Source organism: Mobula birostris, chromosome 8 (assembly GCF_030028105.1).
Source record: "Mobula birostris isolate sMobBir1 chromosome 8, sMobBir1.hap1, whole genome shotgun sequence".
Lineage (NCBI taxonomy): Eukaryota > Metazoa > Chordata > Chondrichthyes > Myliobatiformes > Myliobatidae > Mobula > Mobula birostris.
Window position 1 is genome coordinate 126,298,694 of NC_092377.1, and position 288,358 is coordinate 126,587,051.

Here is a 288,358-nt window from a genome sequence, read left to right on the forward strand (position 1 = left end):
GGCGCTGATGCCACTATGCCACCAGCTGGCTGAAGGCATTCTATACATACATCAAAATCAAGAGACCACTGAAGGATAAAGGGGGGAACATTTGCTTGGATGCAGGGAATGTGAGTGAGGTACTTAATGAGTATTTTGCTTCAGTATTTACCAAGGAAAAGGATATGGAGGACGAGGAGATCAGTGCTGAGTATATACAATGCCTATAAAAAGTATCCCCCCCCCCCCCGGAAGTTTTCATGTTTTATTGTTTTACAACATTGAATCACAGTGGATTTAATTTGGCTTTTTTGATACTGATCAATAGAAAAATACTCTTTTGTGTCAAAGTGAAAATGGATCTGCACAAAGTGATCTAAGTTAATTACAAATATAAAACACAAAATAATTGATTGCATAAGTAATACAATGCCCCTTTAATATGACACACCAAATCACCACTAGTGCAACCAATCAGTTCTAGAAGTCACATAATTGATTATCTGTTTTAGGAGATCTGTGTGCAGTCAAAGTTCAACTACTGGTGAGTCAGTATCCTGGCAAAAACTACAGCGTGAAGACAAAAGAACACTCCAAGCAATTCTGTGAAAAGATTATTAAAAAAGCACAAGAAAATTTACAAGTCACTGGGTATCCCTTGGAGTACAGTTAAGTTTATCATCAAGAAATGGAAAGAATATGGCACAGCTATAAATTTGCCTAGAGCAGGCCATCCTCAGAAACTGAGCGACCATGCAAGAAGGCAGGTAGTGAGGGAAGCCACCAAGAGACCTCCGGAGGAGTTACAAGCTCCAGTGGCTGAGATGGGAGAGACTGCATATACAACCATTGCCTGGGTGCTTCACCAGTCGCAGCTTCATGGGAGAGCGGCAAAGAGAAACCAACTTTTGAAAAAATTCACATGAAAACTTGACTAGAGCTTTCCAGAAGGCATGTGGGAGACTCTGAAGTCAGATGGAAGAAGATTCAATGATCTGATAAAACTAAAATTGAGTTTTTGCCCATCAGAATCAACGCTGTGTCTGGTGTAAGCCAAACAATGCACATCATCAAAAACACGTCATCCCTACCGTGAAGCATGGTGGTGGCTGCATCGTGCTGTGGGGATGCTTCACTGCAGCAGACCCCGGAGAGCTTGTGAAGGTAGAGAGTAAAATTAATGCAGAAGAACCTGATGCAGTCTGGACGAGAACTGCGACTTGGGAGAAGATTTGTTTTACAACAAGGCAATGACCCCAAGCATAAAGCCATAATTACACAGGAGTGGCTTAAAACAACAAAGTTAATGTCCTGGAGTGGCCAAGTCAGAGTCCAGACCTCAATCCAATTGAGACTTTGTGGCTGTGAAAAGGGCTGTTGACTCACGATCTCCATGAAATCTGGCACAGCTTGAGCAATCTTGTAAAGAATAGCGAAAAATTGTAGAGTCCAGATGTGCAAAGCTGATAGAGATCTTTCCACACAGACTCAAGGCTGTAATTGCTGCCAAAGATGCATCTACTAGATACTGACTTGAAGGGGTGAATACTTATGCAATCAATTATGTTTTATTTTATATTTGTAATTAATTTAGATCACTTTGTAGAGATCTGTTTTCACTTTGACACGAAAGAGTATTTCTCCCTTGATCAGTGTCAAAAAAACCAAATTAATTCAACTGTGATTCAAAGTTGTAGAACAATAGAACATGAAAACTACCGGGGCGGGGGGAATACTTTTTATAGGCACTGTATATATCTTAGGACATTGAGATCGAGGAGGAGGAGGTGCCAGGACCCCTAATATGTAATAAGGTGAGTAAGTCCCCAGGGCTTGATGGGATTGAACCAGGTTATTGAAGGAAGCAGGAGATGAGATTGTTGGGCCCTTGACCAGTATCTTCATGTCACCTCTAGTCAGGTGAGGTCCTGGAGGACTGGCGAGTGGTTAATGTTGTACCTCTATTTAAGAAGCAATCAAGGGAAAACCTTGAGAACTATAGACCAGTTAATAGGATGTAAGAGCATTTGGAAACCCAAGGCCTAATAAGGGAGAGCCAGAGGGTAGTGACATTCATGCTGGAGGTCTGTAATTCATGGTGTTCAGCAGGGATCTGAGCTGGGACCTCTGCTGTTGGTGATGTATATAAATGACCTGGTTGAAAATGTAGATGGGGCGGAGGTTTAGCAAGTTTCTGGATGATATCAAGATTGGCGGAGATGTAGATAGTGTCAAGGACTGGCAAAGAATTCAGCATGATGTAGACCAGTTGCAGATATGGGCAGAGAAATTGCAGGTGGAGCTTAACCCAGATAAATATGAGGTCTTGCACTTCAGTAGGACAAATGCAAGGAGACAGGACACTGAGCAGAGAGATCTTGGGATCCAAGTTCACAGCTCCTTGAAAGTGGCTACGCAGGTCGATAAGGTGGTTAAAAGGCTTATGGAATGCTTATTAGTCAAGACATCGAGTTCAAAGTCAGAAGGTTGTGCTGCAACTTTATAAACTCTGGTTAGGCCACATCTGGTAGCATTACATACAGTTCCGGTTGTCCTACTATAGGAAGGATGCGGATGCTCTTGAGAGGGTGCAGGAGAGGCAGGATGCTGCCTGGGTTTAGAGTATGTGCTATCATGAGAGGCTGAAAAAACTTGTTTTTTCCCTGGAACGCTGGAGACTGAGGGGAGATCTGATAGATGTTTACAAGACAATGAGATGCATAATGGACAGGGAATATCTGTTCCCAAGGTTGAAATGTCTAATACCAGAGAGCATGCATTGAAGGTGACGGTGTGTGGGTTCAAGGGGGATGTGAAGGGTGTTTCTATTCAGAGAGTCATTGACCCCTGCAATGCGTGGCATGGTATGGTTGTAGAGGAAAATACATTAGACGCTTTTAAGAGATGTTTGGATAGGCACATGGATGCAAGGAAGGTGGAGGGATATGGCCATTGTGTTGGAAGGAGGGATGAGCATCTGGGTGGTTTTGATTTGCTTTTAAGTTGGTTCGGCACAATAACGTGGGCCAAATGGCCTGTTCCTGTGTTACGTTAACTGAGCCAGGCTTTCAATGCTTCCTTGTCGACATGTAGTCTGCTCACATCATGGATTTGCCTTCCACGGAGGATCATGCTCCTGTACTGCTTAATTTTTCCTTCTGTAGTGCTAATTTCCTCATTTTGCTGGGTTGTGCCTTCATTTAAGTCTAGTGGTGTGTACTACTTATCAGAATTGCATTCGCTCGTTTGGAGCACTGAACCCTGTTTGCATTGATGAAAATATATCCTTAGAAGTTTCATCTGATGTGAAAGTATTACTCCTTCTGTCCACGGTAATGTTAATCTGTTTGTGGGTTTTCTGAAACTTGCCATTCAAGTTCTTATTTTACTTTGTAAATTTTCCAGATCTGTTTCAGACCAATATATCATGCAAAAAAACACATTAATAGGGGTATAACAAGTGTTTATTGTCTTTGTAATTATCACAAAAATAATATTTATTATTAGTATTATAAAATCATATCAGAAATAATAACAATGATTACAATTATCATTTCTGCACCAGCTTAACTCAATCTGATCACTTACACAGGCATAATCAAGTGCCAAACTTTGTTCCCCAGAATCTTGCATTAACATTATACCTTACTAAAAATACAAGTCTGATCCAGTTTTAGATTCAAATCATCACAGACAACAAAATCCATATTAACCATCAGGGTATAATATTACAAGCAAGAACGATTTACTTAATAGATATAGCCATTCCAAACACACATCACATACATAATAACTGAAAAACACTAGAAATATGCTGAATTAAAAGAGGAATTTGGAAGACTATGGAACATGAACAAAAGTCTCAAAAGTAATATCTACATTTGGTATCATCCCAGGTCACTACACAATAGCATTAAACAATTACAAAAATATTGCTGCGTAGGTATAAATCTCTGGAAAGTCAAAATACTAAACACCACTGGAGAGTCCAAAAGTTTCTGGCAATTGAGAACTGGGTGTGGTTGGCAATGTCTGTACCAGCCTGAGCTGAGAAGAAATAGATTTATAGCACAAAATTGATTTATTACATTTTTACTTCTGGCTACTACCATTGCGCAGGAGGAGCAGGATACCTGGGTCCTACACCACCAGGTTTGGGAGGAGTTGTTGCCCGGCAGCCATTGGGCTCCTGGACGGGCTTCACTCACTTTAGCACTGAATTGACTCTGCAGTGTGGACTGACTTTCATGTTCTGTGTGTTATTTGCCTTATTTATTATTTCACGATTTGTCCTCTTTTGCCCATTGGATGTCCGTTGGTTTTTGTTGCATGTGGGGTTTCCGTGAGTTGTATTGTATTTCTTTGTCTTGCTGTGGGTGCCTGCAAGAAAAATGCATCTCGAAGCTGTGCGTATATGGTATGCATACTTTGATAATAAATTCTATTTGAGCTTTTGTACCTTGAACTGCGGCAATGAATTCCACAGATTCACCACCGAAAGAAATTCCCCCTCATCTCTATTCTGAAGCTGTGCTCTCTTTGCGTCCCCTCCCTGTCCAGTAGCCGATGAACCGTATACTTTGGTCCTTCCCCACCGGCCCCTTGCGGTGGCTGCACCAAGCTTCAGTACATATGACAACCGCTCTGCCTGTGACCACAGGGAGCTGCAGAGTTGTGGACACATGCAGAAACCAGCCTCCCCTCCACGGACTCCATCAACACTTCTCGCTGCCTCGGTAAAGCAGCCAGCATTGTCAAAGTCTCACCCACGCTGGACATTCTCTCTCCTCCTCTCTCTCATCATGCAGAAGATACAAAAGTCTGAAGGCCACCAAATTCAAGGATAGCTTCTAACCTGCTGTTATAAGGCAGTTGAACAGTGCTCTAGTACGATAAGATAGATTCTTAAACTCTTGTTGTGGCCTTTCCATCTTAACTACCTGCCCTTCCCTTCCCTTGCAATTGGAACACAATAGTCTGCAGTTATCAATTTCCATCAAGTTGCCCTTCAGCCTCTCATTGCAGCACCTTGTTGATCTGTTCTGCACCGTCCAAATCCTCCTCACTTTCCTGCATTCAGGCGATCAGAATTGCATGCAACATTTATTTACCAGCACTGAACTTCCCCCTGTAGCTTTTACACTTGATTCTGCCTTGTTGCTCTTTACCTAGTTGTACCTCCAAGCACTGTGTAATGATCCTAAACTAGGGGTTGTTGGGGTACAGCACAGCAGCATAGCACCTGCCACGCAGATCGGGGTTCGATTGCCGCAGCTGTAAGGAGTTCTCTCTCCCCATGACTTTGTGAGTTTCCCCGGGAGCTCCAGTTTCCTCCTACGGGCTCAGGTTGGTGAGTTGTGGGCATGCTGTGTTGGCGCAGAATCAGGGCATTCAGCAGCATGGAAACATGTCGGTCGGGCTACCTCACCCCTGCTAGCCAGTAGACAGTTCTGCCAACTCATCCACCCTAACCCATTATGAGCAAAAGAGATTCTGCAGCTACTGGGAATCTTGAACAAAATGCACAAATGCTGGAGGAACTCAGCAGTCAAGCAGCATCTGTGAAGGGGAATAAACAGCCAACGTTCTGGACCACAGACACTTCATCACAACTTTGCCCAGCACTTGACCTATAGCCCCCTGCTCGGGTGATTGAAGTACCTGTCTAGACACTTCGTAGATGCCTTCAGTGACTCTGCTTCACCCCTCTCTCCGTGTGCAGGGAGAGCTGGTGAACAAGATGCACAAGTGGCTCGAGGGCAGGAATCAGAGAGTGATGGTGGGTGGTCTCAGACTGGAGACCGTGACGAGGTGTTGCCAGGGCTTAGTGCTGGGACAATTGTTGTTTGTCATCGACAACAACAGTCTGGATGAGAACGTGCAAGATACAGCTAGGAAATCTGCAGACGACACTTAAAACAGGCGTTGACACCGACAATGAAGAAGGTTATCAAACATCACCGGGGGATCTCGATCAGCTGTGGAATGGCAAATGGAGTTTAATTCTGGTAAGTGTGAAGTGTTGCATTTTGGAAGATCTGATCAATGTGGGGCTTTCCTCGTGAATAGCAGCAGGGCTCAGGAAGTGCTGTAGAAAAGAGGGCCTGGGAGTACACAGTTGCCTGAAAGTGGAGCTACGGTAGACTGACTTGGCACACTACCCTGATCAATCAGGACACCGAGCACAGAAGTTGGGACGTTACATTAAAGCTGGACAAGACGTTGAAGAAACTGCACTCGCAACATTGTGTTCAGTTTTGGACACCTCCATGTAGAAGAAATGCTATTAAGCTGGAAAGAGTACCGAAAAGATTTTCAAGAATGTTGCCAGAACTAAGGTGTAAAGACAGATTGTGCACCTCTCACCCCCCCCACCCATCCCTCCCTACCCCCACCCAAGGGTTCAGTGACTACCACTGATTCTGTAACAAACCACAGTTTACACTGTGTGACCTCTCGTCATAACCTCTGTCACCACCACACCCCCCTGGAGAAATGGACCTGTATTGAGTGGGAGACCTTGTCCTGGGACAGAATTCCAGAGACCCGGAGGGGCCGTGGAGACCAGACTGCCCCCCACCCGTAGGGAGACAGGTCTCAAGATGCTGGGTGAGTCTTGTGGGGTCAGGTGCAAATGGTGCCTAAAATCCATCATGTGGTCACCTCCCCTACACCCCACCCCAGTGAAACACCCAGGGGTTTATTGCTAATGGTCATGGTGGCTTCTCTTCTCTTCCGATGGAGATATTGTCCATTTTGCTTTTCTCGACGGCCAAAGTCGGGAAACTGCTCCAACCTCGGGCGAGGGTGCGGGGTGGCGGTCACGTTGCACGGGGCCCCTTCTCCGTGCCGATGTCGACGGTGATGTTTGTGTAGAGCGGGAAGTGGTGTTTGGAGAGGACACTGTAGTCCAGTGCGTTCATCCCATCCGTCCTCCACGAGAGTTTCGTCCGGGCCAACAGATTGAACCTGCAGATAGAGGGAAGGTTCAGCTTAATGCACCTGCCCAGGGTTTCGCCATTACTCCCCCTCCCCAGCCGCCCACCTCCCTCCATCTGGGAAGCCATCATTGGGGTCGTAAGAGACCCCGGAAGCTGGAACGTGGAGCAACATGGCCGGGCTGTCTCAACAGGTCAGGCAGCATCTATGGAGGCGGAGGAATGGTCAGCTAAATCGGATTAAGAACCTACAGACTCAAGGTGGAGAAGGGATGTCACAGACTCCCACAGCACCGAAACATGTCTTTGGGCCCAACTAGTCTATGCCGACCAAGATTAGCATCTGAGTAAGTCACATTTCCCTGTGTTTGTCTCAAATCCCTCCAAGTTTCCTATAGATATACCTGGCCAAATATCTTTTGAATGTCATTAAAGTACCAGCCTCAATCACTTCCTCTGGCAGATCGTTCTGTATACAGACCATGTTCTGGCTGAAAAAGTTGCCCTCGGGTTGCTATTAATTCCCTCTCCTTTCACCTTATATCTGTATCTTCCAGTGCCTGATTCCTCAGCCCTGGGGAAAAGATTGTGTGTGCTGCTCAAGACTTCCATCTCTTGTCAATATGATTTACCCCACTTTCTCTGTAGCTGTTACACTTCATTCTGCAGTCTGTTATTGTTACGTACACTCTGTAATGATCTGATCTGTATGAACAGTGTGCAAGACAAACTTTTCACTGTATCTCAGTCCATGTGACAATAAAGTGACAAGAATGCACCGTAGAAAGCATTCTTCTAGGGTGCATCACAACCTGGTATGGAAGTTGTCCTGTCCAAGACTGAAAGAAGCTGCAGAAGATCGTGAACACAGCGCAGCACATCACACAAACCGATCATCCGTCTGTGGACTCACTTTACACCGCACACTGTCGGAGCAGTGCTGCCAGGAAAACCAAGGACACGACTCACCCAGCCAACACACTTTTAATCCCTCTTCCCTCCGGGAGAAGGCTCAGGAGTTTGAAGACTCGTACGGCCAGATTTGGGAACAGCTTCTTTCCAACTGTGATAAGACTGCTGAACGGATCCTGACCCGGATCTGGGCCGTACCCTCCAAATATCCCGACCTGCTTCTCAGTTTCTTTGCACTACCTTACTTTCCCTTTTCTATTTTCTATTTATGATTTATAATTTAAATTTTTACTATTTACTATCAATTTGTACTCCAAGAAGCGTGAAGCGCAGAATCAAATATCGCTGTGATGATTGTACGCTCTAGTATCAATTGTTTGGCGACAATAAAGTAAAGTAAAAGTAAATAATAGAGCAACAAACAGAAAATGCTGCAGGAACCCAGCAGCATCTATGGAAATGAACAAGCAGTCGATGTTTTAGGCTGAGACCCTTCTTCTGAGGTTTCTGTGATGTGCTGAGCTGTGTCCCTGTAGTTTTTTGTTTGCGGTCATGAGCAAAACTGTTACCATATCAAGCCATGATGCCCCCGGGTGTGCTGCATCGATAAAAGTTGGTGAAGGTTGACAGCGACATGCTGAATTTCTTTAGCCTCCCGAGGAAACAGAGGCATTAGTGAGTCTACAGAGTTGGACTAGGACAGACTTTGGTGATGTTCACGCCCACTTGAAGGTCTCAATGCTCTCCACCTCAAACACCACTGGTATAGAGCGAAAAGGGAGGGAGAGGGGAGCGGGGTGAAGAGAGGGTGGAGGGAAAGGGGGTAATGGGAATGCTGAGGGGAAAAAGGGAAATGGGGATGGGGTAAGGGGGAGATATTGGGAGATTGGAGGGGGTGTGAGGACAGAGAAGAGAGCAACAGGAGTGTGTAGGAGGACAAGGTAGAGGGAAGAGTGGATGGGTGAAATAGGAGAGGGATGGGAGGGAGGATGAGGGAATAAGAGGATAGGAGGGTAGCGGAAGACAGTACATTCAGGAGGGTTACGGGAAGATGGGAGAGGGTTCTCGAGCAGAGGGGGAGGACAGCTTTCAGGAGGGTAGCAGAGGACAGTACATTCAGGAGGGTTACAGGAGGATGGGAGGGGGTTCTCGAGCAAGGGGGAGGGTACAATGGGACAGCTTTACCTTTTGGGGTTCTTCTCATTGCCTGTGTCGTGGCCATGTTTGATCATTCTGTACCTCCCCACTTTAACCGATGGTCGAACGATCAGCATCTTGTTTAGGAAGATCCTGGGGCAGCAGGAGGGGAGGGTTAGTACCAGAGTTGGCCCACCATCCCACCCACAACAGAGTGTTCCCAAAGCACTCCCTCCTCGCCGAGCCCCCCCTCCACCTCTCACAGCACAGCACTCCCTCCACGCCGCCCCTCCAGTACTGACCTGGAGGCGATATCATCGTCCTCGCCGCCCCAGCCCCAGTAGGTGTTCGGAAATCCATTAATCTTCATGTACTGGTCAGGGGTGAGGGCCGACACTCCGCCAAAGTAACCAGAGTACGGCATTCTGTGGGGCAGAGAGCAGAGACGTCACCAGTTACCCACCCAGTCTGTCCCCACACTCCCTCCGTCTCCCACGGCCTAGTAATCAGAGGTCCAGCACACAGAAACTAAAGAGTTAAAAAATATGGTTGAAACTATAGTGGGTTGTTGTGATTCAGAATTTATTTGTTGGGCAGATTTATTGTCGGATGCCTCAACAACTATCACTCGGTCACATTCAAATCTATTGGTGATGAAATGGTTTTGAACATTTTTCAATCTATTCAATATACGTATACTGTAATTGATTTACTTTTTTTTCGCTCTTTATTATGTATTGCATTAAACTGCTGCTAAGTTAATAAATTTCAGTCACATGCCGGTGATAATAAACCTGATTCTGAGAGGTTGGCCATGGCTAGAATTAGACTCTCTCCCTTGTACTGCCTGCACTGCTGTAATGAATTGACCTGTAGGAACAGTGTGCAAGACAAGCTTGCTGTTTTACCCTGGCACATATGGCATACATGGTGCATGCTACACCTACTTATCTATATCTCACATCTACTGAGAGGAACCACTTCGAGAGTTTAGTCATGGCTAGGATTAACTCCTGCCTAAGCAACGACCTGGACCTGCTACGTTTTGCCTGCCGCAGCAACAGATCTACAGCGGATGCAACCTCACTGACTCACAACCTGCCCTTCAACAACACTTACATCAGCCAGCATGTTTATTTAGATTTTAGATTATGAGGACACACAGTCCTCTTTTATTGTCATTTACTAATACATGCATTAAGAAATGATACAATATTCTTCCGTTGTGATATCACAGAAACACAGGACAGACCAAGACTGAAAAACTAACAAAAACCACATAATTATAACATATAGTTACAACAGTGCAACAATACCATAACTTGATGAAGAACAGGCCATGATCACAGTAAAAAAGTTCAAAGTCTCTCGAAAGTCCCACATCTCACACAGACGGGAGAAGGAAGAAAACTCTCCCTTGTCATGCCCGACCACAGACCGACTCTGAGTCGTCCAAAAACTTCGAGCCTCTGATCAGCTCTCCGACACCGAGTACCGAGCACCATCTCTGCCAAACGCTTCGACCTCACCCTCGGCTGCCAGCAGCAGGCAAAGCCGGGGATTTTCAGGCCTTCCCTCCGGAGATTCTCGATCGCACAGTAGCAGCAACAGCAAACCGGGCATTTCAGAAGTTTTTCTCCAGATGTTCCTCTGCTTCTCCATCAAATCAGAATTGTGCATGGCCCCTACTTAACAAATACGTTATCATTTCACTGGAGAGCTGCGCGCACTGCGTCGCACCGCCATCTTCTCCTCCCACCTTATTCATGACAGCTCGGCATTCAGCACCATCATTCCCTCAGTACCAGTCGATGAACTTCAAAAGCTGGGCTGCTGTAGCTTCCTCTGCGACTGGAGCCTTTGGCTTCCTCATCGGGAGAGCATCGTCAGTGTGTGTCAGAAATAGCACCTCCTTGCTGACAACCAACACTGGCAAACCTTTTTTGCCCGCTGCTCTATTCTCACTGAGTTCGTGACTGTGTGGCTAGACACAGTTCAAATGCCATCTATAACTTCACCAATGTTGGCAGCAGAATCTTGGATGGTGGAAAGAGGGAGCACAGGAGCAACATAGATCAGCTGGTGTCACAACAACAACCCACATTTAACGTCAGCGAGATCAAGGAATTTATTGTGGTCTTCAAACGAGGAAGTTGGGAGAACAGACGCCATCCTCATTGATGGACTCAGTAGTATAAAGAGTAAGTTGCATCAAGTTTCAGGGTGTTAACATCTCAGAGGACCCAGCCATGAGGAAGGCACATCTTTCTCAGAAGATTAAGGAGATATGACATGGCGTCAAAGACCATGGAGAACATTCTTACTGGTTGAATCTGAGCCCAGTATGGGAGATCCAGTGCACAGAAACACAAGAGGGACAGGCAGCATTGGGACTTGCTCAGTTCCATCATGGGGAGAGCTCTCCGAGAAGAGGCAATGTCTCTGGAAGGCGACCCACCATCAAAGACCCCCAACATTTCGACCAGGCCCTTTGCTCAATGCTGCCACCAGGCAGAAGGTACAGGAGCCGGAAGACCCACACCTCAATGTTCAACAACAGGTTTGTCCCCGCTGCTGCCGGGTTCTTGAACCTACCTGAAAAACCTTCACACTGTATGTATCTCTCAGCTTCCTCGGATGTTAAGTGTAATTTAGTCATGAGAGTCACAAGAGCACTCCAGTGCAGGAAATGGCTGTTTAGCCCATCTAGTCTGTCCAGCCTGGTCTTCTGCCAAGTCCCACCTATCTACCAAAGCCCTACACTGCCTTCTCATTCACATACCTATCCAAAATTCTCTTAAACATTACAATTGAACCCACATCCACCACTTCTGCTGGCAGTTTGTTTCAATCGCATCACCTTCTGAGTGAAAATCCCCCTCAGATTCCCCTTAAATATTCAACTTTCACCCCAGGCCTATGACCTCTTGATCTAGTCTCACCCACTTACTTTATCCATACACCTCTCTATGATCTCCCATCGTTCTCCTCCACACCGGTGAAGAAATTCCTAACCTATTCAATCTTTCCCTATAACTCAGGTCCTCAAGTCCCGGCAACATCCTTGTTACTTTTTTCTGTACTTAGTGATACCTTTCCTGTAGGTAGATGACCAGAATACTCTAGATTTAGCCTCACCAACATCTTATACAACTTCTGCAAAAACATCCCGACTCCTGTACTCAATACTTTGATTTATGAAGGTCAATGTGCTAAAAGCTCTCTTTACAGGTACCTTATTTACCTGTGTACCACATTTAAAGAATTATGGATGTGTACTCCCAGATCCCTTTGCTCTACCGCACACTTCAATACCCTACCGTTCACTGTGCGGGTCCTACAATGGCCCTGTTGCCCAAAAGTGCAACACCTCACATTTCTGCATTCATTTTCACCTGCCATTGTTCCACCTGGCCCAGATCCCTCTGCAAGCTTTGATAACTTTCCACACTGTCCTCTACGCCCCAGTCTTAGAAACATCTACAAATTTGCTGATCCACTTTACCACATTATAATCTAATTTATTAGTTATTATGAAAATTATGTATAATCTACGTTAATATGAACGTATTTCTACTGCTCAAAGTTTATATTTGGGATGTGTGTCTCTCGGTGGCACTCTCATCAGACAGAGCACACAAGATATTTTCCTTGCCGCCCCTCCCATGGTGCTCTCGCCCACCGCCCCCCCGTTGCACGATGCTCCCGCTCACCACCCCACACCGCGCACTCCCTCTGCACCACCCCTCCCACTGCACAGAGCTCGTACTCACTGCCCTTCCCACAGTGTGGCACTCCTTACCACCCCCCCCCACAGTGTGGCACTCCTGCTCACTGCCCCCCCCCCCACTGAGCGGCACTCCTGCTCACTGCGACACCCCCCCCCCACAAACAGCATGGCACTCCCTCCTCACCGCCCCTCCCACACTCACTCCTCATCATCCCTCCCACCACGCTCCCTGGGAGGGTGCGTTACAGAGAGCAGACCCACTTGTAGCCGAACTTGTCCATGGCGACAGAGGCGTGCTTGGGGTGAGCGTCGCAGACGTACAGGTTCCGGTCATCCTCGGGGATCAGGTCAACGTCGTGGAAGAAGAGGCAGTCCCAGTCGGCCTCCCTCATCGCCTCCCGCACCCCTACGTTCAGCAGCTTGGCTCGGTTAAAGGTGGACATCCCAGCCTGGGACCCAGAGAGCAGACCACAGCCGTCAACACCAGACCACAGCCAGGAATGCAGAACTGAGGGTGGGAAATCAGGACTGAGATGGGCAACGTGGGACAAAGGGCAGGAACACGGGGCTGAATCTCGGAAACCTGAGAGAGGGGGAGAGTGTAAACATAACTGAGGTCACGCAGACCCAAGGGGAGAGGGTGTAAACGCAAGACTGAGGCACGCAGAGCTGACAGGGGTGTGTACGTGCAAACCATGAATGCAAAGCAGGGATATGCAGACCTCAGGAGAGAGGCTAGAAACACAAAACCAAGGCACACAAACCCAAGAGGGTTAACACAAACCTAGAGAAGGTAGACTCAAAAAAGAGGGGTGAAGGCCAGGTGGACTATTTTTTTTAAAATCAGGGAGAATATCCCAGTAATTTATATATAGGCATCTGTTAGTCTCATAAGACCATGGATTTGCACCTTGGAAGGTTTCCAGGGCACAGGCCTGGGCAAGGTTGTATGGAAGACCAGCAGTTGCCCATGCTGCAAGTCTCCCCTCTCTACGCCACCGATGTTGTCCAGGGGAAGGGCCTAAGCCGATACAGCTTGGCACCGGTGTCGTCGCAGAGCAATGTATGGTTAAGTGCCTTGCTCAAGGACACAACACGCTGCCTCAGCTGAGGCTTGAACTAGCGACCTTCAGATCACTAGACCAACGCCTTAACCACTTGGCCACGCGCCAACACAATACTTACCGGGATATTCCTGGCAGATTGTCCCGTGAGTGTGTAAAGGAGATCACTTTGATGGGATTGGACTACAGGCCGGCACAACAGTCAGTGGGAATTGGAGGAGGAATGCAGTGAGCTGTAGAAAGGACAGGGCTGTCTCGGTAGGTGGCATCAACCTCCCTCCGACTGACTGAGACAGGTTTGGTCTCATCCATCCAGGAAAATTTCCTCGAGCTGTATCAATGGCCCTACTAAAGAGAGGGCAACACCGGACTTCCCATTGGGGAACGAGGTAGGGGAAGAGGCCAAAGTGACAGTGGTACCAGTGTCCATAATTCTATTAGTGGTAAGATAGTCATGGAGGGATACAAGACTGGTCCACATCTGAAAATTCCCAACGGGGCAAGGCTAATTTTGATGGTATTAGGTGGGGATTTGCAAAGGCTGATTGGGAGACTGTGCTTGCAGGGCAAGTGCGAGGGATTTAAAAGTAAAATGGGTTGAGTTCAGGGGCCTAGAATTACAAGTGCATGGTAACCTGAAACCTTGGTCGTCATCAGAAGCTGGGGAAGAAATCAGCAAATCTGCAGATGATGCCAGAATTGGTGATGTGGAGGACCGCGGGGAAGGCGTCTAAGGTTACAACAGGATTCAGATCAACTTACTCGGATGAAAGGCCAAGTATATTGCAGCCACATTCGATGCTGATACAAATACGGGCGGATTAGCAAATTGTGAGGACATAATTGGGTGGTAAATGTTTTAAATGACACCTTAGCAAATGCCTTCTGAAAATCCAACTCCAAAGGGATACAGATGGGTTAAATGAATGAGGAATAATTTGGCTGGATGGAGTTTAGTGTGGGAAAATGTGAGGTATTGCACCAAGACAGGAAAAATTTTAAAAAATACAAATTATTACTTAAATGAGGCCATGAAATAGGAAAGACTTAAAAGTGAGAGAGGGAGAGCTCAGAGACAGTATGTACCTGTTAAGTGACGGGCAAGTCTGGAATGATTAGGGAACCCAGAGAGGAACTGGAGGGGTATGGCAGGTAGAGGCAGCTGGGAATCTCTTGGGAGGTGTCAGGGTTGTCGGAGTACATTTCCGAGTGAAATCAGGATAGCAAAAGGAGGACATGAGATAGCAGGTAAAGTCAAGGAGAATTCTAAGCAATCCTACAAGTATACAGTATTAAGAGGATAAAGGGTAACTGCGGGAGAGAATAAGCCTCTCGAAGAATCAATGATGTCATCAATGTGTAGAGCCACAGGATGTGGGAGAGGTGTTAAAACATAGCACAGTACAGTACAGGCCCTTCAGCCCATGATATTGTGCCATCTTTTATCCCACTCCAAGATCAATCTAATCCTTCCTTCCCACATGGATAGCTATCCAAGATTCCCTTAAATGTTCTAATGTATCAGAGTCGACCACCACCCCTGGCAGGGCACTCTACACACCCACAACTCTCCATGTAAAAAAAATCTAGCTCTGGCATCTCCCTGATACTTTCCTCTAATTTCCTTAAAAATATGCCCTGGAGTGAAGTGGCTGGCTATCCACTCTATCTATACCTCTTATTATCTTCTACATCTCTATCAATTCTCCTTTGCTCTAAAGAGATAAGCCTCAGCTTGCTCAACCTTTCCTCATAAGACATGCTCTTTAATCCAGGCAGCATCCTGGTGAATCTCCCTGCACCCTCTCTAACCCAGGCAGCATCCTGCTGAATCTCCTCTGCACCCTCTCTAATCCAGGCAGCATCCTGCTGAATCTCCTCTGCACCCTCTCTAATCCAGGTAGCATCCTGCTGAATCTCCTCTGCACCTTCTCTAACCTAGGCAGCATCCTGGTGAATCTCCTCTGCACCCTCTCTAATCCAGGTAGCATCCTGCTGAATCTCCTCTGCACCTTCTCTAACCTAGGCAGCATCCTGGTGAATCTCCTCTGCACCCTCTCGAAAGCTTTCTATAATGAGGTGGCCAGAACTGAACAGATGAACAGTCAGAGCACATACAGCACGGAAACAGGCCTTTCAGCCCATCTAGTTCGTGCCTCGTCCCATTGACCGGCACTTGGACCATAGGCCTCCACACTCCTCCCATCAATGTACGTATCCAAATTCAATCCACATCTACCCCTTCTGTTGGCAGCTTGTTCCACACTCTCACCATCCTCTGAGTGAAGTAGTTCCCTTTTGTTCCTCCCCTTTCACCCATAACCCCTGACCTCTACTTCTAGTCTCACCCTACCTCAGCAGAAAAAGCCTGCTTGCATTTTTCCTATCGAAATCATCTTAATTTTATACTCATCTATCAAATCTCCCCTTATTCACCTATGCTCCAGTAAATAAAGTCCTAACCTACTCGACTTCTCCATTAATTCTGGCCCTCAAGTCCTGTCAGCATCTTTGTAAATTTTCTCTATATTGGTAAACAGTTGAATATTTCTCTGTACTTACAGAGCAGAAGCTCAGAGAAGCAGTGAGTTTAGGAAAGAGGTAAGCGAGGCATGAAGAGGTGCCATGGCAACGTAGCAGTTAACGTGGCACTATTACAGCTCAGACCATCACAATTTAGATCCCAGTTCCAGCGCCATCTGTACGTCCTTCCCGTGAAAGGCGTGGGTCTCCTCCGGGTGCTGCAGTTTCTTCCCACAGTCCAAAGACGTACCGGTTAGTAGGCTAATTGGTCATTGTAAATTGTCCTCTGATCAGGCTAGGGGTATGAGGTGGGTTACTGGGCAGTGAAGCACGTTGGGACTGAAAGGCTGGTTCTGCATTGTATCTCAAATTTCAAAAAATTAAATAAATAACTAATAATACCCAGGCCTGATTAAGTGCACCCTGGGTCACTGTGGGAAGCTACAGGAGAAATCACTAAGTTTGTGGATATGCTAAAGTTAGTGGCGTATTGGACAGTGAACAGGGTTGTCTAGGGTTACAAAGGGCCCTAGATTGACTGGGGAAGTGGACTAAGGAAGGAGTTTAACTCAGACAGCTGTGAGATGTTGCATTTTAGGAAGTTAAACCAGAATGGGACTTGCACAGTGAATAGTAGATACATAGGGAGTGTTTATTATAGAATAGACACACCCAGGGGTGCAAGTACAGTGGATTCCAGTTACTTGGGCCTTTGGTTAATTGCGGCAGCTGTTTTTTTAAGACAACTTTCAAAGAACAAACAATAAATTGAGAAATCCCTGGGATTTCCTATGTCCTGACGAAGGGTCTCGGCCTGAAACGTCGACTGTACCTCTTCCTAGAGATGCTGCCTGGCCTGTTGCGTTCACCAGCAACTTTGATGTGTGTTGCTTGAATTTCCAGCATCTGCAGAATTCCTGTTGTTTGAGTTTTTAAATAGCGTCAGTTGCGTGTTTGTGTTCAAAAAGCAGTGATTTTTGTCACTGACAGTTGGTGAGAAATAAGCAGTAAGACAATTCAGAACGTTTTGCTCTCTGTGGTTTCAAGTATTCGGGCTTAGAGATGCCAGAAATGACTGGGAGTGAAAATTAAACAATTTCACTACTTCAACAAGTTATGACTTATGATGGTATTGACATTCATCTTGAATATTACAATGAACATTAAGATTTGAAGGATGCAATCGTGAAAAGTATCGTATGAAGGCGGTTCATTACCTGCACTAGGTGTCCGCGCAGATTTTGTTCATTTACAGTCAATCAAAAGATTAAGGCAAATGAACTCCTCCGTCAATAACTATTAGGAACTAATCCACAGTTTTACAGAAGTGAAGAAGTAATGGTAATTTTATCAGCAACAGTCACAAAATGCTGGAGGAACTCAGCCGGGTAGGCAGCATCAGTGGGAAAAGAGTAAACAGTCGACGTTTCAGGCCGAGACCCTTCGGCAGGGCTGAGAAACGGCTGAGGAGTAGATTTAAAAGGTAGGGGGAGGGGAGAGCAAAACCCAAGGCGATAAATGAAACTTGAAGGGCGAGGAGTGAAGTAAAGAGTTCCAAAGTTGATTGGTGGAGGAGGTACAGGTCTGGAGAAGGGGGGAGTCTGACAGAAGAGGATAGAAGGCCATGGAAGAAGGAAAATTTTCTCATATGTTTTGTATTTCATTTAAACACAAATATTGTTACTCAGTGAAACTGTAGTTTGTCTTTTTTCCCCTTTAGCTATTTCCATGGAATTTTGGCTAATTGGGGCAGCCACTTAATTGGGCCAAAATGTACTGGTCCTGAAGTCCCAATTAACCAGAATCCACTGTCTATAGTTCCCTGAAGGTGGAGACACAGGTAGAGAGGGTGATGAAGAACACAGGCAAAATTGCTGGAGCAACTCAGCGAGTCAGGCAACATCTTTGGAAGGGAATCCTTCCAACGTTCAGGTCTGGAAGTCTCAACGCAAATCACCGGCTGTTCGTTCCCCTCCATAGATGCTGCCTGACCTGCTGAGTTCCTCCAGCACTATGTGTGTGTGTGTGTGTGTGTGTGTGTGTCTGTCTGTCTGACGGTTCAGCATCTGCACAATCTCTTGTGTTCAGGGTGGTGAAGAAAGTGTCTGGCATGCTGGCCTTCATCAGTAAGGGCACCGGGTACAGGAATTGGGACATCACATTGCAGGACGTCAGTGAGACCGCACTTGGAGTATTGCGTGCAGTTTTGGTCACCCAGCTAAAGGAAGGATGTCATTAAGCTGGAGAGCGTGCAGGAAAGATTCATGAGGATGTCACCGGGTCTGCAGGGCTTGAGTTACAAGGAGAGACTGGACAGGCTGGGACTGTTTTCCCTGGAGTGAAGGAGGTTGAGTGGGGACCTTATAGAGGATTATAAAACCATGAGGGGTGTTCATAAGGTGGATGGTACAGTCTTGTCCCCAGGGTAGGGGAGTCTAAAACTAGAGCTTTAAGGTGAGAGGGGACAGTTTTAAAGGGGAGCTGAGGAGCAACATTTTCACCCTGAAGGTGACGGGTGGATGGAACGAGCTGCCAGAGGAAGTGGTTGAGGGACGTACATTCACAACATTTAAAAGGCACTTGGACAGGTATGTGCACATGAAAGGTTCAGAGAGATACGGGACAAATGCAGGCAATAGGGACCGGCTTGGATGCTGCCTCTCGGTCAACACATACTGGATGGGCTGAAGGGCTTGTTTCTGTGATGGGAAACGAGAATACAGATCACGGGAGACACTGCGAATGCAGGCCGAGGGACACAGGTGGGAGGAGGAGACCAAGGATTCTCGAGTCCCGAGTTCCGGAGGAACGGAGGGGAAGGGAACGGCCAGAGGAGAAGAGGGGGTGTGGAGTGGCAGTCCTCACCTGGTGGATGATGTAGATGCCGTAGCGAAGCTGCTGCCGCTGCAGGAAAGGGTGTAGGTGGTAGAGCAGGTACGTCAGGTGCTGCTCCCTGTTCCGGTGCGGGACAATGATGGCCGTGCTGTGCTGGGGCTCACAGTCTGGAGGCTGGTACTTGCCCCCAGCCACCACGTCTGGGTTCCGCCGGAAGACCTCTTCCATCGTCAGCCCCGCCGGGAAGCTCACCTGCCGCGGGCCCGCTGTCGGCATAGAAGAGGGGAGAAAGGTTGGTGATGGGGTGAGGATAGTGGACACCCCTGAACTCCACAACAGTCACCATGGCAACAATACAAGGTCTAGTTAAGCCCAAACCCCCGCGACAGTAAGAGGCCTAGTAGTCAACGGGATGGGGCCTACTGAACCTCCAAACACCAAGAAGGGATCTGTGGCAACATGACAAGGCTTATCAAACTCCAGGATGGTAACCGTGGTAATGAGACGAGGCCCAGAAGACAGCCCCAAACTGCAGGATGATCACCACAGTAATAGAACAACACCTAGTGGAATTCGGGACAGTAAAAGCAGCAATGGGACAAGGCCCAGCTGACACCCCCAGAACCAGGACTGTAACTGAAGCATCAGGATGAGGCCTACTGAACCTCCAAGTGCCAAGACATTAACCAAAGCAATGGGGTGAGGCCTAGTGGGTGTCTAAACACCAGGATGAGGCTCTCCCTGAACCCCAGGACAGTAACTGCAGCAATGGTCACCATAGCAAAAGGACAAGGCCTACTTCAAACACCAGAACGGTAATTGTGGCAATGCGACGAGGCCAAACACCAGGTCTGTAATCACGACCATGGGTTAAAACCCAGCAGATCCCCCAAACATCCAGATGGCAATTGCAGCAACAGGACAAGGACTACAGACCCCCCACCCCCCGCCCAAGCACCAGGACAGTAACTGCAGCAACAGAGCCCAAACCCCCGGGCTGTAATCGCAACAATGGGATGAGGCCCGATGGATCCACCTGCTCTCACACAACATCCGTGGCAACAAGACAAAGCCTAGTGAGCCCCCAACACCAGGCAGCAGCTTTGGCAGTGGAGCATGGCCTAGTGATTACCCAAATCCCAAGCCTGTTCGATAGCATAGCAGAAGAGACCCCTTCAGTCCACTATGTCTGTGTCAGCCATGGTGTCAATCTAACTAATTCTGTCATTCTGCACTTGGTCCGTATTCCTCTGTTCCCTACCTGTTCATGCATCTAAAAGGATTTTAAATGCATCTGTTGAATCAGACTCCAGCACCACTCCTGGTGGTGCATTCCAGCACCCACCTCTCTCTGTGTAAAAGCAACTTGCTCCATACATCACCTTCAAGATTTCCCCAATCACCTTAAACGCACACCCTCCAGTATTTGACATTTTGACCTTGGGAGAAGATTCTGACTGTCTGCACGTCACATAATTTCATAAACTTCTTTTAGGTCTCTCCTTGGTCTCCACTGCTCCAGAGAAAACAACCAAAGTTTGTCCAACCTCTCCTTAAAGCTCATGCCCTCTAATCCAGGCAGCCTCCTGGTGAACCTCTTCTGTACCCTCTCCAAAGCCTCCACACCCTTCCTGCAATGGGGCGGCCAGTAATGCAGATGCAGCCTAACCAGAGTTAAAGATCTCGTGACTTTTGTGACTCTGACTGATGAAGGCAAGTACACCTCCTTCGCCACCCTATCTAACCGTGCGGCATCTCTTAGGGGCAGCGCATAAGCCTAGCAGTTAGCACATTTTACAGCTCCAGTGATCAGGGATGGGGTTCGATTCCCACCCATGGAGCTTGCTGTTTGCAAGACACACACCACCAAGTTCAGGAACAGTTCTTACCCCTCAACAACCAGGCTCCTGAACCAAACTTCACTCACCCCATCACTGGCCTGTTCTTAAAACCTAGTGACTCAGTTGTAAGGGCTCCTCTTTAGCTGTACAAGAATGTAAGAGGCATTGATTGTATGGATAGCCAGAGGCTCTTTCCCAGGGCTGAAATGGCTAACAGTTTTAAGGTGCTTGGAAGCAGATACAGAGGAGATGGCAGGGGTAAGTTTTTTTTCTTTACGCAGAGAGTGGTGATTGCGTGGAACGGGCTGCCGGCGATAGTGGTGGAGGCGGTAACAGAATCGACATGGTCTTTTAAGAGACTCCTGGAGCTTAGAAAAATAGAGGACTATGGGTAACCCTAGGTAATTTCTAAAGTAAGTACATGTTCAGCACAGCATTGTGGGCCGAAGGGCCTGTATTGTGCTGTAGGTTTTCTATGTTTCAATCTTACGTTCTCGATATTTATTGTTTATTTATTTATTATTATTGTTTCTTCTTTGGTATTTGCACTGTTCGTTGTTTTCTGCACTCTGGTTGGATGTCGGATGGTCTTTCACCGATTCTGTTATGGTTATTACTCTATAGATTTGTTGAGTAGGCCCACAAGAAAACAAAATCTCATGGTTGTCTATGGTGACATACATATCAGAATCAGAATTATTATCACTGACATGTGTCGGGAAATTTGTTAACTTAGCAGCAGTTCAATGCAATATGTAATATAGAAGAAAAAATAAAAATAAATAAGTAAATCAATTACAGTGTATGTATATTGAATAGATTAAAGATCATGCAAAAAACAGAAATAATATATATTAAAAAATTGAGGTAGTGTTCACCGGTTCAATGTCTATTTAGGAATCTGATGGCAGACAGGAAGCAGCTGTCCTGAATCGCTGAGTGTTGCCTTCAGGCTTCTGTATCTCCTACCTGATGGTAGCAGTGAGAAGAGGGCATGCCCTGGGAGCTGAATGTCTTTAATAATAAACGCTGACTTTCTGAGGCACCGCTCCTTGAAGATGTTCTGGGTACTTTGTAGGCTAGTACCCAAGATGGAGCCAACTAAATTTACAACCCTCTGCAGCTTCTTTCAGTCCTGTGCAGTAGCCCCCCCCACATACCAGACAATGATACAGCCTGTCAGAATGATCTTCACAGTACATTTATAGAAGTTTTTGTTGAAATACCAAATCTCTTCAAACTCCTAATGAAGTACAGTCGCTGTCTTGCTTTCTTTATAACTGCATCTTTGATAATAAATTTACTTTGAACATTGTATTCTCCTGGAGACTGCCTGGGCTTTGAATGGGCACCCTGGTCTCCTCCCACATTGGGTTGGGGTTAGTAAGCTATGGGCACGCAATGCTGGCACTTGGAGGCATGGCGACACTCGGGGCCCCTCCTCAGCACATCCTCGGACTGTGTTGGTGTCGTTGTTGCAAAGGAACGCATTTCCCTGTGTGTTTGGATGCACTTGTCAGAAATAAAGTTAATCTTTATCTTTGAATCTACGGACTTGGATCCCAAGATATCTGCACGTCAACGCTGCTGTTTCCTGCCATTTACTGTGTACTTAACCCGTACGCTCGGCCTTCCAAAATACCTGCAATCGATCTATATCCCACTGCATCCCTCAGCAATCTTCTACACTGGCCACAACTGCACCAATTTTTGTTTCATCTTCAAGCTTACTAATCAGCCCAGTTACACTTTCATTCAAGTCATTTACAAACAGAGGTCCTGGTACTATTCCCTGAAGAACACCACTAACTCACAGAGCCTGTAAGAGTATCACCCCTGCCCTCTGACCTTTATGCCCAAGCCAATTTTGATCCCAATCCACCAAGCCTCCATTGTTCTCACAAGTGCTTATCACTTGGAGCAGACGATCATGAGGGAGCCTGTCAAAAGCTTTACTAAAGTCCACATAGTTGGCATCCAGTGCTCCACCCTCAGGGCCACCTCCTCAAAAAACTCAAGCAAGCATTTAAGACATGACATCCCCCATGACAAAGTCATGTACTTCAATTGTGAATGGCTTCTGATCCTAATTTATCATCCCCAGGCCTATAACCACAGCTAAGTGATAGGACCAATAAACACCCAATCCTAGGCCTGTAACCACAGCAACAGGACGCGGGCCCTATGAACACCCCTCCAGGCTTATAATTACAGTGACAGGGTGAGTACCAATGAATACCTAAACTCAGGATTGTAACCACAGCAACAGGACGAAGTACATTGAACACCCAGCCGCAGGCCTGCAACCAGGGCAACATGTTGAGGCCTAGTGAACTCCCAACCCCAAACCTGCAACCAGAACAATAGGTTAAGACCTCTTGAACCCATTCCCTCCCCCCCACCTAAATCTCTTCTAACTCCCCCTCTTCCTCACCCCCAGCCCCTCAAACGCACCCCACTCACCGAGGTATGGCGAGACCTGCGGACAGTAAGAGAGCTTGTCCCTGTCTCCATGCAACCTGGTGGCCAGGCTCTCGTTTGGGTGCAGGCCGAGGAGATGCGAAGCGTTGGGGGGATCGCCGGGGCCTGAGGAAAGGCCTGCTCCCAGCAGCACGCTGATGAGGTCCGTCACCCGCCGCCTGTTCTCTACCCTATACAGCAGCATCACCATCAGCTGGACGCACAGAAAGAGGAAAAGGTAACGGATCTTGGAAGGCATAGTCCAATCCTACAGAGGTCTCTGGAGGCAGTGTGCAACTCCCAGCAGGGGCCTTCCTTCAGCTGGCCATCCGCTCTTGCTTGCAGATCAAAAATCCCAAGAATTTCTACGGCACCAAGTGTCAGATAGCCCTTCAGAAGTTGTCCTTGGGCTCATCCTGGTGTCCCACTCACCCAAGAAGGCCAACTGCTGGAGCGTCCTGTCAGCTGTCAAGGCAAGAGAAATCTGTTGAAGGTCCCGAGAAGCGTTCTGGAAAACCCCTCGCCCCACCGTTAAGATTCCCAAACAGGCCCCACCCCTTCCCATTCACTCCCACCACCTGCAATCCCAATGAGACCCCACTCCATCCCATTCACTCCCACTGTCCCTGCTCCCATCAGGACCCCACGCCTTCCTAGTCACTTCCTCCTGCTCCCTCAAGCCCCCGCGCTCTGGAGGGAGTACAAAACTAGAGCAGGCAGAGCGAGATTTGGATTGCAGCCTCCACCAGGAGCACAGAGGCTGCTGCGACACTGTGGTCGGGCAGTGTCTGTGGAGGCAGGTGCAGAGTTGGTCCCAGAATCAAAATGCTGACCCTGTTCCTCCCTCCTCAGTTGCTGCCATTCCCGTCCTGTGTGTCCAATATTTTGTGTCTTTCTTATATTTTCAACCGTCAATTTTTTTTTCAAAATTTCCTTTCACTTGGCCCAATACGCAGCCTCGTATCTCAGCCCACACCCTCCCCCTATCACATCAATCTGACCAACAGACCTCAATCAGTAAAGACACACAGCAACACATCAGCCATGATTATCTAACAGCGGTGCACCACAAGGCTGTGTCCTACTCTAGCTCGGGGCTGCGCGGTCAGCTTCTGCTCTCGCTCTACTAACAAGTTTGCCGCATCTCAAATAATGAGTCAGGGTACAGGAAGGAGACAGAGAGCTTTGTGAGATAGTGTCACAACAACCTTTTTATCAACATCAGCACAAGAGCTGGTCATTGACCGAGAAGGGGGCGGGGGCGGGGGCGGGGGAGAGAAGAGAGGTGTACACGCTCCCACCTACATCAACGGCGCTAAGGTCGAGAGGGCAGAGAGCTCCAAGTTCTGAGGAATAAAAATCAGCAACAGCCTGTCCAGCTCCAACCACACTGATGCCATGGCCGTGAAGACTCACAAATATCTCAGGGTCTTACCATAAGACCATGAGATATAGGAGCAGAAGTAGGCCATTCAGCCCATCGAGTTTGCTCTGCCACTCAATCATGGGCTGATCCACTTCATCCAGTCATCCCCACTCCCCTGCTTTCACCCCATACCCTTTGATGCCTTGGCTAATCAAGAACCTATTATCTCTGCCTTGAATACAACAATGACATGGCCTCCACAGCTGCTCGTGGCAACAAATTCCACAGATTTACCACCCTCTGACTAAAGTAATTTCTCCACATCTCAGTTCTAAAAGGACGTTCTTCAATCCTGAAGTCGTGCCCTCTTGTCCTAGAATCCCCTACCATGGGAAATAACTTTGCCATATCTAATCTGTTCAGGCCTTTTAACATTTAGGATGTTTCAATGACACCCCCCCCCCCCCCCACCATTCTCCAAACTCCAGGGAATACAGCCCAAGAGCTGCCAGACATTCCTCATACAGTAACCCTTTCATTCCTGGAATCATTCTCGTGAATCTTCTCTGAACCACCTCTAATGTCAGTATATCCTTCCTAAAATAAGGAGCCCAAAACTGCACACAATACTCCAAGTGTGGTCTCATGAGTGCCTTATAGTGCCCTACGGTTTCAAATACCTCTCCTTCCTCAGGAGGCTAAGGAAATTTGGCATGTCCCCAACAATCCAATGACTAATTTCTGTCAATGTGCCATAGAAGGCATCCTAACTGCCTGCATCATGGCTTGGTTGAAGAAACACACTTTCCATGACTGCGGGAAACCTGGAGAATTGTGGACATGGCTCAGCACACCGCAGACACCAGATTTCCCCTCGACTGGTGTTTTATTATTATTGTCGCACACACCAAGATACATTTTTTTAAAAGTTGTCTTGCACACGATTCATTCAGATCGAATTGCATGGCACATTGAGCTAGAATAAGATAATACAAAATTTCAGAATAGAGTGTAAAAGCTACTGAAAAAAGTACAGTCCAGGCAAAGTAAAAAGTGCAAAATCATAATGAGGTAGATTGCAAGGACAAAGCCCATCCTATTATACAAGAAGTGCATTTAAGAGTCTGATAGCAGTGGGAGAGAAGTTGTCCTTGAGCCCGGTGTATGTTCTTTCAAACTTCTGTATCTTCTGCCCAGTGGAAGGGGGGAGAAGAGAGAATGTCCATGGTGGGAAAGGCCTTTGATTATGCTGGCTGCTTTACCGAGGCAGTGGGAAGTATAGAGAGAGTCCACGTAGCAGACTGGGACTAACTTCCGCTAAGGCCCCACCTCCCCCTCGTACCCCATCTGTTACTCATTTTTATGCACACATTCTTTCTCTCACTCTCCTTTTTCTCCCTCTGTCCCTCTGAATATACCTCTTGCCCATCCTCTGGGTCCCCACCCCCCGTCTTTCTTCCCGGACCTCCCGTCCCATGATCCTCTCATATCCCCTTTTGCCTATCACCTGTCCAGCTCTTGGCTCCATCCCTCCCCCTCCTGTCTTCTCCTATCATTTTGGATCTCCCTCTCCCCCTCCCACTTTCAAATCCCTTACTCACTCTTCCTTCAGTTAGTCCTGACAAAGGGTCTCGGCCTGAAACATCAACTGCACCTCTTCCTACAGATGCTGCTTGGCCTGCTGCGTTCACCAGCAACTTTGATGTGTGTTGCTTGAATTTCCAGCATCTGCAGAATTCCTGTTGTCCACGTAGGGGAGGCTGTTTTCCGTGATGTGCTGAGTTGTGTCCGCAGCTCTCTGCAGTTTCCCGTGGCCACGGTAAGGGCGAATGTCGTGCCAAGCTGTGATGCAACCAGAGAGAATTTTTTCCCCCTCCGGAGCATCGATAAAAATTGGTGAGGGTCGACGGGGACATGCCGAATTTCTTTAGCCTCCTGAGCAAGTAAACACATTGATGAGCTTTGGTACATCGCATCAACGTGGTCGGACCAGGACGGAATACTGCTGATGCTCGCACCTGGGAACTCAACGCTGTAGACGTAGACAAGAGGGTGTGCACTGTTCAACCCCTCCATCCTGAAGTCAATGACAAGCTCTTTTGTTGACCATTGCAGGAAAGTTTATCACAACACCATGTCACTACCCTCTCCATCGACTTCCTGTACTCCAAATCATGGTTATTTGAGATCACTGTGCACTCTGTCTACACTTCTCACTGCCTCGGTTGACATAATCAAATAACCCACCCACCCTGACATTCTCTCTTCTCTCTCCAGAAGATACGAAAGCCTGAAAGCATGTACTACCAGGCTCGAGGACAGCTTCAAACCTACTGTAACAGGACTATTGACTGGTTTCCTGGTATGACTAAATGGACTCGTGATCTTGCCTTTATCATTTATCTGCACGGCAGTTTCCCTGTAACTGCTACACTTTATTCTGCATTCTCTTATCGTTTTACCTTCTTCTACCTCTATGCCCTGTGCAATGATCAGTATGCCAGACAAGCTTTTTAATCGTATCTTGGTACATAAGACACTGGAGCAAAATTCAGCGGTGCAGTTTGCTCTGCCATTGAATCATGGCTAATTTATTTTCCCTCTTGACCTCACTCTCCTGCCTTCACCCTGAAACAATAGACAATAGGTGCGGAAGTAGACCATTTGGCCCTTCGAGCCTGCACCGCCATTCTGAGATCATGCCTGATCATCTACTATCAATACCCAGTTCCTGTCTTGTCCCCATAACCCTTGATTCCCCTATCCATAAGATACCTATCCAGCTCCTTCTTGAGAGCATCCAGAGAATTGGCCTCCACTGCCTTCTGAGGCAGCGCGTTCCACACCTCCACAACTCTCTGGGAGAAAAAGTTCCTCCACAACTCTGTCCTAAATGACCTACCCCTTATTCTTAAACCATGCCTTCTGGTACTGGACTCTCCCAGCATCTGGAACATATTTCCTGCCTCTATCTTGTCCAATCCCTTAATAATCTTATATGTCTCAATCAGATCCCCCCTCAATCTCCTTAATTCTAGCGTGTACAAGCCCAGTCTCTCTAACCTCTCTACGTAAGACAATCCGGACATCCCAGGAATTAACCTAGTGAACATACGCTGCACCTCCTCCACAGCCAGAATGTCCTTCCTTAACCCTGGAGACCAAAACTGCACACAATACTCCAGGTGTGGTCTCACCAGGGCCCTGTACAAATGCAAAAGGCTTTCCTTGCTCTTGTACTCAATTCCCTTTGTAATAAAGGCCAACATTCCATTATCCTTCTTCACTGCCTGCTGCACTTGCTCATTCACCTTCAGAGACTGATGAACAAGTACTCCTAGATCTCTTTGTATTTCTCCCTTATCCAACTCCACACCGTTCAGATAATAATCTGCCTTCCTGTTCTTCCTCCCAAAGTGAATAACCTCACACTTATTCACATTAAACGCCATCTGCCAAGTTTCTGCCCACTCACCCAGCCTATCCAAGTCACCTTGAATTCTCCTAACATCCTCATCACATGTCACACTGCCACCCAGCTTAGTATCATCAGCAAACTTGCTGATATTATTCACAATGCCTTCCTCTAAATCATTGATGTAAATCGTAAACAGCTCTGGTCCCAATACCGAGCCCTGTGGCACCCCACTAGTCACCACCTGCCATTCCAAGAAACACCCATTCACTGCTACCTTTTGCTTTCTATCTGCCAACCAGTTTTCTATCCATGTCAATATCCTCCCTGCAATGCCACGAGCTCTGATTTTACCCACCAATCTCCTATGTGGTACCTTATCAAATGCCTTCTGAAAGTCAAGGTACACCACATCCACTGGATCGCATCTATCTTCCTGGTTACATCCTCAAAAAACTCCAATAGATTAGTCAAGCATGATTTGCTTGGTAAATCTATGCTGGCTTGACACAATCCTATCACTGCTATCCAGATATGCCGCTATTTCATCTTTAGCATCTTCCCCACTACTGATGTTAGGCTAACAGGGTGATAGTTCTCCGTTTTCTCCCTCCCTCCTTTCTTGAAAAGTGGGATAACATTAGCCATTCGCCAATCATCAGGAACTGATACTGAATCTAAGGAACATTGGAAAATGATCACCAATGCATCCGCAATTTCCAGAGCCACCTCCTTTAGTACCCTAGGATGCAGACCATCTGGACCTGGGGATTTGTTAGCTTTCAGTCCCATCAGTCTACTCATCACTGTTTCCTTCCTAATGTCAATCTGTTTCAGTTCCTCTGTTACCCTATGTCCTTGGCCCATCCATACATCTGGGAGATTGCTTGTGTCTTCCCTAGTGAAGACAGATCCAAAGTACTTATTAAATTCTTCTGCCATTTCTCTGTTTCCCATAACAATTTCTCCCAATTCATTCTTCAAGGGCCCAACATTGTTCTTAACTATCTTCCTTCTCTTCACATACCAAAAAAAAATTTTGCTATCCTCCTTTATATTCCTAGCTAGCTTGCATTCATACCTCATTTTTTCTCCCCGTACTGTGAACGGTCGAGGATGGGGAGTCGATCGGTGTTGGAGTGAGTGAACGGTCGGGGATGGGGAGTCGATCGGTGGAGGAGTGAGTGAACGGTCGAGGATGGGGAGTCGATCGGTGTTGGACTGAGTGAACGGTCGAGGATGGGGAGTCGATCGGTGTTGGAGTGAGTGAACGGTCGAGGATGGGGAGTCGATCGGTGTTGGAGTGAGTGAACGGTTGAGGATGGGGAGTCGATCGGTGTTGGAGTGAGTGAACGGTCGAGGATGGGGAGTCGATCGGTGGAGGAGTGAGTGAACGGTCGAGGATGGGGAGTCGATCGGTGGTGGAGTGAGTGAGCGGTCGAGGATGGGGACCCGATCGGTGGAGGAGTGAGCGAACGGTCGAGGATGGGGACCCGATCGGTGTTGCAGTGAGTGAACAGTCGAGGATGGGGAGTCGATCGGTGGTGGAGTGAGTGAACGGTCGAGGATGGGGAGTCGATCGGTGGTGGAGTGAGTGAACGGTCGAGGATGGGGAGTCGATCAGTGGTGGAGTGAATGAACGATCGAGGATGGGGACCCGATCAGCGCTGGGGTGAGGGAACGGTCGAGGATGGGGAGTCGATCAGTGTTGGAGTGAGTGAACAGTCGAGGATGGGGAGTCGATCGGTGGTGGAGTGAGTGAACGGTCGAGGATGGGGAGTCGATCAGTGTTGGAGTAAGTGAACAGTCAAGGATGGGGAGTCGATCGGTGTTGTTAGTGAGTGAACGGTCAAGGATGGGGACCCGATCGGTGGAGGAGTGAGTGAACGGTCGAGGATGGGGAGTCGATCGGCGTTGTTAATGAGTGAACGGTCGAAGATGCGGAGTCGATCGGTGGTGGAGTCAGTGAACCGTCGAGGATGGGGACCCGATCGGTGGAGGAGTGAGCGAACGGTCGAGGATGGGGTGTCGATTGGTGGTGGAGTGAGTGAACGGTCGAGGATGGGGAGTCGATCAGTGTTGGAGTGAGTGAACGGTCGAGGATGGGGAGTCGATCGGTGGTGGAGTGAGTGAACGGTCGAGGATGGGGACCCGATCGCTGGAGGAGTGAGCGAACGGTCGAGGATGGGGAGTCGATCGGTGGTGGAGTGAGTGAACGGTCGAGGATGGGGACCCGATCGGTGGAGAAGTGAGCGAACGGTCGAGGATGGGGAGTCGATCGGTGTTGGAGTGAGTGAACGGTCGAGGATGGGGAGTCGATCGGTGTTGGAGTGAGTGAACGGTTGAGGATGGGGACCCGATCGGTGGAGGAGTGAGTGAACGGTCGAGGATGGGGAGTCGATCGGTGGTGGAGTGAGTGAGAGGTCGAGGATGGGGAGTCGATCAGTGTTGGAGTGAGTGAACGGTCGAGGATGGGGAGCCGATCGGTGGTGGAGTGAGTGAACGGTCGAGGGTGGGGACCTGATCGGTGTTGCAGTGAGTGAACGGTCGAGGATGGGGAGTCGATCGGTGGTGGAGTGAGTGAACGGTCGAGGATGGGGCGTCGATCGGTGGTGGAGTGAGTGAACAGTCGAGGATGGGGAGTCGATCGGTGGTGGAGTGAATGAACGATCGAGGATGGGGACCCGATCAGCGCTGGGGTGAGGGAACGGTCGAGGATGGGGAGTCGATCAGTGTTGGAGTGAGTGAACAGTCGAGGATGGGGAGTTGATCGGTGGTGGAGTGAGTGAACGGTCGAGGATGGGGAGTCGATCGGTGTTGGACTGAGTGAACGGTCGAGGATGGGGAGTCGATCGGTGTTGGAGTGAGTGAACGGTCGAGGATGGGGAGTCGATCGGTGTTGCAGTGAGTGAACGGTCGAGGATGGGGAGTCGATCGGTGGTGGAGTGAGTGAACGGTCGAGGATGGGGAGTCGATCGGTGTTGTTAGTGAGTGAACGGTCAAGGATGGGGACCCGATCGGTGGTGGAGTGAGTGAGCGGTCGAAGATGGGGAGTCGATCAGTGTTGGAGTGAGTGAACGGTCGAGGATGGGGACCCGATCGGTGGAGGAGTGAGTGAACGGTCGAGGATGGGGAGTCGATCGGTGGTGGAGTGAGTGAACGGTCGAGGATGGGGAGTCGATCAGTGTTGGAGTGAGTGAACGGTCGAGGATGGGGAGCCGATCGGTGGTGGAGTGAGTGAACGGTCGAGGGTGGGGACCTGATCGGTGTTGCAGTGAGTGAACGGTCGAGGATGGGGAGTCGATCGGTGGTGGAGTGAGTGAACGGTCGAGGATGGGGAGTCGATCGGTGGTGGAGTGAGTGAACGGTCGAGGATGGGGAGTCGATCGGTGGTGGAGTGAGTGAACGGTTGAGGATGGGGAGTCGATCGGTGGTGGAGTGAATGAACGATCGAGGATGGGGACCCGATCAGCGCTGGGGTGAGGGAACGGTCGAGGATGGGGAGTCAATCAGTGTTGGAGTGAGTGAACAGTCGAGGATGGGGAGTTGATCGGTGGTGGAGTGAGTGAACGGTCGAGGATGGGGAGTCGATCGGTGTTGGAGTGAGTGAACGGTCGAGGATGGGGAGTCGATCGGTGTTGGAGTGAGTGAACGGTCGAGGATGGGGAGTCGATCGGTGTTGCAGTGAGTGAACGGTCGAGGATGGGGAGTCGATCGGTGGTGGAGTGAGTGAACAGTCGAGGATGGGGAGTCGATCAGTGTTGGAGTGAGTGAACGGTCGAGGATGGGGTGTCGATCGGTGTTGTTAGTGAGTGAACGGTCAAGGATGGGGACCCGATCGGTGGAGGAGGAGTGAACGGTCGAGGATGGGGAGTCGATCGGTGTTGTTAATGAGTGAACGGTCGAGGATGGGGAGTCAATCGGTGGTGGAGTGAGTGAACCGTCGAGGATGGGGACCCGATCGGTGGAGGAGTGAGCGAACGGTTGAGGATGGGGAGTCGATTGGTGGTGGAGTGAGTGAACCGTCGAGGATGGGGAGTCGATCAGTGTTGGAGTGAGTGAACGGTCGAGGATGGGGAGTCGATCGGTGTTGATAGTGAGTGAACGGTCGAGGATGGGGAGTCGATCAGTGTTGGAGTGAGTGAACGGTCAAGGATGGGGACCCGATCGGTGGAGGAGTGAGCGAACGGTCGAGGATGGGGAGTCGATCGGTGGTGGAGTGAGTGAACGGTCGAGGATGGGGACCCGATCGGTGGAGGAGTGAGTGAACGGTCGAGGATGGGGAGTCGATCGGTGTTGTTAATGAGTGAACGGTCGAAGATGGGGAGTCGATCGGTGGTGGAGTGAGTGAACCGTCGAGGATGGGGACCCGATCGGTGGAGGAGTGAGCGAACGGTCGAGGATGGGGTGTCGATTGGTGGTGGAGTGAGTGAACGGTCGAGGATGGGGAGTCGATCGGTGGTGGAGTGAGTGAACGGTCGAGGATGGGGACCCGATCAGCGCTGGGGTGAGGGAACGGTCGAGGATGGGGAGTCGATCAGTGTTGGAGTGAGTGAACGGTCGAGGATGGGGAGTCGATCGGTGGTGGAGTGAGTGAACGGTCGAGGATGGGGAGTCGATCGGTGTTGGAGTGAGTGAACGGTCGAGGATGGGGAGTCGATCGGTGTTGGAGTGAGTGAACGGTCGAGGATGGGGAGTCGATCGGTGTTGCAGTGAGTGAACGGTCGAGGATGGGGAGTCGATCGGTGGTGGAGTGAGTGAACAGTCGAGGATGGGGAGTCGATCAGTGCTGGAGTGAGTGAAGGGTCGAGGATGGGGAGTCGATCGGTGTTGTTAGTGAGTGAACGGTCAAGGATGGGGACCCGATCGGTGGAGGAGTGAGTGAACGGTCGAGGATTGGGAGTCGATCGGTGTTGTTAATGAGTGAACGGTCGAGGATGGGGAGTCAATCGGTGGTGCAGTGAGTGAACCGTCGAGGATGGGGACCCGATCGGTGGAGGAGTGAGCGAACGGTCGAGGATGGGGAGTCGATTGGTGGTGGAGTGAGTGAACCGTCGAGGATGGGGAGTCGATCAGTGTTGGAGTGAGTGAACGGTCGAGGATGGGGAGTCGATCGGTGTTGATAGTGAGTGAACGGTCGAGGATGGGGAGTCGATCAGTGTTGGAGTGAGTGAACGGTCAAGGATGGGGACCCGATCGGTGGAGGAGTGAGCGAACGGTCGAGGATGGGGAGTCGATCGGTGGAGGAGTGAGCGAACGGTCGAGGATGGGGACCCGATCGGTGGAGAAGTGAGCGAACGGTCGAGGATGGGGAGTCGATCGGTGTTGGAGTGAGTGAACGGTCGAGGATGGGGAGTCGATCAGTGTTGGAGTGAGTGAACGGTCGAGGATGGGGACCCGATCAGCGCTGGGGTGAGGGAACGGTCGAGGATGGGGAGTCGATCAGTGTTGGAGTGAGTGAAAAGTCGAGGATGGGGAGTCGATCGGTGGTGGAGTGAGTGAACGGTCGAGGATGGGGAGTCGATCAGTGTTGGAGTGAGTGAACGGTCGAGGATGGGGAGTCAATCGGTGTTGTTAGTGAGTGAACGGTCAAGGATGGGGACCCGATCGGTGGAGGAGTGAGTGAACGGTCGAGGATGGGGAGTCGATCGGTGTTGTTAATGAGTGAACGGTCGAAGATGGGGAGTCGATCGGTGGTGGAGTGAGTGAACCGTCGAGGATGGGGACCCGATCGGTGGAGGAGTGAGCGAACGGTCGAGGATGGGGTGTCGATTGGTGGTGGAGTGAGTGAACGGTCGAGGATGGGGAGTCGATCAGTGTTGGAGTGAGTGAACGGTCGAGGATGGGGAGTCGATCGGTGTTGTTAGTGAGTGAACGGTCAAGGATGGGGACCCGATCACTGGAGGAGTGAGCGAACGGTCGAGGATGGGGAGTCAATCGGTGGTGGAGTGAGTGAACGGTCGAGGATGGGGACCCGATCGGTGGAGAAGTGAGCGAACGGTCGAGGATGGGGAGTCGATCGGTGTTGGAGTGAGTGAACGGTCGAGGATGGGGAGTCGATCGGTGTTGGAGTGAGTGAACGGTTGAGGATGGGGACCCGATCGGTGGAGGAGAGAGTGAACGGTCGAGGATGGGGAGTCGATCGGTGGAGGAGTGAGTGAACGCTCGAGGATGGGGAGTCGATCGGTGGTGGAGTGAGTGAGCGGTCGAGGATGGGGAGTCGATCAGTGTTGCAGTGAGTGAACGGTCGAGGATGGGGACCCGATCGGTGGAGGAGTGAGTGAACGGTCGAGGATGGGGAGTCGATCGGTGGTGGAGTGAGTGAACGGTCGAGGATGGGGAGTCGATCAGTGTTGGAGTGAGTGAACGGTCGAGGATGGGGAGCCGATCGGTGGTGGAGTGAGTGAACGGTCGAGGGTGGGGACCTGATCGGTGTTGCAGTGAGTGAACGGTCGAGGATGGGGAGTCGATCGGTGGTGGAGTGAGTGAACGGTCGAGGATGGGGAGTCGATCGGTGGTGGAGTGAGTGAACGGTCGAGGATGGGGAGTCGATCGGTGGTGGAGTGAGTGAACGGTTGAGGATGGGGAGTCGATCGGTGGTGGAGTGAATGAACGATCGAGGATGGGGACCCAATCAGCGCTGGGGTGAGGGAACGGTCGAGGATGGGGAGTCGATCAGTGTTGGAGTGAGTGAACAGTCGAGGATGGGGAGTCGATCGGTGGTGGAGTGAGTGAACGGTCGAGGATGGGGAGTCGATCAGTGTTGGAGTGAGTGAACGGTCGAGGATGGGGAGTCGATCGGTGTTGTTAGTGAGTGAACGGTCAAGGATGGGGACCCGATCGGTGGAGGAGTGAGTGAACGGTCGAGGATGGGGAGTCGATCGGTGTTGTTAATGAGTGAACGGTCGAAGATGGGGAGTCGATCGGTGGTGGAGTGAGTGAACCGTCGAGGATGGGGACCCGATCGGTGGAGGAGTGAGCGAACGGTCGAGGATGGGGTGTCGATTGGTGGTGGAGTGAGTGAACGGTCGAGGATGGGGAGTCGATCAGTATTGGAGTGAGTGAACGGTCGAGGATGGGGAGTCGATCGGTGTTGTTAGTGAGTGAACGGTCAAGGATGGGGACCCGATCGCTGGAGGAGTGAGCGAACGGTCGAGGATGGGGAGTCGATCGGTGGTGGAGTGAGTGAACGGTCGAGGATGGGGACCCGATCGGTGGAGGAGTGAGCGAACGGTCGAGGATGGGGAGTCGATCGGTGTTGGAGTGAGCGAACGGTCGAGGATGGGGAGTCGATCGGTGTTGGAGTGAGTGAACGGTCGAGGATGGGGACCCGATCGGTGGAGGAGTGAGTGTACGGTCGAGGATGGGGAGTCGATCGGTGGTGGAGTGAGTGAACGGTCGAGGATGGGGAGTCGATCGGTGGTGGAGTGAGTGAACGGTCGAGGATGGGGAGTCGATCGGTGTTGGAGTGAGTGAACGGTCGAGGATGGGGACCCGATCGGTGGAGGAGTAAGTGTACGGTCGAGGATGGGGAGTCGATCGGTGGAGGAGTGAGCGAACGGTCGAGGATGGGGTGTCGATTGGTGTTGGAGTGAGTGAACGGTCGAGGATGGGGAGTCGATCGGTGTTGTTAGTGAGTGAACGGTCAAGGATGGGGAGTCGATCGGTGTTGTTAGTGAGTGAACGGTCAAGGTTGGGGACCCGATCGGTGGAGGAGTGAGTGAACGGTCGAGGATGGGGAGTCGATCGGTGGTGGAGTGAGTGAGCGGTCGAGGATGGGGAGTCGATCAGTGTTGGAGTGAGTGAACGGTCGAGGATGGGGAGCCGGTCAGTGGTGGAGTGAGTGAACGGTCGAGGGTGGGGACCTGATCGGTGTTGCAGTGAGTGAACAGTCGAGGATGGGGAGTCGATCGGTGGTGGACTGAGTGAACGGTCGAGGATGGGGAGTCGATCGGTGGTGGAGTGAGTGAACGGTCGAGGATGGGGAGTCGATCGGTGGTGGAGTGAGTGAACGGTTGAGGATGGGGAGTCGATCGGTGGTGGAGTGAATGAACGATCGAGGATGGGGACCCGATCAGCGCTGGGGTGAGGGAACGGTCGATGATGGGGAGTCGATCGGTGTTGTTAATGAGTGAACGGTCGAGGATGGGGAGTCAATCGGTGGTGGAGTGAGTGAACCGTCGAGGATGGGGACCCGATCGGTGGAGGAGTGAGCGAACGGTCGAGGATGGGGTGTCGATTGTGGTGGAGTGAGTGAACGGTCGAGGATGGGGAGTCGATCAGTGTTGGAGTGAGTGAACGGTCGAGGATGGGGAGTCGATTGGTGGTGGAGTGAGTGAACGGTCGAGGATGGGGAGTCGATCAGTGTTGGAGTGAGTGAATAATCGAGGATGGGGAGTCGATCGGTGTTGATAGTGAGTGAACGGTCAAGGATGGGGACCCGATCGGTGGAGGAGTGAGCGAACGGTCGAGGATGGGGAGTCGATCGGTGGTGGAGTGAGTGAACGGTCGAGGATGGGGACCCGATCGGTGGAGGAGTGAGCGAACGGTCGAGGATGGGGAGTCGATCGGTGTTGGAGTGAGTGAACGGTCGAGGATGGGGAGTCGATCGGTGTTGGAGTGAGTGAACGGTCGAGGATGGGGAGTCGATCGGTGTTGGAGTGAGTGAACGGTCGAGGATGGGGACCCGATCGGTGGAGGAGTGAGTGAACGGTCGAGGATGGGGAGTCGATCGGTGGTGGAGTGAGTGAACGGTCGAGGATGGGGACCCGATCAGCGCTGGGGTGAGGGAACGGTCGAGGATGGGGAGTCGATCAGTGTTGGAGTGAGTGAACGGTCGAGGATGGGGAGTCGATCGGTGGTGGAGTGAGTGAACGGTCGAGGATGGGGAGTCGATCGGTGTTGGAGTGAGTGAACGGTCGAGGATGGGGAGTCGATCGGTGTTGGAGTGAGTGAACGGTCGAGGATGGGGAGTCGATCGGTGTTGCAGTGAGTGAACGGTCGAGGATGGGGAGTCGATCGGTGGTGGAGTGAGTGAACAGTCGAGGATGGGGAGTCGATCAGTGCTGGAGTGAGTGAAGGGTCGAGGATGGGGAGTCGATCGGTGTTGTTAGTGAGTGAACGGTCAAGGATGGGGACCCGATCGGTGGAGGAGTGAGTGAACGGTCGAGGATGGGGAGTCGATCGGTGTTGTTAATGAGTGAACGGTCGAGGATGGGGAGTCAATCGGTGGTGCAGTGAGTGAACCGTCGAGGATGGGGACCCGATCGGTGGAGGAGTGAGCGAACGGTCGAGGATGGGGAGTCGATTGGTGGTGGAGTGAGTGAACCGTCGAGGATGGGGAGTCGATCAGTGTTGGAGTGAGTGAACGGTCGAGGATGGGGAGTCGATCGGTGTTGATAGTGAGTGAACGGTCGAGGATGGGGAGTCGATCAGTGTTGGAGTGAGTGAACGGTCAAGGATGGGGACCCGATCGGTGGAGGAGTGAGCGAACGGTCGAGGATGGGGAGTCGATCGGTGGAGGAGTGAGCGAACGGTCGAGGATGGGGACCCGATCGGTGGAGAAGTGAGCGAACGGTCGAGGATGGGGAGTCGATCGGTGTTGGAGTGAGTGAACGGTCGAGGATGGGGAGTCGATCAGTGTTGGAGTGAGTGAACGGTCGAGGATGGGGACCCGATCAGCGCTGGGGTGAGGGAACGGTCGAGGATGGGGAGTCGATCAGTGTTGGAGTGAGTGAAAAGTCGAGGATGGGGAGTCGATCGGTGGTGGAGTGAGTGAACGGTCGAGGATGGGGAGTCGATCAGTGTTGGAGTGAGTGAACGGTCGAGGATGGGGAGTCAATCGGTGTTGTTAGTGAGTGAACGGTCAAGGATGGGGACCCGATCGGTGGAGGAGTGAGTGAACGGTCGAGGATGGGGAGTCGATCGGTGTTGTTAATGAGTGAACGGTCGAAGATGGGGAGTCGATCGGTGGTGGAGTGAGTGAACCGTCGAGGATGGGGACCCGATCGGTGGAGGAGTGAGCGAACGGTCGAGGATGGGGTGTCGATTGGTGGTGGAGTGAGTGAACGGTCGAGGATGGGGAGTCGATCAGTGTTGGAGTGAGTGAACGGTCGAGGATGGGGAGTCGATCGGTGTTGTTAGTGAGTGAACGGTCAAGGATGGGGACCCGATCACTGGAGGAGTGAGCGAACGGTCGAGGATGGGGAGTCAATCGGTGGTGGAGTGAGTGAACGGTCGAGGATGGGGACCCGATCGGTGGAGAAGTGAGCGAACGGTCGAGGATGGGGAGTCGATCGGTGTTGGAGTGAGTGAACGGTCGAGGATGGGGAGTCGATCGGTGTTGGAGTGAGTGAACGGTTGAGGATGGGGACCCGATCGGTGGAGGAGAGAGTGAACGGTCGAGGATGGGGAGTCGATCGGTGGAGGAGTGAGTGAACGCTCGAGGATGGGGAGTCGATCGGTGGTGGAGTGAGTGAGCGGTCGAGGATGGGGAGTCGATCAGTGTTGCAGTGAGTGAACGGTCGAGGATGGGGACCCGATCGGTGGAGGAGTGAGTGAACGGTCGAGGATGGGGAGTCGATCGGTGGTGGAGTGAGTGAACGGTCGAGGATGGGGAGTCGATCAGTGTTGGAGTGAGTGAACGGTCGAGGATGGGGAGCCGATCGGTGGTGGAGTGAGTGAACGGTCGAGGGTGGGGACCTGATCGGTGTTGCAGTGAGTGAACGGTCGAGGATGGGGAGTCGATCGGTGGTGGAGTGAGTGAACGGTCGAGGATGGGGAGTCGATCGGTGGTGGAGTGAGTGAACGGTCGAGGATGGGGAGTCGATCGGTGGTGGAGTGAGTGAACGGTTGAGGATGGGGAGTCGATCGGTGGTGGAGTGAATGAACGATCGAGGATGGGGACCCAATCAGCGCTGGGGTGAGGGAACGGTCGAGGATGGGGAGTCGATCAGTGTTGGAGTGAGTGAACAGTCGAGGATGGGGAGTCGATCGGTGGTGGAGTGAGTGAACGGTCGAGGATGGGGAGTCGATCAGTGTTGGAGTGAGTGAACGGTCGAGGATGGGGAGTCGATCGGTGTTGTTAGTGAGTGAACGGTCAAGGATGGGGACCCGATCGGTGGAGGAGTGAGTGAACGGTCGAGGATGGGGAGTCGATCGGTGTTGTTAATGAGTGAACGGTCGAAGATGGGGAGTCGATCGGTGGTGGAGTGAGTGAACCGTCGAGGATGGGGACCCGATCGGTGGAGGAGTGAGCGAACGGTCGAGGATGGGGTGTCGATTGGTGGTGGAGTGAGTGAACGGTCGAGGATGGGGAGTCGATCAGTATTGGAGTGAGTGAACGGTCGAGGATGGGGAGTCGATCGGTGTTGTTAGTGAGTGAACGGTCAAGGATGGGGACCCGATCGCTGGAGGAGTGAGCGAACGGTCGAGGATGGGGAGTCGATCGGTGGTGGAGTGAGTGAACGGTCGAGGATGGGGACCCGATCGGTGGAGGAGTGAGCGAACGGTCGAGGATGGGGAGTCGATCGGTGTTGGAGTGAGCGAACGGTCGAGGATGGGGAGTCGATCGGTGTTGGAGTGAGTGAACGGTCGAGGATGGGGACCCGATCGGTGGAGGAGTGAGTGTACGGTCGAGGATGGGGAGTCGATCGGTGGTGGAGTGAGTGAACGGTCGAGGATGGGGAGTCGATCGGTGGTGGAGTGAGTGAACGGTCGAGGATGGGGAGTCGATCGGTGTTGGAGTGAGTGAACGGTCGAGGATGGGGACCCGATCGGTGGAGGAGTAAGTGTACGGTCGAGGATGGGGAGTCGATCGGTGGAGGAGTGAGCGAACGGTCGAGGATGGGGTGTCGATTGGTGTTGGAGTGAGTGAACGGTCGAGGATGGGGAGTCGATCGGTGTTGTTAGTGAGTGAACGGTCAAGGATGGGGAGTCGATCGGTGTTGTTAGTGAGTGAACGGTCAAGGTTGGGGACCCGATCGGTGGAGGAGTGAGTGAACGGTCGAGGATGGGGAGTCGATCGGTGGTGGAGTGAGTGAGCGGTCGAGGATGGGGAGTCGATCAGTGTTGGAGTGAGTGAACGGTCGAGGATGGGGAGCCGGTCAGTGGTGGAGTGAGTGAACGGTCGAGGGTGGGGACCTGATCGGTGTTGCAGTGAGTGAACAGTCGAGGATGGGGAGTCGATCGGTGGTGGACTGAGTGAACGGTCGAGGATGGGGAGTCGATCGGTGGTGGAGTGAGTGAACGGTCGAGGATGGGGAGTCGATCGGTGGTGGAGTGAGTGAACGGTTGAGGATGGGGAGTCGATCGGTGGTGGAGTGAATGAACGATCGAGGATGGGGACCCGATCAGCGCTGGGGTGAGGGAACGGTCGATGATGGGGAGTCGATCGGTGTTGTTAATGAGTGAACGGTCGAGGATGGGGAGTCAATCGGTGGTGGAGTGAGTGAACCGTCGAGGATGGGGACCCGATCGGTGGAGGAGTGAGCGAACGGTCGAGGATGGGGTGTCGATTGTGGTGGAGTGAGTGAACGGTCGAGGATGGGGAGTCGATCAGTGTTGGAGTGAGTGAACGGTCGAGGATGGGGAGTCGATTGGTGGTGGAGTGAGTGAACGGTCGAGGATGGGGAGTCGATCAGTGTTGGAGTGAGTGAATAATCGAGGATGGGGAGTCGATCGGTGTTGATAGTGAGTGAACGGTCAAGGATGGGGACCCGATCGGTGGAGGAGTGAGCGAACGGTCGAGGATGGGGAGTCGATCGGTGGTGGAGTGAGTGAACGGTCGAGGATGGGGACCCGATCGGTGGAGGAGTGAGCGAACGGTCGAGGATGGGGAGTCGATCGGTGTTGGAGTGAGTGAACGGTCGAGGATGGGGAGTCGATCGGTGTTGGAGTGAGTGAACGGTCGAGGATGGGGAGTCGATCGGTGTTGGAGTGAGTGAACGGTCGAGGATGGGGACCCGATCGGTGGAGGAGTGAGTGAACGGTCGAGGATGGGGAGTCGATCGGTGGTGGAGTGAGTGAACGGTCGAGGATGGGGAGTCGATCGGTGGTGGAGTGAGTGTACGGTCGAGGATGGGGAGTCGATCGGTGGTGGAGTGAGTGAACGGTCGAGGATGGGGAGTCGATCAGTGTTGGAGTGAGTGAACGGTCGAGGATGGGGACCCGATCAGCGCTGGGGTGAGGGAACGGTCGAGGATGGGGAGTCGATCAGTGTTGGAGTGAGTGAACAGTCGAGGATGGGGAGTTGATCGGTGGTGGAGTGAGTGAACGGTCGAGGATGGGGACCCGATCGGTGGTGGAGTGAGTGAACGGTCGAGGATGGGGACCCGATCGGTGTTGGAGTGAGTGAACGGTCGAGGATGGAGAGTCGATCGGTGTTGGAGTGAATGAACGGTCGAGGATGGGGAGTCGATCGGTGTTGGAGTGAGTGAACGGTCGAGGATGGGGAGTCGATCAGTGGTGGAGTGAGTGAACGGTCGAGGATGGGGAGTCGATCGGTGGTGGAGTGAGTGAACGGTCGAGGATGGGGAGTCGATCGGTGTTGGAGTGAGTGAACGGTCGAGGATGGGGAGTAGATCGGTGGAGGAGTGAGTGAACGGTCGGTCGAGGATGGGGAGTCGATCGGTGGTGGAGTGAGTGAGCGGTCGAGGATGGGGAGTCGATCAGTGTTGGAGTGAGTGAACGGTCGAGGATGGGGAGCCGATCGGTGGTGGAGTGAGTGAACAGTCGAGGGTGGGGACCTGATCGGTGTTGCAGTGAGTGAACGGTCGAGGATGGGGAGTCGATCGGTGGTGGAGTGAGTGAACGGTCGAGGATGGGGAGTCGATCGGTGGTGGAGTGAGTGAACGGTCGAGGATGGGGAGTCGATCGGTGGTGGAGTGAGTTAACGGTTGAGGATGGGGAGTCGATCGGTGGTGGAGTGAATGAACGATCGAGGATGGGGACCCGATCAGCGCTGGGGTGAGGGAACGGTCGAGGATGGGGAGTCGATCAGTGTTGGAGTGAGTGAACAGTCGAGGATGGGGACCCGATCGGTGGAGGAGTGAGTGAACGGTCGAGGATGGGGAGTCGATCGGTGTTGTTAATGACTGAACGGTCGAGGATGGGGAGTCGATCGGTGGTGGAGTGAGTGAACCGTCGAGGATGGGGATCCGATCGGTGGAGGAGTGAGCGAACGGTCGAGGATGGGGAGTCGATTGGTGGTGGAGTGAGTGAACGGTCGAGGATGGGGAGTCGATCGGTGTTGTTAGTGAGTGAACGGTCAAGGATGGGTCTCGATCGGCGGTGGAGTGAGTGAACGGTCGAGGATGGGGAGCTGATCAGTGGAGGAGTGAGTGAACGATTTCAGATGAATGTCAATTAAGTGTACTACTGCATCCTGGGCTGTTGAGCTTCCTGAGTTTTCCAAGTTGCAAATGGAGATTGTTCAATCACACTTCTGACTCACGCATTGTAGATTGAGGACAGGTAACGTGGCAGATGTTGAGTGCACAGACTAACCACCCAGGAAAGTTCAAAGGGTCTCATCACACTCCTGTCTCAGAGATGGGTTAGGTAATGTGGCGAATGCAGACTGCACAGACCAACTCCACCCAGGCAAGTGGGGAATGTGCCATCACACTCCTGACATAGTTGCGGGACAGGTAATGTGGCAAATGCAGACTGCATGGACTAACTCCACCCAGGGAAGTGGGGAGTGTCCCATAACACAGCTGACATGTGCCCTGTGGATGGAAGACTGGCACTTGGGAGTTGGGAGGAGTTGCTCACTGAAGTTTCAAAATGGAGTGGAGTTTCTCTTCTTCAACCGTCTCCTCAGGTGATGGACCGTGGATGCCAAGAATAGTGGACTTGCCCAATACATCACAAGCATATGCTTTCCCACCATCGGTAATATCTACAGGAGGTGCTGCCTCAAGAAGGCAATATCCAACGTTAAAGTGGTCTCCCCCCCTCCCCCACTGCAAATCAGGGCTATGCCATCTTCTCACAGCTCCTAAGGGGCAGGAGGCACAGAACCCTGAAGTCCCACACCACCAGGTTCAAGATCAGCCTCTTCTCTTCAACCATTCAATTCATCAACCAGCTGGCACAACCCCAATCACTGCCTTAGCACAGCGACAGTCACAAGGAATTCTGCAGATGCTGGAAATTCAAGCAACACACATCAAAGTTGCTGGTGAATGCAGCAGGCCAGGCAGCATCTCTAGGAAGAGGTACAGTGGATGTTTCAGGCCAAGACCCTTCGTCAGGACTAACGGAAAGAAGAGATAGTAAGAGATAATCGGCCTGAAACGTCGACTGTACCTCTTCCTAGAGATGCTACCTGGCCTGCTGCGTTCACCAGCAACTTTGATGCGTGTTACAGCAACAGTCAGGTCAGTTTCTTTTTGCTTTGTGTTTTTTATTGTGAATGATGATTTTCTTGAGAATGCTACTTATATGATGCAATGCATCTGTTCAGATTTTTACTGAATCTGCATCCGTGTATCTGACAATAAACTCAAAGCTAGAGATTCAGCCTTCAGGTCTGGAGACCGGGAGGCTTACAGCTCAGCCAGGGCCAACCTGAGGAGGGGAATCTCTCAGGCTAAACACATATACAAACAGAGAATCGAGGAGCATTTCAACTCCTTGGACCCCCGGCGCATGTGGCAAGGCATACAGGTCATTACAGACTTCAAATCACCTAGTACTGTGCCCCCTTCCAGATCTGCTTCCCTCCCTGATGAGCTCAATTACTTCTACGCTCGCTTTGACCGAGAGAACAAGGAGGTCACTCTCAAAGCGGATCTCCCACCTGGTGAATTGCCTCCCTCACTTCCCACCTCCGATGTTTGTGCCACCCTGAGCAGAGTGAATGTACGGAAGGCAGCTGGTCCGGATGGAATACCTGGCCGTGTGCTCAGTCTGTGCAGGGCAGTTGGCTGGGGTCTTCACGGACATTTTTAATCCGTCCCTGGCCCAGGCACTTGTCCCCACAAGCTTCAAGATCACCACCATCGTGCCAGTGCCGAAGCATTCCACTGCCACGGGCCTGAATGACTTCCGTCCAGTTGCACTCACCCCCATCATTGCAAAGTGCTTTGAGAGACTGGTTCTATCACATCTGAAATCCTGTCTGCCCACTACCCTGGACCCCCATCAATTTGCCTATCGCACCAACAGGTCAACAGAGGACGCCATCTCCACGCACTCTGCCCTGACCCACCTGGACAGTCAGAATGCTGTTCATTGACTTTAGTTTAGCATTCAATACTGTGATCCCCTCCAAGCTGATTGCCAAATTTCACCAGCTTGGTATCAGCTCATCTCTCTGCAATAGGATCTTGGACTTTCTGACTAACAGACCCCAATCAGTTAAGTTAGACAACCTCTCCCCCTCCACTCTCACTCTAAACACCAGCGTGCCTCAAGGCTGTGTGCTGAGCCCTCTTCTGTACTCCCTTTTCACCTATGACTGCATTCCTATACATGGTTCTAACTCCATAATCAAGTTCGCAGACGACACCACAGTGGTTGGCCTGATCAGAGGGGATGATGACACGGCCTACAGGGATGAGGTCCAGCACCTGGCCGCGTGGTGTGCCGACAACAACCTGGCCCTTAACACCCAGAAGACCAAGGAGATCATTGTGGACTCCAGGTGTGCTAGGAGCCACACTCACATCCCCATCTACATAAACGGAGCTGTAGTGGAGCATGTATCAAGTTTCAAATTTCTTTGTGTCCACATTTTTGAGGATCTCACCTGGTTTCTGAACTCCTCCATCCTGATCAAAAAGGCACAACAGCACCTTTATTTCCTGCGGAGCATCAAGGACGCTCACCTCTGTCCCAGGATACTGATGGACTTTTACCGCTGTGCCATTGACAGCATACTCACCAACTGCATCTCAGTTTGGTCTGGCAATTGTCCTGTATCCGACGGAAAAGCACTCCAGTGGGTGGTGAAAACTGCCCAGCAGATTATCGGCACCCAATTGCCCACCATTGAGAACATCTACCCTAAACGCTGCCTGGGCAGGGCAAAAAGCATTATCAAGGATGCATCTCACCCTAACCATGGACTTTTTACTCTCCTCCCATCCGGTAGGCACTACAAGAGCCTCTGCTCCCGCACCAGCAGGCACAGGAAGAGCTTCTTCCCTGAGGCTGTGACCCTGCTGAACCTCACATCACAGCGCTAAGCAGTATTGCACCCATATTGTACTGTCTCCATACTTTTATGTTTGTGTGCTGTAGCACTTACTTTTTATTTGCAGTTATTTTGCAAATAACACTATTCTTTGCATTTCCGGTTAGATGGTAACTGCATTTCATTGGCTTTTTATCTGTACTCGGCACAGTGACAATAAAGTTGAATCTAATCTAAATATTGTGATAAACCACACCTAATCTCAACTTTCCAGATGGTTTAACATCATTTCCTGTACATAGGTGCAAAGCAGAAGAAGTAATTGCTACTCCAGATCAATACCCACGGCTGTCTGCGCATTACCCGTGTCACCGCCTCGGTGCTGAGGTGTTCTCCCACATTCCGAAGGTGTCAGGTGTGGGCCGGAAGCATGAGTACACTTTCGGGCTGTGTTGGTTGTTTACGAATTCCACTCTACGTTTTGATGAACATCGACCAATAAAGCTAATCTCTAATCTTTACACCCCTCCCAGTCACCATGATCCCCTCCAGCCCATCGCTGCAATCCACTCAACCCGTACTCCCCTCCCCATCTCTGTGAACCACTCGCCCCTTCACCCCTGTCCAGCTCTGCGACCCCCTCTGCCCCCTTCTCTCTGTCTCCTTTGGCACTGATACCCCTGCCCATCTCTGTGACTCCTTCACTCTCCTGTGACGACATTCCGGACCCCGGAGACACCCTGAACCCGCCAGCTGTGCGCGCACACGCTCACACACAGACCCTGCTCTTCTGGTACGGATTCTCCACTCTCACACATCCCTTCCCTACCCCCTCACTCCCTCCACATTCCTTCTTCTCTCCTACTCCGGCTCTCCCCCCTTACAACGCCCAAACCTTACTCCCCTTCTCTCCCTCTACCCACTCAATCACCTTCCCTCTCTTTGACCTTACCCGCACTCTCACTACATTTCATCTCTTACTCCGAATGCCTACCCTCTCCTTTTCATCCCCTCGCTCTATCCCCACCACTCTCTACCCCTCTCCCTCCCCTTCACCCATTCCCTCCCACCCTTCTTAATGACAGTGCCTCAAGAAGGTGGCAGTTTTCACTAAGGACCCTCGCTATCCAGAACCTGCCCCCTTCTCATTACTCTCATCTGGGAGGAGGTACAGAAAACTAAAGACCAACGCTCAGTGATTCAGGACCAACTTCACCTCTGACATCAGATTTCTGAACGGCCCACGAACACTAACTATCACAATATACCTCTTTTGCATTATTTATTTTGTAACTTATAGTAATGTTTGTCTAGTTCTGTACTGCTGCCACAAAACAGGATTTCACAACGTGTCAATTAAATTAAATTCTCTTCCTCTTCCACCCTCTACCTCCTTTCACTCTCCCCTTCCTCGGTCCTTTCCTTCTCTTTCTCCTTCCTCTTCTCCACCTCTCCCCTCCCTCTTTCACTCTCTCTCCCTTCCACTCCCTTCACCCCTCTCCTCTTCTCTCTTTCTCACCAACCCCTCCACCCCGCCCAAGAATAGGCCAGGCTCCCTCTGCACTCTTGCAAGTGGTTAATGATTGCTGAACACACGGGCAACGTTTCAACTCTCAGACTTTGAAACCGTCCCAGACAGAAGAAAACAGACACTAATTTGCTCGTCTCTGAGCAGCGGTCGCGCAGTTAGTGACATTTAATGAGTTAAGACTAACGTCAGCAAACAATATAAAATTAATCCGAACTGTGGAAAAGCTCGTACCTGAAATCTCGCCGCGTTCCTCCCCGATGTAACAGATTTGGAAGTTTCCCCGCCCCGCGCCACGGAGGTGACGCAACACATTATCCGCGCCCCTCGTCCCAATCCTCGCTGTTGATTGGTTACTGCATGTGACGACAGCAAGTGATTGGCAGTAGCTCGAATACAGCGCCTATAGTTGCGTGGTGGGTTTAAGTTACCGGTGAAGTGGGTCTCTTGGCAACGCTGGCGAGGGGAGTCACGGTGATAGGAGGAATGCGGGGACTGGAAGGGGTTACAGACGGGGAGGGCTATAGTTGCCAAAGGGGTTTACAAAGTACAACAAAATTAAAGTAAATTTATTATCAATGTAGAGTACATATATGTCACCATAACCAAACCTGAGACCTGTTTCCTTGCGGGCATGCGCAACAAATCCAAGAAACACAATACTATCAATAAAAAACTGCGCCCAAAAGGACGAACAAACTACCAATGTGTCAAAGAAAACATACTGTACAAATACAGAAGGAAGTAATGAGGAGGGCAATCCATAACTATTTACATATTACTATTTAACTATTTATGGTTCTATTACTATTTATTATTTATGGTGCAACTGTAACGAAAACCAATTTCCCCCGGGATCAATAAAGTATGACTATGACTATAACAACCAATTAGATATGATATTACAGGATAAAGAAGCAAGAACAACTTATTTAATAGATAAAGCCATTCCAAGCACAGATAACTTACATAAATCAATCATTGAAAAATTACAGATAACTTACATAAATCAATCATTGAAAAATATCAGACCAAAGATAAACTATCTCGTTATTACTCTTATAATAATCCAATATGTGACAGATGCCAGTCTGAGATTGCTTCTTTAACTCACATGTTTTGGTCATGTCCCTTGTTGGAGAAATATTGGAAAGATATTTTTGATATTATTTCAACGGTCCTAAATCTAGACTTACAACCTCATCCAATTACTGCTATCTTTGGATTACCAATGATAGACTCAAATAATTTAACCTCTTCATCACGAAGGATGATCACATTTCTTACTTTAATAGCTAGAAGGTCCATCTTGTTGAATTGGAAAGAGATCAACCCTCCTACAGTATTTCATTGGTTTTCACAAACTATGGTGTGTCTGAATTTGGAGAAAATTAGAAGTGCAGTTTATGACCCTTCTATTAAGTTTGAAAAAATTTGGAGGCCATTTATTCAGCATTTTCATTTGATGTAATTTGATCATTTCCAAACTGGTTTTATTTCTCTGTACTGTTGTTGGAGGGGAGTGGAGGCGTCGACGCTGAGGTTTTCTTCTTTTCCATTTTTAAGTTGTTAGTTTTGCCCAAGTCTTTTAGTTTAGTTTAGTTTTTTTTTCTTTTGGGATGGGTTTTTTTTTCTTTTTTTTGTCTTTTTCCTTTTTTTTTTGCTTTATATTATCTGTGATCAGTTCTACATGTATGGGAGTTTTGGTAATTTCCACTATTTGGTTTTGCAATTACTCTTTTTTTAAATGTAACAATACATCTCATATTATTTGTATTATTGCTATGTTTTGTTTCTATATTTTGAAATTAATAAAAAGATTGAAAAAGAAAGAAAAATATCAGAAATTATTAACTATTGTGTAGGAACATGAGCAGGTAACTATTGCTATTGTGTGGTATCATCTCAAAGGCACTACACAATAGCATTAAACAATTAGGGCTACACTGTAACATCTATGTAAATCTTCTGAAAGCCACAATACTAAACACCACTATAATAGTCTGAAACTTCCCAGCAATTGAGAAATGAGTGTGCTTGACTATGCCCGTACCTCAGGCTTTACCAGCTTGAGCTGAGAAATAAAATAAAAGGATAATAATAAAACAATAAGCAATAAGTATCGAGAACATGTAACAAAAAGTCCTTAGTTGTGGTAACAGTTCAGTGGTGGGATGAGGGATGTTATTCCCTTTGGTTCAGGAGCCTGATGGCTAAGGGGTAATAACTGTTCCAGAACCTAGTTTACAGAGAGAAATGTGGTGTAGAGGGCAGAGGGTGTCATAGGGACGGGGAAGGGTGCAGGGGCCGGAAGTGTCACAAAGACGGAGAAGGGACCTTTCTTGTTTCCCAGTCGATTGCTGGAGCCATGAGATTGGGGAGATTCTCCAGGGAAGGGTAAGCAAACGGAGTCAATTGATGGGTGTGAGATACCTCTGGACTCTGCTTTGGGCTGAGACGTGAACAGCGAGATCAGCAACATGGAGCTTAGAGCGTGGATCAGTACTTGGAGATATGATGTTGTGGCCATTACAGAGACTTGGATTGCTCAGACACAGGAATGGCTACTTAAAGTGCCAGGCTTTAGATGTTTCAGAAAGGACAGGGAGGGAGGCACTGCTGATCAGAGATAGTGTCACGGCTGCAGAAAAGGAAGAAGTCACGGAGGGATTGTCTACTGAGTCTCTGTGGGTGGAAGTTAGGAACAGGAAGGAGTCAATAACTCTACTGGATATTTTTTTATACACCACCCAATAGTAATGGGGACATCGAGGAGCAGATAGGGAGACAGATTCTAGAATGGTGCAATAATAACAGGGCTGTCGTAATGGGAGATTTTAATTTCCCAAATATTGATTGGCATCTCCCTGGAGCAAGCAGTTTAGATGGAGTGGGGTTTGTGTTCAGGAAGGTTTTCTGACACAATATGTAGATAAGCCTACAAGAGGAAAGGCTGTACTTGATCTGGTATTGGGAAATGAATCTGGTCAGGTGTCAGGTCTCTCAGTGGGAGAGCATTTTGGAGATAGTGATCACAATTCTATCTCCTTTACCATAGCTTTGGAGAGGGATAGGAACAGACAGGTTAGGAAAGCATTTAATTGGATTAAGGGGAAATATGAAGCTATCAGGCAGGAATTTGGAAGCATAAATTGGGAGCAGATGTTCTCAGGGAAATGTACAGCAGAAATGTGGCAAATATTGAGGGGATATTTGTGTGGCATTCTGCATAGGTATGTTCCAATGAGACAGGGAAAGGATGGTAGGGTACAGGAACCATGGTGCACAAAGGCTGTTGAAAATCTAGTCAAGAAGAAAGGAAAAGCTTATGAAAGGTTCAAAAAACTAGGTAATGATAGAGATCTAGAAAATTATAAAGCTAACAAGAAGGAGCTTAAGAATGAAATTAGGAGAGCCAGAAGGGAACATGAGAAGGCCTTGGCGAGCAGGATTATGGAAAACCCCAAAGCATTTTACAAGTATGTGAAGAGCAAAAAGATAAGATGTGAGAGAATAGGCCCAATCAAGTGTGACAGTGGAAAGATGTGTATGGAACCGGAGACTGTAGTGGAAGTACTTAATGAATACTTTGCTTCAGTATTCACTACAGAAAAAGACCTTGGCAGTTGTAGGGATGGATGACTTACAGTGGACTGAAAAGCTTGAGCATGTAGATATTAAGGAAGAGGATATGATGGAGCTTTTGGAAAGCATCAAGTTGGATAAGTCACCGGGACCTGACAAGATACACCCAGGCTACTGTGGGAGGTGAGAGAGGAGATTGCTGAGCCTCTGACGATGATCTTTGCAACATCAAAGGGGATGGGAGAGGTTCCAGGGGATTGCAGATGTTGTTCCCTTATTCAAGAAAGGGAGTAGAGATAGCTCAAGAAATTATAGACCAGTGAGTCTTACTTCAGTTGTTGGTAAGTTGATGGAGGAGATCCCGAGAGGCAGGATTTATGAACTTTTGGAGAGGCATAATATGATTAGGAATAGTCAGAATGGCTTTGTCAAAGGCAGGTCATGCCTTACGAGACTGATTTAATTTTCTGAGGATGTCAGTAAGCACATTGATGAAGGTAGAGCAGTAGATGTAGTGTATATGGATTTCAGCAAGGCATTTGATAAGGTACCCCAAGCCAGGCTTATTGAGAAAGTAAGGAGGCTTGGGATCCAAGTGGACCTTGCTTTGTGAATCCAGAATTAGCTTGCCCACAGAAGGCAAAGAGTGGTTGTAGATGGGTCATATTCTGCATGGAGGTCGATGACCAGTGGTGTGCCACAGGGATCTTTTCTGGGACCCCTTCTCTTCGTGATTTTTATAAGTGTTCTGGATGAGGAAGTGGAGGGATGGGTTAGTAAATTTGCTAATGACACAAAGGTTGGGGGTGTTGTGGATAGTATGGACAGCTGTCAGAGGTTACAGCAGGGCATCAATAGGATGCAAAACTGGGCTGAAAAGTGGCAGATGAAGTTCAGCCCAGATAAGTGTGAGGTGGTTTATTTTGGTAGTCAAATATGATGGCAGAATACACTACAGTATTAATGGTAAGACTCTTGGCAGTGTGGAGAATCAGAGGGATCTTGGGGTCCAAGACCTTAGGACACTCAAAGCTGCTACACAGGTTGACTGTGATTAAGAAGGCATACGGTGCATTGGCCTTCATCAACCGTGGGATTGAGTTCAAGAGTCGAGAGGTAATGTTACAGCTATATGGACCCTGGTCAGACCCCACTTGGAGAACTGTGCTCAGTTCTGGTCAGCTCACCACAGGAAGGATGTGGAAACCATAGAAAGGGTGCAGAGGAGATTTACAAGGATGTTGCCTGGATTGGGGAGCATGCTAACTTATGGGAATAGGTTGAGTGAACTTGGTCTTTTATCCTGGGAGTGACGGAGGATGAGAGGTGACCTGATAGAGGCATATAAGATAATGAGAGGCATTGATTGTGTGGATAGTCAGAGGCTTTTTCCCAGGGTTGAAATGACTAATATGAGAGGGCACAGTTTTAAGGTGCTTGGAAGCAGGTACAGAGGAGATGTCAGTGTCATAAGGGGGAGCTGGGAGCAGACCCAAATGCAAGACACAGACACTGAAGTACTAGGAACAGGACTAGGTTTATCGAGATAGCAAGGTGAGTAAGGAAGAAACAATGCTGGACACGGACACATGCCCTAGTGCAAAAAAGAGAAAAATAATAGTGACGTAGTCTTCATGGGTTCGCCGTCCATTCAGAAATCTGATGGAGGACGGGGAGAAGCTGTCCCAGAAACGTTGAGTGTATGATAAGTATGTGGATGGGAGAGGTAAGGTGCAGGTCAATGAATCTAGGCTGAACAGTAACAGGGCATGGACTAGACGGGCCAAAGGGCCTGTTTCTGTGCTGTAGTTCGCTATGACTTTCTCCGGGACAAATCAGGTGAGTCATCTCCTAGGCAAATAACCCTTCTCTGTGTGTGATGATTCAGAACAATGCAACAATGTTCCAAACACACTAATAATTGTAAAACTGCAAACAATTTCCTTGTTTTGTAATCAAATCCTCTTTACAATAAATTTCAGCATTCCATACACACTCATTTCTACCTCTCCCAGACTGGGTGACAGAGAAGAGAAACTGGCTGCTTTGTAAAAAAAAATTAAAAATAGGCCACTTCCCTGAGTCAGAGAATTTTGAGTTACAGTGCAGACTTCAAAACCTTTCCCTGCTAGTGAGTAAAGGCTGATTTATAATTGTGCGTCAACTCGAAGCCGTAGGTAGGGCATCGCCGCGAACCCTACGCAGAGCCTACGTGGATCCCTATGCCGTAGCCTGACACGCACCTCTCCCAAAATGTAACTATGCATCGCAGCAACGCAGACCACAACAACTGTGGTTGGTCCGCTTGGTAGCATTGCATTTCCTCCTACGCTGCAATAGCTTCCCATTGGCCGACTGAAGGGCAGGGAAGGAACTCTGGCTGCAATGCTTTCCATAAAGCTTTACAGACCTCTGAAATTATGGAGGTCACATTTCGCTTTTACAAAAAAAGATGCTCGCTTTAAGCTTGTTTACCCCGAGAAAGACTACTATGAGCATGAAGCCTTGCGTGGGCAGGTGCGTGCACATGTGCGTCGTGCCCGAATTGCAGAGCAATGCAGACACACCAACGCACAAGTATAAATGCTCACAATGCACATAGGCCACTTGTGTAGGCTACAGCGTGCATTTGATACACAAGTATAAACCAGCCTTTAAGGGTGTGCGTACTAGCTTACGCTGTAGCCTACGCAAGTGGGCTACACCATTGTGAGCATTTATACTTGTGTGGTGGTGTGTCTGCGTCGCTCTGCAATTCACCGCCAAAACACTAGTTGGCGGTAGGGTTTCTATGCCACTGTGTTGAGTTTCTTCCTGTTGAAACTCAACACGAAGAAACTCAAACTTCAAACAATGGCGACTGAAACTGAAGATGGGTGAATTTTCTGTGCTTGTCCAGCCACTGAGAGACATGGGTGAGGAAATTCATTTCAAATATTTTTGGATGTCAGCAGGTAGATTTGACAATTTGGTTCATCGTCTCCAACCATTTATTTCACATCAGTGTACGCACAGTATACTCAGAGACTGGCAATCACCATTCGAGTTTTAGCTTCAGGTGCAAGTCAACAGGCTGGAGCAACTAGCTACAAACTGGCGTCAAGCACAGGGTCCTCCATAATTCCAGAGGTCTGTAAAGCTTTATGGAAAGCATTGAGCCAGAGTTCCTTCCCTGCCCTTCAGTCGCCCAATGGGGAGCTATTGCAGCTTCGGAGAAAATGCGATGCTACCAAGCGGACCAATCACAGATGTTGCGGTCTGCATCACCACGACGCACAGTTACATTTTGGGAGAGGTGCGCATTAGACTATGGCGTAGGGTTCGGCATAGGCTACGCGGCTATGCTGTACCTGCGGCATACATTTGACGCACAAGTATAAATCAGCCTTTAGAGATGGACTGAGCTGGGGTACTGGATGGAATCAGGAGAGTGGGTGTGGAGGGTCTCCCAGTCATGGCTGGCCGATCAGTGTGGTTGATCATCGTTTCCGAGAATCGTCACGTTGTCGTGGTGGAATGATATCGTCTGGAGCTGGTTTCTGGTAGGGTCCCCTGTGGCGGCGAGGTCAAGCGAGGAGCTTCCGGACAAAGAGTAATCCAACCTAGAACTCAGCGGTGGATCTGGCGGAAGACGATAACGCATCAGAACGGCTGGGAAGGCGGAGGAAGGCTGCGGCAGTGCAGGGTCCCCAGCCGTTTTGCATTCCGTGCCACTGGAGCCTGACTCCGATCTCTCGAGGGACGTGTGGTGCTGCCCGCGCATCAGCCTCCCCATATCTGCAAAGTCACTAGTGCAATCGGCCCTAACTTCCCAGATTATGTGGATCCCAGACTGGCCTCTACAACCACCTGAAGGCCCACCAGTAGTCAACATGCTGGAGAACAATGTACTCAACACGTGCTAGCACTACTGCTATGATCATTGCAGAATAACTTGACGGTAAATTTGGTTAGCGACTGGAGGTTTCGAAAGTCAAAGGCCAAGGTCCAGTTTGTCAGATTCACAAGTCCATGTGTACACAGGCACGATTAAAATCTTACTTGCAGTAGCCTCATGGGCTATAATGTGAGATACACAATGTTCACAAAAAGGTCATCTCTGCATACATTTTACCAGAAGGAACACAATCAGAACAGGAACACAAGGAAGAGAATTAGGTCTGTCATCACTGCTGTTGTGGAATTTGTTGCTCCGCGGCTGCAGTATAGCTCAAAGACAAATAATGTCACAAAAACAAAATAGTTCAAAAGAGGGATGGTGAGGGTGTTCATGGACCATTTGGAAATCTGATGGCAGAGAAGAAGCTACTCCCAAAACACTGAGCGTGGGTCCTAGTTTTGCATACTATGACAGTGACTGGGGTTCTTGCCGGTTGGTTGAAGGGAAGTAGCTGTTCCTGAACCTGGGGCTCTAGGAGTTCTGTACCTCTTGCCCGATGGGATCTGCGAGAAGATGGCATGGTCCAGATGGTGGGCTTCTTTGATGGTTAACGTTGCCTTCTTGAGCCACCGCCTCCTGTGCATACCACAGATGATGGGGAGGGATGTGCCCGTGATGTATTGAGCTGAGTCCATTACTCTGCGTATTCGAATTGCCGTCCCAGACTGTGACGTAACCTGTCAGAATCCTTTCACTCCGTATTTCTTGATCATCCGGCAGACGTGACTTTATGTTTTACCAGGCCAGCAGCTTTTCCGGACTATCTGTTCATATATAAACATTAATTCACTTACAGACGTAGTGTACCAAATTGACCAGTGAAAACTCAATGAGTGCGGAGGATGCAGGAATGGTTGGGAGCTTCAAGTTCCTGCGTGTCAACAGCTTGTTCTGGTTCCGCCACAAGATACTACAGCCAAGAAAGTTTTTTGAGCCTCTACTTCTTCAGAAGGCTAAATATTGATGCACCACAGAAGACACCCTGTCCAAATGCATCACAGCTTGGCTGATGATGAGAGGCCTTGATAGAGTGGATGTCGATAGGATGTTTCCTATGGTGGGAGAGTCTAAGACCAGAGGACACAGATTCAGAGTAGAGGGGCGTCCTTTTGGACGGAGATGAGGAGGAATTTCTTTAGCCAGAGGGTGGTGGACCTGTGGAATTCTTTACCACAGGCAGCTGTGGAAGGTCTTTACTTAAGGCAGAGGTTGATCAATCCTTGATTGGTCAGAGCATGAAGGGATATGGGGTGAGGGCAGGAGATTGAGGCTGAGAGGAAAATTGGATCTGCCGTGATGAAATGGCGGAACAGACTCGATGGGCCAAATGACGCAATTCTGCTACTATATCTTATGGTCATATCTTCTTGGCTACGACAACTGCTCTGCCCGTGACCACAAGAGACTGAGGAGAGTTGTGGACACAGCTCACAGAAATCAGCCTACCCTCTACGGACTCTGTGTACACCTCCTGCTGCTTTGGTAAAGCAGCCTGCATAATCAAAGACCACATCCACTCCAGAATATTTTCTCTTCTACGTCCCCCACCCCAAAGAGCAGATAATACAAAAGGCTCGAGAACACATGCCAAAACTGCCCAAAGCATCACCGGCACCAGACTACCCACCATCAAGGCCATATATGCAAAAAGGTGCGGGAGAAGGGGCAGTAACGTCATGGAGGATTCCACTCACTCGGCTCATGGACTGTTTGCCCGACTTCTATCAGGGAGGAGGCTACCTAGCATCCACACCAGGACCAGCAGACTCAAAGATAGTTACTTTTCTTTAGCAGTAAGGTCGATCAACACTTCCACCCACTAACCCATCCCTCCACACCCACCATCTCCACTAGTTTATCATTTCTTGTGAGTCACTTCATTGTACAGCCACTCTTCTGCCCAGTGTCACTTCATGGACGTTCTATCAATCTGTGTATATAAGCTCTCTGATATATTTCTATACACTGCATATTTTTATTATAGTGTCCTTTATTTTACTGTTTTATGCTGCCTTGGAATCGGAGAAAAATACTTTGTCTCCTTTACACTTGTGTACTGGAAACGACATTAAACAACCTTGAATCTAGAATCTAAAGGTGAACTCTTGACTTCACAATCTCCCTCATCGTGGCTCTCACATCTTGTCGACTGCCTGCGCTGTCCTCTCTGTAACTGAAACACTTTATTCTACATTTTATTGCCTTTCCCTTTAACTACCTCAAGGCACTTGTGTCTTGAATGCTATTTCGGGATGACAGATCAAACAAACTATCACCATGTTTCGGATAATGGCCCAAGTGCGGAGTGAGAAACACTGAAGCAGGTCGATAGTTCACAGACTTTAATGCCAACAGTGTTAAAGGAAAAAGAGAACAGGAAACGCCAGGCCAAAGAGGGCTGTTAACTAAAACTCTCAAATGGAAAACGGAACCTACACTGCAGCTAAAAAAAGAACAACTAAGAATAAAACTAATACCGCTGGTGTTCAGAGTCAATTGACTCGACAGTCCAATTTCTCGGGCAAGACGGAATGCAAGCAGCAAAGCGTTGCTGTGTTCCAAGTCTCGACAAATACTACGACGGAATGAATGGTGTTAAATACTACCACTGCGAAATAATAATTAGCTGATACGTGCACATTCACGAGCGCAATTACCAAATCTGCGGCACTGCTGAATCTGTGGTTGTGACACAAACCTTTTCAGTGACAATAATTAACCAGTTCGAATGACTAAGCGGAGTCCCTGCGATTTTAAAGGAAGCAGGAAATGGGGTTGCAGTGAATTTAGAGCTAGAATCTGTCAAACGGCATAGAAATAATACCCTTCGGCCCAAATGGTCTATGCCAACCAAATTATCTACCTGAGCTTGCCCTATTTGCCCTCTAATCCTTTCCTATCCATGTACCTATCCAAGTGTATTTTAAATGTTGTTAACATATTTGCCTCAAACACACACATACACACAACCTTCCCGTATAGAAAACATGTTCCTCATTTTCCCCTTTAAATCGTTCCCGTCTCACCCCAGACTGGTGCCCTGTGGTTTTAGTCATAGTCATACTTTATTGATCCCGGGGGAAATTGGTTTTCATTACAGTTGCACCTTAAATAATTAAATAGTAATAAAACCATAAATAGTTAAATAGTAATATGTAAATTATGCTAGGAATAAGTCCAGAACCAGCCTATTAAACTCCCCTACTTGGGGGGAAAAGACTGTGATTATCCCCTCGTGGTTTTATAAGGTCATCCCTCAGCCCCTTCACTCCAAGGAAAACTGTCACAGGCTATCTCGCCTCCCTTTATAACGCACCCACCAGTTCCGATAACATCATCATGAATATTTCCTGCATCCTCTCCAGCTTGTCATCCATCCTGTAGCTGGGCAACCGGAACTGCACACGTTACTCCAAGTGAAGTCTCACCAATATCTTGTTCAGCTGTAACATGTAGCTTTAGGAACAGCGTCGAACATGAACCATGAGATCCTCTCCCTACTGAACTCTAGGTCGGAAACATTCAACTGAGATGACCCTAACTTTTACACCAAATCCAGATACGACTTGAGTCAACTTATCAGAGATGCTAAGAGACAGCACCATTCCAAAACGAAGTTCTAGACCAGCCATCAGCTGTGGAAGGACTCACGAACTATAGCAGGCTACAGAACGAAATTGGGCAGACATTTTTAATAAGCACACACAAAATGCTGGAAGAGCTCACCAGGCCAGCAGCATCTATAGAAAAGAGTAAACAGTCGTTGTTTTGGGCTGAGACTCTTACTCAGGATCAGAGAAAAAAGATGAGGAGTCCGAGTAAGAAGGTGGGGGGGGGGGGGGGGAGAGGAGGAAACAAAAGGTGACAGATGAAACCGGGAGGAGGGAGGGGTGAAGTAAAGAACTGGGAAGTTGAAGTTGATTGGTGATAGAGATACAGGTTTGGAGAAGGGGGAATCGGATAGGAGAGGACAGAAGGCCATGGAAGAAAGAAAAGGGGGAGGAGCACCCGGGGGTGTGATGGGCAAATAAGGAGATAAGGTCAGGGAGGGAAATTGGAATGGGGAATGGTTGAGGGGTGGGGGGGGGGGCGGGTTGGGATTATCAGAAGTTCGTGAAATCGATGTTCATGCCATCAGGTTGGAAGCTACCCAGAAAGTATATAAGGTGTTGCTCCTCCAACCTGAGTGTGGCCTCATTGCAACAGTAGAAGAGACCGTGGACTGACACGTCGTAATGGAAATGTAAAGTGGAATTAAACTGAGAGGCCACTGGGAGATCTTGCTTTTTCTAGTGGATGGAGCAGTCTTCCAACCTATGCCGTGTCTTGCCGATATGCAGGAAGCCACACCGGGAGCACCAGATACAATAGATGACTCCAACAGACTCACTCAAACCTGCCTGTCTAGATAGACCTGTTTTTTTGCTTGTTCCTGCCCCAGAGAACTTTTACCTGCATAACTCCGTTTTCATTTGCGTAATTGTTGTAACATTTGTTGCATTTCCTGTGCAAATTTCTGGCATGAAATAAGGATATGCTCTACTGTTTCAGTCTCCTGACATAGATCGCAAAAACCTGTTGGATGCTTATTTATGATGACCAGAGTGCCATTAAGGCTGCTGTGCCCAATTCTCAGTCTACTTATAATTACTTGCTCCTTCCGCTTTACTCCCCGACTTCTTCCCATATCTACTCTGTTCTGAATTGAATGTAAATGTCTTCCTTTTATTGCTCTGTCCCAATGCTGCTGCCTCTGTTGATTTATCCTTCTCCACACTGTGCTCTTCCCCTCTGATTTTAATAGTTTAATATTGACCTCTACAGATCCTTTTTTGACTGCTGCTTCTGCCAGCCTATCTGCTGTCTCATTTCCCATAATACTCGAATGTGCTGGAACCCACATGAATGCAATATTTTTGCCTTGTCTAGCCAGTCTTGAATTTGCGAACAGGATCTCATAAAGCAGATCCTGGTGACCTCTAGCTGTACCCGCCTTAATGCTTGCAAGGGCCGATACAGAATCGCTACATATCACAATATTATTACAATCAACCTGCTCACTCCATTCTAGTGTTAACAATATGGCAAACATTTCAACTGCATATACACTCAAGCAATCAGGTGTTCTCTTGCTAATCTCCACTCAATAACTTGGTACAACAATTGCAGACCCTGTCGCACCTGTTTCTGGATCCTTTGATCCATCAATAAAAATCTGTATGTCTTTATATTTACATTCCCTATAACTGTGATATTTACTGAGTATATCAGCCATCTTATTACTGTGCTTAATCTTAAGCAATTCCAAATCTACAGAGGGATTTTCTAATACCCAGAAAGGTCTGATAGGCCACACCACACTTGGACAAAACTCTTTATCGTATACACCCATATCTTTTGCTGTTTGCTCTCCTGTCCAGCCAAAACTTTCTTTTTGTGACCTCTCCTTCTCCCAGCATGTCTGCAACACCCTTTTTGTAGGATGGCTATCACCATGCCCCCTTAAATTAATCCAGTAACTGGCCTTCAGCTGTTTACGTCACAGCCCCAATGGCATCTCATTTGCTTCAACTTGGAGTGCACACACTGGGGAAGTTCTAACCACTCCCAAGCACAGCCTTAGAGCCCGAGCTTGCACAATATCCAGTTCTGCCAGCACAGATTTTGCTGCTGACCCGTATACAGTACTTTCATAGTCTAATCTTGATGTTATTAATACTACGTAAATATACTTCAGTGATGCAACATCAGCACCCCATTCCAATCCAGCAAGACACCTCGTGACATTTACCACATTTTTACATTTACTAACTACGTATCTAACATGTTCTCTCCATGTTAATCTCAGGTCAAAGTGCATTCCCAAAAACCAAAAACTTTCAACTCTCCCCAGGTTACTCCCATACAGATTCAAATTAAGTCCCCTGAACATTTTCCTTGTAAAGAACATGGCTTTTGTCTTATCCACTGAAAATTTAACACCCCACTTTGTCCCCCACTCTTCAACTTGATTAATTCCATCTTGCATTTTCGTAACTCTATGTTCAATATTTCTCCCTCTTTTCCACAAAGCCCCGTCATCTGCAAACAATGACCTTCCCACTTCCGTTGGAATATTTACGAATATATCATTTATCAAAATGGAAAATAAAGTTGGACTCACTACACTCCCCTGAGGCGTCCCGTTTTCTACAACATACTGGCTTGATAGCTCTGATCTTATCTTCACTTGAATAGTTCTCCCGTTTAGAAAGTCCTTAACCCAATTGAACATTGCCCCCCTCCCAATTCCCATTAAATGTAGCTTGATTAGGAGCCCCTCTTTGCATAATATATCATAAGCTTTCTCAATATCAAAATAAACTGCAACCACTGTCCCTTTATTTACCTGAGCTTTTCTTATTTCATCCTCTAGACACAACACTGGATTCATAGTATTCCTTCCTTTCCTGAACCTGCTTTGATACATAGCCACCATTCCTCTGCTTTCCAAGAAGTACACTAACCTCACATTTATCATATGTTCCATAAGTTTACATACATATGACATCAAGGCAATTGGCCTGTAGTTTTCTGGCCTGCTGGCATCTTTCCCAGGTTTCCTTATTGGAATAATTATTGCCTCTTTCCAGCTCCCTGTTATTCTCCCTTCATCCCAGACTTTGTTATACAGGAGCAGTAGTTTCTCCAGACTTCCTTCACTCAAGTGTTTGATCATACTATAACATATTTCATCCTTACCTGGCGCAGTCTTTTCTGTTTTATCTAGTGCCTTTCTTAATTCTCCCATGCTGAAAGGGACATCTTGCACACCGTCAAGGTTAGTTTTCCTACATAAAGCCTCCATATTTTTAGCTTTTGTTCTCTCTCTACCTCTTCTTTCCTTCTCAGACAAATTATCGGAACTACATACCATAACAAAAGTGTTTGCCAACAACTCTGCCTTTTCCTTATTTGTTACTGCAGTCACAGTTCCATCAACCAGAACTGGGTGCCTCCACTCTCTCCTGTCCTGTCCCCTCCCACCCCTTTTATCATCCCCCACACCTCTCCTACTTGAGTTGTGTTTCCGATTGAATCACAATACTTTCTCCAGTGCGTTCTTTTAACATGTCTTATTGTCCCGGCCCCTGTATTACTGACTACTCCATCTCTTACCTGTTTCTCATTATTACCTGTATTGCTGCCACATGTGTCTCATTGTGCTCCACCTATCACCTGCCTCACTGTTTATTGCTCAGCGTATTTCAGTTCTACGTTTTCACAAGATCATGCCAGTGAATTTTCCTGAGCCTATCCAGCATAGATATCTGCACTCTGTCTGTCTGAATATTGACTCTGCCTGTTTCCTGATACTGGTTTTTGGATTTCTCTGATGTTTTTGATCTCTGCCTGAACTTTGATGCTGACTTTGTTTGCACCTTGGGGTTTGTTACTCAATTAATATCACTGTGTGCACAGTACTGGGTCTGCAATTGGATCCCTGCTCCAGTGCCCTGACACACAGAGTCCGACTACCAGGAACAGCAATGTGGGAGAGGCAGTTAAACAAGATTTATATAATTAGTAATTGTACAAAAAGATTGAATGAACAGCAACAAATGGAGCAGGGAATAATAAATCAGTTGAATAGTTCAGAACATAGTGTAGATCTGCAGTCTAAAGTTATCAATGGCAAATCTGCAAAAACATACAGATATGTTCATTGGAGTACTGCACGGACACAACAGAAGCTTTCCTGGGCAGCTCTGGCAAAAAGCTTTTAAAGACACAGTCTCTATAAAAGAGAAGTAATTGTGGGAGTGGTCAACATCGGTATAGTCTGAGGCAGGGTCAATGAGGCTTTGACAAGAACAGGATGGGGCAAGGTAAGTAGTTTGAGTTCATTTCTTATTTAACTCTAGAGAGAATGGGTGTTATGTACACAGAACCCGTGTTCTGTTCTGGGGGTCAGCTATGGGATTTGCAGGAGACTTCCAGCCTCCCCCGATGGCCACATCTGCACCAGGTGCCTCGAGATGCAGGTCCTTGGAGACTGAGTTAGGGAACTGCAGCTGCAGCTTGATAACCTTCGGCTTGTTTGGAAACGTGAGGAGGTGATAGACAGGAGCTACAGGGAGGGAGTCACCCCAAGGCTACAGGCGGCAGATAAATGGGTGACTGTCAGGAGAAAGACAGATAGTGCAGACCACCCCTGTGGCCATCCCCCTCAACAATAAGTACTCCAGTTTGAGTACTGTTAGGGGGGACAACGACCTACCTGGGGGAAGTAACAGCGTCTGTGCCTCTGGCACTGAGTCTGGCCCTGTGGTAGGGAACTGAGGAGGATGGCAGCAGTGATAGGGGACTCCATAGTCAGGGGGACAGATAGACCATTTGGTGGATGCAGAAAGGAAACACAGATGATAGTTTGCCTCCGAGGTGCTAGGGTCTTCAGTGTTTCTGGACGCATCCACAATATCCTGAAAACAGAGGATAAGCAGACAGAAGTCTTGGTACATATCGGTACCAACAGCATGGGTAGAAAAAGGAAGGAGGTCCTGAAAAAATAATACAGGGTGTTGGGAAGGAAGCTGAGAAGCAGGACCTCAAAGGTAATAATCTTGGGATTGCTGCGTGTGCCACGTGGCAGTAAGGATACTTTATTACTTTATTGTCACCAAACAATTGATACTGGAGTGTACAATCATCACACCGATATTTGATTCTGCGCTTCCTGCTCCCTGGAGTACAAATCAATAGCAAATATTAAAAATTTAAATTATAAATTATAAATAGAAAAGGGAAAGTAAGGTAGTGCAAAAAACCGAGAGGCAGGTCCGGATATTTGGAGGGTACGGCCCAGATCCTGGTCAGGATCCGTTCAGCAGCCTTATCACAGTTGGAAGGAAGCTGTTCCCAAATCTGGCCATACGAGTCTTCAAGCTCCTGAGCCTTCTCCTGGAGGGAAGAGGGACGAAAAGTGTGTTGGCTGGGTGGGTCGTGTCCTTGATTATCCCGGCAGCACTGCTCTGACAGCGTACGTGGTGAAGTGAGTCCAAGGATGGAAGCAAACAACAGGAATTCTGCAGATGCTGGAAATTCAAGCAACACACATCAAAGTTGCTGGTGAACGCAGCAGGCCAGGCAGCATCTCTAGGAAGAGGTGCAGTCAACGTTTCAGGCTGAGACCCTTCGGCAGGATTAACTGAAGGAAGAGTGAGTAAGAGATTTGAGAGGGGGAGGGGGAGATCCAAAATGATAGGAGAAGACATGAGGGGGAGGGATGGAGCCAAGAGCTGGACAGGTGATTGGCAAAAGGGGATACGAGAGGATCTTGGGACAGGAGGTCCGGGAAGAAAGACAAGTGGTGGGGGGAACCCAGAGGATGGGCAAGAGGTATATTCAGAGGGACAGAGGGAGAAAAGGGAGAGTGAGAGAAAGAATGTGTGCATAAAAATAAGTAACAGATGGGGTACGAGGGGGAGTTGGGGCATTAGCGGAATCTCTAACTTCTAATTAGAATCTCTAATCTCAAGGGGCAGGGATTTTGGTTTCTGGATAATTGAGACCGCTTCTGGGGCAGGTGGGACCTGTAAAAAAGGGATGGGTTATACTTGAATCCGAGGAGGACAGATATTCTTGTGGGCAGATTTACTAGAGCTGTTGGGAGTGGTTTAAACTAATATGGCAGGGGAATGGGGACCAGCATGATAGAGCTGAGAATGAGCCAGCAGGTTTACAAGTAGATGATGAATATAACATAAGAATTAAATTGTACCAGAGGCAAAATTCAAAAGGGTGAAGAATGCTGGACTGAAGGTGCAGTATTTAAATGTGCGTAGCATTCAGAATAAGTTGGGAAGACTCCTGGTGCAATTAGAGATTGGTCAGTATGACATTGTGGGCATCACTTAGTTGTGTCTGAAAGAAGGCCATAGCTGGGAGTTTAACATCAAAAGATATATTTTGTATTGAAAGGACAGACAGGAAGGCATAGGTGGTGGTGTGGCTCTGTTGGTAAGAGATGGATTTGCATCTTTAGAAAGAGATATAGGGTCAGAATGTTGAATCTTAGTGGGCGGGGTTAAGAAACTGCAAGGGTAAGAAGAAAACCATTACAGGTAACATATATTGGCTTCCAAATAGTAGCCAAGATGTGGGGTTTAGATCGCAAAGGGAAATGAAAAAGGCATACAACAAGGGTAATGACACAATTGTAATGGGAGACCTTAGTATGCAAGGGGATTGGGAAAGTCAGATTGAAGGAGGAGGAATTTGAATGCCTATGAGATGGCTTTTTAGAGCAGCTTGTGCTTGAGCCTACTCGGGGAAAGGTTATGTTAGATTGGACACTGTGTAATAACCCAGATCATATTAGGAAGTTTAACATAAAGGAACCCTTAGGAGGCAGTGATCATAATATAACTGAATTCGTACTGTAATCCACAGGTATTGCCATCACAGTGAAATAAAGGGAATTACAGAGGCATGAGGGAGGAGTTTGCCCAGGTGGATTGGGGGAGGATACTGGCAGGGATGACGGCGCAAGCTTCTGGGAATAGTTCCCAAGGCGCAGGATAGATATGTCCCACAGAGGAAGAAGTTCTCAAATGGCAGGGGTAGGCAGCCGTGGTTGACAAAGGAAGTTAAGGACAGCATAAAAGCCAAGAAAAGCGCATACAAGGTACCAAAAGTGAGTGTGAATTTCGATGATTGGAAAGCTTTTAAAATCCAACAAAAGGCAACCAAAAAGTTATAAGAAGGGAAAAGATGAAATATGAGGATAGACTAGTCAATAATATAAAGCAGGATACCTAAAGAGTTTTTCAGTTCTATAAAGAATAGAAAGGAGATGAGAGTTGATATTGGACCACTGGAAAATGATGCTGGTGAGATAGTAATGGTGGGGGGGGGGGAAGAAATGGCAGATGAACTTAATGGGTACTTTGCATCTGCCTTCACTGTGGAAGACACTAGCAATGTGCGTGAGCATCAGAGCAGGAATGAGTGGTATTGCTATTACAAAGGAAAAAGTCTTAGGCAAACTCAAAGGTCTTAAGGTAGATAAGTCACCTAAGCCAGATAGACTACATCCCAGAGTCCTGAGAGAGATTGCTGAAGAGGTAGCGAGTGCATTGGTCTTGATCTTTCAAGAATTGCTTGATTCTGGCATGGTCCCAGAAGACTGGAAGATCACAAATGTCACTCCACACTTTAAGAAGGGAGGAAGGCAAAAGAAATGACTCATCTCAGTGGTTGGGGAAAGTGCTGGAGTCTATTATTAAGGATGAGGTTTTGAGGTACTTGGAGACTAATGATAAAATAATTCAAAGTCAGCATGGTTTCTGATAAAGGGAAATCTTGCCTGACAAATCTGTTAGTGTTCTTTGAGGAAGTAATAAGCAGGGTGGACAAAGGAGAGGCAGTGGATGTCATTAACTTGGATTTTCAGAAGGCATTTGATAAGATGCCAAACATGAGACTGCTTAACAAGTTAAAATCATATGGGATTACTGGAAAGATACTGGCATATATAGTGGAATAGCTGTGAGTGGGAATAAAAGGGGCCTTTTCTGGTTGGCTGTTGGTGAATAGTGCTGTTCCTCAGCAGTCTGTACTGGGACCATCACTTTTCACATTGTTTGTCAAAGGAATTGATGACTTTGTGGCAAAGTTTGTGGATGATAGAAAGGCAGGTGGAGGGGTAGGTAGTGCTGAGGAAACAATGGGATTGCAGCAGAATTTAGACAAATTGGAAGAATGAGCAAAAAAAGTGACAGATGGAATAGTGTTGGGAAATGTATGATAATGCAGTTTGGTAAAAGGAACGGTAGTGCAGACTGTTAACTAAATGTGGAGATGTTTCAAGCATTAGAGGTGCAGAGAGACTTAGAAGTCCTCATGCAGGACTTATAGCAGGTTAATTTACTGGTAGAGCTTGTGGTAAAGAAGGCAAATGCAATGTTGGCATTCACTTCAAGAGGAATAGAATATAAAAGCAAGGAGATAATGCTGAGCCTCTATAAGACACTAGACAGGCTGCACTGGAGTATTGTCAACAGTTTTGAGCCTCATATCTCAGGCAATGTGTTGTCATTGGAGAGGGTCCTGAGGATGTTCATGAGGATGATTCTAGGAATGAATGGGTTAACATATGAAGAGCATTTGGCAGCTTTGGTCCTGTTCTCACTGCAGTTTAGAAGAATGCCGGGGGATCTCTTCAAAGTATAACAAAATGTTGAAAGGTAGGGCGAATGTGGAGAGGGTGTTTCTTATGGTAGTGGTATCCAGAACTAGAATGCAGTCTCAAAATTGAGGGGCAATCTTTTACAGCAGAAGCAAGGAGTAATTTTTTTACCCTCAGAGTGGTGAATCTGTGGAATGCCCTACCACAGACTGTGGTGGAAGCCAAGACTGTGGGTATATTTAAGGTGGAAGCTGATTGTTTCCTGATTGGTCAGGGCATCAAGGGACATGGTGAGAGGGCAGGTATATGGGGCTGAGTGGTATCTGGGATCAGCCATGATGGAATGGCAGAGCAGTCTTGATGGGCTGAATGGCCTAATTCTGCTCCTATGTCTTGTGGTTTTATGGTCTTGTGGATAGCCAGACCAATTTTGTCTTTCGCATTTTCTTTCAAATTACCCCCTCTTACTTTAAAGGCATGCTGTCTGGTATTAGACATTTTGAGCCTGGGAAATTCCTGTCTGTCTACTCTCTATTCCTCACATAGTCTTATAAGTCTCTATCAGATCTCTCCTCGGCCTCCTCTGCTCCAGACAAAATAGCCCAAGCTTGTCTAACCTCTTGTTATAGCACATTTCCTCTAATCCAGGCAGCATCCTGCTAAACGTCTTCGGCACCCTCTCCAAAGTTTTGACATCCTTCCTCTAATGGAGAGAACAGAACAGTATGCAATACTACAGCTGCGGCCTAACAAGCTTTATAAAGCAACAATATAACTTCTGAGTTTTGAACTCAATGTCTCTACAAATAAAGGCAAGCATGTCAAATGCTTTCCTAACTACTCTATCAACCTGTGCAGCCACTTTCAGGGAGATATCAATGTGGACTCCAAGATCCCTCTGCTCATCAATACCCTTACGGGTCTAGCCCCTAACAGTGTACCATCCCTTTACATTTGACCTACTAAGGTGCTACTCTTCACATTTGCCCGGGTTAAACTCCATCAACCACTTCTCTGCCCATATCTTGAATTGATCTGTAAACCGCTGTATTTTTGCCAGTCATGCTATCCGCAATACCACCAATCTTTGTATCATCTCCAAAACTTGCCAACCCATCTATCCACACTTTCATCCAGGTCGTTTATACACTGCACATCACAAACAGCAGAGATCCCAGTCCCAGCGCACATCCCTGCGGAATACCACTAATCACAGACCTCCCGTTCGAATATGTCCTGTCAACCACTACCCTCTGACCTCTATGTGCAACCCAGTTCTGAATCTAAACAGCCAATTTACCACTGATCCATGAATCTTAATCTTTTGGATGAGCGTCCCATGAGGAAATTTGTCAAACACCTTACAAAAATCCACGTATACAACATCAGCAACTCTACTTTCATCAGTCAGCCTCGTCACTATGTCAAAAAGCTCAATTCAGTTAGTAGGACATGACTTGCCCCACGCAAATGCATGCTGGCTCTCCCTAATTCGGCCATGGTTTTCCAAAAGCTCATAAATACTATCCTTAAGAAATCTCTGTAGTAACTCCCTTACCACCAACATGAGTTTCACTGGTCTACAGTTTGTGGGATTATCCCTGATTCTCTTCTTGAACAATGGAACAACATTAGCTACTCACCAGACCTCCAGGTCCTCATTAGAGAGGACAAGAAGATATTGGTCATAACCCTAGCCAAGCTCTTCACATGCCTTCCTTGATAATCAGGGTTATATCCCATTGGGCCCTGGAGTGTTTTTCACCTTGATGCTCTTCAAGGGACCTAACACTTCTTTACCTCCTCTACCTCAAAATGCCCTAGCATATTAATACTCTTGGCACTGTTCTCCCCATCCTCCATGTCCTTCTCCTTGGTAAATATTGATGTAAAGTGTTCATTAAAGACCTAACCCTCATCCTTCACATCCTGATAAATGTGCCCCCTCCCTCTTTTATCGTTGGGTGGCCCCACCCTCTCTCCCTAGTTATCCTCTTGCTCCTGATATTTGTATAGAATGCAAATCCTACTTTAATCCTACTTCCCAAGGACACTTCCTGTCCCTTCCTGGCTTTCCCAATTCCTTTCTTGAGTTCTTTTCTGGCTTTAGTAAAGGATATACCTGTCCTTTACTCTCTGCAGTTGGCTTTTAAGCACCCTCCACATGTTGGATGTGGACTTGCCCAAAAGCAGCCATCCCAATTAACTCTTACTAGTTCTGTAATTTGCCCTGCTCCAGTTTAATACTCTCCGGCAAGGACAAACTATCCATCCTATCCTGTCTATTACTTTACTCTTGCCTGGTTTTACTGGCACCTTCCTTTCTGTCCATCCTCTTTCTGACTTGGTGTTCTGGTTCACAACCCCTGTCAAACTAGTTTAAATGCTCCCGAGTACGACTCGCGAACCTCCTGCCCAGGGTATTGGTTCCCCTCCAGTTGTGGTGCAGCCTGTCCCTCTTGTACAGGTCAGCCCTGCCCCAGAAGAGCTGATCAAAGTGACATCGACTGTGGAATGATTGCTGGTGCCTGACGGGGAGCTTTGAATATCTCAGAAACTGCTAATCTTCTGGGATTTTCACATACAACAGTCCCTAGAATTTACAGAGAATGGTGCAAAAAATAAAGAAAAAAATATGCAGTGAGCAGCAATTCTGTGGGCAATGCCTTGTTAATGAGAGAGGCCAGGACGAGAATGGCCAGACTGATTCAAGCTGACAGAAATGGGACAGTAACTCAAGTAAGCACACGTTACAACAGTGTTGTGCAGAAGAATATCTCTGAATGCACAACACATTCAACCTTAAACTGGATGGGGTACAGCGGCAGAAGACCACAAACATACCCACAGGTACAGGAGTCAAATAAAATGGTACTGGAGTGTAGCTGCAATCATAAGAAAGGTGCGCTAACATCTTCACTGTTTTGGGAGGTTCAATTTGTCACAGAACGCTCCAACAAACCTCTAAAGATCTACTGCTTAAAGTTTCCTGACAGGATACATAGCAATCTGGTACACCAATTCAATGGATACAGGAATGTCAGGAGCTGCAGATCTTTTTTTTTCTGTCTCTCTGTCTCTGTGTGTCTCTCCCCCTCTCTCTCTCTCTGTCTCTCCCTGTCCCCCCCTCTCTCTCCCCCTCTGTCTCTACCCCTCTCCCCGTCTCTCCATCTCTCTCTCTCCCTGTCTCTCCCTCTGTGTGTGAGTGTGTGTCGCTCTCTCCCCCTCTCTCCTCGAGATGGGGGGCTTGGAGAAACGACTTGAAGACTGTGACATCAGAACAGCGAGTAGTTGTTCTCCATTCTCGTTGTTGGAGAGCTACCTCTCTCCCCCAATGCAGAGAGGGAGCCTGTCTAAGGTACCAATGTGCTGGCTTATAGACTGCAGTTTTGATGGACCCTTGATCAAGGTCTCTCGGGTGGGTGAGTGGGTTGGGGGGCTTTTGCTGTTGCTTGTATGGCGATGGGGGTGTCACAAGTGGGGGTGCTGGGGGAGGGGGTTGGTGTATTTGCTGCTGCTTGTACGGATGGTGGGGGGAGGGATGCTTCAGGACTCCGATGTCTCCGCCATTCATTCTATACGGTTTCTTGTTTCCTGGATGTCTGTGAAGAATATGAATTCCAGGTTCTCTGACATTAAACGAATCCTTGACCCTTTGAGTTTATGTTTAATCCATGATATTCTTGTAAATGGTGCCATGTGGTGTGGTGCTGCTGCAAATATATTTCTCATTACACCTGTGCATGCATGGACACGACAATAGACTCGACTTTGAAAGGATTCTGTTTTGGAGAAAAATAAAGAAATCTTAGATATATTTAAATGCTCATTCAGTGAAAGCCACACACATCAAAGTTGCTGGTGAACGCAGCAGGCCAGGCAGCATCTGTAGGAAGAGGTGCAGTCGACGTTTCAGGCCGAGACCCTTCGTCAGGACTAACTGAAGGCAGAGTGAGTAAGGGATTTGAAAGTTGGAGGAGGAGAGGGAGATCCAAAATGATAGGAGAAGACAGGAGGGGAAGGGATAGAGCCAAGAGCTGGACAGGTGATAGGCAAAAGGCGATACGAGAGGATCATGGGACAGGAGGTCTGGGAAGAAAGACGGGGTGGGGGGGACCCAGAGGATGGGCAAGAGGTATATTCAGAGGGACAGAGGGAGAAAAAGGAGAATGAGAGAAAGAATGTGTGCATAAAAATAAGTAACAGATGGGGTATGAGGGGGAGGTGGGGCCTTAGCGGAAGTTAGAGAAGTCGATGTTCATGCCATCAGGTTGGAGGCTACCCAAACGGAATATAAGGTGTTGTTCCTCCAACCTGAGTGTGGCTTCATCTTTACAGTAGAGGAGGCCGTGGATAGACATGTCAGAATGGGAATGGGATGTGGAATTAAAATGTGTGGCCACTGGGAGATCCTGCTTTCTCTGGTGGACAGAGCGTAGTTGTTCAGAAAAGCGGTCTCCCAGTCTGCGTCGGGTCTCGCCAATATATAAAAGGCCACATCGGGAGCACCGGACGCAGTATATCACCCCAGTCGACTCACAAGTGAAGTGTTGCCTCACCTGGAAGGACTGTTTGGGGCCCTGAATGGTGGTAAGGGAGGAAGTGTAAGGGCATGTGTAGCACTTGTTCCGCTTACACGGATAAGTGCCAGGAGGGAGACCTGATGGCATGAATATCGACTTCTCTAACTTCCGCTAAGGCCCCACCTCCCCCTCATACCCCATCTGTTACTTATTTTTATGTACACATTCTTTCTCTCACTCTCCTTTTTCTCCTTCTGTCCCTCTGAATATACCTCTTGCCCATCCTCTGGGTCCCCCACCCCGTTGTCTTTCTTCCCGGACGTCCTGTCCCATGATCCTCTCGTATCCCCTTTTGCCTATCACCTGTCCAGCTCTTGGCTCCATCCCTCCCCTTCCTGTCTTCTCCTATCATTTTGGATCTCTCCCTCCCCCTCCAACTTTCAAATCCCTTACTCACTCTTCCTTCAGTTAGTCCTGACGAAGGGTCTCGGCCTGAAACGTCGACTGCACCTCTTCCTACAGATGCTGCCTGGCCTGCTGCGTTCACCAGCAGCTTTGACGTGTGTTGCTTGAATTTCCAGCATCTGCAGAATTCCTGTTGTTTCAGTGAAAGCCACTGGTTTCTGCTCCTGAAAAACAACAAAATTCATGCCATATGTCAGTGATAGCAAACCTGACCCTCATTACACTTTGAGGAACTGACAGCGCATTCTGATGAGATGGACAGTCAGCGGTCTCCTGGTCTCCTTTGGACTGAGCTCTAGTGGCTGTATTGCCGTAGTACATCTTGCACAGAGAAGCCCGAAGGGTCACGTAGCATTGCGACCAAGGTCAAAAAGAGAGATTGCATGAATTGACTGGGATCCAGAGTGCCACAGCTGAAAGTTAAGTATTTTGCAAAGCAGTTGCAAGCAATGCAAGTAACTTACTACAAGGTCACATTTATCCTCTGTTAAAAGAAATAGATGGTATTCTCGCTGGGAAAAATATATTGAATGTACCAACAGCTCCCCGATTTTGCAATTAGACATAGTCATAGTCATAGTCATACTTTATTGATCCCGGGGGAGATTGGTTTTTGTTACAGTTGCACCATAAATAATAAACAGTAATAAAATCATAAATAGTTAAATAGTAATATGTAAATATGTAAATTGTGCCAGGAAATAAGTCCAGGACCAGCCTATTGGCTCAGTGTGTCAGACCCTCCAAGGGAGGAGTTGTAAAGTTTGATGGCCACAGGTAGGAATGACTTCCTACGATGCTCTGTGTTGCATCTCGGTGGAATGAGTCTCTGGCTGAATGTACTCCTGTGCCCAACCAGTACGTTATGTAGTAGATGGGAGATATTGACCAAGATGGCATGCAACTTAGACAGCATCCTCTTTTCAGACACCACCGTCAGAGAGTCCAGTTCCATCCCCACAACATCACTGGCCTTTACAGGATTACAGGGAGTCTTTAACCCCTCGCGTGTAAGATAGGTACTACAAAGTTGAGTGTGTGCTTACATACTCCTGTACCTCCTTCCTGTTAACAATGAGAGGGGGCATATCTCAAATGATGAGGATCCCTTGTGATGGATGCTGCCTACTTGAGGTATTGTCTTTTGAAGATGTCCTCCATGGTGTGAGTCTAAAGCCCATGGTGGAAATGGTTGAGTTCAGAAACCTCTGCAGTATTTTCTAATCTTGTGCATTGGATCACTTATACCAGATGGTGGCATAACCAACCAGAATGCTCTCCTTGGTACATCTGTAGAAACGTGCTAGGCTCTTTGGCGACATACCTAACCTCCTCAAATTCCTAATGAAATTTGGCTTCCGGCGTCCTTTTGTTTTAGTAATTGGATCATTTACGTTAGGCCTCGGATAGATCCTGAGGAATGCTGACACCCAGAAATGAGAATGTGCTCACCCTTTCCACTAGTGACCCCTCTCTGAGGACTGGTGTGTGTTCTCCTGAAGTCCACAATCAGTTCCTTAGTCTCGGTGATGTTGAGCGCAATGTTATAGTTGTAACACCACTCAACCAGCTGATCTATCTCATCCCTTACAACTCTTTGGTAGCATCTGAGATTCTGCAAACAGCAGTTATATCATTGATAAGTTTATAGGCAGGGTTTGAGCTGTGGCTAGCCATGCCATCATGAGTGTAGAGAGAGTAGAGCAGAGGTCTCTCGACATGGGTTGACAAATATTTGCCTGGTTCCTCAGTCGTACACCAGGGAATACATTCTTGCTCCCAATCCTTAACAGAAGGGCTTCCATTTAGTTTAATAGCAGCTGTAAGGGTCTCCTTGTCTCTGCTTCATGAAACGTGATGATGGGATCCAGGGAAAGATCAATTTCTCTCTGCAGCTCCCATAGGGAACCATCAGGTCCCAGAACCTAACAAACCACGTTCCCCACGATTCCAGCGATACTGTAGCTCCTTATGTCTGTTAGCTGCTTATCACACTTAATCTAACATTGGTCCTGTCGTCCTGCCAGTGGTTTAGTTTTGGTGTTGGCAGTGGTTTATTATTGCTGGATGTACAGTGTGGGCCGATGTGGCACCAGACTGCGGAGCGAATGGTCCTGAGCTCAAATCCGGCTGGCTGCAGCTCCCGGTGAAAAAATAAAGTCAAATGCTATGGCAACGGCAAAAAATGCTGTACAGATCGTACATATCAAATCATTACACAGTGCACTGAACAAGTTAAAACATTAGCAAATGTGCAGTGCAGGTAGACAACAAACCGCAAGATGAAAGCAAATTAGATTGTGACCTGTAGATTTCTTACCATGCTAGGCAATCATCTAATAGTCTTATAGCAGGTAGAATGAGCATGATCAGTTACAAACGTAAAGATACCCTGAGATTCGTATCTTTACTGGCAGCCACAAAAACAAAGAAACCCAATGGACAACACATGCACACGGTGCTGGTGGAATGCAGCAGGCCAGGCAACATCTATAGGAAGAAGTACCATCGACGTTCAGTTAGTCCTGATGAAGGGTCTTGGCCCAAATCGTCGACTGTACCTCTTCCTATAGATGCTGCCTGGCCTGCTGCGTTCACCAGCATTGTGTGTGTGTTGCTTGAATTTCCAGCATCTGCAGATTTCCTCGTGTTTGCAGTTTTGAAACCCAATAGAACCCGCTCAACACTGAATGCACAAAAAAAGAATAAATCGTGCAGACAATAATAAGTAAGCAAATAGCTTTCAGAACTCAAGATCACAAAGGGGAGTTCACAGCCACGAAGCCGGTCATCACTGCAGTTGGCCCAGGAGCCCATTAGCTGCAGGCCATAGCCTCAGTTCAGCGCAGAAGTGACTAAACCTCACCAAGCAGTGAGCTGAACACCAGCCTGTACATCGCCTGTGGCCTGACACCCTAACATTTTCAATCTGGACCAGCCCACGAATCAGCCAAACATCTGCTCGTTCCTTGCTCTCTGACGCTGGTCCTGTTACTTCGATAAGCCTTCGGCCCAGGGACCCATAGCCTCAATTTGCACAATAACCGGCCTTTCCAATCTGGCCTGGTGCTTAAATCGATCAATCATCAGAGCACTCGTCACTTTCTGGCCCAGTCTTCACCCCCTCGATTCAATTCATACACACCACTCCACAACCGATTTGCACCTTCGAGATTTCAGTTCACGCCATAAAAATGTCTGCTGTACAGGCAGTTCAAAGGCTCATCTCCAAAAAGGGAGATTACAGGCTATTGATTACAGTAACCATTGTCTGGAAAAAGTGTGATTCATAGACTAGTTAGTAGACTTGTTTGCTACCAGAAAGTCGTCACTGTGTTCCATGAGCGTCATCTTAAACCTGAAACCAGAATGGCAAACCAACTTAATGGTCCGCAGATCTTGCCAGATATGTTCAGCGACCCAGAGTCAGTCAAAATTCACAAACTCAGACTGGAAATAGTAATACATACTAAGTACTGGCTGAACTCAGCAGGCCAGACAGCATGTATGGAAAAGATTAAACAGTTGACGTTTCAGACCAAAACCCTTCATCAGGACTGTTTACTCTTTTCCATAGATGCTGCTTGGCCTGCTGAGTTCCTCCAACATTTTGTGTCTATTACTTTGATTTCCAGCATCTGCAGATTTTCTCTTATGATTCTCTTCTTTTCAGAGACTGGAAAGGCAGTTTGTCCAGTCATGTAACCTCCAACTGGATTTCTTGAGATTCGGATCAATTGATGTAAACCCCATCTCACAAAATTCGCTTTCTCCTCTGTGCACTCTCCCTGAAACAACAATATTCTATTGAGAGAGTTCCAGCAGAAGTGGTTGAGGCAGGTTTGATGTAGTCATTTAAAGTTAAATTGGACAGCTATATGGACAGGAAAGGAATGGAGGGTTATGGGCTGAATGCAGGTCAGTGGGACTAGGTGAGAGTAAGAGTTCGGCACAGACTAGAAGGGCCGAGATGGCCTGTTTCTGTGCTGTAATTGTTATATGGTTATTACTTGAAGATACTTTAAGAACTTCAGCCAAAAATGGCCTCAACTGCCCTAAAGTAACAATTGAATTGAATTGACTTTATTTCTTACATTCTTTATATACATGAGCAGTAAAAATCTTTACGTTACATCTCTGTCTAAATGTGCAATGAGCAATTTATAGTAATTTATAATCAATAGTATGTACAACAGGACAGTCAATATAGCATAGAAATACAATTGTATCAGTATGAATGTATCAGTGTGAATTAATCAGTCTGATGGCCTGGGTGGAAGAAGCCATCCCGGAGTCTGTTGGTCCTGGCTTTTATGCTGTGGTACTGTTTCCTGGATGGTAGCAGCTCGAATGGTTTGTGGTTGGGGTGACTCGGGTCCCCAATGATCCTTTGGGCCCTTTTTACACACCTGTCACTGTAAATGCCTTGAATAGTGGGAAGTTCACATCTACAGATGCACTGGGCTGTCCGCACCACTCTCTGCAGAGCCCTGCAATTAAGGGACGTACAGTTCCCATACCAGGCAGTGATGCAGCCAGTCAGGATGCTCTCAATTGTGCCCCTGTAGAAAGTCCTTAGGATTTGGGGACTCATACCGAACTTCTTCAACCGTCTGAGGTGAAAGTAGCGCTGTCGTACTTTTTTCACCACAGAGTTGGTATTTGCAGACCATGCCAGATCTTTAGAGATCTGTATGCCAAGGAACTTAAAGCTCACCTTCTCAACCTCAGATCCATGGATCTCAATAGCCTGTCTCAATTCCTCCTGTAGTCCATAACCATCTGCTTTGTTTTTGCAACTTTGAAGGAGAGGTTGTTTTCTTGACACCATTGTGTCAGGGTGATAACTTCTTCTCAATGTTGTCATCAGCAGATTTAATTAGTAGATTGGAGCTGTGGGTGGCAACACAGTCATGGGTATACAGAGAATAAAGGAGGGGGCTTAGAACACAGCCCTGAGGGGCACCTGTGTTGAGGGTCAGAGGGGCAGAGGTGAGGGAACCCACTCTTGCCACCTACCAGCGATCCGACAGGAAGTCCAGGATCCAGCTGCATAAGGCAGGGTGAAGGCATAGGTCTCTGAGATTCTTGTCAAGCCTGGAGGGAATTATGGTGTTGAATACAAGAACAGCACTCTCATATAGTATCCTTCTTCTCCAGATGTGTAAGGACGGTATGTAGAGCTGTGGCTATTGTGTCATCTGTTGATCGGTTGTGTCGGTAGGCGAATTGTAGGGAGTCCAGTGTGGGTGGCACCATGCTGCAGATGTAGTCCTCGACCAGCCTCTCAAAACACTTGCTTATTATGGAGGTGAGTGCGACAGGACGCCAGTCATTCCGACATGTTACCTTGGTCTTGGAAATGTTACAATGGTGGACATTTAGAAGCAGGAGGGCACTCTACACTGGGAGAGGGAAGAGATTAAAAATGTCTGTGAACACAACTGCTACTTGTGCACATCCTGTGTACCCACCCAGGGATGCTGTCCAGCTCTCCTTGGGGGCTCAGTGCTGGAGACATCAAACCGAGCACAGAAAAGATTTTGCTCATCTGGGAGAGAGGCAGCAATGTTGGCAGCACCACTGCGTTTAGCTTTGAAGTCTGCGGGGGTGTGCAGACCTTGCCATAAGCTATGTATGTCATTGGTGGAGAGTTGTGTCAGGATCTTGTCCCTGTATTGTCGTTTCGCTGCCTTGATGACTTTGCATAGATCGTAGCCGCATTGCTTGAGTTCCTGTTGGCCACCGGCAATGTAAGCTCTGCTTGCACGGAACTGTTGGTCCAGGGCTTCTGGTTTGGGCCGATTTTTGGGAGACAACATATTCGATGCGCTTCCAAATGAAGCTCATGACCCCATCCGTGAACTCGGAGACATCCTCATCATAAGACATTCCAGTTGACATCATCAAAGCAGTCCTGTAGATTGGAGATCGTTGGTCCAACCAATAGTGGACTGTTTTATCTATGGCCGCCTCTTGTTTTGCTTCTGCCTGTACATTGGCAGCAGCAAGATGGAGGAGTGATCCAACTTTCCAAATGATGGACGGAGGAGCGCTTTGTAAGCGTTGTGGAAGGGAGAGGAGCAGTGGCTGAGTATGCTATCTCCCTGTGTGCTCACCTGAATATGTTGACAAAACTTCGGAGAGACTTTAGACAGTGGCGCTCTATTAAAGCCTCCGATGATGATGAAGGCAGCCTCTGGGTGTTCATTCTCCAGGGTGCTGCTGGTCTCGTACAGTTCCTTGAGAGCCAGGTCGGTATCAGCCTACGGCAGAATATACACAGCTGTGATAACAACAGCCGTGAACTCCCTACACTGCCAGAAAGGTCTGCACAGTAGCACAGGTACTGCAGATCCGTGGAACAGAAGGATTTGAGGGTATGTACATTCTGGGGGTCGCACCAAGCATTACTGACCATGAGGTATACCTCACCTCCTCTACTCTTCCGCAGATGTTTTTTGAACTTTCCACCCGGAACAGAGAGAACCCAGAGAGCTCGATGACATGATCCAGTATCGCCTCCATCAGCCAGGTCACCACGAAACACAAACTGTTACATTCCTTTGTTTCCCGCTGGTAGGAGATTCTGGCTCTCAGTTCACACAACTTGTTATCCAGGGATTAAACGTTAGCCAGGGGTATGCTGGGAAGTGGTGGCCTATTAGCATGCTGTCTCAACCTCACCAGGACGCCAACCCTTCTCCCTCGCCTCCGGCACTGCTGCTGAGGTAGCGACGGTTTAATAAATGAGCCTTCCATGGATCGTGTAAGCAGGTCTTCCCAGCTTAGAAAAGGCAGCTCATTGTGGATAAATGCCACCTTCCCCATGTTCAGAAGAGTCAGTCTATCATATCTGATGTGACTATCACCAGAGAAGTGGGTACAAGGGAGAAGGTGCTCAAAAATCTGAAAGACTTAAAGGTACATAAGTCACCTGGACCAGATGAACTGCACCCCAGGGTTCTGAAGGAGGTAGCGGTGGAGATTGTGATCTTTCAAAAATCATTGGACTCTGGCATGGTGGAAAACTCCAAATGTCACTCTACTCTTTAAAAAAGGAGGAAAGCATCAGAAAGGAAGTTATAGACCAGACCAGAAAGCCTGACCTCAATGGTTTGGAAGATGTTTGAGTCAATTGTTAAGGATGAGGTCATGGAGTACTTTGTGATACAGGACAAGATAGGTCAGCATGGTTTCCTTCAGGGAAGATCCTGCCTGACGAACCTGTTGGAATTCTTTGAGGAGATTACAAGTAGGATAGATAAAGGGGATGCAGTGGATGTTGTATATCTGGACTTTCAGAAGGCCTTTGACAAGGTGCCACACATGAGGCTGCTTACCAAGTTAAGAGCCCATGGTATTTCAGGAAAATTACTAACATGGTTAGAGAATTGGCTGATTGGTAGGAGGCAGCGAATGGAAATGAAAGGATCCTTTTCTGGCTGGCTGCCAGTGACTAGTGGTATTCTGCAGGGGTCAGTGTTGGGACCACTTCTTTTTATGTTGTATATCAATTAATTAGATGATGGAATAAATGGCTTTGTTGCCAAGTTTGTAGATGACACAAAGATTGGTGGAGGGGCAGGTAGTGTTGAGGAAACAGGTAGGCTGCAGAAGGACAGATTAGGAGAATGGGCGAGAAAGTGGCAAATGAAATACAATGTTGGAAAATGCATGGTCGTGCACTTTGGTAGTAGAAATAAATGTGCAGACTATTTTCTAAATGGGGAGAAAATCCAAAAATCTGAGATGCAAAGGGACTTGGGAGTCCTTGTGCAGAACACTCGTAAAGGTTAACTGCAGGTTGAGTTGGTGATGAAGGCGACAAATGCAATGTTAGCATTCATTTCGAGAGGTCTAGAATACAAGAGCAGGGATGTGATGCTGAGGCTTTATAAGGCACTGGTGAGGCTTCACCTTAGTATTGTGAACAGCTTTGGGCTCCTCATCAAAGAAAAGATGTGCTGGCATTGGAGAGGGTCCAGAGGAGGTTCACAGGGATGATTCCAGGAATGAAAGGGATACCATACAAGGAACGTTTGATAGCTCTGGGTCTGTACTTGCTGGCATTTAGAAGGATGGGGGAGGGGTGTGATTTCATTAAAACATTGAAAGGCCTAGACAGACCAGGTGTGAAAAGGATGTTTCCCATGGTGATTGAGTCTAGGACAAGAGGGCACTGCCTCAGAATAGAGGGGCATCCATTTAAAACAGATGTGGAAAAAATTCTTTAACCAGAAGTGGTGCATTTGTGGATTTTATTACCACAGACAGCTGTGGAGGCCAGGTCGTGTGTGTATTTAAGGTAGAGCCTGATAGGACACAGCATCAAAGTTACCGGGAGAAGGCCAGGGAGTGGAAAAAAGGATCAGCCGTGATTGAATGGTGGAACAGCCTCGATGGGCCAAATGGCCTAATTCTGCTCCTATCGTCTTATGGTCTTAATGAAAATGTTGCCCGCAATGTAAGCTGAAAAGTTTTCTATCTTGTCCAGGAATGCCTGGGCACCCTTAGGCAGGGCGGATGCTGCATTGCAGGCCACGTTTTAGAAAGGATATAAATTTCCATGAAGCATTTTGATATTTGATACAGATGTTTCACAGAATAATTGATGCCAAGATTAGGTTGGACCACAGGAGAGGAAATTTGTTGAATGCTATGAGTTGGCTTTTTAGAGCAGCTTGTGCTCGAGCCTACTAGGGGAAAGGTCATCTTAGACTGGGTGCTGTGTAGTAATCCTGATTTTATTACCTTAATGTAAAGGAACCCTGAGGAGGCGGTGCTCATAATATGATTGAATTCATGCTGCAATTTGAGAGGGAGAAGCATAACTCGCATGTATCAGTATCGCAATGGAATAAAGAGAATTACAGAGGCATGAGAGAGGAGCTTGGTCATGTGGTTTGGAGGGGGATAATGGCAGAGCAGAGATGGCTGAAGATTCTGGGAATAGTTCGCAAGGCGCTAGATAGATATGTCCCATGGAAGAAGTTGTTCTAAGATGGCAGAGCTAGGTAACCATGGCTGACAAGGGAAGTTAGGACTGAATAAAAGCCACGGAAAGGATATATAAGGTCGCAAAAGTCTTGTAGAGCTTGATAGGTTCTTTATTGGACACAACATCAAAGGTTATGGGAAGAAGGCCATGAAATGGGGCTGAGGAGGGGGAAAAGGGATCAGCCAAATGGTCTAATGCTACTCCTGTCTTATGGTAAAAGTGAGTGGAAAGTGGGATAACTGGGAAGCTTTTAAAATTCAGCAGAAAGCAACTAAAAAAGCTACAAGAAGGGAAAAGATGAAGACAAACCAGCCGATAATATAAAGCAGGATATTGAAAGTTTTTTCAGTATAAGGAATAAAGGGAGGTGAGAGTTGATATTGGACCACTAGAAAATGATGCTGCTGAGGTAATAATGGGGGTCAAAGAAATGGCAGATGAACTTAATTATTACTTTGCTTCAGTCTTTACTGTGGCAGATACGTTGGGAGTCTGTGGGTGTCAGGGAGCAGGAGTGAGTGCCATTGCAATTACAAAGGAAAAAGTGCCAGGCAAGCTGAAAGGTCTTAAGGTGGGTTAAGTCACCTGGGCCAGGTGAACTACATCCAGAGTCCTAAAAGAGGTTGCTGAAGAGATTAACAAATGCAATAGTCATGATCTTTCAAATCACATGATTCTGGCATGGTCCCGGAGGACTGAGAAATTGCAAATGTCACGCCACACTTTAATAAGGGAGGAAGGCAGAAGAGAGGAAATTACAGGCCAGTTAGCCTAACCTCAATAATTGGGAAGGTGTTGGAGTCTATTACTAAGGATGAGATTTCAGGATACTTGGAGACTAATGATAAAGTAAGTCAAAGTCAGCATGGTCTCTGTAAAGGGAAATCTTGCCTGACAAATCTGTTGGCATTCTTCGAGGAAGTAACAAGCAAGGTGGACAAAAGCGAGGCAGTGGGTGTTATTTACTTGTATTTTCAGAAGGAATTTGACAATGTGCCTCACATGAGACTGCTTAACAAGATAAAATCCTATGGTGTTACAGGAAACATACTGGCATGGATAGAGGGAATGGCTGACGGGCTGGAGACAGTGAGTGGGAATAAAAGGGGCTTTTTCTAGTTGGCTGCCCGTGACTAGTGGGGTTCCTCAGGAGTCAGTATTGAGCCTGCTACTTTTCACATTGTTTGTCAGTGACTTGGATAATGGAATTGCTGGCTTTATGGCAAAGTTTTCAGATGATATAAAGATAGGTAGAGTGGTAGGTAGTGCTGAGGAAGCAATGCGATTGCGACAGAACTTAGACAAATTGGAAGAATGAGCAAAAAAAGTGGCAGATGGAATACGGTGTTGGGAAACGTATGATAAAGCATTTTGGTAAAAGGAACAAAAGTGCAGACTATTATCTAAATGGCGAGAAAATTCAAACATCAGAGGTGTGAAGGGACTTAGGAGACCTCACGCAAGACTCCCAGAAGGTTAATTCACAGGTTGAGTCCATGGTTTTAAAAAAAAGGCAAATGTAGTGTTGGCATATATTTCAAGGCGAATAGGATATACAAACAAGGAGATAACACTGAATCTTTCTAAGACACCAGTCAGGCCGCACTTGGGTATTTTTAACAGCTTTGGGCCCCTTATCTCAAAGGATATATTGTCATTGGAGAGAGTCCACAGGATTATTCCAGGAATGTAGGTGCAGCCTTGGGCCTGAACGCACTGGAATTTAGAAGAATGCAGGGGGATCTCATTGAAACCTACTGAATGTTGAAAGGACTCGATAAGGTGAATGTGGAGAGGTTGTTTCCTCTGCTGGGGGTATCCAGAAGTAAAGGGTACAGCCTCAAAATTGAGGAGCAACCTTTTAGAGCAGAAGTAAGGAGTAATTTTTTTGCCCTAAGAGTGGTGAATCTGTGGGATGTTCTGCCACAAACTGCAGCAGAGGCCAAGTCCGTGGGTATATTCAAAGCAGAAGTTGATAGATTCCTGATTGGTCAGAGCATCAAGGGATATGGTGAGAGGGCAGATGTATGGGGTTGAATGGGATCCGGGATCAGCCATGATGAAATGGAAGAGCAGACTTGATGGGCTGAATGGCCGAATTCTGCTCCTATGTCTTATGTCTTATTAAGGAAGGCATTTTGTTGGTCCACAAATAAACAGGCGATTCAAATAACTTCTAGTGGAGCCAGAGAAAGGCCCATGGAAGGTATTCAAGGACGTTGCTGAAAAATTTTGTGACAGCTACAGAGCGCCAATTTATGTGCAGCTGGTTGACAACATGCTTCAAGTATACAAAACCATGAAGTGCAACATGTCACTAAAGATTCAGCTTCTGCATTTTCATTTCGACTTCTTCCCTGCAAATCTTGGCACCGTCAGTGACGAGCATGGTCTTGAGGTCATGGAGAAACGGTATCAGGGCAACTGGAATCCATCGATACAGGCTGATTATTGTTGTACACTTAAGCGGGTTTTGCATTCTCACAGGACTGTCTAGTTCAGTTGTTCACAGGTCTTGATCTCCGTGCACTCATTCTGAGAGAAGGTAACCATCCACGTGTTTGACTGGTGAGCAATACTTAACTCTGGTTGCCCAACCCACATCCCCTTTCTGGAATCTCTCTGCCCACCTTTCAACCCATTTCTGAATCGTAGACATTTCCGTGCAGACAAAAGGCGATACAGGCCCTTTGGCCCAAGTGACCATGCAGACAAAGCTGCCCACTAATCCCAACTCCCTCCATTCGGACCATAACACTCCAAGCCCAGCTTGTCTATGTGCTGCTTGGTTAGGGACCAAACTGAGGGTGCTGTTTCCAATGGAGCAGGGAAGATGTGAAAGCAAACAGATGCCCTCTGGGCTTGCAGCTGGAGGAGGAGGGATACTCCTTGCCCGTCCTCTGGGTTTTTCCCCCTCCCCCTTTTCTCTCCCTAGGCCTCCTGTCCCATGATCCTCTCATATCCCTTTTGCCAATCAACTGTCCAGCTCTTGGCTCCATCCCTCCCCCTCCTGTCTTGTCCTATCATTTCCGATCTCCCCCCGCCGCCCCCCAATTTCAAATCTCTTACTAGCTCTTCTTTCAGTTAGTCCTGACGAAGGGTCTCAGCCCGAAACTTTGACTGTACCTCTTCTTAGAGATGCTGCCTGGCCTGCTGCGTTCACCAGCAACTTTGATGTGTGTTGCTTGAAATTCCAGCATCTGCAGATTTCCTCGTGTTTGCGCCTGTACATCTGTAATTTCTTTTGTCCATAGGTGTGTGTTGTGGCATCATAAATCAAGATTGTCGGGGTTGCTTCACAGACTATTCTTATCAAAGAAAGCTCCCACTGGTTTGCAGTGAAAAGGGGGACGACAAGGTCTCCAGTCTTCACTTCTTCATCCTTCTCTTTATTTGCCTTAATGGAACAGACTGACCGTATCTAGATGTAGGACGAACAACTATAAAAACGACTGGGCAAAGGATGGTAAACCTGGGGAAGGACTGTGTTTATCCACCTTATCTATACCTCTCATAATAATGAACACTTCTAGAAGGTCATCTCGCATTCTCCCATGTTCCAAGGCCAACCTCTACCTGTGTTTATACAAACATATAATCAAGCATAAACAAAGATTTAACCACAAGAACAATTTAGAGTCTAAATCATCGACACAGAGGGGCAGGGCTTAAGGTGATATAGACTGAATGCAGGAAATTGGGACCAGCTGAGTGGGCAGCACAGTCAGTGTAGACTGTGTAAGCAGAAGGGTCTGTGTACATGCTATATTTGTATATGACTGTGTTAAAATATTTAACATCCTGAAGCCTTCTCAACCTGGTAACATTCTCATAAATCTTGGTTAATTATTAGTTTGATTTATTCTTGTCGCTTGGGCTAAGGTAGGGAGAAACGCTTGTCTTGCATCCTGACATACATATCATGTCACTAAAACACTGCACTGAGGTACTATCAGGTAAAGTAACAGACTACAGAATATTGCGCCTTTCTGTATATATGTCCTTGATGGTGGGTAGGCTAGTGCCAGTGAAGCATTGGGCAGTTTTGACTACCCATTGTAGAGCCGCCTTCTCCACTGCAGTGCATTTTCAATACCATGCAGTGATAGAAACATAGAAACATGGAAAATAGGTGCAGGAGTAGGCCATTCAGCCCTTTGAGCCTGCACTGCCATTCAGTATGATCATGTTTGATCATCCAACTCAGAACCCTGTACCTGCTTTCTCTCCATACCCGCTGATCCCTTTAGTCACAAGGACCATATCTAACTTCCTCTTAAATATAGCCAATGAACTGGCCTCAACTGTTTCCTGTGGCAGAGAATTCCACAGATTCACCACTCTCTGTGTGAAGAAGTTTTTCCTCATCTCGGTCCTAAAAGGCTTCCCCTTTATCCTCAAACTGTGACCCCCTCGTTCTGGATTTCCCCAACATCGGGAACAACCTTCCTGCATCTAGCCTGTCCAATCCCTTTAGAATTTTGTACGTTTCAATAAGATTCCCCCTCAATCTTCTAAGTTCCAGTGAGTATAAGCCTAGTCGATCCAGTCTTTCTTCATATGAAAGTCCTGCCATCCCAGGAATCAATCTGGTGAACCTTCTTTGTACTCCCTTTATGGCCAGAATGTCTTTCCTCAGATGCAGCTTGTTAGGTTGCTGTCTGTTGCACATCTGTAGAATGACAAGTTTGGATGTGCATATCCAGCTCTCTTCGTCTTCCTCAGAAAGTAGAGGTGTTGGTGAGCTTTGCCAATTGTGTATGATGTATGCTGGGGCCGTTCTATGAGATGTGCACTCCCAGGAGTTTGAAACCGCTCGCAGTCTCCACTGTGGTATATTGCAATGTACGGTTGCTGCAAACCGAAGTCCTAATGAGAGGTTGGGTGGAAAAAAAAGTTAAGCTTGGCATTCAAGATGAAGTAGTAAGTTAGATTAGACATTGGTTTTGTGGGAAAAATTAGAGATAGGTAACTCTCTGACCAGAAGCCTGTGACTGGTGGTGTGCATCAGAGATCGGTGCTGGGTCCATTGGTTTTTGTCATCTATCAACGCCTGGATGTGAACTGGATAAGCAAATTTGTGGATGATACCATGAGTGAATAGCGAGGAAGGCCATCAAAGCTTTCAACGGGCTCTGGGCAAGCTGGAAAATGGGCTGAAAGTGGAATTTAATGCAGACAAGTCTGAAATGTTACATGTGGGGAGGACAAACCAGGGTAGGCCTTACACAATGAGCGATAGGGCACTCAGGAGTGAGGTAGAACAGAGGGATCTGGAAATACATCGCCACATTTAAGGTTGGACGAAGTCATGGCCACTACATAGTTGTCCTGAAGAAGGGTTTTGGCTCGAAATATCAACTGTCTGCTCTTTTCCATAGGTACTACCTGGCCTGCCATTCTCCACCATCCAGTTCATGCTCTCCTCGCTGCTGCCATCAAGGTGGTACAGGAGCCTCAGGACTCAACTACAAGGAACAATTACTACCTCATAACCATCAGGCTCTTGAACCAACGAGGATAACTTCACTCGCCCCCATCACTGAACTGTTGAAACAGCCTATGGACTCACATTCAAGAACTCTTCCTCTTATGTTCTCAATTTTTATTGCTTATTTATTTATTTCCTTTCTGCGCTGGCTTTGCGCGTGGCAGGTTGTGCCTTATCAACTTGATTTGACTTTTTTGACAAGGTGACAAGATTGATGAGAGTAGGGCAGTGGATGTTGTCCACATGGATCTTAGTAGGGTGTTTGATAAAGTCCCTCTTGGGAGGCTAATGCAGAAGGTTAAGATGCATGGGATCCCCAACAAATTGGCTGTTTGGATTTAGAGCTGGCTTGCGCGTAAGGGTTGGTGGTTGAAGGGACTTATTTCAGCTGGAGGTCTGTACTTAGCAGAGCTCCACAGGGATCTGTGCTGGGAACTCCGCTGTATGTGATGTATATAGATGACATTAATGAAAATGTAGATGAGTGGGTTAGTAAATTTGCATATGATACAAAGATTGGTGGTATTGTAGATGGTGTAGAAGACTGGCAAAGACCACAGTGTGATATAGATCAGTTGCAGATATTGGCTGAGAAATGGTAGATGGAGGTTAGCTCAGGTAAGTGTGAGAGGTTGCACTTCAGTGGGGAAAATGCAAGGAGACAGTACACCGGCGGGAGTAACTATGACTCTCTAACGCAAAAACTTGGTTCCAGCCGCCAAGGTTACAATGAGTTTGGTTGCTATGTAGCTGTGGTGTCTTTCCGGGTTCTGCATCACGGAGGTTCTGCCGCACCTCCCCGTTGGTCCTGCTGGTAACACCTGCCATGGGTGGCTAAGTCGGCTCGAAAGAACTCTGGAACTGAATGGTGGTGGCCCCACCTAAGATCTCTCGCTAACTAAAGCTGCTGAAGTGGGCACACACCCATGTTGGTGACAACATCTCGGCTGGGTTGATCCTCAATAGCGTTGCTGAGCAGAGAGCTCTTGAAAATGGCTACACAGGTAGATAAGGTGGTTAAAAGGCTTATGGAATGCTTGTGTTTTATTGGTCAAGATACTGAGTTCAAAAGTCAAGAGGTTATGTTGCAACTCTAGTTAGGCCACATCTGGAGTATTGCATACAGTTCTGGGCACCTTTAAGATGTTGAGCCTTTGGAGAGGGTGCAGAAGAGGTTTACCAGGATCAGAGGGTATGTGCTATCACAAGAGGCTGGATGAACTTGGGTTGTTTTCTCTGGAGTGCCAGAGTCTGAGAGGAGATCTGATGGAGGTTTAGAAGATTATGAGAGGCATAGATACAATGGACAGATAGAGTATCTGTTTCCCAGGCTTGAAATGTCTAATACCAGAGGGCATGCATTGATGACAAGAGGAGGTAGGTTCAAGGGAGAATGTGAGGAGTAAATTTTTACTCAGTCGTGGATGCCTGAAATTCGTTGTCTGGTGCAGTGGTAGAGGCAAATACATGAGAGGTTTTTAAGAGACGCCTAGATAGACACAGATGTAAGGAAAATGGAGGGACATGAACATGGCACAGGAGGAACTAGTGTTTAGGTGTTTTTAATTTGTTTTTTCAGCACAACATTGTGGGCTGAACAACCTGTTCCTATGCTGTACTAATCTATGTCACTGGCTGTCACACATAAAGGTGATGTACATACGTGTGTGTGAGTGAGCGAGTAAATATATAAATTCAGGTTATTCAGCCCTCTACCACTAGACCACAAGTGCACCTCACCCAGTCCAATCCAGGACATGAAAGTGGAGGAGGACACTAAGTTCCAGACCCCACACCCCTCCCCATCTCCACAACACACTCTGCCCTTCACCTGCCCCCCACTCCCCAGATGCTACACTATTCCCTGTCTTGTTACACTCATCCACACCCAATGACTGAGGGGCAGTCAGGACGGAGCGCAGAGCCGCAGAAGGGAGCAGGGGAAACAACAGTCTCCGATGGATGTCTTGCTCCCTGCCTCCCACAGTGAAACTGCTCTCGTCTTCATCCAGCAGCCTAGGATCTTCCTGTGACAGCTGCGTTCCCCCACACATTCCCCCCCCACCCCTCCACCAATGCCACACTCCTTCCTTTCCTCCATCCCATCTCCTGTGTAAGCTCTGGGTTGAAGGCATGCAACACAGGAAGGGGGACAAGAGGGAGCAACCTCCACCTCCTGTGTGCTCTGTCCAGGAGCCTGTGAGAGGCCTGTCGATGTGGCAGCCTCTCTGCCTTGTGCTCCCGAAGGAGTCTGTATGCGGCCTGTCACCGTTGCATGGGGGTGATTGGTTGAATCTTGTGGGTGTGTGCGTGTGGGGGGGATGTGTGTGTGTGTGTGTGTGTGTGTCTGTGTCTGTGTGTGTGGGGGGGGTGGAGAGAAATGAAACAGCAACAGCATAAATTGCTGGGCACTACTTGAAGGGCCCGTGACATCACCCTCCCCAGACTCAGGGAGCTGCTGAGCCCCTGGGTGCTGACTGTCTGTCCCACCCTCCTCCTGCATCACCAACTCCCCATAACCCACCAATCCCACGTGCCTTTTAATTATTCTGGAGAGTGGAATGTGGGAGGGAGGCAGAGCAGGAGGTCTCCCCAACAGCAGTAGGTACAACAACCCAAGGCGGAACTCTCTCAGAAAAACACATCAAGTAGACTTTATTCAATCTCAATCCAACCAAACAACAAAACATTCCATGAAAGGGAGGGGGTGGGCTTGTCCCAGGGACGTCCCGGGAGAAGGTAGGTGGTGGGGGCAGGGTCCCACCCCGCCCCTCTTCACTTGTAGAACTCGTGTTCCTGCTCGTCTTTCTTAATAACGGTCTTGTACGCCTTCTCGAAGTCCTTGGCCAGCACAATGTATCGGTTCTCTCGCACGGCCAACATCCCTGCCTGAGGTGGAAGAGAGGGGAGCGAAGAGTGCATCACACTGAGCTGAGGGAGGCTCTCAACCACCTCCATGAAGGTGGCGACTTGACCGTGCCCACCCTCTCCACACCACCCACCCCTCTTCCCCCTCCCTCTCTGGCAGGTGCAGGGCAAACAAGAGGTAGGGGATGGGCAGACGGTTTCAAGGGGGTGGGGGGGGGGGTCTCTTCCTCCCATTTCCCCTGTATTACCGAATCCCTCTGAGCTAAACCCCTCTTCAATATTTATCCTCAGCTCTGAACTCCTCCAGTCTGTCTACCCTTGTACTGTTTCCCAACACCATGCAGTCTCCTCCCCGTACCAGCATCAGAGCTCTTCATTCCCCACCCTACCGGCAGGGTTAACAGCCGTGCCAGAGCAGCCGGGGCCCACAATCTCCATCCCTGAAGGATACAGAATTAGGGAATATAGGCATCCTTTTCAGTTTCACTAACCGTGCTCTCCAGGGTCCACTATTTTTCTCCTTGATCTGAATGAAGGAATTGATGTCTTTGAGGCCAAATTTGCATATAAAAGGTGAAGAAAAGGAAATGCTGAGGAAGCAGGGAGTCTGCAGAAGGATTTGGACAAATTAGGAGAATAGGCAAAGTAGTAGCAGGTGGAATACAGTGTAAGGAAGAATATAGTGATACACTTTGGTAGAAGGAATAAAGGCATAGACAGTTTTCTAAACAGAGAACAATGTGAAAAAATTAGGGGTGCAAAGAGACTTGAGAGTCCTCTTGAAGGATTCTCTAAAGGTTAACTTGCAGGTTGAGTCGATGGCAGGAAGGCAAACACAATGATAGCATTTGTTTTGAGGACTAGGATATAAAGCAAGGATTTAAGCTAAAGATTTATAAGGCATTAGTCAGACCGCACTCGGAGTATTGTGAGCAGTTTTGGGCCCTGCACCCCCTCAACACCAGCAGGACTTAACGGAGCTAACCATGCTTACCTCTTGGCAGATGGAGTTAATGTCAGCACCAGAGATCTTGTCCGGGCGCGCGATGTCTGTGGAATCCTGTCAAGGCTGGAACGCCACGAAGCCTGAGCCAGAGATGGCTTGTGAACAATATGGGGGAGGGTTGGAACATGCTGCTCCCGTGGTTTATGACAGGGAGGTGGTCATGCCCCTGACAAACCGGACTATCTATCACTCAGGAAACGGAACAGGGGAAGGAATTGCAACAGGAGAGAGGGGGAAGAGGCAACTCTGCAAAGGTTTCACCTGCTCTCCCTGCTCTGGAAAATTCCTATCTGATTCATTCCTGATACCTTCCCCAACCCCACCCCTCTTTGAACACAGAACGGTCCCAAATGGGAATGTGTTGCCCTGTGAGGGTCGTGAGTTTAGAGTTGGGAAGTCACATCACAGCTTGGGGCCAGGGAAGTGTTGTGGAACCATGAGACCCAGGGTTACAGATACACAGTCCCCTCAAAGTGGAGTCACAAGTGCTAAAGAAGACATTTGTCACACTGGCCTTCATTAGTTGGAGCACTGAGTACAGGAAATGGGATGTCATGTTGCAGCTGTACAAGAACCGAACTTGGAGTATTGTAGGAAGGGTATCATTAAGCTGGAAAGGGTGCACGAAAGATTCATGAGGGTGTTACCAGGACTGGGGCAAAGATAAGGTCACAGACTCTTTCCCAGGTTAGGGGACTCTAAAACTAGAGGACACTGTTAAAAGTGAGAGGTGTAGGATTAAAAGGGGCAAATTTTACCACACAGAGGGTGGTATGTATATGGAATGAGCTGCCAGAGGAAGTGATAGAGGTAGATGCAATTATAAGGAGACAAGAGATTGTAGGTGCTGGAATCTGGAGCAACACACAAAAGGCACTGGGGGACCTCAGCAGGTCAGGCAGCATCTTTGGAGAGAAGTGGACAGGTGAGGTTTCAGGCCTCTTTGAATGAAAGCCTGTTCATTTCCCCTCACAGACGTGGCAGCATAGCGGCATAGCAGTTAGTATAACGCTCTACAGTGGCAGCTGTAAGATCGGGATTCGATTGCTGCCGCTGTAAGGAGATCGAATGCTTTTCCTGTGACAGTGTATGTTTCCTCCATGTGCTCCAGTTTCCTCCCAACATTCCAAAGATGTACGGGTTAGGGTTAGTAAGTTGTGGGCACGCTGGAAGCATAGCGACACTTGCGGGCACGTGTGTTGGTCACTGACGCAAATGACATTTCATTGCATGTGACATACAAAGCTCATCTTAATCTTCTTTTGCCTAACCCACTGAGTTCCTGCTGCCCTTTGTGTGTGGTACTTCAAAATACTTGGACAGGAACATGGACATGAAAAGTTTGTAGGGATACGGGTCAGTCATTGGGAATCTGGGTTGGTGTGCACGGATGTGTAATCCTACAACTCGCTGGGATAGCGATGCCTCCCTCCCCCCTCCCCACCCCCAGCTCCTTCCCCATTCTCCCTGTTGAAGGATACAGTCCTCCAAATCCACCTCCTCCGACAAGTTCATCTTGCTGGTGATGGTGGTGAAGATCAACCTCTTCTGCCTCCGGTCGGGCAAGGGGAACTCGATCTTACGGTCCAGGCGTCCCGGGCGGAGGAGGGCGGGGTCGAGAGTGTCTGCGCGGTTCGTCGCCATGATGACCTGCGGGGTGAGAAGCAGGGAGGTTGACTGGCTAGCAGTTATTATTGTCATTCGTACCAAAGTCCAGTGAAAAGTTTTTGTTTTGTATGCCGTCAAATCACGTCGGTGTATCGAGGTAGCACAGGGTAAGGCGGTAACAGAAACACAAGGTGTTCTACAGATGCTAGAAATTTTAAGCAATACACACAACACACCGGGGAACTCAAAGTCAGGCAGAGTCTTCAGGCCCTTCATCAGGACAGTCAGCTGAAGGGTCTCGAACTGAAATGTTGTCTGTTTATTTCCCTCCAAACAATAACAAAATACAGAATAGAGTGTTACAGTTCAGAGAGTGCAATGTAGGTAGACAATAAGTACAAGATCATACCAAAAGCTGATCACAAGAGTCAAGGGTACATCTTAATGTACCAGGGGACTGTTCAATAGTCTTACAGCAGCGGGGTAGAAGCTGTCTTTGAGCCTGGTGCTACATGCTTTCTGCACGTACATGGAAGGAGGTAATCACAAAGAAGGCGAGTCAGTGTCTTTACTTTCTCAAATGGTTAAGTCGGTTTGGCTGGTCACCAATCACTAACAAACTTCTACAGATGGCCTGTTGAAAGTGTCCTGACTGGTCTGGTACAGCAATTAGAAAAATAAAGGGCTATAGGTAACCCTAGGTAGTTCTAAGGTAAGGACATGTTCGGCACAGCTTTGTGGGCCGAAGGGCCTGTATTGTGCTGTAGGTTTTCTATGTTTCTAATTCAAATGCGCAGAACCATACAATGCTGCAGAAATTAGTGGACTCAGCCCGATACATCACAAACACATCCTTCCCTACCATTAGTATCTGCAGGTGGTGCTGTCTCTGGAAGGCAATGCCCATCGTCAGAGACCCCCACCATCCGGGCCATGCCATCTTCTCACACATCTCAGCAGGAAAGAAGTATAGAAGCCTGAAGTCCCACACCACCGGGTTCAGGAACAGCTCTTCCCTTCAACTATTCCGTTCCTGAACCAACCAGCACAACCATAATCACTTCCTCAGTAGAGCAACACTGTGACCACTTAGCATTACAATAGACTTTGTTTCATTCTAATTGTTCTTTCTTGTAAAAAAGTGTACAATTTATGTTTAACATTTGTTTCCATGTGAATGTTGCGCATCTGATGCTCTCTACCTGTGAAGCTACTGCAAGTAAGTTTCTTCATTGCACCTGGACATACATAGACTTGTGCACCTGACAATTTTGACTTTGTCATTTGTGCGTAGATCAGAGGGTGCTCTGTGATTTACGAAGGGGCTGTGACTGTACTGGAAAACAGATCCAAGTCAAGTCAAGTCACTTTTTATTGTCATTTCAACTATAACTGCTGGTACAGAACATAGCAAAAATGAGACAACGTTTTCCAGGACCATGTTGCTATGTGAAACAGAACAAAAACTACACTGAACTACGTAAGAAAGAACACAAAAACTACACTAGACTACAGACCTATCCAGGACTGCATAAAGTGCACAAAACAGTGCAGGCACCATAAACAAGACAGTGGGCACAGTAAAGGGCAGTAGGTTGGTGTCAAGCCAGGCTCTGGGTATTGAGCAGTCTAATAGCTTGGGGGAAGAAACCGTTACATAGTCTGGTCGTGAGAGCCCGAATGCTTCAGTGCCTTTTTCCAGATGGCAGGAGGGAGAACAGTTTATATGAGGGGTCCGTGGGGTCCTTCATAATGCTGTTTGCTTTGTGGATGCAGCGTGTGATGTAAATGTCTGTGATGGCGGGAAGAGAGACCCCGATGATCTTCTCAGCTGACCTCACTATCCGTTGCAGGGTCTTGCAATCCAAGTTGGTACAATTTCCGAACCAGGCCATGACACAGCTGCTCAGGATGCTCTTTCAGCCTTTCAGCCCACAATATTGTGCCAACCCTTTAACCTACTCCATGATTAACCTAACCCTTCACCCATGTGCCTATCTAAGAGTCTCTTAAATGCCCCTCACGTATCTGCCTCTACCACCAGCCCTGGCAGCGCATTCTACGTACCTAGCACTTGTGAAAATTGTGTACAATTTGTGTTTAGTATGTTTTCCTTGTGAATGTTGGGTCTCTGATGCTCTGTGCCTGCAATGCTGCTGCAGGTAAGTTTTACATTGCATCTGTGCATACACGAACTTGTGTATTTGACAATAAACTTGACTTTTACTCTAATGCCTGTGACACATGTTTAAGTTTGTGACAAAAGGAGAGAATGCAGCCGAATTAGTCATGGGTGAGGCCACTCCAGTTAAACAAGAAAGAGTACAGGTAAAATTTATGAAGATATTGCCATAGAACTGGAAGGCCTGAGTTACTGGGAGAGGTTGACAAGGCTGGGTCTTTACACCTTGGAACACAGAGAATGAGAGAAATGTGACAAGTTAACCTCCTCTTTCTTCTATCCCCCAGGCTAGGGGAGCCCAAAACACTAGCAGACATCGTCTTAGGGTGAGGTGGGAAAGATTTCAAAGGGACCAGAGGGACAACTTCACACAGAACGAGCCATCAGAGGAAGTGTCTGAGGCAGGTACAAGAAGCAGTTGGACGGACTCTCCAGGAGGCACTCATGGCGTGAGGTTCATTCTGGCTTCGCTCCATTCCCTTTACTTCTTTTACCTGTAACCACCCTTATTTACTTTATCTATACCTACACTAAAGGGTTTATACTACAGATATATCTTTGAACTTCAATTTTAACTTACTGAAAATGCTGACCAGAGGACGAGAAGTTAAAAATAGGAAAGATTCTGGTGGGAACGGGAAAAAAGATGGTGATCCTAAAGCATCTAAGCACATTCCATTAACTTTGAAACAATGTCGAAACTTCTAGAGGATACAGTTAACCAAAGATTTGCTGTGTTTGAAGAAGTTTTGAAGACGACTCAAGATGATGTTAAATCACTTAGACGTGAAATCGATCAACAACAAATTAGAATTTCAGAAATGGATGAAGCCCATTGGAAGAGAGATCGAAAATTTGAAACTGTGGAGAAAAATCTAGCTTCGACATTTCAGCAGTTGGAAAGTTTCAAATCAAGGATTATCGATCTTGAAAACCGATCTCGGCAACAGAATCTGCGAATAATCGGGCTTCCCGAAGATGTTGAGATGGGCAATCCCACTAAATATTTCTCTAAATTTTTAATGTATGTGTTTGGTCCAGAAGTTTTGGAGACACCCGTCCCCCCAACCATTGCTTGATAGTGTGCATCGTACCTTACGCCCCAAACCTTCCAAAGATTTTAAACCGAGATCTATTATTATTCGGTTCCACTATGCTCACATTAAGGATCAAGTGATACGAGCTGCTCGGCGGAAAGGTATGATTGAATTTCAAAGTTTCAGGGTTTGCATCGTTCAAGATTTCAGCCCGAAGTTTTGAGGGAACAGATGGCTTTTAAACCGCAGATGTCAGAATTTAATCGTAAGTGCTTCAAATTAGCATTGCTGTACTCAGCGCGTCTGAGAATTGTTCTGGCCGATAAATTTCATCGTCTGTTTAAGACCCCGGATGAAGCTCAAAGTTTTCTCGACAACCTGCCTTCCTCTGCTAAGGACTAATTAACGCAATGTTTTCTTTTTTTTTTCTTTTTTTCTAACTTGCTTTTCGTTTTTTTTGGAGAAAAAAAAGCTATATTTAGCTTACACATTTAGACTTTTATATTTTGAGGGTTCTTGCCTTGGTTTTCTAGTGCCTTTTGTTAGGGATTTTGCATTTTTCACCTTTAATCTTTTTGCTTTTGAGAGTAATTAAGTAGTAGATTCAGTCTTTGATTTTCCTTTTCTTTGAAACTTTATTGGAGAAGTATTACATCTTAAGATGGCGGATTGCTCTCTTCTTCCCCTGAGAATTTTTTTTTTTTTGCTGCGTCATTGTTGATCATTTATATATGAAAAACTAATAATATGAATCGGCGCTTGGTCTTTCTTTTTTCACATATGAGTAAGAAGAAACTATTTTATGTTTGTAATTCTTGTAATCTTTTCATTACACTTATAGTAATTGCTTTTTTACTTTTTCAACCACGGGTGGTATTTTTTAAGAAAAACATATTTCTTTTGGGTTGCCTTCTGGAGAGATGGGGTTAGATTTAGCACTGGCCACTTTTTGGCTTTTTTCCAGGTTTTTGTGTGGGGGGGGGGAAAAGGGTGATATTTTTGTTCTTATTTTTAATTTAGATTTTTTTCCGTAAATGGGCTGACTTGAAACTAGCAAAATGTCCAAAATGTCGTAACTTCCAGTTCCTCTTTGAACCTTTTTTACTCTTCCAGGGTCATGAGTTTGTATTCTGCTTAACCCTTTATATTCGATTTCAGTACTATGGATAAGATTACTAATTTGGTCTCCTGGAATATAAATGGTTTAAACCACCCAATTAAACGGACGAAAATTTTTTAAGTATTCCAAAGGATGAATGCTCATATTATTTTCGTACAAGAAAATCATGTGCGGAAAGAGGATAATCAGCAATTTTTTTTAGGTTTTGGAAGGATCAACAGTACCAATTGAATTCACAGACCAAAGTGAAAGGCGTTTCTATTTTTATAGATCCTTCAATTTCATTTGTGCATTTTGAGACTATTTCAGATCCGAATGATAGATTTTTGCTAATTACTGGTTTGTTATTTAACAAAAAAGTTGTTATGGTTAATGTTTAGGCTCCAAATATTGATTGTCCTGAATTTTTTTAAACATCTCTTTACATCCCTTCCTAACTTAAACAATTATACGTTGATTATGGGTGGAGATTTTAACTGTTGTTTAAATCCTTTGATGGATAGATCTATGTCTAATCAGGCACTTCCAAACAAATCGGCTACTCTTATTAACTCTTTTATAGTTGACTCTGGAACTTCAGAAATTTGGAGATTCTTACATACCAATGATAGTGTTTTCATTCTTTTCACATGTATATCATCATTATTCTAGAATTGATTACTTTCTTATTGACTCTCAATTAATTCCACTTGTTGTTGAATGCAAATATGATTCCATTGTTGTTTCCAATCATGCGCCATTGAAACTATCTATTAAGTCAATGGATACATCTTCTAGTACTAGACAATGGCGATTTAATACCACTTTGCTTCAGAACTCGGACTTTGTTAATTTTATTGAGGAACCGATTGATTTTGTTTTCAGAACAAATTTTACGGAGGAAATTTCCAGCGGAGTACTATGGGATACTTTTAAAGCATATATTTGTGGACAAATTATTTCATATTCTGCTGGATTGAAAAAGCAAACTAATAATGAAATACTTAAGCTGGTTGACAAGATTAAAGAAATTAATAAGAAATATTCTATTGCTCCTAATCAGGAGCTTTATAAACAGAGAGTCAAACTTCAAATGGAACATCGTCTATTACTATCATCTTTGACTGAAAATCAATTAAACCTAGGAGTCAATTCTATATACATGGTGATAAAACTGGGAAACTACTGGCTAATCAACTGAAATCGACTTCAGTTAAACGCCAGATTGTTAAGATTCGTAAAAAAGATGGTACTCTGACGGTTGATCATGACGAGATAAATAAATCCTTTCAAGAATTTTATACTTCTTTATACCAATCAGAATTTCCTGATGATTCCACTATAATGCACGAATTTTTAAAGAAATTGAATATTCCAAAAATGCCACCCAATGAACGTTTAAAATCAGATGTACCTATTACGGTAGAATAAAGAATGCTATTTGCTCGATGAATTCAGGTAAAGCACCTGGTCCAGACGGTTATACAGTAGAATTCTTTAAATCCTTTTCTACTAGACTTTCTCGTTGGTTATGTAGAATCTTTAAGGATGCAGTATCTATAGGTAAATTACCACAATCTTTTTATCGAGCTTCTATTTCCCTAGTTCTTAAAAAAGATAAGGATCCTACTTACAGGCCTATATCTTTGCTGAATGTGGATTCTAAGATTTTTTCTAAAATATTGGCAACGAGACTGGAGAATGTATTGCCTCAAATTAATTCTGTTGATCAGACTGGATTTATTAAAAATTGTTACTCCTCCTTTAATATTAGGAGATTAATAAATATTGTTTATACTTCTTCACGTAGAACTCCAGAATGCGTCAGCTCGTTGGATGCTGAGAAAGCTTTTGATAAGAGTTGAATGGACGTATCTGTTTAATACGCTTGAGAAATTCAATTTTAGTCCAATATTTATATCTTGGATTAAATTGATATACCTTACTCCTTTGGCTTCGGTATTTACCAATAATCAAAGATCTCCCTTTTTTCAATTATTCCGTGGTACTAGGCAGGGTTGCCCTCTTAGTCCATTATTATTCGATATTGCCCTGGAACCATTAGTTATTGCTATTCGTGACTCTAATATATTTGGTATTACCCGTGGGAATGAGATACATAAATTATCACTATATGCAGATGATTTGCTATTGACAGTACCATGGGAAGATGGTGTCGAAGAAGCTTATGAGAGGAAAAAGACCAAGTACTCTGAACTAGCAACTGAAGCTGCCCAGAATGGCTGGAAGACCAAGATTTTCCCTGTAGAAGTGGGATGCAGGGGATTCGTTGCTACATCTGCAATCAGTCTATTGAAGAAGATGGGGGTGAGGGGTCACTCCCTCCAACAAGCAATCAAGTCCTTGTCAAATACAGCAGAAGAAAGCAACAATTGGATTTGGATTAAAAGGAAAGACAACAACTGGACTGCAAGATGAAGACAGGAGGGTATGGAACTGAGGGGGTGTATCTGGGACGCCAGGTAGCACCGTTGCGCCCTCTGGAGACGTTGTGGGCTTATCAACGAAACGTCAAAGAAGGAGGGTGCCCACCTGGTGACCACGATGACGTACCTACCCTCCCTCCTTGTTACCATTCCAAACCCACTGCCAACATCGAGAGTGCCAACTTACCATAGGGATTGATACATCAAGTCCTAGTAGAGCTTACTACTATTCCATCCATTCCAGCAGTATTATCTTTGCTTGCTCAGTTTAGTAGTTTTTCTAGTTATAAGTTGAATCTCAGCAAGAGTGAACTATTTCCATTAAATATGCAGGCTCCCATTTATAGATGTTCACGTTTTAGATTGATTACTATTTTACTTATTTGGGTGTTAAAATTGCTAACAGGCATAAGGACTTACTCAAATTCAATTCTTTTTTACCGTTAATTAGTCAGGTTAAACAATTGCTTACTAAATGGTCCCCATTGTCTCCATCACTGATTGGCTGAATCAATGCTATTAAAATGATTATTCTACCTAAATTTTTATATCTATTTCAAGTGGTACCAATTTTTATTCCTAAATCTTTTTTTGATACTACTGATTCTAAAATTTCCTCTTATATATGGCAGAATAAAAATCCTAGGTTAAGTAAAAAAATATCTACAGAAGTCCAAGAAAGATGGTGGTTTAGCATTGCCGAATTTAAGATTCTATTATTGGGCAATTAATATTCAATATTTAGTATTTTGGACACAAGACTGGGATATAATTTCAAGTCCACAATGGGTAAACCTCGGAAGTTACTCTGTACAAGGGTTTTCATTAGTTTTTATTTTAGGATTTTCACTGCCCTTTGTGTTTTTTAAATTGAATAAACAAATGGTTAATCCAGTAATTAAACACACATTACGAATATGGTTCCAATTTCGTAAATTTTTTGGTTTGAACAGATTTTTATTATCAAGCTCTATTATATCTAATTTTTTTCCCCAACCCTCTGTTATGGATCAAGCCTTTTTGATATGGAAAATGAAGGGTATGACATATTTCTGTGACTTATTTTTGAATAACTGTTTCATGTCTTTTGAACAGTTGTCTAATAAATATAACTTGCACAGATCCCATTTTTTTAAGATATTTACAAATAAGAAACTTTTTAAATACCATGCTGCCTATATTTCTGATTTCATACCCAACTGACATCACGGAAAAAATTTTAGGCCTAAATCCTTATCAGAAGGAATTAATAACAACTATTTATGAAATAATTATGAAAATACGGCCAGGTATATCTGATAAAATTAAAAATGAATGGGAAAGGGAACTTCAACTTCACCTACCTATAGAGAAATGGGAGAAAATTTTTCGATTAGTTAGCTCTTCCTCTATATGTGCTAAACATATGCTGACACAATTTAAGGTAGTGCATAGGGCCCACGGGTCTAAAGATAAAGTAGCTCATTTTTACTCCCATATAAATCCTGTTTGTGACAGATGTCACTCTGAGGTGACTTCTTTGAGTCATATGTTCTGGTCCTGCCCTCTCTTGGAAAAATTTTGGAAAGATATCTTTGATATCATTTCAACAGTTTTGCTTTTGATTTACAACCCCATCCTATTACGGCAATTTTTGGTTTGCCAATGATGGAGCATAGCTCTTTATCCTCTTCAGCCTGTCATATGATCGCATTTGTTACATTAACGGCCAGAAGGTCCATTTTATTGAATTGGAAAGAGACCAATCCTCCTACTACATTTCAATGGTTTTCTCAAACTAAATCATGTTTAAATTTAGAAAAAATCAGAAGTGTCATTTTTGATCCTTCCATTAAATTTGAAGAGACTTCAAAATGTTGAAAACTTATTGAACATTTTCATATGATGTAGTTTGACCTTTTCCGAATCCTTTTTATTAACTTAGAATGTATGAATAGAGCAGTGGAGTTGATGACGTTAATGAATGTATTCGATCTAATATATTGGTTCAGCCCTGTTTTGTTCTGTTGTTTTTTTTTGTTTTTTTGGGTTTTTTTTGTGATATCCTTTTCTTTTTTTTTTTTCTCTTCATGATTAATTATATCAAGAGTTTGGAAGTTTATTACATTTGTACTCTTTGTAGTTTCTCTTGTATATGTTTATTATCAATAATGTAATTCCAATCTCTTTATATCACTATTGTTATTATGTTCATGAACTTGAAAATTAATAAAAAGATTAAAAAAGAAAAGCAGTTGGACAGGTACATGCATAAGGGCCAAACACAGGAGATAGGATTTATTTCTGCCGGGGGGAGAGACACGGTGACCACGGGTGGGCTGGACGACCCAATATTAGAGGAGATCAGGGAGCTGCTAGTGGGATTATAAAGGAAACCCTGTCACAGTTCCAGCTGTGAGCTCCCAGGCAGCACATACCTTCACATTGACATTCTGGTCGAACCCGTCCATCTGGTTGAGAAGCTCCAGCAAGATCCTCTGCACCTCCCTGTCCGCTGTTAAACATAAGGTAGGTTAGAAGCCTGTGCAGGGCGTCCTCGGACGCACTTGCCCACACGTATGGACGGCCCTCACCGCCCGCAGCCTCCAAATGCCCAGACGGCAGGCTGCTCTGCATGCCAGCCAGCGAGCCAGCAAGCCCACTGGCCCATCAGCCTGTCAATCACAGCTGTCCCATGTCATTCTCTCCACATTCTTGCCATCTACTGCCTGAGTTTCACCCCCATCCACACACAAACACACACTGGTGGGGGGAGGGACGAAATTACCAAGACTAACCCACCCAACTAGGCCATCTTATTCTGGGGACGTGGGAGGAAAAACAGAACTCACGGGGGAAGCCCAAGGTCGAAGGAGGAACGAACACACACACACACACACACACACACAGCCAGAACCCGGGTCTCTGAGAACCTGGGTGAAAGTGGCTCTACTCTCTATACCACTGGGCCACTCATGCTCCACACTCTGGATAGACAGCCTGCTAAACGCACCAAGAACACCAAGAAGTGGGAAAGGGAAAAGGAAAAGGCAGGGATTTATCCAAAGCAGAGGGACGGAGACGACATGGGAGCAGTTAACCTACCTCCTGTCTGTGCATCGAAGCGTTTAGTGGCAATAGCGTCGATCTCGTCAATGAAGATGATGGCAGGCGCGTTCTCTTTGGCCAGCCGGAACACGTCCCGGACCATCCTGGGACCTTCGCCCAGGTACTTCTGGACAAACTCGGAGCCCACCACACGGATGAAGGCGGCTGATGGGAGGAGAAGGGAGAAGAGAAGGCAGAGGTTATGGGGTATAGCTAGAAATAGGCAGGGGGTCAGTGCAGTACTCACAGACCACATGTCATGGAGTCACTCAGATTGGAAACAGTTCCTTTGGCCCAATCAATCCACACTGTCCGAGATTCTCATCCCAACCAGTCCACGTTGTCCGAGATTCCCATCCCAACCAGTCCACACTGTCCGAGATTCCCATCCCAACCAGTCCACACTGTCCGAGATTCCCATCCCAACCAGTCCACACTGTCCGAGATTCCCATCCCAGCCAGTCCACGCTGTCCGAGATTCCCATCCCAGCCTGTCCACGCTGTCCCCGAGATTCCCATCCCAACCAGTCCACGCTGTCCCCGAGATTCCCATCCCAACCAGTCCACGCTGTCCGAGATTCCCATCCCAACCAGTCCACGCTGTCCGAGATTCCCATCCCAACCAATCCACGCTGTCCGATATTCCCATCCCAGCCAGTCCACGCTGTCCGAGATTCCCATCCCAGCCAGTCCACGCTGTCCGAGATTCCCATCCCAACCAATCCACGCTGTCCGGGATTCCCATCCCAACCAGTCCACGCTGTCCGAGATTCCCATCCCAACCAGTCCACACTGTCCAAGATTCCAATCACCATTCCACACTGTCCGAGATTCCCATCCCAGCCAGTCCATGCTGTCAGAGGTTCCCATCTCAACCAGTCCACACTGACCGAGATTCCCATCCCAACCAGTCCACACTGTCCAAGATTCAGATCCCAAGCAAACCACGCATGGCCATATTCCTGTAAACTAGGAGTTCCCAACCTGGGGTCCTCGGATCCCTTGGTTAATGGTAGAGAGTCCATAGCATAAAAAAGCTTGAGAATCCCTGCTGCTCTAAGCCTATCCCTGTATCCGTCCAAATGTCTTTTAAATGTTGTTAATGTACTTACCTCAACTGCTTCCTCTGGCAGCTCGTTCCACATTCAGTCCACCGTCTGGATGAAAAACTTCCCACAATTCCTCTTTCAGACTGTGATTATCTACATCCCGATTATTTAATAAAAAATCTCTATAAAGTCAACCCTCGGCCTACTTTGGACCAGGGAAAACAGACCCAGCCTGCCCAGTCTCTCCCTATAACTCAAACCCTCCAGCCCTGATAACTTCCCAGTGAATCTCTCCTGCACCCTCTCCAGCTTAATAACATACCTCCTCTAGCTGGCCGATCAGAATTGTACGCAATGCTCCAAGTGTAGTCTCACTGACACCCCGTACAGCTGTAATATAACGTCCCAACTCCTGTACTCAGTGCCCTGACTGCTGAAGGCCATTGTGTCAAACACTTTCTTCACCACCCTGTCTACCTGTGTCACCACTTTCAGGGAATTATACTTCTATGCAGCATGGTCTCTCTGCTCTGTAACACACCCCAGTGCCCTACGGTGAGGAGGGAAAGGAGTGCCTCTCCCGGTCCCAGTGCTGCCACTGCCTTACCTGTGGTGTGGTGGGCAACAGCCTTGGCCAACATGGTCTTCCCACAACCAGGAGGGCCGTACATCAGCACTCCCCGAGGAGGGTCGATCCCGATCTGTGGGCACAGAGAACAGGTCAAAAGGTGGTACACAGGGGTGGGGAGGACGGGGGGTGCTGCCCAGGGTCTGGATAAGAGGAGGGAGTGTGTCTGCAGACAGAGAGAAGGGAGTTGCTTGTGGAGGGGACAGGGGCGAGGGGAGGCACCGGCAGACAAGGGTGGGGGGTGGGATTTTCGGCAGACAGGGTCGGGGGGGGGACAGTCAGAGGGTGGAACAGGGGGTGGGGGATGTACTGCAGGCGGAACGGGGCGAAGGGAGTGCCTGAAGGCAGAACCGGGCAAGGGGAGTGCAGGCCGTTCGGAAAGCGGAGTCTCTGGTTGGGAACTAGTACGTTGCGCCAGTGGAGTCTGGTCAGAGACAGGACGTTCTTTTCTGAAGAAGGGACAGTGGGCCAGGCACTTCAATCCAGAGGCACGACACTGGTCCGGTCCGGAGGTCCGATTGCAGACCGAAGGTTGTTATCTCGGCTGTACTCACCTGCTTGTAGAGCTCAAAGTGAGTGAGGGGGAGCTCAACAGCTTCCCTCACCTCCTGCTTCTGGATGTCCATCCCTCCTATGTCCGAATAGAGGACATCCGGCTTCTGATCTGTAGGAGCAGGGATAAATCAGTCCAGGCACAGGCCTGTGGCCCCATGTAGCCCATGTACAGAGTTTCATCTGTGGTCCCAAACAGCTCAGGATTGGAACTCCGCCTGCTGCCCCACACAGCCCAGGGACAGAGCTCTGCCCCGGAACCCACATAGCCCAAGGACAGAGCTCTGCCCCGGGGACCACACAGCCCAGGGACAGAGCTCTGCCTCGGAGCCCACACAGCCCAGGGACAGAGCTCTGCCCCGGAGCCCACACAGCCCAGGGATAGAGCTCTGCCCCAGAGCCCACACAGCCCAAGGACAGAGCTTTGCATGTGACCCACATGGCCTGGGAACAGAGCTCTGCCCTGGAGCCCACACAGCCCAGGGACAGAGCTCTGTCCCAGAGCCCACAGAGCCCTGCCCCGGAGCCCACACAGCCCAGGGACAGAGCTCTTCATGTGACCCATATGGCCCGGGGAACGGAGCACTGCCCAGGAGCCCACACAGTCCCAGGGACAGAGCTCTTCCCCAGAGCCCACACAGCCCAGGGACAGAGCTCTTTCCTGGAGCCCACAGAGCCCAGGGACAGAGCCCTGCCACAGAGCTTCCACAGCCCAGGAACAGAGCTCTGCAGGTGACCCATATGGCCCTGGGAACAGAGCACTGCCCAGGAGCCCACACAGTCCCAGGAACCTCCAGAGCTCTGTTCATGACCCACACAGTCCCAGGAACAGGCCCCTACCTGGGAGCTTCTACGGCCCAGGAATAGAGCTCTGCCCTGGAGCCCACACAGCCGAGAAACAGAGCTCTGCATGTGACCCATATGGCCCTGAGAACAGAGCACTGCCCGAGAGCCCACACAGTCCCAGGAACCTCTAGAGCTCTGCCCATGACCCACACAGTCCCAGGAACAGAGCTCTGCCTGGGAGCTTCCACGGCCCAGGAATAGAGCTCTGTCTGTCAATCCACACATCCCAGCGTCAAGAGTGCGATCTGCTGATGCAGTCAGGAAGCACTCTGCTCTAACCACAGAATCTCTCCCTGGCTCTGTGACTCAGCACCAAATGGTACCCCAGGTCAATCTTCCTCCTTTCCCATATCTCCCCCCACTTTTCGGAAGCTGCTGTGGGATCTGCTTGTGAATGCATCCCATTCCAGACAGAAGGACAGCAATAACTTGTCACAAGGAACCATTTTCTGCTCCTCTCTCTCCCCTGTAGCTCCGTTGTCCATCACATCCAATCTCTGACCATTGGAAATGATGACATCCTAATTTCAGAAAACCCCTACCTGCTTCCAAAATACCTCAATTCAATCTCCCTTTAACTGTTCCTTTCCAATAAAGATTATCCCATCTATTATAATCAGTTCTGGTTGCCTTGTTATAGGAAGGATGTTGAAGATTCAGAGAGGGTGCAGACAAGATTTACCAGGATTAGAGAGCATGTTTTATGAGGAAAGGTTGCGTGAGACAGAGCTTTTCTCTTTGGAGAGAAGGAGGATGAGAGGTGACTTGAGAAAGAGGTGCAAGAAGAGATGTAGATAGAGTGGATAGCTGGAGACTTTCTCCCAGGGCAGAGATGGCTAAAACGAGGGGGCATGCATTTAAGGTGTTTGGAGGAAAGTATAGAGGGGATATCAGAGATAGGTTGTTTCACACAGTCAGTGATGGGTGCATGGAACGCTCTGTCGGGGGTGATGGTAGAGGCATTAAGGACATTAAGAGGATTTTAGATAGACACATGGATGATAGAAAAATGGAGAGCTGGAGAGCTATGTCTGATAATGGAGGGGACACAGAATGGACAGGCTGGGACTGGTTCCCCAGACCAAAGGAGGCTGCGGGCTGGTGACTTGACAGGGGATTAACAAACCACAAATGGTGTAGATAAGGTGGGTGGTCACAGTCTTTTAGGGGAGTCTAAAACTAGAGGACACTGGTTTAAGGTCAGAGCGAAAAGATTTAAAAGGGGCAGGTTTTCACTCATAGTATGGTGGGTACACAGAATGAACTAGCACAGAAACTGACAGAGATGGCACAATTAGAGTGTTTGAATAAGAAAGGTGATGAGGGAAATTGGTCAAATGGGACTCACATATAGTAACACCTTGGTTGGCATGGACCAATTGGGTTGAAAGGCCTGTCACAGGTGCTGTGTGACTCTATGGCTCTTGATCAGGGGTAGGCAACCTTACGCACAAATGATTTTTTAGCATGCCTTATTCATTAATTTGAGGCAAGACATAACTAGATGTATTTAATGGATAATTCCCATATTTCAAGTTTTTTTATGGCATTTATCTGGCCCACCGTCCGCTCATTAATACGCGATCCAGCTCACAGAGGCAAAAAGGTTGCCAACCCCTGCTCTAGATTTCAGGTAAGGAGGAAGTGATTTAGAAGGGATCTGACAGGAGATCTTCTTCACCTTGGGAGGAGTGAGTATCTGATTACACAGCTGGGGAGAGCAGTGGAAGCAAGATCACTCACCACAGTGGAAAAGCATCTACTCTCTTTCTCTCACGCACTCCCCACTCTCTTCCCCCACACATTTTCTCTCTGCTCTACTCTCTCCCTCTCCCATTTCCCCCTCCTTTCCTCACCCACCCACTCTCTGGCCCTCTTACCCCCTCCCTCCCAACCAGTACTTGAATCAATCGGGGAAACAGTGCTTCCACAGCAAGTGCTGGGACAGGGGATGAGCGCGGAGGGGTCAGCACAGGGTATCGGGCCAAAGGGAAGCATCCACATTCCAGCCATGGGAAGGGGTGTCCCAGTCCCAAGGAAAACCATCCCCTTCTTTCCGACCCACCTGAGGTGAGCATCATGATGCTGCTGTCAGCTTCGGGGGGCAGAACGTCGACCAGGGCGTTGCTGTGCTTGTGCAGGGCCACCGAGGCATTGGGCTTCAGCAGCTCCCGGTCAATGGTGCTGAGGATCCGGACGTAGTAGTTGGAGCCTGCGAGAGGGACAGGAGGAGACGTTACAGCAGGAGACTCTCACCACAATAAAACACAGCAGAATCAGAGGCAGATTTATCACTCAATCAGAATGGGGTTCATTATCACTGACATATGTCATGAAATTTCTTGTTTTGAAGCAGCAGTACTGTGCAATACATAAAATAGTATTTTTTATATTTTTTATGCTAACTTAAAGTTAGACAAAATGAGAGCAAAATAATGGGTGTCTGTAGACCGTTCAGAAATCTCATGGAGGGGAGAAAGCAGTTTCTAAAACACTGTGTGCGCATCTTCAGGCTGTCTTCTGCCTGATCCCGTAATGAGAAGATGGTGAGGGTCCTTAGCAACTGATGCCTCTTGAGGATCCACCTCATGAAAATGTCCCTGATGGTGATGAGGCTTGAGCCCGTGATGGAGCTGGCTGAGTGCACATCCCTCTTCAGCCCCTTACAATCCTGTGCATTGCAGCTTCAGTCACAGACAGTGATGCAACGATGCTCTCTCCACTGTAAGTCTACAGAGATTTGCTAGAGTCTTTGGTGAACACCGAATATCTTCAAACTTCTCATGACAGAGCCGCAGGGGTGCCTTCATGAATGCAACAATGCATTGGACCCATGCTATATTCTTCGAGATGCTGACATCCAGGAACTTGAAGCTGCTCACCCTTTCCGCTGCTGAACTCCTAATGAAAACAAGTCTGTGCTCCCTCATCTCCCCCTCTCTGAAGTCCACAATAAGGTCTTTGGTATTACAGATGCTGAGTACAAGGTTATGATTGCAACACCACTCAACCAGCTGATCCAGCTCACTCCTATGCACCTCTTCATTGTCATCTAAGATCCTTCCAACATAAGAGTCATTGGTGAATTTATAGATGACATTTAACCGGTGCCTTACCACACAGTCACGAGTGTAGAAAGACCAGAGCAGTGGGCTAAGCATGCATTCCTGAGGTAAGTCGGTATTAATAGTCCGTGAGATGTTATTTCCAATCCACACTGACTGATCTTGTAATGAGGAAGTCAAGAATGCAGAGTGCCAGGTTTTGAAGCTTTTTAGTACTGAAAGGGAGATGATGTTGAATGCCGAGCTAGAATCAATAAGTAGCAGTATGACATACAGTTGAAGCCAAAAGTTTACATACACCTTAGCCAAATACATTTAAACTCAGTTTTTCACAATTCCTTACATTTAATCCTATAAAACATTCCCTGTCTTAGGTCAGTTAGGATCACTACTTTATTTTAAGAATGTGGAATGTCAGAATAATAGTAGAGAGAATGATTTATTTCAGCTTTTAATTTTTTCATCACTTCCCCAGTGGGTCAGAAGTTTACATACACTTTGTTAGTATTTGGTAGCATTGACTTTAAATCGTTCAACTTGGGTCAAACGTTTTGGGTGGCCTTCCACAAGCTTCTCGCAGTAAGTTGCTGGAATTTTGTTCCATTCCTCCAGACAGAACTGGTGTAACTGAGTCAGGTTTGTAGGCCTCCTTGCTCGCACACGCTTTTTCAATTCTGCCCACAAATTTTCTATTGGATTGAGGTCAGGGCTGTGCGATGACCACTCCAATACCTTGACTTTGTTGTACTTAAGCAATTTTGCCACAACTTTGGAGGTATGCTTGGGGTCATTGCCCATTTGGAAGACCCATCTGCGACTGAGCTTTAACTTCCTGGCTGATATCGAGATGTTGCTTCAATATATCCACATAATTTTCCTTCCTCATGATGCCATCTATTTTGTGAAGTGCATCAGTCCCTCCTGCAGCAAAGCACCCCCACAATATGATGCTGCCACCCCCATGCTTCATGGTTGGGATGGTGTTCTTCGGCTTGCAAGCCTCACCCTTTTTCCTCCAAACATAACGATGGTCATTATGGTCAAACAGTTCAATTTATGTTTCATCAGACCAGAGGACATTTCTCCAAAAAGTAAGATCTTTGTCCCCGTGTGCACTTGCAAACTGTAGCCTGGCTTTTTTATGGTGGTTTTGGAGCAGCGGCTTCTTCCTTGCAGAGCAGCCTTTCAGGTTATGTTGATATAGGACTCGTTTTACTGTGGGGATAGATACTTGCCTGCCTGTTTCCTCCAGCATCTGCACAAAGTCTTTTGCTGTTGTTCTGGGATTGATTTGCACTTTTCGCGCCAAAGTACGTTCAACTCTAGGAGACAGAATGCGTCTCCTTCCTGAGCGGTATGACAGCTGTGTGGTCCCATGGTGTTTATACTTGCATACTATTGTTTGTACAGATGAACTTGGTACCTTCAGGCGTTTGGAAATTGCTCCCAAGGATGAACCAGACTTGACATCATTTTCTGACCTCAATCTGATAAAAATGTGTCGCCAAAAATGAGAAAGCGTGTGTGAGCAAGGAGGCCTACAAACCTGACTCAGTTACACCAGATCTGTTTGGAGGAATGGAACAAAATTCCAGCAACTTACTGTGAGAAGCTTGCGGAAGGCTACCCAAAACGCTTGACCCAAGTTAAGCAATTTAAAGGCAATGCTACCAAATACTAACAAAGTCTATGTAAACTTCTCACCCACTGGGAAAGTGATGAAAGAAATAAAAGCTGAAATAAATCATTCTCTCTACTATTATTCTGACATCTCACATTCTTAAAATAAAGTAGTGACCCTAACTGACCTAAGACAGAAAATGTTTTCTAGGATTAAATGTCAGGAATTGTGAAAAACTAAGTTTAAATGTATTTGGCTAAGGTGTATGTAAACTTCTGACTTCAACTGTAGGTGTCGCTGTTACCTAGTGCTCCAGAACCAAGTGGCGAGCCGGTGAGATTTCGTCTGTAGACCTATTGCAGTGGTAAGCAAATTGTAAAGGTCCAGGTCTGTGCTTAGGCAGCAGTTAATTCCAGCCATGACCAACCTCTCAATGCACATACATAGCTTTAAGTAGATGTTACATGTTACATGTATCAAAGGGCGGATGAACCCCCTCGAAGGGTCAATGGCCACCTAGTAAACTCGTGCCGTGAAGTGCGGAAAGAGCATCCCCTGCATTGAAGCTTGGTCTGGCCATTCACTGCAACAGAACTTCCCCCAGCTGTTGGACCCCACCATGCCGCTGGATCTGGGAGGGGATGTCGAGAGGGTGGGTCTGGACCTGTGCAACCCCCTACTCACCTAAAATCCACTCACGCACACGCTGTTCCTTTCTGAGTGGGGTATAAACCCCACTAACTGACTGAAAGGAACCATCATCATCCTATGGGATGGATAGCCAGAGAGACATGTATCATATAATAATACTGTACCCCAGTGCAGGCTGTACATACCAAGGTACAATGACAATCTGGCCTTGTGTACTGTTCATACAGATCAATTCATTACAACAGTACACTCAGGTAGTACAAGGGAAACCAGCATCAGTATGCAGAATAGAGTGTTGCATTTACAGAGGAAGTGCAGTGCAGGCAGACAATCAGGTGCAAGGGATAAGGTGAGATAGATTTCTGAGGGAGAATCCAACATAGCATAGTGGGAGATCATTCAACAACAGGGTAGAAGCTGTCCTTGACACAAGATTCTGCAGATGCTGGGAACCTTGAGCAACACACAGAATGCTGGAGGAACTCAGCAAGTCAGGCAGCATCTATGGAGGGGAATAAACAGTCAGCAATTCATGTCGAGACCCTTCATCAGGACTGGAAGGGAATGAGGGTGGCCTTGAGCCTGGTGGTACATGCTTTCAGACTTTTGCATCTTCGGCCTAATGGGAGAGTGGAGGAGAGAGACAGTGCAGCGTTAAGGGTGGACTTTGATTAGGCAGGCTGCTTTACTGAGGCAGCAAGAAATGTAGCTGGAGTCTACGAAGGGGAGGCTAGTTTCCAAGACGAGCTGAGCTGTGCCCACAACTCTGCAGTTTCTTGTCACATGGTAGGCACTGTCAGAACTTTTGCCAGGTGCAGATTACATCCTTTTCTTTCACTGTGTCCCTTTGTTCTGTGGTTTCTGACATCCCTCCCATGGCAGCACAGTATCCTCACAAACCCTGAAAGGATATGTAACCTAGTTCAGGCAGTGACACATCCATCTCTACAAACACCGGCATCAGTCGGAATGAATGGCAGGGTGCTGGGGACCAGAGGGACCTTGGCGTGCAAAGCTCCTGTCCATGAAGGTGGCAGCACAGGATTTTATTAAAGAAAGCATTAGCTTTATTTGTCACATATACATTGAAACGTAGTAAAATGTATCAAATCAAACTAGTATGGATTGTACTGGGGTGGCAGCCGACAAGAGTTGCCACACTTGTGGGGCAACATAGTATGCCCACAGCTCACAAATCCTAACCTGTACGTCATTGGAATCAGGGAGGAAACTGGAGCACCCAGAGAAAAACCACAAGATCACAGGGAGAGTGTTCAAACTCCTTACAGACAGCAGAGGGAATTGAACTCCAATCTGTGATCACTGTCAGTGTAAAACATTGTGCTAGCCACAACACGACAGTGACGACCTTTATTTTTACCCTTCAAAAGTAGCTTTTTAAAAATACACCAAAGAATAAACACATTGCAAAGCTAGCATCTTTACACACACACACACACACACACACACACACACACACACACACACACACACAGTCTCTATCTCTCTCGCACACGCACCACGACACACTTGCTCTCATGCATAAATAAACACACTTTAAGTTCCTGGACATTAACATCTCGGGTGACCTAACTGGGGCCAGCACACAGATGCAATCACAGGAAGGCAATTCAGCGTCTTTACTTTCTTAGCAGGTTTGGCTTGTTAACGAATACCCAAACTTCTACAGATGTACTGTTGGAACTACTGTTGGGAGTTGAGGATGCCATCGTCTACCTGCTGAACCGTGTCTACGTCCACCTGGACAAGCCAGTGAGCACTGTGAGGGTCATGTTTTTTGACTTTTCCAGTGCGTTCAACACCATCCACCCTGCTCTGCTGGGGGAGAAGCTGACAGGGATGCAGGTGGATGCTTCCCTGGTGTCATGGATTCTTGATTACCTGACTAGCAGACCACAGTACGTGTGCTTGCAACACTGTGTGTCCGACAGAGTGATCAGCAGCACTGGGGCTCCACAGGGGACTGTCTCGTCTCCCTTTCTCTTCAACTACTGCACAGAGTCTTGTCATCTTCAGAAGTTTTCGGATGACTCTGTTATAGTTGGATGCATCAGCAAGGGAGATGAGGCTGAGGACAGGGCTACGGCAGGAAACTTTGTCACATGGCGTGAGCAGAATTATCTGCAGCTTAATGTGAAAAAGACTAAGGAGCTGGTGGTAGACCTGAGGAGAGCTAAGGTACTGGTGACCCCTGTTTCCATCCAGGGGATCAGTGTGGACATGGTGGAGGATTACAAATACCTGGGGATACGAATTGACAATAAACTGGACTGGTGAAAGAACACTGAGGCTGTCTACAAGAAGGGTCAGAGCTGTCTCTATTTCCTGAGGAGACTGAGGTCCTTTAACATCTGCCGGATGATGCTGAGGATGTTCTACGAGTCTGTGGTGGCCAGTGCTATCATGTTTGCTGTTGTGTTGGGGCAGCAGGCTGAGGGTAGCAGACACCAACAGAATCAACAAACTCATTCGTAAGGCCAGTGATGTTGTGGGGATGGAACTGGACTCTCTGATGGTGGTGTCTGAAAAGAGGATGCTGTCCAAATTGCATGCCATCTTGGACAATGTCTCCCATCCACTACATAATGTACTGGGTGGGCACAGGAGTACATTCAGCCAGAGACTCATTCCACCGAGATGCAACACAGAGCGTCATAGGAAGTCATTCCTGCCTGTGGCCATCAAACTTTACAACTCCTCCCTTGGAGGGTCAGACACCCTGAGCCATTAGGCTGGTCCTGGACTTATTTCATAATTTACTGGCATAATTTACATATTACTATTTAACTATTTATGGTTTTATTAGTATTATTTATGGTGCAAATGTAACGAAAACCAATTTCCCCCAGGATCAATAAAGTATGACTATGACATGGTCTGGTACGGTGATTCGAATCAGAAGCTGTGAGAGCAGTGGACTCAGCTCAAAACCTCACGACACGTCCCTCACCACCGTCGGTGGCATCTCCAGGAGGCGCTACATCTAAACGGCAACATCCATCATCAAAAATTTCCACCATCTGGACTGTGCCATCTTCTCACAGCTCCCATTGGGCAGGAGGAACAGGTTCCATATCACCAGCTTCAGGAACAGCTACTTCTCTGTAGCCATTCGGTTCTTGAACCAACCAACACAACCCTAATCACTACCTCAGCACAGCAACACTAGGACCACTTTGCACTACAATGGACATCAGGTTGTTTTCTAATCAAGTTTAACTGTCAACCATACATCAGTACCCATGACTGCAGCCAAACGAAGCAGCATTATTCTGTGGTCAGGGTAGAAAACACAGTACCAACAGTCACACACAACACAAGGCACATCTCATTACAACAGCAGTAAACAAACAAATCCCTATCATAAATCCCTGAGTGATACGTTCTGCAAATTGATGCTGCACGGGTATTGTCAGCAAGAACAAGCAGCTCTCTCTCGGTAAGCAAGTGTTTACAACCCAGCTTGTCTTCCACCCAGCGAACACTGGAGGGCAGCACTGAACTGTGTTTTCTTGCATAATTTAAGTTTCTCTCAATGTCACTGATGCTGCTGCAGGTAAATCTTTCGCTGCAGCTCTGCGCAAGACCATAAGATAAAGGAGCAGAATTAAAAACGCAAACACGAGGAATTCTGCAGATGCTGGAAATTCAAGCAAGACACATCAAAGTTGCTGGTGAACGCAGCAGGCCAGGCGGCATCTCTAGGAAGAGGTACAGTCGACGTTTCAGGCCGAGACCCTTCGTCAGGACTAACTGAAGGAAGAGCGAGTAAGAGATTTGAAAGTGGGAGGGGGAGGGGGAGATCCAAAATGATAGGAGAAGACAGGAGGGGGAGGGATGGAGCCAAGAGCTGGACAGGTGATTGGCAAAAGGGATATGAGAGGGTCATGGGACAGGAGGCCCAGAGAGAAGGAAAAGGGGGAGGGGGGGAAAAAACCCAGAGGGTGGGCAAGGGGTATAGTGAGAGGGACAGAGGGAGAAAAAAGAGAGAGAACGAGAAAGAATGTGTGTATATAAATCAATAACGGATGGGGTACGAGGGGGGTGGGGCATTAGCGGAAGCTAGAGAAGTCAATGTTCATGCCATCAGGTTGGAGGCTACCCAGACGGAATACAAGGTGTTGTTCCTCCAACCTGAGCGTGGCTTCATCTTTACAGTAGAGGAGGCCGTGGATAGACATATCAGAATGGGAATGGGATGTGGAATTAAAATGTGTGGCCACTGGGAGATCCTGTTTTCTCTGGCGGACAGAGCGTAGGTGTTGAGCAAAACAATCTCCCAGTCTGCATCGGGTCTCGCCAATATATAGAAGGCCACATCAGGAGCACCGGACACAGTATATCACCCCAGCCGACTCACAGGAGAAGTGTCGCCTCACCTGGAAGGACTGTCTGGGGCCCTGAATGGTGGTAAGGGAGGAAGCATAAGGGCATGTGTAGCACTTGCTCCACTTATGAGGATAAGTGCCAGGAGGGAGATCAGTGGGGAGGGATGGGGGGGAGGAACGAATGTACAAGGGAGTCGCGTAGAGAGCGATCCCTGCAGTAAGCAGAGCGGGGGGTGGGGGGAGGGAAAGATGTGCTTAGTGGTGGGATCCCGTTGGAGGTGGCGGAAGTTACGGAGAATAATATGTTGGACCCGGAGGCTGGTGGGTTGGTAGGTGAGGACCAGGGGAACCCTATTCCCAGTGGGGTAACTCTGCTCTCAAACGCATCTCCCCCATTTCACACACATCTGCTCTCACTCCATCCTCCCGCCACCCCACTAGGAGTAGGGTTCACCTGGTCCTCACCTACCACCCCACCAGCCTCCGGGTCCAACATATTATTCTCCGTAACTTCCGCCACCTCCAATGGGATCTCACAACTAAGCACATCTTTCCCTCCTCCCGCCCACTGCTTTCCGCGACTCCCTTGTCCATTCGTCCCCGCCATCCCTCCCCACTGATCTCCCTCCTGGCACTAATCCTTGCCAGCAGAACAAGTGCTACACATGCCCTAACACTTCCTTCCTTACCACCATTCAGGGCCCCAGACAGTCCTTCCAGGTGAGGCGACACTTCACCTGTGAGTCGGCTGGGGTGATATACTGCGTCCAGTGCTCCCGATGTGGCCTTCTATATATTGGCAAGACCCGACGCAGACTGGGAGATCGTTTTGCTCAACACCTACGCTCCGTCCGCCAGAGAAAACAGGATCTCCCAGTGGCCACACATTTTAATTCCACATCCCATTCCCATTCTGACATGTCTATCCACGGCCTCCTCTACTATAAAGATGAAGCCACACTCAGGTTGGAGGAACAACACCTGATATTCCGTCTGGGTAGCCTCCAACCTGATGGCATGAACATTGACTTCTCTAACTTCCGCTAATGCCCCATCTCCCCCTCGTATCCCATCCGTTACTTATCTATATACACACGTTCTTTCTCTCTCTCTCTCTCTCCTTTTTCTCCCTCTGTCCCTCTCACTATACCCCTTGCCCACCCTCTGGGTTTTTTCCTCCTCCCCCTTTTCCTTCTCCCTGGGCCTCCTGTCCCATGATCCTCTCACATCCCCTTTGCCAATCACCTGTCCAGCTCTTGGCTCCATCCCTCCCCCTCCTGTCTTCTCCTATCATTTTGGATCTCCCCCTCCCCCTCTCAAATCTCTTACTAGCTCTTCCTTCGGTTAGTCCTGACGAAGGGTCTCGGCCCAAAACATCGACCGTACCTCTTCCAATAGATACTCCCTGGCCTACTGCATTCACCAGCAACTTTGATGTGTGTTGAAGGAGCAGAATTAGGCCATTTGTCCATCGCGTCTCCACCATTTAATAATAGCTGATTTATTTTTCCCTCTCAACCCTTTTCTTGACTTCTTCCTATAACCCTTCGACCCCTCACCAGTTGGGAACCTATCAATCTCTGCCTTAAATAATTGGCCATCTGTAGCATCAAAGTCCACAGATTAACCACCTTCTGGCTAAAGGAACTCCTCCTTGTCTCAGTTCTGAAGTTACGCCCTGTTATCATGAGGCTGTACCCTCAAATCTGACACTCTCCACTGATGGAAACATCCACTCAATGTGGAACGTTCAATATTCAGTAAGCTTCAATGAGATTCCCCTTCAGCCTTCTAATCTCCATCGAGTACAGCCCAAAGTCATCACACTCTCCTTGTACATTCACCCTTACATCCTGGGATTGTCCTCGTGAACCTCCTCTGGACCCTCTCTAATACCACCACATCCTTCTTTAGATACAGGGCCCAAAGCTTATCCCAATTCTCCAAACGTGATCTGACTAATACTTCATGAAGCCTAAGTACATCCGTGCTTTTAGATTCTAGTCCTTTTAAAATGAACACTAACTTCCTTACCCCTGACACGACCTTTAGGACGTCCTATGCTTCCAAGTTTCTTTGCTCATCTGATTTCTGGTTCCTCTCGCCATTTAGAAAATAGACCACACATTTATTCTTCCGACCAACGTGCATGACCACACACTTCCCTGCGCTGTTTTCCATCTGCCACTTTGCCCACTCTCCCAACTTGATCACTTACAAATGGACCTCTTGTATGATAAGATGGACACAGCCTCTCAATCCACCTCGTTATGATCTCGCACTTTATCGTTAATCTGCACTGCACTCTCTCTGTAGCTGTTCCACTTTATTCTGCATTCTGTTATTGTTTTATCTTGTTCCACCTCAATGCACCGTGTAATGATCTGATCTGTACACAAGATACAGGTGAAAATACACCTACTTATTTGTTAATTTATTTGTGGTCATATTACTTACAGTATGTGTCATTTCTGTGTTAATTCTGCTCCTTTGTCTTACATTGTAGAACCTGTTCCAGAGAATGTTGTTTCATTTGGTATACGGTTGAAGACAATAAACGTGATCTTCAACAAGCAAAACCTCAACACGGTTTTATCCCCCCTTGTTCAATCCCTTCCTACCTATGTTCGTGACACTTCTCACGCTCTTAAACTTTTCAATGATTTTAAGTTCCCTGGCCCCCACCGCTTTATTTTCACCATGGACGTCCAGTCCCTATATACTTCCATCCCCCATCAGGAAGGTCTCAAAGCTCTACGCTTCTTTTTGGATTCCAGACCCAACCAGTTCCCCTCTACCACCACTCTGCTCCGTCTAGCGGAATTACTCCTTGCTCTTAATAATTTCTCCTTTGGCTCCTCCCACTTCCTCCAAACTAAAGGTGTAGCTATGAGCACCCGTATGGGTCCTAGCTATGCCTGCCTTTTCGTTGGCTTTGTGGAACAATCTATGTTCCAAGCCTATTCTGGTATCTGTCCCCCACTTTTCCTTCGCTACATCAACGATTGCATTGGCACTGCTTCCTGCACGCATGCTGAGTTCGTTGACTTTATTAACCTTGCCTCCAACTTTCACCCTGCCCTCCAGTTTACCTGGTCCATTTCCGACACCTCCCTCCCCTTTCTAGATCTTTCTGTCTCTGTCTCTGGAGACAGCTTATCCACTGATGTCTACTATAAGCCTACTGACTCTCACAGCTATCTGGACTATTCCTCTTCTCACCCTGTCTCTTGCAAAAATGCCATCCCCTTCTCACAATTCCTCCGTCTCCGCCGCAACTGCTCTCAGGATGAGGCTTTTCATTCCAGGACGAGGGAGATGTCCTCCATTTTTAAAGAAAGGGGCTTCCCTTCCTCCACCATCAACTCTGCTCTCAAACGCATCTCCCCCATTTCACGCACATCTGCTCTCACTCCATCCTCCCGCCACCCCACTAGGAATAGGGTTCCTTCTGTCCTCACCTACCACCCCACCAGCCTCCGGGTCCAACATATCATTCTCCGTAACTTCCGCCACCTCCAACGGGATCCCACAACTAAGCACATCTTTCCCTACACCCCTCTCTGCTTTCCGCAGGGATCGCTCCCTACGCGACTCCCTTGTCCATTCGTCCCCCCCCCATCCCTCCCCACTGATCTCCCCCCTGGCACTTATCCTTGTAAGCGGAACAAGTGCTACACATGCCCTTACACTTCCTCCCTTACCACCATTCAGGGCCCCAGACAGTCCTTCCAGGTGAGGTGACACTTCACCTGTGAGTCGGCTGGGGTGATATACTGCGTCTGCTGCTCCCGATATGGCCTTCTATATATTGGTGAGACCCAACGCAGACTGGGAGATCGTTTTGCTGAACACCTACGCTCTGTCCGCCAGAGAAAGCAGGATCTCCCAGTGGCCACACATTTTAATTCCACATCCCATTCCCATTCTGACATGTCTATCCACGGCCTCCTCTACTGTAAAGATGAAGCCACGCTCAGGTTGGAGGAACAACACCTTGTATTCCGTCTGGGTAGCCTCCAACCTGATGGCATGAACATTGACTTCTCAAACTTCTGCTAATGCCCCACCTCCCCCTCGTACCCCATCCGTTATTTATTTATATTTACAGATTCTTTCTCTCACTCTCCTTTTTCTCCCTCTGTCCCTCTGACTATACCCCTTTGTCCATCCTCTGGGTCCCCCCCACCTTGTCTTCTCCCTGGGCCTCCTGTCCCATGATCCTCTCATATCCCTTTTGCCAATCACCTGCCCAGCTCTTGGCTCCATCCCTCCTCATCCTGTTGTCTCCTATCATTTCGGATCTCCCTCTCCCCCTCTATCATTTCGGATCTCCCCCTCCCCCTTTTAAATCTCTTACTAGCTCTTTCTTCAGTTAGTCCTGACGAAGGGTCTCGGCCTGAAACGTCGACTGTACCTCTTCCTAGAGATGCTGCCTGACCTGCTGCGTTCACCAGCAACTTTGATGTGTGTTGCTTTATTTGTCTCTTGGTATGTGTGACAATAATAAACAGACCTTTCCGAATCTTTTTTCTAAACTTAAATTATATGATGAGAGGAGCGGAGTTAACGACATTATTGAACGTGTCCAATACAAGCTGTTGGTCTAGCCCTGTTTTGTTTTTTTTATCTTTTGGGTTTTTTTTTGTTTATATATTTTTTTTTCTTTTTATTGCTTTTTTAATGTTTAATCTTATTATGAGTTTGGAAGTCTTTTATATCTATGTTACTTAAAATTCATTTTATATATGCTGATGAACATTTTTCCAATCTCTTTGTACCAACTTTGTTATTGAGTTTATAATTTTGAAAAATTAATAAAAAGATTTAAAAAGAAAGACAATAATAAACAATCCCAATAGAGAGGAGGCTGGTTTCCGAGAGCTGTGCCCTCAACTCTCTGCAGTCACGGGCCAAGCTGCTATGCATCCTACTCTCAACCCGCTGATGTAGACAGTGCACCACTCTTTCTCTGAATTTAATGACCTGTTCTTTTGTTTTCCCTTGTTCTACTTCAATGAACTGTGTAATGATCTGATATGCATGAACAATGTGCAAGACAAGCTTTTCATGAGATGATAATAAACCAATATCACCCTGCCCACACTTGTCTCCTCAACACTACCTGACCCTCCACCAACTTCGGATCATCTGCAAACTTGTCCACAAAACCATCAATTCCGTTATCCAGATCATTAACCTATAATATAGAAAGTAGTCGTTCCAACAACAACCCACACCTCGCGCCCCCGCGAGCAGAACACCACTGGTCACCGGCTATCAACCAGAAAAGGCCCCCTTTATTCCCACTCTCTGCCTCCAGCCAGTCAGCCAATTTTCTCTCCATGCTAGTATCCTCATAGGCTCTTATCTTGTTTAGCAGCCTCATGTAAGGCACCTCTTTACAAAGGCCTTCTGAAAGTCCAAGTAAACAATATTCACTGACAACTTTTTTTTAATCTATCCTGCCTGTTATTTCCTCAAAAAGAACTCCAACAGATTTGTCAGACAAAATTTCTTCTTAAGGAAACCATGCTGTCTTTGGCCCGCTGTGTGCCTCCGGGTACCCTGAAACTAGGCCACAAAGCTATCAATTCTGGCGGACGTGACAGCAAGCCTGATTGTGGCAACGCCCAACAGTTTAGAAAGCATGACGGTGCCAGACAATCAGACATGCACTGTCCCCGAGAAGGCTCCCCCACCACCGTGTGCTCTGCTCTAACCTCCACCGGGCGGAGGAAGGGTCTCACCTGTGGTGGAGCCCACGATAGCCGTGTTCTGATCGACCGCCTCCAGGAACTGCCCGATGACCAGCGGGATGCTCTGGATGCGCTTCACCTCCTCCTGGGCGTGGAGGAATTCCTTCTTCAGGTTCTTCTGCTCGTCCTTGATATACTCCTCCTGCACCTCCAGGAACTCCAGTTCCTGCTGCAGTTTCTGCATGGGCACAGGACATTTGATGCAGTTAGAAGCTTACACAGATCCAGCAGGTCAAAACAAACTTTGACAGACTTCTGTAGGTACACAGTGGAGAGTATCCGGACTGGTTGCATTGCACCCTGGTATGGAAACACCAATACCCAAGAGCCGAAAAGCCTACAGAAAATAGCGGATAGCCCAGTCTATCACAGGAAAAGTCCTCCAGACCAATGAGCACATCTACAAGGAGCATTACCGCAGGAAAGCGGGATCCATCATCACAGACCAACCCCATCATCCAGGCCATGCCCTCTTCTTGCTACTACCACCAGGCAGGAGGCCTTAAGAATGGTGATTACCCCTCGATATCAGGCTCCTAAACCAGGGTGGATAACTTCACTCACCTCAGCAGCGAACCCATTCCACAACCAATGTACTCACTCTCAAGGACTCGACAGCCTGTTCTTAGTAGTAGTTAGTTATTTATTATCAAAATTATTTGGACTTTTTTTTTGTATTTGCTCATTTTGCCTTCTTTTACACATTGGTTGGTTTCTAAGGTTGTTATAGCCGGGGTGGTAATGGGGACAAGCTCCCACTACCTATTAAATACTCCCAATGGCGTGTGCCTCAAATAGCCTCTGACAACCAAGTCCAGTTCCTGGCCTTCATGTGTGGCTTAACTGCTAAGCCCAGCAGAACCATTTCTATTGACAGGGAAAGGGCAAAGATGGGTTACTGGTGCCATAAAACCAGTTGCTTTGGGCAGATGGGGTTCACCAGCCATGCTTGGCAGCTCACCTAGAAGGAAAACTCTGACCTCAAACTTTCGCTGCCTTACGGCTATACCCACTAACGGGGAAGGCTTCGGGTGTAAACCCCGAGGTAAAATCCGCAGCTGGAGTCCCTAGGGCAGTCGTACACTGAGTTCAATGCTGACTGGCAACTCCTACGATGCTGCTGATACCAAACTGTCTCGGTCTCTGCCGTTCCTTTGGGTTCATCAATGTGGACAGGGCAATTCCATATGTCATGAAATTTGCTGTTTGAAGTAGGAGGACAGTGCAATACATAAAATATATAATTTAAATAAGTGCAAAAAGAAAGGAAAAATATTGAGGTTCTGTTCATTGTCCATTCAGATATCTGATGACAGAGAGGAAGAAGCTGTTTAAAACGTTGAGTGTGTGTCTTCAGGCTCCTGTACGACCATCTTGATGGCAGCAATGAGGAGGCATGTCCTGTGTGATGGGGATCCTTAATGATGGATGCCACCTTTCTCAGGCAAAGCCTTTTGAGGATATCCGCAATGGTGAGGAGGATTGTGACAATGGAGATGGTTGAGTTTACAAATTCCTGGAGCTTTTCCCGATCCTGTGCATTGGCCCCTACACATTAGACGGAGGACGGGCAGGTAGTGTTGAGGAAGCAAGAAAGACACTCGCATGGGCAGAAGATTGGCTGACTGGCAAAAGGCAAAGAGTGGCGTTAAAAGGAGCCTCTTCTGATGGCTGTCAGTGGCTAATTTGTTTACTTTTTAGCTGGTTCAGCACCACATTGTTGGCCAAAGGGCCAGTTTCAATGCTGTACTGCTCTACATCTACGTCTATGCCTGATGGTGTTCCGCAGAGGTGGTTTTGGGACTGCTACTTTTCGCGGCAGCGAGGAAGGCAAAGGCAATGTTAGCATTCACTTCTAGAGGACTAGAATATAAAAATAAAGATGTAATGCTGAGGTTTTGTAAGGCATTGCTCAGACCGCACATGGAAGTATTGAGAACAGTTCTGAACCCTTTATCGACAAAAGGATAAGACAGTAAGGCACAGGAGCAGATTTAGATCTTTCAGCTCATCGTATTAGACCATACAGGCCCAGAGGCATCAAAAGCTCCTCTTACGATAAGCCTTTCATTCCCAAAATCATTTTTGCAAACCTCCTGTGAACCCTCTCTAATGTCAGCACGTCCTCTCTCAGATAAGAGGACCAAAACTGCTTATAATACTCAAGAATTTTTGCTCGAAGTCGACAAGAGCTTGGGAAATGAGATTGAACTTTTACATGGAGGTGTGGCATATCTTGCTGATCTGTATGACAAAATGAACATCATAAATATGAAACTTCAGGGTGAGAATTTCAACTTAATCCAGGCAAAACATGCAGTGTCCACTTTTGGAAATATAGAAGCAAAACATTGGGAGAAGATTGTTCTCCGTTTCCTTGCATGGAAAGTATGGCACTCTCTTTCACAGATGGTAATTTATTTACACCTACAGTCACTGAAGATTTTCAGAATCAATTCAAGGATTTGAACGATCGGGAAATTCCAGACTGAGTAATTAACCCATTTATTTGCAAGGTGGTACGACAGGAAGAGAGCTTGCAAGAAGAAATTTTCAAAATTCAGAATGAAGAAGCAAAAATGCTTTTCAAAAATGTGGGGCTTTGTGGGATGTGGCTCAACTGTTATAGGAAGTTTCCTGATCTTTGGAGAAGAGCCAAGCTGCTCTTCATTGCATTTCCATCCTCATATCTTGCTAGAAGAGGCTCCCATGCAGTGAATCCCACAGTCACAGAAAACAGAAAATGCTTGGAGGACATTGTTACACTTGGGGACTTAAGGCTGTCACAACCTGAACCAGATATTTCAACTCTTGCTAAAACCATCAAGCTCAAGGACCACATTGATATCAAAGCTGTTGTACAGTGCACAGGTACTGTGTAACCTAGGTTTAACGACAAATAAAAATTTAAAGCAAAATCAATTTTCTCATGTTTTTACACTGCTTTCACGCCGGAAAGTAAATTGTGCTTAAAAGGGGCATTGGCGAGTATGAAATTGCTTCAGGGGAGTGTTGGCAAGTATGAAATTGCTTGGGGGGAGCACTGGGCTACGAAAAGGTTGGGAAACACTGCATTATAGGAAGGATGTGGAAGCTTTAGAGAATGTGCAGACAAAATTCATCAGGATATCTGGTGAATTACAGGAGATATCTTATGAGGAAAGGTTGAGCAAGCTTTTGACTTTGGAATGAAGGGTGAAAGGTGTATATGATTCTGAGAGGCATAGATAGTTTGGCGAGCCGGTGACTTTTCTCAGGGAGGCAATGGCCGATATCAGAGGATATCTGTTTCAGGAAAGTTTAGGGGAGATATCAGGGATAGATTCTTGATTAGTAAGGGCCTAGGTTACAGGGAGAACACAGAAGAATGCGGCTGTGAGGGAAAATAAATCAGCCATGATGAATGGTGAAGAATTTCAATGGGCCAAATAGTATATTCTGCTCCTGCATCCAGGATGCTGCCTGGATTAGAGTGCACGTGCGAGAACGAATTTTTTTTAATCCAAGCGAGTGGCAGATGCCCAGATGCACTGCCAGGAGTTATGGTGAGATAGATACAACAGATAGATACACTAATCCCTTCGATTCCCCTAGAATTTAAAAGCAACAATGTTTTAGGCCTCACTTGAAGTACTGTGAGCAATTTTTAAGATTCAAATACTTTTATTATCAAAGAAAGTATAAATTATGTATAAATCTTGAGATTTGCTTACTCACAGGTAGTCACAAAGCAAGAGACCAGGAAAAAAAACAATTAAAGAAAAATAAAAATAAAAAATAAAAGACCAACACGACGCACAAAAGAAAACAAATTATGCAAACAATTCAAGCACACATTTGGGCCCTTTATGTAAGAAAGAATGTGCTGACATTGGAAACAGTTCAGAGGAGGCTCACGAGAATGATTCTGGAAAGAATATGGAATGTTTGATGGCTCTGGGACTTTACTCTCTGGAAGTTAGAAGAATGAGGGGGGAACCTCATTGAAACCTATCAAATGTTGAAAGGTCTAGATAGAGTGGATGTGGAGAGGATGTTTCCTTTGGTGAGGGAGTCCAGGAGCAGAGGGCACAGCTTAAGAGGGAAGTCTATTTAGAACAGAGATGAGGAGAAATTTCTTTAAGTACAGGGAGGTGAATCTCGAGGGAGAGTGGCTGTGGAGGCCAGGTAGTTGTGTGTACTTAAGGCAGAGATCGAAAGCTTCTACAGTCAGGACATGAAAGGAGATTTTTTGTTAGTCAGGGTGTGGAAGGTGATGGGGAGAAGGCATGAGAATGGGGTGTGAAAGGGAAATGAATCAGATGTAATGAAATGGTGGAACAAAATCAATGGACCAAAAGGCCCAATTCTTATGGTTTTGAGATCTTATATTCATGCATTTAACAGCTTCTTAAATGCACTTTTATCCAGAAGCTGCAACAATGCATCATGCTCCCAGTGTGGGTCTGAACGAGGGATACGGAGACAAGAATTGCACACAGTGCTCTTGGTATAGGTCTGACCAGAGATACAGAGCCCAGAACTGTGCACAGCGTTCCTGGTGTGGTCTGATACAGAGACTAGAACTGTGCACGATGCACCCAGAGATACAGAGCCCAGAACTGTGCACAGTGTTCCTGGTGTGGTCTGATACCGAGACTAGAACTGTGCATGATGCTCCCGGTGTGGGTCTGACCCAGAGATACAGAGCCCAGTGTACAGTGTTCCTGGTGTGGTCCGATCCAGGAATACGGTGACTGGAACTGCGCACGGTGCTCCCGGTGTGGTCTGACCCAGGGATATGGAGACTGGAACCGTGCACGGTGCACCCGGTGTGGTTCTGACCCAGGGATACGGAGACTGGAACCGTGCACGGTGCTCCCGGTGTGGGTCTGACCCAGGAATACGGAGACTGGAACTGTGCACGGTGCTCCCCATGTGGTTCTGACCCAAGGATACGGAGACTGGAACCATGCACGGTGCTCCCAGTGCAGGTCTGACCCAGAGTTATGGAAATCGGAACTGCGCACTGTTTTATGTACAGGGCTGCAACAGCCGTATTTCATGACACTTATTCACTGTGTGTGTCTGCCTTGGAGAATAAACTTGAAATGCCACGGTCTTAAGGTGCTGCTTCCACACTGAATGATCTTCTGACGTGAGCAGAGATTAGTACTGATGGGTTTCGTCCACTCAAAGGTGAAACAACCATTATAAATGAATGTGTGGGTGAAGAGTAGAATCTGGGGAGGGAGGAGAATGGAGCAGGATTGGTGTCTGCAGTCAAGTTGGAACACTCGATGGGCCAAAGTGTATGTTTCCTCATGGTATGATAATGATTTTTGACCAGCGGGAGCTTACAGAGACTGGGGAACAAAGGAAGCGGAGGCCAAAACTCATCAGGGTAAGCCGTATCTGATTCCTGGTCCAACATCTCAGACCAGCACAGGTGAGGCTATTCTGCCCCTCTGAACAGTACCCCCCCCCCACAGCCCTACCTTCCACAGACAACTCAATGTGTTCAGAACCCCTCCCTCTCACCTTGTACCGACTATACAGGTCCTCCAAGTCCTCCGGCTCTGGAGCCAGGAAGGACAGAGCCGTGTGTGGTCTGGACGTCATCAGCGCCGGAATCTCGTCCTGCGAACATGAGGAGAGGGACAGAAACCCAGGAGGGAGTCCAAGCAGGGGGAAACAAGTGGAACAATTAGCATTGACATGTCTGTATACCCGCTGTGGGCCATGGTGTCTCGGTAACCAACCCCTCCCCCACCACCACCCAGCCCCACCAACTCACCCAATCTATCGTCCCTCTACCCAAATATGGAGCTTGTTCCTCACCATGTCCCCATGGTGCATCTAGTCACTGCTCTGATTCTTCCCTTTCCATCTGTCTTACACTAACCCCTTCGATTCCCCACACCATACTTATTTCCTTCTCCCCTTTGTTCTAACCTCTTTTACCCTGTTTCATCCCCCCTCCTGACCTCTTCACTCCCGCTCTCCTTATCACTCCTTCTACTCTCCCCATTCCTTCCTGCAACTTTCCATCTTCCCCTCTCTTCTTCACCCTCCTCTTCCCTCTTCCCATCATCCCTCCCCCTCTTTCCCCTACGTCACCCTTTCCCTGTTCCCCTTTCCTTTCTTCCCCCTCCATTTCCCTTCCCTCTCTTCCACCTCCATTCCCCTTCTCCCCTCCTCCCCCTCGTCCTCTCTTCCCCCTCCATTTCCCCTTTCCTTTCTTCCCCCTCCATTTCCCCTTCCCTCTCTTCCACCTCCATTCCCCTTCTCCTCTCCTTCCCCTCCATTTCCCCTTGGCCTCTGCTCCCATCCATTATTCCTCCCTCCCTCCCTCCCTCCCTCCCTCCCTCCCCCAATGACGAAGTTGCCGGCCGGATCGCGGGGTATCTGAACGCAGCCCGAATCATCCCGCCCAGACCATGCTCCCTATTTTCCCGGTACCCGTCCCAGAGACGCTGCCCGTCCGCTTCCTTACCGCCGGCCGCTCCACCGCCAAGCCGAGCTCCTCCATGGCTGTCGATTCTGTCGCGTCACCCCCACTTCCGCCGGAAGCCGGCCGCAGGGGGCGGGACCTATCACACACAGCTTGAGCAACACATATCAAAGTTGCAGGGGATCTGCCGTCCATTGCTACCAACCTTATACTTCCCACACCTCTCACTTCCCGTTTCTACCTCCAACCCAAGATCCATAAACCTGCCTGTCCTGGCCGACCTATTGTCTCAGCTTGCTCCTGCCCCATCGAACTCGTTTCTGCATACCTCGACACGGTTTTATCACCCCTTGTTCAATCCCTTCCTACCTAAGTTCGTGACACTTCTCACGCTCTTAAACTTTTCGATGATTTTAAGTTCCCTGGCCCCCACCGCTTTATTTTCACCATGGATGTCCAGTCCCTATATACTTCCATCCCCCATCAGGAAGGTCTCAAAGCTCTACGCTTCTTTTTGGATTCCACACCTAATCAGTTCCCCTCTACCACCACTCTGCTCCGTCTAGCGGAATTAGTCCTTGCTCTTAATAATTTCTCCTTTGGCTCCTCCCACTTCCTCCAAACTAAAGGTGTAGCTATGGGCACCCGTATGGGTTCTAGCTATGCCTGCCTTTTTGTTGGCTTTCTGGAACAATCTATGTTCCGTGCCTATTCTGGTATCTGTCCCCCACTTTTCCTTCTCTACATCGACGACTGCGTTGGCGCTGCTTCCTGCATGCATGCTGAGCTCGTTGACTTTATTAACTTTGCCTCCAACTTTCACCCTGCCCTCCAGTTTACCTGGTCCATTTCCGACACCTCCCTCCCCTTTCTAGATCTTTCTGTCTCTGTCTCTGGAGACAGCTTATCCACTGATGTCTACTATAAGCCTACTGACTCTCACAGCTATCTGGACTATTCCTCTTCTCACCCTGTCTCTTGCAAAAATGCCATCCCCTTCTCGCAATTCCTCCGTCTTCGCCGCAACTGCTCTCAGGATGAGGCTTTTCATTCCAGGACGAGAGAGATGTCCTCCTTTTTTAAAGAAGGGGCTTCCCTTCCTCCACTATCAACTCTGCTCTTAAACACATCTCCCCCATTTCAAGTACATCTGCTCTCACTCCATCCTCCCGCCACCCCACTAGGAATACGGTTCCCCTGGTCCTCACCTACCAGCCCACCAGCCTCCGGGTCCAACATATTATTCTTCGTAACTTCCGCCACCTCCAACGGGATCCCACCACTAAGCACATCTTTCCCTCCCACCCTCTCTCTGTTTTCCGCAGGGATCGCTCCCTACGCGATTCCCTTGTCCATTCGTACCCCCCCATCCCTCCCCATTGATCTCCCTCCTGGCACTTATCCTTGTAAGCGGAACAAGTGCTACACATGCCCTTACACTTCCTCCCTTACCACCATTCAGGGCCCCAGACAGTCCTTCCAGGTGAGGTGACACTTCACCTGTGAGTCGGCTGGGGTGATATACTGTGTCCGGTGCTCCCGATGTGGCCTTCTATATATTGGCGAGACCCAACGCAGACTGGGAGATCGTTTTGCTGAACACCTACGCTCTGTCCGCCAGAGAAAGCAGGATCTCACAGTGGCCACACATTTTATTTCCACATCCCATTCCCATTCTGACATGTTTATCCACACCCTCCTCTACTGTAAAGATGAAGCCACACTCATGTTGGAGGAACAACACCTTATACTCCGTCTGGGTAGCCTCCAACCCGATGGCATGAACATTGACTTCTCTGACTTCCGCTAATGCCCCACCTCCCCCTCGTAACCCATCCGTTATTTATTTATATACACACATTCTTTCTCTCTCTCTCCTTTTTCTCCCTCTGTCCCTCTCACTATACCCCTTGCCCATCCTCTGGGTTTCTTCCCCCCTCCCCCTTTTCCTTCTCCCTAGGCCTCCTGTCCCATGATCCTCTCATATCCCTTTTGCCAATCACCTGTCCACCTCTTGGCTCCATCCCTCCCCCTCCTGTCTTCTCCTATCATTTTGGATCTCCCCCTCCCCCTCCCACTTTCAAATCTCTTACTCACTCTTCATTCAGTTAGTCCTGACGCAGGGTCTCGGCCTGAAATGTCGACTGTACCTCTTCCTAGAGATGCTGCCTGGCCTGCTGCGTTCACCAGCAACTTTGATGTGTGTTGCTTGAATTTCCAGCATCTGCAGAATTCCTGTTGTGTACACATAGTTTGAACAACTTTGTCGCTGCCCTCTAACTTTCTCCACCTGCCTTCACCTCTGGAGACACATTTATCTTTTACAAGTCCACTGCCTCTCACCGTGATCTTGACTATCCCACGCGTCACGTAATCACCCCATCCTCCCGCCGTTGGAACAGGGATCGCGTTCTCTTGACCACCCCAGAGGCACGTCCTCCATCTACGAGGGATCCTTTCATTAAATACACCCTTCTGTTCCAAACCACTCTCCCACTGCCCTTCTCCCCGCCCGGCCCAACCACTACTCTCCGCTTTCAGTCGGGATCGATCCCCTTGTCCATTCGGCTCTCCGCACTGATCTTCCTCCTGCCTCTTACCTAGTTGCAAATGCCGCACCTCCTCACTCACCACCATTCATCATCGGCTAATAGTGTTGAGGTCTTCAATGACGACGATGGACGAACATGTGGGTATGTTATCACGAATAAATATATAAATATCTTACAAAGTCAGGAAGATAATTGGGGTACTAAACCAAGTCAGTATTTACGTTGTGAACTACAGTATACTGGTGAGTTGCAGAACAGAGACACCTAGCGGCACATGAACGTAATTCACTGAATGTGGAGTCACGGGTAGACCGGGTGACGAAGCAGGCACTGGGCACCCTGGCCTTATCTGTCACTGAGTACAAGAGTTAGGATGTCATGTTACAGCTGTACAAGACGTTGGTAAGACCGCACTTGGAGTATTGTGTGCAGTTCTGGCCACATAGGTATAGGAAGGGTGTTATTAAGCTGGAGGGTGCAGGGAAGATGCACGAGAATGTAACCGGGACTGGAGGGCTTGAGTTATCAGGACAGGGTGGACAGACTGGGACTGTTTCCCTGGAGTGAAGGAGGCTGAGGGAGACCTTATGGAGGTTTATAAAACCATGAGGGGTGTTGATAAGGTGGATGGTCAGTCTTTTCCCCAGGGTAGGGAAATCTGAAATTAGAGGACATTGGTTTAAGGTCAGAGAAGAGAGATTTAAAAGAGACCCAAGCAGCAAGTTTTCACCCAGAGGGTGATGGGTATATGGAACAAGCTGCCAGAGGAAGTGGTTGAGGCAGGTATAACTTCAAGGTTTTATCGTGGACAGGTAAACTGATAGGAAAGGGTTGGAATATGTGCCAAAAGCAGCTCAGATCAGTATGGACAGTCCTGATGAAGGGTCTCAGCCAAACCGCCAACTGATTATTCCTTTCCTAATCTGCTGACTTCCTCCAGCATTTTATATGTGTTACTACGGACAGGTTAGGTCTGTTTTCTGCACTGTATAAGCTCATGTTCTGGCCTCTCAAGCTTACTGTGACCTTTTACAGTGTTTTATCACAACGAGGGGAAGATAGTCAGTCTTTTCCTCAGGGTAGGGGACTCTAAAACCAGAGGGCATAGGTCTAAGGTGAAAAGGGGAAGATTTAAAGGGGACTTGTGGGTAAAATAATTTGCACAGAGGGTGGTGAGTAAATGGAATGAGAGGAAGTGGTTGAGGAAGGTACATAACAACATTCAAAAGACACTTGGACACATACATTGATTGGAAAGCTTTAGAGGGATGTGGGCCCAAGGCGGAGAAATGGGACCAGCCCAGAAACACATCGGTCAGCATGGATAAGTTAGACGACGGGCCTGGTTTCTGCTCTGTATAGCTCTATGACCGTCACTGTGCTTTGTCTCTCAAGGTTAATAAATAACTATTTTGTCTCATCAGTAAACATGTGGTCTCACTGCCCAGTCATCAATGCAGATTGGGAACAGCTGGGGACAATGGAGATGGGCATTGACTCCAAGAAGCGGGGCAGAGTACAAGTCCCTGTCGTATCCTTGGTGCTAATTAGATTAGATTAGATTACGAGGACACTCAGTCCTCATTTATTGTCATTTAGAAATGCATGCATTAAAAATGATACAATGTTCCTTCAGAAAGATATCACAGAAACACAGGCCAAACCAAGACTAACTGACAAAACCACATAATTATAACATGTAGTTACAACAGTGCAAAGCAATACTATAATTTGATAAAGAGCAGACCATGGGCACGGTAAAAAAAAATGTCTCAAGTCCCAATAGCCCCATCATCTCAGGCAGATGGAAGCGCCGCAAACTCGCCGATGCATTGGAAGCACCCAACTGCAGCCAACTCTGAGTCTGTCCGAAAACTTCAAGCCTCTGACACCAAGCACCGAGCACCATCTCTGCCGAGCGCTTGGACCCCGTCCTGGCCGCCGAGCAACAAGCAATGCCAAGGACCCGGGGTCTTCTCCTCCAGAGATTCTGGATCACACAGTAGCAGCGGTGACGAAACAGGCATTTCAGAAGTTTCACCAGATGTTCCTCCATGCTTTCATGTCTGTCTCCATCAAATCAGAATTGTGCACGGCACCCTACTTGACAAATAACAGATATCATCCACCGGAGTGGATGCTGTGAGCTGCGTCATGCCACCATCTTCTCCTCCCTTCCTAATGTGGAAGTACTTGAGAGCTTCAAGTTCCCAGGAGTGAACATCACCAACAATTTGTTCTGGTGTAATCATATACACTCAATGGTCTAGAAAGCACACTGATGTCTCTACTTCCTCAGAAGGCTAAAGATGTCTCCATTGACACTCACCAATCAATGGACAATAGATAACATCCTATTCAGGTGCATCATGTCTTGGTATGGCAACTGCACCGCCCGTGATGACAAGAAACTGCAGAGGGCAGTGGGCACCACTCAACAAACCCTACAAACCAACCTTCACTTCATAGACTCTGTCCACACTTCACGCTGCCTCGGTAAAGTAGCCAGCAAAATCAAAGAGCCCTCCCACCCTGGACATCCTCTCTTCTCCCCTTTCCCATTGGGCAGAAGATACAAACCCTGAAAGCACACCACCAATCTCAAGAACAAATTCTATCCTGCTTTGTAAGACCATAACATAGAGAAAGATGAACTCTTGATCTCCTGAACAATCTACCTCTCGTGGACCTTGCGTCTTATCTATCCACCTGTGTTTTCTCTGTAACTCTAACACTATATTCTACATTCTGTTTTGCCTTTTCAATTACTTAGGTAAGGAATGATCTGTCTGGATGGCAAGCAACAGCTTCTCACTGTGTCAAGGTACATGTGACAACAATAAACCAATTAGTAATCTCTGATCCCTCCAGCATCTCCACTCTCTCTAACCCAACAACTATCCAATAGTTCTGGGATGGAATGGATTAGGTTGGGGGAATGGGATGAGATGAGTTGTGGGGTGGGATGGGATGGGGTGTGGGATAGGATGCAGTGGTTTGGGATAGGATGAGATGGGATGGATTGGGATGGGATGAGATAGAATGGGTTGGGATAGGATAGGATGAGATGGGTTGGGATGTTATGGGATGGTTGGAATGGGTTGAGATGGAACAGGATGGGATTAGGTGGGGGAATAGGATGAGATTAGATATCGGAGGAAATGGGATTCGGTGAAATAAGGGGTGGTTTGGGATAGGATGACATGAAATTGTTGGGAAAGCATGGAATAGGATAGGAATAGGTTGGGATGGGATGAGATGAGTTGGGATAGGATAGGATGGGAGGGGATGAGATTGGATGGGTTTGGATGAGTTGGAGTAGGATGATGTGGGATGTGATGGGATGGTTTGGTTATGTTGGGATGGAATGGGATCGGAAGCAGTGGAATGGGATGAGTTGTTTGGGTTAGGATGACATGGGATAGATTGGGAGGAGGTGAGATGGGATGAATTGGGATAGGATGGGATGGGATAGGATGTGATGTAGTGCTAGTGGGGCGGAGGCAGTGATGTGATTGAAGGGAGACTATGAATCCCTCTGAACTCTCTGAGAGAGTGAGAGATAGAGACCACTCCCCCCCAACATGACTGATACCCCATTCTCTCCGGCTCCCAGCCAGTCTCCCCAACCCATCCACTCATCTGATTACCATTTCACAACCCTGTCTCCCCCCTCAACCCCCCATGAGTCCACCTCCCACACGACTCCCCTGCCCCACCGTGAGAGGATTGGGTTGGGAGTGGGAAATTCGAGTCAAGGACCGGGCAGCACCTCCATACTCAGGACAGGATATCGGTGAGCGGTCAAGAACAAGTCAAACATCACCCAATAATGATTGATTAGCTTTATTTGTCACCTGTAGATTGTAACGTACAATGTGAAAGGTGTTGTTTGTGTCAACACAGTCTGTGGATGTGGTAAGTGCAGCCCGCAAGTGTCCCCATGCTTCCCACTACTTACTAACCCTAACCAGTACGTGTTATTAATCCTGCCTGCATGGCTTTGGGATATGGGAGAAACCAGAGCACCTGGGACAAGTCCACACAATCACAGGGGTAATATACAAACTCCTTACAGACAGTGGTGGGTGTTGATCCTCAGTTGTTGGTGCTGTAAAGCATTATGCTAACCATCACGTCCTAATGAGTCCAAACAAACATCTCTGACTACAACTCCATCGGGCAGTGGTCGGCACAGAACATCCTGCAGACACTGCGGGACAGGGGCTCAATGGAGACCGTGGGGTAGCTCCCTGAGCAAACGCCAGAACGCCTCGTCACTTAATCTCACCAACAAACGTTCTCTCAAATGTTCAAAGGGTTTATCACCCCAGAGAGCTACAGACATTAAGTGGCCACTTTATTAGCTACGTGCTGGTTAATTCAAGAATCCAATCAGCCAGTCGTGTGGCAGCAACCCAAAGTAAAAAAGCATACAGACCTGGTCAAGCAGTTCGGTTGTTCAGACCAAACATCAGAATGGGGAAGAAATATCATCTGTGACATCGACTGTGGATTGATTGTTGATGCCCGAACGGAGACTTTGAATATTTCAGGAACTCCTGATATCCTTGGTTTTTCAGGCACAGCAGTATCTAGAGCTTACACAGAATGGTACGAGAAACAAACATCCAGTGAATGCCAGTCCTGTGACCGAAAACTGAGAAGGTGAAGGGGAGTAGATGAGGAGATATTGTGTGGGTGTTGAAACAGAAATAAAGGAATTTCAGAGATAGGGGAATGGAGGTGCTTAGGGGCTTCAGGGAGCCACAGTGATATGGAGGGGTAACAGAATCAGAATTAGATTTATTATCAATGGCATACATCAGGAAATTTGTTGTATTGCAGCAGCAATACATTGCAATGCATAATAATAAAAACTTTAAATTACAATAAAAACAAAATGCAAAAAAAATCAGTAGTGCAGAAAGAAAGGGGAAATCTGTTGTTCATGGATTCATTGTCCATTCAGAAATCTGATGGCGGAGGGGGAAGAAGCTGTTCCTGTAACATTGAATGTGAGTCTTCAGGCTCCAGTACCTCCTCATTAATGGTAGCAATGATTGATGTGGTCCCTAATGATGGATGCAGTCCTTTTGAGGCATTATCTTTTGAAGGTGGCCTGGATGCTGGGGAGGCTCATGCCCATCATGGAGCTGGCTGAGTTGACATTTTTTCTGATCCTGTGCAATGGCCCCTCCAAAGCAAGTGGTGATGCAGTCAGCTGGAATGCTCTCTATGGTACATCTGTAGAAATTTGTGAGTGTCCTTGGTGACAATCCCACCCTCCTCATATTCCTAATTAAATATATATGCTGTCGTACCTTCTTTGTGATTGCACTGGGATAGATCCTCAGAGATGTAGACACCCAGTAATTTGAAATTGCTCACCCTTTCCACTTCTGATCCCTCGATGAGGACTGGTGCGTGTCGCCTTACCCTTCTGAAATCCACAATCAATTCTTTGATCTTACTGACATTGAGTGCAAGTCGTTGCTGCAACACCACTCAACCAGCTGATCAATCTCACTCCTGTACGCCTCCTTGTCATCACCTCAAATTCTGCCAACAATAGATATATCAGCATTCGAGCTGTATCTAGCCACACAGTCATGGGTGTAGATAGAGTAGGGCTAAGCATACTCTACATCTTTGAGGTGTGTCACTGTTTATTGTCAACGAGGACGCTTCCAATATCCAGTGACTGTGGTTTCCCGGTGAGGAAGTCAAGTATCTAATTGCAGGGGGAAGTACAGAGGCCCAGGTTCTGGAGCCTTTTGATTGTAACTGAGGTTATAATCGTGTTGGGACAGGTTATCAGATCCCTACCAGGTACACCACCAGGGCCTGTTGCCTTGTGAAGGTTCACTATCATGAAAGATGCACTGACGCTGGCCTCCAAGACAGAAATCACGGGGTCACTGGATGCTGCAGGGATTCACATAGATGTAGTTATATTCTCCCTTACAACGGAAGCATTAAACGCTCTGAGCTCATCAGGGAGTGAAGCATCACAGTCATTTTGCTGTTACCTTTCACTTTGTAGGAAGTAACATCTTGCAAACCCTGCCAGAGCTGATGTGCATCCAATTCCTTCTCTAACCTCAATCAGAATTGATTTTTTGTTTGCTCTTAAAGATAGCCTTTTGTAGATCATACCTGGACTCAAAGATGAATCCCTGAATATTGTCCAGTCCACTGGCTCAAACTAGTCTTGTAAGCACTCTTCCATCTCCCTTGACCGTACCTTATTAGATCTCACCATGAATGCTGCAGTCTTTAGTCTCTGCCTATTCACTGGGAGTACAGTCAAATGATCAAACTTTTCAAAGTGTGGGCTTGGGATGGCGGTAAGCATTCCTGATGGTAGTATAATAGTAATCAAATGCGTTGGTTCCTCTGGTTCCACTGGTGATATGTAGATGGTTGTTGTTCAGAGAGGTCTTCATGCTGGCCTCATTGAAACCCTCACAATGTTAGAAAAGGCATCAGGGCATGCTGTTTCATGCCTGCTGATGATTACGTTGCTCAGCTCCTCCAGAACCTACCTGACACTAGCCTGAGGTGGAATGTACACCACTATGAGGATAATGGCAGAGATCTTCCTCTGTAGATAAAAAAGGACGATATTTAATCGCTAGGTGTTCCAGGTCAGGTGAGCAAGACTGAGACAGGACCGATATGTCTGTGCACCACAATGAGTTAATCATAAGTCATACTCCAACTGCTCTTCCTTTAAAACTGTACTGTTCTGTCTTTGCGGAGAATGGTACAGCAATCGAACTGCAACACTGCTACCAAATGTTGGAGGATAGCCATGTTTCCATGAAGCAAAGTACACAGCAGTTCCTGATGTCCCTCTAACACAGTGATTTTGTTTTGAGATCTTCAATTTTATTTTAGAGAGGCTGTATATTCGCCATAAGGATCATCTGGAGTGAAGATCTAAAAGTTTGTGGTTTCAGTCTCACTTTCCACCCAGCATGCTTTCCGTGTTTCCTCTTTCTTAAATGGGAAACTATGTTCTCAACCTGAGTCTGCAGACCAGGTTTCGTCAATTTTGAGTATTGATAATTTTTAAGGGTCTTAGAATAATGTTGGTTACTGAAGTACCCATGGCTGTGACTGTGGATTTCTGCTCCAGTGATCCTGAACTGGAAGATGTGATGATTCCCATCAAAGCTGCTGGCAATGAATCACACACTATCGGCATCATCCTTGGTGTAGGGGATTGAAGGAGTTGTAGAGGTGGGGAGGGGTGTAGGGACTTGAGGGAGTTGAGAAGACAGATAGTGGTGCCTGGACCACGGTGTAAGATGACAGCAGCAGCAGGCGGTTGGGGGCATCATTATATGTGGGACCTTGTTGTGACAGCCACTGACTGCTTCTCTTCCCTCCATGGTAACACCCTGCAGAACGGGTGCCTCATTGGCTATCTAGATATGCCGTGACAATGGCGGCAATGTCAGTCTCCTATTAACTCTGTCCCAGTGGGTTTAAATGGAGCAGGAAATGGGTTCCGATAAGTTTAAAGAGAGCAGGAAACTGAGTTGTTTGACGCATCAAGATCCTAAACAATGGAATTGCGATTACTGAAGCTTTGCTGAACTCTTTCAAACTGAATGTAAAACTCTATTGTTGTAAAGGGTTCCCGAGGATCTTTGTGTACACACCTCTCTGGCTGTGGATTCCCACCCCAGTATGGAGATAACTCTTCCACACAGCCTTTCTCCCTCTGCTTGAACATCAATCTCAAAATAAGTTATTATCGAAGTACAAAACTGTACGATATACTACCTTGAGATTCATGTTTTCAGACATTTACGGGGGAAAAAAGTGACAGAATACAACTTTTTTTAAGAGTCTATACATAAACAGATGAAGACTGACAACAGGTGTCAAACACACGTTGTCCTTTTCTTCCACCCATCTTCAAGAAGTCCTGCTCAGTGGGGCACTCCGTCTGAAGATTCCTTCCTCAGTTGTTTTTTTTTGACTTTTAAGTTTTATTTGTCTCAACTGCGTCAAAAGATAAATGCATTGCTTGCATCAAATCAAATCAGCAAGCATCGTGCTAGGCAGCCCACAGGTGTCACCACGTTTCCGATGTCAACATAGCACGTCCACAACTTACCAACCATCTTTGTAATGTGGGAGGAAATTGGAAGAGAGTGGTGGAATCATTGATTGCTGGATAGGTGGAGAACCAGAGAGTGGTCAGGAAGCAGGGAGTCTTCAGCAGGATGTGAACAGATGAGGAAAATTGGCAAACAATTTGCAGATGAGATATGATGTTGGGAAGAGTATTGTCATGTACTTTGGTAGAAGGAATAAAGACGTTCGCTATTTTCTAACTAAGGAGCAAATTCAGAGAGCAGTAGTGCAAAAGGTCTTAGGAGTCCTTGTGTAGGGTTCCCTAAAGGATAACTTGCAGGCTGAGTAATAAGGAAGGTAAATGCAAAGTTAGTATTAGTTTCAAGAGGAACATTGGCTGGTGTTTAGAGGTTGAAGATAGAGGTAGGAGGATGCTTTTCTGATTAAACTCTGTGACATGTGGTGTACCACAGGGTACCTCATGTGCGATGTGTTAACAACCGAGTTGCAACTGTTGGAGGTATGATTGGTAGGTTTGTGGCCAAGACAAGTTGATGGTGTTGTGGAGAGCGAGGAAGGTTGGCTTGGATACAGGTCAGATGGAAAGTTGTCCAGAGAGAGGCAAATGGAGTTTAATACAAATGAGGCCAAGGTGATGTATTCTGGGAAGTCAAATTCGGTAGAACATTCACAATTTATGATGGGGCACTGGGGGCGTGGATCAGAGAGTCCGTGGGATTCAAATCTAGAGCTCCCTGAAAACAGCAACACCATGAGAAGGCCTACAGGGCAGCTGCTTTCAGAGATCAGGGTATGGAATGTAAAAGATGGGATGTTATGTTAGAACTTGACAAGACACTGGTCAGACTGCACTGGGATCACTGTGTACAGTTCAGCTGACTGCACTACAGGAAGGCTGGCCTCACATTGGAGGGAGAGCTGAGGAGATACACTATGATGTTGTCGGGATCGGGTGGTGGGGGCTTTAGTCACGTGGAGTGATTGAACGGGTTGGAGCAGATTCCTCTGGAGTGTCGGAGGCTGAGGGGAGACCTGATGGATGTGCTGCTTGAGGTCAATATATTGCCAATAATAGGAATTGCTAGCGCAAATTGATTAAGATCAAAAAATTTTCGGAATTGAAACCAGATACGCAAGGTATGTTTAACTATCGGGTTGCAAACCTGCTTATAGCGTTTCAAATCGGAAGGAAGAGAAGATCCTAATACAGAGCCAAGTGCATAGCCTTGAACAGAATGTAATTCCAATACTACCCATTTAGGAATGGATAGTGTATCTTGGTCAAGTAGCCAAAATTTCATGTGTCAAGTATTAATTGCCCAGTAATAAAATCTGAGGTTAGGTAACACCAAGCCTCCATCTCACTTAGCTTTCTGTAGATGTATTCTACCCAATCTCGGGTTTTTATTTTGCCAAATAAATGAAGAGATTTTTGAGCCTACTTTATCAAAAAAGGATTTTGGAACAAAAATCGGTAATGCCTGAAATATATATTAATATTTTGGCAGTATAAACATCTTAACAGCATTAACACGACCAGTCAAAGTTAAATAAAGTGGAGACGATTTAAGGGAAAGTTGTGTAATATGGTCAATTTAGTCACGTGGTGTGATTGAACGGGTTGGAGCAGATTCCTCTGGAGTGTCGGAGGCTGAGGGGAGACCTGATGGACGTGCTGCTTCAGGTATCGACACTGCCGATGGTGGGATCTCTCTGTGCGTTCGCATCCTGCGCATCTCCATCCAGACCGATATTCTCCGACACATTTCCTGACGTTGTCTCCTGGAGGTACAACAGAGGGGAAGGTCACTGAGAGTCTGTTCACTGAGCGACAGAGTTGGGTCACGGAGACGGAGAGCGAGGTGGGGCACCGGACAGGCAGTGAGCAAGGTTGCCACAGTTAAGAGAACTGAACACGAGGATTCCCCAGGTCACTTACCACAGAATGAGAACCAGGGCAACAGGCACGCCAACTCTCAACATCACTGTAGAATAAAAATGTTACAATTAGACTGATTTGACCATAAACATACTCGAATGATATGGGAAAGTCTGATACCCATCCTCCTCCCCACTCCCATGGCTGCAGCACCATCCACACCCATCCCGGCCGTACCTCTATCCATCCCATAGTCCCACTTACTCCCCATCTTCACTGCCTTTTGTATCTCTCCATCCCCTTCCTAAATCACAAGTACAGGGTTCTGTAAACATGGTGTCACTGGTAGACAGGATGGTGAAGAAGGTGTTTGGCACACTGGCTTTCATCAGTCAAGGCAGTGAGTACAGAAGCTGGAACATTACGTTGCATTTGTGCAAGATGTTGGTGAGGCTGCATTTGGAATATTGTGTTGGTCAGTGTGTTTCTTGTTACTTTGAATGAAAGGTGCAATTCGGGGGGGGGGGGGGAGGGGGACAATCCAGAAGTTCACAATACCACTGGGAATGAAAGTGTTAACAAATGAGAAGTGTTTGATGTTTCTGGGCCTGTATTCGCTGGACTTCTGAATGATGAGGGAAGGGGGTCTCATTGAAGCCTCCTGGATACAGAAAGTCCTAGATAGAGTGGACACAGGGAGGACCTTTCCATCTGTAGGAGATTCCAGGATCCAAGGAAACAGCGACAGGATAAAGGGACACACACAAAATGCTGGAAGAGCTCAGTGTAAACAGTCAATGTTTCGGGCTGAAGCCCTTAATCAGGAATGGTTTAATCTTTTCATTAGATGCTGCCTGGCCTGCTGAGTTCTACCAGTATTTTCTACCAGGATAAAGGGAAGTCACTTTGGAAATAAGATAAGGAATTGTGGAAAGTGTTGAATTTGCAGATTGAGACCAAGTCATTAGATGTACAATAAAGTAGCCACTGTGTGTACGTGTATGGTCTCTGCTGCTGTAGCCCATCCACTTCAAGGTTTGACATTTTATGTGTTCAGAGATGCTCTTCTGTGTATCACTGTCGTAATGTCTAGTTCTTTGACTTACTGTCACCCTCCTGTTGGCTTGAACCAGTCTGGCCATTCTCTCTGACCTCTCTCGTTAACAAAGCATTTTCACCCACAGAACTGCTGCTCACTGGATTTCTTTTTGTTTATTTTGTTTTCACATATTCTGTGTAAACTCTGGAAATTGTTGTGTGCGAAAATGCCAGGAGATCAGCAGTTTCTCAGATACTCAAACACCCTGACTGGCAACAACAATCAGTTCACATCTTGTAACAAAGTGCATGACCAAACACTTCCCTACTCTGTGTTCCATCTGCAACCTCTTTGCACATTCTCCTAGTCTGTCCAAGACCTTACAGTCACTTATTGTTTCCTCAACACCACCTACTCCTCCACCTCTATTTGCATCATCAACAAACCTGGCCACAAAGCAATCAATTCCCTCCAGCAAACCAATGATATACAACGAGAAAAGAAGTGGTTCCAACACCAAAACTTGCGGAACGCCACTACTCACTGGCAGCCAACCAGAAAAGGTCTCCCTTTATCCCCCCCGCCAACTCTTAGCCTCCTGCCAGTCAGCCAATCTTCTATCCATAGCAGAACCTTTCCTGTAATACTGTGAGCTCTTATCTTGTTTAACAGCCTCTTGTGTGGCAGCTTATCAAAGGCCTTCTGAAAATCCAAGTAAACAGCACCCACTGACTCTCCTTTGTCTATCCTGCCTGTTATTTCCTCACAGAATTCCATCAAGATTTCCTCTGAAGGAAACCATGCTGACTTTGGCCTATTTCATCATGTGCCTGCTAGTATCCAGAAACCTCAGCCTCAATCTTCCCAACCAATGAAGTCAGGCTAACTGATTGATTATTCCCAATGCCTCAATGTCTTCAGAACCCTGGTGTATCGTCCATGGTCCAGGTGACGTATCTACCTGCAGACCTTCCAGCTTCCCAATCACATTCTCATTAGGAATAGCAACAACACTTTCTTCTGCCCCGACACTCTCGGATTTTTGGCATACTGCTGGTGTTTTACACAGTGAAGATGAATGCAAAATACTTATTGATTTGTTTGGCAATCTTTTTGTCCCCCATTACTACTTCTCCAGCCTAATTTTCCAGTGGTGCAGTATCTACTCTTGCTTCTCGCGGATATGGGAGGATGGGACTGAGAATAAAATCAGCCGAGCCAGAATGGAGCAAAGGACTCAATGGGCTGAATCGCCACATTCTGCTTCTACATCCTAGAACAGCTCACCTCAAACTTCAGGTACAGAGTGGGAAGCCCCACCTGGAATTACTATCTCCATATGCGCACTCGTGGTGGTGTCCCACACCCATCTTCTGTCTGTCTCAGTGGACACTGGCGTCTGAGATGTTATCTGTGGTGGGATAGACAACTGGTCTACTAGTGTCCTCTGCCTGGGACACTCCACTCCTGAAAAACACAATGGGTACACCTCAGAGCCGAGCTGCTGTCCTTCGATCCGCGCTTCTCCAAGGTCGGATGAGTCCTGTGGGGAGGAGCGGTGAGCTCGGTGCAAAGGGAGCAAGGGGTGAGCCTGTCCCACAGAGCTGGTCTGTCCCAGGACTCAGTGACACAATCACACACCATAGGAACATGCCCTTTGGGGACAAACCAACAGAGCCAGTCCCATTGGCTTGCATTCATTCTGAAACCTTTCCCATCCATGTACCTTTCTGAGTGACTTTTAAACGTTGTTATTGTAACCGGCAACAAACACTTCTGGCTGCTCATTCCAGGTATGGACCTTCTTCTGGGTGAAAATGCTGCTTAAAGCTCTGCATAACCTTGGAAGGCAGGCTATGTGTATTCACCCCATCCATGTCCCTCGTCATGATAGGTAGATAGATAGAAGACAGCCACATCATTCCCCCATTGTCGAGATGTCCAACACTAGAAGGCAGACATTTAACCAAAATTGGTAACTTTGTAAAATTTTTACTGTTAATTTTTTGGAATTCGCAGTGAGTGATGGATTGCTGGAATGTGCTACCAAGGGTGATGGTGGAAGCGGATACAATACAAGAGTTAAAATGTCCTTAAATAGACACATGAATGTATGGAGAACGGAGGGATATGGACATTGTGTAGAGAGAAGAGATTAGGTTAGTTAGGCGTTTAATTAACAGTTCAAGGGCGAGCACGGATGGGCTTTCGTGGACATCCAGATGGGAGACAGGGGAAACACGGATAATAACCTATCGGAATCGTGGGATCCCAGAGTATCGGACCCTCTCCCCCAGCAATTACCTGACGTGCCGAAGCCGATCTCACAGTAGATGGTGCGGGGGATAACCCAGCTGTAGTTCAGGATAACATGGTCAGCATCCGCTCTGGCCTGGCTGGTGTTTTGACAGCAGAGTCTGTTCCCCTCCCCCCTGGTGCAGACATCTCTGAAGGGTCCTCCTTTGTCGTGAAGGTGCAGGCTCTGTGCAGCAGTCGGAAAACAGGAGCAGCTGAAGGAGCTGGTGTCTGGAGTGAAACGGCAGGTGCCATGCTGACCTGTTGAGAGAAGTGTATTCTTGGTCAATGGGGTTGGGGGGAGATCATCACCTTTACTTCCCCTTCTTCAACATGCCACCACCCCATCACACCCCCCCGGGGTCAGACACAGAGTGATGTTCCCTCTACACTGTCCCATCACACAATCCCGAGGTCAGACACAGAGGGAAGCTCCCTCCACACTGTCCCATCACTCAATCCCAGAGTCAGACACAGAGTGAAGTTCCCTCCACGCTGTCCCATCACACACTCCTGGGCTCAAACACAGAGTGAGGCTTACCTCCCACCATCCCGTCACACACTCCCGGGGTCAAACACAGTGTGAAGTTCACTCCCCACCGTCCCATCACACACTCCCAGATTCAGACACAGAGTGAAGCTCACTCCACACTGGGGTATACTTACCAAGAACAGATCCGACATTCATCACCCAGACACAGACTGCGAGGGACCTGAGGAGGGAGAAAGGTTGAGGTCAGGAGTGAGTCATGGAATCAGACCACACCTGTCCAGGTGCGGGGACAGGGCAGCAGGTGCCGGTCTGGCCCCCTCCCAGGATATTTCACAGCTGCTGTCCCTCACCCACTGCACATGCGGAAAACACAGAAAATCCTTCAGAAAATAGACACAGCGCACAGCTGGGAGTAGAAGACGTAAAATTCTTTGAGAGAACACAGACATTCAGTCAGCCAGCAGTGCGGTGAGGCAGCCAGGCCGGCGGTCAGTCAGTGGCTCGTCGATGCAGGCGAGCACTCAGCCAGACTGCCTCAGTCTAGACGGTCATCTGCATCCCTGCCCTCGCAAGATGTTTCATAGGCCTGGAGATCTCCACCGTCTGACACGTAGGACTATGGACAGAAAGATTCCTCTCTTGCTCTCTCTGTCTCTCTCCCCATACCCCAACACATACTCTGCAGGTTGTGTGTTTGGTGTGAGAGGGTTTATGTAGGTGTGTTTGGTGTCTTGGTTGTATGTTTGGTGTGAGAGGGTTTCTGTAGGTGTGTTTGGTGTCTGTAGTTTGTGTGTTTGGTGTGAGAGGGTTTCTGTAGGTGTGTTTGGTGTGAGAGGGTTTCTGTAGGTGTGTTTGGTGTCTGTAGTTTGGGTGTTTGGTGTGAGAGGGTTTCTGTAGGTGTGTTTGGTGTCTGTAGTTTGTGTGTTTGGTGTGAGAGGGTTTCTGTAGGTGTGTTTGGAGTCTGTAGTTTGGGTATTTGGTGTGTGAGGACAGGACAGGATCAGTGTTTTCTCTGGAGTGAAGGGGGCTGGGGTACCTCAGTTTGTTTTTAAATAATCAGGGGTGTTGGTAAATCACAGATTATTCCGCAGGGTGGGGGTGGGGAAGAAGATGGGCTGCATCACTGTCTGGTATGGTGGGGGCTACTGCACAGGACTGGAAGAAGCTGCAGAGAGTTGTAAATCTAGTTGGCTCCATCTTGGGCACTAGCCTACAACTTACTCAGGACATTTTCAAGGAAAGGCGGCATCCATTATTAAGGATCTCCAGCACCCAGGGCACGCCCTTTTCTCACTGTTACCAATAGGTAGGAGGTACAGAAGCCTGAAGGCACACACTCAGCGATTCAGGAACAGCTTCTTCCCCTCTGCTATCCAATTCCTAAATGGACATTGAACCCTTGAACACTACCTCACTTTTTAAATATATATTATTTCTGTTTCTGCACGATTTTAATATACCACAGAAACTACAGCACAGAAACAGGCCTTTTGGCCCTTCTTGGCTGTGCCGAACCATAGTCTGCCCAGTCCCACTGACCTGCACATGGACCATATCCCTCCATACACCTCCCATCCATGTATCTGTCCAATTTATTCTTAAATGTTAAAAAAGAACCCTCATTTACCACCTCGTCTGGCAGCTCATTCCATACTCCCACCACTCTCTGTGTGAAGAAGCCCCCACTAATGTTCCCTTTAAACTTTTCCCCCCTCACCCTAAACCCATGTCCTCTGTTTTTTTTCTCCCCTTGCCTCAGTGGAAAAAGCCTGCTTGCATTCACCCTATCTATACCCATCATAATTTTATATACCTCTATCAAATCTCCCCTCATTCTTCTACGCTCCAGGGAATAAAGCCCTAACCTATTCAACCTTTCTCTGTAACTGAGTTTCTCAAGTCCCGGCAACATCCTTGTAAACCTTCTCTGCACTCTTTCAACCTTATTTATATCCTTCCTGTAATTTGGTGACCAAAACTGAACACAATACTCCAGATTCGGCCTCACCAATGCCTTATACAACCTCATCATAACATTCCAGCCCTTATACTCAATACTTTGATTAATAAAGGCCAATGTACCAAAAGCTCTCTTTACGACCCTATCTACCTGTGACACCACTTTTAGGGAATTTTATATCTGTATCCCCAGATCCCTCTGTTCCACTGCACTCTTCAGTGCCTTACCATTAACCCTGTATGTTCTATGTTGGTTTGTCCTTCCAACGTGCAATACCTCACACTTGTCAGTATTAAACTCCATCTGCCATTTTTTAGCCCATTTTTCCAGCTGGTCCAACTCCCTCTGCAGGCTCTGAAAACCTTCCTCACTGTTTACTGCACCTCCAATCTTTGTACCATCAGCAAACTTGCTGATCCAATTTACCACATTATCATCCAGATCATTGATATAGATGACAAATAACAATGGACCCAGCACTGATCCCTGTGGCACACCAATTTACCACCTCTCCATGTATACCTAGCGACTGAATTTTCCTAACTAACCTCCCATGCGGGACCTTGTCAAAGGCCTTACTGAAGTCCATGTAGACAATATCCACTGCCTTCTCTTCATCCACTTTCCTGGTAACCTCCTCAAAAAACTCCAATAGATTGGTCAAACATGACCTACCACGCACAAAGCCATGTTGACTCTCCCTAATAAGTCCCAGTCTATCCAAATGCTTGTAGATTCTGTCTCTTAGTACTCCCTCCAATAACTTACCTACTACCAACGTTAAACTTACTGGCCTATAATTTCCCGGATTACTTTTCAATCCTTTTTTAAACAACGGAACAACATGAGCCACTCTCCAATCCTCCAGCACCTCACCTGTAGACAGCGACATTTTAAATATTTCAGCCAGGGCCCCTGCAATTTCAACACTAGTCTCCTTCAAGGTCCGAGGGAACACCCTGTCAGGTCCCGGGGATTTATCCACTTTAATTTTCCTCAAGACAGCAAGGACCTCCTCCTTTTCGATCTGTACAGTTTCCATGATCTCACTACTTGTTTCCCTTAATTCCATAGACTTCATGCCAGTTTCCTTAGTAAACACAGACGCAAAAATCCTATTTAAGATCTCCCCCATTTCCTTTGGTTCCGCACATAGCTGACCACTCTGATCTTCAAGAGGACAAATTTTATCCCTTACAATCCTTTTGCTCTTAATATACCTGTAAAAGCTCTTTGGATTATCCTTCACTTTGACTGCCAAGGCAACCTCATGTCTTCTTTTAGCCCTCCTGATTTCTTTCTTAAGTATTTTCTTGCACTTCTTATACTCCTCAAGCACCTTGTTTACTCCCTGCTTCCTATACACGTCATACAACTCCCTCTTCTTCTTTATCAGAGTTGCAATATCCCATGAGAACCAAGGTTCCTTATTCCTATTCACCTTGCCTTTAATCCTGACAGGAACATACAAATTCTGCACTCTCAAAATTTCTGCTTTGAAGGCTTCCCACCTACCGATCACATCCATGCCAGAGAACAACCTGTCCCAATCCACACTTTTTAGATCCTTTCTCATTTCTTCAAATTTGGCCTTCTTCCAGTTAAGAACCTCAACCCTGGGACCAGATCTATCCTTGTCCATGATCAAGTTGAAACTAATGGTGTTATGATCACTGGAACCAAAGTGCTCCCCTACACAGACTTCCGTCACTTGTCCTAACTCATTTCCTAACAGGAGATCCAATATTGCATCCCCTGTAGTTGGTCCCTCTATATATTGATTTAGAAAACTTTCCTGAACACATTTTACAAACTCTAAACCATCTAGACCCCTAACAGTATGGGAGACCCAATCAATATATGGAAAATTAAAATCCTCTACCACCACAACTTCATGTTTCCTGCAGTTGCCTGCTATCTCTCTGCAGATTTGCACTTTCAATTCTCTTTGACTATTGGGTGGTCTGTAATACAATCCCACTAAAGTGGCCATACCTTTCCTGTTTCTCAGCTCCACCCACAAGGACTCAGTATATATTCAATATACTTGTACTGTAATTGATTTACTTATTATATTTTTTCTTCTGTATCATGTATGGCATTGAACTGCTGCTGCCAAGTTAACAGATGTCACAACACGTAACGGTGATAATAAACCTGATTCTGAAGTTTAAAACTAGAGGGCACGGGTCTCTGGTGAAAGATTTAAAGGAACCATTAAATTCCAACAAATTCAGAGTTCAATTCCAACGTTGTCTGCCAGACGTTTGTACGTCCTTCCCATGAGAGTGTGGGTTTCCCCAGGCAGTCAGGGTTCCTCCCACAGTCCAAAGATGTAGGTTAATAGGTCATTATAAATTGTCCTGTCATTGGGTGGTTAAATAGGTGGATTACTGGGAGTCGCTTCTGTGTTGTATCTTGAAATAAATAGAAATTAAACACAATATTTGTCCCTCCCTCATTATCTTCCTAAATCTGCCACCCTTTTCCCGCATTCCTCTCTGACCCGTCTCACTTCTACTCCCTCTGACCTCCTGCCCTCTCCCCCTCCCTGTGTCTACCTACTCACCCTCTGCCATCCTGTGCTGCCTCCACTCCTCTTCTGGCCTCACCCTCCACTCTCCGTCCCTCTCTTCTCTCTCTGACCACCCCCTCTCCCCTCACTGCTTTCGTGGCATGAGCACCGGACTTCAAGGCCAGAGGTAACTGGTTCGCTTCCATCCGGAAAAACAGACAATTGCTAAGGAAACTGCAGGCTAACTAACTCTAGACTGTCTTTCCTTAATCTCCCTGCCCGCCTCCATCTCTCTCCGGCAGCATCTACTACTTCCACATCCTATCCACCTCGTTACCCCTACCCTTTCGCTTTGGCCAATTCGCAGACCGCACACTGCAGGCCAGTTCTGGGTCCGAAGTAGCTTGGTCATTCCCGTTGCGAAACACAAATATGAAACTGAGACCGAGCCATCATTGGTAGGAGGTGAAATCTCCAGTGGCCGGGGATTGTGTGGACAGCCAATAGGGAGCCTGAACGGGGGGGGGGCGGGGATTACTATGGCGCGAAAATCACTCTGAGCGTGGGGAAGTTTCATCTTATTCAGAAGAGAAGACCCAGGAGTCTGCAATCCTGCGCCGAATGGAGGGAACAATGCCTATCGTGTCCAGGTATACCGGAGAGCGTTCATGCAGGCATTCCTGAGAGGCTGGGGGAGCCCAGTGGGAACGGCAGTGACTGTGGAGGCAGAGGGGACTGTCTACGTTCCGGCTCAGACATTTCCAGTGGGTCAAGATGAAGGGTTGAGAGATGGAGTGTCTGCTGTGTATGTGAGAGAGGCTCGTCCCCCAGTGAGGTCCCGTGAGAACGGGAGACTCCATCCCAGTGACTGACTGTGTGCGGTTCTTCCTGTGACGAATGCCGCCCGCCTGCGGAGCTGGTGTTTTGATCTTGCTCCGCTCGCAGTCCCATCTCGGAATGACGCGGCCTCATCCTCTGCGTTGGAACAGGAATTGCGGAAAATGTCTTCCGGCCGAGGGAAAACGCGGCTGGATACAAATCCGTCCCCTGACGTTAGCGGCGGTCAAGTGAGACGAGTGCACAGTATCATCCCACTACAGGTACATGACCCGGGATCGGAGGGGACGGGTGTGGGGGACGTTCAGAGGGGAGGATACCGGGAACCGTACGATCAGTGGCGAGCAGCGATGGGTGGGTTTGGGCCGGGCCAGGCCGGCAGGATGAGTGAACAGAATCAGGTGTTGAATTACCGTCAGCAAGACGGGACCCCTGGGGTGAATTACCCCGGAGATGCAACCTCTGGACTGCTGTGTTAATTTCTGGTCACCCAATACACTACAGGAAGGGTGTGAAAAGGGTGCAGCACAGGTTAACCAGGGTGTTGCCTGGATTGTTTGGTACATGCTACATGGTGAGGTTGGACAAACTGGGGTTGTTTGGGGAGATCATACAGGTTCATGACGTTACCAAAGGCATAGAGAGAGTAGACAGCCGTTGACTTTTCCTCGGGGTCGTAAAGTCTAACGTTAGGAGACGTGCAGTTAATGTGCGTGGCAAGCTTTCCTTAGTGGTGAATTCCTGGAATGTGCTGGTGGAATTCCACATGACAAGTGTTTAAAAGGCTTTGAGAAATATACATGGACAGGGATATAAACCAATGAATCAGAATCTCTCTGCATCTTATCTACCTCTGGTGCTGCCGGAACAGAAGGTGATGATATAGACCGAATGTGGGGTTTTCCTCCGCTCGCTCTCTGCCCCGCTTCCCTGACGCTCGCTCGCTCGAGGATGACCCTCTCATATCCCTTTTGCCAATCACCTGTCCAGCTCTTGGCTCCATCTCTTCCCGTCCTGTCTTCTCCTATCATTTTGGATCTCCTCCTCCCCCTCCCACTTTCAAATCTCTTACTAGCTCTTCTTTCAGTTAGTCCTGACGAGAGTCTCGGCCCGAAACGTCCACTGTACCACTGAGTATACTGTGCGTACACTGATGCGAAATAAATGGTTGGAGGCGCTGAACCAAATCGTCAAATCTACCTGTCGACATCCGAAAATATTTGAAATGCATTTCCTCGTCCATGTCTCTCAGTGGCCGGACAAGAACTGAAAATTCACCCTCCTTCAGTTTCAGTCGCCGTTGTTTGAAGTTTGAAACCCCAGCGCCAACTAGTGTTCTGCCGGTGAATTGCAGAGAGACGCAGACACAACGAGCCAAGTATGAAGTTCCCAATCGTCTCTGATACTCTCTTTACCTGACGCTCAGTCTCTGCCGCTCCCTCACTGGCACTGACTGGGTTCTTGCTCTTTTCATAGACACGTAGAAACCTACAGCATATTACTGGCCCTTCCGCCCACAAAGCTGTGCCGAACATGTCATGTCCTTACTGTCATGTTTTTGTCGTGTATCACATCTTTGGCGATACTTTCCATTAATAAAAGACTTTTCTCCCCTCTAACTTCAGTCGCTCACAAGAAGTGAGAATCTGGACAATTCCGTTCCAGGTTCACACATAGATTCGCTACACGAAGACACTTTCTTCCTCGACCCACCTCAATCCAACCCGGCTCCCGGTGCGGGAAGTGTCGCCGGTACCAGTATCTGTTCCCGTCACCAACCCCCCGTCTTGGCAGTAACGGTCAGTAGTGTCTAACAATACAACCACACCGTCACGGTCCCGGGACCCTTACCTGAGGGTATTTAGCTGTGGGATGATGCCGTGCTCCCGGGGGACAACCGTTCCAAACCCCATCACTGCCGCTGTGGACTGTGGAGAAGCGCCGGCTGTCTGCTGATAGGCGCCGTCCACATTTAATAAGCCCCGCACGAACCGAGAAATCTGTGGTTTTAAGTTTAGAGAAAATAAGAATTCGGGCATTTGATACATCCTTTACATTTAAGCAAATATGGCGACCTTTTATCCAATATTTTCATTTAATTTGATTTTTTTTCGAAGTTTTAGATTTGATCAGAAAGTCTTTCTTTAGTCGTATCCTGAAAATGGACTGCCCAGTCCCTTTTTTTTATTATAGCGTAGTGGGGTTATTTTTCTTTTCATTTAAAACCCAATGTTTTTTCCTTTCCCTTCATAAACTGGTAAGAGGAGAATTGTTATTTTCATTTTTTTTATTGTTACATATTTTATACTAGTTTCACAATATCTATGATTTTGACTATGTTTGTCTTAATCTTGGTTTATATCCCCAGGTTCAGATTCAATTCAATTAATTATTAAACTTTGTGTGTGTATATATATTTCTCTTTATTAATCTTTCTATTGATTTTTTAAAAAGCATAAATACAGCCAAGAGGAGAAAAAAAAATCAATAGAAAGATTAATAAAGAAAGATTAATAAAGAAAGAGAAATCTGCAGACTGATTGGTACAGTTCATTGTCCCCCATTGCTGAGATCTGCCTCAACGTCATGGGGATCAACAAATGTTGGCTGAATTTTGCTGTTTGCAAAAAGAAATATTTTGGCGTGAAAATGTACAAGCATCATTTGCAGTAACATTTTCATTTGTGTCTTGTACACAGGGATAGGGGAAAGGGGTGGGAGTGGAGCTGGGATCCAGGGAGGAAGAAGAGGAGAGATCCATTCACTGCTGGGGTCTTTTAACAGCTTCTAAACCAGACTTCCTCCAGCAGTTCCCTTCAAGCCCCAGGTTCAGATTCAATTCAATTAATTATTAATTTTTGTGTGTGTGTGTGTGCTTCTTATTGTAATTTGTAATTTTATTACAATCTTGTAATTTTATTAGTTAGATAGATATACTTTATTAATCCTGAGGGAAATTTGGTTTCGTTACAGCCGCACCAACCAAGAATAGAGCGTAAATATAGCAATACAAAAAAACCCAACAATCAGACACCAAAATGCAGACTATGCCAGATGGAAGATCAGTCCAGGACCAGTCTATTTGCTCAGGGTGTCTGACCCTCCACGGGAAGAGCTGCACATTCGATGGCCACAGGCAGGAACGACCTCCCGAGCCGCCAAGTGTTGTATCACAGTGGAATGTGGCCGAAGTCCAACAGTAAAAAGTTCAATATCCAGTCTGCAAACACGTTCCTTGATCGTAATATGCCCCGGATTGCACCATCTGTTGTTAACCAGATCAGTGAGCACCCAACTCCTTTACGCTTACCGCTCTCAGTGCACTTCCGGTCAGCCGGAATGGTATTACCCACCGAACTCCTCTTCTCCAAAAGTCTCTGTTGTCTTGACCCGGCCGTCTTTCCTCGGCTTTGTGATCCCCTTCTGCATCCTCTGTGTGTTTTCCTCCGGATTTCAGCCGGGGTGTCCGCCGCTCTGTTCGCTAAACCGGCCGGTATTTGCTAGTCCGTGGAATACACAATGCGACCTTGCTTCTGTCCTGCATGTCGGGATGTAACCATTTCCAGCCCAAAAGAAAACCCAAATAAAACTCTCTCTACCAGCATGTTAGAGAGGGTGCAGCTTCGACGTGTTACCGTGAGAAAAAAAAATACAAAAAATAACATAAATTAAGAAGAAGAAAGTAAGAATAGCTCGGAATGGCTGTACCAGGCTGCATGCACGACCGGCGTATGCGCACACGGACTATTTCTTTTCCCTCCATGGTAACAGTGAGATCCCTGCAGAACGGGTGCCTGATTGGCTACCTAGATTTGCCACGACAATGGCAGCCGTGTCAGTCTCTTAATAACTCTGTCCTGGTGGATTTAAATGGAGCAAGAAATAGGTTCCGATTAGTGACCATAATATCAAGCAACACACATAAAAGTTGCTGTTGAACGCAGCAGGCCAGGCAGCATCTCTAGGAAGAGGTGCAGTCGACGTTTCAGGTCGAGACCCTTCGTCCTGATGTTCACCAGCAACTTTTATGTGTGTTGCTTGAATTTCCAGCATCTGCAGAATTTCTGTTGTTTAGTGACCATAATATGATAAGTTTTTATCTGCAAGTTGAGAGGGATAAGGGCAGATCAGAAGTGTCAGTATTGCAGTTGAACAAAGGCGACTATGGAGCCATGAGGGAGGAGCCGGCCAAAGTTGACTGGTCAGATATCCTAGCAGAAAAGACAGCAGATATTCTTGGGAATAATGCACAAGGTGCAAAATCAGTTCATCCCCCGGAGAAGGAAGGATTCAAAGTGAGGAAAGTGGCCACAGTGGTTGACAAAGGAAGTCAGAGATAACATAGCATTAAAAAAGTGTAACAGAGCTAATGTCACAGTGGTTGACAAAGGAAGTCAGAGATAACATAGCATTAAAAAAGAAGTATAACAGAGCTAAGGTGAATGGGAAGATGGATGATTGGGAAATTTTTAAGGAGCAACAGAACTTAACTAAAAAGGCAATACGGGGAGAAAAAATGAGGTATGAACGCAAGCTAGCTCGGAACATAAAGGAGGATAGCAAAAGTTTTCTTTCGGTATGTGAAGAGAAGGAAGATAGTTAAGAACAATGTTGGGCCCTTGAAGAATGAATTGGGAGAAATTGTTATGGGAAACAGAGAAATGGCAGAAGAATTTAATAAGTACTTTGGATCTGTCTTCACTAGGGAAGACACAAGCAATCTCCCAGATGTATGGAAGGGCCAAGGACATAGGGTAACAGAGGAACTGAAACAGATTGACATTAGGAAGGAAACGGTGATGAGTAGACTGATGGGACTGAAGGCTAACAAATCCCCAGGTCCAGATGGTCTGCATCCTAGGGTACTAAAGGAGGTGGCTCTGGAAATTGCGGCTGCATTGGTGATCATTTTCCAATGTTCCTTAGATTCAGGATCAGTTCCTGAGGATTGGCAAATGGCTAATGTTATCCCACTTTTTAAGAAAGGAGGGAGGGAGAAAACAGAGAACTATCGCCCTGATAGCCTAACATCAGTAGTGGAGAATATGCTAAAGTCCATTATTAAAGATGAAATAGCAGCATATCTTGACAGCAGTGATGGGACTGGGCCGAGCCAGCATGGATTTACCAAGGGCATATCATGCTTGACTAATCTATTGGAGTTTTTCAAGGATGTAACCAGGAAGATAGATGCGGGAGATCCAGTGGATGTGGTGTACCTTGACTTTCAGAAGGCATTCGATAAGGTACCACATAGGAGATTGGTGGGTAAAATCAGAGCTCATGGCATTGGGGGGAGGATATTGACATGGATAGAAAACTGGTTGGCAGATAGAAAGCAAAGGGTAGCAGTGAATGGGTGTTTCTCGGAATGGCAGGTGGTGACTAGTGAGGTGCCACAGGGCTCGGTATTGGGACCACAGCTGTTTATGATTTACGTCAATGATTTAGAGGAAGGCATTGTGAATAGCATCAGCAAGTTTGCTGATGATACTAAGCTGGGTGGCAGTGTGACATGTGATGAGGATGTTAGGAGAATTCAAGGTGACTTGGATAGGCTGGGTGAGTGGGCAGAAACTTGGCAGATGGCGTTTAATGTGAATAAGTGTGAGGTTATTCACTTTGGGAGGAAGAACAGGAAGACAGATTATTATCTGAACGGTGTGGAGTTAGGTAAGGGAGAAATACAAAGAGATCTAGGAGTACTTGTTCATCAGTCCCTGAAGGTGAATGAGCAAGTTCAGCAGGCAGTGAAGAAGGCTAATGGAATGTTGGCCTTTATTACAAAGGGAATAGAGTACAAGAGCAAGGAAATCCTTTTGCATTTGTACAGGGCCCTGGTGAGACCACACCTGGAGTATTGCGTGCAGTTTTGGTCTCCAGGGTTAAGGAAGGACATCCTGGCTGTGGAGGAGGTGCAGCGTAGGTTCACTAGGTTAATTCCTGGGATGTCCGGACTGTCTTACGCAGAGAGGTTAGAGAGACTGGGTTTGTACACGCTGGAATTAAGGAGATTGAGGGGGGATCTGATTGAGACATATAAGATTATTAAGGGATCGGACAAGATAGAGGCAGGAAATATGTTCCAGATGCTGGGAGAGTCCAGTACCAGAGGGCATGGTTTAAGAATAAGGGGTAGGTCATTTAGGACAGAGTTGAGGAGGAACTTCTTCTCCCAGAGAGTTGTGTAGGTGTGGAACGCGCTGCCTCAGAAGGCAGTGGAGGCCAATTCTCTGGATGCTTTCAAGAAGGAGCTGGATAGGTATCTTATGGATAGGGGAATCAAGGGTTATGGGGACAAGGCAGGAACCGGGTATTGATAGTAGATGATCAGCCATGATCTCAGAATGGTGGTGCAGGCTCGAAGGGCCGAATGGTCTACTTCTGCACCTATTGTCTATTAGTTTAAAGGAAGCGGGAAACCAAGTCCCTTGATCCATCAAGATCCTAAACGATGGAATTGCGATTACTGAAGCTTTGCTGAACTCTTTCAAACTGAATGTAAAACTCTATTGATGTAAAGGGTTCCCGAGGACCTATGTGTAGACACCTCTCTGGCTGTGGATTCCCACCCCAGTATGGAGATATCTCTTCCACACAGGCTTTCTCTCTCTGCTTGAACATCAATCTCAAAATATGTTGTTATCAAAGTACAAAACTATATGATATACTACCTAAAGATTCATGTTTTCAGACATTTACAGGGGGAAAAGTGACACAATACCAATTTTTTTTAAAGCCTATACATAAACAGATGAAGACTGATAACAGGTGTCAAACACGTTGTCCTTTTCTTTCATATGATGAAAGACTGGATCGACTAGGCTTATACTCGCTGGAATTTAGAAGATTGAGGGGGGATCTTATTGAAACGTATAAAATCCTAAGGGGATTGGACAGGCTAGATGCAGGAAGATTGTTCTCGATGTTGGGGAAATCCAGAACGAGGGGTCACAGTTTAAGGATAAAGGGGAAGCCTTTTAGGACTGAGATGAGGAAAAACTTCTTCACACAGGGAGTGGTGAATCTGTAGAATTCTCTGCCACAGGAAACAGTTGAGGCCAGTTCATTGGCTATATTTAAGAGGGAGTTAGATATGGCCCTTGTGGCTAAAGGGATCACGGGATATGGAGAGAAGGCAGGTATGGGGTTCTGAGTTGGATGATCAGCCATGATCATACTGAATGGTGGTGCAGGCTCGAAGGGCCAAATGGCCTACTCCTGCACCTATTTTCTATGTTTCCAACCATCTTCAAGAAGTCCTGCTCAGTGGGGCACTCTGAATATTCCTTCCCGAGTTGTTTTTTTCTGGTTTTAAGTTTTATTTGTCTCACCTACATCAAAGTTTAATGCATTGCTTGCATCAAATCAAATCAGCAAGCGTCATGCTAGGCAGCCCACAAGTGTCACCACGTTTCCGACATCGACACAGCACGTCCACAACTTACTAGCCCTAACCATCTATCGTTGTAATGTGGGAGGAAACTGGAAGAGAGTGGTGGAATCATTGATTGCTGGATAGGTGGAGAACCAGATAGTGGTCAGGAAGCAGGGAGTCTTCAGCAGGACATGAAGAGATGAGGAAAATTGGCAAACAATTTGCAGATGAGATATGCTGTTGGGGGAGTATTGTCATACACTTTGGTAGAAGGAATAAAGACGTTCGCTATTTTCTAACTAAGGAGTAAATTCAGAGAGCAGTAGTGCAAAAGGTCTCAGGAGTCCTTGTGTAGGGTTCCCTAAAGGATAACTTGCAGGCTGAGTAATAAGGAAGGTAAATGCAAAGTTAGTATTAGTTTCAAGAGGAACATTGGCTGGTGTTTAGAGGTTGAAGGTAGGAGGATGCTTTTCTGATTAAACTCTGTGACATGTGGTGTACCACAGGGTACCTCGTGTGCGATGTGTTAACAACCGAGCTGCAAATGTTGGAGGTATGATTGGTAGGTTTGTGGCCAAGACAAGTTGATGGTATTGTGGAGAGCGAGGAAGGTTGGCTTGGATACAGGTCAGATGGAAAGTTGGGCAGGGAGAGGCAGATGGAGTTTAATACAAATGAGGACAAGGTGATGTATTCTGGGAAGTCAAATTCATGTAGGACAGCCACAATTAATGATGGGGCACTGGGGGCATGGAACAGAGAGTCTGTGGGATTCAATTCTAGAGCTCCCTGAAAACAGCAACACCATGAGACAGGGTGGTGAAGAAGGCGTACGGGGCAGCTGCCTTCAGAGATCTGGGCATAGAATGTAAAAGTTAGGATGCTATGTTAGAACCTGACAAGACACTGGTCAGACTGCACTGGGATCACTGTGTACAGTTCAGCTGACTGCACTACAGGAAGGCTGGCCTCACGTTGGAGGGAGAGCCGAGGAGATACACTATGATGTTGTCGGGATCGGGTGGTAGGGGCTTTAGTGATGTGGAATGATTGGACGGGTTGGAGCAGATTCCTCTGGAGTGTCGGAGGCTGAGGGGAGACCTGATGGACGTGCTGCTTCAGGTATCGACACTGTTCATAGTGGGATTTCTCTGTGCGTTGGCACCCCTGCGCACCTCCGTCCGGACACATTTTCCGACATTGTGTCCGGGAGCTGTAACAAAAAGGAAGGTCACTGAGAGTCTTTTCTAAAAGTGGATGAGCTGGCTTTGGAGAGGATCCAGAGGAGGATCACAATGATCCAGGGAATGAAAGGATTAACATATAAGAAGCTCTGGGCTTATACTAACCAGAGTTTTAGAAGATTGGGGTGGGAGGATCTCATTGACCCATATCAATTACTTAAGGGCCTGGACCGATTGGATGTGAGGAGGATGCTTCCTATAGTGGGTGTGTCTAGGGCCAGAGGGACAGCCTCAGAATGGGACGTCCCTTTGGAACAGAGATGAGGAGGAATTTCTTCAGCCAGAGGGTGGTGAATCTGTGGAATTAATTGCCACAGACAGCTGTGGAAGCCAAGTCATTGGGGGTATTTAAAGATGAGGCTGATAGGTACTCGACGACAATGGGGTTGAGAAGGATAATAAATCAGCCTTGACGGAATGGTGCAGTAGACTCGATGGACCGAGCAGCCTAACCCTGTCTCCATGAATTATGGTCCAAGTGTGAGAAGGTAAACTGGACTCCTAGTCTAAAGTACAGAGAGATAGTGGGGTGCAAGTCCGAAGCTAGCTGAATGAGGCAACGCAGTGGTGTTTAAAAGGCTAAACTGGTAAATTCATTGATAAATTAGTTTATTATTGTCATATTTCATAAGTATAGTCAATATTTTCCTTCTGCACATCCATTTCGCTGCAGCCAGGGAGAACAAGTCTCTTCGGCCTGGCGAAACTGTAATTGAAATTACTTTGGTTGGGGCTGTCGGCAGCTTCTGCTGCTGGATCACAACTTCTCTTACTGCTTGGGGCGCGTGTACGTGTATGTGCGTGTGGCATGTGTGTGTGTGTGAGAGAGAGAGAGAGAGATGTCCCGTCTGAGTGTTGGTATGTATGTGTGTTTCTGTGTCTGTGCCTGAAGGCGAGAGGGTGTTGGGGACAAAAGGAGTTAGTGTGGGGGGAGAGGGAGAGGGGTTGTGCGAGAGGAAGGAGAATGTCAGGGATGTGGGGAACAGGTTAGGTGAGGGACACAGGGAGAAGTGAGGGCGGCTGGACAGAGGTTGGGCTGTGTTTGATACAACTGTCCGGTTACTCTCCCTCCCCATGTTGGAGACCTTCCCTCACTACCCTTTTACTTTTACTCTCCCCTCGTTCACTGCTCACTGCCCACCACTTCACACATCCCTCCTGGGATGGAGTTGCATTTCCTATTCAGTTATTCCATATATAAATTTCTGCAATCCGCTGGAATACATCCCAGCGAGTAACCCACTCCCAGCGATCTGTTATTCTATATATAAACCGCACCCCCAAACCCCTGGATTAGATCCCAGCAGGTAACCCATTCCTGATGTGTGTGTGTGTGTGTGTGTGTGTGTGTGTGTGTGTGTGTGTGCGCTCCCTCACCAGCTTCCACCCTGCACCCCCCCATTACAGATACACCCTCCTGTTCCATCCCTCTTTATTACTTCCTCCATATGTTACAGACAGCTCCCTCACCATCCTCCAATTGTTTCAGTGGTCCCTGAGGCTGGGGGTCCCGATAACGCCAATGTGACACTCCATTGCGAAGTTGAGGGGTAATAGAGTCCCTGGAGATCCCTCATATTAGATCCCTACCTGAAACACACTCCTGAGGATCTGCTATTATATAATGTAAAACCCTGAACTACCAGATGAGGTTTCAGCCTGAAACACATGCCCGAGGATCTGTTATTCTATAATGCAAAACCCTGAACTACTGGATGAGGTTTCAGCCTGTAGCTCACTCCCGGGATCTGTGGTGATCCCCAGCCCCTACACCTCTGTCCTCGTACATCTGGGCTGGGAGAGATTGGAGCGAGATGTCGTCTGAATAGCCCGGGCGGGTAACCATGGTGCATTCCATTGTCGGTGTACACTGCAGCCACTGTGGAGGGAGGGGACGCTTAGGATGAGTGTGGGGTGCTGATCGATCGAGCAGCTCTGTCCCAGACTGTGTTGTACTTCGAGAATTGTTGGAACTGAAAGTGCATTGTGCTACACCACATTCTGATTTATTCTAAACCTGCGGCAGTGCACGAACGGCATTGGGACAAGATTATTCTGATTTTGACACCGGAGAGAATTGTCGATGGCAATCTGTCTTTTATTAATAGGATAACAATAAACACATGCTAATAATAAAGAGGATATTCTTCCTTTAAAAGTGCACAATTATTTTACAAATTTATTAATCAATGATAATCTCTTCTCAAAATTACAATGGCACACGAAAGAGTTCTCTTCAGATTCTTGCCCATTTTTGGCCATGTGATCAAAAAGGTTCACCACCCCTTGTTTCCACCATTGCCTGATTTTATTCCCAATCTCTTTCCACAGTCCCTAACTCCAGGCTGAACACTTTAATTTAACAATGTATTGTCATAAATACAAGAACAATTAATAATAACAAATACTAAAATTTATACTACGTTTGTCATTCCCACATGTGAGAAAGGGGCAGAAATTACCTCCAGGAGATCCCAGACTGCACAACTGTCCCAGGGATGCATGCCCGCCCAGGGGTCTGGAGACTCCCTTATACGTGACATGCCCTGAGAGAAAAACAACCGTGGATCCCAACTGGCTTTTAGCCCAGAAAGTCATGTAATTATATAGCACAGATACAGGTATCTTAGCTTATCTTCATAGAGTGAATTCCTGACCATCTAATTAGCCTGAATTTTTTAAGACAGTAGATAAAGGCAGTGAGGTAGATGTTATCTACATACACTTTAGTAAGATCTTTGGGGTGTATGGGGTGTCAGGGAGGGGTAGCACCTCTGGTGGGGGAACATGTCACGTCTTTTTCAAGGTGGTTAGTCCACCATTGGTCTCCACCTGGCACTCAGCTCTCACCTGTGGCTCCCCGTAGCTGTTTGCATACGACAGCTGCCATACCCCGGGCAACGGCTTCGACAAGCCGGCTAAACCAGGTGAGGGGTAGCCGACGGGTCTCAAACCCTTGGTCTGATAGGGAGTTGTCTATCCCAGCATGTGAAGACAGACTCCGGCGGATTGAGCGGACGAGACCAATGGAAGCTCCAACGGTCAAGAAGGCGGTCTCTGCAAGTGTCGTGGAACGTGCAGAGCAGGACAAGACACAGAAGACGTCCTGGTCATCCACTGCGCCTAGTCCCATCTCCAGCCGTCTCGACTCTTCTCTTGCCACTGGATCCAGATGGAAATCAGGAAGATGAGATTCACTATGATGTGGTCGGGTTCGGGTGGTGGTGGCTTTAGTCATGTGGAGTGATTAGACGAGTTGGAGCAGATTCCTCTGGAGTGTCGGAGGCTGAGGGGAGACCTGATGGACGTGCTGCTTCAGGTATCGACACTGCTGATGGTGGGATCTCCCTGTGCGTTCGCATCCTGCGCATCTCCATCCAGACCGATATTCTCCGACACATTTCCTGACGTTGTCTCCTGGAGGTACAACAGGGGAAGGTCACTGAGAGTCTGTTCACTGAGCGACAGAGATGGGTCACGGAGGCGGTGAGCGAGGTGGGGCACCGGACAGGCGGCGAACTAGGATGCCACAGTTGAGAGAACTGAACAAGAGGATTACCCAGGAACCAACGAGGTCACTTGCCACAGAATGAGAACCAGGGTGACAAGCACGCCAACTCCCACCATCACTGTAGAATAAAACTGTTACAATGACTGATTTGACCAGAAACATACTCGATTGATATGGGAAAGTCTGATACCCATCCTCCTCCCCACTCCCATGGCTGCATCACCATCCACACCCATCCTGGCCGTACCTCTATCCATCCCATAGTCCCACTTACTCCCCATCTTCACTGCCTTTTGCATCTCTCCATCCCCTTTCTAAATCACAAGTACAGGATTCTATATACATGGTGTCACATCACATCACACACCCTCGGGGTCAGACACAGAGTGAAGCACCCCACCATTCCATCACACACTTCTGGACTCAGATACAGAGTGAAGCTCCCTCTACACTAGTGGTCGCCAACCGGTCGATCTTTAAGACTTTCCCAGTAGATCCCGAAAAAAATCAAAAGTAAGTACACAAGTCCTGTTGTAATGTGAGCATTCTAAAAATAACTAATACTAATTCGGATAATGGTAATATAGCAATACTTTCGCTTCTGAAAGCTTTTTGTAAAGAGAGATTGTTTCCGGGTTGCAGGGTTTTAGTTCCATTATTTCTGCCCAGTGCGCTTGTGTGTAGCTCCCCCGCCATGCACCGCGTTTTCAGCGTAGCTTGTGCTGCATCAAAGTGACCAATTAGATTAGATAAGAGTACAGACTGTCGCAAACATGAATATACAGCAGTGGTCCCCAACCTCTGGGCCACGGACCGATACGTGGCTGTGAAGCATGCAGGTGTGCAGCAGTAGTCGGAACGCACCCAGCACATCTTTAAGAAAAAAGCCGAAATAAACCAGCTAATTAATTAGGTGCCGCCCAGCATGTAAATATCAGCCCAGATCAGAAGCGACGCAATCGGCAATCGCTCGTGATATCCTGATAGCAGGGCGGAGGCTCCATGAAAGAAGGTGAAAACGTACAAATTCCATCCAGAATAGGAAGAGGAATTTCTATTCACCTTGGTGAAAGACCATTGTGTATGTATGTTGTGCCACCAAACACAAGCACTGACTAAAAGAGGAAATCTGGAGCGGCACCACAACACCAACCACCAGGAATTTAAAGACACCTACCCCCCAAAGAGCGCAATTCGTGCCAGGAAAGTTGAGCAGCTGAAATCAGGGTTGAAGGCCCAGCAATCGTTTTTCACAAAACATGCTGCTCAAAATAAGGCTGCTATTGAAGCATCATTTCGTGTAAGTCACCTTTTGCCCAAACACAAGAAGCCTTTTACAGATGGCGATTTATTTAAGAAGCAATGGTCATTACCACAGAGACTGTTTTTAATGACTTTAAAAACAAAAACGGCATCACAACCGCAATACATAATACACCGCTTGGCCCTGCAACAGTGACAAGGAGGGTAGAGTCATTGTCAGAGGACGTGGATATTTTTCACTACAGTTCGATGAATCCCTGGATGTATTGCAAACAGCTCAGCTTGTTGTATTTGTCAGAATGGCTTTCCAGGATTTTACAACAAAGGAGGATCTCCTCACCCTTTGGCAATTAAAGGAGAGAACGACAGGTGAGGATGTTTGCAATGAGTTTAAAAATATGTGTCATGGGGGGGGGGGGTGCTGGGTGCGGACCCAAAGGCAAGATATGGACACTGACGTAATAGGAACGGGACTAAGTTTGTCAAGTAAGCAAGGGAAGTGGGGAAGAAAGGACACTGGACATGACACAGGCCCTAGACAAGACAAGGATACAGAGCCTGGGCTAGGACTTCACTAGGATAGCGGAACCAGGACTAGGAACCATGAACTAGGAGCCTGGGCTTGGACTGGGAGCCAGAGACTGGACAAGGACCCGAAACCTGGGTCTTGACTCGAGCTTGGACTCCAGAAGACGTGGCTACAGGACGAGGATTGGCAACAGGACTGGACGTGAGACTCCTGGACAAGACAAGGGAACCCCAGCACCGGGCTGGTACTCCTGGGCTGGGCGAGACACATGGGCAAGATGAGAACACAAAGCCATGGCTTGGACAGGACAAGGTTCTTGGACGAGGCTAGGACTGGACGAGACCCTGAAGCCTTGACTTGGTCGAGGGAGAGACAGGAACGCAGAGCACAGAGCCGGGACCCCTCCTTGGGAACAGGACGTAGGGCCGAGACTCATACACAGAATGCTGATGAGACGGATTCCATCAGTAGGTAGTGGCAAACGGCTGGACCTACCTAGCGAAGGCATGGACACAGACGATTCCCGAAACTAGGTAGCGGGAAACGGCCAGACCTACCTAGTGAAAGCGTGGACACAGAGACAGTTCAACACAACGATAGACAGTTCCTTATCTTGCTCCAGCAATGGAACTTGACAGCGGTGCAGGCGAGGCAAGGCTTCTGGCTTCCAGCTTGGCTTGGCATTGATTTTATAGCACTAAAAGTCGGTGCCTATTTCAGGTCAACTTATCTATGTGAAACTGCATTTTCACAGATGAAAATTATTAAATCTAAGTACAGGAGCTGTCTTACTGGCAGACACCTAACAGATTGTCTCAGACTGGCTGTCTGTAGTTATGGGCCAAATTTCAAGGAACTAGCAGAAAGTATTCAGCCCCAGCTATCACACTGAGTGCAAGTCAATTTTTATTCATTTATTTTTCGTGTTGAAATAAAATTAAATAATGAAACCTAGATTAAAGGTGTGAAGTATTGTAATATTCTTAAAGACAGCTATGGCCTGTTTGATATGCCAGTTACAGTGTTTTCTTGTTTGAATTAATTTGAAAGTTTGACAAAAGTATTTTGTGTAATTCAAATACAGTTTGCCCAAATAAAAGGCCTCAAATTGGAAGTACAATCTGAGCTATTTTTTCTCTAACGATTTAGTAGGTAAGGTTGATGTAGGGGATCTTGGGCTTTAAAAGGTTGCTAACCACTACTCCATATCGTCCCATCACACACTTCCGGGCTCAGACACAGAGTGAAGCTCACACCACACTGGTGTATAATTACTAAGAACAGATCCGACAGTCATCACTCAGACACAGACTGCGAGGGACCTGAGGAGGGAGAAAGGTTGAGGTCAGGAGTGAGCCATGGAATCAGACCACACCTGTCCAGGTGCGGGGACAGGGCAGCAGGTGCCGGTCTGGCCCCCTCCCAGGATATTTCACAGCTCCTGTCCCTCACCCACTGCACATGCGGAAAACACAGAAAATACTTCAGAAAATAGACACAGCGTACAGCTGGGAGTAGAAGACGTAAAATTCTTTGAGAGAACACAGACATTCAGTCAGCCAGCGGTGCGGTGAGGCAGCCAGTCCGGCGGTCAGTCAGTGGCTCGTCGATGCAGGCGAGCACTCAGCCAGACTGCCTCAGTCTAGACAGTCATCTGCATCCCTGCCCTCCCAAGATGTTTCATAGGCCTGGAGATCTCCACCGTCTGACACGTAGGACTATGGACAGAAAGATTCCTCTCTTGCTCTCTCTGTCTCTCTCCCCATACCCCAACACATACTCTGCAGACAATCAACGCTCTCAGTATATTTTGCGACTCCCATTACTCTTTCAACTATCAAAGCACCAAGTCTGTCAAATACCTCAGTCTGTCTCCCTCTCCCTCTCCCTCTCCATATATATACACACACACACACACCCCCCACCCGGCACCGATTCCGTTGCCTCTCAATTTCTCTCTCTCCACAATCGCAGCACAGACAGACAAATAAATGTCTCCACGCCAAAAGAAACTGGGCCCCCCTCCACTTCAGTCACTATTTCTTCTCAGTCAGCCGCACCGACTGACGAACACTTCTCTCTCCACGCCCATGCCCGACTCCGCCCCTCCATTTCTATCACTCTCTCTCCTCACACCCCAACACCGACTCTGTCGACAACCACCCGCCTCTCAGTATCTTTTGCCACTCTCAGCTCCGACTCCACCACCTCCACTTTCATTACTCTCCATCAACTACCAAAGCACCAGGTCTGTCAAATACCTCAGACTCTCTCTCTGTACCCCCAGCATCGATTCCATTGACTGCCTCTAAAATTTTTCTCTCTCTCTCTCCCACCCACCTCTCCCTCCCCTGTCTTTCTACCCTCCCTCTCTTTCCCTACCCACTCTCTCTTTCTCCTACCAGAGCACCGGATCCGTAGAATACCTCTCAGACTCTCCCTCCCTACCCGCCACTGATTCCACTGCCTACCTCTCAATTTCTCTCTCTCTCTCTTTCTACAATCACTGCACCGACTGTCGAACACCTCTCTCTCCAGGCTTACGCCTGACTCCGCCCCCTCCACTTCCATTACTCTCCCCCTCTGTCTCAACTACCAAAGCACCAGGTCTGTCAAACACCTCAGATTCTCTCTGCATAACACTGGCACCGATTCCGTTGACTGCCTCTTAAGACTTTCCTCTCCCTCTCTCTTTCTCTGTCCCCTTCCCTCTTTCTCTGTCTCTCCCCCTCTTTACTACCAAAGCACCGTGTTTGTCAAATACCTCAGACTGACTCTCTCTCAGTGTGTTTGGTGTCTGTAGGTTGTGTGTTTGGTGTGAGAGGGTGTCTGTAGTTTGGGTGTTTGGTGTGAGAGGGTTTCTGTAGGTTGTGTGTTTGGTGTGAGAGGGTTTCTGTAAGTTGTGTGTTTGGTGTGAGAGGGTGTCTGTAGGTTATGTGTTTGGTGTGAGAGGGTTTCTGTAGGTGTGTTTGGTGTCTGTAGTTTGGGTGTTTGGTGTGAGAGGGTTTCTGTAGCTGTGTTTGGTGTCTGTAGTTTGCGTGTTTGGTGTGTGAGGACAGGACAGGATCAGTGTTTTCCCTGGAGTGAAGGGGGCTGGAGTACCTCAGTTAGTTTTTAAATAATCAGGGGCATTGATAAGTCACAGACTATTCCCCAGGGTGGGGGGAGAAGATGGGCTGCATCACTGTCTGGTATTGGAGTGGGCGGGGGCTACTGCGCAGGACTGGAAGAATCTGCAGAGAGTTGTAAATCTAATTGATCCATCATGGGTACTAGCCTACAACTTACTCAGGACATTTTCAAGGAGCAGTGTCTCAGAAAGGCAGCGTCCATTATTAAGGATCTCCAGCACCCAGGGCACGCCCTTTTCTCACTGTTACCAATAGGCAGGAGATACAGAAGCCTGAAGGCACACACTCAGCGATTCAGGAACAGCTTCTTCCCCTCTGCCATCTGATTCCTAAATGGATATTGAATCCTTGAACACTATCTCACTCTTTAAATATATATTATTCCTGTTTTTGCACGATTTTAAATATATTCAATATACTTATACTGTAATTGATTTACTTATTTATTTGTTATTATTTTTTTCTTCTCAATCATGTCTTGCACTGAACTGCTGCAGCTAATTTTACAAACGTCATGACACGTGCTGATGATAATAAGCTAGATTCTGAAGTTTAAAACTAGAGGGCATGAGTCTCCAGTGAAAGATTTAAAGGGACTTTTAAATTTCAACAAATTCAGAGTTCAGTTCCAACGTTGTCTGCGAGACGTTTGTACGTCCTTCGCATGAGAGTGTGGGTTTCCCCAAGCAGTCAGGGTTCCTCCCTCAGTCCAAAGATATAGGTTAATAGGTCATTATAAATTGTCCTGTTATTCGGCACTATTTGTCCTATTAAATAGTTAGATTACTAGTCACACACAGACCGTTGCTGTCTCTCTCTCCCTCTATCTCACACTGACTGTCAGGGTCTCTCTCGTCCAGAAGATTAAGATACATGGGATCCACAGTGAATTGGCCATTTGGTTTCATAGAAATCAGAGTAGTGGCTGGAGACCCATGTGTACTGGTCTTCCACAGGGATCTCTCTGGGTCCTACACTGTTGGTGATAATAGAAAGGACTTGGATGAGAATATAGCTGAGTGGTTTGTGGATAGCTCACTGGTATTGTGAATAATATTGTGTACAAGTCTGGCAAAGGTTACAGCGGGATGCAGATCTGGGCAGAGAAAGGGCATATGGAGACCACTTTCCACGCAGACTGATAGGGCGGTAAAGAAGGCAAAGTAAAACAAGCTCAGGAACATGTGTCAGCGATTGAAAACTAATGAGGAAAGTCAGAATCAGGAACAGTTTTAAAACCACCCACATACATCATGAAATCTGTTAACTTAGTAGAAAAATAAAATATAGAAAAATAAATGATTTGAAGCAACTTTACATATGTATATTAAATAAAGGGAAATCTGGAATTTTTCCAGTTCCCGTTGTGATGTACGAGGTAAGTAAGTAGACGCGTACAGCAAAGTTACAGCAGTGGTTCCCTATTTCCATTCTGCCAGGTGAGCATGCTCATGCTTTGGATGGATAAAAAGGGGTGGTGACGACTCACACTCACGCTTTCCATCCGTCTTAACCCAGCACGGATGAGAAGCGTGCAGGGAAGCCGGCTACATTCGAACTGGGGACCTCCCGCCCCGCAGTCCGGCGCTGATGCCACTACGCCACCTACCGGGTTATATGTTAGTTACTGTCCATGAAAAAACAGCACTCTTGAACTCGGTGTGGAGCCTATTAAATGCGTCAGATCAGCCAGTATCTCTCCAGAGCGGCAGTGGTGGGGCACGGCAACATTCTACAACTGAATACCCTCAGGTAAAGATCCCGAGATCGTGACGGTGTGGCTGTACTGTTGGACACTACTGGACCGTTGGTTGCCGAGACTGGGACATTGTGATGGGTCGGGTCGATTGGCGACGGGGACACATAACAGTACCGGCGACGCTGCCCACACTGGGATTTGGTGGGGGGGGGGGGGGGTGGAGAGAAAGAGTCTGTGTGCAGGGAAACTGTGCTGAACCAGGGTCGGGGTTTATACGAGAAACGGGGCTGTCCAGATTTTCTTTTCTCAGTAAAGCGTGTGAGCGACTGAAAGTTAATGAGGAGAGTAAAGTCCTTTACTAATCAAAAGATTTGGCGATACAAACCTCGCCACCCTCTGGTCCGGCAGCACCAGAGGTCGATATGATGCAGAGAGATTCTATTCCAGTGCCCCATGTCACTGTTCATGTATACAGCTAAGTGCCTCTTAAACGCCTGTCACAGGTTCCTCGCAAATTCTCTTCCAACCAACTTTATAGCTGTCCGACTCCGAATGTTAGAGTCTAACATTTCGATCCCCAGGAAAAGCTAACAGCTGTCTATGCCTTTGGTAATGTCGTAATCTTTGATCAGATCCCCCCAAACGCTCCACAAACAGCCCCAGTTTGTCGAACCTCACCATATAGCATGTACCCATTAATCCAGGAAACATTCTGGTTAACTTCTTCTGCACCCTCTCCAAAGCTTTCACACCCTTCCTGTAATCGGTGACCAGAAATTAACACAACTGGTCAGAGGTTGCAGCTTCATAACCATAACTGCTGGACTCTTCAACTGGATACCTAATAAAGGCAAGCATGCCGGATGCTTTCTTTACCATCCGACCAAACTGTGCAGCCACTTTCAAGATCCTCCTGTTAAAGTCTGGCCATTGACCTTGCACTGTCCCTTTAAATTTAATCCCACAAACACCCCACACTTGCCCGGACCGGACTCCATCGGCCATCGTCTCAAAGCATATTGATACATACAAATTTAAAGCAGAGATTGATGAGGGTGTGAAAAGTCACAGGCATAAATTGGGTAAACAGGTCCTACTGAAGGACCCAAACACGAGGAATTCTGCAGATGCCGGAAATTCAAGCAACACACATCAAAGTTGCTGGTGAACGCAGCAGGCCAGGCAGCATCTCTAGGAAGAGGTGCAGTTGACGTTTCAGGCCGAGACCCTTCGTCAGGACTAACTGAAGGAAGAGCTAGCCTGGCCTGCTGTGCTCACCAGCAACTTTAATGTGACCTACTGAAGGATCACGGCCCGACACATCAACTGTAATATTTTCTACAGATGCTACCGGCCTGCTGAGTTCCTTGAGCATGTTGTGTGTGTTGCTTGGATTTCCAGCAGCTGCATATTTCCTCTTGTTTGTGGTTAGATTACACCACCACATTATTAAGCAACACACATAAAAAATGCTGGTGAACTCAGCAGGCCAGGCAGCAACCATAGGAAGAGGTGCAGTCGACGTTTCGGGCCAAGACCCTTTGTCAGGACTAACTGAAAGAAGAAAGTAAGATATTTGAAAGTGGGAGGGGGGAAATCCTAATTGATAGGAGAAGAGAAGAGGGGGACGGATGGATCTAAGAGCTGGAAAGTTGATTGGCAAAAGGGATACGAGGCTGGAGAAGGTAGAGGATCATGGGACAGGAGGCCTAGGGAGAAAGAAAGGGGAAGGGGGGGAACCCAGAGGACGGGAAGGGAGTTATAGTGAGAGGAACAGAGGGAGAAAAAAGAGATAGAAAAAAGAAGTGTAAGGGCATGTGTAACCATTGTTCCGCTTACAAGGATAAGTGCCGGGAGGGAGATCGGTGGGAAGGGATGGGGAGACGAACTTACACTTCCTCCCTCACCACCATTCAGGACCCCAGACAGTCCTTCCAGGTGTGGCGACACTTCATGTATGATTCCGCTGGGGTGATATACTGCGTCCAGTGCTCCCGATGCAGCCTTCTATATATTGGCGAGACCCGGCGCAGGCTGGGAGACCGTTTCGATGAACATCTACGCTCTGTCTGTCAGAGAAAGCAGGATCTCCCAGTGGCCACACATTTTAATTCTACGTCCCATTCCCATTCTGATATGTCTATCCACGACCTCCTCTACTGTAAAGATGAAGCCACACTCAGGTTGGAGGAACAACACCTTATATTCCGTCTGGGTAGGCTCCAACCTGATGGCATGAACATTGACTTCTCTAAGTTCTGCTAATGCCACACCTCCCCCTCATACCCCATCTGTTATTTATTTATTATTATTTTTTTCTCCCTCTGTCCCTTTCACTATACCCCTTGCTCATCCTCTGGGCTTCCCCCCTCCCTTTTCTTTCTCCCTAGGCCTCCCGTCCCATGATCCTCTCATAAACCTTTTGCCAATCAACTTTCCAGCTCTTGGCTCCATCCCTCCCCCTCCCACTTTCAAATCTCTTACTATCTCTTCTTTCAGTTAGTCCTGACGAAGGGTCTTGGCCCAAAATGTCGACTGTACTTCTTCCTATAGATGATGCCTGGGCTACTGTGTTCACCAGCAATTTTTTATGTGTATTGCTTGAATTTCTGGCATCTGCAGATTTCCTAGTGTGTACATTATTACGTATTATTATTTGTAATTTCTAAGCCAATGCACTGTTGTGTTGTGCAAAACCTTTATAAAGAAACCTGGTTCTAATATGCAGCCAACGGACAAAAACCCTCAGCTTATTACTGTCTCACCCCCGGGGTCCCGCCTTGCTGGCGGTGATTCTACACCTGATTCTGTCCGCTCATCCTGCCGGCCTGGCCGGGCCCAACCCCACCTCCCGCTGCTCGCACTGACCACATGGTTCCCGGTTTCCTCCCCTCTGAACGTTCCCCACACCTGACCCCTCCGATCCCGGGTCATGGATGATACTGTGCTCTCGTCTCGCCTGACCGTCGTTAAAGCCGGGATGGATTTGAATCCAGATCCAGCCGCTTTTTGGAGATGTTTTCCGCTGTTCCTGTTCCAATGCGGATGGTGAGGCCACTGTAATTCCGAGATGGGACAGTCAGGGGGTGAGGTTTGTCACAGGAGGAGCCACACACAGACCCTCACTGAGATGGAGTCTCTCTTTCTCACAGCCTCTTAGGAATCCCTGCATGAATGTTCTCCGGGTCACAGGGAGCCAGAACTACGCAGAATTAGTCCTGAGTCTCCTGCTCTTCCTAACAAGATCAACTTTTCCCACGCTGAGGGTTGTTTCATCCCATAGTAATACCCGCCCCGCATGTCCAGGCTTCCTATTGGCTGTTTACGTAATCCCCAGCCATCTAGAGATCCCACCTCCTACCAATGAGGACAGGGACGGGTGGGGCGGTATCCCTTTCTCGGTCACGTGTTTCCCAATACCGTCCAAGGGGATCAAGAACAGACCAGAGTGAGAGAGATATCTGGTGTTAGACTGCAATTTCCTAGCAATTGTCTGTTTTTTTTTCGGATGGAAAGCGACTGAAGGAGGAGCCAGTCTGATTCGAACCATTACCTCTGGCCTTGAAGTCTGATGCTCATGTCACAAAACCAGAGAGGAGAGAGTGGGTGGTCAGAGACAGAAGAGAGGGAGGGAAAGAGGAGGCAGCACAGGGGGGTAGCAGAGAGTGAGTAGATGGGAGGGGGTAAAGGGGCAGGAAATCAGAGGGGTAAAATAAGTAAAGTAAGGGCACTGCAGGGAAAGGGGGCAGATTTAGGAAGGTAGTGAGGGGGCAATTATTGTTTAATTTCTATTTATTTATTTCAAGATACAACACACAAGCGGTCCAATGAGCCGCCCTCCCAGAAACCCACCTATTGAACCATCGCCGAATTACAGGACAATTTCTCTAATGACCTATTAACCTACAGACCTGGGACGGGCGCATCCATTGTCTACTTAGACAGATGGAGCCATGAATGAATGAATGATTAACCTACATCACATCGGCATGTGTCATGACATTTGTTAACTTAGCAGCAGTTCAATGTAATATATAATATAGGAGAGAAAAAAATATAATAACCAATAAATAAGTAAATCATTTACAGTATACCTATATTGAATAGATTAAAAATCATGCAAAAAAACAGAAATAATATATATTTTAAAAAGTGAGGTAGTGTTCACAGGTTCAATGTCCATTTAGGAATCTGATGGCAGAGGGGAAGAAGCTGTTCCTGAATTGCTCCATATCTTCGTGAAGACAGCAGCCCCTCCGGAGGAAGAATGTTGCCAACACGTGCCACCTGGGAGGGTGCTCGGCGTACAGGAATCTCTGCAGAGTCCTGAGGCAGAGAGTCGCCAGTTGCGTACGTACACACACCAGCGACTGTCCGCCCTCTCCCACTCAAGACCGCTGCAGAGACCCAGTTTTTCCTGTTACCCCAGAAGAAGTCCACTAACTTCCTCTGCATTCTCGCTACAAAGGGGGCAGGAAGGGCCAAGGTGACCATCCGGTACCACAACATGGAGGCCACCAGCTGATTTATGACCACCATCCTGCATCGATAGGAAAGCACCCTGAGAAGGCCTGAACAACGCCCCAGCCGGGCCATGACTTTCATCTCCAGGTCCTGTCAGTTCACCAGCCAGGACTCCCCATAAGGACTCAGGTAGACTCCCAGTTGGAGGAGATGTCTGGTGCTCCACTCAAAAGCTCTCATCTCCTAGTCCACTTGCCACTGACCCACTAAGAGTCCGGAACATTTCGTCCAGTTGATCCTAGTGGAGGATGCCGCCGAGAATAATTCTTGGCACTTGCGCATCCTCCGCAGGTCACTGAGATCTGTCACCATGAGGAGTACATCGTCAGCGTAGGCTGAGAGGACAACCTCCATGTCTGGTTCACGCAGAACCAGACCCGTCAGCCTTTGCCAAAGAAGGCTCAGGAATGGCTTGACACATATCGCATACAATTGACCGGACATGGGACACCCCTGACATACTCCTCTTCTGAAGGGAATGGGTGCTGTCAGTGATCTGTTAATCTTAACAAGGCACTCTACGGCAGAGTATAGGAGCCGAACTCAGTCCACAAAGTGTGGTCTGATCCCAAAAGCCTGCGGAGTGCCCACCAGGAAACTGTGGTCTACCCGGTCAAACGCCTTCTCCTGGTCAAGAGAAAGAAACGCTGCCTGGGACCCAGTCTCATGTTGCAGGTGAATCAGGTCCCGTGCTAGGTGGACATTGTCCTGGATGGAGCGGCCCGCAACTGTGTAAGATTGGTCAGGATGGATCACCTGTCTCATTACCGAACCAAGACAGTTGGCCATTGCCCGAGCGAAGATCTTGTACTCCGCGCACAAGAGGGAGACCGGGCACCAGTCCTTTAGCAGGCGGAGGTCTCTCTTCTTGGGCATTAGGACCACAACAGCTCTCTGCCATGAGAGGGGCATTTTCCTGGTGGCAAGGCTCTCCCCTAGGACATCCCAGAAAGCCTGATAAAACTCTACACTCAGTCCATCTAAGCCAGGGGCCTTACCCCTCCGGAGTTGCCGAAGGGCAGTAGACAGCTCCTCCAGGGGAGTGTCTAGACGCACTGCGTCCTTTGGGCTGACCTTAGGCAAGTCTTTCCAGACCTCATTGCACGCCTCTGCATTTGACGGATCCGACGAGAATCAGGACTGATAGAATGAACGGACTTCTTTGTTGATTTCATCAGGGTCCGTGATGGAGGAGCCAGCAGCAGCCAGTAACTCCACTAGCTGCTTTTGAACTCCCTGACACTTCTCCATCGAGTAGAAGAAAGGTGAGCCATGGTCCAAATCTTGCAGCATTTGGATCCGTGACCTCACGTACACACCTCGGGACTGCTGGAGCTGCAGATTCCTTAGTGAGTCCTTCTCCTGGTATTCCTGCCCTGGAAGTTGGTCCCCAGTGGTCGGACTAAGACAGGAGTATAGATCAATCAACGTTCTCTCAAGCCGCTCAATCTCAGAGCCCCGCCTCTTTGTCAACCCCCTCCTGACATAAAAACCAGATGTGGGCTTTCCCACCACAGCCGGAGGGAGCAGGAACCCTCTCCGTCTCTCTCTCCAGGTGACCCAGAATGCTCGGAATGAATCCCAGAATCGGCTGTCCTCCAGCAGCCGGTTGCTAAAGCCAATACCCAGATCACACCCGAGGGTGCAGAGGAATAAATTCCATCCACACAAGGTGATGATCCGACCACGACACCGGCCGCACGGAGGACGCCAACGTGTGGGAGGTGTAAGCCTGAGAGACGTACGGGCGATCTATCTGGGAACCTCCCTCTCTAGATCTTCTGGAGAAGGTGCTAGAGTCGGGGTGAAGATTCTGCCAGCTCTCCACCATCAAAGGAGCCGACTAGCTCCTTTAACTTTTTTGTCGATGCTGGGTCGCACTGGAGGCCCAAGCGGTCCTCCACCTCGAGTACAGTTGAAGTCTCCACCGAACATCTCTGGTCCCAGGGATCCACCGGCAGCCTGATGCTGAGAGTGAGAGAGCTTGGTCTCCTCTCCACTCATATTATTCGATACACTTGCCTTCAGGGAGGCGCTAACTACTAAGTCCTGGGTGGAGGGCTCCAGGTCTGTCTTAGTTGTGCAAACAGGGCTAGCACTACCTTTCTGCACAACCGCACCACCTACCACAGGACTGGTAGCTACATCAGGGGATTCAGGGTTAGAACCAACCTCCACCCGGATTCCCATCCCTTCCTGGGACTCCCCCGCATCTACATTCCCTGCCCTCTTGGGGGAACATTCCCTTCTCCTCTTCATGCCGGAGGAGCACACAGGTGCAGGATTCACTGAGGGGCGGCACTCTCCACTTCCATCATCCCGTCCACCTGCGCACTTCCACGAGCCTCCCGCTCCACTTCAGGGCAAATGGGCGTGAGCTCTGCGGTCTCGGGGGCCGACTCCTTAGTGTGTTTGGACTGAGGAGTAGTAGTAGTAGTAGTAGTAGTAGTAGTCATACTTTATTGATCCAGGGGGAAATTGGTTTTCGTTACAGTTGCACCATAAATAATAAATAGTAATAGTAATATTACTATTAGTAAATAGTAATAGTCATAGAAATAATAAATAGTAATAGAAAATAGTAATAAATAGTTAAATAATAATGTGTAAATTATGCCAGTAAATTATGAAATAAGTCCAGGACCAGTCTATTGGCTCAGGGTGTCTGACCCTCCAAGGGAGGAGTTGTAAAGTTTGATGGCCACAGGCAGGAATGACTCCCTATGACGCTCAGTGCTGCATCTTGGTGGAATGAGTCTCTGGCTGAATGTACTCCTGTGCCCACCCAGTACATTATGTAGTGGATGGGAGACATTGACCAAGATGGCATGCAACTTAGACAGCATCCTCTTTTCAGACACCACCGTGAGAGAGTCCAGTTCCATCTCCACAACATCACTAGCCTTATGAATGAGTTTGTTGATTCTTTTGGTGTCTGCTACCCTCAGCCTGCTGCCCCAGCACACAACAGCAAACATGATAGCACTGGCCACCACAGACTCGTAGAACATCCTCAGCATCGTCCGGCAGATGTTAAAGGACCTCAGTCTCCTCAGGAAATAGAGACAGCTCTGACCCTTCTTGTAGACAGCCTCAGTGTTCTTTGACCAGTCCAGTTTATTGTCAATTCGTATCCCCAGGTATTTGTAATCCTCCACCATGGCCACCCTGACCCCCGGATGGAAACGGGTTTCTTGCTCCGCACAGGCTCCACCCCGTCCCCCACCTGAACCCCCCTGCACTTAGCCTCAAGATTTCCCACCTGAACCACAGGAGCAGGAGCAGAGACTGATACAGATGTAGGAATAGGGGCAGGGTCAGGGGCAGGCGCAGAAATAGGATCAGGGTAGAGGTAGCTGGGGCACTGGTGCCCAAATGGACTCCCTAGGGTTTCAGGTGATAGGACAGTCCCTCTGAAAGTGCCCCACCTCCCTGCACGCATGGCACCGGGGACGATCAGAGCTCCAATGCACCGGCTGGTCTACCCCTCGTGCTGGGCAGTAAACCAGCCCTTAACATCGTCCTCCCTTGAATACCTGACGCCGGAAAGAGATTACGGTATGGAGGGTGTGTCTCATAAATTTGTGTCTGGTGGCAGTTATCTCTGACCTCTGACCTTACTTGTCCTAAGTGGGCTGGTGGGGGAAGCAGGACCTCATTGGGGATGAAAGGCTTAACGTGTCAGAGGACGATGCATTGCGTGGGAGCTGTCACCAGCTCCATCTGTAAAAAGATGTTTTCCACTGTGATCCCCCTGCTAAGGGCCCAGTGCAGTAACTCATCGTACTCCAGATAAAACACTGCCTTCCCAAACTCTTTCTCGGTGGCCAAAATACCACCTTTCCACACCAGGTCCTCCATGGCCTCCGCACACTTTTCCAGAGTAATTCCAGGAAATACATTGCACCCCGCGGTCCACTTTCACTGACAGAAACAGGGCATTGTCCCAGGCTGGAGAGGCAGCTGCCTTTGCATAACTCCCCGAAGTCCTGTGACTCCCTGGAGACCAGTCCGGCATGCTGGCACTATGCTCAAATCGAGAAATATATGGCGGCACAGGTTATAAAGTCCTGGAGCGAGATGAGTAACTGGCCAGAAAAGTTTGTACTTGACAGTATCTTCCTGACTCGGCACCAGGAAAGGTTCCATCGATCCCGCAGAACTCCAAGGCCGTGAGAGGTCGAAACATCTCAACAGATACTTTGGCTCCTACACCGAGCGAGAATCACGATAAACGTGGAAGAACGTTGTCTCGATGTTAATGGGGAAACAACAGCATTTGTCTCCGGTTTTTGGAATGAACCGGCTTCCCAGCAAGTTGCCAGCGGCCGCAACTGAGAACTACACAGTTAGCAGCCGCCAACGAACCCAGTCCAAACTGGCAGAAAAACTCCAAAACAAAGCTTCCATACAAAACCAGCCACTCACTCACATGTCCAAGAGACATTTCGAACCACCTCCAATGTATCTCACGCACTTAATACAGCAGTTTTTCCTCGATTTCTCCCAGCTCATTCAGAACAGCTCCACGCTGTGTCTGACCCCGGGAGTGTGTGATGGGACGGTGTGGAGGGAGCTTCACTCTGTGTCTGACCCCGGGAGTGTGTGATGGGACAGTGCGGAGGGAGCTTCACTCTGTGTCTGACCCCGAGAGTGTGTGATAGGACAATGCGGAGGGAGCTTCACTATGTGTCTGACCCCGGGGGTGTATGATGGGATGGTGGGGTGTTGAAGGAGGGGAGGTAAGGGTGATGATATCCCCCCAACCCTATTGACCAGGAACACACTTCTCTCGACAGGTCAGCATGGTACCTGCCGTTTCACTCCAGACACCAGCTCCTTCTACTGCCCCTGTTTTCCGACTGCTGCACAGAGCCTGCACCTTCACGACAAAGGAGGACCCTTCAGAGATGTCTGCACCAGTGGGGAGGGGAACAGTCTCTGCTGTCGAAACGCCAGCCAGGCCAGAGTGGATGCTGACCGTGTTATCCTGAATTACAGCTGGGTTATCCCCCGCACCATGTACTGTCAGATCAGCTTCAGCACGTCAGGTAAGCGCTGGGGAGAGGGTCCGATACTCTGGGATCCCACTACTCCGATAGCTTAATATCCACGTTTCTCTTGTCTCCCATCTGGATGTCCACGAAAGCCCATCCGTGCTTGCCCTTGAACTGGTAATTAAGCGCCTAACTAACCTAATCCCCTCTGTCTACACAATGTTCATATCCCTCCGTTCTCTGTACATTCATGTGTCTATCTGAGGACATTTTAACTCTTGTATTGTATCCACTTCCACCATCACCCTTGGTAGCACATTCCAGTAATCCATCACTCACTGCGAATTCCAAAAAATTAACAGTAAAAATTTTACAAAGTTACCAATTTTGGTTAAATGTCTGACCTCTAGTGTTGGACATCTCGACAATGGGGGAATGATGTGGCTGTCTTCTATTTATCTATCTATCTATCATGACGAGGGACATGAATGGGGTGAATACACATAGCCTGCCTTCCAAGGTTATGCAGAGCTTTAAGCAGCATTTTCACCCAGAAGAAGGTCCATACCTGGAAAGAGCAGCCAGAAGTGTTTGTTGCCGGTTACAATAACAACGTTTAAAAGTCACTCAGAAAGGTACATGGATGGGAAAGGTTTCAGAATGAATACAAGCCAATGGGACTGGCTCTGTTGGTTTGTCCCCAAAGGGCATGTTCCTATGGTGTGTGATTGTGTCACTGAGTCCTGGGACAGACCAGCTCTGTGGGACAGGCTCACCCCTTGCTCCCTTTGCACCGAGCTCACCGCTCCTCCCCACAGGACTCATCCGACCTCGGAGAAGCGCGGATCGAAGGACAGCAGCTCGGCTCTGAGGTGTACCCACTGTGTTTTTCAGGAGTGGAGTGTCCCAGGCAGAGGACACAAGTAGACCAGTTGTCTATCCAACCACAGATGACATCTCAGACGCCAGTGTCCACTGAGACAGACGGAAGACAGGTGTGGGACACCACCACGAGTGCGCATATGGAGATAGTAATTCCAGGTGGGGCTTCCCACTCTGTACCTGAAGTTTGAGGTGAGCTGTTCTAGGATGTAGAAGCAGAATGTGGCGTTTCAGCCCATTGAGTCCTTTGCTCCATTCTGGCTCGGCTGATTTTATTCTCAGTCCCATCCTCCCACATTCGCGAGAAGCAAGAGTGGATACTGCACCACTGGAAAATTAGGCTGGAGAAGTAGTAATGGGGGACAAAAAGATTGCCAAACAAATCAATAAGTATTTTGCATTCATCTTCACTGTGTAAAACATCAGCAGTATGCCAAAAATCCGAGAGTGTCGGGGCAGAAGAAAGTGTTGTTGCTATTTCTAATTAGAAAGTGATTGGGAAGCTGGAAGGTCTGCAGGTAGATACGTCACCTGGACCATGGATGATACACCAGGGTTCTGAAGACATTGAGGCATTAGGAATGATCATTCAGTTAGCCTGACTTCATTGGTTGGGAAGATTGAGGTTGAGGTTTCTGGATACTAGCAGGCACATGATGAAATAGGCCAAAGTCAGCATGGTTTCCTTCAGAGGAAATCTTGATGGAATTATTTGGGAAATAACAGGCAGAATAGACGAAGGAGAGTCAGTGGATGTTGTTTACTTGGATTTTTAGAAGGCCTTTGATAAGCTTTTAAACAAGATTGGAGCTCATGGTATTACAGGAAAGGTTCTGCTATGGATAGAAGATTGGCTGAAGGGCAAAAGGATAAGAATTGGGGGGAAAAGGGAGACCTTTTCTGGTTGGCTGCCAGTGAGTAGTGGTGTTCCACAAGTTTTGGTGTTGGAACCACTTCTTTTCTTGTCTATATATCATTGGTTTGCTTGAGGGAATTGATTGCTCTGTGTCCAGGTTTTGTTGATGTTGCAAATAGAAGTGGAGGGGTAAGTGGTGTTGAGGAAACAAGAAGTGACTGGAAGGTCTTGGACAGACTAGGAGAATGTGCAAAGAGGTTGTGATGGAACACAGTAGGGAAGTGTTTGGTCATTTTGGTAGAAAGTGTGGACTGATTGTTGTTGCCAGACAGGGTGTTCGAGTATCTCAGAAACTGCTGATCTCCTGGCATTTTCACACACAACAGTCTCCAGAGTTTACACAGAATATGTGAAAACAAAACAAAACCAAATCCAGTGAGCAACAGTTCTGTTGGTGAAAATGCTTTGTTATTGAGAGAGGTCAGAGAGAATGGCCAGACTGGTTCAAGCTGACAGGAGGGTGACAGTAAGTCAAAGAACTAGGCATTACGACAGTGGTGTGTAGAAGAGCATCTCTGAACACATAGGATGTGAAACCTTGAAGTGCAAGTGCGACAGCAGCAGAGACCACACACTTACACTCAGCGGCTACTTTATCGTCCACCTAATGACCTGGTCTCAAGCTGCAAATTCAACACTTTCAGAATGACGAAATTCCTCATCTTATTTCCAAAGTGACTTCCCTTTATCCCGTCACAAACAAAAGAAAAGCAGCAGATGCTGGAAATCCAAGCAACACACACAAAATGCTGGTAGAACTCAGCAGGCCAGGCAGCATCTATGGAAAAGAGTAAATTATTCCCAATGAAGGGTCTCGGCCTGAAACGTTGACTGTTTACTCTTTTCCATAAATGTTGCCCGGCTTGTTGATTTCCTTCAGCATTTTGTGCATGTTCCTTTATCCTGTCGCTGTTTCCTGGGATCCGGATGGAAAGGTCCTCCTGGCGTCCACTCTATCCAGGACTTTCTGTATCCAGGAGGCTTCAATGAGACCCCCTTCCCTCATCATTAAGAACTCCCAGGAACATCAAACACTTCCCAGGAGTTATTGTGAACTTCTGGACTGACCCCTGAATGGTACCGTTCATTCAAAGTAACTAGAAACACACTGACCAACACAATATTCCAAATGCAGCTTCACCAACGTCTTGTACAACTGCAACGTAATGTTCCAGCTTCTATACTCAGTGACTTGACTGTTGAAAGCCAGTATGACAAACATCTTCTTCACCATCCTGTCTACTGGTGACACCATGTTTACAGAACCCTGTACTTGTGATTTAGAAAGGGGATGGAGAGATGCAAAAGGCAGTGAAGATGGGGAGTAAGTGGGACTATGGGATGGATGGAGATACAGCTGGGATGGGTGTGGATGGTGATGCAGCCATGGGAGTGGGGAGGAGGATGAGTGTCAGACTTTCCTATATCAATCGAGTATGTTTCTGGTCAAACCAGTCTAATTGTAACATTTCCATTCTACAGTTGTGGTGGTGGGAGTCATTCTACTTGCTGCCCTGGTTCTTATTCTGTAGTAAGTGACCCTGTTGCTTCCTGGGGAATCCTAGTGCTCAGTTCTCTCAACTGTGGCATCCTCGCTCACCGTCCCTCTGGTGCCCCACCTCGCTCACCGTCTCCGTGACCCATCTCTGTCACTCAGTGAACAGACTCTCAGTGACCTCCCCTCTGTTGTACCTCTAGGAGACAATGTCGGAAAATGTGTCTGAAAATGTCGGCCTAGATGGAGATGCACAGGGTGTCAACGCACAGGGAGATCCCACTATCAGCAGTGTCAATACCTCAAGCAGCACGTCCATCAGGTCTCCCCTCAGCCTCCGACACTCCAGAGGAATCTGCTCTGACCCGTTCAATCACTCCACGTGACTAACCCCCACCACCCTATCCCGACAACATCAAGGTGTATCTCCTTGGCTCTCCCTCCAATGTGAGCCCAGCCTTCCTGTAGTGCAGTCAGCTGACTGCACAATGATCCCAGTGAAGTCTGACCAGTATCTTGTCAAGTTCTAACATAACATCCTAGCTTTTACATTCCATGCCCAGATCTCTGAAGGGAACTGTGTAGCACCACCAACTTGTCTTAGCTGCAAAACTGCCACTGATACCTGCAACCTTACAACTCAGTTGTTAACAACTCACACAGATGGTACCCTGTGGTAAACCACAGGTCAGACATCAATCAGAAAATATCCTCCCATCACTAACTTTGAACTCTGATCACCAGCCAACGTGGGTCCAATTATCTGGCTCACCTTAGACTCTGAGTGCCTTCCAGTCCAGCCCTCCATATCAAAGATCTTACTAAAGTGTATGTGGATAACATCTACCTCACTGCCCTTATCAATCCTTTTATTTACCGCATTAAAAAAAACTCAGGCAAATTAGATTGACAGGAATTCACTCTACAAAGATGAGCTAAAGTGCCTGTATCTGGAAAATTCCATAACTTTCCCAGCCAAGAGCCAGTCGGATCCACGTTTGTCCCTTGTAAATAGCACATCTCCCAGGATGTGCCATGTCTAAGGGAATCTGCAGACCCCTGGGTGGGCATACACCTCTGGGTCAGCTCTGCAAGCCCAGGGGTGGGATTTGCACACAGTCCGGGATCTCCTGGAAGTAATTCCTACCTCTTTCCCAAATATGTGGGAATGACAAAGGTAGCTTTATGGGCTGTGAACAAAATGATCCCAGGTATGAGAGGTCTCACTGTTATAAGTATGACTTTTAGTACTTATGGTTATAAATGATTCTTGTATTTATGACAATATATTATTAAATTGAAGTATTCAGCCTGGAGTGAGGGACTTGTGGAAAGAGATTAGGAATAATATCTTTTCTTCTTTTTCGATCACGTGTGCATGAATGGGGAATAATCTTCTAAAGTGAACTCTCTCGTGTGCCATTGTAATTTTGAGCAGAGTTTATGATTGATTGATTTGTAATAATAAATATGTACTTTTTCCTTAAAGAATGCCGTGTTCATTATTGACATGTATTCACTGTTTCACTATTAATAGAAGTATAACAGGCAGATTGCCATCGACAATTCTGTCCCGTCTCGAAATCAGAAGGTTGTTGTCCCAATGCCGTTCATGCACTGCTGCAGGTTTAGAATAAATCAGAGTGTGGTGTAGCACCTTCCAGTTTCAGCAATTCTCGAAGTACAACAGGAGGAATGCATGAAGTGGCGGGCAGTGAACAAGGGGAGAGTAAAGGTAAAAGCGTGGTGAGGGAGCATCTACAACACAGGGAAGGAGATTGACCAGATAGCTCCATCACACGTGAACACACACACTCTACTCTCTTACATTTAGACCGTAATAGATAGGGACAGGATTAGGCCACTCGACCCATTGAGTCTACTCTACCATTCCATCAAGGCAGAACACATCTCCTTGTCCTCCTTTGTATTAAACTCCATCTACCTCTCTCTGCACAACTTTCCATCCGATCTGTATCCAAGCCAATTTTCCTCAATCCCCACAATACCATCAACTTGTCTTTGCAACAAACCGACCAATTATATCTTCAACATTCACAGCTCAGTTGTTATCATATCACACGAGTTACCCTTTGATACATCACAGAGTAACAGACATCAATCAGAACTGCAACCTCCCAACTCTACCATCAACTTCTGATCACCAGCTAATGTTGGATCCAATTAACCAGCTTACCTTGGACCTCAGGAGCCTCTGGACCAGCTCTCCCTATCAAAGATCTAACCAAAGTGTATGTAGATAACATCTACCTTTCTGTTGTTGTCAATCATTACAGTTGTCACCTTAAAACAATTCACGGGAGGGGGTTGAATTCTCCTGTGCAAGGAGCTGCTGAAGGGCCTGTATAGTTCTGTGACATTCCCGGTCAACCAATTCCCGTTTGGAATTGATGGCTGGTTGTCTACCAGACGTCCAATGTATGGGGAAACTCTGGGCCCCTGGGTGCATGTGCGTCCCTGGGTCAGTTATGTAAAACCTGGCTCCCAGGCATTCAACTGCATATACTAAGCATGGGATTTTCACACAATCCACAATCTCATGGGAGTCATTCCTGCCTTTCCGCACATCTCTCAAAGGATTGGATGTGGGAATGACAAAGTCTGCTTTCTTGGCTGTGAACACCAACTATCCCTCACTGCTGTGAGAGGGATCAGTGTTGTAAATATTTATTGTAGTTATCTTGTATTTATGACAATGTATTATTGTTATATTTAAGTGTTTGGCCCAGAGTGAGGGAGTGGGAGATGGGGACTGGAAATATAATCCGGAAATAATGGAAACATTCAGCAGGTCAGGCAGCATCTGTGGGAGCTCTTGTACGAGTCTTGTGACTTCCCGATCTTCCAATGAGCACATTGTGGCCCTGATTGTTTACCTGCACCCGATTTTCTCTGTAACTCTAACACTATTATGTATGCTGTTTCCCATTTGCACTACACTGATGTGCTGATGTAGACATGATCTTTCAGGACAGGACAACACATAAATTAAAGCTCCTCACAGTTCCTCAGTCCAAGTGAGAATAATAAAGCAATTATCAAAATGGAGAAGCGGGTAAATTGTAAATTCTGTTTGTGGAACTGCAGGGGGGGAGTGGGGGTGGAGGATGTCTCTGATGGGCTAAAACCGGGGTAACCACGGGGAGAAGGTGCTGACAAGCTCACCGAGTGATTGGGAGCAGTTAGAGAGTGAGAACATTTCTTTTGTACATTTCCCTGAGAATATCTCCCAAGTTACGCTTTCAAGTTCCTACTTGATAGTCTCATATTTCCCCTTACTCCAATTAAACACTTCCTTAACTTGTCTGTTCCTATCCCTCTCCAATGCTATGGTAAGGGAGATAGAATTATGATCACTCTCTCCAAAATGCTCTCCCACTGAGAGACCTGACACCTGACCAGGTTCATTTCCCAATACCAGATCAAGTACAGCCTCTCCATCTAGTTACCTATATATTCTGTCAGGAAACCTTCCAGAACATTCCTACCAAACTCCACCCCATGTAAATCCCTTGCTCGAGGGAGATGCCAATCAATATTTGGGTAATTAAAATCTCCCACCACGCCAATCCTGTTATTATTACACCTTTCCAGAATCTGTCTCCCTATCTGCTCCTCGATGTCTCTGTTACTATTGGATGGCCTGTAAAAAAAAAACAGTGGAGTTGTTGACCCCTTCCTATTCCTAACTTCCATCCACAGAGACTCTGTAGCCAGCCCCTCCATGACTTACTCCTTTTCTGCAGTTGTGACACTATCTCTGATCAGCATTGTAACGCCCCCACCACTCTTGCATCCCTCCCTGTCCTTTCTGAACCAGCTAAAGCCTGGCACAGCAAGTAGCCATTCCTGCCCCTGAGCCATCCAAGTCTCTGTAATGGCCACAACATCACAGCTCCAACTTCTGATCCACGCTCTAAGCTCATTTGCTTTGTTCGTCATACTCCTTGCATTAAAATAGGCACATCTCAAACCATCAGTCTGAGCGCATCCTTTCTCTATCAATTGCCTATCCTCCCATTTACATGGTCCTGCTGCCTATCCTCCCACTTAAACGGTCCGGAAGCTTTCTCGATTTGACAGCCAACCGTCCATTCCTCGGTCTCTTCAGTTTGCTTCCCACCTCCCAGCAATTCTAGTTTAAACTCTCCGCAATAGTCTTAGCAAACCTCCCTACCAGGATATTGGTCCCCCTCGGATTCAAGTGCAACCTGTCCTTTAGTCAAGCAAAAGGAAACGTAGAAAAGGTTTAGGAAGCCGGGATCAAACAGAGACCTTGTGGACTCTTAGGAAGCCAGTAAAGAACTCAAGAAGGGAATTAGAAAAACCTAGAGAATCTCTCTGGCAAGTGCGACTAAAAAGAATCCAAGCCACATACACCAAGAGCAAGAGGATAACTGGGAGAGGTAGGGACACTGATGGATTCAGGATTGAACATGTATTTGGTCATGGTGGATGTGGGCAAGGTCCTAAATGTGTAATTTCCATCAGTATTTACCAAGGAGGCGAGTGAGATCAGTGTGAACTGAGCTGATTTACTGGGGCATCTCGATATATACAGCTGGAGCTAGAGTTGGGTCTTTTGAAACACATTAAGGTGGATAAGTCCTCAGGGCCTGATGTTGTTTTCCACAAGTTAGTGGTAGAGATAAGAGAGGAGATTGCTGCGGCTTTGACCAGTATCTCCTTGCCCTCGCCAGCCACAGGACTACTGCATCGCTAATGCTGTTCCATGAAGGGAAACAGGGACAATGCTTGAATATATAGACCAGTGAGTCTCATGTCAGTGGTAGGGAAATTACTGGAAAGGGTGCTCAGGGATGGGATTTATGCGCATTGGAATTCCATGGCTAAATTAAGGACAGGCACTCTGGCTTTGTGTGTGATAAATCGTGTCACTTGCTTGAGTTTTTTGACGAGGTGACGAAGATGATTGAAGATAGAACTGTGGATATTGTCTGCATGGCTTTTCGTCATGAATTTGAGAAGATCCTTCATGAGATGCTTGTCCAGAAGATTAAGATGCATGGGATCCACAGTGAATTGGCCATATTGCTTCATAGAAGACAGAAGGTAGACTAAGGGACACAAGGGAGACCCGTGACTAATGGTATTCCACGTGGATGTGTCTGGGAGCTACGTTGTTCCAGATTTAGAAGAGAATACGGATGGGTGGTTTGGTTAGTCTATAGACAACATGAAGATCACTGGTGTTGTAGATAGTGTCGAAGTCTGGCAAAGGACACAGCAGGATGTCAGTTACCGAAATGAGCAGAGGAATGGCATATGGAGTTTAATTTGTTGAAGTGTGAGATGTTGCTCTTTGGGAGATCAAATCTAAAGTGACGGTACACCATTAATGGTGAGACCCTCAGAGATGGGAAGAGGAATCTTCAGGTCCAAGTCCGTTGCTCCCTGCACTTTCCACACAGATTGAGAGGGCAGTAGAGAAGGCAAAGTAAAACAAGCTCAGCAAAATGTGTCAGCAATTAAAGTCAGAATCAGAATCAGGTTTATTATCACCAGTATATGTCGTGAAACTTGTTAACTTAGCAGCAACAGTACAATGCATTACATGATAAAATACAGAAATATAAAAATTAAATGAATTACAGCATAAATAAAATAGTTAAATTTTAAAAAACGCAAAAACAGAAATAAAAGTGAAGCAGTGTTAATGAATTCAATATCCATTTGGAAATCAGATGGCAGAGGGGGAGAAGTTGTTCCTTGTCTGTGTCTTCAGGCTTCTGTACCTCTTTCCTGATGGTAACGGACGTAGGTAGGAACAGACGGAACTAGGGGTATGCAGACACAAGTTTGGTGGGGCAGGAACAAGCAGAAATAATGGGTCTACCTGCACAGGTAGGTTGTGGACTTTGGGTAGGAGGTAGAAACGGGACGTGTGGTGTAAGGGAACAATGGGGTTGGATGAAGCATCTCCAACCCCCCCCCCCACCACCATCTGCAGGCTTGATGGTGAGGTTAGGATTAGTGCGATGAGAGTGGAGAGCAGTGTATTCAGAAGGATAGAGGTTAGAATTGGAGACAGGAGTGAAGTCAAGACAGTTGATGTCTCATCGGCAGTTAGCAATGAAAATATCTAGAGCAGGCAGAACTCCAGAGTGGGGTGTCCAGGAAGAGGAGGACGGCTGAAGACAGACAACGGGGTAACCATCGTGGGCTGGAGAGTCCTTACCAATGAAGTAGTCATAGATCTGGAATGAAAAGCCTCATACCAAGACCAGATGCAGCGGATATGGAGGAACTGAGAGAAGGGGATGGCAATTCTATGCCTCCTCCTTTGTCAAAGAAATGGGCTTCCCTTACTCCATCATCAACGCTGCCCTCACCTATATCTCCTCTATCTGCCTGCCACACCACCAGAGATAAGGTGTGTGTTGCTTGGATATCCAGCATCTGCCAATTTTCTCCCTTATTCAGAAGATAGAGCGAGCCTGTGGTATGTTGAAGACTGGGTGAATGAGAGTCTTTGAGGTACTGCAAGTCTGTGTCTTTGCTGTTGCTTTGCTGCACGCTTGAGTGCTCGGAGGTGGGTGCCGATACTTTTTTTGCTGGTGGGATGGCAGGGGGAGGATTGTTGCTTTGCTGCTGCATATGCGTGGGTGACGGGAGCTGGAGTGGGTGGCTGAGGGGTTCTAACATTTAACTGTAATTCACTCTTTGGGGGCTCTCCTCTGTTTTCATGGATGGTTGCAAAGAAAAAGCATTTCAGGATGTATATTGAATACATTTCCCTGACATTAAATGTACCTTTGAAACTTCTATGATTGTGTGCAATACTGGATCTCCCACTGAGGAATGAGACAGAAACATCAGGTTTAATATCACTGGCACACTGTTAGTTGTGAAGATAAGAGTTTGGATAGACGGACAGCATAGGGATAGTCAACACGTGTTTGAGCAATTTACAGAGATTTGAGGAAGTTGCCAGGAAAGTTGATGAATGCAAAGCAATAGATGTTGTCTGCATGGACATGACTAAAACCATTGACAAGCCATTAACCTCCACACGGTCGATCAAGAAAGTTCAATAGCTTGGCATTCAAGGTGAGGTAGTAAACTCAATTGGATATTGGCTCTGTGGGAGAAGCCAGTCGTGGTTGTCTCTCTGACTGAAGGCATGTGACTGGTGGTGCGCCGCAGGGATAGGTTCCTGGCTCACTGTTGCTTGTCATCTACACTGAAGATTTGGATCATAATGTGGTTAACTGGAATAGTAAATTTGCAGATGATATCAAAATTAGAGGCACAGTGGTCTGCAGCAACATCTGGACCAGCTGGAAAAATGGCCTGATACATGGCATATGGAATGTGATGAAGACAAGTGTGAGGTGTTGCACCTTGGCAGGTCAGACCTGGGGAGGACCTGCACAGTGAAAGGGACGACACTGAGGGTGTGGAAGAGGGTTCTGGGAATACTGATCCATAAATCCAAAGTGTTCAGTACAGGAGTTAGGATGTTATGTTGAAGCTGGATAAGAGATTGATGATGCTGAACTGGGAGTATTGTGTGCAGTTCTGATCGTCTACCGACAGGAAAGATGCCAATAAGTACAGATAAAATTTACAAACATCGACCAATACTTGAGGACCTGTGAAAGATTGAAAAGGTTAGGATTTTACTCCCTCGTGCATAAGAGCATGAGGGGATATGTAATAGAGGAATAAAAAATTATGAGGACTATAGTTAGGGTAAATGCAAGCAGGCTTTTCCACTAAGGTTTGGTGAGACTAGAATTAGAGGCCATGGGTTAAGGGTGAAAGGTGAACATGAGAGGGAACTTCTTCACTCAGACAGTGGTGAGAATGTAGAACGAGCTGCCAGGGGCATTGGTGGATGCAGGTTCGATTTCAACGTTCCAGAAGTATGGATATGTACATGCATAGCAGGAGTGTGGGGTGGGGAGGAGGGGACAGGTGCAGATCAATGCAAACAGGCAGGTTTGGCATCAACTAGATGGGCCAAAGGACCTGTTTCTGTGTTGTAGTTCCTACGACTCTGATTCCATAAAAGGTGTTAAAGACATGTCTACCACTTGGGGTGGCATGGTAGTGTAGTGGTTGGCATAACGTTTTGTAGTAACAGCGATCCAGGTTCAATTCCCACCACTGCCAGTAAGGGGTTTCCATGCTCTCCCCATGACCGTCTGGGTTTCATCCGGGTGCTCCAGTTTCCTCCCACAGACAGTTGGTAGATTAATTGGTGATTGTAAACTGTCCTGTGATTAGGCTCGGGTTAAATCGGGGTATTGCTGGGTGGTGTGTCTCCAAGCATCAGTAGTGCCTGTTCGCTGCTGTATCTCAATAAATAAACAAACTCATCAACATTAAAAGTTACAGGTAGAGTCGTCAACTGTAAACATTGTTAAAGCAACGAGGAGATTTCACATTGACTTTGTCAACAGTAAAAGTTGTTCAAGATACATGTATACTCATACGCTCAGATCCTTAACAATCATGTATGCAATTCTAATCAACAAACTCGAAAAGCAAACTGTACCTCCCTCTGCAACTGGACCCTCGACTCCCTCACCAAGTCACCGCAGTCAGTGTGGATCAGAAAGAACATCTCTACCTCATTGACAACCAACACTGGCACCCCTCAGGGGTGTGTGCTTAGCCCACTGCTCTGCTCTCTTTACACCCATGTCTGTGTGGCTAGGCACAGCTCAAATGCCAGCCATAAATTTACTGATGACACAACTATTATTGGCAGAATATCAGATGGTGACAAGGAGGCATTCAGGAGCGAGATAGATCAGCTGGACAAGTGGTGTCACAACAACAAACTTCTTCATTGCTGCCATCACGGAGGACACTCAGAGCCTGAGGTCACACACCTAACATTTCAGGAACAGCTCCTCCTTCCCCATCAGATTTCTGAATGGACTATCAACCCATGTACACTGCCTCCTCATTGCATCGCTCTCTGTTTGCGATATTTTTATTTATATTCTTATTACAATTTATAGTATTTTTATTATTTCTTATTGCAATGAACAGCTGCCACAAAACAAGATCAAAGAGGGGATGTTCAATAGAAACTAAGGGGCAGGTTCTCGTTCTGAACCTGGGCCTTGAAGTGAACTGCTGGAGGAGTTGGGTTCAGAAGAGGTTAAATGACCCCAGCAGTGAGTGGGTCTCTCCCCTACTCCCTGGATCCCACCTACTCTCCCAACCTTTTCCCCTATCCCTGTGTACAACACACAAATGAACATTTTACAGGTTAATTTTGCTTGTGCATTGTGGCACCAAAATTTTTTTTGCACCCTGAAGTTTGTTGTTCACCGTGATGTTCAGATGACCTGAATCATGAGTGACATCAGGCTGTACTGGGGCATCAAATGTGGGCGGGCCCAGCAGTAGAGCTGGCACCTCCACACAGCAGCAGTGATGGGGATTGGAGCATTTACTCCCTCCCACCGGGTGCACAGCATCATCCCACAGCTGAATGCCCTCAGATAAAGATTCCGGGATCGTGACGGTGGGTTGTACTATCGGACACTACCAGAGCATTATTGCCAAAACAGGGACGTTGTGATGGGTCGGGTTGGTGAAGGGGTCAGATACCCGTACTGGCGACACATCCCACACTGGGAGCCAGACCCGAAGGAAACTCATGAGGCCACGGGGAGCATACATAGAAACATACATAGAAAATAGGTGCAGGAGTAGGCCATTCGGCCCTTAGAGCCTGCACCGCCATTTATTATGATCATGGCTGATCATCCAACTCAGAACCCCGCCCCAGCCTTCCCTCCATACCCCCTGACCCCCGTAGCCACAAGGGCCATATCTAACTCCCTCTTAAATATAGCCAATGAACTGGCCTCAACTGTTTCCTGTGGCAGAGAATTCCACAGATTCACCACTCTCTGTGTGAAGAAGTTTTTCCTAATCTCGGTCCTAAAAGGCTTCCCCTCTATCCTCAAACTGTGGCCCCTCGTTCTGGACTTCCCCAACATCGGGAACAATCTTCCTGCATCTAGCCTGTCCAATCCCTTTAGGATCTTATACGTTTCAATCAGATCCCCCCTCAATCTTCTAAATTCCAACGAGTACAAGCCCAGTTCATCCAGTCTTTCTTCATATGAAAGTCCTGCCATCCCAGGAATCAATCTGGTGAACCTTCTTTGTACTCCCTCTATGGCAAGGATGTCTTTCCTCAGATTAGGGGACCAAAACTGCACACAATATTCCAGGTGTGGTCTCACCAAGGCCTTGTACAACTGCAGTAGTACCTCCCTGCGCCTGTACTCGAATCCTCTCGCTATAAATGCCAGCATACCATTCGCCTTTTTCACAGCCTGCTGTACCTGCATGCCCACTTTCAATGACTGGTGTATAATGACACCCAGGTCTCGTTGCACCTCCCCTTTTCCTAATCGGCCACCATTCAGATAATAATCTGTTTTCCTATTTTTGCCACCAAAGTGGATAACTTCACATTTATCCACATTAAATTGCATCTGCCATGAATTTGCCCACTCACCCAACCTATCCAAGTCACCCTGCATCCTCTTAGCATCCTCCTCACAGCTAACACTGCCACCCAGCTTCCTGTCATCCGCAAACTTGGAGATGCTGCATTTAATTCCCTCATCCAAGTCATTAATATATATTGTAAACAACTGAGGTCCCAGCACTGAGCCTTGACGTACCCCACTAGTCACCGCCTGCCATTCTGAAAAGGTCCCGTTCATTCCCACTCTTTGCTTCCTGTTTGCTAACCAACTCTCCACCCACACCAATACCTTACCCGTAATACCGTGTGCTTTAAGTTTGCACACTAATCTCCTGTGTGGGACCTTGTCAAAAGCCTTCTGAAAATCCAAATATACCACATCCACTGGTTCTCCCCTATCCACTTTACTAGTTACATCCTCAAAAAATTCTATGAGATTCGTCAGACATGATTTTCCTTTCACAAATCCATGCTGACTTTGTCCGATCATTTCACCGCTTTCCAAATGTGCTGTTATCACATCCTTGATAACTGACTCCAGCAGTTTCCCCACCACCGACGTTAGGCTAACCGGTCTATAATTCCCCGGTTTCTCTCTCCCTCCTTTTTTAAAAAGTGGAGTTACATTAGCCACCCTCCAATCCTCAGGAACTAGTCCAGAATCTAACGAGTTTTGAAAAATTATCACTAATGCATCCACTATTTCTTGGGCTACTTCCTTAAGCACCCTGGGATGCAGACCATCTGGCCCTGGGGATTTATCTGCCTTCAATCCCTTCAATTTACCTAACACCACTTCCCTACTAACATGTATTTCGCTCAGTTCCTCCATCTCACTGGACCCTCTGTCCCCTACTATTTCTGGAAGATTATTTATGTCCTCCTTAGTGAAGACAGAACCAAAGTAATTATTCAATTGGTCTGCCATGTCCTTGCTCCCCATAATCAATTCACCTGTTTCTGTCTGCAGGGGACCTACATTTGTCTTTACCAGTCTTTTCCTTTTCACATATCTATAAAAGCTTTTACAGTCCGTTTTTATGTTTCCTGTCAGTTTTCTCTCATAATCTTTTTTCCCTTTCTTAATTAAGCCCTTTGTCCTCCTCTGCTGAACTCTGAATTTCTCCCAGTCCTCAGGTGATCCACTTTCTCTGGCTAATTTGTATGCTTCTTCTTTGGAATTGATACTATCCCTAATTTCTCTTGTTAGCCACGGGTGCACTACCTTCCTTGATTTATTCTTTTGCCAAACTGGGATGAACAATTGTTGTAGTTCATCCATGCAACCTTTAAATGCTTGCCATTGCATATCCACCGTCAATCCTTTAAGTGTCATTTGCCAGTCTATCTTAGCTAATTCACGTCTCATACCTTCAAAGTTACCCCTCTTTAAGTTCAGAACCTTTGTTTCTGAATTAACTATGTCACTCTCCATCTTAATGAAGAATTCCACCATATTATGGTCACTCTTACCCAAGGGGCCTCTCACGACAAGATCGCTAATTAACCCTTCCTCATTGCTCAAAACACAGTCCAGAATAGCCTGCTCTCTAGTTGGTTCCTCGACATGTTGGTTCAAAAAACCAACCCGCATACATTCCAAGAAATCCTCTTCCTCAGCACCTTTACCAGTTTGGTTCACCCAATCTACATGTAGATTGAAGTCACCCATTATAACTGCTGTTCCTTTATTGCACACATTTCTGATTTCCTGTTTAATACCATCTCCGACCTCACTATTACTGTCAGGTGGCCTGTACACAACTCCCACCAGCGTCTTCTGCCCCTTAGTGTTACGCAGCTCTACCCATATCGATTCCACATCTTCCCAGCTTATGTCCTTCCTTTCTATTGCATTAATCTCTTCTTTAACCAGCAACGCCACCCCACCTCCCCTTCCTTCATGTCTATCCCTCCTGAATATTGAATATCCCTGAACGTTGAGCTCCCATCCCTGGTCACCCTGGAGCCATGTCTCTGTGATCCCAACTATATCATAATCATTAATAACAATCTGCACTTTCAATTCATCCACCTTATTATGAATGCTCCTTGCATTGACACACAAAGCCTTCAGGCGCTCTTTTACAACTCTCTTAGTCCTTTTACAATTATGCTGAAAAGTGGCCCTCTTTAATGCTTGCCCTGGATTTGTCGGCCTGCCACTTTTACTTTTCTCCATAGTACTTTTTGTTTCTACCCTCACTTTACACCCCTCTGCCTGTCTGCACTGGTTCCCATCCCCCTGTAGTGAACTAACTTCCTCACGCCTAGCCTCTTTAATTTGATTCCCACCCCCCAACCATTCTAGTTTAAAGTCACCTCAGTAGCCCCCGCTAATCTCCCTGCCAGGATATTGGTCCCCCTAGGATTCAGGTGCAACTCGTCCTTTTTGTACAGGTCACGCCTGCGCCAAAAGAGGTCCCAATGATCCAAAAACTTGAATCCCTGCCCCCTGCTCCAATCCCTCAGCCACGCATTTATCCTCCACCTCATCGCATTCCTACTCTCACTGTCGCGTGGCACAGGCAGTAATCCCGAGAATACTACCTTTGCGGTCCTTTTTCTCAACTCCCTTCCTAGCTCCCTATATTCTCCTTTCAGGACCTCATCCTTTTTCCTACCTATGTCGTTGGTACCTATATGTACCACGACCTCTGGCTCCTCACCCTCCCACTTCAGGATATCTTGGACACGATCAGAAATATCCCGGACCCTGGCACCAGGGAGGCAAACTACCATCCGGGTCCCTGGACTGCGTCCACAGAATCGCCTATCTGACCCCCTTACTATCGAGTCCCCTATCACAACTGCCCTCCTCTTCCTTGCCCTACCCTTCTGAGCTGCAGAGGCACGGCCACTGTCGCTTCCCCCGGGTAAGCTGTCCCCCCCAACAGTACTCAAACAGGAGTACCTGTTGTTAAGGGGCACAGCCACCGGGGTAATCCCTATTACCTGACTTTTCCCCTTCCCCCTCCTAACCGTGACCCACTTGTCTGCCTCCCGTGGCCCCGGCGTGACCACCTGCCTGCAACTCCTCTCTATCACCTCCTCACTCTCCCTGACCAGACAAAGGTCATCGAGCTGCAGCTCCAGTTCCGTAACGCGGTCCCTTAGGAGCTGCATCTCGATGCACTTGGCGCAGATGTAGACGTCCGGGAGGCTTGGAGACTCCAGGGCCTCCCACATCCGACACCGAGAACAGCAAACTGCCCTCACACTCATACTGCCCCTCTCCTCAAATAACAACAGAAAATGAATGCCAAACATCCCTCGCCTCCCCCGTTTCCGCCTAAGCCCGGTGAGCCAAAGCCCTTAAGCCTTCACTCTGTTCCCGGCTCACTCCGCTGCCCGCAAACTACGCTGCCCGCTCTATGAGGCTCTGTTCCTTTTAAATCTGCCGCGCTGCACAGCCCGACGTCACACGCCTGCGCAGTCCCGCCTCTCACAACGCCGTTGGAGAAAAAAAAATAACGAAAAGGCCTCAGTGGGAATTGAACCTATGAGCCTGTACTGTAAAGTGTTGTGCTAACCACCACATTACGGTACCCCCCTGTGTCTTACGGTCTTGTCTCACGGCCTCCCCAGTGGCTACATCTGTGGGAAGTGCACCCAGTAGTTACTTGGAACAGTAGATTACAAGGGATTGGGGAATTTACTTAAAATGCCTGCTTTGCTGCTGCTGCTACTGTGTGATCCTGAATCTCCGGAGGGGAAGGCCCTGAGTCCTCAGATTTGCTTGTTGCTTGGCGGCCGGGGTGGGGTTGAAGCACTCAGCAGAGATGCTGCTCGGTGCCGGAGGGCTGGTCAGAGTCTCGAAGTTTTCAGACGGACTCAGAGTCGGCTGTGGTCGGGTGCTTCCAGGGTGCTGCATCAGCAAGTTTGCAGCGCTGGAGGTTCATGGCAGGGAGAGTTTCTTCCTTCTACGTGAGATGATGGGCTATCGGGACTTTGAGACTTGTTTTTACCGCGCCTATGGTCTATCAAATTATGGTATTGCTTTGCACTGTTGTAACTATATGTTATAATTACGTGGTTTTGTCAGTTTTAGTCTTGGTCTGTCCTGTGTTTCTGTCATATCATACTGGAGGAACATTGTATCATTTCTTAATGCATGCATTTCTAAATGACAATAAACGAGGACTGAGTGTCCCCATAATCTAAATCTAAATAATGAAGGTACAGTCCTTCTGCTGTCATGGGTGACTTCAATTGCTCCAATATAGACTGAGACAAAAGAGATTAAAGAGGACAGCATTTGTTAGTTGCATCCAGAAGGGTTGATACTGGACCTGGAGTTGTGTAAAAAGCCTGGCCAGGTGACTGTCATTCCCATGGCAGAGTTGTCAGGGAACAGTAACAAGTTTTAAGATAGCTACCGATAAGGGCAAGCACAGATCGTGCAATAATATTAAATTACAACACAGCCAATTACAAGACATTGAGGCAGGAACTAAGGAGAGTCAATCGGGAACATGAGTCTTTAGGCAAGTCCACATCCAAACTGTGGAGGGTGTGTAAAGACCAACTACACAGAGTACAGGACAGGTATGCTCCATGTACAGAGGACAAGGATGCCCAAGTCAGGGAACCCTGGATGTTGTGAGAGACCCGTGTGGTAAGTACAGCTCCAACACCATCTACAAGTTTGCTGATGAGACCAGTGTTGTGGGCTTTATCAAAGGGAGTGATGAATCAGCCTGCAGGGAGGAAACTTGGCTGAGTGGCGTTATAACTACAACTTCTCACTGAATGTCAACAAGGCCAAGGAATTGATTGTGGACTTTTGGAGAGGGAAACCAGAGGTCCATGAACCAGTAATCATCGGAGGATCAGAGGTGGAGAGGGTCAGTAATTTTAAATTCCCTAGGTGTCACTATCTCATAGGACCTGTCCTGGACCCATCATATAAATATTATTGCGGAAGCACGGCAGTGCCTCTGCTTCCTCGGGAATCTCCCGATGTTTGGCATGTCACCTTAGCAAACGTCTATAGACGTGTGGTGGAAAGTGCGCTGACCGCCTGGTATGGGACGAAAGAGCATCCAACACTCTCTACACAGACAGTAAGACCAAGAGCATAGGGACACTGACGGATTAAGGATACAACCCGTGTTTGGAGCTGGAGGCTGTGGGCAAGGTCCTAAATGAGTAATTTCCATCAGTATTTACCAAGGAGGATAGTGAGATCAGTGTGGACTGAGCTAATTTACGGGGGCATCTGGATATACACAGCTGGAGGTAGAGTTGGGTCTTTTGAAAAACTTGAATGTTGATAAGCCCCCATGGCCTGATGTAATATAGCAGATTGGTGAGCGAGGCAAGAAAGGAGATTGCTAGAGCTTCGACCAATATCTTCATGTCCTCTCCGGCCACAGGAGTATTGAGAAGCTGCTGCTGTTCCATTATTTAAGAAGGAATATAGGAACAATCCTGAAAACTATAGACCAGTGAGTCTCACGTCAGTGGTAGGCAAATTGCTGGAGTGGGTGCTCAGGCCCAAGCACTCTGGCTTTGTGTGTGACAAATCGTGTCTCGCTCACTTGCTTCAGTTTTTTGATGAGGTGACAAGGGTGATAGAAGGTCAAACTGTGGATATTGTCTGCATGACTGTTAGTTATGCATTTGACAAGATGCTTGTCCAGAAGATTAAGATACATGGGATCCACAGTGAATTGGCCATTTGGTTTCATAGAAATCAGAGTAGTGGCTGGAGACCCATGTGTACTGGTCTTCCACAGGGATCTCTCTGGGACCTACACTGTCGGTGATAATAGAAAGGACTTGGATGAGAATATAGCTGGGTGGTTGGTAGACAGCTCACTGGTGTTGTGGATAGTGTAAAGTCTGGCAAAGGATACAGTGGGATGTAGATAAGTTGCAGATACGGCCAATGGATCTACAAATGGCATTTGGAGTTTAATTTGGTCAAGCGTGAGGTGTTGCTCTTTGGGAGATCACAGTGCTGGTACACCATTAATGGTGAGACCCTCACAGTTGGGAAGATGAATCTCCGAGTCCGAGTCAGTTGCTCCCGCCACTTTCCACACAGACTGATAGGGCGGTAAAGAAGGCAAAGTAAAACAAGCTCAGGAACATGTGTCAGCGATTGATAGTTAACAGGCGAGTAGTCAGAATCAGTCTTTAAATCACCCACAAATGTCGTGAAATCTGTTCACTTAGCAGCAGCAGCAGTACAATACAGAAAAGGGAAACATTAAAAAATGAATTACAGTAAGTATATACGATATTCAATAGTTAAATTAAAAATAGCGCAAAAGCTGAAATAATAGAAGTGATAGTATTCATGAGTTCAATGTCCATTCAGATTATCAGATGGCAGAGAGGGAGACGCTAAGTGTGTGCATTCAGGCCTCTGTACCTCCTTACTGTAGTAGCAATGAGAAGAGGGCATGTCCTGGGTGAGGGGGTCGGTGCATAATAATGGACACTGTCTTTCTGAAATACTGCCACTTCCTAAATCTGATGCTGGCCTGGTACAGTACTGTATCTGCCTTCTGTCCCCGCAATGACATCCATCCGCTGAAAATGCAGTAAGATACAAATGCATATGTTACAGGTAAATTTTGCGTGTATATTATGATGCCAAGTCATTTCGCGCGCTGAATGCAAAATTTATTTAATTACGATGACGACGGTGAGTTACTGTGGCGGGACTAAAATCAGAAAGCCGGTGCCGGTACAGCGTACAAGAGAGAGGGAGCGGACAGGAGGGAGAGAGCGTGGGCTCTACAAGGGAGAGGGAAAGAGCGGCCGGGAAGTTGGGGAGGGGAGGAGAGAGAGGGGATCGCGGAGAGCGGTAACTGCAAAGTTGGTTGATTACCCACGTTGGTGGGTAGATGGTGAATTGTCAGGCTGCACCGATCAGCGCTCAGGTCCATGGGGGGAGGTGGGATCTCAGGAATTGCATCAAATGTTGGCAGGGGCCAGAGGCAGAAAGCCCGGGTGGAGAGCGAGAGGGCGCGGGCGCGGGCAGGGAAAGGGGGGCGGTATCTGCCTTCTGCCCCACCCCCCCTCAGTGACGTCTATCCGCTGAAAGTGCAGTAAGATACTAATGAATATGTTACAGATAAATTTTGTTTGTATATTCTGGCGCCAAGTCATTTCGCGCGCTGAATGCAAAATTTATTCAATTACGATGACGAAAGGGAGTTAAAGTCTCTACCAATCAGCGCTGAGGGGTGGGGGGAATACGTCACTTAGGAAGTTGACATACAGTATTTAAACGGCGCCGCAAAAAGCAGCGGGTCGGACTAGAAGAAGAAGAAGAAGAGGCGAGTCGGGAGTCGGGAGTCGGGAGTCGGGAGTCGGGAGTCATGGCTTTCTGCACCATCCTACAGTCCAACACCTTCAGGTAGAGGTCCCGAGATCGTCACGGTGGGATTGTTCTTTCATACAACACCAGACGGTGATTGCCGAATGGGTTCTAGACGGTGGCGGGAGCTGCACCGGCGACATGCCTATCTTGTAGCGGCAGGGAGATGGGGAGAGCGGCCGGAACGTAGGCGGGGGAAGCGGGAAGGAGCGAGAGGGAGTCTCGGAGAGCGGTAACTGCAAAGTTTGTTGATTACCCACGTTGGTGGGTAGATGGTGAGTTGTCAGGCTGCACCGATCAGCGCTCAGATCCGTGGTGGGAGGTGGGATCACAGGAATTGTATCAAATGTTGGCGGGGGGGGAGAAGCAGAAAGCCACCTTGTCTTTGGAAGTCGCATCCAATGTTGAGAAGGCGCGGCTAAAATCAGAAAGCCGGTTTCCTTTCAACATGATTGCTTACAGTGAGAGGGCGTGGGCACGGGTTGGGAGATTGTGTTTGAAATGCCTATGTACCCCTGTTGGGGGTGGGGGGAGATTGTGTTCGAAATGTCTGTGTACCCCTGTTGTGGGGTGGGGGAGGAAGATTTTGTTTGAAATGTCTGTGTACCCCTGTTGGGGGTGGGGGGACAGGGAGATTGTGTTTGAAATGCCTGTGTGCCCCTGTTGGAGGGTGGGGGGGGGGGGGAGATTGTGCTTGAAATGCCTGTGAGAGTGCACGGGTGTTGCTGACATGGATTTTAGCAAGGTCTGGCCATTAACATGCCCTGCCCCTTTAAATTTGATCTCACAAACACTCAATACCTCACACTTGCCTGGACTGGATTCCATCGGCCATCGTCTCCAAGCATATTGACTCATACATCCACATTCACATCCAGCTGAGGTCCCAGTACGGATCCCTGCACAACACCACTAATTAAATACTTCCAGTCAGAACACAACCCATCAACCTGTACCTTCTGTCTGATGGAGGCAAGCCAGTTCTGAATCCATCAGGGACTCTGTCAAAGGCCTTGCTAAAATTCATGTAGGCAATATCCACTGTCCAGACTCCATCAGTCACCCTCCACCTTGTCAAAAAGCACAACAAAGTCAAAAACACACAACTGACCCTGCACAAAGGCAGGCTGACTGACCCCAATTCGGCCATGGTTTTCCATTAAATCCAATCCAGAGGAACATTTCAGATCAGGCTGCTGGCTGGACAGTTTCAGCTTTTCATGACTAAACTCTGGCTGTTGTTGACAGCTCCTGTCTGAGGTGGGGTCAGGTACCGTAAAGTTCACTCCTCACCTCGACCTATCTTTCTCCTCAGGTCCATTGCAGTCTGTGTGTGGCTGTTGATGGTCGGATCTGCTGCTCGTAAGTACAACGTAGCATTGAGGGAGATTCTGTGTCCAGGGTCAAGAGAGTCATTCTGTGTCTAATCCCTGTGACGGGACAGTGTGCAGGGAACTGCGTTTCATCTGACCCATGGAGAGGGCAATGGGGCATTGCAGAGGGAGTTTCACCCTGTATCTGGTTCCAGTATGGTATTATGGGTCTGCAGGGAGAGGGAGAGATTCATTGTTTGTCTGAGCCTGGGGCTGTGATGGGGCAGTGTATAGGGAACCACTCTATGCAGGGGAGGATGACCTCACTCTGAACCCACTGACCCTGATACTCCTCTCCTGACAGGTGAACAGAGCCCCTGTAAGTTCATTCCAAACACCATCTCCCTCAGCTGTCCCTGCACAATATCCTGGTCCCAGATCCTGTGGCTTCACAACCTCCGACAGTTCCAGGATACCTGTACTAGAGACAAAGGCAACGAACTCCACTGTCAGATTGCCAACGAGGCCAGGGTGGAAGCTGACAGAGTCATCCTGAACTACACCCGGGTTATCCCTCGCACCGTCTACTGTGAGATCTCCAACAACACATCAGGTAAGTGCCGATGGGAGAAGAAGAGGGAGGGTCTGATACTCCAGACTGCCACCATTCCGATGTTTATTCTCTCCGTGCTACTAGGGGTAGACTCTAGACTAGAGGTCGCCAACTTGTCGATCGCGATCGACCGCTTGATCTTTGAGACTTTCCCAGTAGATCCCGAAAAAAATCAAAAATAAATACACAAATACTGTAGTAATGTGAGTATTATAAAAGTAATACTAATTAGTGTAATGGTAATATAGCAATATTTTCGCTAAAAAGCTGTTTGTAAAGAGAGATTGTTTCCAGGTTGCAGGGTTTTAGTTCCATTCTTTCTGCCCAGTGCGCATGTGTGTAGCTCCCCCGCCATGCACCGCGTTTTCAGCGTAGCTTGTGCTACATCAAAGTGACCAATTAGATTAGATAAGAGTACAGACTGTCGCAAACATGAATATACGGCAGCGGTCCCTAACCACCGGGCCACGAAGAATGCAGTGTTGCAGCTGTAGATGCACACAGCACATCTTTAAGAAAAAAAAAATGAAATAGACAAGATAATTAATTAGGTGCTGCCCGGCACGTAAGTGTCAGCCTAGATCAGAGGCGACGCAATTGGCAATCGCTCGTGATATCCTGATAGCGTGGCGGAGGCTCCACGAAAGAAGGCAAAAACGTACAAATTCCATCCAGAATGGGAAGAGGAATTTCTATTCACCTTGGTGAAAGACCATTGTGTATGTATGTTGTGCCACCAAACACAAGCACTGACTAAAAGAGGGAATCTGGAGCGGCACCACAACACCAACCACCAGGAATTTAAAGACACCTACCCCCCAAAGAGCGCAATTCGTGCCAGGAAAGTTGAGCAGCTGAAATCAGGGTTGAAGGCCCAGCAATTGTTTTTCACAAAACATGATGCTCAAAATAAGACTGCTATTCAAGCATCATTTCGTGTAAGTCACCTTTTGGCTAAACACAAGAAGCCTTTTACTGATGGCGATTTATTCAAGGAAGTAATGGCCATTACCACAGAGGCTGTTTTAATGACTTTAAAAACAAAAACGGCATCACAACCGCAATTCGCTTGGCCCTGCAACAGTGACAAGGAGGGTAGAGTCATTGTCCGAGGACGTGGATATTTTTCACTACAGTTCGATGAATCCCTGGATGTAATGCAAACAGCTCAGCTTGCTGTATTTGTCAGAATGGCTTTCCAGGATTTTACAACAAAGGAGGATCTCCTCACTCTTTGTCAATTAAGGGAGAGAAAGAGAGGTGAGGATATTTACAATCAGTTTAAAAAATATGTCCATGAAAATGACACCCTCATTCATAAACTGGTGACAATTACTACTGATGGGGCCCCAGCAATGCATGGTGTGTGCACTAAAAGTCAGTGCCTATTTCGGGTCAACTTATTGTGGAGTTTAATGCCGTGGTTAAGGGTCGAAACACTCGGTGAAGGTTGGGAACCACCTGATGACATCTGCTCCTGGCTGAAGGCTACGGTTACCTTATAAGGTAACTGGAGAATGCACCCTAACAGGTGTATGTAACAAGCGTGTGAAATTGCATTTTCACAGATGAAAATTATTAAATCTAAGTACAAGAGCTGACTTACTGACAGACACCTCACTAGGGTTCCCAACTTTCTCACTCACAAATAAGGGACAAAAGTAGCAATCAAATCCTGGGACATTTGTGTTTACCCTGTAAAGACTACCACGACCATTAAGCTTTGCGCGGGCACCTCTGTGCGCATGCGCGTATGTGCCGATTTTGTTTAAACCCCACGAATCAGTTTTGGCTTAATTTTCATTACTTCTACTTTATATAGGCTGTGTATTTATCATATCATTCCTGCTTTTACTATATGTTAGTGTTATTTTAGGTTTTATGTGTTATTTGGTATGATTTGATAGGTTATTTTTTTGGGTCTGGGAACGCTTAGAATTTTTTTTCCATATAAATTAACGGTAATTGCTTCTTCGGCGTACAACATTTCGGCACGAGAGGTTTCATAGGAACGCTCTACCTTAGTGGGGGAAATACGGGACAGTTGGCAACCCACACCTCACAGATTGTCTCAGACTGGCTGTAGTTATGAGCCAAATTTCAGGGAACTAGAAGAAAGTATTCAGCCCCAGTCACTACACTGAGTGCAACAGTCAGTTTTTATTCATTTATCTTTCGTGTTGAAATAAAATTAAATAATGAAACTTAGAATTAAAGGTGTGAAGTATTGTAATATTCTTAAAGAATGACAGCTATGGCCTGTTTGATATGCTAGTTAGTGTTTTCTTGTTTGAATTAATTTGAAAGTTTGACAAAAGTAGTTTGTGTAATTCGAATACAATTAGCCCAAATAAAAGGCCTCAAATTGGAAGTATAATCTGAGCTGTTTTTTTTCTCTAAATGATATAGTAGGTAGATCTTGCCTTTCACTAAGGTCGAGGTAAGGGATCTTGGGCTTAAAAAGGTTGGTGACCGCTACTCTAAACTGAGAACAGCACAGCACAGGAACAGGCAATTTGGCCCAAATTACTTGGGGATCTGGGGAGAGCAGCTCAGCACTGAGGTGTACCCATCATGTTCGACAAGTTCGGAGAGTCCCAGACAGGAGACAGTGGCGTACGGGACGTCCACCTCACCACCGGTGACGAATTCTGAGATTGTGTCCACCAGGACAGACAGTTCCAAAAGAGGAGAAACGCGGGACATTATTATGCTGATGGGAATTCGAGGTGAGGTTTAAATGACTCTCAGAAGTGAGTGGGTCTCTCCCCTCCTCCTGCTCTTTTCCCCGTTGCAGTGCTGGGCAGTTTGACAACAGAGGGCAGGGGGGCAGAATAAGGCCATTCAGCCCATTGAGTCTGTGCTGCCATTTGAACAGCGGCTGATTTTTCTCAACCCTGTGCTCCCTTTTAAATGTTTCTTTTCACCTTAAACCCCTGTCTCCTCGATTCCACAACTCGGGTTCAGAAGAATGTGTTCACCTTATTTGCATCCCTCAAATTTTATGCCCCTCTCTCCGATCAACTTTCAGTCTCCAGCACTACTGTGAATAAAATCCCAACGAGTTCAGCTTCTCTCAATAGCTCCGACCCTTGAGTCTGGGCAACATTGTCAAATCCCCTCGGCTCTCATTGCAGCTGAACGGCATCTGTCCAACAGCAGGGTGATCAATATTGTAAATCTCCTGACTGACGAAGGCCAGCACTCCTGTCTACCTGTGCCACTGCGTACAAAACACTTACTTGACACATAAGGCGATGGATATATTTCTTGACACAAAATGCAGTGGGATAGGGTGGGAGAATTTGTATTCACTGTGTTTGTTCCATGTACATTGAAACATACAGTGAAATGCATCGTTTGTGTTAACGACTAACAGCCGAAGGAGGTGCAGGGGGCAGCCTGCAATTGTCACCACACATTCTGGTGTCTGCAGTAAATATACAAATCAGAACAGAAGGAGCAACAAACAACATCGGCAAGACCACCCGGTTCCATCGATCCCAATCCAGAGTGCACAATGGAATAGATGGAACTACACGGTGAGGGGTGGATGTAAACTGACTGTTCCACATCTATACTGGACGTTTCTGGTCGATTTGCTCTAATTGTAATATTTCTGTTCCCCAGTGACGGTGGGAGTCTGTGTGCCTGTGGTTGTGCTTCTCTTTCTCTGGTAAGTGACCACATCCATTCCTGGAGAATCTCTATTCCAGAGCTCCCCATTCGTTTCTTCGCTGTACCCCTTCCGTTCTTCAGTTCCTCGTCCAGCTATTAACCCCCTCCCCATCTCACCTCCTCTCCCTCAACATCACTCCCTACCTCTATCACCGTGTGTTCAGACTCTCCACATGGCCTTCTGTTCTATATGCAGGTGCGGAATGTGTGGCTCGTGATAAAGGCTGGCCCAGACAGAATGTTGTGGGGCGTCTACGCACAGTGAGATCCCACTATCAGCAGAATTCAGGACCCTTGGCACTTGAACATTCTCTCCTCTTCCACTACCCGTCAGCAGAAGATACAAACATTTGAAACTGGTCCGACAAGACTCGAGGACAACCTCTGTCCCGCCATCACCAAACTTCTCGTACCCAAGAAGGGGAACGCGTGATCTGTGTCTTGGTATTTGTGACAATCGTAAACCAGTTACCAACGCTCCAGAAATAGGCAGCAGATACAAGGTGCTCCTTAAATGGCCAGGGGAGATGAGTGATACATTTGCCCTCAGTGGCCACTTTTACCTTCACCTGATGAACACAAATATCTGATCAGGCAGTCATGTGGCAGCAACTCAATGCATTGAAGCCTGCAGACTGAAGTTCAGACGTTGATCAGAATGGGGAAGAATAAAGAGTCTGTATTGAGAGTCTGCATTGAAGCCTGCAGACTGAGGTTCAGACGTCGATCAGAATGGGGAAGAATAAAGTGGCTGCTGTGGCCTTGTTTGCATTCAGACAAAATAAACATAACAACAGCAATTATATAATTTCATGTTAATTTTAAACACAAACGGTTCTTCAGAGCAACATAGACAAAGTGCTGCAGGAACTCGACAGGACAGGCAGCATCTGTGGGGAAATAAGTACAGTCGACGTTTCAGACCGACCCTTTGGCCGGACTGGAGGGAAAAAATGATGAGTAGATTTGAAAAGTAGGGGAGGAGGAGAGAGAAGCACAAGGTGATGGGTGAAACCAGGATGGGGAGGGATAAACTAAAGAGCTGAGAAGTTGATTGGTAAAAGAGATACAGAGCTCGAGAAGGGGGAGTCCAACAGGAGAGAACAGAAGGCCTTGGAAGAAAGAAAAAGGGGGTGAAGCACCAGAAGGAGGTGATGGTAGGCAAGGAGATGAGGTGAGAGGGGGAACAGGGGATGACTGGTGTTGTTCCTGCAACCTGAGTGTGGCCTCATCATGACAGTAAAGGAGCCCATCGACTAACATATCAGACTGGGAAGAAGAATTAAAATGGATGGCCACTGGGAGATCACGCTTCTGCTGGCGGACAGAGCGTAGGTGCTTGGCGAAGCGTCTCCCAGTCAATGTTCCCGTGTTGACTGTAGACCGACTGCTTTCCTTGCAGAGAGAACAGAAGACATTCTTGCTCACTGACTGTTTGGGGCCCTGAAGGGTAGTGAAGGAGGAGGTGTAGGGACAGGTGTTGTACTAGATCTGTTTGCAAGGAGATCAGTGGGGAGGGACAAATGGACTAGGGATTTGCGTAGGGAGTGATCGCAACAGAAATCAGAAAGTGACGCGGCTGATAAGCTGGTGCAGGGGGCAGGGCTTCAGGTTCTTGGTTATTTGGGATCTCTTCTGGGGGAGGCATGACCTGTTCAAAAGTGACGGGCTGCACCTGAACCCGAGGGGAGCCAATATTCTCGCAGTCAGGTTTGTTGGAGTTGTAGGTGAGGGTGTAAACTTATTCGGCAGGGGGCTGGGAACTGGGAACCCGTGGAAGGGACTCAGGGTAGAACAGGTGGTTAGAAAAAACAAAGTTAACGTGCAGTCAGATTGTCAGGAATGGCAGGCTGGTGATGGGATTTAGTTGCAGCCAACAAGCTGAGTATCAAATTATTGGGGATTCAGAGTCAGAAAGGACAGCAAATATGGTACTCAAGGTGTTTAATCTAAATGTGTGTAGTATAAGAAGTAAGGTGGATGATCTTGTTGCAATTTTACAGATTATCAGATATGACATTGTGGCCATCACTGAATCATGGCTGAAGGATTGGGAGCTGAATGTCCGAGGTCACGCGTTGCATCAGAGGAATAGGAAAGTAGGCATCAAATTAGTAGAAATTTGTGACATAGGATTGGAAGATGTTGAATTTTTGTTAGTTAAGAAACTGCAAGGGTAAAAGAACCCTGGTGCAAGACCTCCCAAAAGTCGCAGGGATGTGTACAAAGAGTACAACAGGAAATAGAAAAGGCATGTCAAAGGGGCAATGTTATGTCAGTCATGTGAGATTTCAACATGCAGGTCAATTAGGAAAATCAGGTCAGAAATGGAACTCAAGGGAATGAGTTTGTTGAATGCCTATTAGATGGCTTTTTAAAGCAGTTTGTCATTGAGCCTACTAGGGGATCAGCTATACTGGATTGGGTGTTATGTAATGAACCGGAGGTGATAAGGGAGCTTAAAATAGAAAAGCCCTGAGGAGCACAATATCTGACATAGCAGTATTTCAGTGGATTAAGGGAAATGTCATTCCACTCTTCAAGAAAGGAGGAAGCTGCAGAAAGGAAATTGTAGACCTGTTACTCCAACCTGAGTGGTTGGGAAGATGTTGGAGTCAGTTGTTAAGGATGAGGTTATGGATTACTTGGTGACACAGGACAAGATCAGACAAAGTCAGCATGGTTTCCTTAAGGGAAAATCTTGCCTAATAAACCTGCTTGTATTCTTTGAGGAGATAACACGTAAGATAGATAAAAGGGATGCAGTGGATGTTGCATATTTGGACTTTCAGAAGGGTTTTAACAAGGTGCCTTACACGAGGCTGCAAGTTAGGACCACATGGCATTACAGGAAAGTTACTGGTATAGTTAGAGCATTGGCCGAGTGGTAGGGGGCAGCGACTGAATAAAAGGATTATTTTCTCATTGGCTGCCAGTGACTAATGGTGTTCCGCACGGATCAGTGATTGGATAGCTTTTTATGCTGTATATCAATGATTTAGAATGTGGAATAGGTGGCTTTGTTGCTAAGTTTGCAGATGGTATGATGATAGGTGGAGGGGAAGCTAGTGTTGAGAAAACAAATGGAATACAATGTTGGAAAATGCATGGTCATGCACCTTGGTAGCGAAAATAAATGTGAAGACTATTTTCTGAACAGGGAGAAAATCAAATACCAGAGATGCCGAGGGTCTTGGGAGTCCTTGTGCAGAACACTCTAGAAGTTAACTTGCAGGTGGAGTCAGTGGTGAGGAAGGCAAATGCAATGTTAGCATTCATTTCAAGAGGTCAGGAATACAAGAGCAGGGATGTGATGCTGAGGATCTATGAGGCCTCACTGGTGCCGGCTCTGGGTCTGTACTCGCTGGATTTGGATGGGAAATAGGGAGAACATAAGAACATAGAATACAAGAAATAGGAGCAGGAGTAGGCCATCCGGCCCATCGACCAGGCCTGGGAAGTTTGCAGACGATATCGAAACAGGGACTGCACACAGGGGAGCAGGATGTTTTAGGCTGAGCATTGACTGATGGCTTTTAAACCAGATAAACGCAAGGTTACACTTTGGGAGATCAGACAAGGGTAGAACTTGTACAATGACTGGTAGGACCCCTGGGGAGTGCAATGGAACAGAGGGACCTCCAAGTACGTGTATAGTTCACTGAAAGCGGCGTCACACGTAGACAGGGTGGGGAAGGAAGAACTTATCACGCTGCTCTCCGTTTGTCAGGGCGCTGAGTATAGGAGTTGGGAGGTTATAATGACGTTGGTAAGACTGCAGTAACAGTATTGAGCAGTTTTGGTTCCTCTGCTACCGGACAAATATTTCTTCCCCAACGAAGGGGATGAACAAAAGATCCCACAGGGGCGGAGATAAAGGAGACGCACGAACCGCCAACAACACCTTGTTATTTAGAGATTTTAAGCCTTTGCATTTTACTGTTCTGCAAAACAACAAATTTCACCTTTATAAAGAAACCTGATTCTGATCCAGAGGCAACAGGCAAAATCCTGCGTCTCATACCATCTCTCTGTCCGTCTCACACACAACCCCTTCCCGCCCACCGGGGTCCAGTCGATCTTTCTCACTCACACACGGACATCTCTCCCACACCCACAGATGTCGTTCAGTCTCGCAATCCCTCATACTGACTCACTGGAAGTGTCCGACTTGGAATGTAGACAGTGCAATTTGCCTCGACAGACATGGCAGTACCTGCTGATTTCCCGCAGCCTCTCCGGAATCCCTGGATACAGATTCCTTCTGTTGTCTCCATTCAGCGCGGGGTTGCAGAGTCCCGAGTCTTCTCTTCCTGACAACGGATGAACTTTTCCCGCGCTCAAAGTTATTTTCGCGCCATAGTAATCCCCGCCCCCACACTCAGGCCGCCTATTGGTTATCCACATAATCCCCGCCCATCTAGATATCCCACCTCCTACCAATGAATGCGGAGGCGCTGGCTCGGTACAGATTCGAATTTGTTTTTCTCTCCAATGCAGTTCATACGCCGTTACTCGGGCGATGGGATGGGATGGTAGAGGGACGGAGATGGATATGAGGAGGGGTGAGGAGACTGGATAGCAGCAGGGAGAAGGATGGCGAACGGGGATTGGGAGATGGCAGTGGAAGTGGTCGATAGAATGAGGGAGGGAAAGAGCGGGCGAGGGCGAGAGACGTCTCTCTCAACTCCATCTCTTCGTCGCTATCTCTAATGGTGACTGGACAGGGAGAGACCACACATTTACTGATGAGTCACAGTGAAGCTTCAGAGACCAGGTACAATAAAGGTCCGAGGTGTGAGATGCTCTCAGGGCTGCTGTACTTGGCGCAGGTGTGGCCCGTCCCCGGCTCCTGCAGCTCGAAAATCACCCGAGCCGTCTTCAGATTCGTCTGGGGATCGAGGATGGAGTGGGTCAGACGGGCCGCCATGCACAAGTCCCTGGACAATGGGGGCAAGAACGTCCCCAATGTCGCCCTCACCCTGATGGCCAGCTTCGAGAGTGGCTGCATCAGGTTGTGCATGGATCCCAGATACGTGGGCACTAGGTACCGCTGTTTGCCCAGGTTCTACCTGTCGCCCTGGCTGCGAGGGATGGGTCTCGCCCCTTTCCCGGACAACACCCCCGTCAGCGGGTCGTTGCCGCCATACCTGTCCTTCGTAGAAAAGTTCTTCCAGGGCCATCAGGTAGTGGTCGGCACGTAATGTCCTGCAGGTGCTGCAGGAGTGGGACGAGATGGACCCAGTGGGGTGGTTCCCTGAGCAGACCGTCCAGTACATCTGGCAAATTGCCTCATCGCCAGATCTCACCAACAAGACCAAGACCTCGCCTGGCTGGCGGTGAGAAGGGCCCTCCCTGTCTGATCCTTTCTGTAAGCCGGGGACGTCGTCTCCACACCCCGCTGCCCACGGGAGGACTGTCGCTGGATCACCAGAACTCGCACAACTCACCCAGTACGGTCTCAGCAAGAGAAGAAAGAAGAAGAATGGTGGAGTCATCAGGGCGCCGTCATGACAAGGGTTTTGCACCGTTCTTTTTGGTGATTGCTCACCATGTGGCGTTTCTGTAGCATTTTCCAGGGATTTTTTTACGAGGTCGAGTTGCTAGATCGACGCTCAACCCAGCACGGATGGAAAGCGTGCAAGGGAGCCGGAGAGAGTGAGCACTTTCAAGTTCCTGGATGTCAAGATCTCTGAGGAACTAACCTGGTCCCAACAGAAGGCAAGTGCCTATATTTCACTAGCAATTTGAGGGAATTTGGTTTGTCAACTGAAACAATCAAACTTATACCGATGTACTATGACTATGTATTGAGAGCAGTGCCTCAGAAAAGGAGTGTCCATTATGAAGGATCCCCATCACCCAGGACGTGCTCTCTTCTCATTGTTACCATCAGGAAGGAGGTACAGAAGCCTGAAGACACACACAATGAACAACTTCTCTCCCTCTGCCATCTGATTTCCAAATGAACATTGAACTCAGGAACACTATTTCACTTTTATTTCTGTTTCTGCGTATTTTTAATTTAACTATTTTATTTATGCTGTAATTCATTTAATTTTTATTTTTCTATATTTTATCATGTAACGTATTGTACTGTTGCTGCTAAGTTAACAAGTTTCACGACATATACTGGTGATATTAAACCTGATTCTGATTCTGATTTTAATTGCTGACACATTTTGCTGAGCTTGTTTTACTTTGCCTTCTCTACTGCCCTCTCAATCTGTGTGGAAAGTGCAGGGAGCAACGGACTTGGACCTGAAGATTCCTCTTCCCATCTCTGAGGGTCTCACCATTAATGGTGTACCGTCACTTTAGACTTGATCTCCCAAAGAGGAACACCTCACACTTCATCAAATTAAACTCCATATGCCATTTCTCTGCCCATTTCGGTAACTGACATCCCTTTGCCAGACTTATATACAATCCACAACACCAGTGATCTTCATGTTGTCTACAGACTTACCGAACCACCCATCCATATTCTCATCCAGGTCTGAAATAGTGTAGCTCACAGACAGATCCCTGCGGAATTCAATTAGTCACGGGTCTCCCTTGTGTCCCTTACGCTATCTTTTATCTTCTATGGAGCTATATGGCCAACTCACTGCGGATCCCATGCATCCTAATCTTCTGGACTAACATCTCATGAAGGATCTTGTCATATTTATGACTAAAAGCCATGCAGACAATATCCATAGTTCTACCTTCAATCATCCTTGTCACCTCATCAAAAAAACTCGAGCAAGTTAGCAAGACACAATTTGTCACACACAAAGCCAGAGTGCCTGTTCCTAAATAGGCCATGGAATTCCAATGTGCATAAATCCCATCCCTGAGCTCCCTTTCCAGTAATTTCCCTACCACTGACATGAGACTCACTGGTCTATAGATTCAAGCATTGTCCCTGTTACCCTTCATGGAACAACATTAGCTATGCAGTAGTCCTGTGGCTAGAGAGGACAAGGAGATACTGGTCAAAGCCACAGCAATCTCCTCTCTTACTTCTACCACTGATTTGTGGAAAACAACATCAGGTCCCGAGGACTTATTCAACTTAACGTCTTTCAAAAGACCCAACACTACCTCCAGCTGTATATATTGAGATGCCCCAGTAAATTAGCTCAGTTCACATTGAACTCATTCTGCTCCTTGGTAAATACTGATGGAAATTACTAGAATTGCTGCGGGGGCAGGGGGGGAAACCTAACTTAAGAGACCGAGGAAGGGACAGTTGGCTCACAAATCGAGAAAGCCTCTAGACAGTGTCAGAGGGAGGATAGGCAGTTGATAGAGAAAGAACATGCTCAGACTGATGGTTTGCGATGTGCCTATTTTAATGCAAGGAGTATCGTGAACAAACCAGATGGGCTTAGAGCGTGGATCAGCACTCTATGATGTTGTGGCCATTACAGAGACTTGGATGGCTCAGGGGCAGGAATGGCTACTTGGAGTGCCAGGCTTTAGATGTTTCAGTAAGGACAGGGAGGGAGGCAAAAGAGGTGGGGTCGTAGCAATGCTGATCAGAGATAGTGTCACGGCTGCAGAAAAGCAGGAAGTCATGGAGGGGCTGTCTACACAGCCTCTGTGGATAGAAATTAGGAACAGGAAAGGGTCAATAACTCTACTGGATGTTTTTTTATACACCAACTAATAGTAGTAGGGACATCGAGGAGCAGATAGGGAGAAAGATTCTGGAAAGTTGTAACAATAACAGGGTTGGCGTGGTGGGAGATTTTAATTTCCCAAATATTATTGGCATCTCCCTAGAGCAAGGGCTTAGATGGGGTGGAGTTTGTTAGGTGTGTTCAGGAAGGTTCCCTGACACAATATGTAAATAAGCCTACAAGAGGAGAGGCTGTACTTGATCTGGTATTGGGAAATGAATCTGGTCAGGTGTCAGGTCTCTCAGTGGGAGAGCATTTTGGAGATAGTGATCACAATTCTAGATCCTTTACCATAGCATTGGAGAGGGAGGGGAACAGACAAGTTAGGAGAGTGTTTAATTGAAGTAAGGGAAAATATGAAGCTATCAGGCAGGAACTTGGAAACATAAATTTGGAGGAGATGTTCTCAGGGAAATGTACAGCGGAAATGTACAGCACAAATGTGTCAAATGTTCAGGGGATATTTGAGGGGTGTTCTGCATAGGTACGTTCCAATGAGACAAGAAAAGGATGGTCAGGTACAGGAACCATGGAGTACAAAGTCTGTTGAAAATCTAGTGAAGAAGAAAAAAAAGCTTATGGAAGGTTCAAAAAAACAAGGTAATGATAGGGATCTAGACAATTATAAGACCAGCAGGAAGGAGCTTAAGAATGAAAGTAGGAGAGCCAAAATGGGCCATGTGAAGGCCTTGGCAAGTAGGATTAAGGAAAACCCCAAGGCATTCTGCAAGTACGTGAAGTGCAAGACGATAAGACATGAGAAAATAGCCTCGATTTTTCTCACTCACATAATTCCATGCAGCGACTCTGTCGAAATTCTCTCTCGTCGAAATATCTCTCCCCGTCGAAATTTGCTTTTTAGCTGGTTCAGCACAACATTGTGGGCCGAATGGCCTGTTCCTGTACGGTGCAGTTCAATGTTCGATATTCTCTGAAACCGAATCTGTCGACTGTTTCTCAATGTCATTCTCCACACTCCCATTACCCACTTTGACAACTCTGTCTGTCTGTCTCTTTCTCTCTTTCTTCACATGTCGAACTCCGACGATTCCGTGGCCTCCCGCCTTGTATCCCCACTAGCAGCTAAACCTCGGCTCTCAGTCTCGATTACTCTCTTTTACCTTCATGTTGAAACTCTGATTCCGTGCACTGTTTCTCGGTCCGTCTGTCTGACTGTTTCTCTCTCTACACCCACTATCCACTCTGGCGACTGATTCTCCGTCTCTCTATCTACATTCCCATTACACAACATGCCGGAGGAGCTCAGCAGTCCAGGCAGCATCTATGGAAAAGAGTGAACAGTCGAGTTTGCGGGTCGAGATCGTGCATCAGGGCCTTAGAAGGGTCATACATATGAGTTAAAGTTCCATCTTCCACCCTACCCTCAAATTTACTTAACCATTTCCAGCACCTCCCTTCCCTTTCTCAATCTCTCTATATCCATCTCTGGAGACAGTCTACCTACTGATATCGTTTATAAACCCACTGATTCTCACAGCTACCTGGACTATACCCCTTCCCACACTTGTAAAAAATGCCATCCGCTTCTCTCAGTTCCTCAGTCTCTGCCGCATCTGTTCTCAGGATGAGACTTTTCATTCCAGAATTATTGAGATGTCCACCTTGTTCAAAGAGAGGGGCTTCCAACATCAACGCTGCCCTCACCCGCATCTCTTCCATTTTATGCATGCCTGTCCTCGCCTCTTCTTCCCACGGGCACACCAGGAATAGGGTTCCTCTTGTCCTTACCTCCCACCACACTATCCCCATGTCCAGCCCATTATTCTCCGTAAGTTCCACCATCCCCCACCACCAAGCACATCTTTTCCTGCCTACCCTCCCACTCTCTGCAGGGATTTCTCCCTACACAACCCACTTGTCCAATTGCCCCTCCTCACTGATCTCCCTCCTGGCACGTAGTTATCCTTCCAAGTGGAACAAGTACCACACCTGTGCCTACATCTCCTCCCTCACTACCATTAGGCCCATTGGGATGTATGGGGTGTCAGGCAGGCGTAACACCTCTGGTGGGGGAACATGTCGCGTCCTTTTCACGGCGGTTAGTCCCCCATTGGTCTCACAGCTCCCACCTGTGGCTCCTCGTAGCTGTTTGCATGCGACAGCCGGCTAAACCAGGTGAGGGTAGCCGACGGGTCTCAAACCCTCGGTGAGATAGGGAGTTGTCTATCCCAGCATGCGAAGACAGACTCCGGCGGATTGAGCGGACGAGACCAATGGAAGGTTCAACGGTCAAGAAGGCTGTCTCTGCAAGCGTCATGGAAAGTGTAGAGCAGGACAAGACACAAAAGACGTCCTGGTCATCCACCGAGCCTAGTCCCATCTCCAGCCGTCTCGACTCTGTCTTGCGACTAGATCCAGTTGGGAATTGGGAAGAGAGAGTGAGGCAGACGCTGCGCAACTCTCCCAGACTTAAATACAAATCGCGCTAGCCTCGACACCATCATAATGATGTCGAGGTCCTCGTCGACGCGGATGGACGAACACGCACCATTGGGCCCCAAACACTTACTTTCAGGTGAGTAACATTTCACCTGCAAGTCTGGCCGGTCATCTACTGTATCCATTGCTTCTAGTGTGGCCTCATGTACATCAGTGAGACGCAACGTAGATCGGGAGACCGCTCCGCCGAGTACCTGTGCTTCATCTGCCAGAAAATGTGGGATTTCCCTGTAGCCACCTATTTCAATTCTACTCCCATTCCCATTCCAAAACGTGAATGAATGGCCTCTTCTAATGCTGTGCTGAAGCCATACTCAGGTTCAAGGAGCAACACCTTGTATTCCGACTGGGTAGCTTCCAACCTGAACCCTGATTTCTTGAAATTCCAGTAACTGCCTCCACCTTCTTCTTTCCCACTCCCCATTCCTGTTTCCCTTTCACCTCATCTCCTTACCTGCCCATCACCTCTGTCCAGTGCTCCATCACTTTGCCCTTGTTTGTATTGAACTCCATCTGCCTCTCTCTGAACAACCTCCCCTCTGATCTGTATCCGCCACAACCTTCCTTGCTCTCCACAGCACCATTAACGTGTGTTAGTCACAAACCTAGCAATCATGTCTCCAATATTCACAACTCAGTTGGTAACATATTACACGAGTTACACTGTGGTACGCTACAGGTCACAGACTTTAATCCGAAAAGTATTCCCCCTCCGCCACCCCCAACGAATACTTGCTATCTCTGATCACCAGGCAATGTTGGAACCAATTATCCAGTTTGCTCTGGACCAGCCCTCCCTATCAAAGATCTTACCAAAGTGTATGAAGATAACATCTCCCTCACTGCCCTCCTTGATCCTCAGTTACCTCCTCCATTCTGTCAAATTCTGAGTGGGTGAAGGATGTCCCCATTCAGCGAAGAGTTGAAATGCCTGTATCTCTGCTGCATAATTCGGTGACATTCCAGCCCAAGAGTTGGTCGGGTTCCATGGTTAATAGTCTCTCGGGGCATCCCACATAAAGGGAATCCCTGGACCCCTGGATGAATGTGAATGTCTGGGTCAGCTGCGTAAACCCCAGCATTTGGCCACATTTACCAAGCATAGGCTTTGCCCAGTCTGAGATCACCTGGGACTAATTCCAGCCTCTTTCCCAAATCTGTCAGGGATTTGGATGTGGGAATAATGAAGGAATCATTCTGGGATGTGAACACCAACCAACCTGGTGTAAAAAACATCAGTATTGTAAATTTTCTCTGCAGTTAACTTGTATGCACAGCAACTAGTGTTGTTAGTTAAATGTTTACAATCCAAATACTGATGTGTATACCAGGTCTGTGAGGATTTCAGAACGTATCATCCAACATTCCATCTTCTCACGACCATCTAGCTGGTGCCAAGCCAGCATGAGACGATTCCTGTGAAAACATCTCACTGTTATTGGGTTGTAAAAAAAAATCACTGTTTCATTTGGCAGCGAAGATAATCAGTGTGGATCATTTTATTATGGGTGGGGTTTTACAGAATGGAGGAGTATGCCATACGTTCCCCATTCATGCTAGAAACACAAGAGTCTCTGCTTTCCTAGATGTTTAAAGAAATTTGGGCTGTCAATGAAGAGATTGACAAACTGCCACAGATAGTTGCAAAGAAAATGTTTCCAAACCCTTTGCAATTACCTGTTTTTTTCTGCATTAATTACTCATAAAATGTGGTCTGATCTTCATCTACATCATAATAACTGACAAACACAATCTGCCTAAACTAATAACACACAAACAATTGTACTTCTCATTAATACTGAGTACACCATTTTAAAATCAATGAGATGATATTGGAGGTGTAGGTGGTAGAGGTGCCCTGCCATATAAAGAAGACACACAAAGTCAGGTTACTGACAGAGCCTGCTCTTCTCAAGAAAGATCTCTTTAGGTGCACTGTGCCTCGATCAAAGCAACTTTCCGGGGACTCTAGAAGGAGAACTGTGGAGATGCATACAGCTGGAAAAGGTCACAGAAGCATTTCTAAAGAACTGAGTGTTCATCTGTCCACAGTCAGGCAACTTGGCTACAAATGGAGGAAATTCATTACTGTTGCTGCTCTCCCTGGGATTGGGCAAAGATCACATCAAGAGCACAACGTGCAATGCTGAAGGAGGTGAAAAAGAACCCAAGGGTAACAGCAGAACATCTGCAGAAATCTCTGGAACCTGCTAAAGTCTCTGCTTATGTATCCACTATAAGAAAAACACTGAACAAGAATGTTGTTTATGGAAGGACTGCTTTCCAGAAAAAAAACATTCCAGCATGTCTCAAGTTTGGAAAGGATCACCTGGATGTTCCACAATGTTTCTGGGACAATGTTCTGTAGACAGATGAGACAAAAGTTGATCTTTATGACAGAAGTGAACTGCACAACAGCACCAAAACTTCATCCAAAATGTGAAGCACGGTGGAAGGAGCTTCATTGTTTAGGGCTGCTTTGTTATCCCAGGGTGTAGACAGCTTGCAATTGTTGATGGAACAATTAATGCAAAATTGTATAGGACATTTTCAGGTGAATGTTACGATAGTGTCATGGTCCCGTCTGTCAATCCCCCACCTTGCCATTTGCCTCAAGATTTGGGCCTCGATCACCTCATTTAGATTCCAATCATTCCCAAGTACCACTATCTACACGCACCTGCTTCCCATCAAACTGCAGGATAAAAACCCTGCGACCACAGCAAGAAGCCGCCAGTTCGTTGATCGACTCTTGCGAGAGTAAACTTTGTTTCCTATTCCTGAGAACTGTTAGTTCTAAGCTTCGCATCGTCTCCTGGATACTGACTCCCCGTTCGCGGAGCGGCTACGCCTAACGACCCTACCTCAGCATCTGTGTCCTGCACTTGGGTTCGTCCCCAGCCACGTCCTTGCAACAGATAGTGGTCCATCCCCTGAAGTTTAATCGCAGTTGGATGATGCAACAACACAATGATCCAAAACACAGGAATAAATCAACAACAGAATGGTTTAAAAAGAAGAAAATTTATGTTTTAGAATGTCCAAGTCAGAGTCCAGACCTGAACCCAATTGGGGTGCTGTGGCATGACCTGAAGAGGGCTGTTCACACAAGGCATCCCAGAAATATTGATGAACTGAAACAGTTTTGGCCGGAGCAATGGTCTAAAATTCCTAATCCTCATTGTGCAAGTCTGATCAGCAGTGACCGGACACATCTGGTGGAGGTTATTGCTGCTGAAGGAGGTTCTACCAGTTCGTAAATACAAGGGTTCATACTTTTTCCCAGCCTGGACTGTGAATGATTTTAAAATGTGTTCAATAAAGACATGAAAAGTACAATTGTTTGTGTGTTATTAGTTTAGGCAGATTGTGTTTGTCTATTATTGTGACTTAGGTGAAGATTAGACCACATTTTATGAGTAATTAATGCAGAAAACCAGGTCATTGCAAAGGGCTCACAAGCTTTTCTTGCAACTGTATGGATGTTGGAAAACATTCTGACGGGTTGCATTACGGCCTGGTACAGACACGCCAGTGCAGAGGAACCCAAGAGGCTACAGAGAGCGGTGGTACTCAGCCATTTTCATCACAGGTACAAGTCTCCCATCAGAGGACACCTGAAAAAGAAGGCAACATCTATCATTAGGGCACTCCTTCCATCCAGGCCGTGCCCTCTTCTCGATGCTGCTGTCAGGAAGCAGGTGCTCAAGCCTGAAGACCCATTCCCCCATTAACCAATTTCCCCCGGAATCAATAAAGTATGACTATGACTATGACTCAACGTTCCAGCTTCTTCCCCTTTGAAGACGGAACGGTACAGCACAGAAAAAAATAGTTTTTATTATTCAATATTCACCACGCCATTCCTCCTCAATAGCTCTCTCCATTTTTCTTCCCCTCCATCTCTCTCCATCCCCCTCTACCCTTTCTCTTCCATCTCCACCCTCCTCCCTCAAGATCCCTTTCCCGCTATATCTAGGTCTGAAATAACTCGAGGGCCGCCTCCCCACACTCAAAAGAATCTCCTGTACGAAGCCTGGAGGCGCTCCCTCACCACCAGCTGCTCTGTCAGTCTATGAGTCACTTTCTTCCCGGTCCGTCACCACCTGACGCACCCTCCCAGGCCCAGCGACACTCCCTCCCCGCTCCTCACGATTGAGCTGTCCCACCACGGGCCAGACGCGCTCCCTCACCAACGGACTCTCTCTCCACTTCCAGTGCCGCTCCATCCTGGTCCAGAGGCGCTTCCTCATCACCGGACTCTCCACAGTCAAACTGAGCTCCACCCGAACCGCTGAATCTGCGCGTCACTCCCACTTCTACCTGCTCGCCGGTAACTGTAGCTCTGTAGACTCCACCGGCCGCTGTCAGTCACAGATCTATAGCCTGATTGACAGGAGGTGCTTGCGGCGGCAGAGTCTGCATTGATTGATGTGGAAAGGTCTGTGATGTTGGGGACTCTGCCATGCCAAAATGTCTTGAATAAACATAAAAAGAGAAACTGGGCGCTGGGAATTTAAAGGGAAAGAGGACCCAGTGAGTTGGACGGAACACACCAAACGTCACTCCGAGAAAACCTCAGAAGTTCCAGAACACCAGAACCTCCCAAAGCTTCCTGTCGTCTGTCACAGAAGTGTTGGACAACAGCAAGCGGGGGGTCTGGCTAATTTTATCCGTTCCTTTGACTGGAATAAAACTCCGGGAAGCGACGGCTGACCAGCTGCGTTGTAGTTGGCTCTGCAGGAATCGATGGAAATGTGCAATGCTGTGCTTCTCGCTGGCAGCCCGGGGGTAACTCCCACACTTTACGGCTGTCATGGTGAAGAGACGGTACTTCAGCTCTTTGAGGACCGTGTTTCATTGTGCATCCCGAACAGATGCGTGATAGAGGACTCTCCCATCTCCGGGCTCTTCCCAGGGCCCCAAATACCATCTATAGATTTGCGGATGATACAACCATTGTTGGCAGAATCTCAGATGGTGATGAAAGGGCGTACAGGAGCTAGATATGCCAACTAGTGGAGTGGCGTCGCAGCAACAACCTGGCACTCAACATCAATAAGACGAAAGAGATAATTGTGGACTTCAGGAAGAGTAAGACGAAGGAACACATACCAATCCTCATAGAGGGATCAGAAGTGGAGAGAGTGATCAGTTTCAAGTTTCAGGGTGTCAAGATCTGAGCACCTAATCTGGTCCCAATATCGATGTAGTTATAAAGAAGGCAAGACTGCGACTAAACTTCACTACGAGTTTGAAGAGATTTGGTATCACCAAATTACAAGAAGGATATAAATAAAGTTGAAAGAGTGCAGAGAAGGTTTACAAGGATGTTGCCAGGACTTGAGAAACTCAGTTACAGAGAAAGGTTAAATAGGTTAGGACTTTATTCCCTGGAGCGTAGAAGAATGAGGGGAGATTTGATAGAGGTATATAAAATTATGATGGCTATAGATAGAGTGAATGCAAGCAGGCTTTTTCCACTGAGGCAAGGGGAGAAAAAAACCAGAGGACATGGGTTAAGAGCGAGGGGGGAAAAGTTTAAAGGGAACATTAGGGGGGGCTTCTTCACACAGAGAGTGGTGCGAGTATGGAATGAGCTGCCAGACGAGATGGTAAATGCGGGTTCTTTTTTAACATTTAAGAATAAATTGGACAGATACATGGATGGGAGGTGTATGGAGGGATATGGTCTGTGTGCAGGTCAGTGGGACTAGGCAGAAAATGGTTCGGCACAGCCAAGAAGGGCCAAAAGGCCTGTTTCTGTGCTGTAGTTTTTCTATGGTTTCTATGGTATGTCAACAAATACACTCAAACACTTCTATAAATGCACTGTCACGTACCCCGTGACGGGGATTAAGAAACCATCAGAAATAGAAAACCACTTTGGAGTCTCGTACTGCTATAAACTACTAATAATTATTAGTAACTACACAATACAGTAATATAAATGTAGATAAATCAAACAGGTTAGCAATGATTATACATAAAAGTAAGTGTGGAATATATATGTATGAAAAACCAAGCTTCTTTAAGTCTAGGGGTAAAAAGATACAATCTTACGATGTTGAGTAAAGTTCAGTTCGTGGTATTTAGTTGAATAGCGATGAAGAGAGAGAGAGAGAGTTGAGTCTTCAGGTGAGCTGATGCCATCGATCTTCTCGTCGTCCTCCGAAATCCTTTACAGGTCACCGACTGTGACTTCAACCAGGGGGACCGGTCTTCCTGTAGTGGAGCTATCACCCCGGCAAGGGTGGAGACATAGACAACTCCCCACCAGTCAACCCCTTCTTCACACGGTGGAATAGCAATTTGGATCCATCCGCCTGATCGATCCTCCAAAAACCCACTTTCTCTGCAGGCACAACAATGCTCACTCAGTGTCCAGATCATGTGTCCTGAGGTCTGTATCATCTGACCTCCTATTTATTTCACCAGGCTGAGCATCACCTGTCACTCAAAGAGTCCCTCCTTCCTTTGTCTGTAAACGAAATGCACAAGCAGGCAACAAGACCTTGAAGAAATATCAACAACCTGCTGAAAATCATAACATCGAGTGCCCATTAAATAACACCGCCTTTGGTTACCATAGCAACTTACGAGCTGCTCGGTGCTGTCTCCAACTCCAAACACAGTAAAAATCCAAAGTTACTTCCAATGCCTTAAAGTGACAGTCCAACCGTTGATCTTCGTCTCTCTCTCCTTTTCAAAAGCAACATATCGGTGGTAAATAACTCTGTCTCTCTCTCCTTTCCAAACAAACCATCAATGATAAATGTCTCTCCAAACAGTTAATAGGGGCACTCCTGGATCCCCTCACAGTACCGTGGAGAGCATTCTGACAGGCTGCATTACTGTCTGGTATGGGGGCGGGGGGCTACTGCGCAGGACCGAAAGAAGCTGCAGAGGGTTGTAAATTTAGTCGGCTACATCTTGGCTACTATCCTACAAAGTACCCAGGACATCTTCAAGGAGCGGTGTCAGTGACCATTATTAAGGACCTTCAGCTTCCAGGGCATGCCCTTTCCTTAGTGTTACCGTCACGTAGGAGGTACAGAAGCCTGAAGGCACCTACTCAGCGATTCAGGAACAGCTTTTTCCCCTCTGCCATCCGATTCCTAAGTTGGACCCGTGAAAACTACCTCAATTTGTAAATAACAGGAATTCTGCAGATGCTGGAAATTCAAGCAACACACATAAAAGTTGCTGGTGAATGCAGCAGGCCAGGCAGCATCTCTAGGAAGAGGTGCAGTCGACGTTTCAGGCCGAGACCCTTTGTCAGGACTAACTGAAGGAAGAGTGACATTTTGGATCTCCCCCTCCCCTCCAACTTTCAAATCTCTTACTCACTCTTCCTTCAGTTAGTCCTGACGAAGGATCTCGGCCTGAAACGTCGACTGCACCTCTTCCTAGAGTTGCTGCCTGGCCTGCTGCGTTCACCAGCAACTTTTATGTCAATTTGTAAATATATATTATTTCTCTTTTTGCAGGATTTTTTATCTATTCAATATACCTATACTGCAGATTTCCTCGTGTTTGAACTGATTTACTTATTTAGTTAATAATATTATTATTTTCTTTCTTCCTCTTCTACATTACGTATTGCATTGAACTGATGTTGCTAAATTAACAAATTTCACGACACATCCCGGTGAAAATAAACCTGATTCTGAATTAAAACGTGAACTGTGCGGCACTGGTGAAAGTTGTAGAACAGAGACACCTAGTGGCAGAAAAATGTAATTCACCAACAGTGGTCACACTGATAAACCGGGCGGTGAAGGTTTAGGGCACTGAGTACAGGGGGCGGGACGTCAAATTACAGTTGTACAAGACATTGCTGAGACCGTACTGGGAGAATTGTGTGAGTTCTGGTGACCCAACAATAGGAAGGATGTAATTAATCTGGAGATGATGCAGGAAAGATTAGGATGTTACCGGGACTGGAGGTTTTGAGTTCGGAACAAGGATCGGATGAGACCTCGAACTTTTATTGTACCTGGTCTCTCAAGCTTCATTGTGATTCATCAGTAAACATGTGGTCTCCCTGCCCAGTCACCGATACAGATGGGGACGATGAAATGGAGTTGAGAGAGGCAGACAGAGAAAGCAATAAGTTCCTTATCCCTCACCCGCTCTTTCCCTCCCTCATTCTATCCACCACTTCCACCGCCATCACCCAATCCCCGTTCGCCACCCTTCCCCCTGCTGCTTTCCAGTCTCCTCACATCCATCTTCGTCCCTCTACAGTCCCCATCCCATCTGCCCGAGTAACGGTATGGACTGCATTGGGGAGACGAACGAATTCGAATCTGTACCGAGCCAGCGCCTTCGCATTCATTGGTAGGAGGTGGGATATCTAGATGGGCGGGGATTATGTGGATAACCAATAGGAGGCCTGAATAGGGAAGGCGGGGATTACAATGGCGCGAAAACAACCATGAGCGCGGGAAAAGTTCATCCGTTGTCAGGAAGAGAAGACTCGGGACTCTGCAGCCCCGCGCTGAATGGAGACAACAGAAGGAATCTGTATCCAGGGATTCCGGAGAGGCTGCGGGAAATCAGCAGGTACTGCGATGTCTGTCGAGGCAGATTGGACTGTCTACGCTCCAAGTCGGACACTTCCAGTGAGTCAGTATGAGGGATTGCGAGACTGAACGACATCTGTGGGTGTGGGAGAGATGTCCGTGTGTGAGTGAGAAAGATCGACTGGACCCCGGTGGGCGGGAAGGGGTTGTGTGTGAGACGGACAGAGAGATGGTATGAGACGCAGGGCGGATCAGAATCAGGTTTCTTTATAAAGGTGAAATTTGTTGTTTTGCAGAACAGTACCATGCAATGGCTTAAAATCTCTAAATAACAAGGTGTTGTTGCCGGTTCGTGCGTCTCCTTATCTCCGCCCCTGTGGTATCTTTTGTTCACCCCCTTTGTTGGGGAAGAAATATTTGTCCTATAGCAGAGGAACCAAAACTGCTCAATACTGTTACTGCAGTCTTACCAACGTCATTATAACCTCCCAACTCCTATACTCAGCGCCCTGACAAACGGAGAGCAGCGTGATAAGCTCTTCCTTCCCCACCCTGTCTACGTGTGACGCCGCCTTCAGTGAACTATACACGTACTCGGAGGTCCCTCTGTTCCATTGCACTCCCCAGGGGTCCTACCAGTCATTGTACAAGTTCTACCCTTGTCTGATCTCCCAAAGTGTAACCTTGCGTTTATCTAGTTTAAAAGCCATTTGTCAATGCTCAGCCTAAAACATCCTGCTCCCCTGTGTGCAGTCCCTGTTTCGATATCGCCTGCAAACTTCCCAGGCCTGGTCGATGGGCCGGATGGCCTACTCCTGCTCCTATTTCTTGTATTCTATGTTCTTATGTTCTCCCTATTTCCCATCCAAATCCAGCGAGTACAGACCCAGAGCCGGCACCAGTGAGGCCTCATAGATCCTCAGCATCACATCCCTGCTCTTGTATTCCTGACCTCTTGAAATGAATGCTAACATTGCATTTGCCTTCCTCACCACTGACTCCACCTGCAAGTTAACTTCTAGAGTGTTCTGCGCAAGGACTCCCAAGACCCTCGGCATCTCTGGTATTTGATTTTCTCCCTGTTCAGAAAATAGTTTTCACATTTATTTTCACGACCAAAGTGCATGACCATGTATTTTCTAACATTCTATTTCATTTGTTTTCTCAACATTAGCTTCCCCTCCACCTATCATCATATCATCTGCAAACTTGGCAACAAAACCATCTATTCCACATTCTAAATCATTGATATACAGCATAAAAAGCTATCCAATCATTGATCCTTGTGGAACACCACAGCCAACCAGAAAAGGATACTTTTATTCACAGTCACTGCCTCCAACCACTCAGCCAATGCTCTAACTATGCCAGTAACTTTCCTGTAATGCCATGTGGTCCTATCTTGCAGCCTCATGAGAGGCACCTTATCAAAACCCTTCTGAAAGTCCAAAAATGCAACATCCACTGCATCCCCTTTATCTATCCTATGTGTAATCTCCTCAAAGAATACAAGCAGGTTTGTTAGGCAAGATTTTCCCTACAGGAAACCATGCTGACTTTGTCTGATCTTGTCCTGTGTCACAAAGTATTCCATAAACTCATTTTTAAAAATTGACTCCCAACATCTTCCCAAACACTCAGGTCGGAGTAACTTGTCAATAATTTCCATTCTGCAGCTTCCTCCTTTCTTGAAGAGTGGCATGACATTTGCAATTTTCCAGTCCTCTGGCACCATGCCGGAGGTTAATGATTCTTAAAAGATCATTAGAAATGCCTTCACAATCCATACTGTTACCGCTTTCAGAACCCCAGGGTACAGTTCATCCGGTCCAGATGACTTGTGTATCTTTCGGTCTTTCAGCTTTTCGAGCACCTTTTGTTCTCACTTTCTGTTCCCTCACACCCTTCAACATTTGGCACACTGGTAGTGTCTTTCACCATGAAGACTAATGCAAAATACCCTTTTAGTTCATCTGTCATCTCGTTGGCCCGTTATTATTTCTCCAACCTCATATTCTAGTGGTCCTATATCCTATATAACTCATGAACACTACTTCTGTTTTATTTCTGTTTTTGCGTTATTTTAAATTTATATAAGCTGCAATTCATTTAATATTTACTTTTCTATATTTTATCATGTAATGCATTGCACTTTTGCTGCTAAGTTAACAAGCTTTACGACATTTACTAGTGATAATAAACCTGATTCTGATTCTGACTTTAATTGCTGACTCTACTGCCCTCTCAATCTGTGTGGAAAGTGCAGGGAGCAATGGACTTGGACCCGAAGATTTCTCTTCCCATCTCTGAGAGTCTCAACATTAGTGGTGGTACTGTCACTTTAGATTTGATCTCCCAAAGAGCAACACCTCACACTTGATCAAATTAAACTGCATATGCCATTTCTCTGCCCACTTCGGTAACTGACATCCCACTGTGTCCTTTGCCAGACTTCGACACTATCCACAACACCAGTGATCTTCATGTTGTCTATAGACTTACCAAACCACCCATCCATATTCTCATCATAGTCTGAAACAACGTAGCTCCCAGACAGATCCCTGTGGAATACCATTACTCACGGGTCTCCCTTGTGTCCCTTACACTACCTTCTGTCTTCTCTGAAGCCATATGGCCAATTCACTGTGGATCCCATGCATCTTGATCTTCTAAACAAGCATCTCATGAAGGATCTTCTCAAATTAATGACTAAAAGCCATGCAGACAATATCCACAGTTCTATCTTCAATCATCTTCGTTACCTCACCAAAAAACTCAAGCAAGTGACACGTTTTATCACACACAAAGCCAGAGTGCCTGTCCCTAATTAGGCCATGGAATTCCAATGCGCATAAATCCCATCCCTGAGCACCCTTTCCAGTAATTTCCCTACCACTGACGTGAGACTCACTGGTCTATAGATTCAAAGATTGTCCCAATTTCCCTTCATGGAACAGCATTAGCGATGCAGTAGTCCTGTGGCTGGCGAGGGCAAGGAGATACTGGTCAAAGCCACAGCAATCTCCTCTCTTATCTCTACCACTAACTTGTGGAATACAACATCAGGCCCTGAGGACTTATCTACCTTAATGTGTTTCAAAAGACCCAACTCTAGCTCCAGCTGTATATATCGAGATGCCCCAGTAAATTAGCGCAGTTCACACTGATCTCGTTCTCCTCCTTGGTAAATACTGATAGAAATTACACATTTAGGACTTTGCCCACATCCACCATGACCAAATATATGTTCATCCTGAATCCATCAGTGTCCCTACCTCTCCCAGTTATCCTCTTGCTCTTGATGTATGTGGCTTGGATTCTCTTTAGTTGCACTTGCCAGAGAAATTCTCTAGGTTTTCCTAATTCCCTTCTTGAGTTCTTTACTGGCTTCCTTAGAGTCCACAAGGTCTCTGTTTGACCCTGGCTTCCTAAACCTTTTCTATGTTTCCTTTTCCTTGACTAAAGGACAGGTTGCACTTGAATCCAAGGGGGACCAATATCCTGGTGGGGAGGTTTGCTAAGACTATTGGGGAGAGTTTAAACTAGAATTGCTGGGAGGTGGGAACCAAACTGAAGAGACCGAGGAAGGGACGGTTGGCTGTCAAATCGAGAAAGCTTCTGGACAGTGTGAGATGGAGGATAGGCAGTTGATAGAGAAAGGATACGCTCCGACTGATGGTTTGAGATGTGCCTATTTTAATGCAAGGAGTATGACGAACAAAGCAGATGAGCTTGGAGTGTGGATCAGCACCTGGAGCTATGATGTTATGGTGATTACAAAGACTTGGATGGCTCAGGGGCAGGAATGGCTACTTGGAGTGCCAGGCTTTAGATGGTTCAGAAAGGACAGGGAGGGAGGCAAAAGCAGTGGGGATGTAGCGATGCTGATCAGAGATAGTGTCACGGCTGCAGAAAAGGATTAAGTCATGGAGGGGCTGTCTACGGAGTCTCTGTGGGTGGAAGTTAGGAATAGGAAGGGGTCAATAACTCTACTGGGTGCTTTTTATAGGCCACCCAATAGTAACAGACACATCGAGGAGTTCCACAAATAGAATTTACAATTTACCCACTTCTCCATTTTGATAATTGCTTTATTATTCTGACTTATGCGGAGGAAAAGTGAGGAGCTTCAATTTGTGTGCTGTCCTGTCCTGAAAGATCATGTCTACATCAGCACATCAGTGTAGTGCAAATGGGAAACAGAATACATAATAGTGTTAGAGTTACAGAGAAAATCGGGTGCAGGTAAACAATCAGGGCCACAATGTGCTCATTGGAAGATCGGGAAGTCACAAGGCTCGTACAAGAGCTCCCACAGATGCTGCCTGACCTGCTGAATGTTTCCACTATTTCCGGATTACATTTCCAATCTCCATCCCCCACTTCTTCACTCTATGCCGAACACTTCAATATAACAATAATATATTGTCATAAAGGCAAGATAACTACAATAAATATTTACAACACTGATCCCTCTCACAGCAGGGAGGGATAGTTGGTGGTCACATCCTAGAAAGCAGACTTTGTCATTCCCACATCCAATCCTTTGAGAGATGTGTGGAAAGGCAGGAATTACTCCCATGAGATTGTGGATTGCGTGAAAAGCCTATGCTTAGTATATTCAGTTGAATGCCTGGAAGCCAGGTTTCACATAACTGACCCGGGGATGCACATGCACCTAGGGGTCCAGAAGTTCCCCCATACATTGGACGCCTGGTAGACAACCAACCATTAATTCCAAACGGGAATTGGTTGACCTGGAATGTCACAGAACTATACAGGCCCTTCAGCTCCTCCTTGTACAGGAGAATTCAACCCCCTCCCATGAATTTTTTTTAAGGAGATAACTATAATGACTGACAACAACAGTGAGGTAGATGCATCTACATACACTTTGGTTAGATCTTTAATAAGGAGAGCTGGTCCAATTGGTGGTGTTGTGGAGGGTGATGAAGTTTGTCAACAATTCACCTTCATCGTAGAAGGGAATTACCAGGATGAAAGGTGTCTTTTGTTATGCTGGCAGCTTCCCTGAGGCAGGGAGAGCGCAGACGGAGTGTTTTCAACTGGATTGTTAACTCCGTGTCTCCGCTTCACAGATGCTGTCTGACCAGCTGAGTGTTTCCATCATTTCCTGATTACATTTCCAATCTCCATCCCCCCCTCCCTCACTCACTCTGGGCTGAACACTTCAATATAACAATAATTTATTGTCACAACTACAAGACAAGTACAATAAATATTTACAACACTGATCCATCTCACAGCAGGCAGGGCTAATTGGTGTTGGCATCCCAGAACACCAACTTCATCATTCCCACATGTGTGGGAAAGGCAGGAATTAGTTGCATGAGATTTTTAACTGTGTGAAACGCCTGTGCGTGGTATACACAGTCCAATGCCAGGATTTACATTGCTGACCCAGGGATGAACGTACACCCAGGGGTCCAGTGTTTCCCCCCCCCCCCCCCACCCCATACATTGGACGCCTGGGAGACAAACAACTGTCAATTACAACCCAGAATAGGTTGGCCTGGAATGTCACAGAACTATACAGCACAGATACAGGCCCTTCAGCTAATCTTTACACAGGGGAATTCCTCCCCTCCACGTCTTTTTTTTTTATATAAAAGAGGTAACTATAAGAATTGACAAGGTTGGCTTGGATACAGATTGGATGGAAAGTTGGGCAGAGAGAGGCAGATGGAGTTTAATACAAATGAGGACAATGGATGTATTCTGGGAAGTCAAATTCGGCTAGAACATCCCCAATTAATGATGGGGCACCGGGGGTGTGGAACAGAGTGTCCTTGGGATACAATTACAGAGCCCTTGAAAGACACTACACTAGTGGTCGCCAACCTTTTTCAGCCCAAGATCCCCTACTTCGACCTTAGTGAAAGGCAAGATCTCCCTACTAAATCGTGAGAAAAAAACAGCTCAGATTGTACTTTCAATTTGAGGCCTTTTATTTGGGCGAATTATATTTGAATTACACAAAGTACTTCTGTCAGAGTTTCAAATTAATTCAAACAGGTAAACACTGTAACTAGCATATCAAACAGGTCATAGCTGTCTTTCTTTAAGAATATTGCAATACTGCACACCTTTAATTCTAAGTTTCATGATTTAATTTTATTTCAACTTGAAAAAGAAATGAATAAAAATTGACTGTTGCACTCAGTGTAATGACTGGGGCTGAATACTTTCTGCTAATTCCCCGAAATTTGGCTCATAACTAGTAAGACAGTACCCGTACTTGGATTTAACAATTTTCATCTGTGAGAATGCAATTTCACATAGATAAGTTGACCCGAAGTAGGCACTGACTTTCAGTGCTATAAAACCAACGCGCACACTGCGCATTGCTGGGGCCCCATCAGTAGTAATTGTCACCAGTTTATGAATGGGGATGTCATTTTCACGGACATATTTTTTAAACTCATTGTAAATATCCTTACCTCTCCATCGCTCCTTTAATTGCAAAAGAGTGAGGAAGGCCTCCTTTGTTGTAAAATCCTGGAAAGCCATTCTGACAAATACAACAAACTGAGCTGTTTGCATTACATCCAGGGATTCATCGAAATATCGTGAAAACAACTGCACCATGAGGCAGGGTGGTGAAGAAGGCGTGTAGCGTAATTGCCTTCAGAGATCAGGGTATGGAACGTAAAAGCTGGGATGTTATGTTAGAACTTGGCAAGATACTGGTCAGACTGCACTGGGATCACTGTGTATTCAGCTGACTGCACTAGTAGAAGGCTGGGCTCACATTGGAGAGAGAGCCGAGAAGATACACTTTGATGTCTGGATCAGGTGGTGGGGGCTTTAGTCACGTGGAGTGATTGGACGGGTTGGAAAAAATTCCTCTGGAGCGTCAGAGGCTGAGGGGAGACCTGATGGATGTGCTGCTTGAGGTATTGACACTGCTGATAGTGGGATCTCCCTGTGCGTTGACACCCTGTGCATCCTCATCTAGACCGACATTCGCTGACACATTTTCCGACGTTGTCTCCTGGAGGTACAACAGAGGGGATGGTCACTGAGAGTCTGTTCACTGAGCGACAGAGATGGGTCACGGAGGCGGTGAGCGAGGTGGGACACCGGAGGGACAGTGAGCGAGGATGCCGCAGTTGAGTGAACTGAAGACTAGGCTACCCCAGGAAGCAACAAGGTTACTTACCACAGAATGAGAACCAGCGGACCAAGTATAATGACTCCCACCACCACCAACACCACTGTAGAATGGAAATGTTGCAATTAGACTGGTTTGACCAGAAACATACTCGATTGATATGGGAAAGTCTGATACCCATCCTCCTTCCTCCTCCCCACTCCCATGGCTGCATCACCATCCACACCCATCCCGGCCGTACCTCAATCCATCCCATAGTCCCACTTACTCCCCATCTTCACTGTCTTTTGTATCTCTCCATCCCCTTTCTAAATCGCAAGTACAGGGTTCTGTAAACATGGTGTCACCGGTAGACAGGATGATGAAGAAGGTGTTTGGCACACTGGCTTTCATCAGTCAAGTCACTGAGTATAGAAGCTGGAACATTACGTTGCAGTTGTGCAAGACATTGGTGAGGCTGCATTTGGAATATTGTGTTGGTCAGTGTGTTTCTAGTTACTTTGAATGAAAGGTGGCATTCGGGGGTCAGTCCAGAAGTTCACAATAACTCCTGAGAAGTGTTTGATGTTCCTGGGAGTTCTGAATGATGAGGGAAGGGGGTCTCATTGAAGCCTCCTGGATACAGAAAGTCCTGGATAGAGTGGACGCCGGGAGGACCTTTCCATCCGGATCCCAGGAAACAGCGACAGGATAAAGGAACATGCACAAAATGCTGGAGGAAATCAGCAAGCCGGGCAACATGTATGGAAAAGAGTAAACGGTCAATGTTTCAGGCCGAGGCACTTCATCGGGAATAGTTTACTCTTTTCCATATATGTTGTCTGACCTGCCAAATTCCTCCAACACTTTGTGTGCATTGCTTGGATATCCAGCATCTGCTGCTTTTCTCTCGTTTGTGACAGGATAAAGGGAAGTCACTTTGGAAATAAGTTGACGATTTGTGGAAAGTGGTGAATCTCCAGATTGAGACCAAGTCATTAGGAGTACAATAAAGTAGCCACTTTGTGTATGTGTATGGTCTCTGCTGCTGTAGCCCATCCACTTCATGGTTTGACTTTTTATGTGTTCAGAGATGCTCTTCAACACACCACTATCATAATTTTTAGATTTTTGACTTATCGTGACCCTCCTGGCAGCCAATCAGAAAAGGTCTCCCTTTAACCCCTTCCCCCCCAACTCTTTGCCTCCTGCCAGTCAGCCAATCTTCCATCCATAGCAGAACCTTTCCTGTAACACCATCAGCTCCTATCTTGTTTAAAAGCCTCTTCTGTGGCATCTTATCAAAGGCTTTCTGAAAATTCAAGTAAACAACATCCACTGACTCTTCTTTATTTATTCTGCCTGTTATTTTCTCAAATAATTCCATCAAGATCCGTCAGGCAAGATTTTCTCTGAAGAAAACCATGCTGACTTTGGCCTATTTCATCATGTGCCTGCAAGTATCCCGAGACCTTATCCTCAACCTTCCCAGCCAATGAAGTCGGGCTAACTGAATGATCATTCCCAATGCCTTCAGAACCCTGGTGTATCGTCCATGGTCCAGGTGACGTATCTACCTGCAGACCTTCCAGCTTCCCGGTCACATTCTCATTAGTAATAGCAACAACACTCACTTATGCCCCAACACTCTCGGATTTTTGGCATACTGCTGGTGTTTTACACAGTGAAGATGAATGCAAAATACCTATTGATTTGATTGGCAATTTCTTTGTCCCCCATTACTACTTCTCCAACCTAATTTTCCAGTGGTGCAGTATCCACTCTTGGTTCTCTTAAATGTGGGAGGATGAGACTGAAACTAAAATCAGCCGAGCCAGAATGGAGCAAAGGACTCAATAGGTTGAATCGCCACATTCTGCTTCTACATCCTAGAACAGCTCACCTCAAACTTCAGGTACAGAGTGGGAAGCCTCACCTGGAATTACTATCTTCATAGTAGTGTCCCACCCCTCTGTCTTGGGGGGCTCTGTCCTGGGACACTCCACACCTGCAAAACACGATGGGTACACCTCAGGGCCGAGCTGCTGTCCTTCAATCCGCGCTTCTCCAAGGTCGGATGAGTCCTGTGGGGAGGAGCGGTGAGCTCGGTGCAAAGGGAGCAAGGGGTGAGCCTGTCCCACAGAGCTGGTCTGTCCCAGGACTCAGTGACACAATCACACACCATAGGAACATGCCCTTTGGGGACAAACCAACAGAGCCAGTCCCATTGGCTTGTATTCATTCTGAAACCTTTCCCATCCATGTACCTTTCTGAGTGACTTTTAAATGTTGTTATTGTAACCGGCACCAAACTGGCTGCTCATTCCAGGTATGGACCTTCTGCCGGGTGAAAATGCTGCTTGAAACTCTGCATAACCTTGGAAGGCAGGCTATGTGTATTCACCCCATTCATGTCCCTTGTCATGATAGATAGATAGATAAATAGAAGACAGCCACATCATTCCCCCATTGTCGAGATGTCCAACACTAGAGGTCAGACATTTAACCAAAATTGGTAACTTTGTAAAATTTTTACTGTTAATTTTTTGGAATTCACAGTGAGTGATGGATTGCTGGAATGTGCTACCAAGGGTGATGGTGGAAGCAGATACAAGAGTTAAAATGTCCTTAGATAGACACATGAATGTATAGAGAATGGAGGGATATGGACATTGTGTAGACAGAGGGGATTAGGTTAGTTCGGCATTGAATTACCAGTTCTAAATTCAAGGGGCAGCACAAATGGACTTTCATGGACATCCAGATGGGAGACTGTGGAAGCACGTATATTAAACTATCGGAATAGTGGGATCCTGGAGTATCAGATCATCTTCCCAGCACTTACCCGATGTGCCGAAGCTGATCTCACAGTAGATGGTGCTGGGGATAACCCAGCTGTAATTCAGGATAACACGGTCAGCATCCACTCTGGCCTGGCTGGCGTTTTGACAGCAGAGTCTGTTCCCCTCCCCCCTGGTGCAGACATCTCTGAAGGGTCCTCCAATGTTGCGAAGGTGCAGGCTCTGTGCAGCAGTCGGAAAACAGGGGCAGCTGAAGGAACTGGTCTCTGGAGTGAAACGGCAGGTGCCACGCTGACCTGTCGAGAGAAGTGTGTTCCTGGTCAGTGGGGTTGGGGGGAGATCATCACCTTTACTTCCTCTCCTTCAGCACCCCACCATCCCATCACACACCCCCGGGGTCAGACGCAGAGTGAATCTCCCTCCCCACCGTCCCATCACACACCCCTGTGGTGAGACACAGATTGAAGCTCCCCCCAGACTGTCCCATCTCATGCTCCTGGGGTCAGACACAGAGTGAAGCTCCCCCCACACTGTCCCATCACACAGCCCCAGGGTCAGACACAGAGTGAAGCTTCCCCCACAATGTGCCGTCACACACCCCCGGGGTCAGACACAGAGTGAAGCTCTCTCCACACTATCCCATCACACTCCCGGGATCAAACATAGAGTGAAGCTCCCTCCACACCATCCCATCACACACCCCCAGTGTCAGACAGAGAGTGAATCACCCCTCACACCATCCCATCACACACCCCCCAGGTCAGACACAGAGTGAAGCTCCCTCTACACCGGGGTATACTCACCAGGAACAGATCCGACAGTTCTCAGCAAGGCACAGACTGCAAGGAATCTGAGGAGGGAGAGAGGTTGAGGTCAGGAGTGAGTCATGGAATCAGACCACACCTGTCCAGGTGCGGGGACAGGGCAGCAGGTGCCGGTCTGGCCCCCTCCCAGGATATTTCACAGCTCCTGTCCCTCACCCACTGCACATGCGGAAAACACAGGAAATAGGCACAGTAAATAGATAGGAGTAAGACGTAAAATTCTTTGAGAGAACAGTCAGTCAGCCAGCGGTTCAGCAAGGCAGCTCGGCTCACAGTGGCTAGTCAGTCGATGCAGGCGAGCACTCAGCCAGACTGCCTCAGTCCAGACAGTCATCCGCGTCCCTACCCTCGCAAGATGCCTCATGGGCCTGGAGATCACTCTGAGGATGTCTTCGCCCTATAAGTTGAGAGTTGTAGACAGAGACACCTGGCGGTATAGGAACGTAATTCACTGATGAGGTTACACAGGTAAACAGGCCGGTGAGAAAGTGTTTGGCACACTGGGCATCATGTATGATGGAAATGAGCACAGGAGTTGGGACGTCATATTACAGTTGTACATGACGTTGCTGAGACCGCACCAGGAGAATTCTGTGAAGTCCTGCTTACCCAGTCATAGGAAGGATGACATTAAGCTAGAGAGGGTCCAGGAAAGATTTATGAAGATGTTACCAGGACTGGAGGGTTTGAGTTATGGATAAGGACAGGATGAGAGTGTTTTCTCTGGAGCAAAGGGGCTGGGGGTAGCTCAATTTTTTTTAAAATATTGAGGGGCTTTGGTAAGCCACAGTCTTTTCTCCAGGGTGGGGAAAAAGATGGGTTGCATCACTGTCTGGTATGGGGGGAGGGTGCTACTGCACAGGACTGTAAGAAGATGCAGAGGGTTGGAAATTTAGTTGGCACCATCTTGGGTACTAGCCTACAAAGTACCCAGGATGCCTTCAGGGAGCAGTGTCTCAGAAAGGCAGTGTCCATTATTAAGGATCTCCAGCACCCAGGGCATGCCCTTTTCTCACTGTTACCATCAGGTAGGAGGTACAGAAGCCTGAAGGCACACACTCAGCGATTCAGGAACAGCTTCTTCCTCTCTGCCATCTGATTCCTAAATGGACATTGAACCCTGTACCTCACTTTTTAAAATACATATTATTTCTGTTTTTTGCATGATTTAAAATCTATTCAATATAGGTATACTGTAAATGATTTACTTATTTATTCATTATTATATTTTGTTGTCTTCTATATTATATATTGCATTGAACTGCTGCTGCTAATTTAACAAATGTCCTGACACGTGCCAATGTGATGTAGGTTAATCATTCATCCATGGCTCCGTCTGTCTAAGTAGACAATGGATGCGCCCGTCCCAGGTCTGTGGGTTAATAGGTCATTATAAAATGTCCTGTAATTCGGCGATGGTTCAATAGGTGGGTTTCTGGGAATGTGGCTCATTGGACCGCTTCTGTGTTGTATCTTGAAATAAATAAATAGAAATTAAACAATAATTGCCCCCTCACTACCTTCCTAAATCTGCCCCCTTTCCCTGCATTGTCCTTACTTTACTTATTTTACCCCTCTGATTTCCTAATCCTTTTTCCCTCCCTGTCTATTCACTCTCTCCCACCCCCGGTGCTACCTCCTTTCCCCCTCCCTCCCCCACTTGTCTCTGACCACCCACTCTCCCCTCTCTGCTTTCGTGGCATGAACACCAGACTTCAAGGCCAGAGGTAATGGTTCGAGTCAGACCGGCTCCTCCTTCAATCGCTTTCCATCCGAAAAAAAACAGACAATCGCTAAGGAAACTCTCGCTCTCAGGTCTGTTTTCGATCCCCTTGGACGGTATTGGGAAACACGTGACCGAGCAATCCGTTCCCCGTCCCTGTCCTCATTGGTAGGAGGTGGGATCTCTAGATGGGCGGGGATTACTTAAACAGCCAATAGGAAGCCTGGACATGCGGGGCGAAATAACCCTCAGCGCGGGAAAAGTTGATCTTGTTCGGGAGAGCAGGAGACTCAGGACTAATTCTGCGTAGTTTTGGCTCCCTGTGACCTGGAGAGCGTTCATGCAGGGATTCCTAAGAGGCTGTGATAAAGAGAGACTCTATCCCAGTGAGGGTCTGTGTTTGGCTCCTCCTGTGACAAACCTCACCCCCTCGCTGTCCCATCTCGGAATTACAGCGGCCTCACCCTCCGCGTTGGAACAGGAACTGCGGAAAACATCTCCAGGTGGAGAGAAAAAGCGGCTGGATCTGGATTCAAATCCGTCCTGGCTTTAACGACGGTGAAGCGAGACGAGAGCACAGTATCTTCCATGACCCGGGATCGGAGGGGGCGGGTGTGGGGAACGTTCAGAGGGAAGGAACCGGGAATCGTGTGGTCAGTGCGAGCAGCGGGAGGTGGGGTTGGGCCAGGTCAGGCCGGCAGGATGAGTGGACAGAATCAGGTGTCGAATCACCGTCAGCAAGGCAGAACTCCGCGGGTGAATTACTCCGGAGCTGAGACAATGATAAACTGAGGGTTTTTGTCCGTTGGCTGCATATTAGAATCGGGTCTCTCTATAAAGGTGAAATCTGTTGTTTTGCACAACAGTACAGTGCGATGGCTTAGAAATTATAAATAATAGGGGGTCGAGTATGGAGTGAGTTGGTGCGTGTGAGTGTGGCTCCCGATTTTTATTGAAAATCTACCTGTTTATCTTTGCCGTATGCTCTAGATAACTGAATATTTACCATTGTGAACAACGCGGGACATATCTGGACATTGAAATGGCAAGTAGAATGTACCTTCGAAGTAAAACTGGGGAAAAAGATAGCGAAGCCTCGAGCAAGAAGGCGGATGTTACAGTAATGGTGCTGTTGCACGCTGCTGGAGCTGGTCCCGGACCTGCCCTACCCGATGACTTGGAGAGGCTTCGTTTAGTACTTATTACTGACATGACGCAAGCGGTGCATTCTGCCCTAAAAAGAGAACTTGAAGATGCTTTATCACCAGTGACTGATACGATGGAACAAATTATGTCTGCTTACTAGTCACACGAAGACCGCCTGAATGATTACAGTGACCGATTGGTGAGCGCTGAAGCCGCCACTGCAGCGTTGCAGAGCGAAAACGCATTTCTGAAGGGAAAGCTTGGTAACCTCGAAAATCGGTCGCGGAGATCCAATTTGAGAGTGGTCGGCATTCCTGAAAATTTGGAAGGTTCGGACCCTTTTAAATTTATGACCGAGTTTTTTGATGAAGTGCTGGGGACAAATTTTTTCCCAAGGCCTCTCGTACTTTCACATGCTCACTGAGTCGGACGTAAACCATCCGGTGTCTCTGGAGCCAAGCAACCGAGACCAAGAACGTTCCTGGTTTGCTTTCACTCCTTTCAAGATAAAGCAACGCATCGTCAATAGACGGAAGCAGGAGCTGTATTTCCGCGGACACCGCGTGTTTTTTTAATGAAGATTTTAGTGCGGAGCTGGGTAAAAAAACGGGCAGCTTTCAAGGAGGTGAAATTCCTGCTTTACGGGAAAGGGGTCAGGTTTGGCCTCTTGTATCCTGCCCAGCTCCAGGTCGTGCATGAAGGTAAAAAGCATTATTTTGATACACCAGAGGCGGCCAAAGAGTTTTACCATTTGCGCTGGGGAGAAGAAGAACGAGAAGAGCAATGACTTTTTTTTTAGGTTATTCATGCAGCATGGAAGGGGCCTTATGCCGAGGCAAACTGTTAATTTTCACAATCCACTTCTTTGTTCATTTTTTCCAGTTTAATTTGTGGAAGGCGATCGGGTCGAACTGCTATGCTGCCGAAACTGATTAACAAAAACGTTCAACCAGTAAAATGTAAATATTTGGGATTTATATCTCGGGTGTTTAAGTTGCCTAGTGTTTTTTTTTGTTTTTAATGCTTAGCTTGACCTGTGTCATCTTTAGCCTGTATGTTATATTAAAAGTAAAATAAGTGATAGGATAAATGTTAAGGAGGGGAGCCACCCTAGATTAGATTGAAAGTTGGGCTGTATGGGGAACGCCTTGGAAGTTTTTTGTTGGGTACTGCCTGCGATCATCCTCAATTGGGGAGGTAGATCTAGGTTTCGGGGGTTAATTGGGTTTTTTTGTTTGCGTAAAGGGGTGGGGGGAGTGTTTTGGGGGATTACCATGGCAGTTTATTCTTTTGTGTGTTACGGATTGATCAGACTTTTTCATTGTGCGTTATTGTGTGCAACTTATACCCTTGCACTGTTTTGGATTGTAGGCCCTGTGTGTCTTTAAATATGGTTAACATGAGTGCTGCTGATGGAGGCCACCCTGTGAGGTTTATTTCTTGGAATGTAAAGGGGCTCAATGGTCCTGTTAAAAGAGCTAAAATTTTCTCTCATCTGAAACAATTAAAAGCAGATGTACTATTTCTACAAGAGACACATTTAAGAGTGGAAGACCATAATAGACTTCATAAAGCATGGATTAGTCAGGTTTTTCATTCCAGATTTAATAGCAGGTCCAGGGGGGGTGGCAATATTAATCACCAAAAGAATGCAGTTCACACCATCTGATGTAATTAGTGACCCTAATGGTCGCTTTATTATAGTCTCTGGCTCTCTTTCAGATATCTGTTATTTTGGTAAATGTTAATGCTCCTAATTGGGACGATGTCCAATTTGCAAATAAGGTTTTGTCATTAATACCTAAACTGAATACACATAAACTAATCTTTTCCAGAGATTTGAACTGTGCTATTGACCCACTGCTTGATAGGTCTTGCCCTAGGGGAACATTTTCTGGTATGGCAAAGGCCTTCTCGATGTTTATGCAACAAAATGGTTATATAGATCCTTGGAGATTTTTGAATCCATCAGTTAGGCAATTCTCTTTCTTCTCTCATGTTCACCACTCCTATTCCAGGCTAGACTATTTCTTTATAGATGATTAGACAAATTGAATACACTTATAGTTATATCTGATCACTCACCCGTGAAACTGGACCTATGTTTTCCTTTAAACGTTAGAGAACGGCCTCTGGAGACTTAACCCCCTTTTGCTTTCTAATGAGAAAGTTTTAGTTATATATCAGCTAACATTGACACATTCTTCGAGACTAACAAAACTGAGTCCGTATCGTACTCTTTACTTTGGGAAACTTTAAAAACTTACTTGAGGGGTCAAATAATATCTTATACTTCACATGCCAATAAAGAGCATAGGAAGGAAATGCAAGTGTTATTGCAATCTATTTGGGACCTGGATAGAAAATATTCTGAGGCACCCACTGCGGAATTATATAAAAGCCGGGTTGACTTGCAAGCGAAGTCTATCTACAAACCTATCAGATTAATTCTTAAGGCACATGGCCTCTATTATGAATATGATGACAAGGCGAGCCGGCTTATGGCTCATCAGTTGAAACGTCAAGCTGCATCACAACTTATTCCCCAGATAAGAGACATGCACCAGAACTTGACAAGCAATCCAAAAGAGATTAATAACATCTTTGCAACCTTTTATTCCTCTCTGTATGCCTCAGAGTTCCCCTCAGATAAAACAAACATGGAACTTTTTTTTTTTTTTATAAAGGTAATTTGGAAATACCAACTCTTGAACCAGAGGAGGTGGAGAACCTAGATCGGGCTCTTGGGCAGGAAGAGATTAATAATGCCATTATGGCTATGCAGAGTGGTAAGTCGCCAGGTCCTGATGGTTATCCAATAGAATTTTATAAGAAATTTAAGGATAAGCTCATACCGGTCCTTCTAGAAGTGTTTCAGGAATCTTTGGAGAATGGCTCCTTACCCCCTGCTCTTTCACAGGCAGCTACTTCACTACTTCTTAAAAAGGACAAGGACCCGACTCAATGTGGATCATATCGCCCCATCTCACTTTTGAATGTATTTGTGAAAATTTTGGCTAAAGTGCTTGCATGTCATTTAGAACATCCCCTTCCCAAGATAATTTCAGATGATCAAACAGGTTTTATTAAAAATCGCTATTTTTTTAATATCCGTCGACTGGCTGATGTGGTTTATTCACCCAGTGATTCTCCAAGTCCAGAGGTTGTTATCACCTTGGACGCGGAGAAGGCATTTGATAGAGTGGAGTGGGTATACTTGTTTAGTGTTTTGGAGAAATTTGGATTTGGCAGAATATTTATAGCTTGGGTTAAGCTATTATACCACTCACCTTTAGCATGTATACAGACAAATTATTTTCGATCTGACTATTTCCCATTAACACGTGGCACTTGCCAAGGCTGCCCATTGTCCCCTCTTCTTTTTGCAATTGCAATTGAGCCTCTTTCTATGGCACTTAAGTCAACTACATTATTTCAAGGCATTAGGAAAGGGGACGTGGAACACCGTGTTTCCCTATATGCTGATAACCTCTTACTTTATGTTAGCGACCCTGCAGGTAACAGTCCTACTATTGTGTCACTATTAGGTCAATTTGGAGCCTTCCCTGGCTATAAACTGAACTTTCAAAAAAGCAAATGCTTTCTCATTAATAACTTGGCCCTACAGATCCGACAGGAATCCTTGCCCTTTCCTTTATCTCAAGATGGTTTTGTATACCTAGGAATACATATTACTCGCTCTTTTACATCTCTGTTTGAAGCTAACTACAGGCCTCAGGTTAGCCAAATGAAGGCTGATTTCGAGAGATGGCGCAGTTTACCCCTTACTATAGCTGGGAGAATTCAGTCAGTGAAAACGACTATACTTCCTAGTATAGTCATTTCTATTTGTTTCAGTGTTTGCCAGTTTTCTTATCCAAGTTATTTTTTTTAAATCAGTCGATCAAGCTGTAACCTCCTTTATTTGGGAAAATAAGGTCCCAAGGATTAATAAGCACACTCTTCAAAGAGGTCGTGACGTAGGTGGAATGGGTCTTCCCAGCTTTATTCATTATTACTGGGCATCGAACATTCAAAAAGTATTATTTTGGCTTCACCGGCCAGATATAATCTGGTGCCTGCTTGAGTCACGGTCTTGCCACTTCTCGTCTCTCCCAGCTTTGGTGTATTCTTCCTTACCATTGAAATCCTCTTAATTCACATCTAACCCGGTTGTGCTCTCCACCCTCAATTTTTAATCAATTTCGCTGCCACTATAAGTTCATATCAGCTTCAGTTTTGGGCCCCATTCATAAAAACCATTTATTTCCTGCCTCCACATTCGATTCAGCTTTTAGACATTGGGGTTTGAACGGTCTTATGCGCATTAAGGATTTGTATACTGATAACATATTTGATAGTTTTGATAACCTGCGCGGTAAGTATGGCCTTCTGCATAATCAATTTTTTTAAATACCTGCAGATTCGCCACTTTGTCAGGGAAAAATTTCCCTCTTTTCCTGTTCTACCACCTGCTATGTTATGGGAAGAATTCACTCTTAGCTTTAACAATAAGGGGCTGATTTCTGAACTATACTCTCAGCTGATGTCTTTGGGAGTACAAGATCTAAACAAAACTAAGAGTAGGTGGGAGGATGACCTTGTCATGGATCTTGCAGAGGAATATCGGGCAAAAGTATTGAATAGGGTTCAATTTCTCATCATCATGTGCTAGACTGGGGCTCATACAATTTAAAGTTTTACACAGGGTACATTTAATTAAAGCCAGACTTGCAGACATATACCCTGGGACAGACGCTGGCTGTGACAGGTGTTCCTTCTCTCCGGCAGGTTTAGTACATGCATTTTGGTCATGCCCTTGGCTTGATTACTATTGGGCACTGGTTTGTAAAATCATCAGTGAGGTTTTGGGGGTGACACTGAGACGTTGCCCGCTTATAACCGTATTTAGTGTGGCAGATGATGATTTGGGTTTAAATGCAAGCCAGTCGGATATCATTGCATTTACATCGCTATTGGCCCATAGGAGAATTTTGCTGGTTTGGAAATCTGTCACTCCCCCAATTGCTGCTGCTTGGTTAGAAGATGTAATGTTTTTTCTGAAATTAGAAAAGATTAAATTCACTTTGAGGGGGTCTGTGAAAAAGTTCTATTCAAAATGGGGACCTTTCTTATCCTATTTTGGGAGTCTTAAGGAATTACCTACTAGTGGAGGGCATTTGATTGTACTTAGGAAGTTGCCTCCCATTTAACACGCTTATAATTTACCTCACACGGTGGTTGATGAATTGTAAATATGAGTGTATTTTGGATCATCTGACATGTTGCAGATGTGTATGAGCCGTCGTATTGAAGTAGTGTGGGGTTATGGTTGTGAAATGTCCGTACTTGTATTTGTGAATTGTTGTGTTGTAAATATATTAGCTGCCATGATATGTTCGGGGAGGGCGGGTGGGGGGAGGTTTGTTTTGGGGGTACGATACTAAAGCAAAATGGAGGAAAATGTAATCCATTATATATTCTGTATTGTGTCATTCCTTCAATAAAAATAAAAAAAAAGATGAATAACTACATATTCACAGTAGATTTCCTGGACAACTATTCATAAAAAAATTATAAATAATAATGCATAATAATGCGGTGGTGTAATCCAATCACAAACAAGAGAAATAATGCTGATGCTGGAAATCCAAGCAACACACACACAAAATGCACAAGTAACTCAGCAGGCCAGGTAAATATATTACAGTCGATGTGTCGGGCCGAGATCTTTCAGTAGGACCTGTCTACTCAACTTATGCCTATGACTTTTCACGCCCTCATCGATCTCTGCTTTAAATATGTATGTATCAATATGCTTTGAGACGATGGCCGATGGAGTCCGGTCCGGGCAAGTGTGAGGTGTTGGAGTTTGTGGGATTAAATTTAAAGGGCCAGTGCAAGGTCAATGGCCAGACTTTAACAGGAGGATCTTGAAAGTGGCTGCACAGTTTGGTCGGATGGTAAGGAAAGCATCCGGCATGCTTGCCTTTATTAGGTATCCAGTTGAAGAGTCCAGCAGTTATGGTTATGAAGCCGCAACCTCTGACCAGTTGTGTTAATTTCTGGTCACCGATTACAGGAAGGGTGTGAAAGTTTTGGAGAGGGTGCAGAAGAAGTTAACCAGGATGTTTCCTGGATTAGTGGGTACATGCTACATGGTGAGGTTCGACAAACTGGGGCTGTTTGTGGAGCGTTTGGGGGGGGGGGGGGATCTGATCGAAGTTTATGACATTACCAAAGGCATAGACAGCTGTTAGCTTTTCCTCGGAATCGAAATGTTCGACTCTAATACTAGGAGTCGCACAGCTACAAAATTGGTTGGAAGAGAATGTGCGAGGCGAGTATTCATTTGTAGTGAATTCCTGGAACGTGCTGGTTGTAGCACGTCTTCTGTCGCTCGCTCTCTTCCAAACACCCCGCTCACAGCCGCTCTAGTTGAAAGCGGATGTGTGAGGTATGTTTTCATTACAATAGTGAGTCACTGAAATGACAGGCGTTTAAGAGGCACTTAGCTGTATACATGAACATGGATATGAAGCACTGGATCAGAATCCCTTTGCATCGCATCGACCTCTGGTGCTGCCGGACCAGAGGGTGGCGAGGTTGTGTCGCCAAATCTCTCGATTTTTTTCGATTAGTAAAGGACTTTACTCTCCTCTAACTTCCAGTCGCTCACACGCTTTACTGAGAAAAGAAAACCTGGATAGTCCCGTTTCTCGTATAAACCCCGACCCCGGTTCAGCACAGTTTCCCTGCAAACAGACTCTTTCTCTTCCCCCCGTCCAATCCCTGTATGGGAAGCGTCGCCGGTACTGGTATCTGCCCCCGTCACCAACCCAACCCGACCCCTCACAACGTCCCCGTCTTGGCAACAGCGGTCCTGTAGTACAGCCTCACCGTCACGATCCCGGGACCTTTACCTGAGGGTATTCAGTTGTGAGATGATGCCGTGCCCGAAGGAAGCAGCCGCTCCTAACCCCATCACTGCCGCTGTGGAGAGACGCCGGCTGATCTGATGCATTTCTATAGGCTCCGCCACGAGTTCAAGAGCGCTGATTGGTGCAACTTGTTGTCACTCATTGTTCAGGTCAACCTACCGTCAACAAACCAGCGCACGTGTTTTGGGCGCGAAAAGAAGGGTTTAATTTTTTCCCGCGTTTCTAATTGTTGCCATTAAATGCCTGAAGACGCACTTAACACATCCGGGACAGCTCCTCCCCCTCTGCCATCTGATTTCTAAATGGATGTTGCACTTTTATTATTTCTGTTTTTGCGTTGTTTCTTCATGTGACTATTTAATATACATGTATAAAGTTGCTTTAATTCATTTATTTTTTTATATGTTATCATGTATTACATTGTACTTCTGCTGCTAAGTTAACAGATTTCTCTACCTATGTGGGTGATTTTAAAACTGGTCCTGATTCTGACTTTGTAAGTTTTCAATCACTGACACATTTTACTGAGATTGCTTTACTTTACCTTCTTTACCGCCCTATCAATCGTCTGGAAAGTGGTCTCCATATTCCATTTCTCTGCCAGTACCTGCATCCCGCTCTATCCTTTGCCAGACTTGTACACAATATTACTCACAATACCAGTGAGCTGTCTACAAACCAAAGTCAAAGTCCTGTCCCGAGCCTTTGTGGCTCAACAGGCCGGTGCTTATGCCGGTTTCTGTAGCGTGAAGCGACTGCGAGTACGAGAATCCCGCCCCCCCCCCCGTAAAGGACGCCAGTCTATCGCGAGGTTGACCCCCAGCATTTTTTGGCGTAACTCATGTTTCAGCTGGGTAGACTGGAGCACTGTGTGGTTAAGTGCCTTGCTCAAGGACACACTGCCTCGTCTGGGCTCGAACTCATGATCTTCAGGTCGCTAGTCGAACACCCTAACCACACGGCCAAGCGCCACAAACCACTCAGCTATATTCTCATCCAAGTCATTTCTATTATCACCAACAGTGACCCAGAGAGATCCTTATGGAAAACCAGTACACATGGGTCTCCTGCCTCTACTCTGACTTCTATGAAACCAAATGACCAATTCACTGTGGATCCCATGCACTATAGTCTTCTGAATGAGAGAGAGAGAGATGGACGGTGTGTTAGAGAGAAACTGATAGTCGGTGTGTGTGTATGAGAGAGATTGACAGGGACGGTCGGTATGTGTGTGTGAGAGAGAGAGACGGACGGTCGGTCCGTGTGTGAGATAGAGTGGCGGGGACAGTCGGTGTCTGAAAGAGAGAGACAGTCAAACTCCAGCCTCGGCTCAGCACAGTTTCACTACACAGACTCTTCGCCTACACCTCACCTCACCCCAACGGGACTCCCGCTCCAGGATCCCCACAGAATTGTCAATGGCAATCTACCTGTTATACTTCTATTAATAGTGAAACAGTGAATACATGTCAATAATAAGCAGGACATTCCTTTTCCTTAAAAAGTGTATATTTATTGTTATAAATTAATCAATGATAAACTCTGCACAAAATTACAATGGCACACAGAATTTTCCAGATACAGGCACTTCAGCTCATCTTTGTAGAGTGAATTCCTGTCTAATTTGCCTGAGTTTTTTCTAAGGTGGTAAATAAAAGGATTGATAAGGGCAGTGAGGTAGATGATAACTACATACACTTCAGTAAGATCGTTGATATGCAGGACTAGTCTGGAAGGCACTTGGAGTCCAAAGTGAGCCAGATAATTGGATCTAACATTGGCTGGTGATCAGAGATCAAAGGTAGTGGTGGTAAGACACTTCCATGATTGATGTCTGACCTGTTGTTTACCACAGGGTACCAAATGTGTGATTTGTTAACAACTGAGTTGTAAAGGTTGCAGGTATGATTGGCAGTTTTGTGGCTAAGACAAGTTGGTGGTGTTGTGGAGGGTGATGAAGTTTGTCAAGAATTCACCTTCATCGTAGAAGAGAATTACCAAGATGAAAGGTGTCTTTTGTTATGCTGGCAGCTTCCCTGAGCCAGGGGGGAATGCAGATGGAGTGCTTTCAAATGGATTGTTAACTCCATGTCTCCCCCTCCACAGATGCTGTCTGACCAGCTGAGTGTTTCCATCATTTCCAGATTACATTTCCAATCTCCATCTCCCACTCCCTCATTCTGGGCTGAACACTTCAATATAACAATGATATATTGTCACAAGTATAAGTCAAGAACAATAAATATTTACAACACTGATCCCTCTCACAAGAGGCAGGGCTAGTTGGTGTTCACATCCCAGAACACCAACTTCATCATTCCCAGAGGTGTGGGAAAGGCAGGAATTAGTCACATGAGATTTTGAACTGTGTGAAATGTCTGTGCTTGGTATACACAGTCCTATGCCAGGGTTTACATAGATGACCCAGGAATGCACGTACACCCAGGGGTCCAGTGTTCCTCCTCCCCACTCCCATACATTGGACACCTGGGAGACAACCAATCATCAATTCCAACACAGAATAGGTTGGCCTGGAATGTCACAGAACTATACAGCACAGATACAGTCCCTTCAGCACATCTTTGCACAGGGGAATTCCTCCCCAACACGTCTAAGAATTGACAAGGTTGGCTTGGATACAGATCGATGGAAAGTTGGGCAGAGAGAGGTAGATGAGTTTTAATACAAATGAGGACAAGGTTATGTATTCTAGGAAGTCAAATTCGGGAAGAAAATCCACAATTTATGATGGGGCACCGGGGGTGTGGAACAGAGAGTCCGTGGGATACAATTGCAGAGACCCCTGAAAGCAACTGCACCATGAAAGCGTACAACGTATCTCCCTTCAGAGATCAGGGTATGGAATGTAAAAGCTGGGATGTTATGTTAGAACTTGACAAGACACTGGTCAGACTGCACTGGGATCACTGTGTACAGTTCAGCTGACTGCACTACAGGAAGGCTGGGCTCACATTGGAGGGAGAGCCAAGGAGATACACTATGATGTTGTCGGGATCGGGTGGTGGGGGCTTTAGTCACGTGGAGTGATTGGACGGGTTGGAGCAGATTCCTCTGGAGCATTGGAGGCTGAGGGGAGACCTGATGGACGTGCTGCTTGAGGTATCGACACTGTTCATAGTGGGATTTCTCTGTGCGTTGACACCCTGTGCATCTCCATCTAGGCCGACAATCTCAGACACATTTTCCGACATTGTCTCCTGGAGGTACAACAGAGGGGAAGGTCACTGAGAGTCTGTTCACTGAGTGACAGAGATGGGTCACGGAGACAGTGAGCGAGGTGGGGCACCGGAGGGACGGTGAGCGAGGATGCCACAGTTGAGAGAACTGAACACTAGGCTACCCCAGGAAGCAACAAAGTTACTTACGCAGAAGGAGAACCAGGGCACCAAGTAGAATGACTCCCACCAGCACCACTGTGGAATGGATATGTTATAATTAGACTGGTTTGACCAGAAACATACTCGATTGATATGGAAAAGTCTGATACCTATCCTCCTTCCCACTCCCATGGCTGCATCACCATCCACACCCATCCCGGCCGTACATCCATCCATCCCATAGTCCCACTTACTCCCCACCTTCACTGCCTTTTGTATCTCTCCATCCCCTTTCTAAATCACAAGTACAGGGTTCTGTAAACATGGTGTCACCGGTAGACAGGATGGTGAAGAAGGTGTTTGGCACACTGGCCTTGATCAGTCACGTCACTGAGTACAGAAGCTGGAACGTTGCAGTGGTACAAGACGTTGGTGAAGCTGCATTTGGAATATTGTGTTGGTCAGTGTGTTTCTAGTTACTTTGAATGAAAGGTGCCATTCGGGGGTCAGTCCAGAAGTTCACAATAACTACTGGGAAGTGCTTGATGTTCCTGGGAGTTCTGAATGATGAGGGAAGCAGCCAGGATCTTTCCATCTGGATCCAAGGAAACAGCGACAGGATAAAGGAACATGCACAAAATGATGGAGGAACTCAGCAAGCCGGGCAACATCTATGGAGAAGAGGAAACAGACAAGTTTCAGGCTGAGACCCTTCACTGGGAATAGTTCAGTCTTTTCCATAGATGCTGCCTGGCCTGCCAAATTCCTCCAGCATTTTGTGTGCGTTGCTTGGATTTCCAGCATCTGCTGTTTTTCTCTTGTTTGTGACAGGATAAAGGGAAGTCACTTTGGAAATAAGATGAAGAATTTTGTCATTCCGAAAGTGTTGAATCTACAGATTGAGACCAAGTCATTAGATGTACAATAAAGTAGCCACTGTGTGTACGTGTATGGTCTCTGCTGCTGTAGCCCATCCACTTCAAGGTTTGACACTTTATGTGTTCAGAGATGCTCTTCTGTGTATCACTGTCGTAATGTGTAGCTTTTTGAGTTACTGTCACCCTCCTGTCAGCTTGAACCAGTCTGGCCATTCTCTCTGACCTCTATCAGTAACAAAGCGTTTTCCCCACAGAACTGTTGCTCACTGGATTTTGTTTTGTTTTCACAAATTCTGTGTAAACTCTGGAGACTGTTGTGTGTGAAAATGCCAGGAGATCAGCAGTTTCTGAGATACTCAAACACCCTGTCTGGCAACAACAGTCAGTCCACACTTTCTAGCAAAGTGCATGACCAAACACTTCCTTACACTGTTCCATCTGCAACCTCTTTGCACATTCTCCTCATCTGTCCAAGACCTTCCAGACACTTCTTGTTTCCTCAACACTACCTACTCCTCCACTTCTATTCGCATCATCAACAAACCTGGACACAAAGCAATCAAATCCCTCATGCAAATTATTGATATATAATGAGAAAAGAAGTGGTCCCAACACCAAAATTTGTGGAACACCACTACTTACTGGCAGCCAACCAATAAAGGTCTCTCTTTATCCCCCGAACTCTTATCCTCTTGCCCTTCAGCCAATCTTTTATCCATAGCAGAATCTTTCCTGTAATATCATGAGCTCTTATCTTGTTTAGCAGTCTCACGTGCGGCAGCTTATCAAAGGCCTTCTGAAATCCAAGTAAACAGCACCCACTGACTCTCCTTTGTCTATTCTGCCTGTTATTTCCTCACAGAATTCCATCAAGATTTCCTCTGAAGGAAACCATGCTGACTTTGGCCTATTTCATCATGTGCCTGCTAGTATCCAGAAACCTCGACCTTAATCTTCCCAACCAATGAAGTCGGGCTAACTGATTGATTATTCCCAATGCCTCAATGTCTTCAGAACCCTGGTGTATCATCCATGGTCCAGGTGACGTATCTACCTGCAGACCTTCCAGCTTCCCAATCACATTCTCATTAGTAATAGCAACAACACTTTCTTCTGCCCCGACACTCTCGGATTTTTGGCATACTGCTGGTGTTTTACACAGTGAAGATGGATGCAAAATCCTTATGGATTTGATTGGCAATTTCTTTGTCCCCCATTACTACTTCTCCAGCCTAATTTTCCAGTGGTGCAGTATCCACTCTTGCTTCTCGCGAATGTGGGAGGATGGGACTGAGATTAAAATCAGCCAAGCCAGAATGGAGCAAAGGACTCAATGGGCTGAAACGCCGCATTCTGCTTCTACATCCTAGAACAGCTCACCTCAAACTTCAGGTACAGAGTGGGAAGCCTCACCTGGAACTACTATCTCCATATGAGCTCTCGTAGTGGTGTTCCACACCCGTCTTCCGTCTGTCTCAGTGGACACTGGCGTCTGAGATGTTATCTGTGGTGGGATAGACAACTGGTCTACTTGTGTCCTCTGCCTGGGACACTCCACTCCTGAAAAACACAATGGGTACATCTCAGAGCCAAGCTGCTGTCCTTCGATCCGCGCTTCTCCGAGGTCGGATGAATCCTGTGGGGAGGAGCGGTGAGCTCGGTGCAAAGGGAGCAAGGGGTGAGCCTGTCCCACAGAGCTGGTCTGTCCCAGGACTCAGTGACACAATCACACACCATAGGAACAAGCCCTTTGGGGCACAAACCAACAGAGCCAGTCCCATTGGCTTGCATTCATTCTGAAACCTTTCCCATCCATGTACCTTTCTGAGTGACTTTTAAACGTTGTTATTGTAACCGGCAACAAACACTTCTGGCTGCTCTTTCCAGGTATGGACCTTCTGCTGGGTGAAAATGCTGCTTAAAACTCTGCATAACCTTGGAAGGCAGGCTATGTGTATTCACCCCATCAATGCCGCTCGTCATGATAGATAGATAAATAGAAGACAGCCACATTATTCCCCCACTGTCGAGATGTCGAACACTAGAGGTCAGACATTTAACCAAAATCGATAACTTTGTAAAATTTTTACTGTTAGTTTTTTGGAAATCGCAGTGAGTGATGGATTGCTGGAATGTGCTACCAAGGGTGATGGTGGAAGCGGATACAATACAAGAGTTAAAATGTCCTTAGATAGACACATGAATGTACAGAGAACGGAGGGATATGAACATTGTGTAGACAGAGGGGATTAGGTTAGTTCGGCATTTAATTACCAGTTCTAAGTTCAAGGGGGAGCACAGAATGGCTTTCATGGACATCCAGATGGGAGACTGGGGAAACACAGATATTAAATTATTGCGATAGTGGGATCCCGGATTATCGCACCCTCTCCCCCAGCACTTACCTGACGTGCCGAAGTCGATCTCATAGTAGATGGTGCTGGGGATAACCCAGCTGTAGTTCAGGATAACACAGTCAGCATCCACTCTGGCCTTGCTTTCGACAGCAGAGTCTGTTCCCCTCCCCCCTGGTGCAGACATCCCTGAAGGGTCCTCCTTTGTTGTGAAGGTGCAGGCTCTGTGCAGCAGTCGGAAAACAGGGGCAGCTGAAGGAGCTGGTGTCTGGAGTGAAACAGCAGGTGACATGCTAACCTGTCGAGAGAAGTGTGTTCCTGGTCAATGGGGTCGGGGGGAGATCGTCACCCTTACCTCCTCACCTTCAGCACCCCACCATCCCATCACACACCCCCGGGGTCAGACACAGAGTGAATCTCCCACCCCACCATCCCTTCACACACCCCCGGGGTCAGACACAGAGCGAAGTTCACTCCCCACCGTCCCGTCACACACTCCCAGATTCAGACACAGAGTGAAGCTCACTCCACACTGGGGTATACTTACCAAGAACAGATCCGACAGTCATCACCCAGATACAGATTGCGAGGGACCTGAGGAGGGAGAAAGGTTGAGGTCAGGAGTGAGTCATGGAATCAGACCACACCTGTTCAGGTGCGGGGACAGGGCAGCAAGTGCCGGTCTGGCCCCCTCCCAGGATATTTCACAGCTCCTGTCCCTCACCCATGCACATGCAGAAAACACAGGAAATCCTTCAGAAAATAGACACAGAGTACAAGACAGGCTGGCAGTCAGTCAGTGGCTCGTCGATGCAGGCGAGCACTCAGCCAGACTGCCTCAGTCTAGATGGTCATCCGCATCCCTGCCCTCCCAAGATGTTTCACAGGCCTGGAGATCTCCACCGCCTGACACATAGGACTATGGACAGAAAGATTCCTCTCTTGCTCTCACTGTCTCTCTCCTCATGCCCGAACACTGACTCTGTAGACCATCACAGCCCTCACTATATTTTGTGACTCCCATTACTCCCTCTCTCTCTCAACTACCAAATCACCAGGTCTGTCAAATACCTTAGACTCTCTCTCTGTACCCCCGGCACTGATTCCCTCGACTGCCTCTCAGAAAACTCCACTTCGCAGAAAAATGTTGGAAATAAAAGCAACGTTTTTAGTGCTTTCATGGCTATCTCAGGATATTCAGCCTTGACTTTGATCCAGAATGCTGGCAGAGATGTTACGTCAAACATTCTTTTCCGCAGGCAGTCATTTGCAAGCTCGAGGAGTTGATCTTCTTCCCGCGCTGACATGGATGACGCGCGGTTGATGACCTCGCATGTATTCATATTCATCAGTGGGTGTGACAGGGAATGAGGAAAGGTGCAGCTGACTCATATTGCCAAATCATATCGTTTCCTCGCGCCTCCATAGCACATGCTTTGGCCTGGCAGCGGTCCGCGGCCTGGTGGTTGGGGACCACTGTTCTAAGCACTGAAGTCCTAACCTGTTCAATCTTTCCGTACAACTCAGGTCCTCCAGTCCTGGCAACATCCTTCTAATTTTTCTCTGTACCCTTTCAACCTTATTCACATTTTCCTTTAGGTAGATGACCAAACCTGCATATAATCTTCCAAATTAGGCCTCAACTATATCATACAACTTCACCATAACATCCTTTATCCTGTACTCAATACTTTAATTTATGAAGGTGAACTTGCTAAAAGTTTTCTTTGTATCTCTGTGTAGCTGACTCCTGAGTAAATACAAAAGCTCCATTTAAGATCTCCCACATCCCTTTAGGCTCCACACAGCTTACCATCTGATCCTCCAGGGACCAATTTTGTCCCTTGCAATCCTTTTGCTCTTAACATACCTGTGGAATCCTTTAAGATTCTCCTTCACCATGTCTGCTTCAGTAACCTTGTGTCTTAGCCCTGCTGATTTTTTTTTAAGTGTTCTCTTGCATGTCTGTACTCCATAAGTACCTCATTTCTTCCTACCTGCCTATACCTGCTATGCAATTTTTTTTGTTAACCAGGGCCTCAGTATCTCTTGAAACCCAGGGTTCCCCAAACCTGCTATCGTCATAATTATATTCTGACACGCACGTAAGTTCTGAACTGCAGGCAGGAGAGAATCTGCAAATGTTGGAAATCCAAGCAACACACACCTTATCTCTAGTGGGGCGGCGGGTGGATGGAAGAGATACAGGTGAGGACAGCATTGATGGTGGAGTAAGGGAAGCCCATTTCTTTGAAGAAGGAGAACATGTAGTGTTACATGCTCTAGGAGATCTGTTTTTTTTTGTGAGACTGCTGTAATGGTCTTTTGGAGGTCACCTGATGTGATTTTCCCGCCGATGTGAGGTCATGTGATGACATGTGCCCCGTGACTATATAAGGGTTGGCTCAGGTGACACAGTAGGTTTTTGAGTTTGTAGATTTCCAGGTAGAACGTGTTGTGCCTCCGTTTCTGTTGCGTGTTTGTTTTTGTGACGCAGTTTCATTTTTAAAACGGAAGGTGCGTTCTCTTACAAGATATTGCATTTGGACTGGGAATTTGTGGCTGGAAGTGCCAAGTTACTCAATTCTGACAGTTTTGAAGGGAGAGTGAAGAATTCATCGAAGTGAAGGATCGAGAGAAGTCAGCATCGGTTGGCAGTTTAATAAAGGATTGACCTTATTGAGTCTTCGTTGAAGAGAACCTGCTTTGAGATAACTCTTGCGATAGCGCACTGAGTTCATGCACAAAGGCTCTCTCTCTCTAAACAATTTAAGGTCAGTTGATTTAAACTTTTTATTTTCGGCATCGGGAATCCTGTGGACGGAACCAGCAGTAAAGGTGCGTCGGTGAAGAAATCTTTCTCCAGAGAAGTCTCTCCCAATTAAATGTGTAAAACTGTTGGACTTTCGAAGTTATCGCTTTAAGAAGTATATCTGACTGTATCGCTTTAAGAACCAGAGCCGAGTGGCGAGCTGGTGAACAACTGCGTACCTGTTAACCTCTGATTAAAGTTTTCCTTTGTTTTTTTTTTCCTTATCATTTATACATGTTCAATAAATGTTTGGTTGTTTTCATAAAACCTGTCTCGATTAATATTCATTGTTGCCGGTTACGTAACAGTAGAAATGCCATCCCCTTCTCTCAATTCCTCTGTCTCTGCAGCACCTGCTTTTGGTGTGAGCCTTTTCATTCCAGAACTAAGACTACTTCTTTGGTAAGGACTCTCCAGCCCACAAGGATGACCCCTCCTTCTGTCTTCAACACTCATTCTCTTCCTGGACACCCCATCTGGTCTTCTGCCTGCACTGGATATTTTCATTGTTAACTGCCGACAAGACATAACTGTCTTCACCTCTCTCCAATTCTAACTTCCCTCCTTCAGAATGCAATGCTCTCCTCTCTCACCTCACTAATCCTAACCTCACCATCAAACCTGCAGGTAGTGTGGGCTGGAGGTACTGTAATCGTTTGGAGGACTGACTTCTACCTTGCTGAAACCAGGCGACAACTCGCAGATAATTATCGCTTGAAGAGGACCCTGCTAAGGAGCACCAGACCCATTGTCTCCCATACCCTCTGACCCTATCAACTCTAAGGATCTGCCACCAACCCCATAGTTCCCTTACACCGCACGTCCTGTTTTAACCTCCTACCCAAAATCCGCAGACCTACCTGTACAGATGGACACATTGTGTCTGCTTGTTCCTGCCCCACCAAACTTGTATCTGCATACACCTGGTTCTATCTGTTCCTACCCACATCCATGAATCTTCACGCACTCTTTGTTTATACAAAACGTCTATTTCTATCACCCCAGTCATCTTACTTTCACTATTGATGTCCTGTCCCTTTAAACCGCCAGACCCAAACAGTTCCCCTCCACCACCAATCTGGCAAAACTGGTCCTCACTCTCAATAATTTCTCCTTTTGTTCTTCCCACTTCCTTCAAACCCAAAGTGTAGCCATGAGCACTCGTCCATTTTGGAATCGGATGGCAGAGGAGAAGAAGCTGTTCCTGAGTTGCTGAGTGTGTGCCTTCAGGCTTCTATACCTCCTACCTGATGGTAACAGTGAGAAAAGGGCGTGCCCTGGGTACTGGAGGTCCTTAATAATGGATGCTGCCTTCTGAGACACCACTGCTTGAAGGTGTGCTGGGTACTTTGTAGTCTAGTTCCCAAGATGGAGCTGACTAAATTTCTAACCATCTGCAGCTTCTTCCTGTCCTGTGCAATAGCCCCCCACCCCCCATACCAGACAGTGATGCAGCCTGTCAGAATGCTGTCCTCAGTACATCTATAGGAGTTTTTGAGTGCATTTGTTGACTACCACATCCCTTCAAACTCGGAATGAAGTATACTTGCTATCTGGCCTTCTTCATAAGTGCATCTTCTTCATAACTATTAGGACTAGGTTAGGTCCTCAGAAATCTTGACACAGGAATTTTGAAACTTGCTCACTCTTTCCACTTCTGATCCCTCTTTGGGGATTAGTATGTGTCACTTTGTCTTACCCTTCCTGAAGTCGACAATCGTCGCTTTCATGTTACTGACATTGACTACCAGGTTGTTGCTGCGATACCACTCCAATAGTTGGCCTAACTCGCTCTTGTACGCCCTCTTGTCACCATATGAGATTCTACCAACAATAATTGTATCATCAGCAAATTTATAGATAGTATTTGAGCTGTGCCTAGCCACACAGTCATGGGTATAGAGAGAGTAGAGCAGTGAGCTAAGTACACACCCCTAAGGTGCACCAGTGTTGATCGTCAGCGAGGAGGAGATGTAATCACAGACGTTCCCAATGGTCTGATATTAACTCCCGCATCTATTGTGTATCAGGTAAAACATTTAGTACCCTCTTGTATATTATTGGCTATCTTACCTTCATATTTCATCTTCCAAACCCTCCCCCCCACCCCCATGTACCTTTGCTGCCTTCTGTTGTTTTTTTAAAGCTGCCTAATCATTAAATTTCCCACTAATTTTTGCTCTGTTTTCAGCTTTTCTGCTATCTTTGATTTACCTTCTCAGCCATGGTTCCCTCCTCCTCCCTTTAGAATACTTCTTCGTCTTTGGGACTCAGGATCCATGTGCATAATGTTGCATGAACACTATCAGCAAAGCACTCTGGAACAATATAGGCTCCGTTTTGCTACAACAAATAAAGTGTATTTCCACATCATCTCCTTTTTGTCATTTCATGACAACTCTACATTTTACGAAATACCGTAATGGAAATATGTGTATATATGTATATAAAGCAATGATGCACTTTCAAAGGCCTATCCAGAATTCCCTTTTCATCCGTCCACCTTAATGAGTGACAATTCCTTTCTTTAATATCCTCTCCTTCATCCTGTTATCACACAATAATTGTAAAAGAATACCAGCCATTTCTACAATTCCGATAGTTATACTAGAACACCGCATGGTTACCCACCATTCTCCCAGTGTCCTGAACGTCCGGCATCTACCTCCCGGGGTGTAATAGTTGTGATATTGATCCCCCTCTTTCCTGATCTCTTTGGTAGCTTCTGGGATGTAGTTTCCCAAGTTAGTTCTATTTTCTGATTGGTCAGGTTTGTAAGTATAGCAATACAGGTGACCCTTTCCCTGAAAGAATAGAATCCAAAGCCACTCTGTTCTGTAATGCTACTGTACGATCAGCCATGAATTCTACTGACAACTTGGTTAATACTTATTGGGTTTGAACAAAGGCATGTGGAGTTTCATTCATTTAGCACCAGCTGCTCCCTCCCTGTCCCAGAGGCATTCCCTTTATGCTCAGACACCATTGGGCACTCACAGCCTGGCTCTAATCCACTTCCTCACCACCACCGCAATCTATACCATGACTGCTGATTCTGCCACGTCACCTCAACGTCCACCAGAGGCATCACGCAGATGATAACAGCAACTGTAGTTCAAAGAGTGCCATCCGGCCAATGGAAAAACATCAACACATTTGAAGTGTGTCAGTTTTTGCTGACATGCTGAGTCTGCACAAACTTCTAAGAAAGTAGATGTGCTATGGTGCCTTTGTGATGTGGTTTATGTGCTGGTCCCAGGACAGATCCTCTGACGTGTTCACCCCAAGGAACAAAAACTAATGGACACTCTCCGCCTCTGATCTCTGAATGATGACTGGGTCACGGACCTCTGATTTCCTCCTCCTGTAATCAATAATCAGCTCTTTGGTGTTGCTGATGTTGAGTGAGAAGTTGTTGTGGCTCCATACAGAGAAATTTTCAGACTCCTTCCTATATGCTGATTCGTGACACCTTTCAATCGGACAACATCAATGATGTCATTATTTACCTTTAAATTCTTTTCATGTTGACAAATTCTCCCATGTTGACCAACGACTTTTAATGCTGGCAAATTCCACATGTAGGATGTAGAATTTAAAAATAACTTTTAACATTTGCAAATTATGCATGTAACTTTAATGACTTTTACTGTCAGCAAATAATGCATGTAGCCTTAAGAATTATCGACGTAAAAAATTCTACATCTAAATTTGACAAATTGTAATTTCCACATGTACCTTTAATGACTTAATGTTGGCAAACCGCACATTGAGGGTTCACAATTCTTAATGTTGGATAGGAGCTACAGAGAACAGTAGAAGTAGTCAGATTGATTACTGATACAGCCTTTACCACGATCGAGGGACATCACAGGAGGCAACGTCTTGGGAAGGCAACGTCTTGGGAAGGCAACATCCATCATCAGAGGCCCCTACAAACCAGACCATGTCATCAGGCCAGAGGTACGGCAGTTGAAAGGCCAACATCTCAACGTTCAACAACAACTTCCTCTCCACTGCCATCAGGTTCTTGAACCTACCTAAAAAAAACCCTGACACTGTCTCTGATTGTATCTTCCCCATCTTCAGCCTGCACCAATGTTTGAGGAATTAATTAGTAATTTAACAACATAATTGTATCAACATGTACAATCTTGAAATTTGTCTCCTTACAGCCAGCCATAAAACAAGAAACTCAAAATAACCCATTTTAAAAAATCAACAAACACTTAATTCATCGAACGGGAATACAACACAAATCATGCAAGCAATAAACAGCCAGCAACTGTATTCAGAACGAAAGTGATTCCATAGATATGAAGACCAGAGCAGGCCCAAAGCCTCAGGCTCAATTCATCACAGTGGAGCAAAACGTTGTGGAGCCCACAGACACGAAACCTGGATCAGGCCCATAGTGTAGAGGATTTTCAAAGATTGCAGAGAGACATTGATAGGATGCAGAAGTGGGCTGAGAAGTGGCAGATGGAGTTCAACCCGGAGAAGTGTGAGGTGGTACACTTTGGAAAGACAAACTCCAAGGCAGAGTACAAAGTAAATGGCAGGATACTTGGTAGTGTGGAGGAGCAGAGGGATCTTGGGGTACATGTCCACAGATCCCTGAAAGTTGCCTGACAGGTGATTAGGGTAGTTAAGAAAGCTTATGGGGTGTTAGCTTTCATAAGTCGAGGGATAGAGTTTAAGAGTCGCGATGTAATGATGCAGCTCTATAAAACTCTGGTTAGGCCACACTTGGAGTATTGTGTCCAGTTCTGGTCACCTCACTATAGGAAGGATGTGGAAGCATTGGAAAGGGTACAGAGGAGATTTACCAGGATGCTGCCTGGTTTAGAGAGTATGCATTATGATCAGAGATTAAGGGAGCTAGGGCTTTACTCTTTGGAGAGAAGGAGGATGAGAGGAGACATGATAGAGGTGTACAAGATGATAAGAGGAATAGATAGAGTGGATAGCCAGCACCTCTTCCCCAGGGCACCACTGCTCAATACAAGAGAACATGACTTTAAAGTAAGGGGTGGGAAGTTCAAGGGGGATATTAGAGGAAGGTTTTTTACTCAGAGAGTGGTTGGTGTGTGGAATGCACTGCCTGAGTCAGTGGTGGAGGCAGATACATTAGTGAAGTTTAAGAGACTACTAGACAGGTATATGGAGGAATCTAAGGTGGGGGCTTATATGGAAGGCAGGGTTTGAGGGTCGGCACAATATTGTGGGCCGAAGGGCCTGTACTGTGCTGTACTATTCTATGTTCTATGTTCAGCCTCAGCCGAGCAAAGAGCGGAGCAGCAAACAGAACCAGCCCAACTGTCTCGCCTCTGGTCTCGGCACCCGGCCATTTCAATCCATCAGGCCTGGTGTTTAAAACATCAAATGATCAGGTTGTTCCTCATTGAAAGACCTGGGCCCTGTTGCATCGATGAGCTCTGGACCTGGATCCCGCCGCCAAGTTCCCGACCACACCCGACCTTTCCAAATCGGCCTGGTGCTCAGATCGATCAGTCCTCCCTCTTGGTTTAGGTGGATGGGCTCCAAATCACCTCCATGCCTACCTTGCCCCACTTCACTCACTCCGACTCAGCCTCGACCTTTTCTCGACTTTGCATCGCAACCACACGCCGTCACCCTCGAGTCAGCCTCGCCTTTGCTCGCTCTTCACTGTTTGCTGTGATCATTTCCCATAATTTTTATTTACAGAGAAGTGTTATTACTGTTATTTAGTTGTATTTTTTGTTTCGGGAACCACCAGGAAGTTGTCTCTCGTCTTCAGTAGCGCCATCTTGAATTCACAAGTACCTGAAGATTAAATAGAAGGGAAGGTCACATAAAAAGTCTTTGCATGGCAACAGAGATGGGCAGGGGTGTGTAGAGGGCCAGAGAAATGGAGAGGTGTTTTGACAGGAGGGGGGAGGGCAATCACAGAAATGGGCAGGGTTGTGAGGAGAGCAGATAGCTGGGGAGGGGTGAAGATGCTGAGGGGTTCCTGAAGATGGGCAGGTGGGTGCACAGAGGGGGGAGGGTTTTAGGGAACCCACAGTTGAGTTGTGCGAGAGTTGCTGGCGGAGCAAAGTCAAGATGGCGCTAATTGGCGACTCCTTTGTTTCCATCATCAGAAACAGGTCTATTTCTATTTTTGATAGATCATTTTTTCCCTTTTCAAGGTTCTTTTGAAGACCCTGACCTGGAATTACACTCTGACTTCAGTTCTTAGCGGGAATGGGACCTGTTCTCGGAGCCTCACAATTAGCAGCTTTTTGATATCCCAACGATGCGGCCTGGAAAACGAGCACCCCTTCAAGCTTCTGGATTTTCATGTCTCTGGAGATTCGAGGCCAGTGCCCTGACTGAGGTGTCATAGGGGGGCAAAAGCACCGGATTGAACTAAGCTGCAGGGAGTTGTAAACTTCGTACGCTCCATCATGACCGCCAGCCACTGTCATGTCCAGCACACCTTCAAGGATCTTCAAGGAGTGATGTGTCAAAAAGGCAGCATCCACGTTGAGGATGCCCAGCACCCAGGACATGCCCTCTCCTCATTGCTACCATCAAGACGGAGGTACAGGAGCCTGAAGGCACACACTCCGTGATTCAGGAACAGCATCTTCCCCTCTGCCATCTGATTTCTGAATGGACATTGCAGCCATGAACACTACCTCATGACTTTTTGTATCTCTATTTTTGTACTACTTATTTAATTTCATTATATTATATATATATACAAACACACACTTGATGTAATTCAGTTTTATTTCTCTTGATCATCTGTTGCATTGCTCTGCTGCTGCAAAGTCAACAAATTCCACGACGTACGGCCGGTGATATTAAACCTCGTTCTGATTCTGATTCTAACTCTTACCATTCAGAAACGAATCAGCCTCCACTTTAAATATACCCAATGACAACACGACCTCCACAGACGTCCGTGGCAATGATTTCCACACATTCACTGCCATCTGGCTAAAGAAACTCTTCATTATCTGTGTTCGAAAGGTTCTGAGGTTGTGCCCACTGGTCCTCGACCTCCGTACTGTAGGAAACATCCTCTTCACGTACACAAAATAGACCTTAAGTATTTGATAGCTTGCAATGAAATCCTCCCCTCACCCTCATTCTTCTAATCTCCATAGAGTACTGGCCCAGACACAAATGCTCTTCACACATTAACCCTTTCATTGCTGGAATCGTTCTTGTGAACCTCTTCTGGATCTTCACCAATGCAAGCACACCTTTTCTTATGTAAAAGGCCCAAAGCTGCTTACAACACTCTGTGCGGTCTAACTAATACCTGATAAAGGCATCACACCTTTGGCTTTTATATTCTAGTCCTCTTGAAACAAATGCTAACATTGTATGTGCCTTCCTTACCACTGAGTCAACCTGCAGGTTAACCTTCAGGAAATCCTGCACCAGAACTCTCAAGTCCTTTGGCAACTTTGATTTTTGAATTTTCTCCCTGTTTAGAGAATAGTGTATGCCTTTACTCCTACAAAAGTGGATGATCATACACCTCCCTACATTATGTTCCACCTGCAATTTCGTTGCTCATTCCCCTCATCTGTCGGAGCCTAGACTCCCTGTGTCCTCAACTCTGCCTGCCCCCCACTTTCCTTCGTATCGACCACAAATCTATCAATTCTGCCATCTATATCATTAATATGTAACATGAGAAAAAGCAGTCTCAACACTGACCTCTGTGAAACACCACTCGTCACCAGCATCAGACCAGAAAGGCCTCCTTTATTCCTATACTTTGCGTCCTACCAGTCAGCCAAGCTTCTATCCATGCTAGTATCTTTCCTGTGATACCATGGGCCCTTGTTTCACAGCCTCGGGTGCTACACCTTGTCAAAGGCCTTCTGAAAAGCCAAGCAAAAATCATCCACTGACACCGCCTGCCTGTTTATTCCTCAAAGAATTGTAACAGATTTGTCAGCCAAGATTTCCCCTGAAGAAAATCATGCTGAATTTGGCCTGTTTATCATGTGCCTCCACCTCCAAAAACCTCATCCTCCAAAATTTTCCCAACCAACGAAGTCAAGCTAACTAAATAATCTAATACCTCCACAATCTCTTCAGCTACTTCTTTCAGGACCCTGGTGTGTAGTGCATCTGGTCCAGGTGACTTCTCTCTTTCAGACCTTCCAGCTTCACAATCACCTTCTCCCTAGCAATTACAACCACACTCAGTTCTGCTCCAACACTCGCCGATTTCTGGCATACTGCTGGTGCTCTCCACAGCGAAGAGTGATGCAAAATACTTGTTGCATTCATTGGCTATTCCTTTGTCCACCATTACTACCTCCCCAGCATAATTTTATAACAGTTGGATATCCACCCCTGCCTCTTGTGGAGAAGTTGGCAATATGAGACTGAGGCAAATCAGCCATGACTGAATGAATCAGAGGCTCAATGGGCCGAGTGGCCACATTCTGATCCTAAATCCTCTAGCAGTTCACTTCAACCCCCGGGTTTAGAATCAGAAGATTCACCTGCAATCACCACCCACACAACCACTCCTGTACAGGTGTCCTGCACCTGACCTAGTGGACACTGGCTTCTGAGAGGTCACCCATGGTGGGATAGACAACCCGTCTACTGTAGACCAAAGCCTGTGAGACTCCATGCCTGCGAATCACAGCGGGTACACCTCAGAGCCAAGCAACTCACCTTAGGTCCGTGTAAAAGTAGCAGGAGGTGAGCTCATCCCAAATGGCTGGTCTGTTCCAGGACTTAGTGATACAGTGACACAGAATAGAAACAAGCCCTTTGGGGCATAAACCAACAGGATATGCATCAGAGCCAGTCCCACTTAGAAACAAAACAACCTAGAAAACCTACAGCACAATGCAGGCCCTTCTGTGGACAAGCCAGTTCTGGATCCACAAAGCAATGTCCCCTTGGATCCCATGCCTCCTTACTGTCTCAATGAGCCTTGCATGGTGTACCTTTATCAAATGCCTTGCTGAAATCCACATACACTACATCGACTGCTCTTCCTTCATCAATGTGTTTAGTCACATCCTCAGAAAATTCAATCAGGCTCGTAAGCCATGACCTGCCCTTGACAAAGCCATGCTGGCTATTCCTAATCATATTATACCTCTCCAAATGTTCATAAATCCTGCCTCTCAGGATCTTTTCCATCAAAACATCAACCACCGAAGTAAGACTCACTGGTCTATAATTTTCTTGCCTATCTCTACTCCCTTTCTTGAATAAAGGTACAACATTCGCAACCCAGCGTTCCTCTGGAACCTCTCCCGTCCCCATTGATGATGCAAAGATCATCGCCAGAAGCTCAATAATCTCGTCCCTCGCCTATCACAGTAGCCTGGGGTACATCTCATCCGGTCCCGGCGGCTTATCCAACTTGATGCTTTCTAAAAGCTCCAGCGCATCCTCTTTCTTATTGTCTACATGCTCAAGCTTTTCAGTCTGCTGCAAGTCAGCACTACAATCACCAAGATCCTTTTCCATAGTGAATACTGAAGTAAAGTATTCATTAAGTACCTCTGCTATTTCCTCCGGTTCCATACACACTTTCCCACTGTAAAACTTGATAGGCCTTATTCTTTCACGTCTTATCCTCTTGCTCTTCAGACACTTGTAGAATGTCTTGGGGTTTTCCTTAATCCCACCTGCCAAGGCCTTCTTATGGCCCCTTCTGGCTCTCCTAATTTCCTTTTTAAGCTCCCTCCTGTTAGTCTTACAATCTTCCAGATCTCTAACATTACCTAGCTCTCTGAACCTTTTGTAAGCTTTTCTTTTCTTCTTGACTAGACTTATTACAGCCTCCGTACACCACGGTTCCTGTACCACACAACTTAACATAACTTCCCTGTCTCATTTGAACATAGCTATGCAGAACTGCAGAAAAATATCCCTGAACATTCGCCACATTTCTTCTGTACTTTTCCCTGAAAACATCTGTTCCCAATTTAAGCTTACAATTTCCTGCCTGATAGCCTCATAATTTCCCTTACTCCAATTAAATGCTTTTCTAACTTGTCTGCTCCTATCTCTCTCTAATGCTATTGTAAAGGAGATAGAATTATGATCACTATCTCCAAAATGCTCTCCCACTGAGAGATCTGACACCTGACCAGGTTCAATTCCCAATACCAAATCAAGTACAGTCTCTCCTCTTGGAGGCTTATCTACATATTGTGTCAAGAAACCTTCCTGCACACATCTAACCAACTCCACCCCATATAAACTCCTTGCTCTAGGGACTTGCTCGCACTTGTCCTGAAACCTTTCCCATCCATGCACCTTTCAGACTGTCTTGTAAATGTTGTTCTTGTACCTGCATCAAACCCTTCTTCTGGCTGCTCATTCCAGGTATGGACCACCCTCTGGGTGAAAATGGTTATATCTCTCACCTTAATCTTCTGCCCTCTAGTTCTTCATTCTATAACCTTGGAAGACACACTGTGCATTCATACTGTCCACGCCTCTGGTGATATTATACACCTCTATAAGGTCACCCCTCAGCCTCATAAACTCCAATGAACAGCATTTCAACCTGTTATCCTGATCAGATGGTATGAGCTAGAAGGAGAGGATGAAGGAGATGAGTTGTTTTCTCAGCAGCAGTGGAAGCTGAGGGGAGACCTGAGAGTGCTGAGATCATGAGAGGCTGAGGGAGAGCAGACAGCCAGTATTCTCACCCCCATTCTAACACTACAGGGCACACAGTTCACCACAATTAGTAAGTTCTGTGGCAAATTAACTTCTTGGAAACTGCAGGGAGCAGTGGATGCTTAGAATGTGCTGCCTAAGGTGAAGGTGGTGGCGGATACGATACAAACAGGTAAAGTGCCCTTAGATGGATGGAGGGATATGGACATAGTGAAGGCAGAAGGGATTTGGTCAGCTGGGTGTTTCATTAACAGTTCTATGTTGAAAAGGGAGTCACAGATGGGTTTCTGTAGACATCCAGTTCGGAGGCAGGAGAAACATCGACACAGTTGTTCAGCTATTGGAATAGTGGGATCCCGGAGTATCGGACCCTCATTGTACTCCCTCTCCACCAGCACTTACCTGACTTGCCAAAGCCGATCTCAGAGTAGACGGTGCTGGGGATTACCCAGCTGTAGTTCAGGATAATATGGCCGGCATCCACCCTAGCCTGGCAGGCGTTCCAACAGCAGAGTCCCTTCCCTTCCCCCCCTGGTGCAGACATCCCGCAAGGGTCCTCTGAGCTTGCCAAGATTATGAAGGTGCAGGCTCTGCTCAGCAGTCGGGGAGTAGGGGCAGTCGAAGGAGCTGGTGTCCGGAATGAAATAACAGATGCCCCGCTGACCTGTCGGGAGAAGAGTGTTCACGGTGAATGGGGTCACGGTGCTGTTACCATCACCTCCCCATCTTCACCACCCTACCATCCCATCTGACACTTATGGTTTGCTTTTATATTCTAGTCCTCTCGGAACAAATGCTAACGTTGTATTTGCCTTCCCTACCACTGAGTCAACCTGCAGGTTATCCTTCAGAAAATCCTGCACGAGAGCTCTCAAGTCCTTTTACAAATCTGATTTTTGAACTTTCATCCTGTTTAGAAAATAGTGTATGCCTTTATCATCTGCAACCTTTTTGCCCATTCCCCTAATCTGTCAGTGCCCCTCTGCAGGCTTCCTGTTTCCTCAACTCCGCCTTCCCCTCCACTTATCTTCTTATCATCTACAAAATCAGCCACCAATCTATCATTTCCGCCATCCAAATCATTAACATCTGACATGAAAAGAAGTAGTCCGAACACTAACTCCTGTGAAACACCACTTGTCACCAGCATCAAACAAGAACAGCCCCTTTTATCCATACACTTTTCCTCCCACCACTCAGCCAATCTTGTATCCATACCATTCTCATTCTCTTCCATGGACCCTTATCCTGTTTAACAGCCTCATGTGCAGCACCTTGTTGAAGGCTTCCTGAAAAGCCAAGTAAACAACATCCACTGACTCTCCTTGTCTATCCTGCCTGTTACTTCCTGAGTTGGTTCCAGCAGATTTGGCAGGCGAGATTTCCCCTGAAGAAAATCATGCTGAATTTGGCCTATTTTACCATGAGCCTCCAGATACCTTGTAATCTAATCTCCAAAATTTTCGCAACCAATGAGGTCAGGTGAACAGAAAGATTATTCCTAATGTCATCACACTCTCTTTGTCTACCTCTTTCAAAACCCTGGTGTGCCAACCATCTGGTCCTGGTGACTTATCTGCCTCCAGACCTTCTAGTTCCCAGTCACCTTCTCTTTAGTAAAAACAATAACACTCAGTCCTGCCCCGACACTCTCAAATATACAGTACACCGCGGGTGTCTTCCACAGTGAAGATGGATGCACAATACTTTGTGAGATGATTGGCCATTTCTTTGTCCCCCATTACCACCTCTCCAGTGTAATTTTACAGGATATCCACTCCTGCCTCTTGTGGAGAAGTTGGGAGGATGGGTCTGAGACAAATCAGCCATGACTGAATGAATTAGAGATTCAGTGGGCCGAATGGCCGCATTCTGCTCCTAAATCCTTTACTGCAACCCCGGGGTACAGAATGGAAAGTCTCACCTGCAATTACCATCTGCACAACCACGCTCATTGTGGTGTGCCGCACCTGTCCTCCATCCTTCCTGGTGGACACTGGCTTCCGAGGTGTCACCTGTAGCGGCTTTGACAACCTGTCTACTGGTATCTTCTGTCTGGGACAATCCAAACCTGCACAACACAGTGGGCACACCTCAGAGCCAAACTGCTCACCTTAGATCTGCATTTTTCCAAGGTCGGATAGGTGCCCCGTGACTCTGTGGCACAGTCACACACCATTAGGTCCGTCTCCCACGCCCATGATGCAGACAAGTGTCCTCCACGGTTGCGAGGGTGCTGGCTCTGCACAGAAATCGGAGGCAGGGACAGCTGAAGGAGCTGGTGTCCGAATGAAATGACAAGTGTCCCCAATGACCTGGCGGGAGAGTATTCCTGGCTAATGGGGTCAGGTGGTCTTCACCCTCAACTCCCCACCTTCACCACCCTACTATCCCTTCACACATTCCTGGCAGTAGATAGAGAGTTAAGCTCCCTTTGCACCGTCCCATCACACAGTCCATGCTTCAGACACAGAGTGAAGCTCCCTCCACAGCATCCCATCAGACACAGAGTGAATCTCACTCCACACCATCCCATCACACACTCCCGGGCTCGGACACAGTGAAACTCCCCCTACATTGGAAAATACTTACCAGGAACAGATGCGACAATTACCACCCGACACAGACTGCCAGGCACCTGAGGAGGGAAGAAGGTTGAGGTCAGGAGAGTGTGACGCAATTGTACCACAGCAGAATATCTGCCCAGGTGTGGGGACGGGGCGGCAAGTGCCGGTTTGGTCTCCTCCCACCCTCTGACTCGGGACTGCGGGGATGGACACTTTGCCCTGCTACAGCCAGTCGTCGGCGCCCCTACACTCCCGGGAAATTTCACAAAATGTTTCACAGCCCCTGTCCCTCACCCACTGCACGTGGCTGAAAACATATAGAAAGTCCTTCAAAACTAGACACGGCAAACAGGTGGTGGTGGTGGCGGGTGGGGGGGGGGGGGTGTTGGCGGGGAGATATCAGGTCGTTTGAGAGAATTCAGTCAGTCAGTGGATCCGGCGAGGCAGCCAGGCGTCAGTCAGTGGCTCGTCGATGTAGGCGAGCACTCAGCCAGTATGTTCCTCTCTAAACTGTCCTACGCGTCCTGGCCATCCCGGGATGTTTCATGGGCCCGGAGATCACTTTGAGAACAAGACATCCCAACCGGCCGACACGTGGGGCTACGAGCGGAAAGATCCCCAGCCCACCGACTCCTGGGACTCGTACCTGCACAGCCGGGAGATAGACCTCCGCCTCGCATCGCCGTTGCCGCTGTCTCTAAGACCAGGACTGACCCCGTCCAGAATGGGTATCGACTGGAACCTGGCGCCCCCGCGGCGAGTGGACAGCATGTGGGGAGTCACTCTGCTGCAGGAACAGTCACTGTCCGCAATCTCTCAGTCTCTCTCTCTCTTAACTCCGTCAGCAGATCCTGAGTCTCTCTCTCCACGCAGATCCGACTCTGTGGACTCTGTCTCTCTACACTCCCGGCACCGACTTTGAGAACGGCCTCTCTCTCCTAGCACACTGCCAGCACAAACTCCATCGGTACAGTGGACTGCCTTTCAGATTTTCTCACTGCACTCACAGCACCGACTCGACCCCTGAGCGATTCTCTCTCCACATCCGAAGGACCGACACTGTTTTATCACTCTCTCTCTCTTCCTCTCTCCCCAGCCTCCACCCCTGCACCTCGATTACTCTTTTTCATCGATGCTGCGTTACCTGCTGAGGTTCTGTGTGTCTTGCTTTCGATTTCTAGCATCTGCAGAGTTTTCTGGTGTTTTTCGATTACGTTCTGTCTATTCTCGAAACACCAACACGGTCGCTTTTTCTCAAATCGATGTGCCGACTCTGTCGAATACTTATCAGTCTCTCTCGCTCCACACTCCAAATACGAACTTTGTAAAATGTCTCTCAGTCTCTCCCTGTCTCCACATGTCTAACATCGCCTCGGACGACTACCTGTCCGTCTCTCTCGCTTTCCTCACTTGAAGCCCGACTCCAGCCCTCAGACTCGATTTTTCTCACTCGCACAATTCCATGCAGCGACTCTGTCGAAATTCTCTCTCGTCGAAATATCTCTCCCCGTCGGAAATCTCTCCTGTCGAAATATCTCCACCCGTCGAAAATCTCTCCTGTCGAAATATCTCCACCCGTCGAAAATCTCCCCTGTGGAAATATCTTTCTCCGTTGAAAATCTCGCGCCCTCGAATGTCTCTCGCCGTCGGAAATATCTCTCCGTCGAAATATCTTTTCCCATCGAAGTACCGAGCCCCGTCGAACATCTCGCTCGGTCGAAAATCCCTCTCGTCCAAACTATAGCTGCCGCCGCTACCGAATGAACTATCTGAAAGGTTGTTTGGTTATCTGAACATTATTGGCATTTCGGAAAGACGATTTATGAAGGTTACTTGGATATTTCATTGAGAGACTAATAAAAGAAGATGAGGAGATTTGTTCATTATTGCATATTATTGGTTTTGTTGGAAAGAAGATCTATGGTTCAAGTCTGACTGTTTAAATGGTTACTCGGACATTCGACTGAGAAAAGAAGATAAAGGGACTTGTTTCTTTAACCTAATATCTGGATTGATTTTTTTTGTTTCTTTCTTAATTAACTAATTGGTAGTTTTGAAAATTTAATTGGGTTAAAGATTCTATTTACTTTTTTCTGCTTTTTTCGGGCTTTGTGGAAAGGAAGGTGGGGTTAGAGTTAAGAGTTTCTTCCCATTGGGTGGTTCCGGAGCATGCGTGTATTCTATGTGGTTGTATTCTTCATCGCCGCCATTTTTGATCATCCCGTATTGGTATGTGCTCTGCGCATGTGTAAAGTAGAATAAAATTATAGTATGGTATTTAAACGGATTAATGTAATAAGTTGGAATATTCGTGGTTGAAATCATCCTATCAAACGAAAAAAGACTTAAAATTATTAAACGATTCCAACTTGATATAACTTTTGCTCAAGAGACACATCAGGGCGGGAGATCAAAATAGATTTTTTGGATGCTGGAGGGGTTTACAGTTTCACTCCACTTCTCAGAGTAAAACTAAGGGCGTGTCCATCTTTATTAAATCCAATATATTTACTCAAGAGGAGATTGAGTCAGTGTTTAATAGTAGATATGTAATTGTTAAAGGAGTGATCTGTAACAGAAAAGTTGTTTTGGTCAATCCGTACGGTCCTAACTTAGATGATCCTTTTTTTAAAAGGTAATTGCTTTACTGCCTGCAGTAAATGAATATGAGTTGATCATGGGCGGGGATTTTAATTGTTGTTTAAATCCTTTGATTGACAAGAGCTCAACCAGTCAGCGACTTCCAAATCGCTCCGCGTCACTTATTCACTCCTTTTTGGCCAATTTTGGATTGATCGAATTATGGAGGTATCTGCACCCTGATAACAGAGAATATTCTTTCCTTTCACATGTTCATAAAAAAAATATTCGAGGATCGATTATATTATAATCGATCCCTGCTTCTTGCCTGGTGTTAAAAATTGTGAATATGACGCTATTGCTATATCTGATCGTGCGCTTCTGAGTTTGCTTTTGAATTTGACGATGTCATTCTTGCCCGTCCACCATGGCCCATGTCTCAGACATTATTGCAAATCTCTGACTTTGTCAGTTTCTTTGAAACCCAGATAAAAGAATTTTTTTCTTTTTAATGATATAGGGGGTACGTCCAAATGAATTATATGGGATATATTAAAGCATTTTTACGTGGTCAGGTCATTTCTTATTCAGCTAATCTTAAATACAGACAAAATCAGAATTAGATAAGATTTCAAAACCAATTAAAGACTTAGATAATAATTATGCAATTTCCCCTAATATTGATTTATTCAAACAAAGGGTGGATCTGCATTCACAATATAACCTATTATTAACTCATCCCGTTGAAGGCTATTTGCTTAAGTTAAAGAGCCAATCTTATATGTTTGGAGATAAAAATAATAAACTGCTTGCATCTCAATTAAAAACGGCTAGAGCCAAAAGACAAATTTTGAAAGTTCGAGGAATGATGGTACCCTGGCTTGGGAATATAAAGAAATTAATAAGATTTTTATACTGAACTTTGTAAATCTCAATGTCCAGTAGATTCCTCTGAAATGAATGCTTTCTTATGAAATATTGCTTTTCCTAAAATTTCTGATGAGGATCTTGATGCCCAAATTACGGAAGCCGAAATTTATAAAGCTATTTTTTCAATGTCTCTTTGGATACTGAAAAAGCGTTTGATCGAGTCGAACGGAATTTTTTTTTTAATGTTTTAGAGAAATTTGGCTTTGGTGTTAATTTTCATAATTAGATTAGAATGATATATAAAGCTCCTATTGCTACTGTTATTACTAACAACTGTAGGTCTCCTTTTTTCAGCGTTCACGGGGGACAAGAAAAGGTTGTCCATTAAGTCCTTTGTTATTTAATTTAATATTAGAACCCTTTCCTACGGCTCTTCGTGAACTTAAAAATATTTATGGGACTTTTGTGAATGAGACTATTCATAAGATTTCTCTTTACGCTGATGATTTATTGCTTTATATATCTAATCCTGAGGAATCTATTCCTGTCTTGCTAAAATTATTCAATGAATTTGGAGATTTTTCAGGATATAAAATAAATTTTAATTAAAGTGAATTGTTTAATTTAAGTGAATCTGTCTCTATATGTGATAATACTCCTTTCAAAGTCACGGATTCTTTTAGATATTTAGGTGTTACAATCACTAAAAGAAAATGGATCTTTATAGAGCCAATTTTGTTCCCATGGTAGACTCTATGAAGTATTTATTTAGTAGATGGAGTCCACTTACATTTTTACTTGTCGGTCGTATCCATATAGTCAACATGATGATTTTACCAACATTTTTACATTTATTTCAGAAAATCCTTGTTTTTTGACTAAGAAGTTTTTTGATCGGATTGATTCTATTATCTTATATTATATTTGGAATAATAAAAGACCAAGAATTAGTAAATGTCACTTACAAATGTTGAAAAAGGATGGAGGTCTGGCTTTGCCTAATTTAAGAATGTATTACTGGGCTGTTAATGTATGATACATGTCCTTTTGGTTATATTGGGTTGATAAGAAGGATTAGCCAATTTGGGTAGACCTGGAATTGAAAGCTGTCAAACAGTTTTATTTAACCTCGTTATTGGGAGCTGCTCTACCTATACAATTAGCTAAAGTTGTTAATATAAACTTATACCCTGTGATTAAGCATTCTTTACAAATTTGGCTCCAGTTCCGCAATTATTTAAATCTTAAAAATTGTATATTTTGTAGTTTAATTTATCGAAATTACTTTTTTAAGCCTTCTTTGAGTGATCCAATTTTTTTTACTTTGGAAAAGTAAAGGTATTAATTCTTTTTTGGATTTATTTGAAGAAGATAGATTGATGTGTTTTCAACAATTAGTTGATAAATATTCTCCTTCATACTCACACTTTTCACAATACATTCAAGTTAGACATTTTTTACAAAAATATTTAAGCAATTTTCCTTATATATTGGATGCTGACCTGTTAGATACTATTATGCGTATGAACCCTTCGATGAAGGGTTCTATTGGAAGAATTTATAATTTACTATTACAATGCTATTACAATACTATTAAATGAAAGCGTCCTTTATTTAAGATTAAGCAAGATTGGGTAAAGGATCTCAATTTGACTTTTATGACGGAGGACTGGACGCGGATTCTGAAACTCTTCTTTAATCTGCGCTAGTCATTCACTGGTTCAATTTAAAATTGTACATCATTTCCATCTGACGAAGGAGAGACTGTCTAAAATATTTTCTAATGTTGATAGTTATTGTGATAGATGTAAAACTGAGACATCTACACTGACACACATGTTTTGTTCTTGTTCTATACTGGAACAGTTCTGGAAGCCAGTTTTTTTCGATAATTTCTAAAGCACTTAAAATTAATTTACAGCCTAACAAATTAACTGTGCTTTTTGGAATAATTCCTCAAAATATCCGTGGTATCTCTGTGTCTGACCAACACGCTATTGCATTTGTTGCATTGAATGCTAGGAATGCCATTTTGTTGAAGTGGAAGGATACATCAGCTCCCATTTTATCATAATGATTCTCGCAAGTGATGCTATGTCTTATTTTGGAGAAAATTCGAAGTCGAACCTTTCAACCTATATTTAATTTTGAGAAAAGATGGGGTTCATTTGCTCGTTATTATCATTTGAGTTAATTGATAGATTTCCTCCACGATCTAATTGTAAATTTTTGGTACATTTTTTTTCTTGCTGGCAGTTTGATGTTAATCTGTAGAAGCTTTTTGTAGGAGCATGGCTCCGAGGTTGAACACCTAATAGGGTTTTTTCCCCCACTTTTTCTTGCTGAGTAGGGTTTTTTTATTATCACCAAAATTTTTTCAATCTTTAAAATAATGTTTTTTTTCTTGAGACATTCTAGGTGTTGCTTACTTCGATGTACTCGTGTTAATTTTGGATAATAATGATAGAAAGATTTGAAAAGAAAAAAAATCCCTCTCGTCGAAAATCTCTGTCTCTCCCCGTCCCACCTCACACACACACACACACACAAACACACACAAACACACACACACACATTACCAACTCTGACGATTCTCTCTCTCTCTCTCTCTCTCTCTCTCTCACTCTCTCTCTGCCCTCACAGCCTGGACTCTGCCCTTCCGTTCGATCACTATTTCTCACCAATCGAATCACCGACTGCCGACTACCAGTCAGTCTCTCTTTAACTCTCTCACCACCCCTAAGCGATGACTCTCCCCCTCTCCACAATAAAGCAGAGACTCTTCTGAATACCTTTCAGACTCTCTCCCTTTTTCCCTACACTTCCGGCACCGATCCTTTCGAATGCTTCCCAACTTGTCTCTCTCCACAGCAACGCCACCGAGGACTGTCTGTCTCTAATTCGCTCTCCCTCAGCGCTCGGAGCCCCGACTGTGCCCCCGCTCCGCCTCGATAGCAGGTTCTGTAATGTCGAAACAACGATGGGTTGAGTGTTTCTCAGTTTCTCACTCCGCACTCCGACTCAGTCCGTTATCGACCACCTCTCAGTATCTTTCTCAACTCGCAGCCCCGGCTCTTGCCTTCGGCCTCGATCACTCCCTCTCTCCACAATCACAGCAACGACTCTGTCGAACATCTATCAGTCTCTCTCTCTCTCTCTCACTACTTCCGGCTCCGATTCTGTAGACTGCCTCTCAGTCTTTCTCTCCACAATCACAGCACCGACTCTGACGATTCTCTGTCTCTCCAGTCGTAACGCAGACTACGGCACTTGGCCTCGATTTTTCTCACTCGCATAATTCCATGCAGCGACTCTGTCGAAATTCTCTCTCGTCGAAATATCTCTCCCCGTCGATATCAGTCCCGTCAAAATATCTCTCTCTCCCTCTAACCACAATACCGACTCTATGAAGTGATTCTCAGTCTCTCCCTCTACATTCCTATTACACACTCTGACAACCGCACCTGTCTCTCTTTCTCTCTCACTATCTCTTTCTCTCTCTCTCTCTCTCTCTCTCACTCTCTCAGACTCTCTCTCTCACACACACACACTCTCTCTTTCTCACACACTCTCTCTCTCTCACACACTCTCTCTCTCTCTCTCTAAAACGAGAACATCTGTAGATGCTGGAAATCCAAAGCAAAAACACAATGTGCCGGAGGAACTCAGCAGACCAGGCAGCATCTATGGAGAAAAGTAAACAGTTGACTTTTCGGGTCGAGACCGTGCATCAGGGCCTATGAAGGGTCTTGGCCCGAAACAGCGACTGTCCCTCTGGCATTTTCTGTACTTGTCAGCCTCGCTCTCTCTCAACCGCACCTGTCTCTCTTTCTCTCTCACTCTCTCTCTCTCTCTCTCTCTCTCTCTCTCTCTCTCTCTCTCTCTCTACTGTCGAGCAGGAATGCATGATTAATGTACCAGGTTTTCGAAGATCGGAGCGGTAAGAGAGAATGGGAGAGGTACACTACTAATCAGGGACAATATCACAGGGGAGACATAGTAGAGGGGTCGGACACAGTCCATTCGGGTAGAACTCAGCAACAGGAAGGATGCAATCACCCTGATGGGGTTGCAGTAAAGACCCCTAATAGCCACCGGGACACTGAGGAACAGATATGTAGTCAGATGAATGAAATGTGTAAAAATAATAAGTTTGTTCTCAACGGGATTCCCTCATATAAACTGAGACCTACTCAGTGCCAGGGTTTTAGATGCGGCAGAATTTAAGTGTATTCACGAAAGTTTCTCAAATTGATAAGGAGATGAAGAAATTTAGATATGGAATAGGTAATAGAGATTAGTGTTTGAGTGTTTTTAATTTGCTTTTTTAGCTGGTTCAGCACAACATTGTGGGCCGAATGGCCTGTTCCTGTGCGGTGCTGTTCAATGTTCGATATTCTATGAAACCGAATCTGTCGCGTGTTTCGCAATGTCACTTTCCACACCCCCATTACCCACTTTGACAACTCTCTCTCTCTGTCTCTCTGTCTGTCTGTCTGTCTGTCTGTCTGTCTGTCTCTCTCTTCACATGCCGAACTCCGACGATTCCGCGGCCTCTCGATTTGTATCTCCTCTCGCAGCTAAACCTCGGCTCTCAGCCTCGATTACTCTCTTTTCATTACATGTTGAAACTCTGATTCCGTGCACTGTTTCTCGGTCCGTCAGTCTGACTGTGTTTCTCTCTACACCCACTATCCACTCCGGCGAGTGAATCTCAGTCTCTCTCTCCCTCTCTCTCTCTCTCTCTCTCTACATTCCCATTACACAACATGCCGGAGGAGCTCAGCAGTCCAGGCAGCATCTATGGAAAAGAGTGAACAGTCGAGTTTGCGGGTCGAGACCGTGCGTCAGGGCCTTAGAAGGATCACACACATGAGTTAAAGTTCCATCTTCCACCCTACCCTCAAATTTACTTAACCATTTCCAGCACCTCCCTTCCCTTTCTCAATCTCTCTGTATCCATCTCTGGAGACAGTCTACCTACTGATATCGTTTATAAACCCACTGATTCTCAGAGCTGCCTGGACTATACCTCTTCCCTCGCTATCACTTGTAAAAAATGCCATCCGCTTCTCTCAATTCCTCAGTCTCTGCCGCACCGCACTATCCTCCATGTCCAGCACATTATTCTCCATAAGTTCTGCATCCCCCACCACCAAGCACATCTTTTCCTGCCTACCCTCCCACTCTCTGCAGGGATTTCTCCCTACACAACCCACTTGTCCAATTGCCCCTCCTCACTGATCTCCCTCCTGGCACGTACTTATCCTTCCAAGTGGAACAAGTACCACACCTGTGCCTACATCTCCTCCCTCACTACCATTGGGCTCAAAACATTTACCTCCAGGTGAGGTAACCTTTCACCTGCAATTCTGGTGGGGTCATCTACTGTATCCATTGCTCCTAGTGTGTCCTCCTGTACATCAGTGAGACCCAACGTAGATCGCAAGACCGGTCCGATGAGTACCTGTGCTCCATCTGCCAGAAAATGTGGGATTTCCCTACTCCCATTCCCATTCCAAACTGTGAGTGAATGGCCTCTTCTAATGCTGTGATGAAGCCATACTCAGGTTGGAGGAGCAACACCTTGTATTCCATCCAACCTGATGGCATGAACACTGATTTCCTGAATTTCCAGTAACTGCCTCCACCTTCTCCTTTAACACTTCCCACTCCTGTTTCTCTTTCACCTCATCTCCTTACTTGCCCATCACCTCTGTCCAGTGCTCCAACCTCCTCCCTTCCTTCCATGGTAATCTATCGTCTCCTATCAAATATCCCTTCTCCAGCCCTTTATCCTCCAGTTTCACAAATCACCTGCCACCTTGTACTTTTCCTCCCTCCCCACACCGTTTTACTCTGACTTCTCTCCTTCTTTTCCAGTCCTGAAGAAGAATCTTGGCTAAAAAAGTCGATTGTTTACTCTTTTCCATACATGCTGCCTGGCCTGCCGAGTTCCTCCTGCATTTGAATGGGTTGCTTTCGATTTCCAGCACCTGCAAATGCACACACTAGGAAATCTGCAGATGCTGGAATTTCAAGCAACACACATCAAAGTTGCTGGTGAACGCAGCAGGCCAGGCAGCATCTCTAGGAAGAGGTACAGTCGACGTTTCGGGCCGAGACCCTTCTTCAGGACCAACTGAAGGAAGAGTTAGTAAGGGATTTGAAAGTGGGAGGGGGAGGGGGAGATCTGAAATGATAGGAGAAGACAGGAGGAGGAGGGATGGAACCAAGAGCTGGAAAGGTGATTGGCAAAAGGGATATGAGAAGATCATGGGACAGGAGGTCTGGGGAGAAAGAAAAGGGGGAGGGGAGCCAAGAGGATGGGAAAGTGGTATAGTGAGAGGGAGAGCGGGAGAAAAGGGGGAGAGAGGAAAAAAGAATGTGTGTATATAAATAAATAACGGATGGGGTACGAGGGGGAGGTGGGGCATTAGCGGAAGTTTGAGAAGTCAATGTTAACGTATATAAATAAATAAACAAACATAAATATACAAACAGACCCTCGGTGACCCATCATTAATTGTGGATGCATCACTTTGCCCCTGTTTATATTGAATTCCATCTGCCTCTCTCTGAAAAACTTCCCCTCTGATCTGTATCCGCAACAACCTTCCTTGCTCTCCACAGCACCATTAACCTGTGTTAGTCACAAACCTAGCAATCATGTCTCCAATATTCACAACTCAGTTGCTAACATATTACACGAGTTACACTGTGGTACGCTACAGGTCACAGAGTTTAATCCGAAAAGTATTCCCCCCGGCCACCCCTAACGAATACTTGCTATCTCTGATCACCAGGCAAAGTTGGATCAAATTATCCAGTTTGCTCTGGACCAGCCCTCCCTATCAAAGATCTTACCAAAGTGTATGAAGATGACATCTCCCTCACCGCCCTCCTTGATCCTCAGGTACCTCCTACAAAAAATTCTGTCAAATTCTGATTGGGTGAAGGATGTCCCCATTCAACGAAGAGCTGAAATGCCTGTATTTCTGCTGCATTATTCAGTGACATTCCAGCCCAAGAGCTGGTCGGGTTCCATGGTTGTGTCTCGGGGCGTCCCACTTAAAGGGAATCTCTGGACCCCTGGATGAATGTGAATGTCTGGGTCAGCTGCGTAAACACCACTAGGCCACATTTACCAAGCATGGGCTTTGCTCACCTGGGACTAATTCCAGCCTCTTTCTCAAATCTGTCAGGGACTTGGATGCGGGATTAATGAAAGTATCCTTCTGGGATGTGAACACCAACTAACCTGGTGTGAAAGGCATCAGTATTGTAAATTTTCTCTTTAAATTTTCACAATCCAAATACTGAGAGTATACCAGGTCTGCGAGGATTTCAAAACGTATATTCCAACATTACGTCTTCTGACGACCATCTAGCTGGTGCCAAGCCAGCATGAGACGATTCCTGTGAAAACATCTCACTGTTATTGGGTTGTTAAAAAAAAATCACTGTTTTATTTGGCAGTGAAGATAATCAGTGTGGATCATTTTATTATGGGGGGGGTTTTACAGAATGGAGGGGTATGCCATATGTTCCCCATTGCTACTAGAAACACAAGACAGTCTCTGCCTTCCTAGATGTTTGAAGAAATTTGGGCTGTCATTGAAGACATTGACAAACTTCTACAGATAGTTGCAAAGAAAATGTTTGTGAACACTTTGAAATTACCTGTTTTTCTGTATTAATTACTCATAAAATGCAGTCTGATCTTCATCTACATCATAATAATTGACAAACACAATCTGCCTAAGCTAATAACACACAAACAATTGTACTTCTCATCAATGCTGAGTACACCATTTTAAAATCAATGAGATGATATTGGAGGTGTAGGTGGTAGAGGTGCCCTGCCATATAAAGAAGACACACAAAGTCAGGTTACTGACAGAGCCTGCTCTTCTCTAGAAAGATCGCTTTAGGTGCACCGTGCCTCTATCAAAGCAACTTTCCAGGAATCCTAGAAGGAGAACTGTGGAGATGCACACAACTGGAAAAGGTCACAGAAGCATTTCTAAAGACCTGAGTGTTCATCTGTCCACAGTCAGGCAACTTGGCTACAAATGGAGGAAATTCATTACTGTTGCTGCTCTCCCTGGGATTGGGCAAAGATCACATCAAGAGCACAACGTGCAATGCTGAAGGAGGTGAAAAACGAACCCAAGGGTAACAGCAGAACATCTGCAGAAATCTCCGGAACCTGCTAAAGTCTCTGCTTATGTATCCACTATAAGAAAAACACTGAACAAGGATGTTGTTTATGGAAGGACTGCTTTCCAGAAAAAAAACATTCCAGCATGTCTCAAGTTTGGAAAGGATCACTTGGATGTTCCACAATGTTTCTGGGACAATGTTCTGTAGACAGATGAGACAAAAGTTGATCTTTATGACAGAAGTGCACTGCACAACAACACCAAAACTTCATCCAAAATGTGAAGCACGGTGGAAGGAGCTTCATTGTTTGGGTCTGCTTTGTTCCCAGGGCCACACATGGAGACGGCCTCAAATACCATCTATAGATTTGCTGATGATACAACCATTGTTACCAGAATCTCAGATGGTGATGAGAGGGCGTACAGGAACGAGACTCTCCCTGGGATTGGGCAAAGATCATACCAAGAGCACAACATGCAGTGCAGAACCCCGCCCCACACGCTGTTGTCCAACACCTCTTCGACTATACTTCATTGAGAGTTTGAAGGGATTTGGTATGTCAACAAATACACTCAAAAACTTCTATAAATGTGCCGTGGAGAGCATTCTGACAGGCTGCATCACTGTCTGGTATGTGGGTGGGGGGCTATTGCACAGGACCGAAAGAAGCTGCAGAGGGTTGTAAATTTAGTCGGCTACATCTTGGCTACTATCCTACAAAGTACCCAGGACATCTTCAGGGAGCGGTGTCAGTGACCATTATTAAGGACCTTCAGCTCCCAGAGCATGCCCTTTCCTTAGTGTTGCCGTCAGGTAGGAGGTACAGAAGCCTGAAGGCACACACTCAGTGATTCAGGAACAGCTTCTTCCCGTCTGCCATCCGATTCCTAAGTTGGACCCGTGAAAACTACCTCAATTTTTAAATGTACATTATTTCTCTTTTTTTCAGAATTTTTAATCTATTCAATATACGTATACTGTAACTGATTTACTTATTTATTTAATATTATTATTTTGTTTCTTCTTCTTCTACGTTACGTATTGCATTGAACTGATGTTGCTAAGTTAATAAATTTCACGATACATCCCGGTGAAATTAAACCTGATTCTGAATTAAAACGTGAACTGTGCGGCACTGGTGAAAGTTGTAGAACAGAGACACCTAGCGGCAGAGGAATTTAATGCACTAACAGCAGTCACACGGGTAAACAGGGCGGTGAAGACGGTGTTTGGCACACTGGCCATCATGTGTCAGGGAACTGTGTACAGGAAGTGGGACGTCATGTTACAGTTCTACAAGACAGTTCTGAGACCGTACTGGGAGTATTGTGTGAGCTCTGGTGACCCAATAGGAAGGATGTAATTAATCTGCAGATTATGCAGGAAAGATGAGGATGTTACCGGGACTGGAGGTTATGAGTTAGGTACAAGGATCGGATGAGACCTCGAACTTTTATTGTACCTGGTCTCTCAAGCTTCATTGTGATTCATCAGTAAACATGTGGTCTGCCTGCCCAGTCACCGATACAGATGGGGACGATGAAATGGAGTTGAGAGAGACAGACAGAGAAAGCAACATGTTCCTTATCCCTCACCCGCTCTTTCCCTCCCTCATTCTATCCACCACTTCCACCGCCATCACCCAATCCCCGTTCGCCACCCTTCCTCCTGCTGCTTTCCAGTCTCCTCACATCCATCTTCGTCCCTCTACAGTCCCCATCCCATTTGCCCGAGTAACGGTATGGACTGCATTGGGGAGACGAACAAATTCGAATCTGTACCGAGCCAGCGCCACCGCATTCATTGGTTGGAGGTGGGATCTGTAGATGGGCGGGGATTATATGGATAACCAATAGGCGGCCTGAGTGTGGGGGGGGGGTGGATTACAATGGCGCGAAAACAACCATGAGCGCGGGAAAAGTTCATCCGTTGTCAGGAAGAGAAGACTCAGGACTCTGCAGCCCCGCGCTGAATGGAGACAACAGAAGGAATCTGTATCCAGGGATTCCGGAGAGGCTGAGGGAAATCAGCAGGTACTGCGATGTCTGTCGAGGCAGATTGGACTGTTTACATTCCAAGTCGGACACTTCCAGTGAGTCAGTATGAGGGATTGCGAGACTGAACGACATCTGTGGGTGTGGGAGAGATGTCCGTGTGTAAGTGAGAAAGATCGACTGGACCCCGGTGGGCGGGAAGGGGTTGTGTGTGAGAGAGACAGAGAGATGGTATGAGACGCAGGGCGGATCAGAATCAGGTTTCTTTATAAAGGTGAAATTTGTTGTTTTGCAGAACAGTACCATTGCAAAGGCTTAAGATCTCTAAATAATGCAGAACAAGGTGCTGTTGGCGGTTTGCGCGTCTCCTTTATCTCCGCCCCTTTGGGTTCCTTTCTTCACCCCCTCCGTTGGAGAAGAAGTATTTGTCCGATAACTGTTCAATACTGTAACCGCGGCCTCACCAACGTCTTCAGTACACTGCATTATAACCTCCCAACTCCTATACCCAGCGCCCTGACAAACGGAGAGCAGCGTGATAAGCTCTTCCTTCCCCACCCTGTCTACGTGTGACGCCGCCTTCAGTGAACTACACACGTACTCGGAGGTCCCTCTGTTCCGTTGCAGAAGATAGTCTTCACACTTATTTTCACTACCAAAGTGCATGACCATGTATTTTCCAACATCGGACGTCATTTGTTTTCTCAACACTAGCTGCCCCTCCACCAATAATCATATCATCTGCAAACTTGGCAACAAAGCCATCTATTCCACATTCTAAATCACTGATATACAGCACAAAAAGTGTCCAATCTCTGATCCCTGTGGAACAGCACAGCCAACCAGAAAAGGATCCTTTTATTCACAGTCACTGCCTCCTACCACTCAGCCAATGCTCTAACTATGCCAGTAACTTTTCTGTAATGACATGTGGTCCTATCTTGCAGACTGATGTGAGGCACCTTGTCAAAACCCTTCTGGAAGTCCAAATATGCAGCATCCACTGCATCCCCTTTATTTATCCTACGTGTAATCTCCTCAAAGAATACAAGCAGGTTTGTTAAGCAAAATTTTCCCTTCAGGAAACCATGCTGACTTTGTCCGATCTTCTCCGGAGTCACCAAGTACAATGCTTCTTCTGGAATTTTTTGAGGATGTAACTATGAAATTGGACAAGGGAGAGCTGGCGGATGTAGTGTACCTGGACTTTCAGAAAGCCTTGACAAAGTCCCACATAGGAGATTAGTGGGCAAAATTAGGGCACATGGTATTGGAGGCAGAGTACTGACATGGATTAAAAATTGGCTGGCTGACAGAAAACAAAGATAGGCGATTAACAGGTCCCTTTCAGAATGGCAGGCGGTGACCAGTGGGGTACCGCAGGGTTCAGTGTTGGGACCGCAGCTGTTTACAATATATATTAAAGATTTAGATGAAGGAATTAAAAGTAACATTAGCAAATTTACTGATGACACAAAGCTGGGAAGCAGTGTGAAATGTGAGGAGGATGTTATGAGAATGCAGGGTGAGTTGGACAGGCTGGGTGAGTGGGCAGACGCATGGCAGATACAGTTTAATGTGGATAAATGTCAGGTTATCCACTTTGGTGGTAAGAATGGGAAGGCAGATTATTATCTAAATGGAGTCAAGTTAGGAAAAGAGGAAGCACAACGAGATCTAGATGTTCTTGTACATCAGTCACTGAAAGCAAGTATGTAAGTACAGCAGGCAGTGAAAAAAGCTAATGGCATGCTGGCATAGGTATTGTGCTCCTCAGGGCTCTTATATCTTAAGCTCCCTTATCACCTCCGGTTCATTACATAACACCCAATCCACTATACCTGATCCCCTAATAGGCTCAATGACAAACTGCTTTAAAAAGCCATCTCATAGGCACTCCACAATCACCCTCTCTTGGGATCCATTTCCAACCTGTCTTTCCAAATTGACCTGCATTTTGAAATCTCACATGACTAACATAACATTGCCCTTTTGACACGCCTTTCCTATTTCCTGTTGTAGTCTGTGGTCCACATTCCCGCTGATTTTGGGAGGCCTGGCACCAGGGTCCTTTTACCCTCGCAGTTTCTTAACTCAACCCACAAGAATTCAACACCTTCCAATCCTATGTCACATCTTTCTACTAATTGGATGCCTACTTTCCTATCCCTCCGAGGCAACATGTGATCTTGGTCATTCAGCTCCCAACTACAACAATCCTCCAGCCATGATTCAGTTATGGCCTCAAGGTCATATCTAATAATCAGTAATATTGCAACAAGATCATCCACCTTATTTCCTATACTACACACATTTAAATTAAACACCTTGAGTACCATATTTACTGTCCTTTCCAACTCTGTATCTCCAATGATTTCATACTCAGCTTGTTGGCTGCAACTACATCCCATCACCTGCCCACCCTTCCTGACAATCTGACGTGCACCGGTTTCCAACCCCCTGCCAAATTAGTTTCATCCTCACCAACAGCTCTAACACACTGACTGCGAGAACATTGGCTCCCCTCGGGTTCAGGTGCAGCCCGTCACTTTTGAACAGGTCATGCCTCCCGTAGAAACGACACCAAATATCCAAGAACCTGAAGCCCTGCCCCCTGAACCAGCTTCTCAGCAACACCACTTTCTGATTTCCGTTGCGATTGCTCCCTACGCAACTCCCTCGTCTATTTGTCCCTCCCCACTGATCACCTTGCAAGCAGATCTCGTACAACACCTGTCCCTACACCTCCTCCTTCACTACCCTTCAGTGCCCCGAACAGTCAGTGAGCAAGAGCGTCTTCTGCTCTCTCTGCAAGGAAAGCAGTCGGTCTTCAGTCAACATGGGAACATTGACTGGGAGACCGTTCGCCAAGCACCTACGCTCTGTCCGCCAGCAGAAGCGTGATCTCCCAGTGGCCATCCGTTTTAATTCTTCTTCCCATTCTGATATGTTAATCTATGGCCCCCTTTACTGTCATGATGAGGCCACACTCAGGTTGCAGGAACAACACCAGTCATCCCCTGTTCCCCCTCTCACCTCATCTCCTTGCCTACCATCACCTCCTTCTGGTGCTTCACCCCCTTTTTCTTTCTTCCAGGGCCTTCTGTTCTATCCTGTTGGACTCCCCCTTCTCGAGCCCTGTATCTCTTTTACCAATCAACTTCTCAGCTCTTTAGTTTATCCCTCCCCATCCTGGTTTCACCCATCACCTTGTGCTTCTCTCTCCTCCTCCCCTACTTTTCAAATCTACTCATCATTTTTTCCCTCCAGTCCGGCCAAAGGGTCGGTCTGAAACGTCGACTGTACTTATTTCCCCACAGATGCTGCCTGTCCTGTCGAGTCCCTGCAGCACTTTGTCTATGTTGCTCCGAAGAACCGTTTGTGTTTAAAATTAACATGAAATTATATAATTGCTGTTGTTATGTTTATTTTATCTGAATGCAAACAAGGCCACAGCAGCCACTTTATTCTTCCCCATTCTGATCGACGTCTGAACCTCGAGTCTGCAGGCTTCAACGCAGACTCTGTCAATACAGACTCTTTATTCTTCCCCATTCTGATCAACGTCTGAACTTCAGTCTGCAGGCTTCAATGCATTGAGTTGCTGCCACATGACTGCCTGATCAGATATTTGTGTTCATCAGGTGAAGGTAAAAGTGGCCACTGAGGGCAAATGTATCACTCATCTCCCCTGGCCATTTAAGGAGCACCTTGTATCTGCTGCCTATTTCTGGAGCGTTGTCAGAAGGGTCCTGAATTCTGCTGATAGTGGGATCTCACTGTGCGTAGACGCCCCACAACATTCTGTCTGGGCCAGCCTTTATCACGAGCCACACATTCCGCACCTGCATGTAGAACAGAAGGCCATATGGAGAGTCTGATCACACGGTGAGATGGGGAGGGGGTTAACAGCTGGACGGGGAACTGAAGAACGGAAGGGGTACAGCGAAGGAACGAATGGGGAGCTCTGGAACAGAGATTCTCCAGGAATGGATGTGGTCACTTACCAGAGAAAGAGAAGCACAAGCACAGGCACACAGACTCCCACTGTCACTGGGGAACAGAAATATTACAATTAGAGCAAATTGAGCAGAAACGTCCAGTGTTGATGTGGAACAGTCAGTTTACATCCACCCCTCACCATGTAGTTCCATCTATTCCATTGTGCACTCTGGATTGGGATCGATGGAACCGGGTGGTCTTGCTGATGTTGTTTGTTGCTTCTTCTGTTCTGATTTGTATATTTACTGCAGACACCAGAATGTGTGGTGACAATTGCAGGCTGCCCCCGCACCTCCTTCGGCTGTTAGTCATTAACACAAACGATGCATTTCACTGTATGTTTCAATGTACATGGAACAAACACAGAGAATACAAATTCTCCCACCCTATCCCACTGCATTTTGTGTCAAGAAATATATCCATCGCCTTATGTGTCAAGTAAGTGTTTTGTACGCAGTGGCACAGGTAGACAGGAGTGCTGGCCTTCGTCAGTCAGGAGATTTACAATATTGATCACCCTGCTGTTGGACAGATGCCGTTCAGCTGCAATGAGAGCCGAGGGGATTTGACAATGTTGCCCAGACTCAAGGGACGGAGCTATTGAGAGAAGCTGAACTCGTTGGGATTTTATTCACAGTAGTGCTGGAGACTGAGAGGTGATCTGAGAGAGGGGCATAAAATTTGAGGGATGCAAATAAGGTGAACACATTCTTCTGAACCCGAGTTGTGGAATCGAGGAGACAGGGGTTTAAGGTGAAAAGAAACATTTAAAAGGGAGCACAGGGTTGAGAAAAATCAGCTGCTGTTCAAATGGCAGCACAGACTCAATGGGCTGAATGGCCTTATTCTGCCCCCCTGCCCTCTGTTGTCAAACTGCCCAGCACTGCAACGGGGAAAAGAGCAGGAGGAGGGGAGAGACCCACTCACTTGAGAGTCATTTAAACCTCACCTCGAATTCCCATCAGCATACTGTCCCACGTTTCTTCTCTTTTGGAACTGTCTGTCCTGGTGGACACAATCTCAGAATTCGTCACCGGTGGTGAGGTGGACGTCCCGTACGCCACTGTCTCCTGTCTGGGACTCTCCGAACCTGTCGAACATGTTGGGTACACCTCAGTGCTGAGCTGCTCTCCCCAGATCCCCAAGTAACTTGGGCCAAAGTGCCTGTTACTGTGCTGTGCTGTTCTCAGTCTAGAGTCTCTCTCTAGTAGTACGGACAGAATATACATCGGAGTGGTTGCAGTCTGGAGTATCAGACCCTCCCTCTCCCTCTCCCATCGGCACTTACCTGATGTGTTGTTGGAGATCTCACAGTAGACGGTGCGAGGGATAACCCGGGTGTAGTTCAGGGTGACTCTGTCAGCTTCCACCCTGGCCTGGCTGGCAATCTGACAGTGGAGTTCGTTGCCTTTGTCTCTAGTACAGGTATCCTGGAACATTTCCAGCTTGTGAAGCCATAGGATCTGGGACCAGGATATTGTGCAGGGACAGCTGAGGGAGATGGGTTTTCGAATGAACTTACAGAGGCCGCGATCACCTGTCAGGAGAGGAGAATCATGGTCAGTGGGTTCAGAGGGAGATCATCCTCCCCTTCATAGAGTGGTTCCCTATACACTGCCCCATCACAGCCCCAGGGTCAGACAAAGAATGAATCTCTCCCTCTCCCTACCGCCCCATAATACCATACTGGAACCAGATACAGGGTGAAACTCCCTCTGCAATATCCTGTTGCCCAGTCCATGGGTCTGATGAAATGCAGTTCCCTGCACACTGTCTCGTCACAGGGATTAGACCCAGAATGACTCTCACGACCCTGGACACAGAATCTCCCTCAATCCTACGTTGTACTTACGAGCAGCAGATCTGACAGTGAACAGCAACACACAGACTGCGATGGACCTGAGGAGAAAGATAGGTTGAGGTGAGGAGTGAACTCTATGGTACCTGACCCCACCTCAGACAGGAGCTGTCAACAACTGCTAGAGTTTAGTTATGAAAAGCTGAAACTGTCCAGCCAGCAGCCTGATCTTAAATGTTCCTTTGTGATTGGATTTAATGGAAAACCATGGCCGAATTGGGGTCAGTCAGTCAGCCTGTCCGTGTACGGGGTCAGTTATGTGGTTTTGACTCTATTGTGCTTTTTGACGAGGTGGAGGGTGACTGATGAAGTCTGGACACTGGATATTGCCTACATGGACTTTAGCAAGGTCTCTGACAGAGTCCCTGATGGGAAGCTCATCCAGTTTAAGGTACGTGGCATCCAGAGTGAATCGGCTGTTTGGATTTAGAACTGGCTTGCCTACATCAGACAGAAGGTAGAGGTTGATGGGATGTGTTCTGACTGGAAGTATTTGACAGTGGTATTGTGCAGGGATCCGTACTGGGACCTGAGCTGGATGAAACTGTGGATGTATAGGTCAATATACTTGGAGACGATGGCCGATGGAATCCAGTCCAGGCAATTGTGCAGTATTGGGTGTTTGTGAGATGAAATTTATAGGGACAGTGCATGTCAATGGCCAGACCTTGCTAAAATCCATGTCGGCAACATCTGTACGGTCACCCCTCTCTCGCACGCGCTCTCACAGGCATTTCAAACACAATTTCGCCATGCAGGAACACTGGCTTTCTCCTTCCAGTCATTCCTTGTCAACATTCATTGAAACTATACCTCGACATTGTTTTATCCCCCCCTTGTTCAATCCCTTCCACCTATGTTCGTGACACTTCTCACGCTTTGAATTTTTTCAATGATTTTAAGTTTCCTGGCCTCCACTGCCTTATCTTCACCATGGATGTCCAGTTTCAATATACCTCCATCCCCCATCAGGAAGGTCTCAAAGCTCTCTGCTTCTTTTTGGATTCCAGAGCTAACCAGTTCCCCTCTATCACCACTATCCTCCCCGTAGTGGAATTAGTCCTTACTCTTAATAATTTCTTCTTTGGCTCCTCCCACTTCCTCCAAACTAAAGGAGTATCCATGGGCACCCGTATGGGTCCCAGCTATGCTTGCCTTCTTGTTGGCTTTGTGGAACAATCCATGTTCCAAGCCTATACTGGTATCCGTCCCCCACTTTTCCTTCGCTACATCGACGACTGCATTGGCGCTGCTTCCTGCACGCATGCTGGGCTCGTTGACTTCATTATCTTTGCCTCCAACTTTCACCCTGCCCTCAAATTTACCTGGTTCATTTCTGACACCTCCCCCACCCCCTTTCTTGATCTTTCTGTCTCTGTCTCTGGAGACAGCTTATCTACTGATGTCTACTATAAGCCCACAGACTCCCACAGCTACCTGGACTATTCCTCTTCCAAACCCTCCCTCTTGCAAAAATGCTATCCCCTTCTTGCAATTCCTCTGTCTCCGCCGCATCTGCTCTCAGGATGAGGCTTTTCATTCCAGGATGAAGGAGATGTCTTCCTTTTTTAAAGAAAGGGGCTTCCCTTCCTCCAACATCAACTCTGCTCTCAAACACATCTCTCCCATTTCACACACATCTGCTCTCATCCCATCCTCCCACCACCCCACTAAGGATAGGGTTCCCCTTGTCCTCACCTTCCATCCCACCAGCCTCGGGGTCCAACATATAATTCTCCATAACTTCCGCCACCTCCAATGTGATCCCACCACCAAGCACATCTTTCCCTTCCTCCCTCTTTCTGCTTTCTGCAGGGATCGCTCCCTACATGACTCCCTTGTCCATCCGTTCCTCTCGCATCCCTTCCCACTCATCTCCCTCCCAGCACTTATCCTCGTAAGCGAAACAAGTGCTACACATGCCCTTACACTTCCTCCCTCATCACCATTCAAGGCCCCAGGTGGTCCTTCCAGGTGAGGTGACACTTCACCTGTGAGTCGGCTGCGGTGATATACCGCGTCCGTTGCTCCCGGTGTGGCCTACTATATATTGGAAAGACCCGACGCAGACTGGGAGATCGTTTTGCTGAGCACCTATACTCTGTCTGCCAGAGAAAGCAGGATCGCCCAGTGGCCACACATTTTAATTCCACGTCCCATTCCCATTCTGATATGTTAATCCATGGCCTCCTCTACTGTAAAGATGAAGCCACACTCAGGTTGGAGGAACAACACCTTATATTCCGTCTGGGTAGCCTCCAAACTGATGGCATGAACATTGATTTCTCTAACTTGCATTAATGGCCCTCCTCACTTGCTTACCCGATCCCTTATATAGTATTTTCCTTTTTTTCTCTCTCTCTGTCCCTCTCACTATCACTCCTTGCCTGCTCTCCATTTCCTCTGGGCTCCCCTAACCCTTTCTTAAACACAAAATACTCTGCAGATGCTGGGGTCAAAACAACACTCACAACATGCTGGAGGAACTCAGCTGATCGGGCAGCATCCGTGGAAATGATCAATCAACGCTCTGGCCCGAAACGTTGACTGATCTTTTCCACGGATGCTGCCCGACCTGCTAAGTTCTAACTTCCCCTTTCTATTTCCCTAGGCCTCCCGTCCCATGATTCTCCCCCTTCTCCATCCCTTTGCCAATCAGCTTTCCAGCTCTTAGCCTCATCCCTCCCCCTCCCACTTTCAAATACCTTACTCTGTCTTCTTTCAGTTAGTCCTGCTGAAGGGTCTCGGCCCGAAACGTCGACTGTACTTCTTCCTATAGATACTGCCTGGCCTGCTGAGTTCCACCGGGGGGGGGGGGGGGGTGTGTGTGTGTGTGTGTGTGTGTGTGTGTGTGTGTGTGTGTGTGTGTGTGTGTGTGTGTGTGTTCATTCAATGAAACTGTCCAGAACATTCCCCTAGCGCTGATAGGTCGAGCCTTGTTGAGCCACGCCTTCTTCCTGCCGGTGTCCCTCCCCCTCCCCCTCCCCCTCCCCCTTCCCACCCCAACAGGGGTACACAGGCATTTCAAACAATCTCGCTGTGCAGGAACACCGGCTTTCTGCTTCTGGCTCCCGTCAACATGTGATGCAATTCCTGTGATCCCACCTCCCACCACGGATCTGAGCGCTAATCGGTGCAGCCTGACAATCCACCATCTACCCACCAACGCGGGTAATCAACAAACTTTGCAGTTACCGCTCTCCGCGATCCCCTCTGTCTCCTCCCACCCCCAACCCCGTTCCGGCCGCTCTCTCTCTCTCCCTCCCGCTACGGGACGGGCATGTCATCGGTGCGGCTCCCATTACCAACCCGACTCCGTCCAGAACCCCACTTCGCCAATAACCGCTTAGTGTTGTATGAAAGAACAACTTCACCGTCACGATCCCGGGACCTTTACCTGAGGGTGTTTGACTGTAGGACGGCGGAGACAGCCATTTCAAACACACTGTCGCTGAAATGGACACAGACACCGGCTCGCTGCTTTTAAAAGTGCCAGTTCCGAAGTGACCTCCCAAACGCTCTGACTGGTGGAGCCTTGCGCCCAACCCTCCCGTTGGCGTCCTCCCCTCTGTACGTGTTTCGGCATCACGCTGTACGGACACCACGATCTGAGTTTAGCCACGCCTTCTCTACATCTTCTTCCCGCACGAACTTCCTAAGTGACCAGCTTGCGCTGATTAGTAGAGCCTGTGGTAACTCACCACCATCATCTTAATTAAGTAAATTCTGCATTCAGCGCGCAAAATGACTTGGCGCCATTATATACAAACAAAATTTACCTGTAACATATTCATTAGTATCTTACTGCATTTTCAGCGGATGGAAGTCATTGGGGGGACATAATTCAGATACTGGGACAGAACCGGGCCAGCATTAGCGTTGGGAGGTGGGATGGGCGGGACAGTGTTTGAGAAAGACAGTGTCCATTATTAAGCACCGACCCCCTCACCCAGGACGTGCCACTACAGTAAGGAGGTACAGAGGCCTGAATGCACACACTTAGCGTCTCCCCCTCTGCCATCTGATAATCTGAATGGACATTG

At 46.8% G+C, this 288,358-nt stretch overlaps 4 protein-coding genes across 8 annotated transcripts; 1 reads left to right on the top strand and 3 right to left on the bottom strand.

The window, feature by feature from the left end:
* Positions 1 to 3,425: 3,425 nt before the first annotated feature.
* On the bottom strand, positions 3,426 to 47,165 carry LOC140201670 (beta-1,4-galactosyltransferase 3). 2 transcript variants are annotated; one of them, XM_072266147.1, is made up of 7 exons: positions 47,106 to 47,165; positions 23,423 to 23,884; positions 19,149 to 19,384; positions 12,958 to 13,145; positions 9,269 to 9,391; positions 9,015 to 9,119; positions 3,426 to 6,948 (listed from the first exon to the last, which is right to left on the bottom strand). In XM_072266147.1, the coding sequence occupies exons 2-7, from the start codon at positions 23,676 to 23,678 to the stop codon at positions 6,801 to 6,803; spliced, it is 1,056 nt and encodes a 351-aa protein (XP_072122248.1). In that variant the 5' UTR covers positions 23,679 to 23,884; positions 47,106 to 47,165; the 3' UTR covers positions 3,426 to 6,800. The 2 variants fall into 2 exon arrangements, with proteins under 2 accessions (XP_072122248.1, XP_072122249.1); XM_072266148.1 differs by lacking the exon at positions 47,106 to 47,165 and adding an exon at positions 24,253 to 24,273.
* A 41,507-nt stretch (positions 47,166 to 88,672) lies between these two features.
* psmc4 (proteasome 26S subunit, ATPase 4) lies at positions 88,673 to 126,475 on the bottom strand. The gene is made up of 11 exons (XM_072266149.1): positions 126,375 to 126,475; positions 125,420 to 125,518; positions 119,891 to 120,077; positions 106,520 to 106,666; positions 103,611 to 103,720; positions 103,036 to 103,129; positions 101,377 to 101,544; positions 100,710 to 100,786; positions 91,401 to 91,569; positions 89,908 to 89,963; positions 88,673 to 88,934 (listed from the first exon to the last, which is right to left on the bottom strand). The coding sequence occupies exons 1-11, from the start codon at positions 126,408 to 126,410 to the stop codon at positions 88,821 to 88,823; spliced, it is 1,257 nt and encodes a 418-aa protein (XP_072122250.1). The 5' UTR covers positions 126,411 to 126,475; the 3' UTR covers positions 88,673 to 88,820.
* Positions 126,476 to 138,527: 12,052 nt separating this feature from the next.
* Positions 138,528 to 207,344, bottom strand: LOC140202314 (uncharacterized). 3 transcript variants are annotated; one of them, XM_072267220.1, is made up of 9 exons: positions 207,253 to 207,344; positions 159,490 to 160,056; positions 149,869 to 150,017; positions 142,879 to 142,925; positions 142,222 to 142,473; positions 141,644 to 141,864; positions 141,238 to 141,384; positions 138,939 to 138,984; positions 138,528 to 138,781 (listed from the first exon to the last, which is right to left on the bottom strand). In XM_072267220.1, exons 2-5 carry the CDS (start codon positions 159,875 to 159,877, stop codon positions 142,293 to 142,295), a joined length of 765 nt encoding a protein of 254 aa, XP_072123321.1. In that variant the 5' UTR covers positions 159,878 to 160,056; positions 207,253 to 207,344; the 3' UTR covers positions 138,528 to 138,781; positions 138,939 to 138,984; positions 141,238 to 141,384; positions 141,644 to 141,864; positions 142,222 to 142,292. The 3 variants fall into 3 exon arrangements, with proteins under 3 accessions (XP_072123321.1, XP_072123320.1, XP_072123322.1); XM_072267219.1 differs by having other exon boundaries at positions 141,205 to 141,384; XM_072267221.1 differs by lacking the exon at positions 159,490 to 160,056 and having other exon boundaries at positions 141,205 to 141,384.
* Positions 197,378 to 203,829, top strand: LOC140202313 (uncharacterized). 2 transcript variants are annotated; one of them, XM_072267217.1, is made up of 6 exons: positions 197,378 to 197,471; positions 198,748 to 198,794; positions 199,110 to 199,358; positions 202,738 to 202,900; positions 202,989 to 203,034; positions 203,233 to 203,829. In XM_072267217.1, the coding sequence occupies exons 1-6, from the start codon at positions 197,434 to 197,436 to the stop codon at positions 203,299 to 203,301; spliced, it is 612 nt and encodes a 203-aa protein (XP_072123318.1). In that variant the 5' UTR covers positions 197,378 to 197,433; the 3' UTR covers positions 203,302 to 203,829. The 2 variants fall into 2 exon arrangements, with proteins under 2 accessions (XP_072123318.1, XP_072123319.1); XM_072267218.1 differs by lacking the exon at positions 202,738 to 202,900 and having other exon boundaries at positions 203,233 to 203,272.
* Positions 207,345 to 288,358: the final 81,014 nt, after the last annotated feature.

Bases quoted from the DNA above. Each gene is read 5' to 3' on its own strand.
- psmc4 (XM_072266149.1), bottom strand. From the start codon at position 126,410: ATGGAGGAGCTCGGCTTGGCGGTGGAGCGGCCGGCG. The intron at 103,721-106,519 runs GTGGGTCGGAAA...CTGCTCCTACAG, and splicing joins CATCATGATGCTCACCTCAG to ATCAGAAGCCGGATGTCCTC. The intron at 89,964-91,400 runs GTATCCTTCAAC...AGGATTCCACAG, and splicing joins GGAGGTGGATTTGGAGGACT to ACATCGCGCGCCCGGACAAG.
- LOC140202314 (XM_072267220.1), bottom strand. From the start codon at position 159,877: ATGACTAAAGCCACCACCACCCGAACCCGACCACATCATAGTGAATCT. The intron at 150,018-159,489 runs GTGAGAGCTGAG...TTAAAACCACAG, and splicing joins ACAGCTACGGGGAGCCACAG to ATTTCTCGGTTCGTGCGGGG. The intron at 142,474-142,878 runs GTAAGTATACCC...TTCTCTCAACAG, and splicing joins GAATGTCGGATCTGTTCTTG to GTCAGCATGGCACCTGCCGT.
- LOC140202313 (XM_072267217.1), top strand. From the start codon at position 197,434: ATGGCTTTCTGCACCATCCTACAGTCCAACACCTTCAG. The intron at 198,795-199,109 runs GTAAGTACAACG...CTCTCCTGACAG, and splicing joins GATGGTCGGATCTGCTGCTC to GTGAACAGAGCCCCTGTAAG. The intron at 202,901-202,988 runs GTGAGGGGTGGA...TCTGTTCCCCAG, and splicing joins GGAATAGATGGAACTACACG to TGACGGTGGGAGTCTGTGTG.
- LOC140201670 (XM_072266147.1), bottom strand. From the start codon at position 23,678: ATGCCTTCCAAGATCCGTTACCTTTTCCTCTTTCTGTGCGTCCAGCTG. The intron at 9,392-12,957 runs GTGGGTCTGCTC...TCTGCCCCACAG, and splicing joins ATGGACAAGTTCGGCTACAA to AATGCCGTACTCTGGTTACT. The intron at 9,120-9,268 runs GTCAGTACTGGA...CTGCTGCCCCAG, and splicing joins GACGATGATATCGCCTCCAG to GATCTTCCTAAACAAGATGC.